The 284,365-nt window shown below is 34.6% G+C and overlaps 2 protein-coding genes, 3 long non-coding RNA genes and 152 other non-coding genes across 157 annotated transcripts; 76 read left to right on the top strand and 81 right to left on the bottom strand.

Annotated features, from left to right (window-relative positions):
* Positions 1–16,868: 16,868 nt before the first annotated feature.
* On the bottom strand, positions 16,869–21,181 carry LOC143052112 (uncharacterized). Its single transcript, XR_012970988.1, has 3 exons — positions 21,103–21,181; positions 18,106–18,162; positions 16,869–16,932 (listed from the first exon to the last, which is right to left on the bottom strand). It is a non-coding gene; the product is annotated as an uncharacterized LOC143052112 (long non-coding RNA).
* Positions 21,182–22,259: 1,078 nt separating this feature from the next.
* LOC143052111 (uncharacterized) lies at positions 22,260–25,915 on the bottom strand. Its single transcript, XR_012970987.1, has 4 exons — positions 25,850–25,915; positions 24,620–24,791; positions 23,581–23,886; positions 22,260–22,316 (listed from the first exon to the last, which is right to left on the bottom strand). It is a non-coding gene; the product is annotated as an uncharacterized LOC143052111 (long non-coding RNA).
* Positions 25,916–66,715: 40,800 nt separating this feature from the next.
* On the bottom strand, positions 66,716–70,921 carry LOC143051123 (uncharacterized). Its single transcript, XR_012970607.1, has 3 exons — positions 70,452–70,921; positions 68,082–68,222; positions 66,716–67,105 (listed from the first exon to the last, which is right to left on the bottom strand). It is a non-coding gene; the product is annotated as an uncharacterized LOC143051123 (long non-coding RNA).
* Positions 70,922–80,467: 9,546 nt separating this feature from the next.
* Positions 80,468–96,517, bottom strand: LOC143052110 (heat shock 70 kDa protein 12B-like). Its single transcript, XM_076225083.1, has 5 exons — positions 96,386–96,517; positions 90,420–90,754; positions 88,387–88,605; positions 86,354–86,492; positions 80,468–81,643 (listed from the first exon to the last, which is right to left on the bottom strand). The coding sequence occupies exons 2-5, from the start codon at positions 90,738–90,740 to the stop codon at positions 80,562–80,564; spliced, it is 1,761 nt and encodes a 586-aa protein (XP_076081198.1). The 5' UTR covers positions 90,741–90,754; positions 96,386–96,517; the 3' UTR covers positions 80,468–80,561.
* Positions 96,518–104,847: 8,330 nt separating this feature from the next.
* LOC143052109 (fasciclin-1-like) lies at positions 104,848–133,502 on the top strand. The gene is made up of 13 exons (XM_076225082.1): positions 104,848–105,021; positions 117,576–117,747; positions 118,219–118,316; positions 119,012–119,196; positions 120,205–120,385; positions 120,885–121,005; positions 123,021–123,159; positions 123,741–123,900; positions 124,204–124,345; positions 130,465–130,612; positions 131,503–131,815; positions 132,155–132,272; positions 133,166–133,502. Exons 1-13 carry the CDS (start codon positions 104,896–104,898, stop codon positions 133,372–133,374), a joined length of 2,112 nt encoding a protein of 703 aa, XP_076081197.1. The 5' UTR covers positions 104,848–104,895; the 3' UTR covers positions 133,375–133,502.
* An 8,966-nt stretch (positions 133,503–142,468) lies between these two features.
* On the top strand, positions 142,469–142,540 carry Trnae-uuc (transfer RNA glutamic acid (anticodon UUC)). Its single transcript has one exon. It is a non-coding gene; the product is annotated as a tRNA-Glu (tRNA).
* Positions 142,541–143,169: 629 nt separating this feature from the next.
* On the bottom strand, positions 143,170–143,240 carry Trnag-gcc (transfer RNA glycine (anticodon GCC)). The gene has a single exon. It is a non-coding gene; the product is annotated as a tRNA-Gly (tRNA).
* A 651-nt stretch (positions 143,241–143,891) lies between these two features.
* Trnae-uuc (transfer RNA glutamic acid (anticodon UUC)) lies at positions 143,892–143,963 on the top strand. The gene has a single exon. It is a non-coding gene; the product is annotated as a tRNA-Glu (tRNA).
* A 629-nt stretch (positions 143,964–144,592) lies between these two features.
* On the bottom strand, positions 144,593–144,663 carry Trnag-gcc (transfer RNA glycine (anticodon GCC)). The gene has a single exon. It is a non-coding gene; the product is annotated as a tRNA-Gly (tRNA).
* A 651-nt stretch (positions 144,664–145,314) lies between these two features.
* On the top strand, positions 145,315–145,386 carry Trnae-uuc (transfer RNA glutamic acid (anticodon UUC)). Its single transcript has one exon. It is a non-coding gene; the product is annotated as a tRNA-Glu (tRNA).
* Positions 145,387–146,015: 629 nt separating this feature from the next.
* Trnag-gcc (transfer RNA glycine (anticodon GCC)) lies at positions 146,016–146,086 on the bottom strand. Its single transcript has one exon. It is a non-coding gene; the product is annotated as a tRNA-Gly (tRNA).
* Positions 146,087–146,737: 651 nt separating this feature from the next.
* Positions 146,738–146,809, top strand: Trnae-uuc (transfer RNA glutamic acid (anticodon UUC)). Its single transcript has one exon. It is a non-coding gene; the product is annotated as a tRNA-Glu (tRNA).
* Positions 146,810–147,438: 629 nt separating this feature from the next.
* Trnag-gcc (transfer RNA glycine (anticodon GCC)) lies at positions 147,439–147,509 on the bottom strand. The gene has a single exon. It is a non-coding gene; the product is annotated as a tRNA-Gly (tRNA).
* Positions 147,510–148,160: 651 nt separating this feature from the next.
* Trnae-uuc (transfer RNA glutamic acid (anticodon UUC)) lies at positions 148,161–148,232 on the top strand. The gene has a single exon. It is a non-coding gene; the product is annotated as a tRNA-Glu (tRNA).
* A 629-nt stretch (positions 148,233–148,861) lies between these two features.
* On the bottom strand, positions 148,862–148,932 carry Trnag-gcc (transfer RNA glycine (anticodon GCC)). The gene has a single exon. It is a non-coding gene; the product is annotated as a tRNA-Gly (tRNA).
* A 651-nt stretch (positions 148,933–149,583) lies between these two features.
* On the top strand, positions 149,584–149,655 carry Trnae-uuc (transfer RNA glutamic acid (anticodon UUC)). The gene has a single exon. It is a non-coding gene; the product is annotated as a tRNA-Glu (tRNA).
* A 629-nt stretch (positions 149,656–150,284) lies between these two features.
* Positions 150,285–150,355, bottom strand: Trnag-gcc (transfer RNA glycine (anticodon GCC)). The gene has a single exon. It is a non-coding gene; the product is annotated as a tRNA-Gly (tRNA).
* A 651-nt stretch (positions 150,356–151,006) lies between these two features.
* On the top strand, positions 151,007–151,078 carry Trnae-uuc (transfer RNA glutamic acid (anticodon UUC)). Its single transcript has one exon. It is a non-coding gene; the product is annotated as a tRNA-Glu (tRNA).
* A 629-nt stretch (positions 151,079–151,707) lies between these two features.
* Positions 151,708–151,778, bottom strand: Trnag-gcc (transfer RNA glycine (anticodon GCC)). Its single transcript has one exon. It is a non-coding gene; the product is annotated as a tRNA-Gly (tRNA).
* A 651-nt stretch (positions 151,779–152,429) lies between these two features.
* Trnae-uuc (transfer RNA glutamic acid (anticodon UUC)) lies at positions 152,430–152,501 on the top strand. The gene has a single exon. It is a non-coding gene; the product is annotated as a tRNA-Glu (tRNA).
* Positions 152,502–153,130: 629 nt separating this feature from the next.
* Positions 153,131–153,201, bottom strand: Trnag-gcc (transfer RNA glycine (anticodon GCC)). Its single transcript has one exon. It is a non-coding gene; the product is annotated as a tRNA-Gly (tRNA).
* Positions 153,202–153,852: 651 nt separating this feature from the next.
* Positions 153,853–153,924, top strand: Trnae-uuc (transfer RNA glutamic acid (anticodon UUC)). Its single transcript has one exon. It is a non-coding gene; the product is annotated as a tRNA-Glu (tRNA).
* A 629-nt stretch (positions 153,925–154,553) lies between these two features.
* On the bottom strand, positions 154,554–154,624 carry Trnag-gcc (transfer RNA glycine (anticodon GCC)). The gene has a single exon. It is a non-coding gene; the product is annotated as a tRNA-Gly (tRNA).
* Positions 154,625–155,275: 651 nt separating this feature from the next.
* Positions 155,276–155,347, top strand: Trnae-uuc (transfer RNA glutamic acid (anticodon UUC)). The gene has a single exon. It is a non-coding gene; the product is annotated as a tRNA-Glu (tRNA).
* A 629-nt stretch (positions 155,348–155,976) lies between these two features.
* Trnag-gcc (transfer RNA glycine (anticodon GCC)) lies at positions 155,977–156,047 on the bottom strand. The gene has a single exon. It is a non-coding gene; the product is annotated as a tRNA-Gly (tRNA).
* Positions 156,048–156,698: 651 nt separating this feature from the next.
* Trnae-uuc (transfer RNA glutamic acid (anticodon UUC)) lies at positions 156,699–156,770 on the top strand. Its single transcript has one exon. It is a non-coding gene; the product is annotated as a tRNA-Glu (tRNA).
* Positions 156,771–157,399: 629 nt separating this feature from the next.
* On the bottom strand, positions 157,400–157,470 carry Trnag-gcc (transfer RNA glycine (anticodon GCC)). The gene has a single exon. It is a non-coding gene; the product is annotated as a tRNA-Gly (tRNA).
* Positions 157,471–158,121: 651 nt separating this feature from the next.
* On the top strand, positions 158,122–158,193 carry Trnae-uuc (transfer RNA glutamic acid (anticodon UUC)). Its single transcript has one exon. It is a non-coding gene; the product is annotated as a tRNA-Glu (tRNA).
* A 629-nt stretch (positions 158,194–158,822) lies between these two features.
* On the bottom strand, positions 158,823–158,893 carry Trnag-gcc (transfer RNA glycine (anticodon GCC)). The gene has a single exon. It is a non-coding gene; the product is annotated as a tRNA-Gly (tRNA).
* A 651-nt stretch (positions 158,894–159,544) lies between these two features.
* On the top strand, positions 159,545–159,616 carry Trnae-uuc (transfer RNA glutamic acid (anticodon UUC)). Its single transcript has one exon. It is a non-coding gene; the product is annotated as a tRNA-Glu (tRNA).
* A 629-nt stretch (positions 159,617–160,245) lies between these two features.
* Trnag-gcc (transfer RNA glycine (anticodon GCC)) lies at positions 160,246–160,316 on the bottom strand. Its single transcript has one exon. It is a non-coding gene; the product is annotated as a tRNA-Gly (tRNA).
* A 651-nt stretch (positions 160,317–160,967) lies between these two features.
* On the top strand, positions 160,968–161,039 carry Trnae-uuc (transfer RNA glutamic acid (anticodon UUC)). Its single transcript has one exon. It is a non-coding gene; the product is annotated as a tRNA-Glu (tRNA).
* A 629-nt stretch (positions 161,040–161,668) lies between these two features.
* Trnag-gcc (transfer RNA glycine (anticodon GCC)) lies at positions 161,669–161,739 on the bottom strand. The gene has a single exon. It is a non-coding gene; the product is annotated as a tRNA-Gly (tRNA).
* Positions 161,740–162,390: 651 nt separating this feature from the next.
* On the top strand, positions 162,391–162,462 carry Trnae-uuc (transfer RNA glutamic acid (anticodon UUC)). Its single transcript has one exon. It is a non-coding gene; the product is annotated as a tRNA-Glu (tRNA).
* A 629-nt stretch (positions 162,463–163,091) lies between these two features.
* On the bottom strand, positions 163,092–163,162 carry Trnag-gcc (transfer RNA glycine (anticodon GCC)). Its single transcript has one exon. It is a non-coding gene; the product is annotated as a tRNA-Gly (tRNA).
* A 651-nt stretch (positions 163,163–163,813) lies between these two features.
* On the top strand, positions 163,814–163,885 carry Trnae-uuc (transfer RNA glutamic acid (anticodon UUC)). Its single transcript has one exon. It is a non-coding gene; the product is annotated as a tRNA-Glu (tRNA).
* A 629-nt stretch (positions 163,886–164,514) lies between these two features.
* Trnag-gcc (transfer RNA glycine (anticodon GCC)) lies at positions 164,515–164,585 on the bottom strand. Its single transcript has one exon. It is a non-coding gene; the product is annotated as a tRNA-Gly (tRNA).
* A 651-nt stretch (positions 164,586–165,236) lies between these two features.
* Trnae-uuc (transfer RNA glutamic acid (anticodon UUC)) lies at positions 165,237–165,308 on the top strand. The gene has a single exon. It is a non-coding gene; the product is annotated as a tRNA-Glu (tRNA).
* Positions 165,309–165,937: 629 nt separating this feature from the next.
* Positions 165,938–166,008, bottom strand: Trnag-gcc (transfer RNA glycine (anticodon GCC)). The gene has a single exon. It is a non-coding gene; the product is annotated as a tRNA-Gly (tRNA).
* A 651-nt stretch (positions 166,009–166,659) lies between these two features.
* Positions 166,660–166,731, top strand: Trnae-uuc (transfer RNA glutamic acid (anticodon UUC)). Its single transcript has one exon. It is a non-coding gene; the product is annotated as a tRNA-Glu (tRNA).
* Positions 166,732–167,360: 629 nt separating this feature from the next.
* On the bottom strand, positions 167,361–167,431 carry Trnag-gcc (transfer RNA glycine (anticodon GCC)). Its single transcript has one exon. It is a non-coding gene; the product is annotated as a tRNA-Gly (tRNA).
* Positions 167,432–168,082: 651 nt separating this feature from the next.
* Positions 168,083–168,154, top strand: Trnae-uuc (transfer RNA glutamic acid (anticodon UUC)). The gene has a single exon. It is a non-coding gene; the product is annotated as a tRNA-Glu (tRNA).
* Positions 168,155–168,783: 629 nt separating this feature from the next.
* Trnag-gcc (transfer RNA glycine (anticodon GCC)) lies at positions 168,784–168,854 on the bottom strand. Its single transcript has one exon. It is a non-coding gene; the product is annotated as a tRNA-Gly (tRNA).
* A 651-nt stretch (positions 168,855–169,505) lies between these two features.
* Trnae-uuc (transfer RNA glutamic acid (anticodon UUC)) lies at positions 169,506–169,577 on the top strand. The gene has a single exon. It is a non-coding gene; the product is annotated as a tRNA-Glu (tRNA).
* Positions 169,578–170,206: 629 nt separating this feature from the next.
* Positions 170,207–170,277, bottom strand: Trnag-gcc (transfer RNA glycine (anticodon GCC)). The gene has a single exon. It is a non-coding gene; the product is annotated as a tRNA-Gly (tRNA).
* A 651-nt stretch (positions 170,278–170,928) lies between these two features.
* Trnae-uuc (transfer RNA glutamic acid (anticodon UUC)) lies at positions 170,929–171,000 on the top strand. Its single transcript has one exon. It is a non-coding gene; the product is annotated as a tRNA-Glu (tRNA).
* A 629-nt stretch (positions 171,001–171,629) lies between these two features.
* Positions 171,630–171,700, bottom strand: Trnag-gcc (transfer RNA glycine (anticodon GCC)). Its single transcript has one exon. It is a non-coding gene; the product is annotated as a tRNA-Gly (tRNA).
* Positions 171,701–172,351: 651 nt separating this feature from the next.
* On the top strand, positions 172,352–172,423 carry Trnae-uuc (transfer RNA glutamic acid (anticodon UUC)). Its single transcript has one exon. It is a non-coding gene; the product is annotated as a tRNA-Glu (tRNA).
* A 629-nt stretch (positions 172,424–173,052) lies between these two features.
* On the bottom strand, positions 173,053–173,123 carry Trnag-gcc (transfer RNA glycine (anticodon GCC)). Its single transcript has one exon. It is a non-coding gene; the product is annotated as a tRNA-Gly (tRNA).
* A 651-nt stretch (positions 173,124–173,774) lies between these two features.
* Trnae-uuc (transfer RNA glutamic acid (anticodon UUC)) lies at positions 173,775–173,846 on the top strand. Its single transcript has one exon. It is a non-coding gene; the product is annotated as a tRNA-Glu (tRNA).
* A 629-nt stretch (positions 173,847–174,475) lies between these two features.
* Trnag-gcc (transfer RNA glycine (anticodon GCC)) lies at positions 174,476–174,546 on the bottom strand. Its single transcript has one exon. It is a non-coding gene; the product is annotated as a tRNA-Gly (tRNA).
* A 651-nt stretch (positions 174,547–175,197) lies between these two features.
* Trnae-uuc (transfer RNA glutamic acid (anticodon UUC)) lies at positions 175,198–175,269 on the top strand. Its single transcript has one exon. It is a non-coding gene; the product is annotated as a tRNA-Glu (tRNA).
* A 629-nt stretch (positions 175,270–175,898) lies between these two features.
* Trnag-gcc (transfer RNA glycine (anticodon GCC)) lies at positions 175,899–175,969 on the bottom strand. Its single transcript has one exon. It is a non-coding gene; the product is annotated as a tRNA-Gly (tRNA).
* Positions 175,970–176,620: 651 nt separating this feature from the next.
* Trnae-uuc (transfer RNA glutamic acid (anticodon UUC)) lies at positions 176,621–176,692 on the top strand. Its single transcript has one exon. It is a non-coding gene; the product is annotated as a tRNA-Glu (tRNA).
* Positions 176,693–177,321: 629 nt separating this feature from the next.
* Trnag-gcc (transfer RNA glycine (anticodon GCC)) lies at positions 177,322–177,392 on the bottom strand. Its single transcript has one exon. It is a non-coding gene; the product is annotated as a tRNA-Gly (tRNA).
* A 651-nt stretch (positions 177,393–178,043) lies between these two features.
* Trnae-uuc (transfer RNA glutamic acid (anticodon UUC)) lies at positions 178,044–178,115 on the top strand. Its single transcript has one exon. It is a non-coding gene; the product is annotated as a tRNA-Glu (tRNA).
* Positions 178,116–178,744: 629 nt separating this feature from the next.
* Positions 178,745–178,815, bottom strand: Trnag-gcc (transfer RNA glycine (anticodon GCC)). Its single transcript has one exon. It is a non-coding gene; the product is annotated as a tRNA-Gly (tRNA).
* A 651-nt stretch (positions 178,816–179,466) lies between these two features.
* Positions 179,467–179,538, top strand: Trnae-uuc (transfer RNA glutamic acid (anticodon UUC)). The gene has a single exon. It is a non-coding gene; the product is annotated as a tRNA-Glu (tRNA).
* Positions 179,539–180,167: 629 nt separating this feature from the next.
* Trnag-gcc (transfer RNA glycine (anticodon GCC)) lies at positions 180,168–180,238 on the bottom strand. The gene has a single exon. It is a non-coding gene; the product is annotated as a tRNA-Gly (tRNA).
* A 651-nt stretch (positions 180,239–180,889) lies between these two features.
* Trnae-uuc (transfer RNA glutamic acid (anticodon UUC)) lies at positions 180,890–180,961 on the top strand. Its single transcript has one exon. It is a non-coding gene; the product is annotated as a tRNA-Glu (tRNA).
* Positions 180,962–181,590: 629 nt separating this feature from the next.
* Trnag-gcc (transfer RNA glycine (anticodon GCC)) lies at positions 181,591–181,661 on the bottom strand. Its single transcript has one exon. It is a non-coding gene; the product is annotated as a tRNA-Gly (tRNA).
* Positions 181,662–182,312: 651 nt separating this feature from the next.
* Positions 182,313–182,384, top strand: Trnae-uuc (transfer RNA glutamic acid (anticodon UUC)). The gene has a single exon. It is a non-coding gene; the product is annotated as a tRNA-Glu (tRNA).
* Positions 182,385–183,013: 629 nt separating this feature from the next.
* Positions 183,014–183,084, bottom strand: Trnag-gcc (transfer RNA glycine (anticodon GCC)). Its single transcript has one exon. It is a non-coding gene; the product is annotated as a tRNA-Gly (tRNA).
* Positions 183,085–183,732: 648 nt separating this feature from the next.
* Trnae-uuc (transfer RNA glutamic acid (anticodon UUC)) lies at positions 183,733–183,804 on the top strand. The gene has a single exon. It is a non-coding gene; the product is annotated as a tRNA-Glu (tRNA).
* A 629-nt stretch (positions 183,805–184,433) lies between these two features.
* Positions 184,434–184,504, bottom strand: Trnag-gcc (transfer RNA glycine (anticodon GCC)). The gene has a single exon. It is a non-coding gene; the product is annotated as a tRNA-Gly (tRNA).
* Positions 184,505–185,154: 650 nt separating this feature from the next.
* Trnae-uuc (transfer RNA glutamic acid (anticodon UUC)) lies at positions 185,155–185,226 on the top strand. The gene has a single exon. It is a non-coding gene; the product is annotated as a tRNA-Glu (tRNA).
* A 629-nt stretch (positions 185,227–185,855) lies between these two features.
* On the bottom strand, positions 185,856–185,926 carry Trnag-gcc (transfer RNA glycine (anticodon GCC)). The gene has a single exon. It is a non-coding gene; the product is annotated as a tRNA-Gly (tRNA).
* A 650-nt stretch (positions 185,927–186,576) lies between these two features.
* Positions 186,577–186,648, top strand: Trnae-uuc (transfer RNA glutamic acid (anticodon UUC)). The gene has a single exon. It is a non-coding gene; the product is annotated as a tRNA-Glu (tRNA).
* A 629-nt stretch (positions 186,649–187,277) lies between these two features.
* Positions 187,278–187,348, bottom strand: Trnag-gcc (transfer RNA glycine (anticodon GCC)). Its single transcript has one exon. It is a non-coding gene; the product is annotated as a tRNA-Gly (tRNA).
* A 982-nt stretch (positions 187,349–188,330) lies between these two features.
* Trnag-gcc (transfer RNA glycine (anticodon GCC)) lies at positions 188,331–188,401 on the bottom strand. The gene has a single exon. It is a non-coding gene; the product is annotated as a tRNA-Gly (tRNA).
* A 649-nt stretch (positions 188,402–189,050) lies between these two features.
* Trnae-uuc (transfer RNA glutamic acid (anticodon UUC)) lies at positions 189,051–189,122 on the top strand. Its single transcript has one exon. It is a non-coding gene; the product is annotated as a tRNA-Glu (tRNA).
* A 629-nt stretch (positions 189,123–189,751) lies between these two features.
* On the bottom strand, positions 189,752–189,822 carry Trnag-gcc (transfer RNA glycine (anticodon GCC)). The gene has a single exon. It is a non-coding gene; the product is annotated as a tRNA-Gly (tRNA).
* Positions 189,823–190,471: 649 nt separating this feature from the next.
* On the top strand, positions 190,472–190,543 carry Trnae-uuc (transfer RNA glutamic acid (anticodon UUC)). The gene has a single exon. It is a non-coding gene; the product is annotated as a tRNA-Glu (tRNA).
* A 629-nt stretch (positions 190,544–191,172) lies between these two features.
* Trnag-gcc (transfer RNA glycine (anticodon GCC)) lies at positions 191,173–191,243 on the bottom strand. Its single transcript has one exon. It is a non-coding gene; the product is annotated as a tRNA-Gly (tRNA).
* A 649-nt stretch (positions 191,244–191,892) lies between these two features.
* On the top strand, positions 191,893–191,964 carry Trnae-uuc (transfer RNA glutamic acid (anticodon UUC)). Its single transcript has one exon. It is a non-coding gene; the product is annotated as a tRNA-Glu (tRNA).
* Positions 191,965–192,593: 629 nt separating this feature from the next.
* Trnag-gcc (transfer RNA glycine (anticodon GCC)) lies at positions 192,594–192,664 on the bottom strand. Its single transcript has one exon. It is a non-coding gene; the product is annotated as a tRNA-Gly (tRNA).
* Positions 192,665–193,313: 649 nt separating this feature from the next.
* On the top strand, positions 193,314–193,385 carry Trnae-uuc (transfer RNA glutamic acid (anticodon UUC)). Its single transcript has one exon. It is a non-coding gene; the product is annotated as a tRNA-Glu (tRNA).
* Positions 193,386–194,014: 629 nt separating this feature from the next.
* Trnag-gcc (transfer RNA glycine (anticodon GCC)) lies at positions 194,015–194,085 on the bottom strand. The gene has a single exon. It is a non-coding gene; the product is annotated as a tRNA-Gly (tRNA).
* A 648-nt stretch (positions 194,086–194,733) lies between these two features.
* Positions 194,734–194,805, top strand: Trnae-uuc (transfer RNA glutamic acid (anticodon UUC)). Its single transcript has one exon. It is a non-coding gene; the product is annotated as a tRNA-Glu (tRNA).
* A 629-nt stretch (positions 194,806–195,434) lies between these two features.
* Trnag-gcc (transfer RNA glycine (anticodon GCC)) lies at positions 195,435–195,505 on the bottom strand. Its single transcript has one exon. It is a non-coding gene; the product is annotated as a tRNA-Gly (tRNA).
* A 942-nt stretch (positions 195,506–196,447) lies between these two features.
* Positions 196,448–196,518, bottom strand: Trnag-gcc (transfer RNA glycine (anticodon GCC)). The gene has a single exon. It is a non-coding gene; the product is annotated as a tRNA-Gly (tRNA).
* Positions 196,519–197,145: 627 nt separating this feature from the next.
* On the top strand, positions 197,146–197,217 carry Trnae-uuc (transfer RNA glutamic acid (anticodon UUC)). Its single transcript has one exon. It is a non-coding gene; the product is annotated as a tRNA-Glu (tRNA).
* A 330-nt stretch (positions 197,218–197,547) lies between these two features.
* Positions 197,548–197,618, bottom strand: Trnag-gcc (transfer RNA glycine (anticodon GCC)). Its single transcript has one exon. It is a non-coding gene; the product is annotated as a tRNA-Gly (tRNA).
* A 627-nt stretch (positions 197,619–198,245) lies between these two features.
* Positions 198,246–198,317, top strand: Trnae-uuc (transfer RNA glutamic acid (anticodon UUC)). Its single transcript has one exon. It is a non-coding gene; the product is annotated as a tRNA-Glu (tRNA).
* A 330-nt stretch (positions 198,318–198,647) lies between these two features.
* Positions 198,648–198,718, bottom strand: Trnag-gcc (transfer RNA glycine (anticodon GCC)). The gene has a single exon. It is a non-coding gene; the product is annotated as a tRNA-Gly (tRNA).
* A 626-nt stretch (positions 198,719–199,344) lies between these two features.
* On the top strand, positions 199,345–199,416 carry Trnae-uuc (transfer RNA glutamic acid (anticodon UUC)). The gene has a single exon. It is a non-coding gene; the product is annotated as a tRNA-Glu (tRNA).
* Positions 199,417–199,746: 330 nt separating this feature from the next.
* On the bottom strand, positions 199,747–199,817 carry Trnag-gcc (transfer RNA glycine (anticodon GCC)). Its single transcript has one exon. It is a non-coding gene; the product is annotated as a tRNA-Gly (tRNA).
* A 627-nt stretch (positions 199,818–200,444) lies between these two features.
* Trnae-uuc (transfer RNA glutamic acid (anticodon UUC)) lies at positions 200,445–200,516 on the top strand. Its single transcript has one exon. It is a non-coding gene; the product is annotated as a tRNA-Glu (tRNA).
* Positions 200,517–200,846: 330 nt separating this feature from the next.
* Trnag-gcc (transfer RNA glycine (anticodon GCC)) lies at positions 200,847–200,917 on the bottom strand. The gene has a single exon. It is a non-coding gene; the product is annotated as a tRNA-Gly (tRNA).
* A 627-nt stretch (positions 200,918–201,544) lies between these two features.
* Positions 201,545–201,616, top strand: Trnae-uuc (transfer RNA glutamic acid (anticodon UUC)). Its single transcript has one exon. It is a non-coding gene; the product is annotated as a tRNA-Glu (tRNA).
* Positions 201,617–201,946: 330 nt separating this feature from the next.
* Trnag-gcc (transfer RNA glycine (anticodon GCC)) lies at positions 201,947–202,017 on the bottom strand. The gene has a single exon. It is a non-coding gene; the product is annotated as a tRNA-Gly (tRNA).
* A 627-nt stretch (positions 202,018–202,644) lies between these two features.
* Trnae-uuc (transfer RNA glutamic acid (anticodon UUC)) lies at positions 202,645–202,716 on the top strand. Its single transcript has one exon. It is a non-coding gene; the product is annotated as a tRNA-Glu (tRNA).
* Positions 202,717–203,046: 330 nt separating this feature from the next.
* Positions 203,047–203,117, bottom strand: Trnag-gcc (transfer RNA glycine (anticodon GCC)). The gene has a single exon. It is a non-coding gene; the product is annotated as a tRNA-Gly (tRNA).
* Positions 203,118–203,744: 627 nt separating this feature from the next.
* On the top strand, positions 203,745–203,816 carry Trnae-uuc (transfer RNA glutamic acid (anticodon UUC)). Its single transcript has one exon. It is a non-coding gene; the product is annotated as a tRNA-Glu (tRNA).
* A 330-nt stretch (positions 203,817–204,146) lies between these two features.
* On the bottom strand, positions 204,147–204,217 carry Trnag-gcc (transfer RNA glycine (anticodon GCC)). Its single transcript has one exon. It is a non-coding gene; the product is annotated as a tRNA-Gly (tRNA).
* Positions 204,218–204,844: 627 nt separating this feature from the next.
* Trnae-uuc (transfer RNA glutamic acid (anticodon UUC)) lies at positions 204,845–204,916 on the top strand. Its single transcript has one exon. It is a non-coding gene; the product is annotated as a tRNA-Glu (tRNA).
* A 330-nt stretch (positions 204,917–205,246) lies between these two features.
* Trnag-gcc (transfer RNA glycine (anticodon GCC)) lies at positions 205,247–205,317 on the bottom strand. The gene has a single exon. It is a non-coding gene; the product is annotated as a tRNA-Gly (tRNA).
* A 627-nt stretch (positions 205,318–205,944) lies between these two features.
* On the top strand, positions 205,945–206,016 carry Trnae-uuc (transfer RNA glutamic acid (anticodon UUC)). The gene has a single exon. It is a non-coding gene; the product is annotated as a tRNA-Glu (tRNA).
* Positions 206,017–206,346: 330 nt separating this feature from the next.
* On the bottom strand, positions 206,347–206,417 carry Trnag-gcc (transfer RNA glycine (anticodon GCC)). The gene has a single exon. It is a non-coding gene; the product is annotated as a tRNA-Gly (tRNA).
* A 627-nt stretch (positions 206,418–207,044) lies between these two features.
* On the top strand, positions 207,045–207,116 carry Trnae-uuc (transfer RNA glutamic acid (anticodon UUC)). Its single transcript has one exon. It is a non-coding gene; the product is annotated as a tRNA-Glu (tRNA).
* Positions 207,117–207,446: 330 nt separating this feature from the next.
* On the bottom strand, positions 207,447–207,517 carry Trnag-gcc (transfer RNA glycine (anticodon GCC)). The gene has a single exon. It is a non-coding gene; the product is annotated as a tRNA-Gly (tRNA).
* Positions 207,518–208,144: 627 nt separating this feature from the next.
* On the top strand, positions 208,145–208,216 carry Trnae-uuc (transfer RNA glutamic acid (anticodon UUC)). Its single transcript has one exon. It is a non-coding gene; the product is annotated as a tRNA-Glu (tRNA).
* A 330-nt stretch (positions 208,217–208,546) lies between these two features.
* On the bottom strand, positions 208,547–208,617 carry Trnag-gcc (transfer RNA glycine (anticodon GCC)). Its single transcript has one exon. It is a non-coding gene; the product is annotated as a tRNA-Gly (tRNA).
* A 627-nt stretch (positions 208,618–209,244) lies between these two features.
* Trnae-uuc (transfer RNA glutamic acid (anticodon UUC)) lies at positions 209,245–209,316 on the top strand. The gene has a single exon. It is a non-coding gene; the product is annotated as a tRNA-Glu (tRNA).
* A 329-nt stretch (positions 209,317–209,645) lies between these two features.
* On the bottom strand, positions 209,646–209,716 carry Trnag-gcc (transfer RNA glycine (anticodon GCC)). Its single transcript has one exon. It is a non-coding gene; the product is annotated as a tRNA-Gly (tRNA).
* Positions 209,717–210,343: 627 nt separating this feature from the next.
* Trnae-uuc (transfer RNA glutamic acid (anticodon UUC)) lies at positions 210,344–210,415 on the top strand. The gene has a single exon. It is a non-coding gene; the product is annotated as a tRNA-Glu (tRNA).
* A 330-nt stretch (positions 210,416–210,745) lies between these two features.
* On the bottom strand, positions 210,746–210,816 carry Trnag-gcc (transfer RNA glycine (anticodon GCC)). The gene has a single exon. It is a non-coding gene; the product is annotated as a tRNA-Gly (tRNA).
* A 627-nt stretch (positions 210,817–211,443) lies between these two features.
* On the top strand, positions 211,444–211,515 carry Trnae-uuc (transfer RNA glutamic acid (anticodon UUC)). Its single transcript has one exon. It is a non-coding gene; the product is annotated as a tRNA-Glu (tRNA).
* Positions 211,516–211,845: 330 nt separating this feature from the next.
* Positions 211,846–211,916, bottom strand: Trnag-gcc (transfer RNA glycine (anticodon GCC)). The gene has a single exon. It is a non-coding gene; the product is annotated as a tRNA-Gly (tRNA).
* Positions 211,917–212,543: 627 nt separating this feature from the next.
* Positions 212,544–212,615, top strand: Trnae-uuc (transfer RNA glutamic acid (anticodon UUC)). The gene has a single exon. It is a non-coding gene; the product is annotated as a tRNA-Glu (tRNA).
* Positions 212,616–212,945: 330 nt separating this feature from the next.
* On the bottom strand, positions 212,946–213,016 carry Trnag-gcc (transfer RNA glycine (anticodon GCC)). Its single transcript has one exon. It is a non-coding gene; the product is annotated as a tRNA-Gly (tRNA).
* Positions 213,017–213,643: 627 nt separating this feature from the next.
* Trnae-uuc (transfer RNA glutamic acid (anticodon UUC)) lies at positions 213,644–213,715 on the top strand. The gene has a single exon. It is a non-coding gene; the product is annotated as a tRNA-Glu (tRNA).
* A 330-nt stretch (positions 213,716–214,045) lies between these two features.
* Trnag-gcc (transfer RNA glycine (anticodon GCC)) lies at positions 214,046–214,116 on the bottom strand. The gene has a single exon. It is a non-coding gene; the product is annotated as a tRNA-Gly (tRNA).
* A 627-nt stretch (positions 214,117–214,743) lies between these two features.
* Positions 214,744–214,815, top strand: Trnae-uuc (transfer RNA glutamic acid (anticodon UUC)). Its single transcript has one exon. It is a non-coding gene; the product is annotated as a tRNA-Glu (tRNA).
* Positions 214,816–215,145: 330 nt separating this feature from the next.
* On the bottom strand, positions 215,146–215,216 carry Trnag-gcc (transfer RNA glycine (anticodon GCC)). The gene has a single exon. It is a non-coding gene; the product is annotated as a tRNA-Gly (tRNA).
* Positions 215,217–215,843: 627 nt separating this feature from the next.
* Positions 215,844–215,915, top strand: Trnae-uuc (transfer RNA glutamic acid (anticodon UUC)). The gene has a single exon. It is a non-coding gene; the product is annotated as a tRNA-Glu (tRNA).
* A 330-nt stretch (positions 215,916–216,245) lies between these two features.
* Trnag-gcc (transfer RNA glycine (anticodon GCC)) lies at positions 216,246–216,316 on the bottom strand. Its single transcript has one exon. It is a non-coding gene; the product is annotated as a tRNA-Gly (tRNA).
* Positions 216,317–216,943: 627 nt separating this feature from the next.
* Positions 216,944–217,015, top strand: Trnae-uuc (transfer RNA glutamic acid (anticodon UUC)). Its single transcript has one exon. It is a non-coding gene; the product is annotated as a tRNA-Glu (tRNA).
* A 330-nt stretch (positions 217,016–217,345) lies between these two features.
* Positions 217,346–217,416, bottom strand: Trnag-gcc (transfer RNA glycine (anticodon GCC)). Its single transcript has one exon. It is a non-coding gene; the product is annotated as a tRNA-Gly (tRNA).
* A 627-nt stretch (positions 217,417–218,043) lies between these two features.
* Trnae-uuc (transfer RNA glutamic acid (anticodon UUC)) lies at positions 218,044–218,115 on the top strand. Its single transcript has one exon. It is a non-coding gene; the product is annotated as a tRNA-Glu (tRNA).
* Positions 218,116–218,445: 330 nt separating this feature from the next.
* Trnag-gcc (transfer RNA glycine (anticodon GCC)) lies at positions 218,446–218,516 on the bottom strand. The gene has a single exon. It is a non-coding gene; the product is annotated as a tRNA-Gly (tRNA).
* A 627-nt stretch (positions 218,517–219,143) lies between these two features.
* Positions 219,144–219,215, top strand: Trnae-uuc (transfer RNA glutamic acid (anticodon UUC)). The gene has a single exon. It is a non-coding gene; the product is annotated as a tRNA-Glu (tRNA).
* Positions 219,216–219,545: 330 nt separating this feature from the next.
* Trnag-gcc (transfer RNA glycine (anticodon GCC)) lies at positions 219,546–219,616 on the bottom strand. The gene has a single exon. It is a non-coding gene; the product is annotated as a tRNA-Gly (tRNA).
* A 626-nt stretch (positions 219,617–220,242) lies between these two features.
* Positions 220,243–220,314, top strand: Trnae-uuc (transfer RNA glutamic acid (anticodon UUC)). Its single transcript has one exon. It is a non-coding gene; the product is annotated as a tRNA-Glu (tRNA).
* Positions 220,315–220,644: 330 nt separating this feature from the next.
* On the bottom strand, positions 220,645–220,715 carry Trnag-gcc (transfer RNA glycine (anticodon GCC)). The gene has a single exon. It is a non-coding gene; the product is annotated as a tRNA-Gly (tRNA).
* A 2,049-nt stretch (positions 220,716–222,764) lies between these two features.
* Trnae-uuc (transfer RNA glutamic acid (anticodon UUC)) lies at positions 222,765–222,836 on the top strand. The gene has a single exon. It is a non-coding gene; the product is annotated as a tRNA-Glu (tRNA).
* A 330-nt stretch (positions 222,837–223,166) lies between these two features.
* Positions 223,167–223,237, bottom strand: Trnag-gcc (transfer RNA glycine (anticodon GCC)). The gene has a single exon. It is a non-coding gene; the product is annotated as a tRNA-Gly (tRNA).
* A 627-nt stretch (positions 223,238–223,864) lies between these two features.
* On the top strand, positions 223,865–223,936 carry Trnae-uuc (transfer RNA glutamic acid (anticodon UUC)). Its single transcript has one exon. It is a non-coding gene; the product is annotated as a tRNA-Glu (tRNA).
* A 330-nt stretch (positions 223,937–224,266) lies between these two features.
* Positions 224,267–224,337, bottom strand: Trnag-gcc (transfer RNA glycine (anticodon GCC)). Its single transcript has one exon. It is a non-coding gene; the product is annotated as a tRNA-Gly (tRNA).
* A 627-nt stretch (positions 224,338–224,964) lies between these two features.
* On the top strand, positions 224,965–225,036 carry Trnae-uuc (transfer RNA glutamic acid (anticodon UUC)). The gene has a single exon. It is a non-coding gene; the product is annotated as a tRNA-Glu (tRNA).
* Positions 225,037–225,366: 330 nt separating this feature from the next.
* Trnag-gcc (transfer RNA glycine (anticodon GCC)) lies at positions 225,367–225,437 on the bottom strand. Its single transcript has one exon. It is a non-coding gene; the product is annotated as a tRNA-Gly (tRNA).
* A 627-nt stretch (positions 225,438–226,064) lies between these two features.
* Trnae-uuc (transfer RNA glutamic acid (anticodon UUC)) lies at positions 226,065–226,136 on the top strand. Its single transcript has one exon. It is a non-coding gene; the product is annotated as a tRNA-Glu (tRNA).
* Positions 226,137–226,466: 330 nt separating this feature from the next.
* Positions 226,467–226,537, bottom strand: Trnag-gcc (transfer RNA glycine (anticodon GCC)). Its single transcript has one exon. It is a non-coding gene; the product is annotated as a tRNA-Gly (tRNA).
* Positions 226,538–227,164: 627 nt separating this feature from the next.
* Positions 227,165–227,236, top strand: Trnae-uuc (transfer RNA glutamic acid (anticodon UUC)). The gene has a single exon. It is a non-coding gene; the product is annotated as a tRNA-Glu (tRNA).
* Positions 227,237–227,566: 330 nt separating this feature from the next.
* On the bottom strand, positions 227,567–227,637 carry Trnag-gcc (transfer RNA glycine (anticodon GCC)). The gene has a single exon. It is a non-coding gene; the product is annotated as a tRNA-Gly (tRNA).
* Positions 227,638–228,264: 627 nt separating this feature from the next.
* Positions 228,265–228,336, top strand: Trnae-uuc (transfer RNA glutamic acid (anticodon UUC)). The gene has a single exon. It is a non-coding gene; the product is annotated as a tRNA-Glu (tRNA).
* Positions 228,337–228,666: 330 nt separating this feature from the next.
* Positions 228,667–228,737, bottom strand: Trnag-gcc (transfer RNA glycine (anticodon GCC)). The gene has a single exon. It is a non-coding gene; the product is annotated as a tRNA-Gly (tRNA).
* A 627-nt stretch (positions 228,738–229,364) lies between these two features.
* Positions 229,365–229,436, top strand: Trnae-uuc (transfer RNA glutamic acid (anticodon UUC)). The gene has a single exon. It is a non-coding gene; the product is annotated as a tRNA-Glu (tRNA).
* Positions 229,437–229,766: 330 nt separating this feature from the next.
* On the bottom strand, positions 229,767–229,837 carry Trnag-gcc (transfer RNA glycine (anticodon GCC)). Its single transcript has one exon. It is a non-coding gene; the product is annotated as a tRNA-Gly (tRNA).
* A 627-nt stretch (positions 229,838–230,464) lies between these two features.
* Trnae-uuc (transfer RNA glutamic acid (anticodon UUC)) lies at positions 230,465–230,536 on the top strand. The gene has a single exon. It is a non-coding gene; the product is annotated as a tRNA-Glu (tRNA).
* Positions 230,537–230,866: 330 nt separating this feature from the next.
* Trnag-gcc (transfer RNA glycine (anticodon GCC)) lies at positions 230,867–230,937 on the bottom strand. Its single transcript has one exon. It is a non-coding gene; the product is annotated as a tRNA-Gly (tRNA).
* A 627-nt stretch (positions 230,938–231,564) lies between these two features.
* Trnae-uuc (transfer RNA glutamic acid (anticodon UUC)) lies at positions 231,565–231,636 on the top strand. Its single transcript has one exon. It is a non-coding gene; the product is annotated as a tRNA-Glu (tRNA).
* A 330-nt stretch (positions 231,637–231,966) lies between these two features.
* Trnag-gcc (transfer RNA glycine (anticodon GCC)) lies at positions 231,967–232,037 on the bottom strand. Its single transcript has one exon. It is a non-coding gene; the product is annotated as a tRNA-Gly (tRNA).
* Positions 232,038–232,664: 627 nt separating this feature from the next.
* Trnae-uuc (transfer RNA glutamic acid (anticodon UUC)) lies at positions 232,665–232,736 on the top strand. The gene has a single exon. It is a non-coding gene; the product is annotated as a tRNA-Glu (tRNA).
* A 330-nt stretch (positions 232,737–233,066) lies between these two features.
* On the bottom strand, positions 233,067–233,137 carry Trnag-gcc (transfer RNA glycine (anticodon GCC)). Its single transcript has one exon. It is a non-coding gene; the product is annotated as a tRNA-Gly (tRNA).
* Positions 233,138–233,764: 627 nt separating this feature from the next.
* On the top strand, positions 233,765–233,836 carry Trnae-uuc (transfer RNA glutamic acid (anticodon UUC)). Its single transcript has one exon. It is a non-coding gene; the product is annotated as a tRNA-Glu (tRNA).
* Positions 233,837–234,166: 330 nt separating this feature from the next.
* Trnag-gcc (transfer RNA glycine (anticodon GCC)) lies at positions 234,167–234,237 on the bottom strand. The gene has a single exon. It is a non-coding gene; the product is annotated as a tRNA-Gly (tRNA).
* A 627-nt stretch (positions 234,238–234,864) lies between these two features.
* Trnae-uuc (transfer RNA glutamic acid (anticodon UUC)) lies at positions 234,865–234,936 on the top strand. The gene has a single exon. It is a non-coding gene; the product is annotated as a tRNA-Glu (tRNA).
* A 330-nt stretch (positions 234,937–235,266) lies between these two features.
* On the bottom strand, positions 235,267–235,337 carry Trnag-gcc (transfer RNA glycine (anticodon GCC)). Its single transcript has one exon. It is a non-coding gene; the product is annotated as a tRNA-Gly (tRNA).
* A 627-nt stretch (positions 235,338–235,964) lies between these two features.
* Trnae-uuc (transfer RNA glutamic acid (anticodon UUC)) lies at positions 235,965–236,036 on the top strand. The gene has a single exon. It is a non-coding gene; the product is annotated as a tRNA-Glu (tRNA).
* A 330-nt stretch (positions 236,037–236,366) lies between these two features.
* Positions 236,367–236,437, bottom strand: Trnag-gcc (transfer RNA glycine (anticodon GCC)). The gene has a single exon. It is a non-coding gene; the product is annotated as a tRNA-Gly (tRNA).
* A 627-nt stretch (positions 236,438–237,064) lies between these two features.
* Positions 237,065–237,136, top strand: Trnae-uuc (transfer RNA glutamic acid (anticodon UUC)). The gene has a single exon. It is a non-coding gene; the product is annotated as a tRNA-Glu (tRNA).
* Positions 237,137–237,466: 330 nt separating this feature from the next.
* On the bottom strand, positions 237,467–237,537 carry Trnag-gcc (transfer RNA glycine (anticodon GCC)). The gene has a single exon. It is a non-coding gene; the product is annotated as a tRNA-Gly (tRNA).
* A 627-nt stretch (positions 237,538–238,164) lies between these two features.
* Positions 238,165–238,236, top strand: Trnae-uuc (transfer RNA glutamic acid (anticodon UUC)). Its single transcript has one exon. It is a non-coding gene; the product is annotated as a tRNA-Glu (tRNA).
* Positions 238,237–238,566: 330 nt separating this feature from the next.
* Trnag-gcc (transfer RNA glycine (anticodon GCC)) lies at positions 238,567–238,637 on the bottom strand. The gene has a single exon. It is a non-coding gene; the product is annotated as a tRNA-Gly (tRNA).
* A 627-nt stretch (positions 238,638–239,264) lies between these two features.
* Trnae-uuc (transfer RNA glutamic acid (anticodon UUC)) lies at positions 239,265–239,336 on the top strand. The gene has a single exon. It is a non-coding gene; the product is annotated as a tRNA-Glu (tRNA).
* A 330-nt stretch (positions 239,337–239,666) lies between these two features.
* Trnag-gcc (transfer RNA glycine (anticodon GCC)) lies at positions 239,667–239,737 on the bottom strand. The gene has a single exon. It is a non-coding gene; the product is annotated as a tRNA-Gly (tRNA).
* Between the last annotated feature and the right edge of the window lie 44,628 nt (positions 239,738–284,365).

Genomic DNA, 284,365 nt, shown 5'->3' with positions numbered 1-284,365 from the left:
TTTTGGGGCCAAAAAGGGGTCTTACCGGACCTACTCCTTTCTGAAAAATGCATCAACGTGGCCGATTCAGGAAACAAGCGTTTTAGAATTAAAAAAAACGTGTGTGCTATTGCTTCTACAAGGCCCTGTGCAAACGATACTTTTTTTTCTAAAATGCAAGTATTGGACAATATATTGTAATGTATTTTATATTGATTTTGATCCATTTTTCTATTTGTATCACTACACGAAAAGGCAGATTTACAACAATTTGAGCAATCATGTAAATGTTTGACAAATGTAACTACTTTTCTGCCAGATATATTTGCGGACCTACTAATGTATATGTAAATGCATTATTCCTTTGGCATTATTTTGGACGTTCTCAAAGATATGCTAAGGATAATTATCTTATTTCCATATCTTTATTCATATTCTAAAGATATGTAAAGATAGGCGTTAGATTTGCATGCACTTTCCAGGATAGGAAATGTATGCAAAGTTTAAAATTTACATATTTGTTTTACAGAGGTGTGGGCAGTTTTGAGAGACCGCGGTTTATAAAACATTTACAACCTATGTAAATGCTGTCAACTGTTTGTGTTATATTTGAAAACGTTTGTCGATATCGTTTATGTATGTAAAGGAGTGCATTTTATTTACTTATACTTTCCATTATCATAAATATTTTGATAAATATCGATATTTGCAACATATCTTTACAGACGTATGCAAAGTTTTGAGAGACCGTGGTTTATAAAACCTTTACAACCAAAGTAAATTCTGTCAAATGTTTGTGTTATATTTGCAAACATTTGTCGATATAGTTTATGTATGTAAAGACATGTATTACATTTACTAATTCTTTCCACTATCATAGTTATTTTGATGAATATTAATATTTGCAACATATCTTTATAGACGTATGCAAAGTTTTGAGAGACCGCGGTTTATAAAGCATTTACAATCAAAGTAAATGCTGACAAATATTTGCTTATTTTTGCAAACATTTGTCGGATGTATTTATGTACGTAAAGAAATGCATTTTATTTACTTCATGTATATGAAACATTGATACTGTTAACTGTCTTCACACAGGTATAGCTTTGCGAGACTGCAGTTTATATCTCGCATGCACAACAAACGTAAATGAGGGTCGTGATTAGAGCTAAAAGAAGAAAAAAAGAAAATAATTTACTTCCAAAAACTTAGATAAAAAGGGTCTAATATATACAGAATAGAAAATAATCATGACAATGGGCATAAAATATAAAAGAAATAGAGAAATATGATCTAAATTATCATAGAATACAGATATGAAAGACCCCATCCAGACCCTAGTAAATGCTGTAAGATGTGTCGATTATTTCGCATTTACGGAAAAAAACCAAATCCATATATCGTATAGTACTTTTTGCAGCAAAGTTCACGTATTGATGGTTTCAGAGAGTCACACCGAGCGAATATTTGAATTGAAGTAGATATTGTTCTTCCCGATTCAAAACAGAACTGCTTGAAGATATAATTAATGATATTAAAAAATGGCAAGGTGCTTTTTATATGATTGTATGTTTTCTCAACCCAAGCTTAAGTCTACCAATCTTGATGTGGACTTGGAAAAAAGTTAGTTTAGCTTCTGCTTATTTGTGACCTTTTTTCATTTTAAACAGAATAATTATTGCAATATAACTTGAGCCAAGGCGTGTGTTTTGCATGATCCTATAATTTGAAAATACACGAGTATGCACATACATGTATTTTATCAGAATGTTGTCAAAATGTTTATGTTTACAATTGAAAATGTCTAATAATACAATGAAGAAAGAGATGATGATGATGGGAGTTTTTAACGACCTCGACTGACTATACTGCGAAGAAAGAGCATGAATTAACTATCCCTTAATAGGTGGTAAATGTGTCACTTGTATGTAAATGAAGGGATTTTCCTAACTGTGAAATGGTTCATCTTTTAACACTACAGGGTACATTAAAAGGAAAACCGTATGTGTTAATTACCAAAATTGATCAAATACAATGTAACGCTAATTGTGTATAATAAAATCCAGACGTTGTAAACAGATTATACCAATTACGCAAGCCATGAGTTGCCAGATAATAATTCTTTATTCCGTAAGCAAATATATAACCCGAATAATTCAGTCGTTATATTCCGCTGATCTACGAAGGCTACATTAACCTTCCTGCTCCTGTATCAGTTTTATTCTAAAGATATATATGGTAATATTCAATCAATTCAAAATTTTAATAAAATATCTTGGTGCCCTTTGGTTTCCCGATCTTGACTTTATCCTATTTAAAGGTATAATGATATAAAAAAAAAATCCCAGTACATGTATTTGTTCTAATCGAAGGCTCAAATTTTCAAACATTTCTTAGCAATAGCATTTCATTTCAAATCAAAATAATGTTGTTCGACAGTCCCGCACTTGTTATACTAGCTATATATATATAGTATAGGATTATACGGCTGATTTCGTAGGATTATGTACAGTTTGTAAGCTTAAACTTTTAAATGATGTACATGGTGTTAGTACATACACTAACGATTCGCATCTTGTCAATTTTTTTCTTTTTATATGACAGGTTGCTAAATTTGGCATTTTTAAATATATTGCGCCGATACATTTTTTTTTACCTATATTGAGGGTGCATATATATTCTCAGGATCATTTTTTCTTTAATAATTTTTCACGAACGACAGAATGTTGAACTTGGTGTATTTGAGTGAAATTTTGCATAAAATTTGCAAGGTTTGTCCGACCATGCATGGAAGTACAATACTTCCACTTCCATGGTCCGACTAACTACGCACACAACCCACACGTTTACATCATACAAAGTATGCTATATGAATATTGTGTATTGTATCAGGATGTTGATTTTCTTTTTAATTTTCACAAATAACAGAATGTTTAACCTTTCTTTCCAATTGCACTGTATCGTCCTGTAAATGCATGAAATATTTGCCACCGGACGTTTATTCTGTAATGTCACACATTTTCTGTCAAATGTCAAGCGTATCGGTCAATTTTGAAGCAATGTATATAAAACACAAGGATGATGACATATGCGTTTCTATATACATGTATATATAAAAATAGTAAGAGGATGTGGTATGATTGCCAATGATACAACTCTCCACAAGAGACCAAATGACACTGAAATTTACATCTATAGGTCACTGTACTGCCTTCAACAATGAGCAAAGCCATACCGCATAGTAAGCTATAAAAGGCCCCGAAATGACATATGTAAAACAATTCAAACGAGAAAACAAACGACCTAATTTATGTACAAAATAATGAACGAAAAACAAATATGTTACATAGCAACAAACTAAATTACAGACTACTTGACTCGGGACAGGAACATACAGAATGTGGTCAGGTTAAACTCGTTTAAAGGCGCCAACCCTCCCTCCCCTAACCTGGGACATAAACTGGATCCCTGTTGTGTTCCCTTATTGCTACACTAACGGCGCGAAGCTTAAGATGGAATGACGGACGAGTTTAACTTGAGACAGTGGTATAACAGTACAACATGAAAATAAACTGTAGAAATCAGTTAAAAAAGGCTTAACTCATCAGATGGATACAAATAGAATACATCTAACAAAAACAGAGTGGACGTGGAAGGGTACTTCTATATCCATACAACCAAAAGACTTTAAGTACAGAGTACTCGCAGTTACTGACAGCTAGTTGAAAGCTAATAACAACTAATACAAAAAGCATGCATCTTAGATGCATAATCCGGGATATTATGTTAGTTTTTAGTTTTCTCCGTATATAAGAACAAAGCCATCTATTGAAAAATCTTTAAAACAAAAAAAAAAACAGATGCTCCGCAGGGCGTAGCTTTATACGACCGCAGAGGTTGAACCCTGAACGGTTGGGGCAAGTATGGACACAACATTCAAGCTGGATTCAGCTCTAAATTTGGATTGTGATTAAATAGTTGACACAGCATATGTTTCTGACACAGAATGAATGTGTTCTAATGAACTTAAAATTTTTGTTTTCTCTTAGAGCAATTCACTATGCTGTTGAATATTAATCCTCTCAAAAAAATGTTTGAAGAAATTTTCTTTTTTATTTATGAAATTTCAAATGAGAAAAATTGAACCCAATTTTTTTAAACACATCCCCCTTTCCCTTATTCCAAAACTAATCTCAATTAAAATTTCTAATGGAGTTTGCAACAATAACTACTCATTTAAATACATCATAAAATATTAAGATGTAAAAAAACTGCTTGTTATCACTGAATGGTAAAGATTATTTTAATTTATCGGTTGGTAGTAAAAAGTGAATATACATTGTATATTGTATATAACAAAGATTTAAGTTGATTCTGGACAAAGAAAGATAACTCCAATTAAAAAAAAATCTTGCTATTGCACAATATTTTGCAATTAGATATTTCTTGCTTACTATTCTGGACAAAGAAAGATAACTCTAATTAAAAAAAATTTGCTATTTCACAATATTGTGCAATTAGATATTTCTTGCCATTGCGCAATACTGTGCAATTGAAAAGACTTGCTATTGCACAATACTTAATATAATAATTTTAGATCCTGATTTGGACCAACTTGAAAACTGGGCCCATAATAAAAAAATCTAAGTACATTTTTGGATTCAGCATATCAAAGAACCCCAAGATTTCAATTTTTGTTAAAATCAGACTAAGTTTAATTTTGGACCCTTTGGACTTTAATGTAGACCAATTTGAAAACAGGACCAAAAATGAAGAATCTACATACACAGTTAGATTTGGTATATCAAAGAACCCCATTTATTCAATTTTTGATGAAATCAAACAAAGTTTAATTTTGGACCCCGATTTGGACCAACTTGAAAACTGGGCCAATAATCAAGAATCTAAGTACATTTTTAGATTCAGCATATCAAAGAACCTAACTGATTCATTTTTTGTCAAAATCAAACTGAGTTTAATTTTGGACCCTTTGGACCTTCATGTAGACCAATTTAAAAACGGGACCAAAAGTTAAGAATCTACATACACAGTCATGACAGTTAGATTCGGCATATCAAAGAACCCCAATTATTCAATTTTGATGAAATCAAACAAAGTTTAATTTTGGACCCTTTGGGCCCCTTATTCTGTTGGGACCAAAACTCCCAAAATCAATACCAACCTTCCTTTTATGGTCATAAACCTTGTGTTTAAATTTCATAGATTTCTATTTACTTATACTAACGTTATGGTGCGAAAACCAAGAAAAATGCTTATTTGGGTCCCTTTTTGGCCCCTAATTCCTAAACTGTTGGGACCTAAACTCCCAAAATCAATACCAACCTTCCTTTTGTAGTCATTAACATTGTGTTTAAATTTCATTGATTTCTATTTACTTAAACTAAAGTTATTGTGCGAAAACCAAGAATAATGCTTATTTGGGCCCTTTTTTGGCCCCTAATTCCTAAACTGTTGAAATCAAAACTCCCAAAATCAATCCCAACCGTTCTTTTGTGGTCATAAACCTTGTGTCAAAATTTCATAGATTTTATTAACTTAAACTAAAGTTATAGTGCGAAAACCAAGAAAATGCTTATTTGGGCCCTTTTGGCCCCTAATTCCTAAAATGTTGGGACCAAAACTCCCAAAATCAATACCAACCTTCCTTTTGTGGTCATAAACCTTGTGTTAAAATTTCATAGATTTCCATTCACTTTTACTAAAGTTAGAGTGCGAAAACTAAAAGTATTCGGACGACGACGACGACGACGACGACGACGCAGACGACGACGCCAACGTGATAGCAATATACGACGAAAAATTTTTCAAATTTTGCGGTCGTATAAAAATTAAAACAAGGCATTTTTCCTGTGTAAATTTTTCGTCAAAATTGACGTTTTCTAATCAAATTTACGAAAAAATAAAAATGGTGACCGCCATTTATTTTATTACATATTCCGATGTAACTCGATTCAAAGTACATGTGGGCCAAAAATTTTAGAAATCGGGAGATATGCCATTCGGTATCGTGTTATCTTGAAATATAAGTACACAGTTTTGGATTATGAAGAAAAACTGACCACTTAGAGGGGAACACGAAACTGCATTGAAAATGAAAAAAAAATCTGGAGCAAAATTAAACATACAAATCTAGGTTAGAAAAAGACACTAATTTAAAAAAAGAAATAAAAAAAAATAACAATAAGAAGTACAATCATAATAATTTAGTGAAATAAAAAAAGACGTAGATAACTAGAATGGTATCTTCTATATATGAGGGTGTGGATGGAGTTTACAGAATAGAGAATAATGTGCTGAAAAAATAAAGAATAGAAAAGAAAAGGATAGGCCAAAAATTTAAAAAATAGAGAATAGTGGGCTTCTACAATATAAAAAATAGAGAATAATAGGCAAAATTTATATAGAATTGAGAAAAAATGGCGTAAATAATATTGAGAATTGAAGAACACCCACCTCCCTCCTTTTCCAGACCCTCTTTTATCCTATGACTGTTAAAAGAAAGAAGCGCCGTAATTCATAGGAACAAATAGATTTGAAAAATATTATTTTTTCTCATAAAGTCTTTTGTATAGTTGGAAACATTGTCAACTAGGTATACTTATTATTACAAATGAAATTGATATCTATTCGTTATTTTACGAATCACAGAGTTCAGTTTACTAGTGCATTTTACGAATAAGGGACAAAAATTAAAAGGACAGGAAATCACATGACAAAAAAGTCACGATTTACAAAAAAGTTACGTACGTATTAAGTTTGATTATTATTATTTACAATGAACAAGATTTATATTTAGGTAGTTCATTTTATGACTTTCATATAACATAGTTCTAGTCTTAGGTTATTTTGTACTTTTGTGGACCATTTCGTTCATTGTATTCATCCGCTGGCGTTGTTGCATGTGTCCTCTCTACTCTGACGTCCTGGGTAGCATTTTTCATTTCTGTACTTTTGTCTTTGTGTTGTAAACGTTCACACTTAATTTTTTGTGTAAATGCTTAATGAAACTTGGTCGAAGCACTCAGTCTGTCATAAATTAGTTTTGGCACAATCTTAGTGCTAAAGATTAATCTCATCTGCTAAGAGTGTATCTAGTAGCAATCTTAGAAGGATTGACAGCCTTTAAACTCATGTTGCGCTTGCAACCCTTAGAGTACTCTTTACCCTTCTCGGAACGATTGGTTAATTTTTATTTGCTCTACTTAAATCGTCTTTGAATTCTCATAGCATATGATATTTGTCAACATTCTTTTTTTACTGAAAACTTTACAGAATTGTAAGAGTGGTCAGGGGCACCCATATCTTTATCTTAGTTAATGAAAATAGCAACTGCATTTTTTTTCCAAGCGCATAACTGTTGTCCTAACAAACTAAGAACCTAAGTTTACGAGACATAACACAGGAAAGCAGTATTTCACATACCCCCACCCCCCCCAAAAAAAAAACAATAAAAAAAAATCACTGTTGCTAGTACCTGGACTATGACCTGCGACCCCCAATGCTAGTCTATACGGGTGCAGTACTAGTCCATAACTTATGTGCATTGATTAGTAGATACAATCATGAAATGAGTGTGCGTCTCTTGCCAAAAGCAATTCATTTTAACATTTCTTTTTACATTTGAGCCACCTGTGATTTTTTTTTAATTTTTGAAGCATTTTTTACAATGACTATTAATTTATAAACTAACCTCACATTTTGAATAGTAATTTGAATATATGGGCATTTGCATTGATAGATTCTGCCAGATTTGCACTTTGCATAATTAACTAATTACAAATTAATTTATTTAAAAAAGGTCACGTTTGGTACCCAAATAACTAAAACTTCAATAGATAAACATTTAAATTGAAGTTCAACCTGCATAGGTATTACAACATCGTGAACGGAGGAGTATGTAAAATAAAAGTTTTTGTTTTATTCTTTTATTGGAAAATATTTCAACTTATTTAGAGTTTTAAACACTTATCAATGCGATTTAACAATAATGGTAGTTTATTTTTGTTGCCCCTCTTTCCTTATTTTCCGCCTGTGTGGAAAGCAAGTACAATGATACATGTAGTTATTTTAAGACTTTGCGTAAATATGTATAAGAAAGAAGTGCAAGATATTCCATTATTCAAACACGAATCATATACATTTCCGCTAAAACTATAAGTCTAGACTTCGTCTTGTTGTACAGGGTACAATTGCCTTATTTTTTTAAAGATAGGTTTTCCATGATACGATCCTCTATCAACATTAGTGTAATATGTATTTGTCGTTTACAAATCTTCTTGAATTATGTTAAAACTTTTTGAGACTTATATAACCTTCAATCTTGTTTCAATGTTATTTCAATTGAAATGTGTGCAAAGACTATGTTAAATGCAATTATTGCAACAACAAAAAACACAAAAAAACCTTATTTGATCATGATAGAAAATATAAACAGCTGCGCCATGAGCGCATGATACGCCCGTCACTTTTTCAAAGAATAAAGTTTAATAACTTCTCAATGTCATATCAGAAAATCATGAAAAACTAAAGTGAGGTTATCTTAATAAATATAAACCAGTCACCAAAGATTTTTGATAACTGCTCAAAGCATTGTCCGAAAACTGGAAAGTCCTCCCTTTTTTATGAATAAAATGACGTAACTCTGAAACTTAACATCTAAAATTTATAAAATTAAAAAGGGAGCTTACGTCAATAGATATAAACAATTCACCAAAGTTTCATAAAAACTGCTGAAAGCATTTTTGAGTTATTGTCCGAAAACTGGAAAATCACCCCTTTTTACATAAATAAAACCCCATAACTCGGAAACTTAAAATCTAAAATTCATAAAAAACGAATGGGAGCTCACGTCAATAGATATTGACGATTCACCAAAGTTTCATGCGAATTGGAACATAAAATGTAAAATTTATAAAAATCGAAAGGGAGCTCATGTCAATAGAAAAAATATATTCACCAAAGTTTCGTGCAAATTGGTGAAAGTGTTCTTGAGTTATTGTCCGAACACTGAAAAATCCCCCCTTTTTTCATAAATAAAACCCCAAAATTCAGAAACTTAAAATCTAAAATTGATAAAAATCGAAAGGGAGCTCACGTCAATAGATATTAACAATTCACCAAAGTTTCGTGCGAATTGGGTCAAGCCTTTTTTAGTTATTGTCCGACATGTTGACGACGGACGGACGGACAGACGGACAACGGTATACCATAATACGTCCCACAAACGGGCGCATAAAAAAAAACGATTCCTGTCAAAGTACATATGAACGCTGTAAAATTTTAGGATAAAATAGGCGGTAAATGAGATTTCGAATGACTGATAGTTCGATAACTTGTTTTAAGTTTTGCGTATTTAAATAACACAATCAAATGACAACGGGAGCATTGTTTTAAGACAATTTATAAATCATAAAGAAATGATAATTATTTGTGCCTTATTATATTGATGGATATTGATACTAGCGGTTGTCTTCTATTGATCTTTTCGGACCAGATCTTTCTGTAAAAGGTGATAATTGTCACACTTAACTGCTGATAAACCCCGTTGATCGGAGGAAAGGCGACATCTCGTCCATGGAATGATATTATCTATCGATTTTGTTTGATTTCATTGGTAAATTGTGTGTCAATTATGACACGTGACTCACTGGTTCTTTGTTTGTAATTTTTAACTTTAACAAGAAAGTTTTTGCTGAGGACACTTCATGAAGCACACGGAGTTCAACATCTCGTGACAGGACTAACGGATAAGGAAAATATTCGTCAATAGATTAACGTTTATATAATCATGTGTGCAAACTAGCCGATTCATTTAAAAAAAACATTCTCTCAAGATGTGTTTTGTGTCAAATATTATGTGGCAACTTTACTACAGATGAAGGAATATTTCTACACTATTTCAGAAACTTGGACTTTTTATAAAAACTTGATAAATCGCTCAATAACCTTCCGAATGCTACCGATTTTAAATTTGTTACTATCTAGTATGTTTTGGCTTAATTTGTATATGTGTATTATTTCTACCAGTAACAAGACATATATATATATAGTATATATATGTCTCTGCAGTAACATATAATACATATTGTAGTATATGTCTCTTTTAAAAAAAGTAAATTCTATGTTTTATAAACAGAGTGAATTATGACTCGTGCAATTCCAGAAGTTTTAAAGAGATACTCAAAGGAAACGATCGTGTTATGCTACGCGAATGAACCATCATAGCGTCCCGAGAGTAGAAGATTTTGATGGATAAAGAAATTCACGCAGTACATCAAGAGATCAAGAACCGATTTTGTAGACCCGATTTTTTTTTTATTAAAACGAAATTATTAAAATACATGTATAATAAATGATATTACCAATATGCCAAACTAATCCCAAAGCAGCTATATTTGTCATATCATAGCTTTACCAGTAAAGCTATGGCAATATTTGTCCATATAATATGCACCTTTCAAATATATCAGCAAACTAAAAGCAAATATAACTATTTACCATACATTTCTAGCTGTCTTAAATATCTTTCTTTATAATATCTTTGCATACATATTCAAAGTTTCATATGCCCAATATATTTACACATACATTTCTAGCTGTCTGAAATATCTTTCTTTATCATTTCTTTGCATATGTATTCAAAGCTACATATGCCCAATATATTTACACATGTCATTGATATTATCATTTGGCCACATTTCTTAATTAAACAAATTGTCTGCAAATCTATGTATTTACCATACATTTAGGAATATGCTCAAAGGCTTTTGATATGTTCTGATTTGACATACATTTCAGCCGACTATAAAGACTAACAAAAATATTCCTTTACAATACATTTGACAAGTCTCTGCAGAATAAAGGAAATGATGCTTTACACCCCTCTATAAAGTTCTCGTTTTCAATTGGTTTACATACCAGGCAAATGTAGATGCACCTTACACTTTATAACCCCTATAAAATTATTTAAATGATGATGCTTTGCTACCTAGACAAAGAAACACATTTGCGGATGAATTTACATCATAGAAAAATACATGACAAAGATTTCAATTTGCAGAGGTATACAAATACATAAGTTTGCGAAAGTTTTGAGATGGTTATAAAGATATGCAAATTCTAAACTTTAAAATGGTTTGATTAGGTGTTAATATATTTTATAAACCGCGGTCTCTCATAACCGCCCATAGGAGGGTATAGCACAAGTAATGTCGATATTTACTACACGTAAAGACAAGATAAACTAAATGCAGCGGTTTATAAATATATGTAAATGTCGGTCTCTGAATACATTTACATAACATTTGCATACCTCTTCAAATCCGGGATTTCGTGTAGTGTATAATACCATGATGGTTTTATTCAAATAACAGTTTATGATTATGCAGTATGGGCTTTGCTCATTGTTGATGGCTGTACGCTGGCCTATAGTTGTTAATTTCTGTGTCATGTTGGTCTCTTGTGGATAGTTGTCTCATTGGCAATCATACCACATATCTGTTATTATAATTAATATTTAAGATCAATTATATATATATATCATGCTTGCACATATTGTCCTCAATATTTTGTATAAATCTATATATATATATAACGTTAACTTGCGCCGGGTAGTGTCAATATGCGCTGACGTGTAGTGACGAACTACCAAACCGAGTAATTGGTATATGTTGAAAAGTTGAGTAAAATCAGATTTCTTTATTTTTAAATTATGTGTTATTTTGTAAATATTGACCCAATATATATATACAACTCGTCTAAACATCAACCCAACAATGTTAGATCTGTAAATTTGCTTTCGCAAATTTTTGGTTCTTCCCTCGCCGGGATTCGAACCCATGCTACTGTGATATCGTGACACCAAATCGCCTGCACTGCAGCCGTCCAACTAGACCACACGACCACCTGGGCTCTTAAAAAATAGAGCTTTCGCTGGCCGTGTGTTACCTTTCCACGTCAGTTTTAATCTAGCGGCGTACTGCAGTACATGATATATAAGGCATGAAGATGTTATTGTTACAGATCAGCTAAATTATCTATAGTAAAGGATCCTACAAATTAATGTAAGATATATATCCGTTTGATCCCCTATTTTGTTACTCACCTTTGCCGGTTGTCCATTTACCATCTTCAATATTAATTTTGCATCGATTAACAACGATATCAACACCATCTGTACTTGATACACCGGCAGTACTATCCCTTAATAATCTCCTCAATAAGCTCGTCTTCCCAACGGATTCCTTCCCCACGATCATTATTCTCGCAAAATATCGCTGTGCAGTTGTTGAACTTTGCATCAGTTCGTTATATCTTATTCTGTCACTTTCTGGCAATCGGTTAATAACTTCTGGTAATGCTGCATTAGAAGTATTTCATAAAGTGATTGTCAAAAAAGAAAAAAAAATATAAGCAATTGATCAATCAACTTTTACTTCTTACAGCATAATATTCTAACAAAATATTTGTTTACCCCTGTTTGTGGTTCGTGTTGCTCAGTATGTCTTTAGTTTTCCATGTTATATTTTGTTTATTATGGGTTTTTTCTTTTGTATATAAATGACACCTAACATCAACGCATTCCAACATCTATACAGGATGTGTTAGAGTTAGCAAATAATTATCATCATTTCCTTATGTTCACACTAGAATTTTCATCTAAAGAAATGATATTTCGTGATGTTAATATTTTCAAAGGAACAAGATTTTCTAATGAAAATATTCTGAAAACACTCTTCAAACCGACAAGTGCCTTCCTTTATCTAGATCGTAAAAGCTGTCACAATCGACATGTGTTTGCTGGGTTTATCAAGGGCGAAGTAATCAGATACATTTGAACAACAAATATTGATGTTGATTTACAAAATATTTTATTACAGTTCAGATCGAATCTTAATAAAGAGAGGATACAAGGAGATTGAAATCGAAAAGTACATAAATGAGGAAGTGTCATGTGACAGATCGGATTTAATCAGATAAAGGCCAAAAAACACACAAGGGAAATTCCTTTAGTATTGGCAATGAAATTCAATCCATGCATTCATAAATTAAAACAATGCATTAGTAAACATTGAGATCTACTAAGACAGGATGCGGTTTGCAACGAAATATTTTCAAACAAACCAATAATAGCTTTTAAAAAGCATAAAAATATAGCAGATCTATTGACAACGACAAAATTAAAATAAATTGATAGGTTAATCCATGTTGATGGCGGGCCTACAATGCTTAAACCCATTCATAAATATTATGCATTTATCATTAGCATATAATACAAACACCGCCGAAACACTAAATTAGTGTCGGATTGTTGTAAGCAATTACAAGTCTAGTAATACTAGCATCCTCTTTACCATTATATTGTTAAATAATTACAATTGAATACTATGTATCTGGAGTCTTCCGAATAAGTTTGTATTTGCATTCGGGATTTGGATAGATGTTGGAATGCGTGGATGTTAGGTGTCATTTATATACAAAGTGGGGGTCTTTTCTCTTTTATGCCATTGAGTTTATTTTATTTCCACTCATCAATTTGAATGATCACATGGTACCTGTCAACTTTCGTTTACTCCTTTTCTTTTTGTTTATCTTGAAATTTAAACAAGATAAAAGAAATGTATATCTTTTCAGTGCATTGCTCAATGTTTGAAACCAAAGTTTTCCCTACTTTCAAACTAATTTGTAGTAAAACATTCTATCAATCGTTAAAGTTCAAAAACATCAAAACGAAACAGGCATAAAGTTATAGGTTTACGAATTGAACAAAACAAATATGATGTTGGCCCAACAACCGGTTCGACGAATTATGTGCCATCTCAATTGCCTGAAATGTGTCGCTTTAACTCAAGGTAGGCGTTTCTATCTTGAACTAGTAATACGATAAAAAATTAGATCAAATATATTCTAGGTTGAATACAATCAAGGTCCTTTTTTTTCTTTTTAAAGTTTGCTCATGTTTAACTATCGCTTGGCACGAATTTTCAAAACTAATGAATTAAATTATCCGATCTTTTCTTAATTCTGACCCCAAGAAATAAAAGTATATGAAAAATACTTAATATCATCAATTGATTAAAAAATTACAATTTTGGGGAATTCATTGATAAGATATTGATGTTAAATAGCTTTTTTTAACATTCGACTCTTATCGTTCGTGATGAAAGGTAAATCCAGTAGAGCAGATTGGACGTATAAATAATAACGTGTTTCTTCTTCATTTTAGTCTACATGTTGACAATAAATCCGTAGTGTTGAAAAAAACGTTGTTTATCATTATTTAACCGTTTCACGTTGTATGTAAAAAGGTCGTAAGACACAGATAAATATTTAGTTTATATAGCACTGAATTAAGAGACACGTTTCGTACACAAACTTTGGTCTTAACTACGCTGTTATTTTTTAGAAACTAATTACACTTAACGATCATCTAATAAATAGAGATTAATACATGACCTTTTCCATATCAGCCTGGGTATCATCCCGAGACCCCCATATCAGCCCGAGACGGAGTCGAGGTGCTGATATAGGTCGAGGGATGATACCCAGGCTGATATGGAAAAGGCCATGTATTAATCGCTTTATCATATACTTCCGACAATAGTTTTATGTAAATAAACTCATCATAGATACCAGGACTAAATAAGGCAAATAAACAAATGCAATAACTAAAACAGTCAAAAATTTTATAAAGAAGTAAAATTATGAATCAAATATACAATAATTGTCCAACAACAGCATCACTACCTCCATATATGTATGGTAACATTTCCTATGGAGGCATTTTGAAACATTGAAAATTTGGAAGAGTTTTATGATCATTATTACTCCATGTTTGTTGTACTATAAAATGATTCTTAATTGTCAATGGCATTTGTTAGCAAGTACTAAATTTGGGACAAAAGTTCCCATAAATTTTGACGTCGTCATAAAAAATATCTGACGTCACAATGGAAAAGTGTACAATCGATACCAGAAACACCGGAAGTAATTGCACGAAAAGCACTGTTACGGGTTTTTGCACGAGACGCCCCTGGTATGGGTTATCAGCCCGGGCTGATATGGGTTATCAGACCGGGTGGGAAATTATGGCTTGTGTACTTCCGCTCATTACACATATGCAAAAGCTACCATATCAATGCTAAGTATATGAAAAATATATATAACATTTTAAAACATGAATATCATAAACGCCAGTTTTAGTTTCAGGAGTTTCAAACACACACACAAACTATTCACGCTAAGTATATAAAGTCGTCTTTGCATATTTTCTGAACAGTAGAGTTTACATGTAAATATTTTACACACGGAAACTTTGTTTTGATGTATACTGTAAACATATTAAACAGGCTATCGACAGCTGGGATCGAGATATATACCCTAGGTGACGTCCAACAATCAAGAAATTATAATTCATTACAGAGAATTAAAATACTTCGGAATAAACAGTATCGTAAGTCAGCATTATCTATGAGATCGGTTTATATACATAATATACACGTATTTGGTCTATGAATATAATATTATGATTTCTTTTCAGTCACGAAAATGTGATGGCACTTTGCATATTCCCTTAAAAATTGAAAATGGCAATATTTATATTGAAATTTAAACCAAAATAAAGTATTCGAAAATAACAATTTATAAGTTTTTCTTTCAAAAACCACAAAAATACAAAAAAAACAGACGTAGATTTGTGAGTCATGCCAATCAGTTCACAACTTTTTGTTTGTTTCTATGTTTAGACAAATTGATTCAAAAAATGACAAAAACCATGTTAAGTCTAAGAAAAAACAACAATAAAAAAATGTGATTAAAATATGGATTACCTGTTTGTCCTATAACTTCATCTGATGGTTTCGTGTTTTTGTCATCTCCGTTTCTATCTATAACAATAATCAACACTAGATTTATTATTTAAATAAAATCCTCAATGTAAGATGCGTTCATTGAATAAAACGCATTTTAAACCTCACAACTTATCACAGGCTTTATATAAACATCATTTATTTTCTTGTTAGTATTAATGTTATATTGTTCCATTTGTGTTCAACACATTTTGGCGTTTTTTCCATCCATGTATTTTTTTTTTACACTTTGTGTAATCATTTTGTAAATTGTTTGATAAAAATATTGTAAAACGAAGGATAAAACGTTCTATAAAGATTGAATTGACCATAGCATTCATGGTAAATTGAAATATAGCAAAATTTTGTTTACAAATAGTTTACTTCCATTGTTGAATATATTGGTTATGTACTGTCATTGTTAGGAGCAATACCGAAACTTAAACGTCTGCGTCATATCTTGTTCTTTTCTTTGATATTGTCACAGTTGACGGACTTCTAATTAAAATCTTTGGCATACGTGATGCTTTTAACCTTCCAATTTTCACTTACTAATTTGCGGACCATTACTTCTGCTCCAGCATTTTAAAATCAATTAATACGTCAGACTGGTGTATGTTCTCACAATACGGACACCGTCTCGCTCCGTGTTGGATTCATACGATTCTCTTTGTTTATTTCTCAACCTCGATTTGTATTTTCCTAATATTACATTTAACATCGGTGAACTACTGTCTAAGAAACTTTCATGACCCAGTAGGATACAAGCATAAATACAGATATTTTCGTTTTAAATTGTTGTAGCAATGTTTGGCAGGTAGAAATTAAGATGCAGAAAAACTGTCGCTATTGAACAGAATTCACAAAGATGTGTATAGTATTTAACGTCATTTGTGTTGAATATAACAGTGGAAATCCTGTACCATATTAAAAAAAATCCATGCGTTCGAAACGCTTTTCTAGATTAACCTTCACCAAGAACGACCAAAGCCGGCAATTTTTTTATTATTTATTGTTTATCACTTACGGTTAACTCGAAACCGATGCAGTAGAAATCTTTGTAGAATATATAACCCTATAATTACAGCTGAAAAGAAAGATACATACTTTTATGTTAAAAATGCGTTATTTGTAATATTATATTGTTGCTTCGAAAGAAAAAAAAGGCAATTGCCAGGCTATATTTAATAAGGAAGTAACTCTGTAAATCTCCTCAGTAAAATTACAAAAGTGAGCACATAGCAGAAAATATTTACAATATAATTCAAAATACTTTAGTTTGCTATACAGCAAATGCAAAACGGTGTCAAGAATACAAAGATTGAATAATACCGTATAAATTAAGTCTAGCAACTTTTTACTAATTAGCACCCTGATATTGAAATTAGGACGATCTTTAAATATCGTAACTCAAACTTCGAAATGGATGTCATACACATTGCAAAACAAAACCTAAAACTGAATTTCTATGCACAAAGAGCGAAGTTGTTTGGTGTTTTGCCAGTCTCTTATTGATATTTCCGAACCTGTAGATGACATACCTTTTTTAATCTATGTTACTTGCTATCCTACTTGCACACAGTTTTCGTGATATATTTAATTGAATATTAAGAAACTGTTTATATTTACGTTCGGGTTTTGAATGTGTTTTTATGAATTAAAATGTAACATTACTGTAATGAATTAAAAGGTATACACTAAAGATACCTTGTTCTCTTTTAAAAGACATCCATATTTAGGTAAATGAAATTGTGATTGTCTGCATTTATCAGAATGTACGTCACTCGTCAAGTTAAAAAAAAATTAACATCGTTCATACAGATTATCAGTTTGACCCCGAAATAATTCATTATTACATCAAATGTAAAGTCATTGAAATACATTGTATTCATAAATCTTCTTCAATTTTTTTTTTCATCACTGACCCACGAATAAAAAAGGAATATGCACACACAAAAATGTAAAGTGCTACGTGTTTCTATAATCTTCTTTCAAAATGTGACTTAAACCGGTTACAAATTAAAGTACTTACTCATGGCCCAAATAAAAGTATATATTTATTTCGTCGCATTTTGCGATTTGATATTCTTATTAAGCTAGCTTAAGTGTCTATAGATATAAGTTCTATATAAATGTTATCTAATTTAACACAACTGATTGAATACGGTTGTGTTTGTACATTGATACATCTTGAGAAATTTCTATTGAAAATTGGAGAGGGACTTCACCTTAAATTTAAATATGTATAACGCTTACTTACGAGGATATGATAGTAATAATATCAAAACAAATACTGCTGCTTTGGTACGATATTCATCTGCAATTAAACATCACACATGCATATTTTTATCGTGAAAGGGATTGATGTCGACAGGATTTTTTCGCCATTGATGTCTTTTACATTTAATATTGAACATATTTAAAATGTTGATTTGCAATCGCTTCAGATACCTAACCAAAATATGTTTCTGAATATTGATAATTACAAAAATCTACCATCTTTGCCGCAAGTTTATTGTTTTATACTTGGTATGAAATTAATATAGAGACCCATTTTGTTACACCTCGTGATCAATTTATTTGGCCATCGTCAATGGCAGTCAGCAGGGTTTAAGAACATCAGTTGTTTGACCTGTTAGTCGAATGCGTTTTGTTAAAATATATTGTTTCACTCTGTTGGTATTTTGGAAAACGTTGTTTGTGCTGTAGATAGAAGCCTCTACAGCGAAATTTGTTACATGCACACGTATAACAATTGCGGTTATCATCCAACGCAATCATAGGGTTGAACGTTGTTTTCAATTTAGACTTGTTTATATTTAGTTCGTTTGGGCTTATATTTTCCCTCAGTTTTATATAATCCGCTCATCCTATTTAGACTCTTTAAAATTCAATAGTCTATCCTAAATTGAGGTAAATTAAATGGCCTTCCAAATACTTTTAGATCTCAAACATCACTTAAGAGAAACTAATTGTCGAAATCCGAATATGGTGTAAACAAAATTAGCACCTCATGTTGTGGTTGACCATCTTTGCCGCATGTTTATTGTTTTCTACTTGGTATGAAATAAATATAGAGATCCATTTTGTTACACCTTGTGATCAATTTATTTGGCCATCGTTAATGGCAGTCAGCAGGGTTTAAGAACATCAGTTGTTCGACCTATTAGTCAAATGCGTTTTGTCAAAATATATTGTTTCACTCATTTGGTCTTTTAGAAAATGCTATTCAATGTTTATACCCCCTCTACAACACGGTTTACTAACACCATCTTCATATAATACCAACTTATATTAGTACCGTTGTGCAAATTTCTAGACTTTATTTTTTTCCTTTTCTGCATATAATTGTCTATCCTAGACGATCCGGTCCATAGTAAATTTGCTGGTTGGTCCTTTTAAAGACTTCTATATATCAAGAGGTACCCTTTATCTGTCATTCGAAACGATTTACGTGATATAATCAAGATGTCATTGATATGAATGAATTTGTTAGTAACTAAACAACAATTGGTTGTTAACACAGTATATGTAGTCGAAACAGCGCGCAATCAAAAACACCGAGTACAACCTGCATTACAAACGTGAGCCGGCCCGGTAAGGTCCTGTTTTTGGTCCAGAAATATAACATTTTTACAAATTTGTAAAAAAAAACATAATCTTTAACCATTTGTAAATTAAATATGCCCATGCATCAGATAAATCATTAAATCATGCCAATTCACGGACATAAACTTGTGAATAAAAACAGGGAATGTGTCAAAGAGAAAACAATCCAACGAAAGAGCAGAAAACAGCCCAAGGGCACCATTTCTACAATACAGTGAGACAATTCTGCACCCAGAGGTTCACGATGACTAAATTTGTTTATATTGGTTTCAGTAGTTTCAGAGGAGAAGATTATTGTAAGATTACAAAAATTTACGAAAATTTGTTAAAATTTTTCCTTAAAGGGCAATAACTCCTTAAGGGGTCGATTGATCATTTTGGTCAGTTGATTTATTTGTAGATATTACTTTGCTCAACATTTTTGCTGTTTACAGTTTACCTCTATCTACAATAATTTTCAAGATAACAACCATATACTGAAAATTCCTTAAAATTACCAATTCAGGGGCAGCAACCTAACAAGGAGGTGTCTGATACATCTGAAAATATCAGGGATGATAGATCTTGATAAACAGTTTTACCCCGGTGAGATTTGCTCTGAATGCTTTGGTTTTTGAGATATAAGCCAAAATCTACATTTTACTCCTATGTTCTATTTTTTGCCACGGCGGCTATCTTGGTAGGCCGGCCGGGACATCGAACAAATTTCTACACTATATACCCTAATGCTGATTGTGGCCAAATATAGTTGAATTTAGGCCAGTAGTTTCAGAGGAGAAGATTTTTGTAAAGGTAACAGACGACGACGGACGACAGACGACGGACGCCAAGTGATAAGAAGAGCTCACTTGGCCATGTGGGCAAGATGAGCTAAAAAGGACAAAACATATAGCGGAAGGAGGGCAAGGAATGATGAGAGATATATAAAGGCAACAGTAGTATACCGCTGTTCAAACTCATAAATCCATGGACAAAAAACAAAATCGGGGTAACAAACTAAAACTGAGGGAAACGCATAAATATAAGAGGAGAACAACGACACAACACTACAATGTAACACACACAGAAACGGACCAAGCATCAGACAAAATCCCACGAGAATAACAAATATAACATCAAAACCAAATACAAGAATTTGGGATAGACAAGTACCGTGACACGTCTTATCGCAATGTCAATTTACACTCAAAAATAAGAGAAAACAAACGACGCAACGTTAAATTGTAACACACACAGAAACGAACTATAATATAACAATGGCCATATTCCTGACTTGGTACAGGACATTTTTAAAAAGAAAAAATGGTGGGTTGAGGTAATTTCAAAACTTTAGCAACAGCAAGTTTTAATAACACTATAATCGCATTTTTTCCTGGTAGTACCGAAGTACTAGCAACTTGACTGGTGATATCCTTGGAGACTTACGATACGTAATTATGGGATTATTGTCCATTTATAATTTCTTATGAGGTGGTTATTGGCTGCTATCTGAATACAAAAATGAAAGATGATATTAAGTACACAACAAAACTCAAATCTCCGTAGTGAAAAGATAAATTAAATCCTGGTATCTATGACGAGTTTATTTACATTATGTCCACAAAACTGTTTGAGTTATATAAATTCCACTTTTCTGGTTCAAACTTACTTGTTGGAAGATTTGCTAAGTTGTATTTATAGTTGTTGAAAGGAATGTTCTTTACTGCCTTTGATATATTAAACCTATTAAAACATATATAAATAAATAGTTTTGTATCATCCAGTAGAGATCAAATCATATAAATATATTTGTTGGTATGTACAGTGATCAATGGTTTTTAACTTTGTCATTGATGTGGTCATTCAACTTTTTCATTCGAGCAATACTGACTAATCTTATAAAGACGGAAATCGTCTGGTGTATTAATGTAAACTTTGTTATCTTTAATGAGTAATTAATTATGCAAACGTGCAAAGTGGTAGATCATATGTATTCAAAACGAGAAAACATTTGAAAAGTGTATGTCATAGCATCAAATAAAACGAGTAATTTATTTACTAATATAGGTTTGTTTCATCGTTGATGATTTTTTTACACACATTTTTCGTATAAGCTTAAATGTGTTTCGTATATTTTTAAGTAGTATTCTATCTTAACTGTTCTTTAAACCGTTCTAGTCCGTTTTAGTGATGGTGAACCAGAGTCATTTGCCTAAAATATCTTTTTAAGGTGTCGTAGCCACATTGTATTATATTTGAATGATTTTGACTAAGAACCTGCAAATAACTGCATTAAAATGTTATTTTTCATAAACTTACCTGTTACCCTTAACAAACCTCAACTCACCTTCCGATCTTTAAAATTAAATGAACAAAATCATAAAAATTTGTTTGACGGTTCAGAGATCATTTTTCACATAAACACGTGATAATAAGTTATCTAAATTTATTAATTATCAGATCAAATGGTCGGATTAGTCAGGATTATTTAGATATAACTAATACCATCGGGACTTTAAAACCGTGTTGGAATACGGAAGAGACAGGTTTCGGATTACACAAGTTTTTTAACAAAGATTGCTATAGAAATTTTTCGGGACCGGAATATTTTGTCGCATGTCACAAGTTGTCGGACTACTCAGGTGTCGGATTAAGCAAGAAGCACTGTATAAGTCTTTGAATTGGTACATACGTACAAGACGGCATTTAGATTATTTGCGTTACTCTAATATTTAAAAGTAAAATCTGCGAAAGAAAATGTATAATAGAAAAGACGTGATGAAATTAAGAGCAATATCAATTTTATACTTGAACAGAACATGACTTACTTATTTCCAATTAAACGTCTTTTTAACACGTTAATTTCATTTTGGCATTCCAAATCTGAAAAACATGTACAAAAATTTTCGGGAAATGTTTAAATTGAATTTGTTATTATAAAAAGAACATTTGAAGTTTAAATAGAAGATATTTTTAAACAATATAATCTATAAGCAATGTTATTCAAATAACACTTATTTGTATTGAACCAAAGACCCAGCGCGTATGATAAACGTTTTCTTAATGTCAGAAAAAAAACATTAGATGTAAAAAGTTAGATCACAAAAACACTGAAATCCGAGGAAAATTCAAAAAGGAAAGTCCCTACTCAAATGGCAAAATCAAAATCTTAAACACATCAAACAAATGGCTAACAACTGTTATAGTCCTGGCTTGTTACAGGCATTTTCGTGTGTAGAAAATGGTGGATTGAACTTGTAAACGAATTTGTTTGCACATTATTCATTGTTTACTTTAAAGTTATATTTTCAGCCGCTCAAAGTTTTGTTAAATGTTTTTTGTGAATGTGTTTGCGACAATACCAGAAGGTTAGGTTAATCAAATATTAAAAAAATAGAGTTTGAAATAAAACTTCCTAAACTGAATTTGCAACACAATATTAGTTTCACATTAAAAATTCGTCGACAAAATGAAATCTTTTATTGTTTTTAAGTCCACACTGTATAATCTAAAGAATTGTATAATGCTAGTAGCACATGTGAAATTTTTTATTCACATGTCTTTAAGTTTTTATCATTGTTAATTTCAATCATTTCAAATATAATATTGATCTTACCATTGTTTGTTTTTATAGAATAAAGTAAATCCAAAGAATTATTTGGCATTGTAACAACTGCATAATATAATGCGGGATCACGTACTGTCGTTTTTATTTCATAGCTGGTTAGTCTAGGTTAAACAGTTTTTAACATACCAAATTGATTTATATTTATTTCAATTTTATAGGTTTGAGGACATTTTATTTAAAACCAACATGACAGAATGTCAAAAATCTACTTCAAAATGATTTAAATATGAACGGATTCATTACCTTTTTTTTTGCACCTTAAAATGAAATATGTTCTACACTCACGATTATAATTCAGGTATTATGGCAAACTTTTTCATAAATTAAAGTAAACTCTACGGCTGTCACATGAATACCTCGATTTTAGTGGAAAAAGAAGTCAAGGCATTGAGAAAAAATCTCTTTAGCATTTCAATTATTAATATCTCATATCAAGGAAGCTTTTTCGTGATATAGAGCAGTACTTGTTTTCTTAGTGTTAACATTCTATTAATAAAGAAACAATACTTTTTTCCTCACCTTTCCTACCAATTGTGTTACTGTTTTGACCAATGCCTATATAGCAAGAACAGTCTGCACTCATTGGGCTGCAGAAACATCCTCTCTGTGGTTCATTTACAAATTTGTATCCTCTTTCTATTTGACAAGTACATATTCTGTCGGACCTTGTGGTGCCATCTGTATGCGTTAACTGACCTTCACTGCTACAAAGTGATTTTTGAAATGCGCAATCACTATAACCAGTTGTGTTGAAAATAAAAGGTTGATATCGTGAAAGATCGCAGCTATCTCTGTTTGGGTTAGGTTGAAACACGTATTTAAAACCTACAATTATAGATATGAATCAGACGCTGAAAAAGTGTGAACACATAATTTCACATGCACTTTGTAAGTAGACTTCATTATCACTGAACTAGTATATATTTGTTTAGGGGCCAGCTGAAGGACGCCTCCGGGTGCGGGAATTTCTCGCTACATGGAAGACCTGTTGGTGACCTTCTGCTGTTTTTCTATGGTCGGGTTGTTGTCTCTTTGACACATTCCCCATTTCCATTCTCAATTTTATTGAATAATGAGAGGTGTTCGAATAAAATTGTTACAATGAAAAATAAATTGGGAAAACATCGAAAACCAAAAATATTGAAAAAGTCTACTTAATTTTGTTAAGGCAAGTTTTGACTATATGTACACACAAAAAACACAAATCATGTTTGTGATTACATATTAAAAAAATACTTCATTAAGAAAGAAAACCTTGGATTGTTGAAAGGAATCATATAATGTGTGAGTGCTTATCAAAACTTTTATCAGTCCTATGTTCATTGGAACACACATCACACGTTCAGGTCAAAAGTTTAAGTTTCATGCAACCAAAGTAGCATTAATTTTAGTACGTAATATGACTGTATACTTTGATTTACATGGAAACGTTTTAAATAGCTTACTGCACGGAAACATATGATGTACGATTTATACTTGGATGTGTTGATAGATAAAAGGGAAGATACAAATGTATATTTTATTGTTTAAAGATCATATACATGGTTAAATTGTTTACCTGGTCCTACAATTCTTTGTCTGATACATTTGTCTCTGTATACATTTACTTGACGATTCACATCAAACAGACAAGAATAATTTCTTTGAGACACACACATAGATATGGCACGAAGCCGCCAGTGTGCCTGAGATGGGCAGGCGAATTCATAAGCTTCATTCAAAGATAAAACCTGAAATTTATGAACAGATATCAGATAATACGAATACTACGTGGGGCATATTGATTACAAAGCTCATATCTGCTCTTAGTTATCTGTTAAAAAAACCAAGTTATTAACACCCTGAGAGTGCGATACAGTTTTCGAATTTTACCACGTGTGAGTATTTAAACCGTTTGAAGAACGTCATATTAGAATATGTCACAGTTGCTAATTCCTATTGTTTTAGCGATTATTCAGTGGTAATGATGTAATCGGTCACTGATTTTCTTCTACCGTCTATCAGTCCAGTTCATGTTACTAGTCCGTCAAACGAATATTGAGAATAATTGATTGATCGATCGAATGGGACGAATTGTCCCCTCTTGAATTGTTAAACTTTATTACTTTTCAGTTTTCATTTTGATTATAACGGAAATTTAGTTGCATTCATTGCATTTCAGATGTCTCCTAGAAGTCGTTTGGTTTTACAGTTGGGGCAAAAATGGACACAATATTCGCGCTTATTACAGAACTGAATTTGGATTGTATTTAAATAATTGACACATTATAGGTTTCTGACACATTAGAACTTAGAATTGGTTATATGATTTGAATTTATATATTATTTTTTTTGCTTTCGTGCAATACAATATGCTGTTGCGAATTGACCCCGATCCCCAAATATTTTTTTTTTACTCTCCACTTTTTTCGCTTTTGTGCAATACACTGTTGCGTATTGAGCAATAATTTGAATAGGAAATCTTATTTTAATAATGCAACAATGCATTGAATTAGTGTACAAGTACATTCATGACAATAACATGATTGTACAGAATTGAATCCAGAATGTTTATAAAGCTACCAAAATAAAAGATGACTTTACGTGTTGTTAATCAAAATGCAAACAAAAGATTCGATGTCGTACTCTTTGTTTTCTCATATTTTCTGTTCCTAGTTCAAAAAATATTGTTCTCCAATTAGGAACATGTTAATCAACCGATGCAAATAACAGGGCTTAAATAGAACAAAGGGGACAGACAAGACAATTTCTTACATGAAAAAATGTTTAGGATTCGTATTGTACATACCTGAATAATTGAAATAAAGGCTAAACTATGTATCCTCATCATTTAGAATTTAGAAATGGTTCCCTCTGTAATTATAAATTTCATCTAAATATAATAAATGTTAACATATAGATTTGATTTTTCAGCAGCTAAAACAACTCCATATGACATCGAATAACTATGTATTTATGATAATTTGTTAAATTTAAAGGGTTATGCTTGACTTTAAATATGTTCTTTATAAAACAAAAAATATATACTACATTGAAACGTTGAAAGCATGTCAGTTTCACAAAATTTTCTTTTAAAGGTAATTCAAGATTTTTCACTTGAATTAATGATATTCTAGTAGATAGCGGTACTTAGACTCTCTTACATTTGAATAAACCATTGACACTATAGATGTATTTTCGTTAAGTGTTTGCCAGACAATAACTGGGGCAAAAATTACACATTCAGATTTAATATTTTCTGACGTCGCTAATGGAAGAAGCCTAAAACTTACAGAAAATACATTGACAACATAAATTCTGTTGCTTGAATTTGAAACTCCATTGCAGATTATCGGCTGTACATGACATTGGATGAACTTATCAATTATAAATGCCTGCATTAAAAAAAAAAATTCTACCGACGCTGAATACGATTCGTTTCGCAGGGTAAACAGAATACATGTGTATAGGACAACAGGTTTCCATGTTGATTTATACTTTTATTGACATTAATTTACCTAGTATGTGTTATTTTCCTTAAATGATTAAAGAAAAGATCATATCTTTTAGTCAATTTCTGGTTAATTTCGACATTTTTTAAATAAAAAGTTACTTTTTTTCTTTTATTAGCACATGTCAACAACCAATGAATTCCCCTATATTTTAAAATAAATTTAAAGTAAATGATACGTGCTATAACTTAATGGGATAAATATTCACAGAACGAATCCCTTGCACTACAAGCTGCTCAGAGTCTGAAAAGACCATATTTTGTGCTCGACCAGTAAGGTCGGGCACATATTTTACTTGACAAGACTCGACATAATCTCGACAGTACTTCGCTGCATTGAACACTGTACTGGACTTTGGTCTCCACTTTATTGAAAAATTCTGATTGAGAACTTGATAATCTTAATATAATCTGAATTTTGTTTTGACAAATGCTTAGTCAAAATTGTGACCTATCTTTTCAATTGATCTCCGAAACTTTTAAAGACAATTGGTGCAAAATGTATATGTTCCGGACCATATGAGTAGTTTGACCATACGCGTATGGCCTGGGAATTTAATACGAAGAACGTTGCCATAGTTAGTACATCTAAAGGTTTCATTAATTAATTTGATTGTGACTTGTTTAATCACATTGAAATCATTGATCCATGATTAATGAAATAAAGCAAATTTTACTCCCAAATTAGTTAGAATATTATATCTTACGAAATCTAGTCGTCTTCGACTTTAGAATATAGGTTCAAAAAATCATCTTGGTGCAAGGCATCCTATTTTTTTCGGAAACAAAAAAAAAGAATATTCCTCAAACGCTGGTAATTTCACCCACGTACGAAAAGGAAAAAATAGCACTTTAAATTGACTTTAGAGGAGGCAAGATAAAAGATATACAAATATTAAGACAGCTTGTCAAAAAAACTGAATTCAGTAGTAACTGATTTTGTTTCGGAGAATGAGATATGTGTTCCTGCGAAGAAAATTAGCATTTATTCGACAAAATACCCATATAGTATAAATATTCAATGAGTATGTACTCATATGGTCCGACCGTACACGTATGGTCTAAATACTCATATGATCTGGAACATATACGTTATTGAGTTTTACATATTAGAGCTTTCTCATATTTTGACGAAAGGTACGAACGTTCGTAAAGGGAACACGTTTTCCATTTCCACAATAACGATTAAGTGTCTTTGGGGTATCCGGTAAAACGGCATTTTCTTTTCTAAATCAAATGCATCAATCATAAATAAGCATATCACAAATAATACACGCTTATAATATCAGAAAATAAAGAAAAATAGTGTCAAATACGTCCGATACGTTACTTGTGTAAACCACAATAACACACATTTTCGCGAGATTTGTTTAAGCACGATTAATATCTTAATGGCATTATTCAAGTACGATACTCTTAAGTTTAGCGACAAGATTAACATTTATTTATATTTTTTATGAGTACATCAAATCATCAAATTGTCAACATAGATCATCGAGATTTGCAAGACAAAGATGCTACATGCTACAATGTTTTGAAAAAGTCATGTGAAATAAGTCTTTTTTAATTACTGTTAAATGTGAGAAAAAAATGTGACTTGTGATCACTTGGCAACAAATGTGAAACTATAACTATAATTGCAAATTAAGTTTAAAATGAACAATACAGTGTTCACGCTGTTAAACAAGCATTTAATGGTAAAAAAATCTGGATTCAGAAATTTTTGTTTGTTATCTACTGACCACAATATTTTTTGTTGTTGTCAAATTGGGAATCCAAATATTTTTTATGAAAAAATCAGACCCCTTAAAGTTAGATGCTCGTTTCCTTACACTCAAAGAAAACACAAAAAAACTTGGGTGTTTTTGAAAATTAAACCGAATGCAATTGTTTGGCTTTACAGTTGAAATATATTTATTAACTCATCGGTGACCTATATTTTTTATTATTTTTTTCGAATAAGCTGTACTTAAACTAAATGATTGTAAAGTGTAAGCGATGTCTGCAATTTATTTCTTTTTTTATTTCGATATTACCTCTATTTCTCTTATTAGTTCAACAGAAAAAACTACCTTTACCAAAATGTATGCTTCTTTTGAAGGCAGATTGTGAGCTTAAATGAACAGTGATCCCATTTTTTTATTACATTTTTCTATTGAGTATATGATAAAGTTCTTTGATAGAAAAATATAGCGAAATCCTATATTAAAACAGATTGATGTATACCCGCGAGCCCCCTTAAACAGTAAACATGCTTGGAAGATAGACGCATAATGATCACTCAACCTCCAGTGGCTAATATTTCATGAATGTCCAAGACCAAAATGCAATTATACGATAAAAGAACGGTTCCATAGGATAATGTGTCTGGACACATCACAAGGTGACAATGCATATCACACAGGGAGAGACGCAATTATTCACTAGATATTAAACGAGCATAAGGCATAGTATGAAGTTCATATTATTTTTGGCCTTGCAAATATTTGAATTAAGGAAGTACTTGTTTTAATTTTTTTCTTATTTCACCGTGGGGGAGAGAACAATATATTTGCTTTGGTATTTTCTGATGTTGAATAATACAACATTGTATTATTTTTTTGAAAAGTGTGTTTGGGGAGGGGCACATTTTGGGGGATTTTTTTCTGACAATCCTAGATTTATGATATTTTGTAGAGTATCTATTTCCACCTGGTGGTATTATATTTTTACCCATCGTACGTCCCAAAATCTATAGCTCACCAAAAAATTATAATTAAATAAGTGTCGTAGCATGCAAGGTAATGGTCCTTAATAGGCTTACATTAGGGTTAAACGTCTTCGAGGTTCCATGACGATTATTAAAAATGTCTAAATAAAGTTTTCCTAAACGAGTCTTACGTATGATTCGTCAAGTGTACGTACCTTTCGTCAAATTGTAAGAAAGCTCTATTAAACATTCGGCTCGAACCTATCTTGGTTTTCATGTGTGGGTTTGGGTGTTACTGGTAAACGTTAATCAAGAAATCCCTTCAAACGAACCAATTTAAAGCGTTATTTTCGTTATCTATTACATTACTATAATACGAGTTACTGTCATTGGTATATTTATATGTTTAATTCGTCGATTTCTTTTATTCAAACTTGATTTCGTGTAAGTTACAAACAATAGGTTATTGCATAATAATCAATGATGGATGGTATATTAACTTGCGAATGTGAACAAAAAGAATGTGTGTTTGGTCTTCTTTCCTTTTCATTTGTTTTGTGCCTAGCAATCATATATTATACAATAACATTAGGTAACTTTCGGTCAATAGGAAGTATCTGATTCATATAAACGAAACAGATTGTGTAAACATCATTAAAAGATACCGGGATTATAAAAGAATAGGATAAATGTCAAACAATTTATCTTTACTTAATTTGTTTTCATTTTGTACCTATAAATTTGCATTTTGTTACCGGAAAATAATGAGTAATAACAGACTCTTCGTCAAAAACAACACCACCGTCTGGTATCAGCTTTGTGTAACTTAATACAACTAAAGAAGTTAGGAACAAATATATTTTTCATATATTTCAATTATTTACTTTTGCATTACAATGTTTATATAGAAGTACTTGAATATAATGTTAAACCAGCCTTTGTTAAAATCAACAAAATAGTAGGTGTAATTTAATCATAAGCGAGGTACACCGGAGGGATTTTGGCTAGTCATAACATATTTTCCTTTATTGTTTTGTTTTGGCCGAGCATACAAACGCAACAAAATGTTCAAATTTCATAGAAACCTCTGTGTTATCAATACATGAATATTTATCTTAATCATCAAATGTATGTCCACAATGTTGACCCTCCTAGTCCATTATTATATCACCTGAGGTATTACTAACATTACCAGTAAAGGGAACTGATGAATGCATTTGTGTGACAAACTTAAATAACTTACAGGGAATATTGTGTCCAAAGTAAATTTTGTGTTAGTGCTTTGACAGAATTTGTGCATTTTTTACATTGATTTTTAAAAGAAAAAGTAAGAAAACTAAATTAAATGAAAATAAAATAAAATAGAAAAAGGAACAATGTACGTAAAAAATATATATCCATGTAAGGGGGTTGGCGCCAACAAACTAGTTTATTCCCGGCACATTATTCATGTGTCTGTCCAAAGTCAGGAGCCTGTTATTCAGTGAGGTCCTATAATGCTATATAATGTATTTGTTTTTCGGTTTTTGATTTGTATATAAATTAGGCTGCCAGTTTTCTCTTTTTTAAATTTTTTACATAAAATTGTGTCATTTCGGGGCATATTATAGCTGACTATGTGGTATGAAATTTGCTCATAGGTGAAGACCGTACGTAGATTATAGTTGTAAGCTTCTATGTTATGTAGTCTCTAATCTTCTTATTTTCACATTTAGTTGAACAAGTGTGAAATAACTGAATATGTCAAATAAAAAAATGTTTGTCTAGACTTGACTTTGAGATGCTGGGTTAACATATGATTGTAGGAAAACAACTTAAAGAAAATGCATGGGAACAGGAAATACAATTCACAATATAAATGAAAAATATAACATAAAAAAATCTTAAAAATGAATTTGGTGTTTTCATTCTTTTTAACAAGAATTTCTGTAGGAATTAAATGAAAAGTTAAATAGTTTTACATTTAGCATAGATTTATATAAAGTTAAGACAGACAGTGTACGAGAAATGATAACTCGAGACATCGCGTGTAGACGATTATTATCTCTTGGCTAAATTACAGTGAAGAAAAAAGAATATTTTGACATTCCAAAGTCACTCATGTATGATATTGCATTTATAACAATAAACGAAATATTAATGTTTTAACATAAATAACATTGATAAAACGTGAGTTCTGTGGAACAATTACCATATTACGTCAAAGAATCCAGACTTGATATTTTCCTGTAATTGAAACTTTTTTAACAATTGTCGGCTTCAGTTGTTGATTTTTTTGTTTATGTTTATATTCGATTAAAACTATTACAAATATAAAATTTTTCTTGTTTTGGAAAACGAAAATTAACACTGATTTTTTAATTATATTTAGCCAGCTTTTAATGGAATGATTATGATTTCTAAAATAAGTGTAAGCTGTATAAAATTAATTGTTTTACTGACATAATACATATCATTGCATTATAATTTTATTTAGAAAAATGCACTCTGTTCAATGTGACAAGTTTAAGGTAGGGGAACTTGGCTATTTACAAACAACACTTTATATTTAAATTTCAAACTTTTCACTGAATCAATTTCTATAGAAATCTTGTTAAAAAAGAAAGAAAACACACAATTCATTATTAAAGTTTATTTCAACAAAGGATTGCTTTTATAATTTTTCCCAAAGACGTTGCAACAGTACAAAGAATGCTTTTACTGGAATAAAATAGAAATAAAAAGGTATGTACGAGTGTACAAGCAGCAAACGTAGGAAAGTGAGAAAAAAACATACCAGTTTCCTACTTTGATTCTATTCTGCTATCAACGTTCATGGCTAATAATGCAAAAAGTGATTTAGCTGTAAGGTATGAATTTTTTATGATGCACCAGATGAAACACTTTTTGACAAATAAATGAACGAAGGTTATCTGTAATTAGGTTTGCAGTAACAAAACCTATTTATGATCTGCCATCAACACACAAATTTACAACAACAAATCACATTAAGATATGACAACCACAGATGTTGTTCCTGACAGAAAGTTTGTCAACATTAAAGATACCTCTTCTCTTTAAACATTAATTTGCCTATCCATTGCTCTTTTTTCCAAAAACTTCATCAAAAGACCTAAGTGTAATCAAATTGATTTGCTGTTGTTTCTCAGGTAATCCAGCCACTGAAATATCTTTTCATTCAAAACGATCATTACGTGGCTGTTCAAACAATATCTTTGTTGGTCAACTAAGCCCGATTTGCGAAAGTTTTGAGTGATTATTATCATACCAATTATAATTAAGGATAAAGGTATTTCATAATATAGAAAGAAGTTTGATTTTGCAAAGATGAAATGTTTCATGCTGCAAGTTTCATGAAACTGGGGATTTTTAATAATTGTAACCATAAAAAAGCATTTCATTTCATATCATTTTTGTTTGAAATATCCCATATACTTTTTAAATATTGCGGACAAAAATGTGCCTCTTAAAGTTTTATTCAACAATAATGAACTTAAAAGTATAAGCTTTACAGTACTGAATGACATAGATTCTTCTTGCTCAGAATTTATATCTGTTTTGATATGCAATGCAAATTTGAAGAATTATATCGGTAAAAAACCAATGAGAAGGTCCTCCATTCTTAAATTACTTTACGTGGTTATACAAGACACTACTATTGTAAAGAAAAAAGTTCTTGGTACCTTATTTTTCAAAGAAACGAGAAGGCAAATGCAATAACTTAAACACAATTTAAATATAGACTGTAAAATAACTTATCTTACCTCCTATACACTTCTTGGATATGATTGGTTAAAAGCGCCCGCGTTGAAACCGTGTATATTCCATATAAGATAGGAGAGAGGCGGGGCTTATTTCAATACACGGTTAGTAGTGTAGTTACGACTTTTGCACGATTTAATTTTTTAAATGCATTGAAATTTCTGTTAAATATTTTTATATCAAGGTTGCTGATATTAAATTGTAATTGTTGACATTAGTTTTTTTGTGCAGACTAATGGAAATAGATTCTTAAAATTGAACACTTGAACACTTTAATATAAAAATAAGAAGATGTGGTATGATTGCAAATGAGACAACTCTAGTATAAATTCAACGAATAACGATAGTCGGTAAGATAAATTCATTACATAGTGTGCTAGTTACCTAATACGATACATACGAGCTTCGCTCTCACCCATACGGAATTTACTGACCGTATATATCGCATTAGGTCACTAACACACTGTGTACCTATTGAGTCCTAATGATATTGGCTTTTCAAAAGGATGTGTGTTGTTTTTGTGTCTGAAAATTTAAAAGGTACATGTACAATAGCATAAAAACATACAAGACTAAAAAATATAAATTATTCAGTAAGTAATCATTTGAAATGCAACAAATTTATTATTGGTAATGCTGGTCAGATGGCTTATCTTGATATTTCGTGAATATTTGACTATGTCAGATTATATCTATCTACAATGACTTCAAGCTATTTAAAATGTCCTTCAATGTTACATTTATGAACTATGTTCACCATGTCGACCATGTTGGTTTGAAATCGTAACAAAAACATAAAAAAGTATCATACTAAATGCGCTTCGGATCATTCAGGTCACATTTTGTTAAAATTGGACGAAAGGTTTCAAAGATTTTACTTTAATTTAAGGTTCAACTAAAGAATCAAAATATATGGCCATGTTTACACCACAAAAACTTGAAAACTTACCTGGATTTTGATGTGCATGTCAAATGATATGAATAAATACAAAATATCCTCTTTTTTGTGTAAATAAAACAATTACATGTCTGAAGTTATCAATATGTCTAAAAAAAAATACATATTACTTACCAGTTAAATACAATCACATCCTCCATATAGTATATAATGAAACTTTTTTCTACGTTTTATAAAATGAAAAATATGCCTGAATAGAAGTCATTTAATTTGCTCCAGATACCCAGGTGAACCGACATTTAATCGATTTATGTATAAACAGGTAAATTTAAGCCGTGAAGTAACTGTTAAGGTGATATTTTGTTGATGCATGCTCTAATGGTTTCGTAGATATACCATACACTTGTAAACAGTACACTCATAATTTTCACCGATATCGACATTTGACACTAGTAATTGATTCAAAACGCCTTTTTAGATCACCCATATTTTTTAGTTTCATGTTACAGAACTTCTGTTTTAGAGATGCATCCTACTATCGCTTTTAAGGTTCATGTTGGTTGACCCTATGGCTATAATAGCTACATTTTCACCTCAAAATTTACTCTGAGTATAGAAGTGGGACATTTAAGGACGTATCGTATTCGTATCTGATACGTTGACGTGTATGAACGTATTTATGGGTTATTCCTTAAAATTGATTATTGATGTGTCAAGATAGTACATGTTTATATGATTGTTTGTTTTCTTATTTAAGATGCACACTCTTTTAATTACACGATAGTTTTCAATTAATTTATGTTATTTTCTCAATTCACTCTGTGCAACCGAAAACAAATTATTCATGTATACTATAGACTCCTTATTTTCTGACGACACCCTAATACTTAAGTGTTTGTGTGGGCTTGCTAATAACTTACCAACAATAACTGTCAGACTAGCGTATATGAGGAAAGGATAAATAAAGTCAAGTTGGTCCCGATGAAAAAATTATATAATGCATTTTATTTTAATTGAGATCGGGGTAAAATCATTATTGTAAACAAATCTGTTCGATACGTATACGTCTATCCGTGCACGTATCCTGATACGTGAATAATGCAAATGCTCTAATGTTAGCTTCTGTTTTCATAATTGTTTTACTACTGGACGTTAAGTAACTAACAATCAATCAATCATAATTGTGTTATAAGTAGTGTGAATATGTAGAAAAATATAACTTTTAGGGCAATAAATGTAATAATAGATATAAAAAAATCAGGATTTTGGTATACAAGATGCAATTATGTAAATCCATCTAATATATTTATTAAACAATTATTTAAAAACCAATTCAGTTATTAAAAATGAAAGAGACAACAAAATGTCATCGTCCTTTCACTATGTTTTCCAACTCTTTGACCTATTCTCTCGATTGCTATATGTATTTTAACAATAACCAATAGATACGTTCAGATACGTCAACGTATCAAATACAGATACGATACGTCTTTAAATGTGCCACTTCTAGTATAGACAAACCTGTGATTTTGAAGAAAAAAATAAGGCAAAGCATTTTCTAGATAAATAAATTTCAATTACGTTTAATGTTTTAGAAAAATAAAAACTTCACAGGATTTTGAAGTGAACTTTATTTCATTCCTTCAGAAGGTGTCAAAATAAACTGAGTTGGGGAAAAGATTTAAGAACTTCCCCATTAGTAATAATTGAAGTGGGCTGTTTTGATTGACATGGACAATAGAATAAGGTATACGAAATATTTTGGCGGTTATCATTTTGGCGGATTCGAAACTTTTATCAATACTTTTGCATGTATACTTTTGAATTGGCGGAATTCATTTTGGCAATTTTGTTCTATCCGCGAAAATAAGCGAAAATAACCCGCTATACGGTATGGGGTCAGTAAATTCCATATGGGGTGTAACGAATTTATCTTACCGACTATCTATTTAGTATTTAGACTAGCGGCCTATCAAATTGATTTAAAAAAAAACTTCAATTCTTAGTTTTAACATGTTTAAGAACCTACTTCCATTTGTTTATACAAAAAAACAAATGTTAACAAAAACAACGTGTTAGCTTTAAAGTTTTATGAATGCATTTCAATCGTTTATTATCAGTTTCATCGTCTGTTTAAACCTTTTAGATGTCATTTTCGTTTTAAAAGGGATGTAACTCCTTACTAACCCCATGTGGTTGCTAACCCTATATGGTAACATAACCATGTATTTTTTTAGGACACCCTATATGAAATATATATAGTCACCACGTGTAGTCGATTAACCAAGCATATCCCAATAAATTTATAGAAGGTAAGATAATAGCTGTAGCTTGAGTGGCGAGGGAAGAACAAAAAATTTGCAGATCTAACATTGTTGGGTTGATGTTAAGACGAGTTGTATATATATATATACAAGTCTAAATTGAAAACTACGTTCAACCTATGATTGCGTTTTATAAAAACCGCAATTTTTATACCGGTGCATGTAAAACAAAATTTGTTGTAGAAGGGTCTAAATACAGCCCAAACAACATTTTCCAAAAGACCAAAAAAGTGAAAAAGTATATTTTAACAAAACGCATTTGACTAACAGGTCGAACAACTGATGTTCTTAAACCCTGCTGACTGCCATTGACGATTACCAAATAAATTGATCACAAGATGTAACAAAATGAATCTTACTATTAATTTAATATTAAACAGAAAAAACTTGCGGCAAAGATGTTACACCACAAACATAAGGGGCAAAAATTTGTACACCAGATCCAGATTTCGACAATTCATGTCTCTTCAGTGATGTTAGGAATCGAAACGGGATTTGGAAGGTCATGTAATTTACCTCATTTTGGGATAGACTCTTGAATTTGAAAGAGTCAAAATTGGATTAACGGATCATATGAACCGGAGGGAAAATATGATACAAGCTATAAATATATATAATGCTTTAAACAAACATAAATGTCTAGTCAGTGCGTTTGGTTAAGGTTAATGTATGGAAACGCTTAAGCTTCGAACGCAAACAATTCAAAAGAAATGTTTTCAGTGACCTATATTATTCAGATGGCAGAAGAAACTGAAAAACAACCCAAGCTCTTAAAATCAATTTCATAATTTTCCACATGTGACAAAATGTTGATCTTTGTTCTTTGGGGAGAAATGTTGATAGCATTAGGTTTGTCCGACTAAATGAGACAACCATCCATCCAAATAACAATTTATGAAAGTAAACACTTAAAGGTCAATGTTTGGCCTTCAACACGGAGCCTTGGCTCATACCGAAAAACAAGCTATAAAAGGCCCCAAAATTACAACTGTAAAACCATTCAAACGGGAAAACCAACGGTCTAATCTATATAAAAAACAACAAGAAACGAGAAACATGTATAAATTACATAAACAAACGACAACTATTGTACATCAGATTCCTGACTTAGGACAGGTGCAAACATTTGCAGCAGGATTAAACGTTTGAATGGTACCAAACCTTCTCCCTTTAACTGAGACAATAGTATAACATCACAACATAGAAAAACACACGATAAAATATCAATTGGAAGGCTTAACTCAATCATAAAACGTACAGATACACAGTTAACAAAGTTATTAGGGACAAATATTGAAGGTCAAAAGTAAATAAACAAGTCTAAACAAAGCCATGGTAATATATCACTGTGAAACATTAAACAATGTATACAAAATCCTCACTATTGAAAAAAACGGTTTTCAAATTCTATATGCATATATTAACACATGGTATGGGTAAAATCTCTTTGTTCTTACTGTGCTATAATCTGGATAATGCACAGCAAAGGTGTGCATTAACTACCTCAGATATACTGCACAGTATTTTTACCTTTAGGGGTGGTTCCTAGATTTTAAAAGGGGCGTTATTCTATCAAATTAAAAAAATATATCACCGAGCGTAGCGAGACTAAACACAATATTGACGATTTTAAGATAAAACACGATAATTTGTCCAATCCTTGGGTGAACGACATGTTCGTCCCCACCCCCGAATCCACCATCTGCCTTGAAATTACGACAAAACTGAACTTTGTACAAACATCGTAGTTTCAGAATAGGAAAAAAGAAAGGTTTCTCATTCCTTTTTTTCATCTTAGCTTGAACATAAAATGTTTCAGTATTATATTTTGCGTACAACATAAAACTTAAATCAGTGTTTTAAAGTCAGAAAGAAAGTTAAAACAATTTTTGGTAACTTCCGCCAAAAAAGAAATTTATCTAAGAATATCCGAATAAAAGAAATCTGATTTGGACTAGTTTTAGATTCAATGGAATTTATAACGACTTCTTGAATATCTATTCCCCATATTTTTGGATCGAATTTGAAGGGGGTCATATTTAAGTTTGTTTTAAAACAGGGAGATTAGCTAGAGATCAATCAGACTTCATTTAGATGGACTTGTCAGTAGAAAAAGAATTTGGGGGAGGGGAGTAAAAGATTGGAAAGAGAAAAGTATTTTCTGTTTATTAAACATTTAAAATTTAAAATATAACATCTTATTCTTCCTCGGTTTATCTTTCTCTATTAAAAAAAATGGGAATAGATTTCATTGAAACATTAAAAAAAAATCTACCATTAAATTGCAATTTTACAATAAGTCTAAACCTAAATAAAAGTTATCAATTTAAAACTTACCAATGAAAGTTGTATTTTCCCCTTTCTTTACCCTACAATAAACTTTCCTAGGATCCGTGGAATGCGGAATATCGTCCACATATAAAACGTTCACGTAAATTAATGACGTCATGTGTTAAAACAGTTATTGGCCAATCAAATCGGTATATAGAATTTAATCTGCACGCGCTCAGGATGACCCTTTAACCCGAACTCCTACGTCGTTCGGGTTAATAAGGGTCACCTGAGCTGTGCAGATTAAATTCTATATACCGACTTGCTTGGTCAATAACTATAACTTAAAGGGGATAACGGCTAAATGTCAAGACAAACAAACAATACTTAACAAATGGCAAGAGTAAAATCTCTTTGTTCTTACTGTGCTATAATCTGGATAATACACAGCAAAGGTGTGCATTAACTACCTCAGATATACTGCACAGTTCAAATCTATTTTTACCTTAAGGGGCGGTTCCTGGATTTTGAAAGGAGCGTTATTCTATCAAATTAAAAAAAAATATCACCGAGTGTAGAGACTAAAGACAATATTGACGATTTTAAGCTAAAACACGATGATACTTTGTCTAATCCAAGGGTTAAAGACCTATTCGCCCCCATCCCCGAATCCGCCATCTGCCTTGAATTACGACATAGTTGAACTTCGTACAAACATCGTATTTTCAAAATAGGAAAAAGAAAGGTTTCTCATTCCTTTAATTTGTTTTATCTAAGCTGGGACATAATCTATTTTGTTATATTTTGTGTACAACATAAATCTAAATCAGTGTTTTAAAGTTAGAAAGATAGTTAAAAAAAAATTTGGTAATTTCTGCCAAAATAGAAATGTATCTAAGAATATCAAAATAAAAGAAATCTGATTTGGATTAGTTTCAGACTCAATGGAATTTATAACGACTTTTGGGATATCTATTCCTATAAAACGGGGATTAGCTGGTGATCAATCAGACTTCATTTAGATGGACGTGTCTTTTTTTCATACACCAATTTGAAGGTACACAATTTGTCAAAGTCTTAATCGTCACCAATTAAATAAAGATTGGGAATAAATTTAACAGAAACGTTAAAAATAAATATACCATTAAATTGCAATTTTAGAATGAGTCTAAATATCAAAGAAATATTAATTTAAAACTTACCAAAGTCGTATTTCCCCCTTTCTTTACCCTACAAGAAACTTTCCTAGGATCCGTTGATTGCGGAATAACGTCCACATTTCTAAAACGTTCACGTAAATTGGTTGCGTCATGTGTTAAAACAGTTATTGGCCAATCAAATCGGTATATGTCATTTAATCTGCACTGCACGAGATGACCCAATAACCCGAACTTCTACGTCGTTCGGGTTATTTGGTCATCTCGTGCTGTGCAGATTAAATGACATATACCGACTTGCTTGGTCAATAACTATAACAAAATAATACTAATCTAAGAAAGCTCAAAAAGCGTGTGAAAAAAAAGAGGCGAAAGATGCAAGAGGGACATTCATCTGATATATCGAAAATAAACAGACAACGCCATGCATGGCTAAAAAGAAGAAAAAAAACAATAGACAAATATTAGTACATAAAACACAACATAGAAAACTAAAGACTGAGCAACACGAACCCTACCAAAACGAGTGGAGGATCTCAGGAGTTCCGGACGGGTAAGCAGATCATTGTCCATATGGGGAACCCGTCGAGTTGCTCATGTTATTACAAACCCGGTAATAAGTCTAATTCGGTAAGTCACATTCGGGAAAAAATAAGGGATTTTAGTTACGAAATTAGGAACATATCCGTTATCTGTGAAACGGATATGCTATAACGGTAAACCAACTAGTGATGGCGTCCGTTGAACGTACGAAGGGATGAATTAAGCTTTACCACTTGGAACTCTTGGTTTAATAGCTTCCTTGTGAGCAGCAACCCTCTGTCAATGAAATCATGATAGAAAATACACGACCTAGAATATCTGGGAGAGATGACTGTATTCTCTATGCAGGCGCTGCTGGACTGTTGCTACATAGAAACGAAAAATTTACAGTTGGAAAGCTGAAATCATCAATTTTATATGTGACACTAGATGAAGAAATTGAAAAAGAGCGATAAGGCCACACCAATTTGATTCCTTGTTCGACGGACTCGCCCGCACCCATTTTTTTCAAAACAGAATTTTTTTATTTTTTTTTATATTCCCGCTTCCCGCATCCGGAAATGTAATCATGTCCATTTCCCGCACCGTTTTTTTTGTTGTAAATATTATAAAAAGATATCAACATTTGTTTTTAAAATCACAGTCTAACCTGTATATAACGATTTTAAACATAAAAGCACCCCACCACACTGTGTAAATATTTGTTAGAATATTTGTTTCAGCATGAAACCTATTTATCCAAATTTTGGAGTGCTCCAAAATAAATTTACAAGGATTTGTATAGTAAAGAACAAAAAATTGGTTTCTTTCCCCCTTACTTATATTCCCTATCAAGAAATGTTCGTTGTTAGAATAAAGTACAAAGAACTTCTGAAGGATTTGCCTCAACTGCAATTATATTGTATGCTGTCGAAAGAAAACTATCCATAGCCACTGCATGTTAATGCACCTGTCCTGATTGATTGAAAATATGAGCCCTCATGTCGTTCAGCAGTTATCGTTTGTTGATGTTGTTCTTTGGTATTTTCCCGTTTGGATATACATGATATAATAAATTAGATCGTTGGTTTTCCATTTCGAATTGTGTACGCTAATAATTTTGGGGTCCTTTATAGCTTGCTGTTTGGTCTGTATCAAAGCCCTGTGTAAAAGGTCGTACTTTGACCTGTGTTTGTTATTATCAGGTTGAGAAAAACCCTCCCTCAGACAAGGGGTCATTTTACTGATGTAGAAAAGAAAATAGAAATACCAAGGATTTGTATAGTTCTTCTATACAAAAACTTTGAAAACTTAGAATTTTGTACTCAAAAAGAGGAAAGTTACATCATATTTTAAACAACTTTTTCTAAAAGAGGGGTCCACTTACATGACTTATTTTGAATAATATTAAACTGTTAAAGTAAATGTGTTAATTCAACATGGTTAAAGTCCAGGAATATTACAAAACTCTTGGACATGTTTTGACCATTTAATACCAGACAGATATATAGTTCCTTGAGAAAATATGAGCCCTTTAGTACAAACAAATATATTATAACTTATATTGATCCCTCATAAAACATGTAAAACGGATATTTATATAATAACATTAAGGGGTTGCCCCCAAACTGATTATGACTTGGATAGAGAATTGTCTCATTGTCAGTCACACATACATAACCCAGATTTAGTTATTTCTTGGTGAACAGGGAAATAATACTTCAGAAATTAAAGAAATGTCAAAGTACAAGTGATAAATCAAGTTTTAATATTGTCAAAACCTTGTATTTTATGTTTACAAAAAAAAATTATAATCGCTCGCCTTTACTTTTCTAGCTTCGCCTCAAAAATTTGCAAATTAAATATTTTTTTATTAAAATTTTCAAATCGCTCGCTCGCCCCAAATTTTAGAGTCCAAAAATCCGCAGAACAAGAAATTAAATTGGTGTGGCCTAACATATAAATACAAAACAAAAACATATCAAAGGTAACAAGTTGTTAAGTTGTTATTGTTGGCATTTGTATTTGTATAGCAATTAAAGTAGATTCCATAATGGTACAGTTGTATTTAAGTTTGTTCTTAAATTATATGAATTGGATTATGAATAACAAAGCATATTCACTGCGCTAAATGTTGCGTGATTTAACATACATAACTATGGCAAAATGTGTGATGTGCCATGCTTTCGGTAAATAATGGTTATTTAATCATTTTTCTTTCGCAATATGGAATACAACCTTTTGGTGTTTGTAAATATTGAAAAACTGATGGCAGCCGCAGTGAATGTTAGCTTTGTAGAAGTCCATAAAACCACATATTTCAGGCATCAAAACTCGGTAGTTGTGTTTTATTGAATAGCACCACAATATTTCTCAAAGAACGTTACAAACAATCAGCGTGCAATGACGTTACGCGCGATGTTCGTACATGTAAGCGTAACACAACGTCGCGACGTTTTTATCTGCAAAACGTCGAAACTTAAATGTTTACGGTTACGATACAGGGATCATCGGGAAAACTTTCAACACCATCCAGCTTTAAAACAGAATGTCTATAAATGATCGAAACATGAATCGTAACTTCTGTTCTCCGAAAATATGTTGATTGCAACTCCTCCCTTTCCTTATATGCATAGTTTTCTGAATAGTCATGAATCACAATATAATTATACCGTAACTTTACCCACCTGGGTATTTGGGTCCAGGCAATCTTAGGCAAGTGCCTATCGAGTGTACCTAGTGTGGATAAAAGCTTTGCCGTAGGGACTTTGCTATGAATTGAATAAGGGGGATGGTAGGGTCACCCGACCCCAACTTTGGACCTCCAAAAAAAAAGTTCCGTAACTTTACCCACCTGGGTATTTGGGTCCAGGCAACCTTAGGCAAGTGCCTATCGAGTGTACCTAGTGTGGACAAAAGCTTTGCCGTAGCTATTTTTTTATGAATTAAAGAACGGGGATGGTAGGGTCACCCTACCCTATCCGGGTCTTTGCCGTAGGGAAATGTTTACGGATTAAAGTTATTTTACATAGGTTTGATTCTAAATAAATTGTTGTTTAGATTTACCAAAATATTTATGTCAAATCGTTTTCGTTCTATTTGACGTAATTCGTGTATTCGTGTGTAACTCTTACACTTATCGCTCTTCTTATCGAAATGTAATAAATAAATTACAAGAGTGACTATTTACTTTTGAATAATTACGTGAACTAGCTATTTCTTTGGCGAAAAGTGAATATAATGGTTATCAGTTTTTCTTTTTACTCGTATAATTATATAAGCTTGGAGATCTTATTGTGTCGCTACAGTAATATAGTGTAACCTGTTGTTATCAATTGTTATTATTATTATACAGACAATAACCAATCCCTTATCAAAGAGAAAGGAGAAAGTTTTTTTTTTAATTCCCGGCCTTAAAAAAAAGTTATTAAATACACAAATAAATTATTAAACTTTTCTGTGTTTAAATGGAATTGCATTTCATCTTCCTATTGGAAATTATTTGTCATCATTTTTATTTATTTGTCATCATATTTATAAGTACGTGTCGTGTTATTGCAAATCTTCGGTTTTTAGGCATGATCATGTGGGTGCGTTTTCTTATTGTTCGCTGGCTTATTGTTCGCTAGCTTGTTTCATCTTATTGTTCGCTGGCTTATTGTTCGCTAGCTTGAGTCTGGTTATAATTATTTTGGGGTAAATTTTCCTTTAGAGATTTGAGTTGAGCATTTTGCCAGTATGCTCGAAATTGATGACCTGCAAAATGATCTAGGACATGTTTAAAGTGTGCAAACATTTCAAACGGCTTTGAGCATTTTCGTACTAATATGAGTTTTCTTTTATTATGCACTGTTATATACTCATATTTTTCCCAATTTACAGTTGGAGCCTCTGGGTAGTCACTAAGTTCCTGATCGGAGAAATCAAGTCAGCGCATACCACATTCGGTGCCTTTTCTATCAAGACAGGCTTTATTGAAACAGTCATGTGTTGTGTCTTTGTCACACAAAGTAGCAACCGCTATGTCGGTAAGATGCTCATATACGGGGAACTTATTTTTTTCTTCTTCCGATAATTGCGGGTGGATATGTTTCTTTCTAAACTCCATACACTTCAGAAATAAGGACTTAGCCTCGACATGATAACGACAGCAACACGTGAGTCTGTTCTTTGGAGGAGCTGCTCTAACAAAAAATGGTTTCAAACGTTCAAAAGTTCTTTGGTTCATACTGATCTCAGGATATTTTATTTTGAATTCATGAAATATTTCTGTTTGGCTTTTATCCAAAATATGTATAGTATGTTTTGAAAATTGTTTTGGTGCGATTCGAACATGTTTAATATCTGTTTTATTCGGGGACGGCCGGGAATTGTCGGGGTGCAACCAAAAGTCATATGCATTTTTTTTTATTTCAGGGGAAATTGCGTCTTTTCTGGTTTTCCTTTGAATATATTTCCAACAGGACTCATCTGAACATAAAATTTTGGCTCTTACATTTTTTCCGCCGGAAATTCGTTTTACAGGAAGTCCTATTTTTTTTGCTAATAAAACTTTTTTCTTTTCATTTTGAACATTTGATCCGTTTGTAGACGCCGTTATGATGCTGATTGCAGTTCTTGCACCATCTGTTCTTAATAACTTGGTGTTGTCGACAATTTCACGTAAATCGTGGATAACCGCCTTTCCTAGGTGTATGTCGTTTTTATCTTCTGGCGTTACAACAACATTCATTTTTTTCCAAATTGGAAACTGTCGGTGATTTTTTACTGCTTAAGTAAGAAGCCATTACCGCAGTTCTTCGGTTCGGCGTTAACGGTAAAGATTGTTTTAATTTTTTTAAGGCGCGACTTTTTTCCGTTCTATTTGCGAAAGTTTTCCGATATAGGAATATTTGCTCAATAGCGGCAGTTTCCTTCGCAGATTTGCGATAGGATTGTTTTCTTTTTGTTTCCTTTTCTCTTTTCTCTTTTTTGCCTTTTCTGTCTTTTCCCTTTTTTACTGCAGAATTTGACATTGAAAGGGTTTCTTTTGGCTGTTTTGTTTCATTACTTAGTTTCTTTTTCAAATAATAGTTTTTGTTTTTCTTTGCTTTCCAGAGTTGCATTCTAGTATCTGCGGCAGATTTCTTTACTTCTGTAAATGAAAGTTTATAGGGTCTCGGTCAAAGTTACATATACTAATACAAATATCGACTGAAAGTATTTAAATATGACAAATATTCATATCTGAACCGTTTTCACAATTTCTGGAATTATCAAAAAAAAACAATTCGTAACGTTCAAACCAAAACTCCGACTATAACGTTGTTTTTATCAAGTGCGACATTCTTGTAAGACTCCGCAAAATCGACAGTGCTTTTAAACTACTTATTGAAAATTGAAATTTGGAAACTGTCGGTGATTTTTTACTGCTTAAGTAAGAAGCCATTACCGCAGTTCTTCGGTTCGGCGTTAACGGTAAAGATTGTTTTTTTTTTTTTAAGGCGCGACTTTTTTCCGTTCTATTTGCGAAAGTTTTCCGATATTATGACAGATAAGCAAACAAATGACGTAAATTTGACTTGAGTTCGTTTGGTACGTCAAAAAATGGCGGTGCGACAATCTTGTAAGCCTTTGAAAAATCGCTCATAAATTACCATACATCATTTTTCAGGAAAAAATTGTCTTTAAATTCATAGAATTAAGCAAATTAACATTGATGTAGTAAATACAAATACTAACCTTTTTCCATTTTAGTTAAATATTTTTTGATTCTAAAATCAGTAATCCCAATTTTTTTTCCGTGGGACAGATTTGCCGGTTAGCTCTACGTAGCACTAGCCTAGGGTAGTATGAATATTCATGAGTTTTATAAAGCAACGCGAGATACAAGATCACGTCATTGGCGCGATTATCCCACAGAACTTGCAGATAGCGGAAAACAAACGAATATCAGAAGTTCTTAAATAATACCTAAAAAATATAAGATGTAGGACATATATCACTGGAACAGAGACAATACAAAAATTAGAAATTCAGTACTTTGAATACTGAATTAGCCTGTACAGAGACGGCATATAGGCACTCAAATGGCGATTATAAAAAAAAAGGGGGGGTGTACTTGCATTTGAGCCAAATTGAGGGCTATTGAGCCTATTCATTTTGTTACACATGAAAACATACAGAAGAGCTATATTAAATGAGCGACAGTAACATGCAGAAATTTTCATAATGGGCGGTTGGGGGGGGGAGTAGCTCCAGTCCATGTCAATCGTCTACATCCATTTAAAAATACGTTTGCCTCTGGCACTAGTGCATACGATTTATTGGCTATTTGTCTGATCTGTAGTGCAGTCCATATGCTCCAGTCATGTTTGGTTGATTCTCATTATAGACCACCAAATTTTCCCCACTAGAGCAGTAGAGGGGTGACCAATGCACCCTGCTCGCCCCCTAAATCAGTGTTGGAGACACATAATTTATACACTTGTATCTTTATCTCAGAATAAAGTAATTTAGAACTAAACCTTAGCCTAACTCAGTAACTAATTAGACCAATAATTATGATGTCTAGAAAGGCTACTGCTACTAATGATCCAATCATAAACCTATAATAAAGGGGATGGGGGCTACAGTGTTTGTTTCATCTTGTGCACAGTTAAATGTTTTGGTACAGACATCTGGCTGTTGTAAACAAGACATAAAATATACATCTATTTTAGGCCACACCAATTTAATTTCTTGTTCTGCGGATTTTTGGACTCTAAAATTTGGGGCGAGCGAGCGATTTGAAAATTTTAATAAAAAAATATTTAATTTGCAAATTTTTGAGGCGAAGCTAGAAAAGTAAAGGCGAGCGATTATAATTTTTTTTTGTAAACATAAAATACTAGGTTTTGACAATATTAAAACTTGATTTATCACTTGTACTTTGACATTTCTTTAATTTCTGAAGTATTATTTCCCTGTTCACCAAGAAATAACTAAATCTGGGTTATGTATGTGTGACTGACAATGAGACAATTCTCTATCCAAGTCATAATCAGTTTGGGGGCAACCCCTTAATGTTATTATATAAATATCCGTTTTACATGTTTTATGAGGGATCAATATAAGTTATAATATATTTGTTTGTACTAAAGGGCTCATATTTTCTCAAGGAACTATATATCTGTCTGGTATTAAATGGTCAAAACATGTCCAAGAGTTTTGTAATATTCCTGGACTTTAACCATGTTGAATTAACACATTTATTTTACTTTAACAGTTTAATATTATTCAAAATAAGTCATGTAAGTGGACCCCTCTTTTAGAAAAAGTTGTTTAAAATATGATGCAACTTTCCTCTTTTTGAGTACAAAATTCTAAGTTTTCAAAGTTTTTGTATAGAAGAACTATACAAATCCTTGGTATTTCTATTTTCTTTTCTACATCAGTAAAATGACCCCTTGTCTGAGGGCAGTGTCTGAGGGAGGGTTTTTCTCAACCTGATAATAACAAACACAGGTCAAAGTACGACCTTTTACACAGGGCTTTGATACAGACCAAACAGCAAGCTATAAAGGACCCCAAAATTATTAGCGTACACAATTCGAAATGGAAAACCAACGATCTAATTTATTATATCATGTATATCCAAACGGGAAAATACCAAAGAACAACATCAACAAACGATAACTGCTGAACGACAGGCCCCTCAATCAATCAGGACAGGTGCATTAACATGCAGTGGCTATGGATAGTTTTCTTTCGACAGCATACAATATAATTGCAGTTGAGGCAAATCCTTCAGAAGTTCTTTGTACTTTATTCTAACAACGAACATTTCTTGATAGGGAATATAAGTAAGGGGGAAAGAAACCAATTTTTTGTTCTTTACTATACAAATCCTTGTAAATTTATTTTGGAGCACTCCAAAATTTGGATAAATAGGTTTCATGCTGAAACAAATATTCTAACAAATATTTACACAGTGTGGTGGGGTGCTTTTATGTTTAAAATCGTTATATACAGGTTAGACTGTGATTTTAAAAACAAATGTTGATATCTTTTTATAATATTTACAAAAAAAAAACGGTGCGGGAAATGGACATGATTACATTTCCGGATGCGGGAAGCGGGAATATAAAAAAAAATAAAAAAATTCTGTTTTGAAAAAAATGGGTGCGGGCGAGTCCGTCGAACAAGGAATCAAATTGGTGTGGCCTTACATTTATTTTTGGTATGTAAGAATCCATATTTATATATACATGTATAGCTGCCTACTCAAATACTTTTATTGTTCTGATGTGATTTTCTTTGCTTTTAATCTGATAGACATGAAGACTGAAAATACATCTGACACTCCAATTTCCCTTTGCTTTGAGAAAAAAGAAAATACATTTGTACCTACCAACCTACCCACTGACTCTACCTTAAATATCTTTTAAGTGTGGCCTTACAAATGTGACTGCAAAACTTATCAGTATTAAAAAATATTTAAGGTTTAAACAGTCTACTTGAAAACTAAGACATAATGCAGTAGAAATCTGCTAAGAGGTGTGCAAACTAAACAGGGAATGCACCACAAGCCTGTTAGTTAAAATTTACCTGGTCCCATATATACCCTTTATGGCTTTAAGTTTATTCTGTCCTTCTAAATTTGTGAATGAAGGAAGTATCTTTATTAATAGTTTAAATATATGTATATATGCTCTTAAAATGTAAATTTACCAAATGATATATTGTATTCAAAGAAGGCTGATCACTTTTTGTTTAGTTCTAAGAAAAACTAGGAGTAAGGGAATTCAGACAATTTCAAAATAAAAAATCAACCTTATGTCAAATATATCAATTACGCTAGTCCACTTAATCATGTTAATACAAAAAACTAAGATGAAGGAGTACATGTATTTATTTTTCTATATTTCTTGTTTCAGCAATTGCTGTACCTTTCCAGTTACTTATTATGTGTTGTGTATTTATTTGCAATTGACTATAACACTTTTGAGTAACTGGATAGGTTGATAATATTCATCTATAGAAAAAGAAACTGGAGACATCCGTAATGGTTTTAGACAGCTGCAGTTGAAGGTACACAGATTCAGGTTGTCATATAAGCTTTCAAAGTCATATCAATAGCATGGGCTAATGGTCAATAAGGATGAGTCATCAGACATCAGTCATATCAATAGCCTAGGGTAGTGGTCAATAACTGAATAAGCATGAGTTACAAGTCATACCACTAGCCGAGGGTAGGGTCAAATTATCATGAATCACCAGTTAACAAAGTCATATCACTAGCCTAGGGTAGTGCCCAATTATCAGGGATCACCAGTTAACAAAGTCATATCACTGGCCTAGGGTAGTGGTCAATTATCTGGAATGATTACTCAACAAAGTCATATCACTAGCCTAGGGTAGTGGTCAATTTTCTGAAATGATTGATTACAAAACCATATCACTAGCAAAGGGTAGTGCCCAATTATAAGGAATCACCAGTCAACATAGTCATATCACTAGCCTAGGGTAGTGGTCAATTATAAAGAATCACCAGTTAACAAAGCCATGTCACTAGCCTAGAGTAGTTATCAATTATCAGGAATCACAAGTTAACAAAGCTATGTCACTAGCCTAGGGTAGTGGTAAATTATCAGGAATCACCAGTTAACAGGGGGGTCTCATTTGGGGGTTCCGATCCCGGATCCCGCTTACTGTTTTGTCAGATTCCCGTATCCCGCTTACACTATATACGTAAGCAATTCTCATTTTTTTGTCATTTCCCGGGTCCCGCAAGACCTCATTTCCCGTTTTCACGACATAATAATTTGACTTTCACGTGTCACGCTTACAACAAATCGGCAATCCCACGTCACGCTTAGAACCCAATGAGACCCACTTAACAAAGCCATGTCACTAGCCTAGGATAGTGGTCAATTATCAGGAATCACAGGTTAACAAATTCATGTCACTAGCCTAGAGTAGTGGTCATATATCAGGAATCACCAGTTAACAAAACCATGTCACTAGCCTAGGGTAGTGGTCAATTATCAGGATTCACCAATTAACAAAGTCATGTCACTAGCCTAGGGTAGTACCAAATTATCTGGAATGACCAATTAACAAAACCATGTCAATAGCCTAGAGTAGTGCCCAATTATCAGGAATCACCAGTTAACAAAACCATGTCACAAGCCTAGGGTAGTGCCCAATACCAGGGAACACCAGTTAACAAAGTCATATCACTAGCCTAGGGTAGTGGTCAATTATCTGAAGTCACCAATTAACAAAGTCAGGTCACTAGCCTAGGGAAGTGGTCAATTATCATGAATGACCAGTTAACAAAGCCATGTCACTAGCCTAGGGTAGTGCCCAACTATCAGGAATCACCAATTAACAAAGTCATATCAATAGCATAGGGTAGTGGTCAATTATCAGGGATCACCAATTATCAAAGTCATGTCACTAGCCTAGGGAAGGGGTCAATTATCTGGAATGACCAGTTAACAAAGCCATGTCACTAGCCTAGGGTAGTGGTCAATTATCAGGAATCACCAATTAACAAAGTCATGTCACTAGCCTAGGGTAGTACCCAATTATCTGGAATGAACAGTTAACAAAACCATGTCACTAGCCTAGGGTTGTGCCCAATTATCAGGAATCACCAGTTAACAAAACCATGTCACTAGCCTAGGGTAGTGCCCAATTATCTTGAATCACCAATAAACAAAGCCATGTCACAAGCCTAGGGTAGCGGTCAATTATTAGGAATCACCAATTATCAAAGTCATGTCACTAGCCTATGGTAGTGGTCAATTATTTGGAATGAGCAGTTAACAAAGCTATGTCACTAGCCTAAGGTAGTGGTCAATTATTAAGAGTCACCAATTAACAGTCATGTGACAAGCCTAGGGCAGTGCCCAATTATCAGGAATTACTAGTTAACAAAACCATGTCACTAGCTTAGGGTAGTGCCCAATTATGAGAGATCACCAGTTACAAAGCCATGTCACTAGTCTAGGGTAGTGGTCAATTATCTGGAATGAGCAGTTAACAAAGCTATGTCACTTAGCCTAGGGTAGTGGTCAATTATCAGGAATCACCAATTTATTGCAATTGACAAAGCCATGTCACTAGCCTAGGGTAGTGCCCAATTATCAGGAATCACCAGTTAACAAAGTCGTATCACTAGCTTAGGGTAGTGGTCAATTATCACGAATCACCAGTTAACGAAGCCATGTCACTAGCCTAGGATAGTGGTCAATTATCAGGAATCACCAGTTAACAAAGTCATATCACTAGCCTAGGGTAGTGCCCAATTATCAGGAATCACCAGTTAACAAAACCATGTCACTAGCCTAGGGTAGTGCCCAATACCAGGGAACACCAGTTAACAAAGTCATATCAATAGCCTAGGGTAGTGGTCAATTATCTTGAATCACCAATAAACAAAGCCATGTCACGAGCCTAGGGTAGCGGTCAATTATTAGGAATCACCAATTATCAAAGTCATGTCACTAGCCTATGGTAGTGGTCAATTATTTGGAATGAGCAGTTAACAAAGCTATGTCACTAGCCTAAGGTAGTGGTCAATTATCAAGAGTCACCAATTAACAGTCATGTGACAAGCCTAGGGCAGTGCCCAATTATCAGGAATTACTAGTTAACAAAACCATGTCACTAGCTTAGGGTAGTGCCCAATTATGAGAGATCACCAGTTACAAAGCCATGTCACTAGTCTAGGGTAGTGGTCAATTATCTGGAATGAGCAGTTAACAAAGCTATGTCACTAGCCTAGGGTAGTGGTCAATTATCAGGAATCACCAATTTATTGCAATTGACAAAGCCATGTTACTAGCCTAGGGTAGTGCCCAATTATCAGGAATCACCAGTTAACAAAGTCGTATCACTAGCTTAGGGTAGTGGTCAATTATCACGAATCACCAGTTAACGAAGCCATGTCACTAGCCTAGAATAGTGGTCAATTATCAGGAATCACCAGTTAACAAAGTCATATCAATAGCATAGGGTAGTGGTCAATTATCAGGGATCACCAATTATCAAAGTCATGTCACTAGCCTAGGGAAGGGGTCAATTATCTGGAATGACCAGTTAACAAAGCCATGTCACTAGCCTAGGGTAGTGGTCAATTATCAGGAATCACCAATTAACAAAGTCATGTCACTAGCCTAGGGTAGTGCCCAATTATCTGGAATGAACAGTTAACAAAACCATGTCACTAGCCTAGGGTAGTGCCCAATTATCAGGAATCACCAGTTAACAAAACCATGTCACTAGCCTAGGGTAGTGCCCAATTATCTTGAATCACCAATAAACAAAGCCATGTCACAAGCCTAGGGTAGCGGTCAATTATTAGGAATCACCAATTATCAAAGTCATGTCACTAGCCTATGGTAGTGGTCAATTATTTGGAATGAGCAGTTAACAAAGCTATGTCACTAGCCTAAGGTAGTGGTCAATTATTAAGAGTCACCAATTAACAGTCATGTGACAAGCCTAGGGCAGTGCCCAATTATCAGGAATTACTAGTTAACAAAACCATGTCACTAGCTTAGGGTAGTGCCCAATTATGAGAGATCACCAGTTACAAAGCCATGTCACTAGTCTAGGGTAGTGGTCAATTATCTGGAATGAGCAGTTAACAAAGCTATGTCACTTAGCCTAGGGTAGTGGTCAATTATCAGGAATCACCAATTTATTGCAATTGACAAAGCCATGTCACTAGCCTAGGGTAGTGCCCAATTATCAGGAATCACCAGTTAACAAAGTCGTATCACTAGCTTAGGGTAGTGGTCAATTATCACGAATCACCAGTTAACGAAGCCATGTCACTAGCCTAGGATAGTGGTCAATTATCAGGAATCACCAGTTAACAAAGTCATATCACTAGCCTAGGGTAGTGCCCAATTATCAGGAATCACCAGTTAACAAAACCATGTCACTAGCCTAGGGTAGTGCCCAATACCAGGGAACACCAGTTAACAAAGTCATATCAATAGCCTAGGGTAGTGGTCAATTATCTTGAATCACCAATAAACAAAGCCATGTCACGAGCCTAGGGTAGCGGTCAATTATTAGGAATCACCAATTATCAAAGTCATGTCACTAGCCTATGGTAGTGGTCAATTATTTGGAATGAGCAGTTAACAAAGCTATGTCACTAGCCTAAGGTAGTGGTCAATTATCAAGAGTCACCAATTAACAGTCATGTGACAAGTCTAGGGCAGTGCCCAATTATCAGGAATTACTAGTTAACAAAACCATGTCACTAGCTTAGGGTAGTGCCCAATTATGAGAGATCACCAGTTACAAAGCCATGTCACTAGTCTAGGGTAGTGGTCAATTATCTGGAATGAGCAGTTAACAAAGCTATGTCACTAGCCTAGGGTAGTGGTCAATTATCAGGAATCACCAATTTATTGCAATTGACAAAGCCATGTTACTAGCCTAGGGTAGTGCCCAATTATCAGGAATCACCAGTTAACAAAGTCGTATCACTAGCTTAGGGTAGTGGTCAATTATCACGAATCACCAGTTAACGAAGCCATGTCACTAGCCTAGGATAGTGGTCAATTATCAGGAATCACCAGTTAACAAAGTCATATCACTAGCCTAGGGTAGTGCCCAATTATCAGGAATCACCAGTTAACGAAGCCATGTCACTGGCCTAGGGTAATGGACAATTATCAGCAATGGATCAGTTATCAAAGCCATATCACCATCCTAGGGTGTTGTATTCATCTGCTTAAATGTTTGGAAAACATATTTCCATACTACCTGTCTAAAACTGAGAAAAAATTAATCTTTTTTAATTATTTACAACATTTTTTCAATGATTAGGGTAATGATATATTACTGACGACATCCCTAGGCTGGTGACACATTACTGACAACACCCGCAGGCTGGTGCATGAGTGAAAACATTCATAGGCTAGTAACATATAACTGACAACACCCCTAGGCTGGTGACACATTAATGACAACATCGCTAGGCTGGTAACACATCACTGACAACATTACTAGGCTATTGACACATTAATGACAACATCTCTAGGCTAGTGACACTTTAGTAAAAACACCACTAGGCTAGTGACACATTACTGACAACACCCAATGGCTGGTGACACATTAATGACAACATATCTAGGCTGGTGACACATAAGCGACAACACCACTAGTCTAGTGACACATAACTTACAACACCCCCTTAGCTGATGACACATTATTGACAACATCCCTAGGCTAGTGACACATTACTGACAACACCCCTAGGCTGGTGACACATTACTGACAACACCCCTAGGCTGGTGACACATTAATGACAACATATCTAGGCTGGTGACACATAAGCGACAACACCACTAGTCTAGTGACACATAACTTACAACACCCCCTTAGCTGATGACACATTATTGACAACATCCCTAGGCTAGTGACACATTACTGACAACACCCCTAGGCTGGTGACACATTACTGACAACACCCCTAGGCTAGTGACACATTAATTACAACATACCTAGGCTGGTGACACATAAGCAACAACACCACTAGTCTAGTGACACATAACTCACAACAACCCCTAAGCTGATGACACATTATTGACAACATCCCTAGGCTAGTGATACATTACTGACAACACCCCTAGGCTGGTGACACATTAATGACAACATATCTAGGCTGGTAACACATTACTGACAACACCCCTAGGCTGCTAACACATTATTGACAACATCTCTAGGCTTGTGACAACACCACTAGGCTAGTGACACATTTCTGACAACATCCCTAGGCTGGTGCATGAGTGAAAACATCCTTAGGCTAGTGACACATTGATGACAACATCTCAATGCTGGTGACACATAAGGGAAAACACCACTAGGCTAGTGACACATTACTGACAACACCCTTAGGCTGGTGACACATTAATGACAACATATCAAGGCTGGTAACACATAAGCTACAACACCACTAGTCTAGTGACACATAACTTACAACACCCCCTAAGCTGATGACACATTAATGACAACATTCCTAGGCTAGTGACACAATACTGAAAACACACTAGGCTAGTGACACATCACTGACAACACCTCTAGGCTGGTGACACATTAATGACAACATTGTGTTAACATGTGATTTCTGATAATTGACCACTACCTTTGGGTAGTGACATGACTTTGTTCACTGGTAATTCCAGATAATTGACCACTACCCTAGACTAGTGACATGACTTTGTTAAGTGGTGATTCCTGATAATTGACCGCTACCCTAGGCTAGTGATATGACTTTGTTAATTGGTGATTCCTGATATTTAACAACTACCCTAGGCTAGTGATATGGCTTTGTTAACTGGTCATTCCAGATAATTGACCACTACCCTAGGCTAGTGACATGGCTTTGTTAACTGGTGATCCCTGATAATTGGTCACTACCCTAGGCTAGTGACATGGTTTTGTTAACTGGTGATTGGTGATTCCTGATAATTGACCACTACCCTAGGCTAGTGATATGACTTTGTCAATTGCAATAAATTGGTGATTCCTTATAATTGACCACTACCCTAGGCTAGTGACATAGCTTTGTTAACTGCTCATTCCAGATAATTGACCACTACCCTAGACTAGTGACATGGTTTTGTAACTGGTGATCTCTCATAATTGGGCACTACCCTAGGCTAGTGACATGGTTTTGTTAACTGGTAATTCCTGATAATTGGGCACTGCCCTAGGCTTGTCACATGACTGTTAATTGGTGACTCTTGATAATTGACCACTACCTTAGGCTAGTGACATGGCTTTGTTAACTGGTCATTCCAAATAATTGACCACTACCCTAGGCTAGTGACATGACTTTGATAATTGGTGATTCCTAATAATTGACCGCTACCCTAGGCTTGTGACATGGCTTGGTTTATTGGTGATTCAAGATAATTAACCACTACCATAGGCTAGTGACATGGCTTTGTTAACTGGTCATTCCAGATAATTGACCACTACCCTAGGCTAGTGACATGGCTTTGTTAAGTGGTGATTCCTGATAATTGACCGCTACCCTAGGCTAGTGATATAACTTTGTTAATTGGTGATTCCTGATAATTAACAACTACCCTAGGCTAGTGACATGGCTTTGTTAACTGGTGATTCCAGATAATTGACCATTATCCTAGGCTAGTGACATGGTTTTGTTAACTGGTAATTCCTGATAATTGGGCACTGCCCTAGGCTTGTCACATGACTGTTAATTGGTGACTCTTGATAATTGACCACTACCTTAGGCTAGTGACATGGCTTTGTTAACTGGTCATTCCAAATAATTGACCACTACCCTAGGCTAGTGACATGACTTTGATAATTGTTGATTCCAAATAATTGACCGCTACCCTAGGCTAGTGACATGGCTTTGTTAACTGGTCATTCCAGATAATTGACCACTACCCTAGGCTAGTTACATGGCTTTGTTAAGTGGTGATTCCTGATAATTGACTACTACCCTAGGCTAGTGATATGACTTTGTTCACTGGTGATTCCTGATAATTGGGCACTACCCTAGGCTAGTGACATGATTTTGTTCACATGTGATTTCTGATAATTGACCACTACCTTTGGGTAGTGACATGACTTTGTTAACTGGTCATTCCAAATAATTGACCACTACCCTAGGCTAGTGACATGACTTTGATAATTGGTGATTCCTAATAATTGACCGCTACCCTAGGCTCGTGACATGGCTTGGTTTATTGGTGATTCAAGATAATTAACCACTACCCTAGGCTAGTGACATGGCTTTGTTAACTGGTCATTCCAGATAATTGACCACTACCCTAGGCTAGTGACATGGCTTTGTTAAGTGGTGATTCCTGATAATTGACCGCTACCCTAGGCTAGTGATATGACTTTGTTAATTGGTGATTCCTGATAATTAACAACTACCCTAGGCTAGTGACATGGATTTGTTAACTGGTGATTCCAGATAATTGACCACTATCCTAGTCTAGTGACATGGCTTTGTTAAGTGGTGATTCCTGATAATTGACCGCTACCCTAGGCTAGTGATATGACTTTGTTAATTGGTGATTCCTGATAATTGGGCACTACCCTAGGCTAGTGATATGACTTTGTCAATTGCAATAAATTGGTGATTCCTTATAATTGACCACTACCCTAGGCTAGTGACATAGCTTTGTTAACTGCTCATTCCAGATAATTGACCACTACCCTAGACTAGTGACATGGCTTTGTAACTGGTGATCCCTGATAATCGGGCACTACCCTAGGCTGGTGACATGGTTTTGTTAACTGGTGATTCTTGATAATTGACCACTACCCTAAGCTAGTGATATGTCTTTGTTAACTGGCGATTCCTGATAATTGGGCACTACCCTAGGCTAGTGACATGGCTTTGCTAACTTATCATTTCAGATAATTGACCACTACCCTAGGCTAGTGACATGGCTTTGTTAACTGGTGATCCCTTATAATTGGGCACTACCCTAGGCTAGTGATATGACTTTGTCAATTGCAATAAATTGGTGATTCCTTATAATTGACCACTACCCTAGGCTAGTGACATAGCTTTGTTAACTGCTCATTCCAGATAATTGACCACTACCCTAGACTAGTGACATGGCTTTGTAACTGGTGATCTCTCATAATTGGGCACTACCCTAGGCTAGTGACATGGTTTTGTTAACTGGTGATTCTTGATAATTGACCACTACCCTAAGCTAGTGATATGACTTTGTTAACTGGTGATTCCTGATAATTGGGCACTACCCTAGGCTAGTGACATGGCTTTGCTAACTTATCATTTCAGATAATTGACCACTACCCTAGGCTAGTGACATGGCTTTGTTAACTGGTGATCCCTTATAATTGGGCACTACCCTAGGCTAGTGATATGACTTTGTCAATTGCAATAAATTGGTGATTCCTTATAATTGACCACTACCCTAGGCTAGTGACATAGCTTTGTTAACTGCTCATTCCAGATAATTGACCACTACCCTAGACTAGTGACATGGCTTTGTAACTGGTGATCTCTCATAATTGGGCACTACCCTAGGCTAGTGACATGGTTTTGTTAACTGGTAATTCCTGATAATTGGGCACTGCCCTAGGCTTGTCACATGACTGTTAATTGGTGACTCTTGATAATTGACCACTACCTTAGGCTAGTGACATGGCTTTGTTAACTGGTCATTCCAAATAATTGACCACTACCCTAGGCTAGTGACATGGCTTTGTTAACTGGTGATTCCTGATAATTGGGCACTACCCTAGGCTAGTGACATGGTTTTGTTAACTAGTGATTCCTGATGATTGGGCACTACTCTAGGCTATTGACATGGTTTTGTTAATTGGTCATTCCAGATAATTGGGCACTATCCTAGGCTAGTGACATGACTTTGTTAATTGGTGAATCCTGATAATTGACCACTACCCTAGGCTAGTGACATGGCTTTGTTAACTGGTGATTCCTGATATATGTCCACTACTCTAGGCTAGTGACATGAATTTGTTAACCTGTGATTTCTGATAATTGACCACTATCCTAGGCTAGTGACATGGCCTTGTTAACTAATCATTTCAGAAAATTGACTACCGTAGACCATTATTTATTTTGATAACTGGTTATTCCTTATAATTGACCACTACCCTAGGCTTTTGATATAACTGATGTCTGATGACCCCTAGACTGGGCTACTAATATGACTTTTAAGGCTTATATGACCACCTGAATTTGTGTACCTTCAATTGCAGCTGTCTTAAACTATTACCAATCTCTCCAGTTTCTTTTTCTATAGATGAATATAATCAACCTGTCCAGTCACTCAAAAGTGTTATAGTCCATTGTAAATAAATACACAACACATAATAAGTAACTGGAAAGGTACAGCGGTTGCTGAAAAAAGAAATGCAGAAAAATAAATACATGTACTCCTTGCACTTTACCTTTTTGTATTAAAAACATGGTTAAGTGGACTACATGTAGCGACATTAATATATTTGACATTACATTGATTTTTTTTTAAATTGTCATGATCAGAATTCCCTTACTCCTAGTTTTTACATAAAACTAAACAAAAAGTGATCAGCTTACTTTGAACAAAATATATCATTTGTAAATTTTCCTTTTAATAGCATGTATATAAGTATATTTAAATTATTAATAGAGATACTTCCTGTCTTCACAAGTGTCAGAGGTTTTTCACTCTTTGTGTTTATCAGATTAAAAGAAAAAAAAAACACATCAGAACAATAAAAGAATTTAAGTAGGCAGCTAAATATACATATAGATTCTTACATACAAAAATAACTGTACAATAAATGTATATGAATGGGGTGTCAGACTGTCTGGTTTACACCAGCCAGGTGTCTGTATACTATTTTATTTTTTAGCATGTAACTGTGCACAAGATGAAACAAGCACCCTAGCCCCCATCCCCTTTGCCAAATTGGCCATATGTTTATGGTGGGATCATAAGTAGTAGTAGTCTCGACAAAAAAGCCTTTCTAGACATCATATTTATTGAACTAATCAGTTACTGAGTTAGGCTAAAGTTTAGTTTTTTCAAATGGATGTGGACGATTGACCAGGACTGGAGCAGCACCCCCAACCCCCGCCCATTGGCGGATCCAGGGGGGGCCCCAGGCCCCCCTTTCGTGGGAAAAATTTGGTTGATTATATAGGGAATCATTGAAGCATGACTGGAGCGGGCCCCCCCCCCCCCCCTTAGGAAACGTTCTGGATCCGCCACTGCCGCCATTTTCCGCATAGTTACTGTCGCTGGTTTAATAAAGCTCTTCTGTATATTTTCATATAGACAAAAAGAGTAGCCCTCGAATGCATAGCCATATTTCGTTGTGTGAAACTCCCCCCTTTTTTAAATCGACTTTTGAATGCCTATAATGAATGCCGTCTCTGTACAATATCTAAAGCTAATTCAGTATTCAAAGCACTTATTATCTAATTTTCATATCGTCTCTGTTCCAGTGATATCAACCCGTCATCTCGGGAGCTTTTGAACATTTTTTTGTTTTGTTTACCGCTGATAGTTCTCTCAGATAATATTTTCGCGCCAATGACGTGATCTCGTATCTCGCGTTGCTTTATAAAACTCATGAATATTCATACTACCCTAGGCTAGTGCTACGTAGAGCTAACCAGATTTGCCGTTCTAGTATGGAACGCTTTTGTGTTCTATGACGTCATCATAACGTCATAAAAAAAGCATGACAGACTGACGGAACCTTTCTGTTAAATAATGGGAAAAAAACATTTTTTTAAATATTATATAGTTTAGACGAAAATCATAGTTTAGTGGTTACAATAAATGAAATATGTTACGCGGGACAGTCTAAAAATAGCCGGGTTTTTTAAATGAAGCTTGTCGCATGCAGTATAAAACATAGTTTTAACAACTATTTTTTTCATTTTTATTTTAAAAAACATTATTTTTTAAAATACGTACAATAGCAATAAATGTGATATCATAAAATTATATATTTTGGACTTGCATCTTGCCAACTACACCAATTTTCCAATGAGGTACGAACATCGCGCGTAACGTCAATATTCTATGATATCTTGCAATATTGCAAATATAGCTAAAAGTTATCGACCGCATCAGCAACAAAAATCTGTCCTATAAAAAGAAATAAAGAGATGTGATATGATTGCCAATGAGACATCTATCAACCACGGTTCAAATGAGGCGGATGTAAGCAGTTATTTATCGGATATGTTTCTTACGTCGTAGCTACAATCCCCTTCCCTTTTCATGAATGTGACCTACCGAATTAGACTATTTACCGGGTTTTCAATAACATGAGCAGCAGCAACACGACGGGTACCACATGTGGAGCAGGACCTGAATACCCTTCCGAATCACCTGAGATCACCCCCAGTTTTGGGTGGGGTTCGTGTTGCTTAGTCGTTCGTTTTCTATGTTGTTTCTTGTGTACTATTATTTGTCTGTGTGTCTTTTTTCATTTTTAGCCAAGGCGTTTTCATTTTTTTTTTATTTATGAGTTTGACTGTTCCTCTTGTATTATCGCCCCTCTTTAATAGCCAAAAGATTGCCTTTAACAAACAAAGCCACACTGAATAGTCGGATATAAAAGGACCTTCAAGTACAAGGACCATAACTCAGCACAAAATCAACAGACCCGAACAAAATTCGAACTTGATCCGTAACTTGTCATGATAAAACTATATACCAAATAACAAATCAATATATTACAGCACAAAGATTAAGGTGTGGAAAACTGATTTGCTGGACAGACAGACAGACAGACAGACAGACAGACTAAAAAGGATACATCTACAAAATAGACACAGTATGAAAACTTTCGTCTGGATCATAAATAAATATAGGCGCAAAAACTCTCAAAATATGTGGAATATGGTACACTCGGGTTGACCAGATTTGCTATACAACATGTACAATAAAAGGGTTATTGCAACACATACACTGCACACGCAACCTCGTACAAATTAACTCCGGACATTTTCCCCTCACAATAGTCATGCAATAGCCCTATATCGATTATTCATGGTGGTGAAAATGTTGGTTAATACCCACAGTGTCTGAGGACATTGTATAAAAAACTAAGAGTTTAATCTATATCAATTGATAAAATTGATCTAGAATAAGATACACAGTGATGAAAACTCAGATATAATATAGCACCAAACATTTAGTCAATGTATGATTATTTTGATTTCTGAAGAACAAAAGAACAAGTTTCTGGTGTGAGGAAAAAAAATGTTAAACCGTTATCTTTCTCCAATTATATAATATAATGGAATAAGGAACTTCCATGTTTTCGTTTTTGATGCCACAACAATTACTCAACTAAGCCACCGCCAAACTGCCACCCCGGTTCCTCCTCCTAAGAATAATGAATTCCCTGACTTTATAAAGAATAAAGAAAATCAAATGGCTAAAACAAATTTAAAAAATACAGAATTGAGGGACCCCTCATCCAGACCTCTATTCATCAGTATGTTGTCGTAAATTTTGAGTCTTGCAACAACGTTATAAATGTCGGATATAATTTGCGTGTTTTGATCTTAATTTATCGACAAATTTTGTAATCTCCTGAATGATACATGTAGATTATGAATAACATATTGGATAAGCACATACATACACATAGCTAATACATTTTCAGAATTGTTTTACGAGTTTGTTGGTAGAAAATAGACAAAATGTAAAAAAAAAAAAAGAGAAAAAATAGGCCACAAAAAAATAGAATAGAGCATAGCGGGTAAAAAGAAAAAAAGAAAAATGGATTAAAACTTTAAAACATAAAGAAATGATTAAATACGAAATAAAATAAGTATCTTTATACCTTAGGCTTAGATTTTTTTTAAATTAGGTCCAATTTTTAACTGTTGACTATTAAAATTAAAAGCGGGGAGCACGCTGTTTGGTATATTGACATTGATTACTATTGTCTCAAGTTAATGAACAGGGCTAGATATTTTTTAAATCATCGAATAGTTCTCCGACTGATTTATTACATATTAAACACTGATCATATATTGGTTATATATTGATAAAAAAATATTGAGTACGTTTGAATCTTATGCAATTTTTGTGTTCATAGACATATCCGAAAACTGGCTGCTAGCGTATTGGCTGCTAGCGTATTGGCTGCTAGCGAGTGGCTGTTAGCTTAAGCCTGGTACCTGGGACAGTGGTATAACAGTACAACATAAGAACGAACTATAAAAAGGTCATTAGAAAGGTTGATAATTCTTTAAAAAAAAGAAAGGTTAAGAAACCATGGTTCAATAGAGAAGGTGCTGAAAAACGCAAATTGTATCATAGAGCAAAAAATTATAACTGGAGAGTTAAAACTGCTGAAAGCAAGACAAATTTAACAGTGTGTAGTAAAGAGTACAAAAAGGTTTTATGTAATCAATATAGATTGTATAATAAGAATTTCATTAAGAAGTTAAAAAATCTTAGACAAAATGATTGTAAATCATACTGGAACTTACTGAACAGAGCATGTAGCTCTCAGACTAAACAGAATATTGTCAATAAAGTGTCTCTTGATTGTTTTTATAAACATTTTAAGAAATTGAACTCTGCTCAAGATGAAAATGATGATACATTTGAAAATATTGATGTTGATAATATTACTAGTTTAAATACTGAAGTGAATAGAGCTATTTCAGAAAATGAGGTGAGACAGGCTATTAAAGGGTTGAAAAATAATAAAGCCTGTGGAAATGATTTGATTATTAATGAATTTTTGAAGCATTCTGCTGATAAAATGTTACCAGTTTTTATTGCTTTGTTTAATATTGTTTTTGAATCTGGTTGTATACCAGACTCATGGTCTGAAGGTATTATTGTACCAATATATAAATGTAAAGGAGACCCTACAAATCCTGATAACTACAGGGGCATTACGGTTCTTAGCTGTTTTGGTAAATTATTCACATGTGTGCTGAATAATAGGCTTAATTGTTATTTAGATAATTTTAATGTTCTCTGCGAAGAGCAAGCAGGCTTTAGAAAGCATTATGGTACTACTGATCACATTTTTAATATGAACTGTCTGATTGATCTTTACTTGCGATGTAACAAACCTTTATTTTGTGCTTTTGTTGACTACCGGAAAGCCTTTGACTCGGTGGATAGATGTGCATTATGGCACAAGTTACTACAACAATGTATTGATGGTAAAATGTTTAAAGTTATTCACAGTATGTATAAAAATGCCAAATCTTGTGTACGATTAGGTTGTAACACCTCAAGTTTCTTTTTTAGCAATGTTGGCGTACGCCAAGGAGAAAATTTGTCTCCTGTACTATTTTCATTGTTTTTAAATGATCTAGTTGAATTTTTGTCACATTCTTATGAAGGTTTGTCAAATGTTTACAATGCTGCTCATATTTTTCTTGATAATGATGAAATTGCTGTATACTTTAGATTGTATCTATTACTTTATGCTGATGACACTGTAATTCTAGCAGAGTCTGAATCTGAATTGCAAGCTGCCTTGAATGCCATGTATTTGTATTGCAAATGTTGGAAATTAGAAGTAAATGTTGCTAAGACTAAGATAGTAATTTTTAGAAAACGTACTTTTGAACTGAATAATAACCTTGCTTTCACTTATGATGGTCAAAATATAGATATTGTTGATGATTTTACATATCTTGGAATAATTTTTGCTTCAAATGGTTCATTTTGTAAAAATAAAGAAAGATTAGTTTGTCAAGCTAGAAAGGCTATGTTTAGTATAATGAAAAAAAGTAGAAAACTAAATTTACCTATTGATATACAGCTTGAGATGTTTGATGTAATGGTTTTACCTATATTAATGTATGGTTGTGAGATTTGGGGTTCTACTAATAACAGTATACTAGAATCATTTTGTCTGCAATTTTATAAATATATACTAAGTCTGAAGAAATGTACACCAAATTGTATCATGTATGGTGAACTAGGAAGATTTCCTATTGATATTTTTATCAAAAGTAGAATGGTTGCATTCTGGAAAAGAATTATTTGTAATAAGCAAGATAAAATTGCTGCTACTTTGTACAAGTTATTATATAACATGCATATCAAGAATTTTTTCCATTCTAAATGGATTGTTTGTATTGAAAAAACCCTTAATAATTGTGGTCTCTCAGAGTACTGGCTGTCACAGAGTGTACCAAAAAATGTAGTCATATCAAATCTAGTCAAACAATGTCTCTGTGATCAGTTCAAACAAACATGGGTTACTACTGTTTATGATTCAGCTAAATGTTTAAATTATAGAATTTTCAAAACCATTCATAATTTTGAAAGATATATTGTTGATCTATCATATGATCTTCGAAAGGCATATTGTAATTTTAGATGTATGAACCATAAATTGCCAATAGAACAAGGTCGTTTTTGGGGTGTTGAACGTGATGATCGCATTTGTGATTTATGCAATTTATGTGAAATTGGTGATGAATTTCATTATCTATTTAAATGTACTTTTTTTTCAAATGAAAGAAAAAGGCTTTTGCCCTGTAATGTGTATAAAAAGCCAAATGCTATAAAATATTGTGAACTTTTTTGTTCTGATGACTACAATTTAATTGTCAAACTTGCCAAATTTTGTAAAATTGTTCTGTCTGTTATAAATTAGATTTGCCTTCCACTGCAAATTCCTTAAATCATGTACTTTATGTATACCATTGAATATGTAACCATGTCATTCTATGATCTCATTATTTTGTATATATGTTATTGTTTGTTATTATTGTTTATATTCACATACCCCTGATGGGGTCTTGAGAAATAAAAAGTTTCAAGTTTTCAAAGTTTCAAAGTTATAAAAATCAGTTGAAAAAGGCTTAACTCATCAGATGGACAACAAATACAAGTGGACGCAGCCGAGTACTTTTTAAGTGTAGTTCTTGAGTAAAATGTGACGAATATTTGTCAAGTTATAGCTATCATGATACAAGTATTCTGTAAACAGGAGGTTGTTGAGTTATGAATCTGAAAACGGTATATAGCTGACTTATATAAACCTTAAAACCATGCAAATCTTATGATGCAGTCCCTGAAAAGATGCGACAAAAATTTTGATGCGACGGACAGACGAACAGACGGACTGACGGACAGACAGAGTTATGAGTTTACACCCACTTTTTCAGAGCGGGGGTATACATATCTATTCGGGGCAATTTTTAATAAATTGATTACTCTATTCATGCTAGTGGAAATGGTAGTTAATACAGACATTGTCTAATCAACATGACATCTGTCTTAAGATCTACAACTTTAATTCATGTCAAATGATGAAAAAAAGTAATAGAAAAATGATACATAGTAATAAAACATTTACAAAAATTAAGTTCTTTTAATAGATAATTACTGTAGAGCACTATACATTTACACTAAACATGGTGTTTAGCTCCTTCACACTATTATATACACATCTGTTGAGCAATTTTAAACACGTTTTGATCTAAACATGTATCAGTTCTAAACATGTTAAGTTTGAAATGTGTTTAATATCGTGTTTAGCTCAATTTTCATAAATGTTGAATTCTTATTCAAGCTCTAAAAATAACATTTGTTGAAATTGAAGACATGTTTATATTTGATGTGATTACTGAAACATGTGTTAAGATATTAAACAAAATCCTAAACATATACAGAACTAAACATGAAATACATGACAGTGTATATTTTCTAAACACGATTTTTTAGTATAATTAATGTATCATCCCTGAACTTGTTTGTCATATTGGAGTCTTCATTAAGCAGTCTTTAGAACTGAGGGGGTCAGACCCACGTCAGACAAGCTCATGATTGTGTTTTATACATCAATTTATAATTTGAACTCTTAAAATATGTTCTATTATATTGTATTGTATTTCATTGTATTGCATTGTATTTTAAATGTATAATTGTTTGTTTGTATTGCTTGACCCTTATAGGTGTAATTTTGCAATAAAGATATTTTTTTTTTCTAACTGACGATTTACGACGTTTTGGTGTTTAATTTTGAAAACATTACCCAGAATCTATTTGATTTTCAAACGGTGCATTAGTACGCCAACACAACGAAAGATGATTTGGTACAGCTTGCATGAGAAAATAACATATCAAAAGTTTATGCTTTAGATGACCTTCATTAAAAACCAATATTCGTCTGTTGCTGTGTTAATTGCTGTGAATTCAATTGTTCTGGCAGATGTGCTGCCATTGCGACATCAGAAAAAAGTCCCTTTCTTAAGTCATTGGTTCCTGTTCTGACGTTATCGAGTGTGCTGCCTGTACATGACGATTAATAAAATCATTAAAATGAAACAAAATATTCCACCGAGTCCACTTAATATAATGGAATAAGGAACTTCCATGTTTATGTTCGTCTTTGTTGCCACAACAATTACTCCAGTAAGCCACCGCCAAACTGCCACCCCGGTTGCTCCTCCTAAAACAAAGATATTCTGACAAATTTACAAGAATAGAGAAAAATGGCTAAAGCAGTAAAGAATACAGAAATGAAAGACCCCATATCCAGACCTTTTTCATCAAAGGGGGGGGGGGGGGGGGGGGGTCGAGCAATGTGTCATAAAGTTTCAGTCTTGTTTACGATATATGATGTTTTGAATAAAATTACACAGACGTATATTAATACGCACGATACGATTGGTGCTATTCAGCATTACACGTTCCCAATAAAACGACGATTTATATATATAATATATATGATGCCTATGTCAACTTTCAATATTTCAAAGTTGGTAAGGGTCCTTTATATTTTTGTTTGAAATATTTTGTTCATTGATTACAATTAATTTATAAACCAGTATCATTTTGTCATGCAAAATGATTACGAAAATTCATTTTATAACGGAATTAATACATTTTGTACATTAATCAGGCTGTTAGTTTTCTCGTTTGAATTGTTACACATAATAAGTTATATGGTTTAATTGCAACTGACCCCCTACGGATCCATAGAGGTTTAGTAAAATCCATAGGGGTTGAACTCGAGGTACGATCATTGTCATTTTGGAGTCTTTATATATAGCAGACTATGAGGTATGGGCTTTGCTCATTGTTTAAGCCATTATGGCATACGCTGTCCTAAATTAAATGTTAACTTCCATGCTACGAAAATAACAGGTAAAAAAAGAGAATAATGGATTAAAAAATTTAAAACATAAAAAAAAAATTAAGCACGAAAAAATATATAATCTTTATACCTATATGTTTGTTATCTAAAATAAAATAACTAATTCCGACACATTTAAAACAACTTTTTGCAAATAAAAGTGCATTGATGTAAGTAAAAAGAATGTTTATTCTATATATGGTCGGGTTGTTGTCTCTTTGACACATTCCGGCCGCATTTCCATTCTCAATTTTATATTAAACAATGAAAACACCAAAAAAGATCATACCTGCAATCGCGCTTGTAATAATTGGCACCAGTAACATAGATGGCGCTCTGTCTCTGTTGTAGACTAACGTAAATATCAGCGATAGTATACATAGCACAACTCCAATGATGATCTCGATCTGATATTCTAATAAATTCCAGCCTGAAAGAGGGAAAAAAACATTATATTCCTATACTTCCGCTTTCGATTGTGATTATTCTAATAAATCTCAATCTGAAAAAAGAAAAGAATGTGTACATAGCCGTAGGACACCAGTGGCGGATCCAGCAATTTTTATAAGTGGGGGCCCACTGCCTGCCTAAGGGAGGAACCGCTCCAATCATGCTCCATTGATTCCCTATATAATCAACCAATTTTTTTCCCAGAAAAAAGGGGGGCGGGACCCATGTCCCCCTAAATCCGCCCACGGACACAAATTATACATCGCTTGCATATAACGCTATAAAGGGACATCACTCAAGAACGGTGAAAAGTTAAGCTTACCAAATTCCTACTTGTTCTAAGTATTGTCATGATTGTTGTTATAAGCATTGTGTATTAGTTTCATAACATTCAATTACAGCCAGGATTCTACTTAGTCAAAATTATCTCCCCATTACGCCAGTCAATTTTTACAATCGTGAAAATGGAAGCCATTGTTGGGATGACGTGCTGCCAATTAAGCTCTTGATAACCGATAAATTTATCCAAATAGCACCATTTAGGTCCTATTAGCCAGTTGTATTTGAAAAGAAAATGTAACTACAAGCTATTAAGCACCATTTGATGTACTTTTCTACATCGGTTGCCAGATGGAATTTTCGAAAGTTTAAAAACATTAAAAAAAAAAAAAAAAATATTTCGTGGAAGGGCAGTCTTAAATTTTCAGAGGATGACGACTAGAAACCATAGATGATAACATACAAAAAAGATTTTTTTTGAAGAAGTAAAATACTTGCCACTGGTAGATTATATATGCTGTCCGTATATACTTATTTTAGGGAAAATAAATAAAGAGACATAATCTGTATTATTTTAGTTTGTAATTGAATTAGAAAAATACGCTATACTTAATAATGAAAACAGAGCAAAACTACATGTATATCAGATATCTAGTGAATTTAAAACAACAAAAACTGGGTTTATTTTTGGAAAAGAGAGATGTGTTTTGATAAAAAAAAATAATCGTAAAATGCGTGCAATACTTGACACTGGACTGACAGGAAACAACAATTAGTTTTTCTCTAGTGACAACTGTATTTATTATAAATATACAACTCAATCCTTCTCCTCCGATCAACGAGTGTATGAATGGAGTTTCTAGAATATATTATACATGGGAAATAATTAGGGAAAAGATAAACAAAAAGCTGAAATATTAAGAGATTAGAAAAGAAAATATGTACAAACTGAGAGTAAAAGGGAATAACATTGGAAAATAAGATGTTCGCTTGCCACGTTTTGAATTTTTTTGTCAGATTTTCGGAATCCTCTGGTTTTATCCATTTGAATGCCTAAGATTTTGCCCATTGACCCTCATGTTTCTTTTAACAAATCTTTTACATGTGTAATTCTAAGTCATTTGTAAAAGTCTTATAAAATCTTATTTATTTTAAATAGTTTTTGAGAACTTTAACTTGTCAATGATAAAGCAATGAAAAATGAAAAGAAAACATTTTCCCGCCAAAATTGCAATGGCTTATTTTGGTTTGTCATATGTATAATGTCTCGAAAACAAGCACATTGACCTCTATATATTTTTTTGATTTTTTTTATTCCTTAATTAATCCCCTATCAATATATACTAGTTTTATGAAAAGCAATTTATTGAAACTGAGTAGCGAACTTCCTTAAATAGCCCTTGAGATCTTTTCGTCTCTTCAAAACTTAATTTTTTTGCAAGCGTTTTCAGTGCGAGTAAACTTAATAAAGCAACCATTGAATGCTTTATATGTTTTGAAAAGAATGCTAAGAGTTCAAATACGTTTGAATAACCACAATATAGAAGGGACGACATCAAAAGATCAACATGATCAATGTAGGATAAAAAAAATATATAATTCACATAGTTTTTTCACTGACCCCATCACCCCCTCCTAACTTAATTTTGTGAAAATTTATTGACCAATAGGGATACATGTAAAATCGATTTGGGATAAACAAAAAATGCAGCAATTTTAAGGTAGCAGAAAATTGTAGCAGGTGTAGAGTAACCATGTCATGTAAAACTTACTCAGGAAAGATATCCCTACTACAGATCAGATAACTTACCAAGGAAATATGCCTCACCGACAGATAAGTACCTTAATATAACTAACTTACCAAGGAAAGTATCTTAACTACATAACAAATCCATGAAAAATACTTCCCTGACAAAGTACCCCAACATACCTAGCCTATCCATATAAGATATCCCGCCGTCATCAGAGATAGAGCCGTATCCCAAAGACATTGAGAAATCCTTTCCAATGATAAGAAGGTAAAAAAATCCCATATGTAAAGTGACTGCATCTGAAGTGTCGTGATCACTCATGTCGGTGAAACTCGATGAATCCATCACCATCCATCCCGGTGAAAATGCTCCAGCTACTACAAACAACAGAGCAATTACTCCGAACGCAACCGGGCAAAGTTTCTCCATTGTCTGTGAGTATATAATCCGAGAATAACAAATGATGTATACTGATTAAAATTTATAACACAGCACTTGTAAACTTATTTTGATTCAACTTTTGATTACATTTTCTTTCAATCTATTAATTGTGTGTACTGCATAGTAAATGCATATCTTAGTATTTGACAATCCGTTCCTAAGAAGTGCTTAATTGAATCAGATAATATGTTAATGGTGCGCTACAACGTACAGTGCTTATCATTTTTACTAATCATGTGTATATCTATGGCAATAACATACACATGCTAAAAATAGTAATTACACGTTACAAAATGTACAACAGTTCAAGGTTTAGAAGCTACCATTTGCTTCTTAGGGGTGTGTAGAAACTTTGGTTTATTCAGAATACTAATTGTTTTAGATTATATAATGTATGCCAGGCAGACGAAATGTTTGCCTTCAATTTGTTGCTAATTTTATAGTGCGTTTACATAAAAATTAGTTTCGCCCTTATTGGTTCCAGATTTATTTATTTCGAATAACTGACAAATCCCGACACTATTATAATCAAATGCCCCCCCCCCTTTTTTTTCTTGTAAAATAAACAATATTCATATGTACTTTACATTTAATCCATATGGGATCAATAATTGGGGATTTCTTACCATGACTTGGTACAGGTAAAACTTTCAAATGAAAAAAGTGAATAGAAGCCTTGCTAATTTCCCCCCGTTTAGTACGAGTTATGGATATACAATATACATGTAGTGGTTATTCTTAAAAAATACCTTATAGGGAAAAAAATGCAATTTTCTGTAACAAGATTAATTCTTTTATCTGTACATCTTTCATTTTTGTTGTGCATATTGCATTATCTTATTCTTTAATGTATTCTAATAAGTTATATTCTGTATACATATTTCCAATTTTTCCCTATACTTTATTAGTTTTCTCGTTTAAATTGTTTTACATTGTCGTTTCGGGGCCTTTTATAGCTGACTATACGGTATGAGCTTTGTTCATTGTTGAGGGCCGTACGATGACCTATAGTTGTTAATTTCTGTGTCATTTCGGTCTATGGTAGAGAGTTGTTTCATCGGCAATCATACCATATCTTCTTTTTTATATTTATATTTAAAGTGCTCATTTTTTTGTATACATTATTTTGATTTTTACTTTGTTCTCCTTTCTATTAACTCCAGTCAGTCCTTCTCATACTAGGTAAAACTGTTAAGCAAAATTTGGCTTCGTATTTATTATGCATACCTCACAACCATACATTGATAGAATGCGACAGGGGGGGGGGGGGTATTACAATAATAAATCTAGGGAGCAAAACGATTTCCAATTGATTTGATGTTCCTTCCGATTTTCGTTTTATTTCCATTAAATGTATTGAAAATAATACACGGTTGAGTCAAGACTAGATAACATTTGCCCAAAAATTGAAATTAAACCCCGTGCCTGTAGTGTACGTCCTTATATTTTTACAGATAGTTTTTTTTTTTGCTTGTGAGAGAGCTGTCTACTTATTCTATTATCTTGATTAATGATCTATTTCTTATACTGTATTTCTGTGTCATGTTGGTCTCTTGTGGACAGTTGTCTCATTGGCAATCATACCACATCTTTTTTTTTATAAAGTAACTAACGGGCAAACAAAGTAAGAAAATAAAAAAAAATAAAGAATATATAGAAAATGATGGAGTGCTATAATATAAAGAATACAGAACAGTGGTGGATCCAGAACTTTTCTTAAGGGGGTCCGCGAACAGATCCCAACCCCACCCCCACCCCCTCCCTGGATCCGCCTATGCAGAATAATTGCTAAAATAAACGAGGAATAGAGAAATTGAAAGAATGTTTTCAAGACGGTGTGCTATGGTTAGTAAAACACAACCTTTTCATGACGAATTACTTCTTCTGATTGTAATGAACTGTTTCACCACGGTATCTTCGCGACTCGAGACTTTTTGAGTTATCTCGCTTTTATCAAGCAATTTATGTCAAATATAATTGTATTAATTGCATTTTATATTCAGCGTGTATGAGACTTATATATAAATTAACTGTATTCTTCATGCTTTGCCAAAAGGTGTAATATCATGGTAATTCAAAAAATATAGTAATTAAAAAAATATTACAAAAGATATTTTAAGAGGCAATTGTTTTCGAACAGTTTGTTATTCAAATTTCTTTTGTAAAAATTAAAAAAAGTATATTTGGGTTTGGTAAGAAAGTAAAAAAGGCGATAGAAGTCAAATATTCATATATTTTAAGCAAACAGTTTCGACTTTTCGCATGCAATGTGTGATTGATTGATTATTGCTTGTTGAACGTCCAGTGGAAAATACTTCATGTACATTTAGGAAGATAATAAATTAACAATTCATACGATTGAAGTTTGTTACGGGGTAGGTCGACGGGAATTACGGACGAGGCATTTATAATTCCTCAGAAAAATGGGGAATGGTTAGATAGGAGCAACACTTTTTAGTTTGCAACCGGCTACTTACATACCCTTCAAGGAATTGTTGAAATGGTTCTTTAAAATACAGGAATCGCAATATTCAAGCGCCCTCAACGACGCATGTATTTTCTGTCCCGATTCCACCTCGATGTTGCACACCCTCACAGACAAACAGATGCCCAAGTTTTGAGTTGTATTGTCAGAACAGGTATGCTCATTTTATTTGTATACCCAAGTCAAAATTCGGGATTACCAATCTATATAAGTCTAGTACATGGAAATAATGAATATTGTTATTTTTAATACACACTTCATCCGGACAACAAACACATTTTTTTTTATATAAATAAGGCCGTTAGTTTTCTCGTTTGAATTGTTTTACATTGTCATATCGGGGCCTTTAATAGCTGACTATGCGGTATGGGCTTTGCTCATTGTTGAAGGCCGTACGGTGACCTATAGTTGTTCATGTCTATGTCATTTTGGTCTCTTATGGACAGTTGTCTAATTGGCAATCATACCACATCTTCTTTTTTTTATAAATATAGTAAAGGCGACAGTCTTAGAGAGCAAACTGGATACATCGATAGTTAAGCAGATCACAAAACTTCAATGGTATATTTAAACGCAGAATAAATTTTTAAACACCCTGAGTTAATCGTTGAACTATTTTAAATAATTTTTTTATTAACATGTTTTGTTTACGTTTCATTGTTTAATTTAGATCTTAAATATCATGGGTCATATGTAGAATCATTATCACATCGTGGTATTGTTTTACTGATTGTATCACAGCTGTATGGCATTGTTCGACTGATTGTAAATACCTATTTTTGGTATTGTTTAACTAACATCTGATTTGTGTGAACATTTTTATTTAGGTATACAAATACGTTGTTCTCTTATATAGGTTGCTAAGGTTGCCATTCAGTATTATACACATCTGGATATTGTACGAAGCTATATGTGAATTATAATAAATACTTGGTTTAATTACGTCAAAAGGTAAAATTAATAATTTTAATCTTTTACAAATAATTAAATATGCATTTTAAGATTGAGTACAACTGTAGGTTATCATGGTCATTTTCTAAAGGCACATTAAAATAAGAAGACATTGTATGCCTGCAAATGATAAGACTAGCCACAAGAAGACCTAAGGACAGTGATTTATGCAACTCCGTTTAAAGATCTTTGAAGAGTCTGTTTATTTACATGTTAAGAATGTCAATTATATGTTTTCCTGCTATAAAAAGTCTTCAAAGATACCAGTTTAAAAAAATTGTACATCAGTCATACATGCGTCTTCAGTAGACTCATCAGTGGCGCTCGAATCTAAACAGTTTGAGGCCAAATCAAGTTCTAAATCGACGAACATTGTAACCCAAAAATGTACATCAGTAGGTTTTGACATTCGCTTGCAGTCTGAAAACAATTATTAAGTTTCATCTCGCGTATATCAGTTTTAATTCATATCGATAATTAATTAATTAATTTTGATTGATTGATTGATTGGCTTTTTAATTGATTGATCGGTATCAGTTGTTGTGTTTACGTCAATCAACGCGCATTGTCGTAATGTTATTATGGAAAGAAGATGTAGTTGTGGATGTTGCGTTTTCATTGAATAGAAAAAAAAACACGGCTTTAATAGACCGTGTGATTGGTGTTTATCAATTATTATTAAAAAAAATGAAATCTTATAATCTTTTATACAAATAAGTTTATAGTTTAAACGATAATGGTATTTGAATGTATATTTCAGATTAAAATGACACAGTCTGAAAAGTTCTGCAAGCCATGTTCAAGAAGTGGTAGCTCATCCGTTGCTGTAAAACACTGCCATGACTGTGAAGAAACGTTGTGTTCCGATTGCTTCCAGGTCCATGATACGTTTAAACCTCTTCTCACTCACCGCATCACTGATCTTGGTGGAACTGGCGCACATGCGTTTTTGAGGAGTAAATTCTGCATAGAACATCCGGGTTCTAAAATGGAATATTACTGTACCGCACATACTTGTCTTTGCTGCAAGTCATGTATAGAAGACGGACATAGAAGTTGTGTTAAAGTAAACCCGATCGATGTGGCTTCAAAAGGCGTGAAAAAATCCGCAGAGTTTAATGATTTTGTAAAGACAATTGCCATCATGAAGAAAACGGTATTCCAACTAACAGAGAAAATCCACCAAAACAAAGAAGATCTCAATGACAACAAGGCTAAAATAAAGAAACGAATTCGAAAATTCAAATCAAACGTTCTCAAACGCATTGATAGTATTGAAATAGAATTGATGGCGGAAGTTGACTCGGTGTTTTCAAAGATAATATCGGAAGCTGAGAATGAGGTTAATATAATTGACCAACAAGCAGAGCATATTAACGAAATGTGCAATCAGTACGAATATCTTGAAAAGAATGGAACAGATAGCGATTTATTCGTTGTTCTAAAATCTAACTCGAAAAATATAGCGCAAAATCTAGAGGATCTCAAAGTAGCTTTGAAATCACGTGCGCAAACGGAAGTCTCTTTTCAAAAATCAAATTTGATATCTGAAATTAACTCACTTGGAACAATAACTGTTGATTCTATAAATGAGGAAGGTTTTTATATAAACGAAACCGGTTTTACAGCCGACACTGTTAGCAAGCGCCGTCAAAATTACGTGCCTACGAGATTTAAGTTAGATAAAACATTTATGGTGAGTGAAAACAATGCTGAGATTGAGATTACCGGGATTGGAGTTACACGAAATGACCGTTTAATTCTCTGTAATAAGCTTAGTGCCAAGTTGATGATTTATTCTAGTAAAATACAGTATCTCTCCGAACTAGCACTAGCAGGTAAACCATGGGATATAACCGTCCTACCGGATTCGGACGAAGCATGGGTTTCTATCCCGGAAAGAAGTTGTATTCAGCATGTAGATGCGGACTCCATGAATGTCGACCCACCAATAAAAGTTCCTAAGTGTTATGGAATAACTTTGGTAGAAGATAATATTGCATTGGGTCGATGGGGCGAGGTTGTAATTATCAATAAAGAAGGGGGTCGTATCAAACAATTGGAATTCGGAAAGGGAATAGTACACAGCCTCTCTTCTGGTATAAACGGGACAATATACTGCTGTGAGGGTGAAGACGGGATGTTCCGATGTGTCAGACTCCTAGATGGAAAAGTCTTGTTTACGTATAATTCCGAGGATTTCCGATGGCCAGTTAACATGACGACTGACGTGCAGGATAATATATATCTGCTCGGAATGAAGTCGCATAACCTTCATCGCCTGCTACCGAAAGGGAAGTTTCATAAAGAAATGTTGACAGAGAGCGACGAACTAAACTTCCCACGATGCATTGCGTTCAACAAAAACTATTCGAAATTATACATATCAAATGATCTGGGGAAATCTATTACTGTTTTCTCTTGTAAATATATTTGATTTTCTTTGCCAGCAAGATTTTAAAATAAATTTTGTGAAATAATCAGACATTTCTCCTTATCTTTAATATTTCTGTAACATAGCTAAAAATGTTGACCATGCAGTCTTTCTGTATTCTAGTGCTAGCTTTTGCAATTAATTCTCATACAACAAGAATGTGTCCTCAGTACACGAATGCCCCACTCGCACTATCATTTTCCATGTTCAGTGGACCGTGAAATTGGGGTAAAAACTCTAATTTGGCATTAAAATTAGAAAGATCTTATCATAGGGGACATGTGTACTAAGTTTGAAGTCGATTGGACTTAAACTTCATCAAAAACTACCTTGACCAAAAACTTTAACCTGAAGCGGGACAGACGGACGGACAAACGAACGGACAGACGGACGGACGAACGGACGGACGGACGAACGAACGGACGGACGGACGCACAGACCAGAAAACATAATGCCCCTAGGTGGGGCATAAAAATAAGGAGATGTGGTATGATTACCAATGAGACAATTATCCACCACAGTTCAAATGAAGTGGATTTAAGCAATGAAAGACAACCGTACGGCTTTCTTCAATGAAACAGACCCATACGGTCGGCTATAAAAGGTCCCGTCATGAAAATATGAAACAATTCAATAAAGAAAAGCAAGGGCCTTATATATAACAAGACTTTTAACAAAACCAAATACGACCCAACAACAATCACTGAACTACAGTGTTCTGACTTCAATTCGTTTTGCTATTGGTTCAAATTGTAAAAGGGCTCAATTTAAGAGCTATTACATAATTAATTTTGTTGTAGAGTTAACGTTGCATGGTGGAGAATTTGCAAGTTATATCCAAACGATCCAAGTTTTAATTTGTATAGCATTAGGCATATTATAACCATATATTGCGCCATTTTTAACATATTTTATTGTTTGGCTCTAACCATTGTCTTCTGCCAGCGACGTTCATGTAAGAAATCGAACTTTGACTTTGAATAATGTGAAAACCACGCAAACGTTCTTTTTCTTTATGTTTGCCGTGCAGCAATCACCTTTACTGTTTATTAATATCAAGTGTCCACTATAAGATAACGACAGCTGTATATAGCCTTGACATTCATCGTTTTCCCACAATTTTGTGAGATAAACACCTGAATATTCCGTAATATTAAATGTAGTTAAATCCGGTTGCGATTCTAATAATAATATTTTTAAGTAAAATAATTTGGGTTTTCTACGCCCTCTTGCAATAGGCTGGCAATTGAATGTTATAATTTCTCCTCGATGAATTGGTCTGTTCATAGAACATGATGTCCATGGGTTTGGATGGACCAAGCTTATTTTTGTAGGAGAGAAAAACAGCATTTTAACCAATTCACTAGTAATGGCGTCACTTCCGTTTGTTGAGATGACGTTAACATCCATGTTTTCATGAATCTTATAATCTTTCAAACCACCAATTTTTACTGGAAAAAAATATAGATTGCAATAAACTGTTGATTTATATTCAAAAGTTTTATTGTTACAACAAATGTACATAGTATTTCAGACTCTTTCTAAACTATACATTCCATGAAAAATGTGCCGGAAATGTTAAGCAAACGGCAATAAATTTTTCCCTAAGATATAATCTTTTTTTGGAAATGCGATCTTCGACAATAATGCAGTGCAACATTCAGCTGAACGGTTTCAAAACATACCTGCTAAATCATTGCAAATGCATAAGGGAAAGACAATTTAACTTCAACATGTGCATTGGGGGAAGGGGTGATTAAAAAAAGATTTATATATTGCTTCGAAAAACTAAAATAAAAGTTGACTCGGACACAAACCCCCCCCCCCCCCCCCCCCAACAACCCCCCGTTTTTTAAGTTAAATGTTTGCTTCTTATGGCTAAATATTGACTAATAGTGCTCATTTATTCTCGAAGGCCGTATCCGTACTTGATGGCATCATTTACGTTTGGTCTCTGGCGATAGTTTGTCTCTTTGGAAATCATTCCAGTTCTTCTTCACTGAGGTGTCAACAAATATTATCAATTAAAATATTTCTCACCTATTTCTACAGACACTGTGCCATAAATTATTTCAAAGACAATCCAAGCTCCTCTATTTCTTTTCACGTTTGCAATGCGCTTGCCTGTAGTAACTGAGCGTAAAGTCAGTGTATCGCCATCTTGTCTTTTACCACGCATGATCGTTACAAGTATCGGTGAAACGTTTGAGAGTGTTATGCTACTTATTTGTGAAATTAAATCAGCTCCATACACATGTTTTCTGAGGTTACCAAAGAAAATCGGATCGATCTGGATTACACCAAATCGTATCTCACCACTTCCAGATAATTGGACAGTGATCTTATCGCCCTGGTTGACAGGCAAGTTTGTAAACGCCAAACCACCAGAATAAATTGGCGCCCACGTCACTGCTAAGCCATTGCCAACGACTGTCAAATTCTCACCATGTTCTTCAAACTTAATTTCTAAAATTATACATGAATACGAAAAAAGAAGAAAAGTCATGAATGTCAATAAGAAGCAAATCCTAAACACCAAAAGATCAAATTAAGAATGGTTTCATAAGCCTCAGCTACTGTGTTACTACTTTAAGAACGATTACACATTGTCTTTTAGAACATAGCTTCCTATCTTATCTCAATTTTACTAGTACTTTTCTTAAAAAAAATATGTTAATAATTTTTAAAAATGGCGGATTACGAAACGGACTTTTTTTTATTTAAATTTATTGTTAATGCCCAACTTTCATATTTGTTTGTAAGTAAACAGAAAATCAAACAGAGTAAACGATTCATAGTCCATTTACACAACTGTAGCTTCGAGTGACGGCTCGGTGACGAGTTACGAAGTAAGAACCACAGTGAGGTATACCAAAATCTAACAATATGCAGTTTCACTCCATAAAATCAGTTCAAAGTATTTCAAACATTAGGCATATATTACCGTTGAATGTTTTGATTATAAGAATTACTATTCATCTTTATATTTTTGTCGGATGAGTGCATTTACATTTCATTAAAATGATAACATCGAAATATTTTATATGAATTTCAAATTTACCTTCTGTTAAAACCATTTTAAAATTCAACCTTCCATTTAAAGTTTCGTGTCGACAACCGAGTCATTAATTTACAGTAACGTGTTAAGTGATCCTATCATAGAAAACAATAGAGTCACTCGTTTATAAAGATTATTATTGTAACAGTTACCATGTATTAAGTTTTCTATGCGGTAATGTGAAATTTCACCATGTTCTTCAGTTCAAATATTTTTTTCATACAAAGTGTACTTCGGTCAACGCTTTTACACCCCAACAAATTTACAAAAAGAAGCAATTAATTCTTAAATGAATATGTGTCTTAAATTTCAAGTTCATGTGACCACAATGCAACTTCACGGTTAACCGCCACGAACCAAAACTTTTATCAGCGAAACGAGACGTGCACACACAGGAAACAAAATGTCCGCTTCCCACCATCATTAGCGTGGCATATAAACATTCTAATAACCTTTATACTAGTAATCAATTATAAGTTCATGAACGATGAGTGTTGTAAAATTTCAAAACAGGAAAATAATTATGATTTTTTTACAGAGTATATGTAGTTTTAACAGTCTTCATTTGCAGCTGGTTTTGTGGAAAATATCAACCAGACAGCAGAGGAACAAAGAAATGACGAGAGCAATTTCCAAGCAAGAACCGGAGCTCATAAACGTCCATTGGAATACTTCATATATCCAAAATGTACAGAAAAATTAGCTGTCAAACAGCATTTTAATTGTTGATTTACATTTATTTGCCGATTTGTGATTCAAATACATTGTAACTGAAAACGAGTTGTAACGATACATAGTGACACATACAAGATATAGACACTTCATCAAAATTATTTCAAATTTTATTTTCACTTTCATTAATTTGATTTTTTTTTATATAATAATATTTGAAGAGCAAACTATATTCAGCCATATACAAATCACATGAAATCTATTTTTTCTTCGGTAACTTGACCAGAATGTTTGTCTCTGTAACGTACGGTTATTTCAGTTCCTCCATTTTCCATATCAATAAAACCTTCAGCATTTTCCGGCCATTGGCCGTTCGGCGGATTAACAGTGATTTTTCCTCTTAGTGAACATCCGGAATCTGTTATATATTTCGGGTCTTCATCTTCTGAAGCGTAAACTTCGATAATCTTCGGTTGTTTTCGTAACTCTTTGTTTTGATGGATATCTTGTATGTCAACAGTTCGTATTTGCCCTAGTTTAATGATTTCATTTATTGAAAACATTTTTTGAAAACTTTTGTCTGCTCGCAGTTCTCCGTCAATTTTAAACGTTTTCTTTTCTGTTTTACCTTCTGGGATGTATGGCCGACGCAGCGTGAGTCCTAGCGTTTCGCGACAAACTCTACCAGTAACAATGGCTGGTTCATGACCAAATATAACTGATCCTTTCAAAACGGCCAATGAAGTCGCTACAGGCGACACAACATTTTTGATAACGGGAAAAGCATCGACAATTGCCTCTCGGATAACCGGAGAATCGGAAAATCCACCAACTAATATCATCGCAGATGGCCATGCGCATCCTCTTTTCAAAAAAGTCTCATTAATGTGATTGACAATTTTTGTTACACAGTCCTGGAAAAATCTCTTGAAGATTGCAACGTCAAATCGCAATTTATCTCCTACATGTTTTACCGTACCTTTCAGTTTGCCTTTGAGTTCTTCACTAATATCTTTTCCTCGCTTATCCTTAAACATCTGAAAAAGTTCGCCTCCAATTTTTACTACAACACCAGTTTTAGCACCGGAAGTTGAGAGTGTTTTCTTTTTCAGTTCAAAATCGCTCATCATCTCCATGTATACAGGAAGATATTCTCTTTTAAACTCGTCGATGACGTCATTTCCGAAAACCGTTTCTAGGAAGTTTTCGAAATTCTTATTGACCTGGTTACCGCCCCATGCCCCTCCTGTAACTCTGTACACGTGCTCTATATAGGTCAGTTTCTCCACACGTTGTATTACCTTGACAACCGTGATATCCGCCGTACCACCTGAAACGATAACAGCATACTTTATTTAAGGAGATAATTTATTTTTTGATTGGCCAGGATTCAGGATTGTAAGACCCGAATTTGTTATATGACATATAAGGGAGGTCGCCGGCTTATTTGTTAAAGCCATATCTTACAGCACGCCTAAAGAGTCGAAAACGTTGTCGTAATTGTTGCACATAGCTTGGTATAAACCAGATGCTCCGCAGGGCGCAGCTTTATACGACCGCAGAGGTTGAACCCTGAACGGTTGGGGCAAGTATGGACACAACATTCAAGCTGGATTCAGCTCTAAATTTGGATTGTGATTAAATAGTTGACACAGCATAGGTTTCTGACACAGAATGAATGTGTTCTAATGAACTTAAAATTTTTGTTTTCTCTTAGAGCAATTCACTATGCTGTTGAATATTAATCCTCTCAAAAAAATGTTTGAAGAAATTTTCTTTTTTATTTATGAAATTTCAAATGAGAAAAATTTTTTTAATCACATCCCCCTTTCCCTTATTCCAAAACTAATCTCAATTAAAATTTCTAATGGAGTTTGCAACAATAACTACTCATTTAAATACATCATAAAATATTAAGATGTAAAAAAAACTGCTTGTTATCACTGAATGGTAAAGATTATTTTAATTTATCAGTTGGTAGTAAAAAGTGAATATACATTGTATATTGTATATAACAAAGATTTAAGTTGATTCTGGACAAAGAAAGATAACTCCAATTAAAAAAAAATCTTGCTATTGCACAATATTTTGCAATTAGATATTTCTTGCTTACTATTCTGGACAAAGAAAGATAACTCTAATTAAAAAAAAATTTGCTATTTCACAATATTGTGCAATTAGATATTTCTTGCCATTGAGCAATACTGTGCAATTGAAAAGACTTGCTATTGCACAATACTTAATATAATAATTTTAGATCCTGATTTGGACCAACTTGAAAACTGGGCCCATAATAAAAAATCTAAGTACATTTTTGGATTCAGCATATCAAAGAACCTCAAGATTTCATTTTTTGTTAAAATCAGACTAAGTTTAATTTTGGACCCTTTGGACTTTAGTGTAGACCAATTTGAAAACAGGACCAAAAATGAAGAATCTACATACACAGTTAGATTTGGTATATCAAAGAACCCCATTTATTCAATTTTTGATGAAATCAAACAAAGTTTAATTTTGGACCCCGATTTGGACCAACTTGAAAACTGGGCCAATAATCAAGAATCTAAGTACATTTTTAGATTCAGCATATCAAAGAACCTAACTGATTCATTTTTTGTCAAAATCAAACTAAGTTTAATTTTGGACCCTTTGGACCTTAATGTAGACCAATTTGAAAACGGGACCAAAAGTTAAGAATCTACATACACAGTCATGACAGTTAGATTCGGCATATCAAAGAACCCCAATTATTCAATTTTGATGAAATCAAACAAAGTTTAATTTTGGACCCTTTGGGCCCCTTATTCTGTTGGGACCAAAACTCCCAAAATCAATACCAACCTTCCTTTTATGGTCATAAACCTTGTGTTTAAATTTCATAGATTTCTATTTACTTATACTAACGTTATGGTGCGAAAACCAAGAAAAATGCTTATTTGGGTCCCTTTTTGGCCCCTAATTCCTAAACTGTTGGGACCTAAACTCCCAAAATCAATACCAACCTTCCTTTTGTAATCATTAACATTGTGTTTAAATTTCATTGATTTCTATTTACTTAAACTAAAGTTATTGTGCGAAAACCAAGATTAATGCTTATTTGGGCCCTTTTTTGGCCCCTAATTCCTAAACTGTTGAAACCAAAACTCCCAAAATCAATCCCAACCGTTCTTTTGTGGTCATTAACATTGTGTTTAAATTTCATTGATTTCTATTTACTTAAACTAAAGTTATTGTGCGAAAACCAAGAATAATGCTTATTTGGGCCCTTTTTTGGCCCCTAATTCCTAAACTGTTGAAACCAAAACTCCCAAAATCAATCCCAACCGTTCTTTTGTGGTCATAAACATTGTGTTTAAATTTCATAGATTTCTATTTACTTATACTAACGCTATGGTGCGAAAACCAAGAAAAATGCTTATTTGGGTCCCTTTTTGGCCCCTAATTCCTAAACTGTTGGGACCTAAACTCCCAAAATCAATACCAACCTTCCTTTTGTAGTCATTAACATTGTGTTTAAATTTCATTGATTTCTATTTACTTAAACTAAAGTTATTGTGCGAAAACCAAGAATAATGCTTATTTGGGCCCTTTTTTGGCCCCTAATTCCTAAACTGTTGAAACCAAAACTCCCAAAATCAATCCCAACCGTTCTTTTGTGGTCATTAACATTGTGTTTAAATTTCATTGATTTCTATTTACTTAAACTAAAGTTATTGTGCGAAAACCAAGAATAATGCTTATTTGGGCCCTTTTTTGGCCCCTAATTCCTAAACTGTTGAAACCAAAACTCCCAAAATCAATCCCAACCGTTCTTTTGTGGTCATAAACCTTGTGTTTAAATTTCATAGATTTCTATTTACTTATACTAACGTTATGGTGCGAAAACCAAGAAAAATGCTTATTTGGGTCCCTTTTTGGCCCCTAATTCCTAAACTGTTGGGACCTAAACTCCCAAAATCAATACCAACCTTCCTTTTGTAGTCATTAACATTGTGTTTAAATTTCATTGATTTCTATTTACTTAAACTAAAGTTATTGTGCGAAAACCAAGAATAATGCTTATTTGGGCCCTTTTTTGGCCCCTAATTCCTAAACTGTTGAAACCAAAACTCCCAAAATCAATCCCAACCGTTCTTTTGTGGTCATAAACCTTGTGTCAAAATTTCATAGATTTCTATTAACTTAAAACTAAAGTTATAGTGCGAAAACCAAGAAAATGCTTATTTGGGCCCTTTTTGGCCCCTAATTCCTAAAATGTTGGGACCAAAACTCCCAAAATCAATACCAACCTTCCTTTTGTGGTCATAAACCTTGTGTTAAAATTTCATAGATTTCCATTCACTTTTACTAAAGTTAGAGTGCGAAAACTAAAAGTATTCGGACGACGACGACGACGACGACGACGACGACGACGACGCAGACGACGACGCCAACGTGATAGCAATATACGACGAAATTTTTTTCAAATTTTGCGGTCGTATAAAAAGATATGGACAAGCTTGCTATGCGGTATGTGTTTTGCTGATTGATGATTGCTGAAGGCCGAACGATTACCAATATAATAGTTGCTAACTTCGACGTCTTTGGTGGGAAATTGTCTTATTGGCAATAATATCAAATCTTATTTTCATATGATAAGCAATTACTCCAGTATTTTGATTGGTTGATTTCCGACTCTGTGTATCATACTAATAGATGCACTTCATCGTTATAATGACTGTCAAACGTGTTGTTGTTTATCTATCACTCGTCTTGCACGTTTTAATTCCCCTTTGGCATCTTTATACTTTTTTCATCAATATAAAAGAAAAGATATGGTATGATTACAAATGAAACAACTCTCCACAATAGACTAAATGACACAGAAAAAAAAACTAAATGTCACCAGACGGCCTTCATCAATGACAATGAGCAAAGCCCATATCGTATAGTCAGCTATTAAATGCCCGTTATGACAAAACATTTAAATTATGAAAAGCAATGAAAAAACAAACAATAGAAATAGGAAAAAGAAGATGTAACATGAGTGCCAATGAGACGCCTTTCCTTCCAAGTCACAATGTGTAAAACGTATACAATTATAGGTCGGGCCTTCAACACTGAGCCTTGGCTCATACCGAAGAGCAAACTATAAACTTATTTCGTCAAATGATACGCATACGTTCATATGTATGAACTTTCCAACACAAGTGAACATACAATGAAACTAGTTTAGACAAAGTTAGATATATCAAGTAACTTCGCACTAAATTCTCTACTTGTATGATTTTGTTTTCATATTTGTTAATTAATCATGTATCAGCATATTTGTTCTCATGTTTGCCCAATGAATAACTTAAAAAGGATCAAAGGTTGAATCCCGAATAAAAGTTAGAATGAAGAAAGAAATGAGGAATGACCCAATTCGAAAGTTTCAGAACGGTTTGGTTGACCCTTATTATATCTTTGTCACAATTGACAGCGAAAACGTTCCACTAGAAACCGTATCTTGACCTCCTTACTCAATTATGACAAACCAAATGTGACTCATCAACGAAAATTACTTTCAACGAAGCGGTGCCACTATAATTCACCATTGTTTTTGTACTTCTGTAGTGTCAATTTCAATACCGTGGCTTTTTTGTAGAAGAGAAACAGAAAATACCAAAATGATATCAGTTGAAATCAAACTATTTGTTTCTTAAATCAGGCCGTTAGTTTTTTCGTTTGAATTGTTTTACAATGTCACTTTTGGGCCTTTTTAGCTTATAATGAGGAATGGGCTTTGCTCATTTTTGAAGGCCGTACGGTGAAATATAGTTTTTAATGTATGTGTCATTTGGTCTCATGTGGTCTTGTGAAGCGTTGTCTCATGGACAATCATACCACTTCTTCTTTTATATTGAAAAAATAAATGCCATGGCAAAAAAAGGAAACGGTCAATTGAAAAAAAAATCAGTGTAAACAAAGGTTATGGTTCGTGTTTTTGAATCTAAAATGTCATGTGTTGTGTAATTTTTATGCAATGGTATTGCCTGGCTTGTGAGGTTTGGTTACATACCACCGAGGTCTACAATCATAAGTCTTCGTCCTTCTTGGAAATATTTAGCAATTCCTTGGTCCTCGGGTAACAGACTACAAAACAAGGCTGCAGCTTCTGGCTCATATGCCAGCATCATCTGGGAACTATCTATACCTGCCTGAATTAGATTAAAATATCTAGTCATTTATTCTCTACAGCTCATCAAGGAGTCTTATAGGAGTATACATCCATGAATTTCAGTGACATCATATTGGAAGAATTAAACCTTGATAACTTTCGAAATTTCAATTTCTACCAAAACAATATGCAAATAAAAAAAAATCAAGGAAAATGACTTCGTAGGGGGACAACATGTCAGCAACACACCCGTAGTCAGGGGTTCCATGGGATCGTACCACACCCCCTCCCCTCGAATGAAAACAATTAAACACTGTTTAAAGGTCAACTTTCTCTTTGAATTGTAACTGTTAAAGTTGTGATCACCGTGTATCATCGTACAACGGATATAGGTACTAACCAAGCGGGCGTGAGCGATTTTGATCTTACATGGTAACGAAAATCTTTGTTTTGTTTACATAATATCAATGTGCACTTCAATCTAAACATAATTGCTGTTTTAAGAAATGATTTGGTCGTAGGTTGATGATTACAGATGTCTCATTATTTTCCCAAAACAAGAGGGATTACTAAAACATTGCAAAAGCATGTGCAAATACTTGTCAAAGAAGTTGGCCCTCGTCTCATCTGATATAATTCTATATTCATTGCAACTCTTTTTCTGATAGAAGGTCAATGTGTGTGTTAAATAAGTATAGCTGTTTCAATAATTGGCATTGAAATCTTTCATACATATGTTATTTTTCGATATTTTATCTCTAAAGAAGCGTTGTGTGCGGTGTTTAGCTGACCAGATAAATCCTTATGTACGGTGCATAGTTAAGTTGTTGTACACCGTACACAAAAACTTTATTTTCAAACTCGTTTATTACCCAAAAAGTTTCAAGGAATGAGTAATCACAGGTAGGTTTATGATTGGTAACTATTACTTTTGCCCTGTATTAGGTTTCTTTCAGATAAAACATGTAAATTTCTCAAGAACTGTATCGAAATTGAAAGTTGGTGTTGACATTCACAACTATTTGCGCATGTACAAGTTAATTTTTCTTATTAGATTATCAAAGTTGTTTTATGAATAGGAAAAAATCGATGCGAAAATTATTTGGGAGCAGGAATTTCAAATGTTGAGAAATATACATTGAATATTGATAAAGCAAAACAAAGATTTTCGTTACCGTGGAAGGTCAAAATCGATCATGCCCGCTTGGTTAATACCTATATCCGGTTTACTGATGATACACGGTGTATAATATATATACTAGTAGGAAGATGTGGTGTGAGTGCCAATGAGACAACTCTCCATCCAAATAACAATTTAAAAAAGTAAACCATTATAGGTCAATGTACGGCCTTCAACAAGGAGCCTTGGCTCACACCGAACAACAAGCTATAAAGGGCCCCAAAATTACTAGTGTAAAACAATTCAAACGGGAAAACCAACGGTCTAATATAAAACCCTTTCCAAATCGCATATTTATCAATTATTTGGTTCTGCAATTTAAAACCTCGCCATTCTGGAACTACATTTTTAATCAAAATTATACATTTATAGTTGAGCCTGTCGAAATGGTGCAAAACCTAAATAATCAATCATCAACTTCACTTTCATGTTATAACACACCTTGACATTACTTCAAATATATGTGTAAGTTAATTGTAATATTATAATGTTATTTCCTTGAAAATAGGAAACGACTAAATTTTACAAAATTTTCCTTGTAATAAAAAATGGTACGGAAATGACTCATGGAGAATTTAACATGCTTATTCAGGTTGGCGGATAATCTTAGCATGATTGATGAAAATTCATTAATTGTAATCCTTGTTTTTTGTTTAATCTTCTGAATGAATTTGAAAAGAAATTACAATGAGAAAGAATAAAAGAACACCGAAATGTCTACTGCCCCAACAGGATACACATGTTATAAACTTACTTTCTCAGAGGCTACCCTCATGAACTGCTTTGCGGCGTCACTCCAAATAGCAGGAACGGTAATCACAAAAAAGACGTCTTTAACAGTAAAGCCTAATTTTTTACTGGTAAACATTTGAAGAAAATGTTCTTTAAGATATCTTATTGATTCCGAAAAAACTTTTATTGCCGGCATATCTTTTCCTGTTATATCTTGGATAGTCATCTCCAAGGATATTTCCTGAAAAAAATATGTCATACTTAATATTTTATATATTTTAAGGATAAATTGTATAAATGACAAAATGAATTGTTATTTGAATTGAAATGATTCAAAACAATATCCTTAACAACACAACCAGTTACAAACTACAGATAATTTTAACACATACTGGGAGGGTATGGAACTTTCAGATCCACAAAATAACTAACTCTAATATAAAATTATACCAGTTACGACGCTGGTTATTTAGAAAACTGGGTTGGAATTCAACTTCAAAACAGAAAATTGGAGGCCCTAGAAAACTGGGTTGGATTAATTCTACTTCAAAACAGGAAATTGGAGACTCTAAAAACCTATGTCACCTGACTATAGGTCTATGTGCATATTCCACGAACGAAACTCTCCAATATATTGTTAACAAGGATAAAATTTACGACAAAACAATATATCTCTGTTTTGTTAATTTTTTGCTGCATGATCAATTAGTTTGATTTCTCTCCAGTTTAAACATATTTATTTATAGTGGATTGGGAAACAAGTAATTGTAACCTATATTAAATTTTTCCCTGTAATTTTCTCCCCGGAACAGTGATCGAAGCAGGAACCTTTGTGTCAGTAGTCCGATGCGGTAACCACTACACCACGGCTCTCCATTTATCTTTTTTAGTTTTACATCACCACACAAAATTCTCATTAAGATCAATAAGTCCTTATAAGCGTGACAGTCTACTTTCTATATGGGCCAAATTTGACTATTTGTAGATCTTGCTCGCTGAATAAATTTGTGATTTAAAAATGTCTTTTTATGATATTAGAATCTGTACCATATAAGGCAAAACGCATGGAAGAGAGGGTTATCGGACAAATAAGTTACCAAACGATGATTGCGGCGAAGTTTGGTTCAATTCAGAGGAAGACTTTTTGTAAAAGTTAACGGGCGAAAGACGCCAAGTAACATACGCCTATAAAAAATGGCACGTAATTTGGAAAGCATATTTATCTGAACTGAATGTGCTTGCTTCTACGGCAAATTAGCTTGGGAAGCTATAGTTAAAGTTAATGATTGCAAAACAAATCAGAATCAACATTCTGAACGTGTCTTGTGAAGTCTCAATATAATTGAAAGCGGTAGTATCATCTATTTGTGAGAGCTTATTAGTGTATTTAAATTGTCTTTTACCATTTTTACTGAATAAGTTAGTCTATCTAAACTGTATCCCTGGTCATGTTGTTATATTCTGGTCATATCATTATTTTCTGATAAGGGTGTGATTGATTTTGGCCTCATGCACTTGGGCTAAAAGTGAAATTTAACGACCTCATTTCGTCTGCAGCAATTGAATTCAATTTCAGCCTCAAATACTTATGTTAATCAGTAGTGGATCCTTATCTTGAGAACGGGACGCTGATTCCGACGATCAGACAGACAGATAAACTAATTGAATATATCAGGTGATTGGAAAGTTGAACATGTTAAATATTTGAAGATTGATTGACTGATTGATTGATTGACTGACTGACTGATTATAACTCTTTAACGCCACTTTTCGCACCCTTTTCGTAATCGTGGAGGTCTGTTATTGGTAAAGAGAAATCGGAGAGAAACATCGAGCTGCAACGTACGGTATCTGAACTAAAACATTAGGGTTGACAAGCTAGTGATACTAGACCCCCTTCAAAAAACAGGAAGTGTTAATCGCAAAACACAAGAAACAGCTAGCATGTCGCATTGATATTGAATTCAGGACTGTTATGTTCAAGCTTGGGCAACCTTGTGCATAAAAATACTGTGGACAAAGCTTTTTGAGTTCTAGAAGTGTCTGACTACATACCCTATTGTGTAGTTGCATTTTGAAATTCTTGACGTAAAAATGTTTTGCAGCATTATCGGAGTCATCTTCCAATAAGTCTGAGTAAGTATATTGTGCTCTGTATCCAAAGGAGTTAAATGATAGGTCGGGATTTAGCAGCAACACTGATGGTGCTTTCATCTCTGAACTGTGAACTCCCTCTGCTGACCAATCATTAGTCCTAATTTGAAGAGGGTTTGACTCAAAGTCAGACCGCATGGAAAAGGCATACCCGGAAAATGTTGTTCCAACGTCGATTGCAGCAACAACTAATCTATCTCCTCTTCTGTCTGAGCTGGCCATTTTTATAAAAAGGTCTACAAAAATAAATAACTCATACGTTTGTATTAGGTTTGTACATAATATGAATAAATTGAAATTTGTGACTAGTTCAATGAGACATCATCCTAACAAAACAGAAAAACAAACAGCCTCTGGCCTTTGTTAGTCTTGTATGATTTTTAATTTTAGTTTCTTGTGTATAATTCGGAGTTTAGTATGATGTCCATTATCACTGTACTAGTATACATATTTTTAGGGGCCAGCTGAAGGACACCTACGGGTGCGGGAATTCTCGCTACATTGAAGACCCATTGGTGGCCTTCGGCTGTTGTCTGCTCTATGGTCGGGTTGTTGTCGCTTAAACACATTCCCCATTTCCTTTCTCAATTTTATTACAGAGTTCTGTCTTCAACAATAGTGAAGTGTTTGTGCATTACGTCGAGATCTGGATTACCCCATGTCTAAATATTTGTAATATAGAATAGAGAGTATTTAAGGTCTACCGTCAAATTATACGTAATATTAAGTTATAACAAAAGACGAGGTTTTTGTTATTATTTTGACATCTTAGTACTTTTAAATATACCTTTAGAAGTATGTAAAGAGAGAATATGAAAAAAAAAAATGGACAATGCAAGCTCCCATTGAACGCCGCTAAAGCAATGTGCATTGCAAGCTCGAGTTATGCTTCTGTGATTTCCTATTTAATCAACAAAAGGGGCGGGCACCCTGCCCCACCCCCTCCCCCCACACACCTGAATTCGTCTCTGTTCTTAAATGGTTGTTATACTGTTTCTCTAAGACGATCACACAATTTTTAAGTATTTTAAAAACACCAACTTGATGAAAAAGCAGATCATTATATATTTGATAATATAATGCCTTACTAAAGTTAAACATGTGATGGAGAGTTTTCGCTTTGGTACTCATATCACATTATCTTATTTTTGCATGAACCCCCTGAGGGGTTCATGCTTATATATTGGCGAGTTTTGGATGTGTCTATGGGCCACTCGATATCTCTCGGCCGGAAGTCAGAATAAAATTCTCGGAACGTCTCTAAAGTTTTCGGTCATTTATACAGGTCTTAACAGGTCGTTATCTACGTCTTTGATATGGTCCCTTGATGGCCCTTGACGACGCAATCTATACTATTAAACGAGAAGACCTCATTTTGGGTGTCGCTTCTCTTCTTTCCACAATAAATTAACCAACACGCCCCTGTGTCCTATAGGTACAGTGCATAGTCGCATTTGTCATCCATTCATATGATTATTCAGATTGAGTTATTTTGGGAGAAAAAACGAGAAAAAAGGCATCCGGATATTGTCCCGTCATTGGATGAAATTTTAAGTCAGATTAGACTTCCGGTTTGCGTTTTTCTGTATACTTTGAACATACATATACAAAGAATAAAGTGTATTTTCAGAATTCTATCTGCTATCATTTTCAAGTTTACTATCCACGGCGGTCACAGAGTTTATTAAATAGAGAGAGTCTGTATACTATATCAATGACCACCATGGATCTTAGAATTGAACTTAGAATTGAAAGTAAAAACACTATATTTATATAGTAATGAATGTTCATAATATACAGAAAAGCGCTAAAAATATTCATGTGAACTTTTGATACCTTTTCTGAAATTCTCCAGTCATTAAATCTTATACAAAATTCATTGATTACAAAAAAAGAGAAGATGTGGTATGATTGACATGTTGAGACAACTCTCCACAAGAGACCAATATGACACAGAAATTAACAACTATAGGTCACCGTACGACCTTCAACAACGAGCAAAGCCCATACGGCATACTCAGCTTTAAAAGGCCCCGAATTGACAATGTAAAACAATTCAAACCAGAAAACTAGCGGCCTTATTTATGTACAATCAATCACAGAAAGGATTTTCGAGCATGCGTATTCTGTTGCCATAGTCAAGCGTGCTTAAGTTCAAAGGGCACAAACCGAAACTATACCGACTACGTCGGGAAAATGAACGAAAAACAAATATGTAACACAAAAACAAACGACAACCACTGAATTACAGGCTCCTTACTTAAATGTTCATAACATACTAAATGTATGTTCATATTGAAATTGATAGAAAACCACAAATTTGGAATTTTGAAAATAAAGGAGGAGGGATAAAAAAAAAACATTTTCCTGTCCCCAATAACCTATGAATTATGATACTTTTGCTGAAATTCTCCAGTTATTCAATATGTTACAAACTTCTTCCAACAACACTTTACATACTTTTAACTACGCTCTGAATGACCGCGATTTCGCGGGTGTGTTCTAGTTATATTTATTTTAAAACAACCACTGTGCACTGTGTGTATCTGGGTCAATTATAACGTGGTATTGTCTGTTGTCTCAATAACATGTAAACTAATTATGTTTGAAGATTTAACCACGGGATACTGTGTATTTCATCATACTAGACTTACGGGAGATAACATTCTGGTTAAAATATTAATATTAGATCGGAAAACAGAAAGATAATATTCTTATCAAAAGTATTAAATTCAATCGGAATCAAACAAATATATACAGAATAAATACTGTATTTATGTTTCTTTATGTTTCTGGAGAAACTAACAATGATTGAAATCAGAATATTTTCAGAGTTGCAATTAAAGTATTTTTTTATGACAAGATACTCTGCTTTGGTATTTTTAAATATTCATTTGTAAAGGAAACAAATTAAATCTAAATAAATTCTTGCATCCTACAAAAAAAATTGTGTATAAACAATAATCATTATATTTCTACATTAATTATTTCATACTATTTTAGTTTTTATGTTTTATGAGTAATTATTATTTATTTTTTTGTATTGTAATATATCCATAAAACGGAAAGTAAGATCAATTTATTAAATATTTAAATTTTAAACGGTCGTGAATAAAAATACTTATGTGTTTTCAATTCATAAAGCATGATTTTAAATCCTTCCTCCTCACAACAACCATACAAATAATTTACAATAATTACAACAAAATTTAATTACAACTATCGGTTTGCGTTCTCAAAAATTCCGGATAAAATGTCAATGAATCCGGATTCAAAACATTTAATGTAGGCCGTTTGACATTCGGTTTCAACTATTAGATTAAGATACGTGATGACGCAAATGCGTCTTCTTTTCCTGAGTATCAGTGAGATGCTTTCTATTTACTATTTCGTGCGCTAAAATACTACTTGCATGCAATAATATTAAATTCACTCGTGGAAGCTTATTTTCGTTTTTGTTATCTAAATTCAGGACACGGCAGAAAGAGCTTTACATGTGACTTTCAAGCACGGTCATCATTACTAACGGTATTCTGACCACAAGTTGTTTCTCTTTTGTTTCTTTTTTGAGTCACTGTCCTATTATAAATTTTGACCTTTTCAAAAAGCTGAGAATTGTCTACCAAAGGAATAGATTCCTTAACTTTGTAATGTTTTTAAAAATAATCGAGCTTCAAAATAACTATTCAAATAGAAGCTGTAAATATATACGTTCAACTGGTTTCTTCTTTTCACAGTCAATTATTTCAATTCAAAAGCAAACACAAATTCAGCAACAATCTTTTGGTGACCCGGCAGTCAGCGGTCTTAGGTTCATGTATTGCTTTTCTTTTTTAAAGAAAGCAACTTGTTATGTACTGCTTTCAAATTATTGCTTTTTTTTATACTTAGTACCAATAGGATGAGTTGTGTTGTAACATAACTTACTGTTCCGTGTTATGTGGTATCAAGTCACATTAGCTGGAAAATCGGTGATTAATGATATAATACATGTAATAGGAAGGGGCTATATACATATGGGGATCTATACACAGCGTCCTTTCTTTACGAACATGAAACAAACCACATCTGTGTCATGATCTTTTCGTTGATTTGCTGTTTAGCTAATAAGTGTAGAATAGCAATGATGAACTAGAATTGCCATTGCAAACAATAGCGGATGTCACCCTGGTTCCCCAATTGCCACTAAACGGCAGCCATTTCGAAATGTTCCATCAGTAAATGCAGATATAGCCATACACAAACGATCTTTCTGTGAGTTTTCATAGCTTTATTTACGTTTTTCTGTTTTCAACAATTGTGCCGTTTCCATGGCAACGGCGGTCATTTTGGAAATTCCAAACTCAAACGTCAAGTCTACATTAGCTAGGCAGCATTTGTTTTAAGTTTCATTAAATTTGAAGCATGTTGGAGTTTTTCATATTTTTGCTGTTTCCATGGTTACGGCGGCCATTTTGAAAATTCCAAAGTTTGAAAATTCCAAAGTCTAACTTCTGCTGCAAATTGTTCTCTCCATAATTATATACCATCATGTACCATTTAATGTCTCAAGAATAAATTTAACACTTATGTTCTGGAATGTTCCATGAAAAATTCACCCCCCTCAAATTATGTCTAGAGACCCCCCGGTTGAAAAAAAAAATGTACCATGTTGAAGTGTGCATGAGTCTCTTAATATCATAGAAGTTTCATATAAATTGGAACACATTTCTATTTTTCACATTTTTGCTGTTTCCATGGCAATGGCAGCCATTTTTTAAATTCCAAAGTCAGATGCAAAACTACACATTGTGATTAACATTATGTTATAGTTCCATCAACATTGGTCCATTCAGTTCCAAGAACTAAGCTGGACAAAAAGTGCGGAATAAGAATAATAAGAAAAAAAGAATCGTACAATAACAATATGTCACCCGACCTCCGTCAGGGTGACATAATAAGAGATAACTATTTTTAGTTTTAAAAGTTGTAAGTATCAAAGACATGTATAACTGCAAACTTTCACTAAACGAGGTGAAAGTGACAATAAATATTTCGTCGGTGATGCTCGAGGCCAAACTATTTGAAAACCCCAAACTTATACAACCGTTTAAGAGCTGATAATCAAGGTAACCTTCCGGACTCAAATTGGAATGGTCCAATGTTTGTTCAATTAAACTGTAAAACATTGATCATCCCTTAAACATTGTTTCTTTAACGAATAATATATTAGTATTCTTTCTAAGTTTAATAGATCTAAATTGAAAACGTTTTATCAGCTATATATATAGTAATCGATGAAATAAGCGACAAGAGAAATCGTTTTGACAGTCTCCTGTCTATGTAAACGCTTATCTATTTAAGAAAGAAGGTTATATCAGTGACACATAAAACTGTATCATATTTCTCTCTATAAATATATATCAAAATTCAACAATAATTTCCTGCTACATGTATTTGTATATTTTTATCACACAAAGTACACTACTTTCAATATTAGGTCACACAAGTTTCCCGAATGTAAAGTAGTCATTTCGAAAACTCTTATTTCCATGGTGATTCTTTAATATTTTCTCGTTAAAATACGAAAAAACAAAACGGTCATAAGCCAGTGAGAAACTGCGAGGTCAGGCGTAAAATATTTATACAAACATGACAAGTCACAATCTGGGACATCTTTTAACAATAGGTCTTTTTTTTAACAAATCGGTTTAAGTTTTGTTTTATTCGACATAAAATGCAAATGTACTTCACATTCTTCTGTGCTAATACCGTGCACAAACACTCCCTTAAATGGCTTTTCTATTTCCATCACTCAACTGACCAATTAAATAATTGATAGCAAATAAACAGTTGAATTACCTTTTTTAAAAACGTAAATCTCTTACCTCAGACCGTGGTCACGTATGTGTCATTGGATTTGTGCTGTTCAGCGACATAAGTTGAAGGAAAAAAACAAATGTTTCTGAGCCTCAAATTTCATTCATTATAATTTACTTCCTCAATAATATAATGTTACACTTCATATTTCAAAGGGAGATAATAGATTTTAAATCAAAATTAATTTTCTTGTTGCTAGCAACGGTGCATGCAATTATATTTTAATTTCTCATACTCTGCTTGTTCGTAGGATTTTCTTTTTAAAATTTATTTGTAAGTTGAGAAACTTAGTAAACAAGTAGTACCTTTTTTTAAAAACAAAAATCTAAATATATATCATTTAACATAATAACATTGTTCACCGATTTTCCGATTTCACCTAGATAGATGCACACGCACGATGAAGCTAATTTGTTTAGCGAAATATTGCGTGAATAATATATAAAATATAACAAACTAATTTTATAACACTCATTAGTGTGTTAAAGTTACATTCTTAAACACTTATATAATTTAATTTAGTAACTGCATCAGTTTATTTACAAACTGATCCACACCTAGATCTCACCTAGATAGATTGAATGTTGATTGTTGCTATTTTTAGACACTATATATATATATATATATATCTGAGTCAGTGACAACTCTACAACAGATGTATTCATCGGATCGCCATCAATGATGGTCAATGATGGTGATACATGGCTGTGTACATAATGTATATACAACTCGTCTAAACATCAACCCAACAATGTTAGATCTGTAAATTTGCTTTCGCAAATTTTTGCTTCTTCCCTCGCCGGGATTCGAACCCATGCTATTGTGATATCGTGACACCAAATCGCCTGCACTGCAGCCGTCCCGCTAGACCACACGACCACCTGGGCTCTCTAAAAAAGAGCTTTCGCTGGCCGTGTGTTACCTTTCCTCGTCAGTTTTAATCTAGCGGCGTACTACAGTACATGATATATAAGGCATGAAGATGTTATTGTTACAGATCAGCTAAATTATCTATAGTAAAGGATCCTACAAATTAATGTAATATACCGTCACAGAAAATAATTATATTTATAAGTACGTCTGAGTAAGTGACAACTCTACAACAGATGTATCCATCGGATCGCCATCAATGATGGTGATACATGGCTGTGTACATAATGTATATACAACTCGTCTAAACATCAACCCAACAATGTTAGATCTGTAAATTTGCTTTCGCAAATTTTTGGTTCTTCCCTCGCCGGGATTCGAACCCATGCTATTAATTGTGATATCCTTTACTATAGATAATTTAGCTGATCTGTAACAATAACATCTTTATGCCTTATATATCATGTACTGTAGTACGCCGTTAGATTAAAACTGACGAGGAAAGGTAACACACGGCCAGCGAAAGCTCTTTTTTAGAGAGCCCAGATGGTCGTGTGGTCTAGCGGGACGGCTGCAGTGCAGGCGATTTGGTGTCACGATATCACAATAGCATGGGTTCGAATCCCGGCGAGGGAAGAAGCAAAAATTTGCGAAAGCAAATTTACAGATCTAACATTGTTGAGTTGATGTTTAGACGAGTTGTATATACATTATGTACACAGCCATGTATCACCATCATTGATGGCGATCCGATGGATACATCTGTTGTAGAGTTGTCACTGAATCAGACGTACTTATAAATATAATTATTTTCTGTGACTGTATATTACATTAATTTGTAGGATCCTTTACTATAGATAATTTAGCTGATCTGTAACAATAACATCTTCATGCCTTATATATCATGTACTGTAGTACGCCGCTAGATTAAAACTGACGAGGAAAGGTAACACACGGCCAGCGAAAGCTCTTTTTTAGAGAGCCCAGGTGGTCGTGTGGTCTAGCGGGACGGCTGCAGTGCAGGCGATTTGGTGTCACGATATCACAATAGCATGAGTTCGAATCCCGGCGAGGGAAGAAGCAAAAATTTGCGAAAGCAAATTTACAGATCTAACATTGTTGGGTTGATGTTTAGACGAGTTGTACGTGATATATGAATAAAACTGAGGATGTCATGACTCGATTAATAATACCGCTTCAGAACTAGTCTTGACTACCCACCATAACTACAAAAATAAACAAAAAACATATATAGGGCATGCAAACGTTAGCAGTGTCTGCAACAAATGACAGGTTTCTATTTGATAGTATCATGAGTATGGTACAATGTAATAGATTGTTCATTCCGTAGCTATAGGAACCTCAGTTGGAATAATTTGTGATCATTTAAAAATTTTAAAAAAATAAAGACTTCACTACACACAAATGTATTTACAGCAAATATTCACGCTGTCTACCAAAGATGAACATAGGATTTCAAGTTATATAAGTTTGTTGTAGCTTTAAACATATTAAAACTAATTTTCTTAATATTTTAGACTCGTACTTGTATTTCAATTTGAAGAAACTAAAGTGCATTTTGTATTATCTTCTGAATACAGTATATGAACAGCTTGACTTACACCACTTGGTAGTTGTTAGTGGTTTTGAACTAGCTGTCCGTAACTGCGAATACACTCAGATCAGTACTTAGTGTCTTTTTGTTGTTGGGGAAAAAAAGTAAAAACACAAAAATACTGAACTCCGAGGAAAATTCAAAAAGGAAAATCAAAAATCAAAAGGCAAAATCAAAAGTCCAAACACATCAAACGAATGGATAACAACTGTCATATTCCTGACTTGGTACAGGCATTTTCTAATGTAGAAAATGGTGAATTGAACCTGGTTTTAAAGCTAGCTAAACCTCTCACTTGTATGACAGTCGCATCAAATTCCATTATATTGACAACGATGTGCGAACAAATCAAACAAAAAATATAGGTAAAAATGTCACAGATAGGGGTAAATAGTCTAATTCGGTTGGTCACATTCGTGAAAAGGGAACGGGATTGTAGTTACGACATATGGAACATATCCGATATCATCTGTGAAACGGATATTCCATAACGGTCAGCCAACTCGTGATGTTGTCCGTAAAATTACAAAGTGATGATTTCAACTTCACCATTTGGAACTCTTGGTTTAAAAATGAAAATTCACAATTGGGAAGCTGAAATCATCACTTTTGTCGTAAAGTTTTGTTTTCAACCGACCCTCATAGTCAATTTCTATATATAAGTCACAAAAAAATGGCAGAATCAAAAGCTCAAACACATCAAACGAATGGATAACAACTGTCATATTCCTGACTTGGTACAGGCATTTTCTTATGTAGGAAATGGTGGATTGAACCTGGTTTTATAGCTAGCTAAACCTCTCACTTGTATGACAGTCGCATCAAATTCCATTACATTGTCAACGATGCATGAACAAAACAAACATACTCAAAGAGTAAAAATGTCAAAAATAGGGGTACAGCAGTCAATATTGTGTTATGATCTTAATATCACTATAAAAACAACAAATGTAACGAAGAATATATACAAGTACCCGCCCACGTCCACTCTATTTTTTTGTTAGATGTATTTATATTTGTATCCATCTGATGAGTTAAGCCTTTTACAACTGATTTTCATAGTTCGTTCTTACGTTACATACTGTTACGCCACTGTCCCAGGTTAGAGGGAGGGTTGGTATCCCGCTAACATGTTAAAACCCGCCACATTCTGTATATATGCGTCTGTCTCAGGTCAGGAGGAGCCTTTATTTCAGTGGTTGTCGTTTGTTAATGTGGTATATAAATGTTCGTTTTTCGTTCGTTTGTTTTCACATCAGGCTCGTTTCGAATGTTTTGCGTTTATCATTTCGGGGCCTTCTATAACTGACTATGCGGTATGGGCTTTGCTCATTGTTGAAGGCCGTACTGTGGCCTATAGTTGTTAATTTCTGTGTCATTTTGTCTCTTGTGGAAAGTTGTTTCATTGGAAAGCATACCACTTTTTTTCATATATTAACCACGCAGACTGACGAACAAACGTAGTAAACGTTTTATCCACTCCCACAAACTCAGTTTTCGTAAGAGATGATAAACTTATTCATGTAAAAATGCCAAATTCTGAAAATCGATGCCAAAGATGACTCTATCATGACATATATAAGCTAGCGTAATAAGTCACTAAGGTGTTATAGAAAGCTGACTATTTTATTTAAAAGGTAATTAAGCTTTTTAAAACTGAGTACTGACTATAAAGTGGCACCTGGCTAAAGTTCTTCAGTAGGAAATGAACTCGAGGAATATATCATACAAATTTTCCTTCGATATTTCATTAACTAAAATTTTCTTTATTTAACTTACATTATGCCATGCGTATTTCTTACGACGAACAGAACTAGTTCATTCATTCACCTCTTAGTTTCACCTTTTCCTTACTTATTTCAATAAGTTTTAAATATTGTATATACTGCCTTAATGATAACATGACTTTATTAACTGTTAAGGATTCGGAAATTTCCGTTTAAAAAAACCCGAAGTTTACCGAATCATCTCATCAATACATCAATCTCATCATACATCAAACATCATCATCACCATCACCGATCATCACCTTCATCAACAAAAAACGTATAATGTTGTGACTACTTCATATAATGTTGTAAGCACTTCATATAATGTTGTGACCACTTCATATAATGCTTTGACCACTTCATATAATATTGTGACCACTGCATATAATGTTTGGACCACTGCGTATAATGTTGTGAGCACTTCATATTATGTTGTGAGCACTGCATATAATGGTGTGAGCACTGCATATAATGTTGCGAGCACTGCATATAATGCTGGTCATTAACATAAGGTAGTCATGGCGTTCCATAACATAATACTACTACAGACAAAGATCTGACTTTGGACAAGCATTTGAATATAACTGAGAATCTCAGTGTCTCTTTATCTAGTTCTGTTGTTGGAGCCCGAAACGCTACACCTTTCAGTCTCGATTAGCTATACCGGTAGAAACCAAACGTTCAATAAAAGTCAGTACATAACGAATACGTATATCTCTAAGCATAATTTTCAATAATGAAAAAAGAAAAATGTCTTCAATTATTAAAATCTAAAATTTTAAAAAGTCAAATAATTAGAGTTATCTCCCCTTGACTATGAAATGCATCTACACTTTTCGGAGCAGATGCCACCATAATGTATGATGCTCTTTTGGAGCTGAAAACACTGCTCTCAAAGGTAACCTTTATAAACCATCATTTAACAAAAAAAAATAAAAAAATCAAGGAGCATATTATGTAAACAAGATCCCAAATATTTAAGTAAATGTATTCAAGTGATACCATGAAATTGTATGACGAAATATATAATTTACAGACTTGTGTTTCACTTGATACCTGAAACCATAAAAATCTTTATACAAACAACATAATTATCATAAAGATACAATATTCAGACATTGTGTCCCACATGTACAGATGTACCGAAATGATGCTAACCGACTTATATATATATAGGAAGCCTAATAACATGATTACTGATATAATATCGCTTTTTTAATGTTGGAACCCGAAGTTTTTTTCCTTATACATTGTTATCGGCATATGGCTTAATGTAATTATATGACAATTGTGTGTTTTAAAAGTCGTGTGACTTTGTATTTTGCGTAAGAATCTGATTCTTTCATTTTTTCATAGTCGGCGACTGATACGTCGGTTCAGTACCACAGGTTTCATGATCCAGGTTGTCCTTACATCAGCGTGGTCAATTGTTATGATTCACAATTTCCCATGCATTTGTCAACTGTTTTCGACATGCTGTTATTCCGTCATATGTTTCCATCAGTAACAAGCTGTGACCCACACACCATGTACAAAATAGCAATTATAAACGGCAGTAATTTATTAACACAAAAATATAGTACCAAATTTATGATTGCTCAACTACGAATAGCGGACGGTTCGCCTCCTGTGTCAGTTTTTCTCATGCTAATGTTACTTGTTAGCTCCACTGATTGCTGCACAGATGCATGTATAAGGTTCTCAGATGACTACTACGTACACTTTGTTTGAGGGGTCGCTCTAGTCAAGCTTCAATGATTCCCTATATAATCAACCAGATTTCTAAAAAAAAAAAAAAGGCGGGCAGTTTAGCACATCGACATTCACCGTCTATTCTCATTTTTGGCTATTTCTAAACAATCGAAATTGTTTTCCCTTAGAATACTTAGAATTCATAAAGTGTATGATAACTTTTCTGTTTAAAAATTATTTTTACAGTTTGACTTTTATATTATATATAGGAAAAAGAAAAAGAGAGTTCTTTCTATATCAGTAATATATCAAGAAATGCCGCTTGAAGTGGATAGAAAACTTGGAATTGATACTAGTATTAAATAGCAAACTAGAACAAGAATAGCTCTCTATATAATATATATCAGTGACTGCAGAAAAACGAGAAAATATTAAAATCAATAGAAAACATAAAATAATGGACTTCAATTAAAAAAAAGGGGAGAGGGCTAGACTTTGAAATAAAGATTTTCCCGTCGACCCCAAATAAAAACAAGATAAGTTTATATAAATACTGTATAGATAAAGTTATTATAAAACAAAACAAATATTTAACGAAGAAAAAAGAGAGGAAAAAAGACCATTTGAAATAAAGCCCATATATATATATATATATATATATATACATGATATATATGACCACGATGTTTAATTTAAATCGCATAAACCAAAGTCCATGCATGCAAAAACATATATAATTGTATTGTTATGTGTAAGAATAAGAATAAGAATAAGAATAAGAATAAGAATAAGAATAAGAATATTTTATTTATATATATGAGACAATATCTGAAAAAGTCTAATTTCCATGTCCCGCACTTCACCAGCAATTATTTTTTTATTCAACCATCTTTTTTGAAAATTTTAAGTTTGAGTATAAACTAAATTATATAATGCACCATGGCCTGCCAATTAAACACTCATTCTTATATTTCTTCCAATAAAATATTGTAATTTAAATGTTCAACCCCCCCCCCCCTAAAATCATGTTGTCCCCTGTGTTTTTTTGAAAACTAAATCATTCAAATAATATCCAAATTAATTAAACAGGCGTCCGATTCTCACATATATGATATATTATATAATAAACTTGCCCCTAATTTGTCTTTTTATATTATAATTATAGCATGTAATAAAATTTTGCAAATTTTAAGAGAGAAAAAATTTGTCCCCAGGGGTGATTTCCCTCCTGTTACCACTGGTTTTTTTTTTACCTGTGGAAACGTTTACAAGACCAAGAGTTATTTTCCCATTATGTATTGTGAAGAGCATCATTTCCTGAATGCATTAGTACAAAGAAATAATTGGAAAGGCGGCCAGGTTTGAAAATTCAAGCCCATCCAAGGTAAGAATTTATAGAAAAATACTTATTGGTGTTCTATCCTGTTACAGCCTTTTCTTACACTTTCTGAGAATATTTTTAAGTGTGCATCACAGCATTAAGTGTGTTTTTATATCATCTTTTTAAAAGTTATATGTCACAGGAAATACACTTACATTTAATGTGATAAAAAGGACAAAAACTATCGCGTAATTCCTTTCTGTTACGTTCTGTCATGTTACCTGATAAAAAGTAACAGCATAACCATAATCAGTAACAGGACAATTTCACTGAAGAATCGAAAAGTTAATCTACTATATGCCAACCATTTTATTTAATATAAGTTATCACCACCATATTAAATAAATTTCTAAATAATATACAGTATATTTAATAAAAAAATTAGGTTTTTTGCTTTTGATAACAGCAGAGAACATTGTGCAATTCTAGTTTAGTAGATAGTAATAGAAAGGAATTTATTTTAGAATTTTTCCTTACCTAGGCAGATTTTTCATCTTGCAAATACAGTTTCAAAGGATAAATGACATTGTTTGCTGTTATCTTCCAATTGTGACCAATTTAAAATGATGTATTTTTCTTAAACTTTAAAATAAAGCAGAAAAATCCTTTCTGTTACCAACTCTGTCCTGTTACCGTTGTGCTGTTACTCAAGATTCTTTCATGTTACCAACATATCTGACTATATTTAAGTATATTTCTAAACCTTTTGTATTGCAAATGCTAAAATCAATAATTGGCATTTGATAAACTATTGCAGGATATACTAGTAAACCACAAATATTGTCTTAAACTTATTCCTTATTCCCATTAGAAACTTTTTAAAATTGATTCACTTTGGTAACAGGAAAGAACTGGATTTGTTTTGTACCATTTTTAAAATAGCCATTGAATTGTTTGAATTACAGACAACGGTTCCTAGATCCCCAATGTGTGTTCTTCGATTTGTGCTATTAAAATACTGGGTCTAAAAAAAAAATTTTGTTTTTTCTTATTTCCAAAAATTAGACTTTTTCAGATATTGTCTCATATGTCTTTGCATTAACTTATGATCTATATAAAAAAAGGGCACACATGATTAGCTGATATTTTTAGACATGTGACACGGTTTCCCATAACTTGTTTTGGGTTCTACTGTATTTACAGAGTTGTCTCCCATGTATATGACAGGTGGGATTATTCAAAAGTCCAACAATGGACTGGAAAGTGAACTTGTTTGTTTGTTTGTGTGTTAGTTTATTTAATTGTTATATTTGTGATGACCCCACTGCTACAGATACCGTTTATGAAGTCTTACAAAGGACGCAAGGATTATCAAAGGTAAAAAATAGTCGTTACCTGTTCAGGTAGATTAAAAAAAGATGGCGACGTAAACAATGAATCACTTACATTGTACCCTTTATATTTTATGTCACGATTTTATTTTAGCTACATGTAACAATGAGAAGAATAATGTGTCTGATAAATACGAATGCGAATCGTTCTCTACGATGACCGGGGTTTATTTTCTAATGAAATAAAAAGGGGGAGGGTGCTCATAAATCTACAACGTATGGGTCATAATACTGATATTTGAACGGGTGAATATAAAGTGCGAAACGAAATAGAAACGAAAAAAAAAACGGTACGAAAAGAAACAAAACAAAAAGAAACGAAAAGAAACGAAATCAACATAAAATGGAACGGAAAGAAATAGGAACCAACGAAAAGAAACGAAACGAACTGAGGAATAAAATTTAAATCAAATTGTATTTATAAATATTATTTATTGTCTAGCATGTCTAGTTTGATACAGTTTTTTGTTAAATTGAGAAAAAAAAACTGTGAAACTCAGCGTAATCGTTAACCAGCTGTGGTTTAGGAACGACTTAAACACAATATATAATATTTGATAATGAACTCTATAAATTATACTAGACAGACACGGTTAGGCACGGACCATTTGACTTAATTGCGGGAGGGAGAGGAGGGGTTATAAAAAATATCCTGGCCCTGATAATGCTGATTTAGGTAAAAAAAAAATCTGTCCAGCACTTGAATTGAAAAAAAAAATCTTGCCCACATTTTTCCAATAAAAAAAATTAATTCCCAAATAAATTTTCTACATGGAACAATGAAAACAATAATCTGTCCCGCATAGCGTTCGAAAAAAAATCCCAGTCCACATGAAAAGACCAGAATTCCCCCCCCCCCCTCGAAAAAAAGTAAGTCAAATAGTCTGTGCCTTAGTCGGTTTTAAACTTGTATGCTCCAGTGTACCATGTGTAACAGCCAGGATGACAACTGTAAGGACGTTAATTCCGATAGGCCAGTCAGTGTGCCTCACCCTCACGAAAAACAACAAAATAGCGGAGAAGCAACAGATAACTATTTTCCAAACAACAAATTCCTACAAGCACCCTGACTGAGACCACTCTTGAAAGCAGATATCATCTGTTTGATGACAAATTATTGTCTTCTTGAGAGAGGTTGGTAGGCGATATTAAAAGAACGTTGGAACTTATAAATCACGAAAGAAACTTATCGCCATGGAAATACAAAACTTTAGACTGAAGACAACAGACACAGGGGTAATATATACGATACTCCGAAAGGGCGAGTAGACCTTGCTTCACAAGCTACATCCTTCGTTTTGCTCATGCAACTACACAATAGATGCTAAGTCTCATTCAGTACATTGACGTCACATTCAATTAAGAGAAAGACAATTGGAAGATATATCCTTCGTCATCTGTATAACAGGCATTTCAAAACATTCAAATTTAAATGAACTTTATAATCCTTTTTGTTATCTTATCAAGATATAAAAGATTGCAGTATAATTAAAGTCCTCAAGATAAATTTGAGATTCGATGACATCCTTATCCTAAGAACTATGCCGCTTTAAAATAATAAATGATAATGTTAATCAGAAATCTCTAAATCTTGTTGATACTAATACTTTTTTTGCAATAAAATCATGCTTTCTATGTTTGTCTGACTGTAGAATTATCTGTTGGACGTGTATAAATCTGAAAACTGTATTTTGTAATTGTAATTCTCTTTGAACTAGCTTTCAGTAATTTACATAAGTTTTGATCGATACCTTATGAAATTTATTTCTTGGCTGTTTTGTTTTATCGTGGCGAATTCGAACTGATTTTTACATTGTTATGTTGTTTTATATGTGTCTCCTATATACTAATAATAGCTACACATAGTGCACGTTTTTCTCATTGTTGAAGACCATTGTTGAAGACCGTACGGTGACATGGCTGCTCACATCTACGTCGTTTTTTTTAAGTTTTGTTTTTAGAAAGATAAAAAAAGAATCAAGTGATCCGTAATTTGATTTCGTTTCTTTTCTTTTCGTTGGTTCCTGTTTCGTTTCGTTTTATGTTAATTTCGTTTCTTTTTGTTTCATTTCTTTTCGTTTCATTTTGTTTCTTTTCGTTTCATTTCTATTTCGTTTCGCACTTTATAGGCACCCATATTTGAACAGTCTAATCTCTTAATTTGACACAAATTTCCAGTGGCTTTTAAAAATGTCAAGGGAAAAATCACAGAAAGAATTATCTCAACTGTGGGATAATAAGCTCATGGATATAAAATATTATTCCCCAATATTGTGTTTTTTGTGTGATGATGTATTGTATAGAGTGGGGGGGAGCACATATTGGCCAGGGACACAATTTCGCCGTTTTTTATGATTTTGAGGTGTAAAAACATCATAGGATGGCCGAAATGGAAGAAATATGAAGATAAATTAAATTTTATAACAAATATGATTATTTTTTTATTAATTAAACTTAAACAAAATTGTGACACTTACTGCAAAGGACCGAAAAACGGACAACGATTTTCAAAGAAGTTTTTCTTAGTTATTTTTTGTCTGATTGGCCTAAATTTCTGTTTTTTATACCTTTGAAATGTCTGCTGTTCATCTATAATGAAATTTATTTGATAAATATTATATAAAGCTCCAGTTATTTGGTTTTAAATAGATGTGTAAAAAAGGCGAATATGTGTTCCCCATTGACACAACAGCAGGAAATTTCAAACACCCTTTAATCTAACTTTACAGATGATTTTTATCAAACAAACATGTTTTCAAGCTTAGGAATGTTTTGCAGTTGAAGTTTATCTTCATATAGAAATATCAGTATACTTCAAGAACATATATACATCATTTGTACATGTAGAGACAGTAGAGCTGAACAAAAACTGTAGAAAACAGAAAGATATGGCGAAAATGAGCACCCCACTCTAGTAATCTATTAAATGACCTGAGCAAATTGGTCTAAAATTGATAAATCAGCATGTGCAATACTGATAATGTTGTGCCCCATTCATATATTGAATCAAGAGTTCTAACGAAAATTGCTTTTCAGACAGGTCCAATATATATGGAAAAAGATGTATTGGCCCATGGAGTTACAGCTAAATTTGGACCTTCAATATATTGATTCAGATACAGAATACTGGATGTTAACTTCCTATTTCAATTGAAGCTTAGGCTAACTTAACTTTAAAATTGTTATGCAAAAAATAAATTTGTGTCATATTTTCAACTAACAATGACTAATATAAAAAAGAAGATGTGGTATGATTGCCAATGAGACAACTATCCACAAAAGACCAAAATGACACAGACATTAACAACTATAGGTCACCATACGGCCTTCAACAATGAGCAAAGCCCATACCGCATAGTCAGCTATAATCATGATAATAGGCCCCGATAAGACAATGTAAAACAATTCAAATGAGAAAACTAACAGCCTTATTTATGTAAAAGAATGAACAAAAAACAAATATGTAACACATAAACAGTTAATAATCATAAATACTTAAGAGTAAGCCTTTCAATTAATATCACTGTTCAGGCCCGTAGCCAGGAATTTCTAAGGGGGGGTTCGTTGGACTCACAAACTCGACTTTAACAGTCACAATTCGAACAGAACATTGACTTTAACAGTGCTTATTTGTTTTCAAGGGGGGGTTCGTCCGAACCCCCCTGGCTACGGGTATGCTGTTTCATTTCTGTTGATCAATTATCAGAACCCAGACTACTCAAGAGTAAGAATTAATGGTTAATCTGTCTGATTTGACTCTAAATGGGCAATGAGTGTAAGTTTCATAGTTAATATTCAAGTGTCAGATCCAATACAGCTAACATTGAATCTATAACAGGGCCAATACAGAAACAGACAGTTAATAACACTATAGTATAAAATGGGGAAAAGACTTTAAATTTTTATTGTCCTGTCATGTTTAAATACATGTACAATGTACAATGTACATTTGTAACATTGTACTGAAAATTCTCATTTAAGTTAGCAAGAGACATATTCTGTTATAATTACCACTTACAACATGTACAACTTTATTTAATTCTCAAGTACCTGGTTATGAAATTTTAAAAAGATTTTTGATCTCGAATACTCAACAATTATCAAGTCTGTTTTACTTTACCTAAGTCACTTCTCTAAAAAACACTTGCTGAGACACAGTTATCATGCTTAACTACATGTAACATCTTAAATAATTTTATTAGATTATTTCTACTAACAATACTGTTAAATACATGTACATGCATGTGCATGCATATAATCTTCAATCTACATGTAGTGCTGTATTTAGTATCCCATACCAGTAGTCATCCCCATATTTGTCACCAATTTAACAAAAATCGATAACCAGGTTACCATTGAATCAATTCAGAAATTACCATGGAATTGCAATTAGTCACCAATTAAAAAGATAACTTTGCTCTTCAGGAGCCCTTTAATGGATTTAATTATGCTATAATAACATGAATAAGGTTAATCTTAAGATTTCGGCAAAAATGATAACTATGAAATATTTGCCACTGTTCAGCCACTAGTTGTAAGCAATTCCAAAATATTAAAAAAAAATGAATATATGTATTACTGTACATACATAAATAAAATGTAGGTTAAAAGGAGTAAGATTGCACATAATGATTTAAGATTTTAATAAAACAAGTCATAGGTTTACAGCCTTCATATACAATGTATTGGATTTTCTCATGGGAATATAACTGTTAAAATCTGTAAAAGTTCCTTTTTATGACTGTTTCAGTTTTACAATAACTAATCATAACATTTATTATGTTGTAAATTTTACAGTGTTTTACAATGTATCATGTGTTTGTTTATAGCCTCACGGAACTTACACATGTAACTTTACCACACAGTAATTGTCCAAAAATGATTGCTTTTACCATTTTTGTCGAGCCAGTGAGTTCGACTTTAGTCGAAAAAGCGAGACTAAGTGATCCTACATTCCGTCGTCGTCGGCGGCGTCCACAAATATTCACTCTGTGGTTAAAGTTTTTGAAATTTTAATAACTTTCTTAAACTATACTGAATTTCTACCAAACTTGGACAGAAGCTTGTTTATGATCATAAGAAAGTATCCAGAAGTAAATTTTGTAAAAATAAAATTCCAATTTTTCCGTATTTTACTTATAAATGGACTTAGTTTTTCTGCGAGGAAACATTACATTCACTCTGTGGTTAAAGTTTTTAAAATTTCAATAACTTTCATAAGCTGTCCTTGATTTGTACCAAACTTGGACAGAAGCTTGTTTATGATCATAAGATAGTATCAAGAAGAAAATTTTGTAAAAAAAAATTTCCACTTTTCCGTATTTTACTTATAAATGGACTTAGTTTTTTTGCCAGAAACAAAACATTCACTCTGTGGTTTTTAAAATTTTTATAATGTTCTTAAACTATCCTGGATTTCTACCAAACTTAGACAAAAGCTTGTTTCTGATCATAAGATATTATTCAGAAGTAAATTTTGTAAAAGAAAATTCACTTTTTCTGTATTTTACTTATAAATGGACTTAGTTTTTCTTCCAGTTAACATTACATACAGTCTGCAGTTAAAGTTTATAAAACATTTATTAGATTCATAAACTATCCTGGATTTTTTACCAAACTTGGAAGCTTCTTTCAATCAAAAGACAGCATCAAAAGGAAAATTTTTATTGATGTTTTTCCTCATTTTTGTTGAGTCTGCGATTAACAGCAAAAGTAGGCAAGACACTGGGTTCCGTGGAACCCTTACGAATTTTTAAAATATGATATTTTATCGAAGATCATTATAATTAGTTGGACTCACATTGAGACCTAAAATCAAATCTGCAAAAAGGATCAGGAAGACAAAATCCCCTTATAAAACTGTAAAACAACATGGCCACAATCAACTCCTGTTAGCATGTTTATAATTACATGTAGGAGTTATTGCTGATGATTTTTGTTGAGTCTGTGACTACTGTTGCAGAAAGCTTGGCATAGGGAAAGTGATCCGGCGGTGCCACAGTGTTAGCTTACTTCTTAAAAGCTTTATATTTCTTAAGGTGGAAGACCTAGATGTTACATACTTTAGGCCAGGTTTTTTAATTTGTTGGTTTAAAGATTTTCCCCATGGAAAAGTTGGGTTGGTCAGTCAGAAAAAAAATAAAAAAAAATATTTAAAGGCAGAAAAATATGCCAAAAAATATATACATGTATTTCACCTTTCTAACAATATGTTTGGTATTCGTTAAATTATTCCAGATTCAAACAGTTCCTTGTTAAAACAATGTATCAGAAAAAAATTAGCTCAGGTTCACAGCTCCAACAATTCTTATACGTCCGTCAAAAGTTTAACGGGATGGAATACATGTACATTTGTATTATGATCATGATGATACTGTAAACCAACTTATTTTCGAGAGCAATTTATTTTCGCAACTTTCGCGAGTAGAAAAATAACGCGAATATAAATTGTCGCGAAAAGGTAAAACTTGGATCTTTCGTCTTAAACTACATCATATACATTCGAAAATCGTGAATCTAAATAGCCGCGAAGTGGACTAGGAAGGATAAAACGTGAAATAAAGTATCCACGAAAATAAGTTGGTTTACAGTATACGAATGTAGTCTGTCTGTTCGGCATTCCATGTCGCACCATAACTTGAGAACGACTTATCCAAATTTCATGAAACTTCACATAGTTGTTTCTGATGATGGTTGAAGGATCTGTATACTTTTTGGTGAAAATAAGATTAAAACTTTTTAAGTTACAGGACTTTTAACTAAAACTGGGGTGGTGTTTTTTTTCACAAGACAAAAATGATTTTTGATTATTGCTTAAAACTTTACACACTTCTTATTTATATTAATTAAAAGATCTGTATACTTTTTGATGATGATTCTTTATTTTATTTTAGAGTTATTAAGTTTTTTGTAAAAAAAAGGGGGGTAGTCATGTTGTGCCGTATCTTAGAAACTATTCATAATTATTGTATAAAACTTCACTCACTTGTTTGTAATATTAATCTGAAGATCTGTATACTTTTTATATGACCGCAAAAATTTTTGCCGTAGTATATTGGTATCACGTAGTTGTCAGCGTCGTCTGAAGACAGATTGTTTCCGGATAATTTAGTATAAGTAAAAAGAAATCAATAAAATTTCAACACAATGTTTATAACCACAAAAGGAAACTTGGGATTGATTTTTGGGGGTTATGGTCCCTAAGGTTTAGAAATTAGGGCCCAAAGGGGCCCAAAACAAGCATTTATCTAGTGTCAGGACAATAAGTTGTGTATAAGTATTTCAATTGTTCTGAGATTGTACCACAATGTTTAATACCATAAGTAGAAGGTTGGGATATATTTTAAGGGTTATGGGACAAACAGTCTAGGAACGCCCTTCCCTAGATTTTCCATCAAACATGATGGAATTTTGTGATGGAACAAATGCCATCATCTTGATGGAGTATTGGAACAGCTTTCCATCAACTTTCCATCAATGATGGAAAATGGTTGATGGACATTTTTTGATGGAATTTGTGTTCATGATGGTGGAAAACTGATGGCATAATTTCCATCTGATGGATAATTGATGGTATTTTTGCCATCTGATGGATAATTGATGGAACAATTTAACTGATGGAATATTTTCCATTACATGAAATATGCATGGAAACTTGATGGAGAATTGACCATCAGATGGAATTTGAAAATCTTTCTATATATGGCATTTTCTGTGATGTCATAAAACAATATTTGTTCTCTGTCGTCTATAGGTAGTCCAGTTACATGTGTGTATCTTTTAGTTCAGTGTCCCATTGGAATCTCTGTCCTTAAAGTTGAATTAGTTGATGGCAAATTCTGCAAAATAAAAATAAAAGAATCTAGCATATTATAAACATGATAAATTAGAATAAGTTAACATTGTAAAGACATAAAGTAAGGTTATTAGTTACTTGTCATTTGTGGATATATAAATGTATAAAATTTGTCAGTCATACCACAGATCTCTAATTTTATAGCAAAATTATTTTATTGGAATTAAGTACAAAATAATTTTATAAAACAAATACTAGTAATGTTTTAAAATGATACAAAATAAGATTCCTGTCGTACACAATTGTATGATTTGTATATTCACATTTTTTGTGTCATTTGGTCTTTTGTTGATAGTTGTCTCACTGGCAATTATACCATGTATACCACATCTTCTTGATTGATAATTTCTATAAATCTATGGTCTAGTTTTTGGGATACGATTGCTTTCAAGCAATCTGTAGACTTATACCGGTGGCTCAGAGCATTGCCCGCACGTCAATCGTTTTATTCTAAACATGAAGGAACATCTCAGATTCTTATGATTGTCTTGCTTTAAAAGGTAAAAACAAACAAAGGGATTAAACTTAATCAACTTTCCTATAATGTTCTTTTCATAATCTTCATGTTTGATAATTCCCTTGACTTATATGCGTGTTTTTAACAACACAGAAAATCAGAATTAAGCAGTATTTATATTTAGTGTTTTTATAAATTTAGAAACACGTCAGAGGGAATTCCCAGTTTTGATAAAATGCGAGAGTTCTCTGAATACCGATAAATCTATTTCTGTCATATAAGAACTGAAGTGGAGTTTTTCTTATATGTTACCGTTTTGAAACTGATTTTTGAGATTGTACTTCCATAAAGAAATAGAGAACCATCTAGGTCGTTTAATAAACATTTAATATGTCTTGCCCCAGGGTTTGTTTTGGAAATTATGCGCATGCGTATAGTTTTCTTGACTTCAAGGGGTTTTAGATTGAATGGTTGCTCTGGATTCCCCACTCAATTAATTAATTTATAACTCATGGGATCTTTTCTATGAATGTCTGCTATTGAGGGTTATTGTTGTTGCATAATTTTAAATCATATGCATCATTTAAATTAAAATAAATGTATTCCATATCGTAGAACACCCCTTCAGGGGAAATGGAGTCTTCCATATTATCGTTTCGAGTTGTCTCCCTTCCGGAAGTATCTTCCGTGAATTCTGAACCTAAACAAGACGTCGAGTATTAGCTCGTTCTGTCAATAAACGTCGTATTATATTAGAAAACGAATGCAATTTAAACCGATAAATGTGTACGGAAAGGAGTCATGATCACTGACCCAAAGGAAATTAAATATTTAAAGAGTTAGGAATGGGGTTCCTCCTAGAATTTACGTAGGAAAATAGGTGATAAGATACGAAGTGAAATACCTTCTCTCACTCTCACTCTTGCGTCTCGGTGACTGCTGTGGAAAGTAAACTTGGAATTGATAGTACAAAAATAAAACAGAATAGGCCTAATTACATTGTTCATACACTTTTATCCGGGTTTGGCTATTTTGTAACTATTTACATGTGCAGTTGAATTAGTTTTGAAAATAATTTATCCAGCTACATGTACATGTATACATGTGTCAATGAAACAACGGCAATCGTATCCCTCAGAGCAATCTGCTCTTTGATTTTTTCTTGACTCTGAAAAGCTAATAAAACATTTTAAATTGTCACTCAACTTTGAACTAAAAGAGCATGCACATATATTCAAAATGGTGGAAATTCTAATACATTGTACTTACCAAAAGATTGAATCCAGAACATGTGTACACACTATCTTCCTAAATCCAAGAGACAATTATGTCATCAGAAGAATACATCTGCACTATTCAATCCCAGTCAATAGAATTAATAACAACCTTTTGGTCTAAATCCATTGTAAACTTCATAATTTGTTAATGACAGAAGACATCTTTGCTTCTTGTCTGCATGTTCATGAATGTTCAAATTTGAATTTGTTGATTTGTTGAGGTTGTGTAGGGTCTTGTGACAATTTGATTTCTTTGAAATGTGCCCCTAATAAATACTGTTAATTATCTAAATCTTGAAAAATTGCTATAAATTATATAAAAAATATGTATTTATAGTTTGTAGTTTATCTTTATGTTATAAGTTAGAGATATTGCAGAAGAATGCATAAAAACATGTGCTCTCCTCATTGGGCCTCAGAATCTGTGTTCATTTATGATGTCACATCCTGTACACAAAGGTTAACGGAAAACAGATTGGCACCTGACACCTGTGATGGAAAAAATTTCTAAGTTTTTTTCCATCAAGTCCAAATACCATCCCTCTTTCCATCAAAGAAAATGTTTAAGTCCAATTTCCATCAAAATTCTTTCATTTCCATCCTATTTACCATCAGATGGAATAAGTGCCATCATATTTTCCATCAGGTGTAAAAATTCCATCCAATTTTCCATCAAAGGGTAAAAATGCCATCCAATTTTCCATCAGGGGTTAAAGATTCCATCAAATTTTCCATCAAAAGAATGATGATGGAAAAAATATTTCTAATTTCCATCATCCTTTGATGGATATTTTTGGTTTGGGATGGAATTCCATCAAGTACCATCAAATTTCCATCAATTGTCCATCAAGTGTTGATGGAAAATGAAGAAATTGATGGAAGATCTAGGGAAGGGCAAAAAAGGGGCCAAAAACAAGCATTTTTGTAGTTTCAAGGCAATAAATTGGAGTTGTCTTTCTTTGTCCAGAATTGTTGTTGTATCACCTAAAACCTATACTTAATGAAATCTTCTTTGAAAATTGGATTTAATTTTCTTTGTCCAGAATAGTAGTTGAATCAACTTAAGTCAATGCTATATACAATATACAATGCAATATTCACTTTACTACCAACTGATAAATTAAAGCAATCTTTACCATTCAGTGATTACAAGCACTTTGATTACCATTCTAGGGTTATGCCCCTTTACAAGTGGAAAAATTGAAGATTTTTTTAGTTTGTGTTCTTTGAACTTAAACAGTGTTAAAGTCATATGAAACCTCAAAAAAAAAATATGCATATGTTTTTTAAAACTAAATGGATAGTTTTCATTATCATGATTATACAACTTATGTACATACACTTTTTTTCTGAGGAAAATTCTTTAATTTGTCCACATTTAGAAGAAGTTTACTTATTTTTAATTGCTTGCTGCCAGGAAACAATTCGCCAACATATTTTCCATATGCATAACGACCTAAGTGTGACCCTCCTCGTAAAAATCCGGTGATAGCAATACGCATGAATCTGTCATTAAAATAAACAATTACCTGATTGTATATGTTAAACACGTGCTAAATACCCATGCTTTTTGTTGATTATTTACTATAACATGTATAAGGTGACAATTTGGTAAACTTGACTTCGGCTTCAAAACACGGCATTTAATGAGTAGCCATATTTGTTAAATCATAACAGACAGATAGAAAAAAAATTGATGATTATACAATATATTTGCGTAAAAATGATAAAATCGTGCACAGAGGACTAATTTATGATATATACATGCATTGGTTCAAGAATTGGATGAACATTATTTTTCACCAGGCGCTCGTTTCTTATGACTTTAAGTTTGTCTTAACTAAAATTTTATGAAATGTATAATATACAATGATATATATATATATATATAATGCTTATAACCTCTAAACTCAGTTTAAGTTCAATTTTTGGCAGCTTCACTTTTACAGTTCTAAAGTTATGTCCCTTTATAACGTTATATGCTAGAGGGGGCATCGTCTGTGTCCCTTTGGACACATTTCCCATTTATTTTTTAGAAGTTACTATTAATTAATACTAATTTTAACCATGACTGTATGACTTTTTATATTTTAATATTTTATGATGTATCTAAATGCGTAGTTATTGTTGCAAACTCCATTAGTATTTGAATTGAGGTCATTTTTGGAATAGAGGAAAGGGGAGGTGAAAAAAAATTGGAGGGGGGGGGGATTAGATTTTTCTCATTTCCGATTTTAGAATTTAAAAAGAATTTTTCTTCAAATATTTGTTTGAGGGGATTAATATTCAACAGCATAGTGTATTGCAAAAAAGCAAAACAAATTAAGTTCATTAGACCACATTCATTCTGTGACAGAAACCTATGCTGTGTCAACTATTTAATCACAATCCAAATTCAGAGCTGTATCCAGCTTGAATGTTGTGTCCATAACTGCCCCAACCGTTCAGGGTTCGACCTCTGCGGTCGCATCTGGTTAGTGATGTAGTGATGATTCTTTTTTTTTATTTTAGAGTAATCATGGTTATTGAATTTTTTGTATAAAAATATTGGGGGGAGGGGGTCACATGTTGCACCTTATCTCAGAAACATTGTATGGTTATTGCATAAAACTAATCACACACTTGTTACTTATATTAAATAAAGATCTGTATACTTTTTCTGGATGATTCTTTATTTTATTTTTGAGTTATTGAATTTTTATTGAGCTTTTTAGTAAAAACACATTAAACATGTTGTGATCAATTTTTTTTCTGTCTCTTATATAAACTTCCTATTGAGCAGGAATATGGAATGAGTCAGGATATACTTAGCATGACTTCTTGTACAACCCAAGTGTTATTCCAAAAACATTTATTATGTTTTTTTCACAAGACAACGGACATATCATGTGCCTGTGGCGCAGCTGTTTATTTGATTTATTTTTCTTCATATTTTTTATTGTCCATTTTAGTTTGAGTCTCTTGTAAGGAAGGCCCAGCTGGTGGAATTCTTTCAGTATCCAAGAACATACACAATATTTGCTCCCAATGATACAGCCTACGAGAACCTCACACCAGATAGGAAGCTCATTGTGGATAATATGGCAGGCATTAACCTTCAAAACTTTGTCAAGTTTCATGTCAGTAAGTATATAACATGTTTACCTATAGCAAAATGTATAGAGAAAGATGAAGAAGATGTTTTATTTAATATAAATGGGCTCACAAGGAGCATAGTACAATATAAGACATTAATAAAACAATAACAAAAAGAAACAAAAATAGTCTAGTTACTCTAGTACATGTATACATGCAAGGAAAAGAACCAGCATTTTGAACATAATGAACAACACATATATTATATATAAATATATTAAAAATTAAATGTACATGTATGTTGACTTTATGTGTGTTGTTGGGTGGTGTCTCATTGATGTAGCCCAACATCTATAAAAAAAAAAAAGAAGATGTGGTATGATTGCCAATGAGACAACTCTCCACAAGAGACCAAATGATACAGAAATAAACCACTACAGGTCACCGTATGGCCTTCAACAATGAGCAAAGCCATGTTTATAATGTAAATCACTAACCCATTATTTTTGTCTTTTTCAGTTGAAGGACAAAGGTTAATGACAGGAGATTTCCAAGACAATTCTGTAAGAAGAAGTATGTCTTCAAGTAAACTGTATATAAATAGACGAGAAGGCAGTGTAAGTAGTAATGTTGTTTCATAGCTGACAATTTTCAAGTAGGGCATGTTAGACTCATTAGTATTAGAACTTGAAATAGGTCTTTTTAGCCTATGATTGATTGCCAATGAGACGAAAGGACTAAATACTGTGGATTCATTATAATTCATTGGATACCAATTTTTGTGGGTTTCGTGGAAACTGGTGAACCACGAATTCAAATCTTCAAGCAATTACATAATTACAATAGGCTTTGTATACAGAGATTGGCAAAACCACAAAATCAAATATCCACGAATATGCAAATTTTCAGCAATACACGAAAATTGATACCTAAAAAAAAAAAAAAAGTAGAAGGTAACAATTTTTAGGCCCAAAAAGACAAATGTAAAACAATTCAATTTCTATTTTCTAAACATCGCAATACTAAGAACTCGCATTCTGATATCTATATATTGTTTAGTCTTCAAAAATTGCAATAATAAATGCCTACAATAATTTCTTAATATACAGTATAGGAACATGATGAAGATAAGATTAATTATCATAACCAATATTTTGTTCAATTGCTATATATGATATTATGGATAAGTAATAAGGCTCAGCAATAACTATTTTAACATTTATATCCTTATATTTGTTTTGCAGTGTTTTGTTTGCTATGAATCCTATCATTCCTATGACATTAAAATTTTGGATGAAATTTCTGTTTTCAGGCAATATCTGGTTGGTTTGGACCAACAACGTTCTTTGTGAATGGTGCCATTGTATCACCAGAACAAAAGGATTTGGTCGGTGTAAATGGTGTGGTCCATGGACTTATGATATGGATTGATAAGACTAGTCTAAAGACATCTTATGAATATACACAGACTCCAGACAACCCAAAAGTCAATTCTACGTAAGTCACAAAATTCTTACTAGATAACCTTTCTAAGAGTATCTTTCAAAAACTTATGAATATACACTCACACCTGACTATAGGAAAGTCAACTTTGCCTCTGCCGATCATTTTTTTGGGGGGCTAAATATTTTCTTGGTTTAAGGAAAACTTGCATCTTTGCAGATATTTGATTCATGGTTTTCCTATATCTGCAATACAAACTAGTAGCCATAGACAATTTGTAGTTCGTTGATCATTTGAATTCGTGGTTCACCTGAAACCCACGAAAATTTGTATCCAACAAATAATAATGAATCCACAGTAAGTCAGTGATTACACTGCAAAATGTAATCGATTACAGCTGATTACGATTACTGATTACGATTACCCCATGCCTGTAAGTCACTGAAGTGAAAGTTTGATTTTGTTCTTAAAATATGAATAAAAGGAGATGTGGTGTGTACATCAATGGAATGGCAACTTGATGACACAGAGGTCAACACAGCATCTTCAACAATAGACGTTGATAGAGAAGATGCATAAAGCATACAAATATACAATTTACATGTCTAACTTAAAATTGCTGTTATGGTCTCAATGGCTGAGTGGTTGAAGTAATTCAATCACTGTATCTCTAGCCAAAATTAAGGTTTTGAATTCCTACCCAAATATGGCAGGTGCAATCTTATTGGCTGTTTCAGAATCATGGGTAATTCCATTGTTCGTACCCCAAAATGAAAATAACGTCACGTCATTGGTTAAATTTCCATTGTTTATGACATTTTTAACCAATCAGGTCGTTTTGGTAAATCAGGTGAAAATCATTAAATTTTCTGTTCCTAAATGATAAAGGGGAGATAATCAAATTTACTAACTTTTGTTTTGCAATACGTAATAAAAGTCTCTAAAAAGCACAACAATTCTAGTTTTGTATATACAAAAGAGCATTCAATATAATACTCTAATTTTGTGTAACTGCTTTCTTTTACATGTTTAATTAACTTTAATATTTTCTCTTATTTGTAGGAAGTTTTATGCTGAGATCTTGAATAAGTTATCAATTTCTGGACAGTTTTACGATCCAATCAAAGATCTCCAGAATTACGACGGACGATTTACGCTCTTTGTACCTAATGATGCTGCTATAGATAGAATAGATTCATCTAAACTTAGAGACCTTCAACAAGATGTACAGAAATTACATGAGGTATAAAGGGAACCACAAATTGAATTTTTCAAACTTCTGATGATTTGTATGTAAAACAATTGTGATAACAAATGAAAACAATTCATGATTGTCTTTTCATCAAATCCTTGATAGTTTAAATTTTGTGATGACAACTTTTGCTTGGCAGATATATTTATCAGACTATTGGCAATAATTTTCTGATCAGACCAAAATTAACCTGACGTGTTATGAGTTCAAGCATGCTACATGACCTCTGTGTAGTTTTCTTGACTTTGAACAGTCACTTTTGCAAATGAATTCCTGAGGATTCCAAAATGGTCTCCAGAAAAGAAAGTAAAACAAAGCTTTTTCAGATCTTTAATAGTCTGAATATTTAAAAAGGGATGCAATAAATTATTAGAATTTTTCACTGTCTATGTGTAATTCATGTAGATCAATCTGTATTTCAGTCAGATTCAAAATCCATGCATACTATTTTATATTCTATCATGTGTTAAAATTTCTATTATATTTACAGGTTGTCAGGGCGCATTACATAAAGAATGCTGCGCTTTTTACAACTTATGTGAATCACAATCAGGGATTTCTTAATGCCAATCAGAGAGCTCTGTCAATACGTAAACCATATCCATATAATGGTAAGAAACAGTTTAAACTTGATAAAAGATATGAAAACACTGTAAGAGTTGTTTTGTATACTCAAAAGACGGGTTAAATATCTAGAATTTGAACATGTCGTCCTTCAAACGCTTTGAGTACATGACCGTGGTAAAATATGAATATATTGCTTGAGCTGTTCCGATCGTACTCCCATGTCATATGTTTTTTATGAATGAGGTAATCGACGTCATAGAACTATGACGTTAGAATAGAAGCATTTACGGGAAAAATCACGCTTGTGAAACCGAAAATCATCACAACAAGGAAACGTAAACAAACAATGTACCAAATGTGGTATAAGCAAAGTTTTTTTTATACATAAGACATATAAGTAAATCGTCATTTAAACTCATCCAAAACTATCTTAATATGTTATTGTAAACAGTTTGAATCATGTCACTTATTCAGTTTGCTCCGTTCTTTTACGCCAATTTAATAGTGCGTTTATTTATGGGAACGGCAAATATTTGCGCTTCTATCCAAAAGAATTGTCATTTTTGTCCTATTAGAATCAGGGTAAAATATTTGTCATAAAGGGCCAACCCGTTGTAAAATTACAATATATTCCAGCTCCCATGAATTATTTCTTAATCAATACATTATGTTGAATGGAAGCGGTAAAGTTATAATTTTTGTATCAATTTTTATTGATATTTTTGTCTTTTTTGCAGAGTTATCTCCCATATCAATGCAAATCTCCATGGGAATTTTAAAATCTCAAGTTAGATTTTATAGGATTTTTATGCCCCACCTACGATAGTAGAGGGGCATTTTGTTTTCTGGTCTGTGCGTCCGTTCGTCTGTCCGTCCGTCCGTCCGTCTGTCCCGCTTCAGGTTTAAGTTTTTGGTCAAGGTAGTTTTTGATGAAGTTGAAGTCCAATCGACTTCAAACTTGGTACACATGTTCCCTATGATATGATCTTTCTAATTTTAATGCCAAATTAGATATATTACTCCAATTTCACGGTCCAATGAACATAGAAAATGATAGTGCAAGTGGGGCATTCGTGTACTGAGGACACATTCTTGTTTTCTGTGTATATTTGGGGTATAATGCTAAAGATTAAAACTTAGAAAATCTTCTGTTGCAATTACTTCAAGGTTAGGGTCAAATTAATACTAGATTGACTGGACTAATTGTGATGGAAAGTTCCATAAATAGATAAACATATCTGTATCAGCACCAATATAGCAAAAAGTAACATAAAAAATATACTGAGGAAAATCAAAACAGAAAATCCCTTATCAAATGGCAAAATCAAAACAGAAAATCCCTTATCAAATGGCAAAATCAAAACAGAAAATCCCTTATCAAATGGCAAAATCAAAACAGAAAATCCCTTATCAAATGGCAAAATCAAAACAGAAAATCCCTTATCAAATGGCAAAATCAAAACAGAAAATCCCTTATCAAAAGGCAAAATCAAAACAGAAAATCCCTTATCAAATGGCAAAATCAAAACAGAAAATCCCTTATCAAATGGCAAAATCAAACGTTCAAGCACATCTAACCAATGGATAACACCTGTCATGTTCCTGACTAAATACTTGCATTTTCCTAATGAAAAAATGGTGCATTAACATGGTTTCATAGCTTTGACAATACTATGTGAACAAATCAAACCGATATAATAAGCACACAATAAAATGTCATTATTATTTATATAGTTACTTCATAATAAGGAATGCAGGTTCACTCGACTCCAATCTTAATTGACTAGGATTGTCAGTTTTCCTATCGAAGGTTGGTGGTTTTCTTGGGGCACTCCGACTTCCTCCACTAACAAAACCGACCACCAAGAAACAGCCTAAATGCAGTGCTTAAAAGTGGGGTTAAAACACCAAATCAAATCATAATAAGGATTTTAATTTATAATTTGTTTGTTTTTTCTGTTCTAACATACATGTTGTCAGTCTCAGAGGCATTTTCTTTATTCACAATGGCTGTCTGTCATATATAAATTCTATTTAAATTTTACTTCATCTGTTTCAGTATATGTCAATAGTGGTGGAGTCACGTCAGCGATAACATTGGGAAATATAACAGTCAACAATGGAGTGATTCATGTTTGTGATCGCTTGCTTGGTTTCATCTATAACACAGTACGACAGCAGATATCAGAAGACTCACCGTAGGTTTTAAATATTTTTTACTGTGCATTCTGCCTTGTTTGTGTGTAGTTCTTTTTCGAGGATATCATGAGTGTGTAAGTTAAATCATGAGATTAAATGTTTAACACATTTATATTGGCTTTTACGCAGAATTTATAAAAACTTTAAAGAGACTATCTTCAACCACTCCACAAATAAGTGTACCTACCAAATTAAAAGAAGCCACAGTATATTAGTACATATTTTTAAAATGTATTTGTTTTGAGTATAAACATTTTGTACTACAAACACATGGCAGAAAAGAAAAAAACAAAAAAAAGCTAAAAACAACAACAAACACTTAATTTTGATGACTATGAACCCAAACTAAATGAGGTCAACTGGTGTTTCCCGAAGGGTTAGTAGTGGAACATTATGTTATCAGAATTGTCTCCCCTTGTATAACTCCAAGTTTTCTAAATTTTTGTGAACTAGGAGTTATAACTCTTGAAAATAATACAAAATTTCTATATACTTGTATTCAAAATTTGTCAAAACCACAAAAACACAAATTTCCTCAATTAATGAATATTCCTTAGTATGTAATATTTTCTATATTCAGATTATTTGACCAGTTAATTAACAGAGCCTCAGAGGAGATAAGGAATACCCTTACTACACAGACAGGGGTCAATGTATTTGCTCCTACAGCAGAGGCCTTCGAAAAAATAAAGAGAGTTCCCTGGGTGTCACTTAATTTTGATTCTAAGCTGATTGACAAGGTAGGTTAGGTAAAATCCAATTTAAAAAGATGAAACAATTCAAACTAAAGATTAGACCAACAAGAAACATCTATGAACCACACCAACAAACAACTATGACTGTACAACAGACTCCTGACTTTATATAGGTGCATAAAAATGTGGTAGGCTTTAAGATTCTCCCTAATCTGAAACAGTAGTGTAACATTACAACACAAAAAGAAACACTATAAAATATAAGATCAGATTTCTCTGCTCTGACGATGTTGAAGAGCTAATGTTTTTAGAAAAGGTTAATTTGTATTTTTATCAATTCTGTTTTAGGTATTGAAACTTCACATTTTACAGCCGGGTCAACAGGTACAGGTGTCTAACATGGTAGGAGAATATGAGAGTAGACAGTTCAGAACTAGTCTATATTTAGAAGGGACAAATCCTAAGATAACTATTTATAGACAGAGAAATGGTAAGTTTAACAGAAATTTAACATATTTCAACTTTTCATACTAATTTAGGGAAATAAAATTGAGAATGGAAATGGGGAATGTGTCAAAGAGACAACAACCCAACCATAGAGCAGACAACAGCAGAAGGTCACCAACAGGTCTTCAATGCAGCGAGAAATTCCTGCACCCGGAGGCGTCCTTCAGCTGGCCCCATAACAAATATATACTTGTTCAGTGATAATGAACGCCATACTAAACTCCAAATTGTACACAAGAAACTAAAATTAGAAATAATACAAGACTAACAAAGGCCAGAGGCTCCTGAATTGGGACAGGCGCAAAAATGCAGCATCTGGGCCTAGAATAAAAAAAATGGTTGGTTACAGGTTACCTGACCCTACCCACACACAAAAAACCCATAATTTCTTCTTTAACATTGAAAACAAAACAGTACTTGCGTACTTTGATTTGTAAAAGGAAAAGTACCATTTTCTAATAAAAATATAGAATTGAATCACTATATATATATTACTTCATTGTATGACTGAAATTGGAAACAAAATAATTACAAAATATAAATATATATATTATAAGTTATATGGTTCGCTTCTGACCCTCCTACAGATCCATAGGGGATGAATCCAGAGGCCGAATCCCCTATCGATTTTATTCACCCTCTATGGATCCGTAGGGGGTCAGTAGTTAACCATATAACTAATTTATCGTACGCTGAACCATTTTCGCTGCGTTTTGTTGAAATATAAACAATGAAACACAACAACATTAATAGATGACGTCCCCATAAACGCATCATGAACCCCCTATGAAATTTACTAAACCCCTACGGTCTCATAGGGGGTCAGCACGTGACAGCGTTAAACCAATCACAATGTGATAATTTACCCGCTGTACGATAAATATATGTGCACATCCTGTAATTAATACTATGAAGCCAACTTCCGTATTACTATCAATGTTGAAATAAATGATAAAAAAAATTCTTACCTTCTCCACCTTAATTTTTATATGACAGCAAAAAATTAAAAAAATTTGGTACAATATTGGTATAACGTTGGTGTCGTCGTCGTCGTCCGAAGACAATTGGTTTTTCGCACTATAACTTTAGTATAAGTAAATAGAAATCTATGAAATTTAAACAAGGTTTATTACTACAAAAGGAAGGTTGTGATTGATTTTGGGAGTTTTGGTCCCAACAGTTTAGGAATTAGGGGCCAAAAAGGGCCCAAATAAGCATTTTCTTGATTTTTCGCACAATAAGTGAATAACTTTAATATAAGTAAATAGAAATCTATGAAAATTTAACACAAGGTTTATGACAACAAAAGGAAGGTTGGGATTGATTTTGGGAGTTTTGGTCCCAACAGTGTAGGAATTAGGGGCCAAAAAGGGCCCAAATAAGCATTCTTCTTGGTTTTTGCACTATAACTTTAGTGTAAGTAAATAGAAATGTATGAAATTTAAACACAAGGTTTATGACCACAAAAGGACGGTTGGGGTTGATTTGGGGAGTTTTGGTCCCAACAGTTTAGGAATTAGGGGCCAAAATAGTCCAAAATTAAACTTTGTTTGATTTCATCAAAAATTGAATTAATGGGGGTCTGTGATATGCCAAATCTAACCTATATTTAGATTCTTATTTTTGGTCCTGTTTTCAAATTGGTCTACATTAAAGGGGCACTAGCTGTCAAATTCATGATCACCAATTTGACTCAAATTCTCATATTTTATTTATAGCAATGTAAAACATTTATCCAAGCTATCAAAAGTGTGAAATAAACAGTTTACAGAGCATAGGGTCAATAATATGTAGTTTACTCCATCTAATTAAATATCGAGTTGACTTCCGATGACCATATAAGCGATGTAAACATAAATATACTAATAATTAGATATAAATAGATTAAGCCAACACATGCAGTTGGATTTTTATAGGTCTGTTTAATTTTATTTGTATAGATTAAAAATATATGTTTCTCATCGTTTTTTTACATGTAGAAGAAAGATTTTTAGTGGATCGAATCAGTCATCAATTGATTTACCGTAGTTTCACTTTCAATGTTGACATTCCTTTCCTTTAATTAAACAGTACATGTACAAAGCATGCGTTGTCCATCTCTAGTTAAGGGGTTAAATTGAAGTTCACATGAATACGGATATAATGAGGTCGACTTATTCACTTGCAAGTGAACAATTCATTATCAATATTATTTAGCTTAATTTGACAAAATTGAACTATTTTGGCTGCTACAAGCCAATTATTATTTCACTATTTCACTGCTACTATTGATTGAACAAAAACGAATCACACTTTAGATTTTTATACATCTCCTTGCTAGTGCCCCTATAAGGTCCAAAGGGTCCAAAATTAAACTTAGTTTGATTTTAACAAAAATTGAATTCTTGGGGTTATTTGATATGCTGAATCTAAACATGAACTTATATTTTTGGTGGAAGAAGACGTCAAGTCTTCTGAAGACCTATGGGACCGACTTTAAACTCATTGAGCCTCCGTATACCGCATTCGTTTCTGTGTATTACAATTTCATAACAACTTAAGATTCCTGACACCGATTTTTACACATTTAATTTGTAAATTAGGATTGAAAAACAATCACTATCGTAAATATGACCTTTTTATTTATGTAAATTAATAGATTTCATCTCATCCACATAAAATCCATGAATGTTATTTGTTTACTTGTAACCGGATGTTTTTACTGTAGATATTTGTAGTACGCATGCGTGAATTTGGTATCGGGATAACTCGCCCTGTTTACAAGTTCCGCCTTGAAGTTACGAATTTGCAATCTTGCAGACAAGAAGATTTTTTTTTAATAAATAAAAAGGATCTATTTCTTATTAAATTGGTGTCTTTATTCATTGTTTTCCTTGTCACGTGAATTAGATGCCTTTCTACTTCAAATGGTTTGAATCTATTTATAAAATTATTCAAAAGTAAAAACACAGAAATACTGAAATCTGAGGAAAATTCAAAAAGGAAAATCAAAAATCAAAAGGCAAAATCAAAAGTCCAAGCACATCAAACGAATGGATAGCAACTGTCATATTCCTGACTTGGTACAGGCATTTTCTAATGTAGAAAATGGTGGATTGAACCTGGTTTTATAGCTAGCTAAACCTCTCACTTGTATGACAGTCGCATCAAATTCCATTACATTGTCAACGATGCATGAACAAAACAAACATACTCAAAGAGTAAAAATGTCAAAAATAGGGGTACAACAGTCAATATTGTGTTATCATCTTAATATCACTACATAAACAACAAATGTAACAAAGTAGCACAAAAAGGCATACATCAAATTCAACATTCTCATTTTGCCTTTCCTATACGGCTGAATTTATCTATGTAAAGTCTACCCATAAATGAAAGACTCAGTTGACAAGAGCAGTACGTTACTGTTGGGAGAATTTGATTAAACTCTAAATGCTCTAAATAATTTATTGCAATATTAATATAAATCCCTTTTGACAAGAGAAATCTGACTTTTGTCAGAAATATTTTTAAAGGTAATCACGTGTGGCGGCCATATTGGTTTGTTTACAAATATGTGAAGAAGCCTGTAGAACCATGACCTAAACATAAATAGTCTCTGAAAGCGTAAACTTTATGCAATACTATTTTATCAATCATGATTATTTTCATAAATTTAAATTTGATTATTTAAAGAAATAAAATTATAACAATTACGATTTTAGATAAGAGATTCTACTCAGACATGCTGTGATCTATTTATAGCCAAATTAGTTTACCTGTGTGGAATTGTAAATAATTTGTTTACTAAACAAGTAAAGACAAACTATGGATGGAAGATAATAATTTACATAAATATTTCAGGACATTTGATTGATTTTAATAAATATAGGATTTAAAAACTGCAAGTGGAAACAAATTTAATCATTAGCTACATAATCAGCTGATAATTTTTCTTGCAAACATCGTGGTGATGTAACTGATAAAAATCACTCCATCAATCCTCCAGCCCTTTCACATATTAAGCAATAGATCTACTTATTGTTGTAGAATATTCATTGAATATACATTCATCGTCTAATTGAATATATCGGGTAATCAGATATTTTTAGCTGAAATTTTGGGTATCCGATTGTCCGGAGTCTACTGTACTACCATAAACATGATAAAGATAGTACATAGTATTTTTTTTCACTTATTTATTGACATAATACTGGTTGTAACATATTTTATTTTTGTTTTCAGGTTGGGACCCCCCCCCCCCCCCCCCCAATTATGAGTGGTGTCCCTTAAATGAGGGACTGTTCCTAAAACAAGGGGTCATTTTACTGTTGAAAAAAAAGAAAGAACATTTTTAAGATTTTTATTAAACTCAAAAGTGGGAAAATTCTTATATTCGGAACAACTTTTCTAAATGAGGGGTCAAGTTAATAAAGAAGATATAAGTTTAGAAACAACAGAAAATTCTTTTGACATATTTTGACCATTTAGTACTTAATAGATGCATAGTTCTTGGGGGAAAGTTTCATCAAATAATATGAATAAAAATGTGCTCATTTTTTACAGTGGGTTGTAATGTTCTTCCAATAAGGTTACCCCTCATTTGGAGTGTTGTTCCCAACCTGTTAAAGGTCCATCTTTGTGTGCATAATTCAAAATTGGAAATTTCAACAAGCATCTAATATTCTTACGCAAGAAAATAAACACTGATCTGCTAGCTTCATCTCTTCTACCGATTTAATAACTAGAATCATGCAAACAGACTTAAGAAAAAGGCATGTAAGTTCATCATACAAAATGGAAATATGACACTTTTTCTAGACAATCCAGATCGTGCAAAATACTTCGCTTAAAATTGTAACCTTCAAATTGTTGTTGTGCACTAAAAACCCCTATGGGAACTTTCAAAAGATGGCGGGTATGTAACAAGCCTTACTATTTTTATGCTCCAATTTATGGGCATTATGTTTTCTGGTCTGTCCGTTCGTCCTGCTTCTGGTTATAAAGTTTATGGTCGAGGTAGTTTTTGATGAAGTTGAAATCCAATCAACTTGAAACTTAGTGCACCACATGTGTTCCTTATGATATGATCTTCTTAATTTTACTGCCAATTTAAAGATTTTACCTAATTTTCACAGTCCACTGAACATAGAAAATGATTGTACGGATGGGAAATCCATGTACTTATGACCTTTTCTTGTTTGAAGAAAAAAAAATACATCATAACGATAATGGATCAAAGCAGCCTTCGTAAGTGGGGCTGCTTTTCTGGTAATTTAGATTACCTTTTATTCACCTTCTTCCACCTCAGAGCTATCAGCTCTTTGATTTATTATGGGCCCAGTTTTCAAGTTGGTCCAAATCGGGGTCCAAAATTAAAGTTTGTTTGATTTCAACAAAATTGAATATATGGGGTTTTTCAATGTGCTGAGTCTTACCATGTAGAATATAAAAAAAAATAATATTTGGGCCTGGTTATCAAATTGGTCCACATTGAGGTCTAAAGGGTCCAAAATTGAACATTATTTGATTTCATCAAAAATTGAATTCTTTGGGTTCTTTGATATGCTGAATCTAACCATGTATTTAGATTTTGGATATGACCATAATAGGTAAATTTTAATTTAAATTTTTAAGTTTTTAAGTTTAAGTTCTTTGACCACATTTATTCTGTGTCAGAAACCTATGTTGTGTCAACTATTTACCGTAATCACAATCCAAGTTCAGAGCTGTATTAAGCTGGAATGTTGTGTCCATACTTGCCCCAACTGTTCAGGGTTGGTCCTCTGCGGTCGTATAAAGCTGCGCCTTGCAGAGTATCTGGTTGGAGGACATATTACCAAAATCAAATAAAATTTTGGTTTTGGCCCTAAAATTGTAAGGTAATTCTTAAGCTCTTCTCGTGCAATTTTAAATATCATTTATTTTTGAAGATCCAACAGTATGGTTTAATATTCACTGGCTCTTTCATCAAGAGTCAATGTTATTTTTTAAATATTCCTCAAAAAGAATATTTGAAAAGTTTGTCATGAATATCAGTGAAAAATTATAGAAATTTTAAACTACAAAATATTCATCTTCAACACATATACAATTTTCACCTTTTGACCTTGTCTTTTTCAGAAACCTGGGTTCAAGGTGACACAGTTATAGCCAAGGTTACACAGGCTGATATAGAGTGTACCAATGGCAGAATACAGTTCATAGATACAATAATGGGTGTACCTTACCTAGATCTGGCCAACCTTATCTGTAGTGATCTCTGGTTGCTGTAAGTATAGGATTTTGAATAGATCTTTTAATTAAGATTTAACAGATTTTGAATTTTAAGGATGATTATAGCACCAACAATAAAATTATAATGAAAACAGATGATACAAATTTAGTCTGCACATTACATGTTTACTGAATATAAAAATAAGGAGATGAGGTATGATTGCCAATGAGATTACTACCAAAGTTCAAATAAAGTGGATGGATGTGAGCAATTATAGGTAACCATACAAAGACTTATACATAACATGATACATATAGATATACAAGTCTTCAATAAATTATAAAATATTGGAATTATAATACAACTTGTGTTATTATACCTTAAATTATATAGCAATCAGTGGCGGATCCAGAACTTTTCCTAAGGGGGGGGGGGGGGGGGGGGGGGGGCGCTGACTGACCTAAGGGGGGCCCGCTCCAGTCATGCTTCAATGATTCCCTATATAATCAACCAAATTTTTCCCACGATAGGGGGGGCCCGGGACCCCCAGGGCCTCCCCTGGATCCGCCTATGGCAATTGTTTGATTGGCTAATAGGAAATCTTGTTTCATAGTTTTATTTTGATGTTTTTGGGGATAGTAATTTTTGTGGATTCAATAGGAAAGGTAAACCATGATTTTAAATGTTTAATAAGGTACATATTTTCTTTAGGCTTCTATTCAAAATTTTGACAAAAACCACAAAATCACAGATTTATGAAAATACAATTTTTCCTCAATCAACAGAAATTGGTATCCATGAAAATAAATGAATCGGAAGTCTTTTTTGCTTAACAGAATCGAACCAAAAACAGTTCTCTTTACCACGTTTTCTTTATAGCACTCACTGAAGTTTGTTGTCAGCTTGTAGAATCATACGCTGTATCTATTTGTCTACTTTTTTAGGAGGACATATGATTACATGAGAGCACTTGGTATGAAAAACTACTTGAGCGATCGAAGGTTCTATAGCCAGCAGTGTACATTTGAGTCGCAAGGATATCCACCAAATTATGGAATCAACAATTACTTCAACAAAGTTGGACTGGCTACCATTCCACCGTGGACACAGGATCCACCGTGGGACATGGGTTACTGTGGAACAGCATCGTCGCCATGTCAACTGACATTCTTTGCTCCAAACTCCACAGCCATAGATTATTTCTCAAATACAAACTATGGTGAAAAGATCATGAAAAATGCTTATGCTTTTCAAAGGGTAAGATTGAAATTTATGTACAATAAAAAAGCAAAATAACAAAAACAAAACTAAAAGGATAATTCAAATCGTAAAGTTATCAAAATGGCCAAATCAAAAGCTCAATCACATCTAACAAATGGAAAACAACTGTCATATTCCGAAATTGGTACTGGCATTTCCTTATTGACTAAGATTGTCAATTTTCCTAAAGAAAGTTAAGCACTCTGCTTCTTCCACCAATATAAGTGCTGAAGTGGAGTTAAACACCAACTAATCAATCCATCCAGTTTATTCATACTATTTTAGTGGACTATCTTCATTGATCTTGTTTACTTAAATGCATTTGTTTATTTATAGATTTTAACGAGACTGATGTTTCGTGAGAAGATAGAGTTAGAGACGCTAGCTAATACCAACTACAATTACAGATCTATACATGGTGATTCAATACGAATCTCCAAATCAAATGATAGATGTAAGTAAATACCAACTACAATTACAGATCTATACATGGTGATTCATTACGAATCTCTAAATCTAATGATAGATGTAAGTAAATACCAACTACAATTACAGATCTATACATGGTGATTCATTACGAATCTCCAAATCTAATGATAGATGTAAGTACAATTACAGATCTATACATGGTGATTCAATACGAATCTCTAAATCTAATGATAGATGTAAGTAAATACCAACTACAATTACAGATCTATACATGGTGATTCATTACGAATCTCCAAATCTAATGATAGATGTAAGTACAATTACAGATCTATACATGGTGATTCAATACGAATCTCTAAATCTAATGATAGATGTAAGTACAATTACAGATCTATACATGGTGATTCAATACGAATCTCTAAATCTAATGATAGATGTAAGTAAATACCAACTACAATTACAGAGCTATACATGGTGATTCAATACGAATCTCCAAATCAAATGATAGATGTAAGTATAAAAGAAAAAGGTCTGGGTGAGGGTCCCTCAATTTTGTATTCTATAACTTTGTCATATAATTTTTGTCCATATTTACTACTTATTCTGTTTCTTTTTAGTTACTAAGCACCCCATTTTTCGCTTTTCTTTATTTTGTTGCCTATTTTTTTTTCTATCTTATTTTTTTTGGTAATTTCTGTAGGGATGTGTGGATGATTCTACATTTTATGAAAGTTTAGCTTGAAATACAATAAAGTTTTTTTCCAAGTCTATACCATGGCTGTGCATATTATTACCATAAAAAAAAATCCTACCACAAAAGTCCATCCCAGAAGTACTATTAACTGTGATATAGGATTCTGAATTAAGAAATTATGAAAAACTTTATGCATTATTGTTTTTTTTTTTTGTATTTTCCAGTTGTAACCTTGTATTACCAGGCAGCAGCAGCTAGAGTGATCCACATGGACAACGGTGCTACCAATGGCATCGTCCATATTATAGACACTATACTGTATGTACCAGACGATCTCAGTCTATTGACCTCTGGGTCTAGCCATGTTCACTACAGTCCAATTATGTTACTTGTTCTACTGTTTTTATGGACTACATTCCGCTCATGTAGATAGATGTATTTAATACTGGGACAATAGTCTAATACTGTCTTTAGTTATACTGTTTATGGACTGCATTCCACTCCTGTAGATAGATGTACGTTTTGTGTGGACTATAAGCCATTCCAGTTGCTAGTTTAAATTTTTGTCCAATTTATTGATAAATGTATTTTGTGTATGGATATTCATTTTGTTAGGCTTACAGGTAACTCATCATATTAGTTGATCTACTTTTGTGAACAAGTCTGTTTTTTGTGGTTTTTTATTGACTTCAAACCATTCCGTTAAAACTTTACTGTTTAATTAAGATTTTTTAGCAATTTCTTTATTGTGAAAAATTGTGATATAATAGGTGTGTGGAAAATAGAAACTTACATTTTATACCGCATTTCTTAAATTTGCATTAAGTAATTCTGCACTTCTAATTGCTTGCAAATATTTCTGAATTTACACACCAAGTTAATATTTACATACAGTTGTTATTAGATAAAAGCTGTGTTGAATGCAAGCATTTTTTTTTGTTTAACATGCATATGCACTGTTAAAAACCAAGGAGTTAATTAAATGTGCAATACATCACTTATGTATGTGGTCTTCCTACAGATTAAGAGGTGTATTGTATCAAACTCACTTTTTAGCTCAGGTTCTGAAATTATCATGACAAGTAAATAGTACAGCATTGTTTCTAGAGCTTTGTATATTAAATTGTTACACAAATATATGATACCAAAATGTACATATTGAAGTTGAGCCATATTGAATACTACAATATCTATGTATAAATACTTTAATATCTATATTTCATGTAAATATATAGGATCAAGCAGCATTTGTCTATAAAATTTACTTGTTGTAAAGGGTTTTGAAGGGAAAAAAATTGGTGTGGTAGTACATGTAGTAAAGGATTTAAAAAAAAAATTGGTGGGTACCTGTTGGTAATAAAATTGAGGGGAAAATGGATTCTTATAATTGTTTTGGTTTTTTAACTGGATGTGAGAATTATTCATAAAATAATTTTTGATAATAATTATATATTCTAGAGAGTGATTTGTTTAGGTCTGATATACTATAGTACAATAATTGAACACAAGTCTTTTACCCAAATGACTCATGTAAAATTTGAAGTTTGTGACTATCCACATGCAGTGTGCCATATCAAAACTGTGATTGTTAATGTTTATATGAGGATTTTCATGTTGGCTTAGTTATTAATGTATCTTGTTTTACTGTTAAGGTGGTACCCAACACCTTCTCTAAATTTAATTTGGCTCGTTTATTTTTCATAAAATTTTGACAAAGTATTTACTTTGAGCCTTTGACAAAAATATAAAAAAATTCAAAAAATTTTAACCAACCATTTTATCAGAAAAATTACACTGGTTATATAGCAGTTTGACAAACACTAATTTTGATCATTGAGAAGCTTAATATTCCCTTAACAACACAACGTAATTAAAACGTTTAGCTGATTTTACAGAGTTATCTCCCGGTAGTGTTAGGTACCACCTAAGGATAGTTTTGTTGATGGTTAATTTTTTATTTTTGAATTTTAAAAGTAATCAAATTAAGTTGCAGCTCCATTTGATATTATTTTTTTTTTTTTTTTTTTAAATTAATTGGTTCAAAGTAGAAAAAAACATATATACCATTTTTAAATATTTGCAAGAAATGAATTATAAAGGCAAATTAAAATTAAGTCTCTGGAACTAAAGCCATCAAAGAAATCATTATTTATGTATAAAAAAACACAACATACATTGATACATGTTTGTAAATATAAATGTAAATATTGTGTACATAGGATTACTGAAATATATACATATAATTTTGTTTATTGATTGAGAAGATTTTTAAAACACACTCTCTGTTAATTTTTTAAGTGATTAAATACTTCTTTTGTATGTAAATCCCCTTTCTGATCAGATTTTATCTTAGAACCAAATGAAGATTCAGGGTGAGCACATTTATTGCACAGCTCCCTTAAAAAACACTGTACTTTAATTCTAAGGAAAATTACAACCAATTTTGTTATGTCACAATATGGTCTTCTTAATCCTGATTCCCAAGAGCCAATTCAATTCACATCAAAGCTAAGGTCTATGTTTGTAAAATAAAATGTTTTAAATACAAATCAGCATTTTTCATTATGGCATTATCTTTACTTTCTACTCATGTCTGTTATATTTGCACCTGAAGCTAAGCATGTAATCAGTAATATTGTACAATTTATCGCCACAATACTTTTTTAGTGTTAGTTACATACATTTTAGAGATAAGTCCATAATGTATAGATTTTCGGTCTTTATTTTCTGACATGGTTTAAGTTTTTGGTTGAGGTAGTTTTTGATGAAGTTAAAGTCTAATCAACTTGAAAATAATCACACACATTCCTTATGATTAGAATCTAATTTTAATGCCAAATTAGAGATTTTCCCCCAATTTCACAATCCGCTAAACATGGAAAATGATAGTATGGATGGGGCATCATTGTACTATGGACACATTCTTGTTTTTAACTTATTTTCCATGCATTCCTTGCTATTCGCTCAATATGTATGCCAGCTGATACTTTTTAATCATTCCTAAAATGAATTTATTCTATTTTATACTTGTAAATATTAAAATTGTATATACATTTTATATAGAATAGTCAATGGTGTTTTTAATTATTCTATTTATAATTTATGTTTTAATGAAATGTGATATTTAATATCACGAACTATTTGTACTAACTATATATATGTTTTCATTTCTGTAGTCATGGATACACACAAATAACTTTTAATTAATTTCATTGTATTAAAAGGCTTTGATTATGTATACTATAATTAGAAGTATTCATTTAAAAAAGGAACGAGGGTCTGGATAGGGGTCCGTTATTCTGTAAACATTTAATTTTCATCCCTTTTTTCTCTAATCTTCAAAAAATTAGACCACACATTTCTCTAATCTTCATTTTATTTGCCTGTTATTCTCTTATCTTCATTTTTTAAGGGCATTATTCTTTAATCATTTAACCCCATCCAAACCCTCAGTTATAAGGATGCATTAATCCATTTATCAATTATTAATTAATTTTCTAGGTCTGAGGAAATGTTATATTTTTGTGAATACTAATAATGTCATAGTTATAACAAATTGTGCAAATAATTTTAAAGCAATATTTTTATTCTAAGCAAACACTTTGAAAAATATACTATAACCAAGGCAATAAAATGAATATTCATTAACTTTTATTTAAGGTTTCCTTGATTGACATGAGAAAAGACAAAATACCCATAATAGTGAAATGAAATATATGTCATTTTTTATGTTTAATTCTATGCTATATATATATATATAAGATGTTGTCATATTTTTTTATACACTTAATTTTTGACTCTTTAATTTAACTTTTTAAGATGTCTTTATATTATCAAGAGGAAATAAATGAATAAATATCAAATTCTGTCTTTAATTTCTATTGACATAAGATGATCTGGAGTTATTTCCCTTTGATTGCACATACCAAAATTTTATGACAGAATATCTCTACAAATACAAACTAGAACACATTCCATTAGTTACATAGTGTGCTAGTGACCTAATACGGTATATATGGAATTTACTGACCCCATATATATATATATACTGTATTACGTCACTAGCACACTATGTAACGAATTTATCTTACCGACTATCTTAACATGTAAAATTTAGACTAGTGACCTATCAAAATGAGAAAGTCTTCAATACAGTTAGCATTAACATGATTTAGAAACTACTTCCTTTGATCCTACAAAAACAGATGCCAACTTATTAGATTTAAATGTGTTATATGAATTTATTTCACTTTATCATCACTTTCTTCGTCTGTCGAAACCTTTAAGATTTTTTCTCAGTACTGCTTTGTTTTTCTAAAGGGACGTAACTCCACTACTAACTGTGTATGAAATAAGCCCCGCCTGCTTATTACCTTATATGGAATATAAAGGGATGTAACTCCACTACTAACCGTGTATAAAATAAGCCCAGCCTCCCAACTAACCTAATATTAAATATACACGGTTTCCACGAGGACGCTTTTAACCAATCATATTCCTAGAAATGTATAGGAGGTAAGATAAATATATATTGGAAACAGAGCATATTGTTATGGCCGTTTTAAGTTTTATTCATCATTCAATTGAATTACTCCCTGATACTGCACACCAAATAATTTTCATGAGCAATTTATTTTTTTCGTGTTTTTCGAGGGTAGAAAAAAACTGTATATATAAATCGTTGCGAATAAGTTAAACTTGGATTTTTCCTTTAATACTTAACTAAATCAAGTAAATTTGAGAATTGGGAAATTAAGTCGCTGCGAAATGGGTAAGAAAGGGCTAAACGCAAAATAAAGTATCTGTGAAAATAAGTTGGTTTACAGTAGGTTAATTATAAGACACAATTAGTGAATTTGCTTTCCATATACTATTGACTCTCGTTATCTCAAAGTCAGCCGGACCAGAGAAATATTTCGAAATACACGTAGTTTGACTCAAAAGAGAACTGGAATTTGGCCTATATCTGTATCAAAGCTAAAATAAATCAGGACGAATATGGGAAGCAGATAGATATATTGGTCTTACTAGATGGATGTACAATGTTTACTGTAAATTTAGATATTATTGCATGCAAATTTTGCAGAATGAAACAGATCAGTCTATAAGATATTAGAATGTGAAGTATTGTTAAGATACTCACCCAGTCGCATTATTTGCATTAAAAAGGACTTTTTTCTGAATTTCAGTACTACAGTTTCAGTATATATATATGTAAATTTCATTCACATCAATTTCACATGAATTTAAATTCACATGAATCTCACGTGAAATTTACATGAATTTCACCCCAAAGAAGCTTATACATGAAACTTGTGTGGAATCAGTTTATGTGAGTTTCACATGAATCTCATGTGAAATTCACAAGAAATTCACATGAAAATCACATGAATTCTGTTCATGTGAAATTCACATGAAATTTTAAAACAAAGTAATCCAAACAACATCTAAATTTTCAAATTTAATTAAAATCAAGAAAAATACCATTTTTTTTTTTAAAAAGTTCACGTGAAATTAATGTGAAATTTTTCACGTGAATATCATGTGAATCTTAATTCACGTGAAATTTACATGAAAATTTTCAGGTAAGTTTCATTTATAAGCTCGTTTGAGGTGAATCTCACGTGAATTTCATGTGAAATTCACATGAGCAAATTTTGCTTGTATACAGGACAATTTTGTTCAATAAATAGCATTTGACAAAGTGAGAAGCTTGAATTTTCTCTATTTTCTACTTATAGTATGTGATTAAAACAGCTGGTGCACATGTAGGTGTTATGTACCCTTAAATATTATATTTCAGTTAAACAAATTTCTGATGAAGAAAAGATTCACAATTTCCTACATTAAACAAGAATGAAATTGGGGTCAAATCTCTTATTTGGCATTAAAATAAGAAAGATCATATCATAAGGAACATGTGGACTAAGTTTCAAGTTGATTGGACTTCAACTTCATCAAAAATAACATTGACAAAAAACTTAAACCGGAAGTGGGACGAACAGACGTACAGACAAACAGACGGACGGATGGACGGACGTACGTACGTACAGAACAGAAAACATAACGCCCCTCTACTATCGTAGGTGGGGCATAAAAATTACATTACTGATATACGAAATGAGATATGTCAGTGTAACACTTTAGATCACTTCAAAGGTTTCAAATTTTGTAATTTTTCAAATATCTGTTCAAAGTTTTAAAATATAAAAATTCGAAATTTGTTAATTATATTTTAAATTATGAAAATTCCTTCAATATTTATGATTTTTGAATTAATTTAGATTTAAATTATTATTTTTTTTTAATTTTGAATTGTTAAGTTTTTACACAAACAGGACAGTGAGTGTATACTATTACAGCTTAATTAAACAATTGTGAATAGACATTTGTCAATGCAAAATACAAATTTAGGCAGAATATCAATCAATCTAACATATGTTGTTAATATAAGCAATATTTACTGATGTATAAATTGGTAAGAAAATAAGAGGATCTCATACAACATGTATATGAGGATCTGGAGGGGATTTTACAGAATAATAAGTGAAATGATAAAGAAAAGAGAAAATTGACTACAAAGGATAAAGAATAGAGAAAAATAGACCACAAAAATCAAGAAATGAGAAAAATGGACCTCATAGAATAAAGATTAGAGTAAAATTGATCACGATTAAAAGATTAAAAAGAGACAAATGGACAACAAAAAAATAAGAATAGAGAAAGTGGGATGATAAAAAATCGAAAATAGAGAAAATGGACAACAAAAAATAATGAATAGAAAAAAGGGACAAAAAAAATAAAAAAATGAGAAAAATGGACCACAAAAACATACAGTAGTGAAGAACCCTTATCCAGACACTGATTTCTATGAAGAACAAACTGTATAACAATGTAAGATGTTGAACGGTTAATTGAAGGAAGGGCATATCGGTCTAAATGATTCCGGTTGTCATATCTCATTCCACCTTTTCAAGATCAATATAATCGTCTAAATGTTAAAACAAACATAATCTTTTGACAAAATTTATAGAATTACCAAGTCTGTCACGTTTGGATAATTAGAGGTCAAAGTATCATTTTCTTCAAAGACAAAATACATTTAATACATCATAGTAACTTACAACCTGGATTGTATGTCACAACTTAAACGATATTGTAAACCCATTAAAGAATCATAAACCTGTTACATATTTTATATTTCATTACGTTCTATGTACATATATTTTCTATGCCTGAGGACGTACATGTAAATATATCATTGACAAGAAATTTCTCTTAAATTTGTTATTCTTCTAAAAGCAGATTATTTCTGATATAATAGTTTAGACTTTTGGTAATCAAATACAAATTGGAATGCTTAAACAAATCAGTGGCGGATCTAGAAAATTCAAATATTCATAAGTGAGGGCCCGCTTTGGTCATGCTTCAGTGATTCTCTACATAATCAACTAAAATTTTCCCATAAAAGGGGGATCCGCCTATGGTCCTCATTCTATCAAAGTAAAGATACTTGAATTCAGACTATAAAGAGTAAAATAGATAATCGCTGGAAGATACCAGTTAAGTAATTTTGTGATAACTTTGGGGTTGTTTTTAACTATACTGAACTAGTATTGGATTTGAACTATGATAATGTGACAGCAACTTAGATCGAGTCCAGGCCCGTAGCCATGAATTCGGACTCATGAAAAAAAAGGAAAATCACAAAAATACTGAACTCCAAGGAAAATTCAAAACGGAAAGTCCCCAATAAAATGGCAAAATCGAAAGTTCAAACATATCAAACGCATGGATAACAACTGTCATATTCCAGACTTGGTACAGGCATTTTCTTATGTAGAAAATGGTGGATTGAACCTGGTTTTATAGCTAGCTAAAACCTCTCAGTTGTACGACAATCGCATCAAATTCCCTTATATTGTCACCGATGCGTGAACAAAACAAACATACATCCGACTTTAACAGTCACAATTTGAACAGAACGTTGACCTTAACAGTGCTTATTTGGTTTCAAGGGGGGTTCGTCCGAACCCCACGCCCCCCCCCTCTTTTTGGCTACGGGTGTGGAGTCCGTACTTCTCTATAGAAAGAGGTAATCGGATTAAACTGAGGTTTGCTGATTGGAAAGAGGACACCTGATTCCCCCACTGTTTGTGGCTTGGAAAAGGGGCACCAGATTCACCCGCGGTTTGCCTAGTTGAAATAAGGGCACAAGATTCACCTACTGTTTGTTGATTGGACAAAGGGCGTCAGATTATTCACCCGCGATTTGCCTAGTTGAAATAAGGGCATCAGATCCACCCACTGGTTGTTGATTGGACAAAGAGCATCAGATTCACCCGCGGTTTGCCTACTTGAAATAAGGGCATCAGATTCACCCGCGAAAATATTGGCATCAGATTCACTCACTGTTTGTTGATTCAACAAAGGGCATCAGATTCACCCGCGGTTTGCCTAGTTGAAAAAAATGGCACCAGATATGGAATGAATGCACGGATCGTTCACATGAGGCTTGTCGATTGGAAGGAGGGCACATAGTTAACGTTAACCCGAAGATTGCCAATTGCAAAAAGGACACCGGATTCACCCGCTGTTTTCCGAGTTGGAAAGAGGGAAACGGATTAATCCGAGGATTGTCAATTGGTGTGGCAATTGATGAATACATTGCAGACAATTTCTAATCTGTCGTTGCTTAGTACGGTCTTACTAATTAAGGAGCCAATGATTACTATACAAATCCTTGATGGAGCTAATTTAACTTGGACTGTTCCACTCCTTAATCCTATAACATTCATTATTAATCAAGATTAGAGTTGAACGCACCTAGCTGTTACCAGTGTTGAAATGCTTTCGACTGATAGTACAGTATAGGATAACCAGAGGCAGATATAATAATAAAAAAAGGACCAGGCCCATGTTACAAGCGCCTGTGTTTTCATGCTCTTAAACGTTATATGATTTGGACATTTTAAACTGTTGACGGAAAAATATGAAAATTTCTATCCCCCTCCCGCATTTTCACTTACAAACTTTTAAAAAACGTGCTGTGTATACTTGAATTAAAAATCAAACTGGAAGGACGAGAGCAGGGTAAGAATTCATAGAACAGACAATGTGCAGTGATAAATATTTCATGTATATTTTGAACACAGAGAGGATAACCCCGGCTACTACCAAATAAAAACTTCTTTTTCTCCTATGTGCTTTCCGGGACTTTATGTTTTGAATTGTTGTTTCACTTTCCATATTCGGAATGTATTCTAATTTAAGCTCCACGTGGTCAAAATCACGTGATGCAGGAATATAGTATCTTGGAGTTAGAATACTTAAGTCTTTTCGGGCGGGGACTCATAGCAGACAACATGCATGTGTATAACGGCGCTGGGGATTTTCTTATTAATCTTAAACGAAGGTAGTTGCCGGTCCGGTACACGAATAGTTCGGTTAGAAAGCAAGGTTTCAATTCTAAAGAGATTGGTAAGCTTAATTAGAGAAGGGGCTTAATTTTAACTAGTTATACTAAGTCCGATGTGGTCTAGTGGTTAGGATTTCTGGTTTTCACCCAGACGGCCCGGGTTCGATTCCCGGCATCGGAGCTTAAATTTTTTGTGCTTGGAGGAAACGATGTTAAAAGTCACGAAAAAGATATGCAGGATTCACATACTCATCAGAGCGAATAAATTGCAATTAATTCTTGCAACGTATGTAAGCTTGTAGTTTGCATCTGCCGCTGTTTTGTGCCTTAATTAATATTATGTCTTGAAATGACACCGACTGAAATGAGATGGGTGACCATCACACCTGCAGAAGAATGTACACTAGCAAGTAATGACTTTCTGTTTTAAAGTCATGTTGATGTTTTATGTATTTCTTGTCATTTAGTCAGTTGTTATGACATTATCCCCTCGGGGTATAAGTTAGATACGATAACGTAATTCCCTGCGTTTGCCACTCTCTCTATATAATTCCACTCTATTACTAAAAAAATGGCAGCGCAGGAGCCATTCACTCCTGGCACACTTATAAAGCGCGTTCTGACCGATATTTATTTGTATCTTTTTCAAGATTGACCTCTAAAGCGAGGAGACGCACGCGTTGTATTTGAAAGGATGGCATCAAATGAATAATTAACAGTAATGCCCACTATATATTTGTGGATGATACGATTATGTGCCAATATGTCCTCTAATCAATTGAAAACATTTGAAAGAGACGAAAAAAGAAATGCATCGGCCGGGAATCGAACCCGGGCCGCCCGCGTGGCAGGCGAGCATTCTACCACTGAACCACCGATGCTTATGACTACCTCTTGTTTAACTTGATCATATAAGGACACGTGTTACCTGATATGTATGGTATATATGCATGTTAATATTATACTGAAATTGTCGGTAAATATATTTGATAGAGGAAATCGGCGATAGTTTAAATTACAGCTGCAGCATAATCTCAATTCGAGGTTGAAATATAATGACCAGAAATATCCCCGCTACTGTCGGCTTCGTGTATAATTTGAAACTTAAGCCGGCTTACCCGCGTAGTTAAAAAAAAATCGTGATCTAAAAGGGGGAGGGATGATTATAAATCCAAGTCTTTCAAAGAAGACCTAATCGCAAAAACGAAAAGTTCTGTAATTTGACACGATTTCTGTTGTGGTTTGCATGACAGACAACTTGAACTCGTAAAGTCGACATATGGTACATGTTAATTTCAATGCATACACTCCACGTAATTATAAGCTAAATACATAACTTTGCCCTTGATCAGTTGTAGATATACGTTTCTGCATCCTATAATTACCGACTGGTATATTTTTGTGCGCTTTGAATACTCTCCTGTCATGCTGTCAGCTGAATCATAGTTATCATATGTTGACACAATCATAAATGTATTAGGCTCGGTAAGGACGCTTTTATATATAGCTTAATTTTAACTTGTTATACTAAGTCCGATGTGGTCTAGTGGTTAGGATTTCTGGTTTTCACCCAGACGGCCCGGGTTCGATTCCCGGCATCGGAGCTTAAATTTTTTGTGCTTGGAGGAAACGATGTTAAAAGTCACGAAAAAGATATGCAGGATTCACATACTCATCAGAGCGAATAAATTGCAATTAATTCTTGCAACGTATGTAAGCTTGTAGTTTGCATCTGCCGCTGTTTTGTGCCTTAATTAATATTATGTCTTGAAATGACACCGACTGAAATGAGATGGGTGACCATCACACCTGCAGAAGAATGTACACTAGCAAGTAATGACTTTCTGTTTTAAAGTCATGTTGATGTTTTATGTATTTCTTGTCATTTAGTCAGTTGTTATGACATTATCCCCTCGGGGTATAAGTTAGATACGATAACGTAATTCCCTGCGTTTGCCACTCTCTCTATATAATTCCACTCTATTACTAAAAAAATGGCAGCGCAGGAGCCATTCACTCCTGGCACACTTATAAAGCGCGTTCTGACCGATATTTATTTGTATCTTTTTCAAGATTGACCTCTAAAGCGAGGAGACGCACGCGTTGTATTTGAAAGGATGGCATCAAATGAATAATTAACAGTAATGCCCACTATATATTTGTGGATGATACGATTATGTGCCAATATGTCCTCTAATCAATTGAAAACATTTGAAAGAGACGAAAAAAGAAATGCATCGGCCGGGAATCGAACCCGGGCCGCCCGCGTGGCAGGCGAGCATTCTACCACTGAACCACCGATGCTTATGACTACCTCTTGTTTAACTTGATCATATAAGGACACGTGTTACCTGATATGTATGGTATATATGCATGTTAATATTATACTGAAATTGTCGGTAAATATATTTGATAGAGGAAATCGGCGATAGTTTAAATTACAGCTGCAGCATAATCTCAATTCGAGGTTGAAATATAATGACCAGAAATATCCCCGCTACTGTCGGCTTCGTGTATAATTTGAAACTTAAGCCGGCTTACCCGCGTAGTTAAAAAAAAATCGTGATCTAAAAGGGGGAGGGATGATTATAAATCCAAGTCTTTCAAAGAAGACCTAATCGCAAAAACGAAAAGTTCTGTAATTTGACACGATTTCTGTTGTGGTTTGCATGACAGACAACTTGAACTCGTAAAGTCGACATATGGTACATGTTAATTTCAATGCATACACTCCACGTAATTATAAGCTAAATACATAACTTTGCCCTTGATCAGTTGTAGATATACGTTTCTGCATCCTATAATTACCGACTGGTATATTTTTGTGCGCTTTGAATACTCTCCTGTCATGCTGTCAGCTGAATCATAGTTATCATATGTTGACACAATCATAAATGTATTAGGCTCGGTAAGGACGCTTTTATATATAGCTTAATTTTAACTTGTTATACTAAGTCCGATGTGGTCTAGTGGTTAGGATTTCTGGTTTTCACCCAGACGGCCCGGGTTCGATTCCCGGCATCGGAGCTTAAATTTTTTGTGCTTGGAGGAAACGATGTTAAAAGTCACGAAAAAGATATGCAGGATTCACATACTCATCAGAGCGAATAAATTGCAATTAATTCTTGCAACGTATGTAAGCTTGTAGTTTGCATCTGCCGCTGTTTTGTGCCTTAATTAATATTATGTCTTGAAATGACACCGACTGAAATGAGATGGGTGACCATCACACCTGCAGAAGAATGTACACTAGCAAGTAATGACTTTCTGTTTTAAAGTCATGTTGATGTTTTATGTATTTCTTGTCATTTAGTCAGTTGTTATGACATTATCCCCTCGGGGTATAAGTTAGATACGATAACGTAATTCCCTGCGTTTGCCACTCTCTCTATATAATTCCACTCTATTACTAAAAAAATGGCAGCGCAGGAGCCATTCACTCCTGGCACACTTATAAAGCGCGTTCTGACCGATATTTATTTGTATCTTTTTCAAGATTGACCTCTAAAGCGAGGAGACGCACGCGTTGTATTTGAAAGGATGGCATCAAATGAATAATTAACAGTAATGCCCACTATATATTTGTGGATGATACGATTATGTGCCAATATGTCCTCTAATCAATTGAAAACATTTGAAAGAGACGAAAAAAGAAATGCATCGGCCGGGAATCGAACCCGGGCCGCCCGCGTGGCAGGCGAGCATTCTACCACTGAACCACCGATGCTTATGACTACCTCTTGTTTAACTTGATCATATAAGGACACGTGTTACCTGATATGTATGGTATATATGCATGTTAATATTATACTGAAATTGTCGGTAAATATATTTGATAGAGGAAATCGGCGATAGTTTAAATTACAGCTGCAGCATAATCTCAATTCGAGGTTGAAATATAATGACCAGAAATATCCCCGCTACTGTCGGCTTCGTGTATAATTTGAAACTTAAGCCGGCTTACCCGCGTAGTTAAAAAAAAATCGTGATCTAAAAGGGGGAGGGATGATTATAAATCCAAGTCTTTCAAAGAAGACCTAATCGCAAAAACGAAAAGTTCTGTAATTTGACACGATTTCTGTTGTGGTTTGCATGACAGACAACTTGAACTCGTAAAGTCGACATATGGTACATGTTAATTTCAATGCATACACTCCACGTAATTATAAGCTAAATACATAACTTTGCCCTTGATCAGTTGTAGATATACGTTTCTGCATCCTATAATTACCGACTGGTATATTTTTGTGCGCTTTGAATACTCTCCTGTCATGCTGTCAGCTGAATCATAGTTATCATATGTTGACACAATCATAAATGTATTAGGCTCGGTAAGGACGCTTTTATATATAGCTTAATTTTAACTTGTTATACTAAGTCCGATGTGGTCTAGTGGTTAGGATTTCTGGTTTTCACCCAGACGGCCCGGGTTCGATTCCCGGCATCGGAGCTTAAATTTTTTGTGCTTGGAGGAAACGATGTTAAAAGTCACGAAAAAGATATGCAGGATTCACATACTCATCAGAGCGAATAAATTGCAATTAATTCTTGCAACGTATGTAAGCTTGTAGTTTGCATCTGCCGCTGTTTTGTGCCTTAATTAATATTATGTCTTGAAATGACACCGACTGAAATGAGATGGGTGACCATCACACCTGCAGAAGAATGTACACTAGCAAGTAATGACTTTCTGTTTTAAAGTCATGTTGATGTTTTATGTATTTCTTGTCATTTAGTCAGTTGTTATGACATTATCCCCTCGGGGTATAAGTTAGATACGATAACGTAATTCCCTGCGTTTGCCACTCTCTCTATATAATTCCACTCTATTACTAAAAAAATGGCAGCGCAGGAGCCATTCACTCCTGGCACACTTATAAAGCGCGTTCTGACCGATATTTATTTGTATCTTTTTCAAGATTGACCTCTAAAGCGAGGAGACGCACGCGTTGTATTTGAAAGGATGGCATCAAATGAATAATTAACAGTAATGCCCACTATATATTTGTGGATGATACGATTATGTGCCAATATGTCCTCTAATCAATTGAAAACATTTGAAAGAGACGAAAAAAGAAATGCATCGGCCGGGAATCGAACCCGGGCCGCCCGCGTGGCAGGCGAGCATTCTACCACTGAACCACCGATGCTTATGACTACCTCTTGTTTAACTTGATCATATAAGGACACGTGTTACCTGATATGTATGGTATATATGCATGTTAATATTATACTGAAATTGTCGGTAAATATATTTGATAGAGGAAATCGGCGATAGTTTAAATTACAGCTGCAGCATAATCTCAATTCGAGGTTGAAATATAATGACCAGAAATATCCCCGCTACTGTCGGCTTCGTGTATAATTTGAAACTTAAGCCGGCTTACCCGCGTAGTTAAAAAAAAATCGTGATCTAAAAGGGGGAGGGATGATTATAAATCCAAGTCTTTCAAAGAAGACCTAATCGCAAAAACGAAAAGTTCTGTAATTTGACACGATTTCTGTTGTGGTTTGCATGACAGACAACTTGAACTCGTAAAGTCGACATATGGTACATGTTAATTTCAATGCATACACTCCACGTAATTATAAGCTAAATACATAACTTTGCCCTTGATCAGTTGTAGATATACGTTTCTGCATCCTATAATTACCGACTGGTATATTTTTGTGCGCTTTGAATACTCTCCTGTCATGCTGTCAGCTGAATCATAGTTATCATATGTTGACACAATCATAAATGTATTAGGCTCGGTAAGGACGCTTTTATATATAGCTTAATTTTAACTTGTTATACTAAGTCCGATGTGGTCTAGTGGTTAGGATTTCTGGTTTTCACCCAGACGGCCCGGGTTCGATTCCCGGCATCGGAGCTTAAATTTTTTGTGCTTGGAGGAAACGATGTTAAAAGTCACGAAAAAGATATGCAGGATTCACATACTCATCAGAGCGAATAAATTGCAATTAATTCTTGCAACGTATGTAAGCTTGTAGTTTGCATCTGCCGCTGTTTTGTGCCTTAATTAATATTATGTCTTGAAATGACACCGACTGAAATGAGATGGGTGACCATCACACCTGCAGAAGAATGTACACTAGCAAGTAATGACTTTCTGTTTTAAAGTCATGTTGATGTTTTATGTATTTCTTGTCATTTAGTCAGTTGTTATGACATTATCCCCTCGGGGTATAAGTTAGATACGATAACGTAATTCCCTGCGTTTGCCACTCTCTCTATATAATTCCACTCTATTACTAAAAAAATGGCAGCGCAGGAGCCATTCACTCCTGGCACACTTATAAAGCGCGTTCTGACCGATATTTATTTGTATCTTTTTCAAGATTGACCTCTAAAGCGAGGAGACGCACGCGTTGTATTTGAAAGGATGGCATCAAATGAATAATTAACAGTAATGCCCACTATATATTTGTGGATGATACGATTATGTGCCAATATGTCCTCTAATCAATTGAAAACATTTGAAAGAGACGAAAAAAGAAATGCATCGGCCGGGAATCGAACCCGGGCCGCCCGCGTGGCAGGCGAGCATTCTACCACTGAACCACCGATGCTTATGACTACCTCTTGTTTAACTTGATCATATAAGGACACGTGTTACCTGATATGTATGGTATATATGCATGTTAATATTATACTGAAATTGTCGGTAAATATATTTGATAGAGGAAATCGGCGATAGTTTAAATTACAGCTGCAGCATAATCTCAATTCGAGGTTGAAATATAATGACCAGAAATATCCCCGCTACTGTCGGCTTCGTGTATAATTTGAAACTTAAGCCGGCTTACCCGCGTAGTTAAAAAAAAATCGTGATCTAAAAGGGGGAGGGATGATTATAAATCCAAGTCTTTCAAAGAAGACCTAATCGCAAAAACGAAAAGTTCTGTAATTTGACACGATTTCTGTTGTGGTTTGCATGACAGACAACTTGAACTCGTAAAGTCGACATATGGTACATGTTAATTTCAATGCATACACTCCACGTAATTATAAGCTAAATACATAACTTTGCCCTTGATCAGTTGTAGATATACGTTTCTGCATCCTATAATTACCGACTGGTATATTTTTGTGCGCTTTGAATACTCTCCTGTCATGCTGTCAGCTGAATCATAGTTATCATATGTTGACACAATCATAAATGTATTAGGCTCGGTAAGGACGCTTTTATATATAGCTTAATTTTAACTTGTTATACTAAGTCCGATGTGGTCTAGTGGTTAGGATTTCTGGTTTTCACCCAGACGGCCCGGGTTCGATTCCCGGCATCGGAGCTTAAATTTTTTGTGCTTGGAGGAAACGATGTTAAAAGTCACGAAAAAGATATGCAGGATTCACATACTCATCAGAGCGAATAAATTGCAATTAATTCTTGCAACGTATGTAAGCTTGTAGTTTGCATCTGCCGCTGTTTTGTGCCTTAATTAATATTATGTCTTGAAATGACACCGACTGAAATGAGATGGGTGACCATCACACCTGCAGAAGAATGTACACTAGCAAGTAATGACTTTCTGTTTTAAAGTCATGTTGATGTTTTATGTATTTCTTGTCATTTAGTCAGTTGTTATGACATTATCCCCTCGGGGTATAAGTTAGATACGATAACGTAATTCCCTGCGTTTGCCACTCTCTCTATATAATTCCACTCTATTACTAAAAAAATGGCAGCGCAGGAGCCATTCACTCCTGGCACACTTATAAAGCGCGTTCTGACCGATATTTATTTGTATCTTTTTCAAGATTGACCTCTAAAGCGAGGAGACGCACGCGTTGTATTTGAAAGGATGGCATCAAATGAATAATTAACAGTAATGCCCACTATATATTTGTGGATGATACGATTATGTGCCAATATGTCCTCTAATCAATTGAAAACATTTGAAAGAGACGAAAAAAGAAATGCATCGGCCGGGAATCGAACCCGGGCCGCCCGCGTGGCAGGCGAGCATTCTACCACTGAACCACCGATGCTTATGACTACCTCTTGTTTAACTTGATCATATAAGGACACGTGTTACCTGATATGTATGGTATATATGCATGTTAATATTATACTGAAATTGTCGGTAAATATATTTGATAGAGGAAATCGGCGATAGTTTAAATTACAGCTGCAGCATAATCTCAATTCGAGGTTGAAATATAATGACCAGAAATATCCCCGCTACTGTCGGCTTCGTGTATAATTTGAAACTTAAGCCGGCTTACCCGCGTAGTTAAAAAAAAATCGTGATCTAAAAGGGGGAGGGATGATTATAAATCCAAGTCTTTCAAAGAAGACCTAATCGCAAAAACGAAAAGTTCTGTAATTTGACACGATTTCTGTTGTGGTTTGCATGACAGACAACTTGAACTCGTAAAGTCGACATATGGTACATGTTAATTTCAATGCATACACTCCACGTAATTATAAGCTAAATACATAACTTTGCCCTTGATCAGTTGTAGATATACGTTTCTGCATCCTATAATTACCGACTGGTATATTTTTGTGCGCTTTGAATACTCTCCTGTCATGCTGTCAGCTGAATCATAGTTATCATATGTTGACACAATCATAAATGTATTAGGCTCGGTAAGGACGCTTTTATATATAGCTTAATTTTAACTTGTTATACTAAGTCCGATGTGGTCTAGTGGTTAGGATTTCTGGTTTTCACCCAGACGGCCCGGGTTCGATTCCCGGCATCGGAGCTTAAATTTTTTGTGCTTGGAGGAAACGATGTTAAAAGTCACGAAAAAGATATGCAGGATTCACATACTCATCAGAGCGAATAAATTGCAATTAATTCTTGCAACGTATGTAAGCTTGTAGTTTGCATCTGCCGCTGTTTTGTGCCTTAATTAATATTATGTCTTGAAATGACACCGACTGAAATGAGATGGGTGACCATCACACCTGCAGAAGAATGTACACTAGCAAGTAATGACTTTCTGTTTTAAAGTCATGTTGATGTTTTATGTATTTCTTGTCATTTAGTCAGTTGTTATGACATTATCCCCTCGGGGTATAAGTTAGATACGATAACGTAATTCCCTGCGTTTGCCACTCTCTCTATATAATTCCACTCTATTACTAAAAAAATGGCAGCGCAGGAGCCATTCACTCCTGGCACACTTATAAAGCGCGTTCTGACCGATATTTATTTGTATCTTTTTCAAGATTGACCTCTAAAGCGAGGAGACGCACGCGTTGTATTTGAAAGGATGGCATCAAATGAATAATTAACAGTAATGCCCACTATATATTTGTGGATGATACGATTATGTGCCAATATGTCCTCTAATCAATTGAAAACATTTGAAAGAGACGAAAAAAGAAATGCATCGGCCGGGAATCGAACCCGGGCCGCCCGCGTGGCAGGCGAGCATTCTACCACTGAACCACCGATGCTTATGACTACCTCTTGTTTAACTTGATCATATAAGGACACGTGTTACCTGATATGTATGGTATATATGCATGTTAATATTATACTGAAATTGTCGGTAAATATATTTGATAGAGGAAATCGGCGATAGTTTAAATTACAGCTGCAGCATAATCTCAATTCGAGGTTGAAATATAATGACCAGAAATATCCCCGCTACTGTCGGCTTCGTGTATAATTTGAAACTTAAGCCGGCTTACCCGCGTAGTTAAAAAAAAATCGTGATCTAAAAGGGGGAGGGATGATTATAAATCCAAGTCTTTCAAAGAAGACCTAATCGCAAAAACGAAAAGTTCTGTAATTTGACACGATTTCTGTTGTGGTTTGCATGACAGACAACTTGAACTCGTAAAGTCGACATATGGTACATGTTAATTTCAATGCATACACTCCACGTAATTATAAGCTAAATACATAACTTTGCCCTTGATCAGTTGTAGATATACGTTTCTGCATCCTATAATTACCGACTGGTATATTTTTGTGCGCTTTGAATACTCTCCTGTCATGCTGTCAGCTGAATCATAGTTATCATATGTTGACACAATCATAAATGTATTAGGCTCGGTAAGGACGCTTTTATATATAGCTTAATTTTAACTTGTTATACTAAGTCCGATGTGGTCTAGTGGTTAGGATTTCTGGTTTTCACCCAGACGGCCCGGGTTCGATTCCCGGCATCGGAGCTTAAATTTTTTGTGCTTGGAGGAAACGATGTTAAAAGTCACGAAAAAGATATGCAGGATTCACATACTCATCAGAGCGAATAAATTGCAATTAATTCTTGCAACGTATGTAAGCTTGTAGTTTGCATCTGCCGCTGTTTTGTGCCTTAATTAATATTATGTCTTGAAATGACACCGACTGAAATGAGATGGGTGACCATCACACCTGCAGAAGAATGTACACTAGCAAGTAATGACTTTCTGTTTTAAAGTCATGTTGATGTTTTATGTATTTCTTGTCATTTAGTCAGTTGTTATGACATTATCCCCTCGGGGTATAAGTTAGATACGATAACGTAATTCCCTGCGTTTGCCACTCTCTCTATATAATTCCACTCTATTACTAAAAAAATGGCAGCGCAGGAGCCATTCACTCCTGGCACACTTATAAAGCGCGTTCTGACCGATATTTATTTGTATCTTTTTCAAGATTGACCTCTAAAGCGAGGAGACGCACGCGTTGTATTTGAAAGGATGGCATCAAATGAATAATTAACAGTAATGCCCACTATATATTTGTGGATGATACGATTATGTGCCAATATGTCCTCTAATCAATTGAAAACATTTGAAAGAGACGAAAAAAGAAATGCATCGGCCGGGAATCGAACCCGGGCCGCCCGCGTGGCAGGCGAGCATTCTACCACTGAACCACCGATGCTTATGACTACCTCTTGTTTAACTTGATCATATAAGGACACGTGTTACCTGATATGTATGGTATATATGCATGTTAATATTATACTGAAATTGTCGGTAAATATATTTGATAGAGGAAATCGGCGATAGTTTAAATTACAGCTGCAGCATAATCTCAATTCGAGGTTGAAATATAATGACCAGAAATATCCCCGCTACTGTCGGCTTCGTGTATAATTTGAAACTTAAGCCGGCTTACCCGCGTAGTTAAAAAAAAATCGTGATCTAAAAGGGGGAGGGATGATTATAAATCCAAGTCTTTCAAAGAAGACCTAATCGCAAAAACGAAAAGTTCTGTAATTTGACACGATTTCTGTTGTGGTTTGCATGACAGACAACTTGAACTCGTAAAGTCGACATATGGTACATGTTAATTTCAATGCATACACTCCACGTAATTATAAGCTAAATACATAACTTTGCCCTTGATCAGTTGTAGATATACGTTTCTGCATCCTATAATTACCGACTGGTATATTTTTGTGCGCTTTGAATACTCTCCTGTCATGCTGTCAGCTGAATCATAGTTATCATATGTTGACACAATCATAAATGTATTAGGCTCGGTAAGGACGCTTTTATATATAGCTTAATTTTAACTTGTTATACTAAGTCCGATGTGGTCTAGTGGTTAGGATTTCTGGTTTTCACCCAGACGGCCCGGGTTCGATTCCCGGCATCGGAGCTTAAATTTTTTGTGCTTGGAGGAAACGATGTTAAAAGTCACGAAAAAGATATGCAGGATTCACATACTCATCAGAGCGAATAAATTGCAATTAATTCTTGCAACGTATGTAAGCTTGTAGTTTGCATCTGCCGCTGTTTTGTGCCTTAATTAATATTATGTCTTGAAATGACACCGACTGAAATGAGATGGGTGACCATCACACCTGCAGAAGAATGTACACTAGCAAGTAATGACTTTCTGTTTTAAAGTCATGTTGATGTTTTATGTATTTCTTGTCATTTAGTCAGTTGTTATGACATTATCCCCTCGGGGTATAAGTTAGATACGATAACGTAATTCCCTGCGTTTGCCACTCTCTCTATATAATTCCACTCTATTACTAAAAAAATGGCAGCGCAGGAGCCATTCACTCCTGGCACACTTATAAAGCGCGTTCTGACCGATATTTATTTGTATCTTTTTCAAGATTGACCTCTAAAGCGAGGAGACGCACGCGTTGTATTTGAAAGGATGGCATCAAATGAATAATTAACAGTAATGCCCACTATATATTTGTGGATGATACGATTATGTGCCAATATGTCCTCTAATCAATTGAAAACATTTGAAAGAGACGAAAAAAGAAATGCATCGGCCGGGAATCGAACCCGGGCCGCCCGCGTGGCAGGCGAGCATTCTACCACTGAACCACCGATGCTTATGACTACCTCTTGTTTAACTTGATCATATAAGGACACGTGTTACCTGATATGTATGGTATATATGCATGTTAATATTATACTGAAATTGTCGGTAAATATATTTGATAGAGGAAATCGGCGATAGTTTAAATTACAGCTGCAGCATAATCTCAATTCGAGGTTGAAATATAATGACCAGAAATATCCCCGCTACTGTCGGCTTCGTGTATAATTTGAAACTTAAGCCGGCTTACCCGCGTAGTTAAAAAAAAATCGTGATCTAAAAGGGGGAGGGATGATTATAAATCCAAGTCTTTCAAAGAAGACCTAATCGCAAAAACGAAAAGTTCTGTAATTTGACACGATTTCTGTTGTGGTTTGCATGACAGACAACTTGAACTCGTAAAGTCGACATATGGTACATGTTAATTTCAATGCATACACTCCACGTAATTATAAGCTAAATACATAACTTTGCCCTTGATCAGTTGTAGATATACGTTTCTGCATCCTATAATTACCGACTGGTATATTTTTGTGCGCTTTGAATACTCTCCTGTCATGCTGTCAGCTGAATCATAGTTATCATATGTTGACACAATCATAAATGTATTAGGCTCGGTAAGGACGCTTTTATATATAGCTAAATTTTAACTTGTTATACTAAGTCCGATGTGGTCTAGTGGTTAGGATTTCTGGTTTTCACCCAGACGGCCCGGGTTCGATTCCCGGCATCGGAGCTTAAATTTTTTGTGCTTGGAGGAAACGATGTTAAAAGTCACGAAAAAGATATGCAGGATTCACATACTCATCAGAGCGAATAAATTGCAATTAATTCTTGCAACGTATGTAAGCTTGTAGTTTGCATCTGCCGCTGTTTTGTGCCTTAATTAATATTATGTCTTGAAATGACACCGACTGAAATGAGATGGGTGACCATCACACCTGCAGAAGAATGTACACTAGCAAGTAATGACTTTCTGTTTTAAAGTCATGTTGATGTTTTATGTATTTCTTGTCATTTAGTCAGTTGTTATGACATTATCCCCTCGGGGTATAAGTTAGATACGATAACGTAATTCCCTGCGTTTGCCACTCTCTCTATATAATTCCACTCTATTACTAAAAAAATGGCAGCGCAGGAGCCATTCACTCCTGGCACACTTATAAAGCGCGTTCTGACCGATATTTATTTGTATCTTTTTCAAGATTGACCTCTAAAGCGAGGAGACGCACGCGTTGTATTTGAAAGGATGGCATCAAATGAATAATTAACAGTAATGCCCACTATATATTTGTGGATGATACGATTATGTGCCAATATGTCCTCTAATCAATTGAAAACATTTGAAAGAGACGAAAAAAGAAATGCATCGGCCGGGAATCGAACCCGGGCCGCCCGCGTGGCAGGCGAGCATTCTACCACTGAACCACCGATGCTTATGACTACCTCTTGTTTAACTTGATCATATAAGGACACGTGTTACCTGATATGTATGGTATATATGCATGTTAATATTATACTGAAATTGTCGGTAAATATATTTGATAGAGGAAATCGGCGATAGTTTAAATTACAGCTGCAGCATAATCTCAATTCGAGGTTGAAATATAATGACCAGAAATATCCCCGCTACTGTCGGCTTCGTGTATAATTTGAAACTTAAGCCGGCTTACCCGCGTAGTTAAAAAAAAATCGTGATCTAAAAGGGGGAGGGATGATTATAAATCCAAGTCTTTCAAAGAAGACCTAATCGCAAAAACGAAAAGTTCTGTAATTTGACACGATTTCTGTTGTGGTTTGCATGACAGACAACTTGAACTCGTAAAGTCGACATATGGTACATGTTAATTTCAATGCATACACTCCACGTAATTATAAGCTAAATACATAACTTTGCCCTTGATCAGTTGTAGATATACGTTTCTGCATCCTATAATTACCGACTGGTATATTTTTGTGCGCTTTGAATACTCTCCTGTCATGCTGTCAGCTGAATCATAGTTATCATATGTTGACACAATCATAAATGTATTAGGCTCGGTAAGGACGCTTTTATATATAGCTTAATTTTAACTTGTTATACTAAGTCCGATGTGGTCTAGTGGTTAGGATTTCTGGTTTTCACCCAGACGGCCCGGGTTCGATTCCCGGCATCGGAGCTTAAATTTTTTGTGCTTGGAGGAAACGATGTTAAAAGTCACGAAAAAGATATGCAGGATTCACATACTCATCAGAGCGAATAAATTGCAATTAATTCTTGCAACGTATGTAAGCTTGTAGTTTGCATCTGCCGCTGTTTTGTGCCTTAATTAATATTATGTCTTGAAATGACACCGACTGAAATGAGATGGGTGACCATCACACCTGCAGAAGAATGTACACTAGCAAGTAATGACTTTCTGTTTTAAAGTCATGTTGATGTTTTATGTATTTCTTGTCATTTAGTCAGTTGTTATGACATTATCCCCTCGGGGTATAAGTTAGATACGATAACGTAATTCCCTGCGTTTGCCACTCTCTCTATATAATTCCACTCTATTACTAAAAAAATGGCAGCGCAGGAGCCATTCACTCCTGGCACACTTATAAAGCGCGTTCTGACCGATATTTATTTGTATCTTTTTCAAGATTGACCTCTAAAGCGAGGAGACGCACGCGTTGTATTTGAAAGGATGGCATCAAATGAATAATTAACAGTAATGCCCACTATATATTTGTGGATGATACGATTATGTGCCAATATGTCCTCTAATCAATTGAAAACATTTGAAAGAGACGAAAAAAGAAATGCATCGGCCGGGAATCGAACCCGGGCCGCCCGCGTGGCAGGCGAGCATTCTACCACTGAACCACCGATGCTTATGACTACCTCTTGTTTAACTTGATCATATAAGGACACGTGTTACCTGATATGTATGGTATATATGCATGTTAATATTATACTGAAATTGTCGGTAAATATATTTGATAGAGGAAATCGGCGATAGTTTAAATTACAGCTGCAGCATAATCTCAATTCGAGGTTGAAATATAATGACCAGAAATATCCCCGCTACTGTCGGCTTCGTGTATAATTTGAAACTTAAGCCGGCTTACCCGCGTAGTTAAAAAAAAATCGTGATCTAAAAGGGGGAGGGATGATTATAAATCCAAGTCTTTCAAAGAAGACCTAATCGCAAAAACGAAAAGTTCTGTAATTTGACACGATTTCTGTTGTGGTTTGCATGACAGACAACTTGAACTCGTAAAGTCGACATATGGTACATGTTAATTTCAATGCATACACTCCACGTAATTATAAGCTAAATACATAACTTTGCCCTTGATCAGTTGTAGATATACGTTTCTGCATCCTATAATTACCGACTGGTATATTTTTGTGCGCTTTGAATACTCTCCTGTCATGCTGTCAGCTGAATCATAGTTATCATATGTTGACACAATCATAAATGTATTAGGCTCGGTAAGGACGCTTTTATATATAGCTTAATTTTAACTTGTTATACTAAGTCCGATGTGGTCTAGTGGTTAGGATTTCTGGTTTTCACCCAGACGGCCCGGGTTCGATTCCCGGCATCGGAGCTTAAATTTTTTGTGCTTGGAGGAAACGATGTTAAAAGTCACGAAAAAGATATGCAGGATTCACATACTCATCAGAGCGAATAAATTGCAATTAATTCTTGCAACGTATGTAAGCTTGTAGTTTGCATCTGCCGCTGTTTTGTGCCTTAATTAATATTATGTCTTGAAATGACACCGACTGAAATGAGATGGGTGACCATCACACCTGCAGAAGAATGTACACTAGCAAGTAATGACTTTCTGTTTTAAAGTCATGTTGATGTTTTATGTATTTCTTGTCATTTAGTCAGTTGTTATGACATTATCCCCTCGGGGTATAAGTTAGATACGATAACGTAATTCCCTGCGTTTGCCACTCTCTCTATATAATTCCACTCTATTACTAAAAAAATGGCAGCGCAGGAGCCATTCACTCCTGGCACACTTATAAAGCGCGTTCTGACCGATATTTATTTGTATCTTTTTCAAGATTGACCTCTAAAGCGAGGAGACGCACGCGTTGTATTTGAAAGGATGGCATCAAATGAATAATTAACAGTAATGCCCACTATATATTTGTGGATGATACGATTATGTGCCAATATGTCCTCTAATCAATTGAAAACATTTGAAAGAGACGAAAAAAGAAATGCATCGGCCGGGAATCGAACCCGGGCCGCCCGCGTGGCAGGCGAGCATTCTACCACTGAACCACCGATGCTTATGACTACCTCTTGTTTAACTTGATCATATAAGGACACGTGTTACCTGATATGTATGGTATATATGCATGTTAATATTATACTGAAATTGTCGGTAAATATATTTGATAGAGGAAATCGGCGATAGTTTAAATTACAGCTGCAGCATAATCTCAATTCGAGGTTGAAATATAATGACCAGAAATATCCCCGCTACTGTCGGCTTCGTGTATAATTTGAAACTTAAGCCGGCTTACCCGCGTAGTTAAAAAAAAATCGTGATCTAAAAGGGGGAGGGATGATTATAAATCCAAGTCTTTCAAAGAAGACCTAATCGCAAAAACGAAAAGTTCTGTAATTTGACACGATTTCTGTTGTGGTTTGCATGACAGACAACTTGAACTCGTAAAGTCGACATATGGTACATGTTAATTTCAATGCATACACTCCACGTAATTATAAGCTAAATACATAACTTTGCCCTTGATCAGTTGTAGATATACGTTTCTGCATCCTATAATTACCGACTGGTATATTTTTGTGCGCTTTGAATACTCTCCTGTCATGCTGTCAGCTGAATCATAGTTATCATATGTTGACACAATCATAAATGTATTAGGCTCGGTAAGGACGCTTTTATATATAGCTTAATTTTAACTTGTTATACTAAGTCCGATGTGGTCTAGTGGTTAGGATTTCTGGTTTTCACCCAGACGGCCCGGGTTCGATTCCCGGCATCGGAGCTTAAATTTTTTGTGCTTGGAGGAAACGATGTTAAAAGTCACGAAAAAGATATGCAGGATTCACATACTCATCAGAGCGAATAAATTGCAATTAATTCTTGCAACGTATGTAAGCTTGTAGTTTGCATCTGCCGCTGTTTTGTGCCTTAATTAATATTATGTCTTGAAATGACACCGACTGAAATGAGATGGGTGACCATCACACCTGCAGAAGAATGTACACTAGCAAGTAATGACTTTCTGTTTTAAAGTCATGTTGATGTTTTATGTATTTCTTGTCATTTAGTCAGTTGTTATGACATTATCCCCTCGGGGTATAAGTTAGATACGATAACGTAATTCCCTGCGTTTGCCACTCTCTCTATATAATTCCACTCTATTACTAAAAAAATGGCAGCGCAGGAGCCATTCACTCCTGGCACACTTATAAAGCGCGTTCTGACCGATATTTATTTGTATCTTTTTCAAGATTGACCTCTAAAGCGAGGAGACGCACGCGTTGTATTTGAAAGGATGGCATCAAATGAATAATTAACAGTAATGCCCACTATATATTTGTGGATGATACGATTATGTGCCAATATGTCCTCTAATCAATTGAAAACATTTGAAAGAGACGAAAAAAGAAATGCATCGGCCGGGAATCGAACCCGGGCCGCCCGCGTGGCAGGCGAGCATTCTACCACTGAACCACCGATGCTTATGACTACCTCTTGTTTAACTTGATCATATAAGGACACGTGTTACCTGATATGTATGGTATATATGCATGTTAATATTATACTGAAATTGTCGGTAAATATATTTGATAGAGGAAATCGGCGATAGTTTAAATTACAGCTGCAGCATAATCTCAATTCGAGGTTGAAATATAATGACCAGAAATATCCCCGCTACTGTCGGCTTCGTGTATAATTTGAAACTTAAGCCGGCTTACCCGCGTAGTTAAAAAAAAATCGTGATCTAAAAGGGGGAGGGATGATTATAAATCCAAGTCTTTCAAAGAAGACCTAATCGCAAAAACGAAAAGTTCTGTAATTTGACACGATTTCTGTTGTGGTTTGCATGACAGACAACTTGAACTCGTAAAGTCGACATATGGTACATGTTAATTTCAATGCATACACTCCACGTAATTATAAGCTAAATACATAACTTTGCCCTTGATCAGTTGTAGATATACGTTTCTGCATCCTATAATTACCGACTGGTATATTTTTGTGCGCTTTGAATACTCTCCTGTCATGCTGTCAGCTGAATCATAGTTATCATATGTTGACACAATCATAAATGTATTAGGCTCGGTAAGGACGCTTTTATATATAGCTTAATTTTAACTTGTTATACTAAGTCCGATGTGGTCTAGTGGTTAGGATTTCTGGTTTTCACCCAGACGGCCCGGGTTCGATTCCCGGCATCGGAGCTTAAATTTTTTGTGCTTGGAGGAAACGATGTTAAAAGTCACGAAAAAGATATGCAGGATTCACATACTCATCAGAGCGAATAAATTGCAATTAATTCTTGCAACGTATGTAAGCTTGTAGTTTGCATCTGCCGCTGTTTTGTGCCTTAATTAATATTATGTCTTGAAATGACACCGACTGAAATGAGATGGGTGACCATCACACCTGCAGAAGAATGTACACTAGCAAGTAATGACTTTCTGTTTTAAAGTCATGTTGATGTTTTATGTATTTCTTGTCATTTAGTCAGTTGTTATGACATTATCCCCTCGGGGTATAAGTTAGATACGATAACGTAATTCCCTGCGTTTGCCACTCTCTCTATATAATTCCACTCTATTACTAAAAAAATGGCAGCGCAGGAGCCATTCACTCCTGGCACACTTATAAAGCGCGTTCTGACCGATATTTATTTGTATCTTTTTCAAGATTGACCTCTAAAGCGAGGAGACGCACGCGTTGTATTTGAAAGGATGGCATCAAATGAATAATTAACAGTAATGCCCACTATATATTTGTGGATGATACGATTATGTGCCAATATGTCCTCTAATCAATTGAAAACATTTGAAAGAGACGAAAAAAGAAATGCATCGGCCGGGAATCGAACCCGGGCCGCCCGCGTGGCAGGCGAGCATTCTACCACTGAACCACCGATGCTTATGACTACCTCTTGTTTAACTTGATCATATAAGGACACGTGTTACCTGATATGTATGGTATATATGCATGTTAATATTATACTGAAATTGTCGGTAAATATATTTGATAGAGGAAATCGGCGATAGTTTAAATTACAGCTGCAGCATAATCTCAATTCGAGGTTGAAATATAATGACCAGAAATATCCCCGCTACTGTCGGCTTCGTGTATAATTTGAAACTTAAGCCGGCTTACCCGCGTAGTTAAAAAAAAATCGTGATCTAAAAGGGGGAGGGATGATTATAAATCCAAGTCTTTCAAAGAAGACCTAATCGCAAAAACGAAAAGTTCTGTAATTTGACACGATTTCTGTTGTGGTTTGCATGACAGACAACTTGAACTCGTAAAGTCGACATATGGTACATGTTAATTTCAATGCATACACTCCACGTAATTATAAGCTAAATACATAACTTTGCCCTTGATCAGTTGTAGATATACGTTTCTGCATCCTATAATTACCGACTGGTATATTTTTGTGCGCTTTGAATACTCTCCTGTCATGCTGTCAGCTGAATCATAGTTATCATATGTTGACACAATCATAAATGTATTAGGCTCGGTAAGGACGCTTTTATATATAGCTTAATTTTAACTTGTTATACTAAGTCCGATGTGGTCTAGTGGTTAGGATTTCTGGTTTTCACCCAGACGGCCCGGGTTCGATTCCCGGCATCGGAGCTTAAATTTTTTGTGCTTGGAGGAAACGATGTTAAAAGTCACGAAAAAGATATGCAGGATTCACATACTCATCAGAGCGAATAAATTGCAATTAATTCTTGCAACGTATGTAAGCTTGTAGTTTGCATCTGCCGCTGTTTTGTGCCTTAATTAATATTATGTCTTGAAATGACACCGACTGAAATGAGATGGGTGACCATCACACCTGCAGAAGAATGTACACTAGCAAGTAATGACTTTCTGTTTTAAAGTCATGTTGATGTTTTATGTATTTCTTGTCATTTAGTCAGTTGTTATGACATTATCCCCTCGGGGTATAAGTTAGATACGATAACGTAATTCCCTGCGTTTGCCACTCTCTCTATATAATTCCACTCTATTACTAAAAAAATGGCAGCGCAGGAGCCATTCACTCCTGGCACACTTATAAAGCGCGTTCTGACCGATATTTATTTGTATCTTTTTCAAGATTGACCTCTAAAGCGAGGAGACGCACGCGTTGTATTTGAAAGGATGGCATCAAATGAATAATTAACAGTAATGCCCACTATATATTTGTGGATGATACGATTATGTGCCAATATGTCCTCTAATCAATTGAAAACATTTGAAAGAGACGAAAAAAGAAATGCATCGGCCGGGAATCGAACCCGGGCCGCCCGCGTGGCAGGCGAGCATTCTACCACTGAACCACCGATGCTTATGACTACCTCTTGTTTAACTTGATCATATAAGGACACGTGTTACCTGATATGTATGGTATATATGCATGTTAATATTATACTGAAATTGTCGGTAAATATATTTGATAGAGGAAATCGGCGATAGTTTAAATTACAGCTGCAGCATAATCTCAATTCGAGGTTGAAATATAATGACCAGAAATATCCCCGCTACTGTCGGCTTCGTGTATAATTTGAAACTTAAGCCGGCTTACCCGCGTAGTTAAAAAAAAATCGTGATCTAAAAGGGGGAGGGATGATTATAAATCCAAGTCTTTCAAAGAAGACCTAATCGCAAAAACGAAAAGTTCTGTAATTTGACACGATTTCTGTTGTGGTTTGCATGACAGACAACTTGAACTCGTAAACTCGACATATGGTACATGTTAATTTCAATGCATACACTCCACGTAATTATAAGCTAAATACATAACTTTGCCCTTGATCAGTTGTAGATATACGTTTCTGCATCCTATAATTACCGACTGGTATATTTTTGTGCGCTTTGAATACTCTCCTGTCATGCTGTCAGCTGAATCATAGTTATCATATGTTGACACAATCATAAATGTATTAGGCTCGGTAAGGACGCTTTTATATATAGCTTAATTTTAACTTGTTATACTAAGTCCGATGTGGTCTAGTGGTTAGGATTTCTGGTTTTCACCCAGACGGCCCGGGTTCGATTCCCGGCATCGGAGCTTAAATTTTTTGTGCTTGGAGGAAACGATGTTAAAAGTCACGAAAAAGATATGCAGGATTCACATACTCATCAGAGCGAATAAATTGCAATTAATTCTTGCAACGTATGTAAGCTTGTAGTTTGCATCTGCCGCTGTTTTGTGCCTTAATTAATATTATGTCTTGAAATGACACCGACTGAAATGAGATGGGTGACCATCACACCTGCAGAAGAATGTACACTAGCAAGTAATGACTTTCTGTTTTAAAGTCATGTTGATGTTTTATGTATTTCTTGTCATTTAGTCAGTTGTTATGACATTATCCCCTCGGGGTATAAGTTAGATACGATAACGTAATTCCCTGCGTTTGCCACTCTCTCTATATAATTCCACTCTATTACTAAAAAAATGGCAGCGCAGGAGCCATTCACTCCTGGCACACTTATAAAGCGCGTTCTGACCGATATTTATTTGTATCTTTTTCAAGATTGACCTCTAAAGCGAGGAGACGCACGCGTTGTATTTGAAAGGATGGCATCAAATGAATAATTAACAGTAATGCCCACTATATATTTGTGGATGATACGATTATGTGCCAATATGTCCTCTAATCAATTGAAAACATTTGAAAGAGACGAAAAAAGAAATGCATCGGCCGGGAATCGAACCCGGGCCGCCCGCGTGGCAGGCGAGCATTCTACCACTGAACCACCGATGCTTATGACTACCTCTTGTTTAACTTGATCATATAAGGACACGTGTTACCTGATATGTATGGTATATATGCATGTTAATATTATACTGAAATTGTCGGTAAATATATTTGATAGAGGAAATCGGCGATAGTTTAAATTACAGCTGCAGCATAATCTCAATTCGAGGTTGAAATATAATGACCAGAAATATCCCCGCTACTGTCGGCTTCGTGTATAATTTGAAACTTAAGCCGGCTTACCCGCGTAGTTAAAAAAAAATCGTGATCTAAAAGGGGGAGGGATGATTATAAATCCAAGTCTTTCAAAGAAGACCTAATCGCAAAAACGAAAAGTTCTGTAATTTGACACGATTTCTGTTGTGGTTTGCATGACAGACAACTTGAACTCGTAAAGTCGACATATGGTACATGTTAATTTCAATGCATACACTCCACGTAATTATAAGCTAAATACATAACTTTGCCCTTGATCAGTTGTAGATATACGTTTCTGCATCCTATAATTACCGACTGGTATATTTTTGTGCGCTTTGAATACTCTCCTGTCATGCTGTCAGCTGAATCATAGTTATCATATGTTGACACAATCATAAATGTATTAGGCTCGGTAAGGACGCTTTTATATATAGCTTAATTTTAACTTGTTATACTAAGTCCGATGTGGTCTAGTGGTTAGGATTTCTGGTTTTCACCCAGACGGCCCGGGTTCGATTCCCGGCATCGGAGCTTAAATTTTTTGTGCTTGGAGGAAACGATGTTAAAAGTCACGAAAAAGATATGCAGGATTCACATACTCATCAGAGCGAATAAATTGCAATTAATTCTTGCAACGTATGTAAGCTTGTAGTTTGCATCTGCCGCTGTTTTGTGCCTTAATTAATATTATGTCTTGAAATGACACCGACTGAAATGAGATGGGTGACCATCACACCTGCAGAAGAATGTACACTAGCAAGTAATGACTTTCTGTTTTAAAGTCATGTTGATGTTTTATGTATTTCTTGTCATTTAGTCAGTTGTTATGACATTATCCCCTCGGGGTATAAGTTAGATACGATAACGTAATTCCCTGCGTTTGCCACTCTCTCTATATAATTCCACTCTATTACTAAAAAAATGGCAGCGCAGGAGCCATTCACTCCTGGCACACTTATAAAGCGCGTTCTGACCGATATTTATTTGTATCTTTTTCAAGATTGACCTCTAAAGCGAGGAGACGCACGCGTTGTATTTGAAAGGATGGCATCAAATGAATAATTAACAGTAATGCCCACTATATATTTGTGGATGATACGATTATGTGCCAATATGTCCTCTAATCAATTGAAAACATTTGAAAGAGACGAAAAAAGAAATGCATCGGCCGGGAATCGAACCCGGGCCGCCCGCGTGGCAGGCGAGCATTCTACCACTGAACCACCGATGCTTATGACTACCTCTTGTTTAACTTGATCATATAAGGACACGTGTTACCTGATATGTATGGTATATATGCATGTTAATATTATACTGAAATTGTCGGTAAATATATTTGATAGAGGAAATCGGCGATAGTTTAAATTACAGCTGCAGCATAATCTCAATTCGAGGTTGAAATATAATGACCAGAAATATCCCCGCTACTGTCGGCTTCGTGTATAATTTGAAACTTAAGCCGGCTTACCCGCGTAGTTAAAAAAAAATCGTGATCTAAAAGGGGGAGGGATGATTATAAATCCAAGTCTTTCAAAGAAGACCTAATCGCAAAAACGAAAAGTTCTGTAATTTGACACGATTTCTGTTGTGGTTTGCATGACAGACAACTTGAACTCGTAAAGTCGACATATGGTACATGTTAATTTCAATGCATACACTCCACGTAATTATAAGCTAAATACATAACTTTGCCCTTGATCAGTTGTAGATATACGTTTCTGCATCCTATAATTACCGACTGGTATATTTTTGTGCGCTTTGAATACTCTCCTGTCATGCTGTCAGCTGAATCATAGTTATCATATGTTGACACAATCATAAATGTATTAGGCTCGGTAAGGACGCTTTTATATATAGCTTAATTTTAACTTGTTATACTAAGTCCGATGTGGTCTAGTGGTTAGGATTTCTGGTTTTCACCCAGACGGCCCGGGTTCGATTCCCGGCATCGGAGCTTAAATTTTTTGTGCTTGGAGGAAACGATGTTAAAAGTCACGAAAAAGATATGCAGGATTCACATACTCATCAGAGCGAATAAATTGCAATTAATTCTTGCAACGTATGTAAGCTTGTAGTTTGCATCTGCCGCTGTTTTGTGCCTTAATTAATATTATGTCTTGAAATGACACCGACTGAAATGAGATGGGTGACCATCACACCTGCAGAAGAATGTACACTAGCAAGTAATGACTTTCTGTTTTAAAGTCATGTTGATGTTTTATGTATTTCTTGTCATTTAGTCAGTTGTTATGACATTATCCCCTCGGGGTATAAGTTAGATACGATAACGTAATTCCCTGCGTTTGCCACTCTCTCTATATAATTCCACTCTATTACTAAAAAAATGGCAGCGCAGGAGCCATTCACTCCTGGCACACTTATAAAGCGCGTTCTGACCGATATTTATTTGTATCTTTTTCAAGATTGACCTCTAAAGCGAGGAGACGCACGCGTTGTATTTGAAAGGATGGCATCAAATGAATAATTAACAGTAATGCCCACTATATATTTGTGGATGATACGATTATGTGCCAATATGTCCTCTAATCAATTGAAAACATTTGAAAGAGACGAAAAAAGAAATGCATCGGCCGGGAATCGAACCCGGGCCGCCCGCGTGGCAGGCGAGCATTCTACCACTGAACCACCGATGCTTATGACTACCTCTTGTTTAACTTGATCATATAAGGACACGTGTTACCTGATATGTATGGTATATATGCATGTTAATATTATACTGAAATTGTCGGTAAATATATTTGATAGAGGAAATCGGCGATAGTTTAAATTACAGCTGCAGCATAATCTCAATTCGAGGTTGAAATATAATGACCAGAAATATCCCCGCTACTGTCGGCTTCGTGTATAATTTGAAACTTAAGCCGGCTTACCCGCGTAGTTAAAAAAAAATCGTGATCTAAAAGGGGGAGGGATGATTATAAATCCAAGTCTTTCAAAGAAGACCTAATCGCAAAAACGAAAAGTTCTGTAATTTGACACGATTTCTGTTGTGGTTTGCATGACAGACAACTTGAACTCGTAAAGTCGACATATGGTACATGTTAATTTCAATGCATACACTCCACGTAATTATAAGCTAAATACATAACTTTGCCCTTGATCAGTTGTAGATATACGTTTCTGCATCCTATAATTACCGACTGGTATATTTTTGTGCGCTTTGAATACTCTCCTGTCATGCTGTCAGCTGAATCATAGTTATCATATGTTGACACAATCATAAATGTATTAGGCTCGGTAAGGACGCTTTTATATATAGCTTAATTTTAACTTGTTATACTAAGTCCGATGTGGTCTAGTGGTTAGGATTTCTGGTTTTCACCCAGACGGCCCGGGTTCGATTCCCGGCATCGGAGCTTAAATTTTTTGTGCTTGGAGGAAACGATGTTAAAAGTCACGAAAAAGATATGCAGGATTCACATACTCATCAGAGCGAATAAATTGCAATTAATTCTTGCAACGTATGTAAGCTTGTAGTTTGCATCTGCCGCTGTTTTGTGCCTTAATTAATATTATGTCTTGAAATGACACCGACTGAAATGAGATGGGTGACCATCACACCTGCAGAAGAATGTACACTAGCAAGTAATGACTTTCTGTTTTAAAGTCATGTTGATGTTTTATGTATTTCTTGTCATTTAGTCAGTTGTTATGACATTATCCCCTCGGGGTATAAGTTAGATACGATAACGTAATTCCCTGCGTTTGCCACTCTCTCTATATAATTCCACTCTATTACTAAAAAAATGGCAGCGCAGGAGCCATTCACTCCTGGCACACTTATAAAGCGCGTTCTGACCGATATTTATTTGTATCTTTTTCAAGATTGACCTCTAAAGCGAGGAGACGCACGCGTTGTATTTGAAAGGATGGCATCAAATGAATAATTAACAGTAATGCCCACTATATATTTGTGGATGATACGATTATGTGCCAATATGTCCTCTAATCAATTGAAAACATTTGAAAGAGACGAAAAAAGAAATGCATCGGCCGGGAATCGAACCCGGGCCGCCCGCGTGGCAGGCGAGCATTCTACCACTGAACCACCGATGCTTATGACTACCTCTTGTTTAACTTGATCATATAAGGACACGTGTTACCTGATATGTATGGTATATATGCATGTTAATATTATACTGAAATTGTCGGTAAATATATTTGATAGAGGAAATCGGCGATAGTTTAAATTACAGCTGCAGCATAATCTCAATTCGAGGTTGAAATATAATGACCAGAAATATCCCCGCTACTGTCGGCTTCGTGTATAATTTGAAACTTAAGCCGGCTTACCCGCGTAGTTAAAAAAAAATCGTGATCTAAAAGGGGGAGGGATGATTATAAATCCAAGTCTTTCAAAGAAGACCTAATCGCAAAAACGAAAAGTTCTGTAATTTGACACGATTTCTGTTGTGGTTTGCATGACAGACAACTTGAACTCGTAAAGTCGACATATGGTACATGTTAATTTCAATGCATACACTCCACGTAATTATAAGCTAAATACATAACTTTGCCCTTGATCAGTTGTAGATATACGTTTCTGCATCCTATAATTACCGACTGGTATATTTTTGTGCGCTTTGAATACTCTCCTGTCATGCTGTCAGCTGAATCATAGTTATCATATGTTGACACAATCATAAATGTATTAGGCTCGGTAAGGACGCTTTTATATATAGCTTAATTTTAACTTGTTATACTAAGTCCGATGTGGTCTAGTGGTTAGGATTTCTGGTTTTCACCCAGACGGCCCGGGTTCGATTCCCGGCATCGGAGCTTAAATTTTTTGTGCTTGGAGGAAACGATGTTAAAAGTCACGAAAAAGATATGCAGGATTCACATACTCATCAGAGCGAATAAATTGCAATTAATTCTTGCAACGTATGTAAGCTTGTAGTTTGCATCTGCCGCTGTTTTGTGCCTTAATTAATATTATGTCTTGAAATGACACCGACTGAAATGAGATGGGTGACCATCACACCTGCAGAAGAATGTACACTAGCAAGTAATGACTTTCTGTTTTAAAGTCATGTTGATGTTTTATGTATTTCTTGTCATTTAGTCAGTTGTTATGACATTATCCCCTCGGGGTATAAGTTAGATACGATAACGTAATTCCCTGCGTTTGCCACTCTCTCTATATAATTCCACTCTATTACTAAAAAAATGGCAGCGCAGGAGCCATTCACTCCTGGCACACTTATAAAGCGCGTTCTGACCGATATTTATTTGTATCTTTTTCAAGATTGACCTCTAAAGCGAGGAGACGCACGCGTTGTATTTGAAAGGATGGCATCAAATGAATAATTAACAGTAATGCCCACTATATATTTGTGGATGATACGATTATGTGCCAATATGTCCTCTAATCAATTGAAAACATTTGAAAGAGACGAAAAAAGAAATGCATCGGCCGGGAATCGAACCCGGGCCGCCCGCGTGGCAGGCGAGCATTCTACCACTGAACCACCGATGCTTATGACTACCTCTTGTTTAACTTGATCATATAAGGACACGTGTTACCTGATATGTATGGTATATATGCATGTTAATATTATACTGAAATTGTCGGTAAATATATTTGATAGAGGAAATCGGCGATAGTTTAAATTACAGCTGCAGCATAATCTCAATTCGAGGTTGAAATATAATGACCAGAAATATCCCCGCTACTGTCGGCTTCGTGTATAATTTGAAACTTAAGCCGGCTTACCCGCGTAGTTAAAAAAAAATCGTGATCTAAAAGGGGGAGGGATGATTATAAATCCAAGTCTTTCAAAGAAGACCTAATCGCAAAAACGAAAAGTTCTGTAATTTGACACGATTTCTGTTGTGGTTTGCATGACAGACAACTTGAACTCGTAAAGTCGACATATGGTACATGTTAATTTCAATGCATACACTCCACGTAATTATAAGCTAAATACATAACTTTGCCCTTGATCAGTTGTAGATATACGTTTCTGCATCCTATAATTACCGACTGGTATATTTTTGTGCGCTTTGAATACTCTCCTGTCATGCTGTCAGCTGAATCATAGTTATCATATGTTGACACAATCATAAATGTATTAGGCTCGGTAAGGACGCTTTTATATATAGCTTAATTTTAACTTGTTATACTAAGTCCGATGTGGTCTAGTGGTTAGGATTTCTGGTTTTCACCCAGACGGCCCGGGTTCGATTCCCGGCATCGGAGCTTAAATTTTTTGTGCTTGGAGGAAACGATGTTAAAAGTCACGAAAAAGATATGCAGGATTCACATACTCATCAGAGCGAATAAATTGCAATTAATTCTTGCAACGTATGTAAGCTTGTAGTTTGCATCTGCCGCTGTTTTGTGCCTTAATTAATATTATGTCTTGAAATGACACCGACTGAAATGAGATGGGTGACCATCACACCTGCAGAAGAATGTACACTAGCAAGTAATGACTTTCTGTTTTAAAGTCATGTTGATGTTTTATGTATTTCTTGTCATTTAGTCAGTTGTTATGACATTATCCCCTCGGGGTATAAGTTAGATACGATAACGTAATTCCCTGCGTTTGCCACTCTCTCTATATAATTCCACTCTATTACTAAAAAAATGGCAGCGCAGGAGCCATTCACTCCTGGCACACTTATAAAGCGCGTTCTGACCGATATTTATTTGTATCTTTTTCAAGATTGACCTCTAAAGCGAGGAGACGCACGCGTTGTATTTGAAAGGATGGCATCAAATGAATAATTAACAGTAATGCCCACTATATATTTGTGGATGATACGATTATGTGCCAATATGTCCTCTAATCAATTGAAAACATTTGAAAGAGACGAAAAAAGAAATGCATCGGCCGGGAATCGAACCCGGGCCGCCCGCGTGGCAGGCGAGCATTCTACCACTGAACCACCGATGCTTATGACTACCTCTTGTTTAACTTGATCATATAAGGACACGTGTTACCTGATATGTATGGTATATATGCATGTTAATATTATACTGAAATTGTCGGTAAATATATTTGATAGAGGAAATCGGCGATAGTTTAAATTACAGCTGCAGCATAATCTCAATTCGAGGTTGAAATATAATGACCAGAAATATCCCCGCTACTGTCGGCTTCGTGTATAATTTGAAACTTAAGCCGGCTTACCCGCGTAGTTAAAAAAAAATCGTGATCTAAAAGGGGGAGGGATGATTATAAATCCAAGTCTTTCAAAGAAGACCTAATCGCAAAAACGAAAAGTTCTGTAATTTGACACGATTTCTGTTGTGGTTTGCATGACAGACAACTTGAACTCGTAAAGTCGACATATGGTACATGTTAATTTCAATGCATACACTCCACGTAATTATAAGCTAAATACATAACTTTGCCCTTGATCAGTTGTAGATATACGTTTCTGCATCCTATAATTACCGACTGGTATATTTTTGTGCGCTTTGAATACTCTCCTGTCATGCTGTCAGCTGAATCATAGTTATCATATGTTGACACAATCATAAATGTATTAGGCTCGGTAAGGACGCTTTTATATATAGCTTAATTTTAACTTGTTATACTAAGTCCGATGTGGTCTAGTGGTTAGGATTTCTGGTTTTCACCCAGACGGCCCGGGTTCGATTCCCGGCATCGGAGCTTAAATTTTTTGTGCTTGGAGGAAACGATGTTAAAAGTCACGAAAAAGATATGCAGGATTCACATACTCATCAGAGCGAATAAATTGCAATTAATTCTTGCAACGTATGTAAGCTTGTAGTTTGCATCTGCCGCTGTTTTGTGCCTTAATTAATATTATGTCTTGAAATGACACCGACTGAAATGAGATGGGTGACCATCACACCTGCAGAAGAATGTACACTAGCAAGTAATGACTTTCTGTTTTAAAGTCATGTTGATGTTTTATGTATTTCTTGTCATTTAGTCAGTTGTTATGACATTATCCCCTCGGGGTATAAGTTAGATACGATAACGTAATTCCCTGCGTTTGCCACTCTCTCTATATAATTCCACTCTATTACTAAAAAAATGGCAGCGCAGGAGCCATTCACTCCTGGCACACTTATAAAGCGCGTTCTGACCGATATTTATTTGTATCTTTTTCAAGATTGACCTCTAAAGCGAGGAGACGCACGCGTTGTATTTGAAAGGATGGCATCAAATGAATAATTAACAGTAATGCCCACTATATATTTGTGGATGATACGATTATGTGCCAATATGTCCTCTAATCAATTGAAAACATTTGAAAGAGACGAAAAAAGAAATGCATCGGCCGGGAATCGAACCCGGGCCGCCCGCGTGGCAGGCGAGCATTCTACCACTGAACCACCGATGCTTATGACTACCTCTTGTTTAACTTGATCATATAAGGACACGTGTTACCTGATATGTATGGTATATATGCATGTTAATATTATACTGAAATTGTCGGTAAATATATTTGATAGAGGAAATCGGCGATAGTTTAAATTACAGCTGCAGCATAATCTCAATTCGAGGTTGAAATATAATGACCAGAAATATCCCCGCTACTGTCGGCTTCGTGTATAATTTGAAACTTAAGCCGGCTTACCCGCGTAGTTAAAAAAAAATCGTGATCTAAAAGGGGGAGGGATGATTATAAATCCAAGTCTTTCAAAGAAGACCTAATCGCAAAAACGAAAAGTTCTGTAATTTGACACGATTTCTGTTGTGGTTTGCATGACAGACAACTTGAACTCGTAAAGTCGACATATGGTACATGTTAATTTCAATGCATACACTCCACGTAATTATAAGCTAAATACATAACTTTGCCCTTGATCAGTTGTAGATATACGTTTCTGCATCCTATAATTACCGACTGGTATATTTTTGTGCGCTTTGAATACTCTCCTGTCATGCTGTCAGCTGAATCATAGTTATCATATGTTGACACAATCATAAATGTATTAGGCTCGGTAAGGACGCTTTTATATATAGCTTAATTTTAACTTGTTATACTAAGTCCGATGTGGTCTAGTGGTTAGGATTTCTGGTTTTCACCCAGACGGCCCGGGTTCGATTCCCGGCATCGGAGCTTAAATTTTTTGTGCTTGGAGGAAACGATGTTAAAAGTCACGAAAAAGATATGCAGGATTCACATACTCATCAGAGCGAATAAATTGCAATTAATTCTTGCAACGTATGTAAGCTTGTAGTTTGCATCTGCCGCTGTTTTGTGCCTTAATTAATATTATGTCTTGAAATGACACCGACTGAAATGAGATGGGTGACCATCACACCTGCAGAAGAATGTACACTAGCAAGTAATGACTTTCTGTTTTAAAGTCATGTTGATGTTTTATGTATTTCTTGTCATTTAGTCAGTTGTTATGACATTATCCCCTCGGGGTATAAGTTAGATACGATAACGTAATTCCCTGCGTTTGCCACTCTCTCTATATAATTCCACTCTATTACTAAAAAAATGGCAGCGCAGGAGCCATTCACTCCTGGCACACTTATAAAGCGCGTTCTGACCGATATTTATTTGTATCTTTTTCAAGATTGACCTCTAAAGCGAGGAGACGCACGCGTTGTATTTGAAAGGATGGCATCAAATGAATAATTAACAGTAATGCCCACTATATATTTGTGGATGATACGATTATGTGCCAATATGTCCTCTAATCAATTGAAAACATTTGAAAGAGACGAAAAAAGAAATGCATCGGCCGGGAATCGAACCCGGGCCGCCCGCGTGGCAGGCGAGCATTCTACCACTGAACCACCGATGCTTATGACTACCTCTTGTTTAACTTGATCATATAAGGACACGTGTTACCTGATATGTATGGTATATATGCATGTTAATATTATACTGAAATTGTCGGTAAATATATTTGATAGAGGAAATCGGCGATAGTTTAAATTACAGCTGCAGCATAATCTCAATTCGAGGTTGAAATATAATGACCAGAAATATCCCCGCTACTGTCGGCTTCGTGTATAATTTGAAACTTAAGCCGGCTTACCCGCGTAGTTAAAAAAAAATCGTGATCTAAAAGGGGGAGGGATGATTATAAATCCAAGTCTTTCAAAGAAGACCTAATCGCAAAAACGAAAAGTTCTGTAATTTGACACGATTTCTGTTGTGGTTTGCATGACAGACAACTTGAACTCGTAAAGTCGACATATGGTACATGTTAATTTCAATGCATACACTCCACGTAATTATAAGCTAAATACATAACTTTGCCCTTGATCAGTTGTAGATATACGTTTCTGCATCCTATAATTACCGACTGGTATATTTTTGTGCGCTTTGAATACTCTCCTGTCATGCTGTCAGCTGAATCATAGTTATCATATGTTGACACAATCATAAATGTATTAGGCTCGGTAAGGACGCTTTTATATATAGCTTAATTTTAACTTGTTATACTAAGTCCGATGTGGTCTAGTGGTTAGGATTTCTGGTTTTCACCCAGACGGCCCGGGTTCGATTCCCGGCATCGGAGCTTAAATTTTTTGTGCTTGGAGGAAACGATGTTAAAAGTCACGAAAAAGATATGCAGGATTCACATACTCATCAGAGCGAATAAATTGCAATTAATTCTTGCAACGTATGTAAGCTTGTAGTTTGCATCTGCCGCTGTTTTGTGCCTTAATTAATATTATGTCTTGAAATGACACCGACTGAAATGAGATGGGTGACCATCACACCTGCAGAAGAATGTACACTAGCAAGTAATGACTTTCTGTTTTAAAGTCATGTTGATGTTTTATGTATTTCTTGTCATTTAGTCAGTTGTTATGACATTATCCCCTCGGGGTATAAGTTAGATACGATAACGTAATTCCCTGCGTTTGCCACTCTCTCTATATAATTCCACTCTATTACTAAAAAAATGGCAGCGCAGGAGCCATTCACTCCTGGCACACTTATAAAGCGCGTTCTGACCGATATTTATTTGTATCTTTTTCAAGATTGACCTCTAAAGCGAGGAGACGCACGCGTTGTATTTGAAAGGATGGCATCAAATGAATAATTAACAGTAATGCCCACTATATATTTGTGGATGATACGATTATGTGCCAATATGTCCTCTAATCAATTGAAAACATTTGAAAGAGACGAAAAAAGAAATGCATCGGCCGGGAATCGAACCCGGGCCGCCCGCGTGGCAGGCGAGCATTCTACCACTGAACCACCGATGCTTATGACTACCTCTTGTTTAACTTGATCATATAAGGACACGTGTTACCTGATATGTATGGTATATATGCATGTTAATATTATACTGAAATTGTCGGTAAATATATTTGATAGAGGAAATCGGCGATAGTTTAAATTACAGCTGCAGCATAATCTCAATTCGAGGTTGAAATATAATGACCAGAAATATCCCCGCTACTGTCGGCTTCGTGTATAATTTGAAACTTAAGCCGGCTTACCCGCGTAGTTAAAAAAAAATCGTGATCTAAAAGGGGGAGGGATGATTATAAATCCAAGTCTTTCAAAGAAGACCTAATCGCAAAAACGAAAAGTTCTGTAATTTGACACGATTTCTGTTGTGGTTTGCATGACAGACAACTTGAACTCGTAAAGTCGACATATGGTACATGTTAATTTCAATGCATACACTCCACGTAATTATAAGCTAAATACATAACTTTGCCCTTGATCAGTTGTAGATATACGTTTCTGCATCCTATAATTACCGACTGGTATATTTTTGTGCGCTTTGAATACTCTCCTGTCATGCTGTCAGCTGAATCATAGTTATCATATGTTGACACAATCATAAATGTATTAGGCTCGGTAAGGACGCTTTTATATATAGCTTAATTTTAACTTGTTATACTAAGTCCGATGTGGTCTAGTGGTTAGGATTTCTGGTTTTCACCCAGACGGCCCGGGTTCGATTCCCGGCATCGGAGCTTAAATTTTTTGTGCTTGGAGGAAACGATGTTAAAAGTCACGAAAAAGATATGCAGGATTCACATACTCATCAGAGCGAATAAATTGCAATTAATTCTTGCAACGTATGTAAGCTTGTAGTTTGCATCTGCCGCTGTTTTGTGCCTTAATTAATATTATGTCTTGAAATGACACCGACTGAAATGAGATGGGTGACCATCACACCTGCAGAAGAATGTACACTAGCAAGTAATGACTTTCTGTTTTAAAGTCATGTTGATGTTTTATGTATTTCTTGTCATTTAGTCAGTTGTTATGACATTATCCCCTCGGGGTATAAGTTAGATACGATAACGTAATTCCCTGCGTTTGCCACTCTCTCTATATAATTCCACTCTATTACTAAAAAAATGGCAGCGCAGGAGCCATTCACTCCTGGCACACTTATAAAGCGCGTTCTGACCGATATTTATTTGTATCTTTTTCAAGATTGACCTCTAAAGCGAGGAGACGCACGCGTTGTATTTGAAAGGATGGCATCAAATGAATAATTAACAGTAATGCCCACTATATATTTGTGGATGATACGATTATGTGCCAATATGTCCTCTAATCAATTGAAAACATTTGAAAGAGACGAAAAAAGAAATGCATCGGCCGGGAATCGAACCCGGGCCGCCCGCGTGGCAGGCGAGCATTCTACCACTGAACCACCGATGCTTATGACTACCTCTTGTTTAACTTGATCATATAAGGACACGTGTTACCTGATATGTATGGTATATATGCATGTTAATATTATACTGAAATTGTCGGTAAATATATTTGATAGAGGAAATCGGCGATAGTTTAAATTACAGCTGCAGCATAATCTCAATTCGAGGTTGAAATATAATGACCAGAAATATCCCCGCTACTGTCGGCTTCGTGTATAATTTGAAACTTAAGCCGGCTTACCCGCGTAGTTAAAAAAAAATCGTGATCTAAAAGGGGGAGGGATGATTATAAATCCAAGTCTTTCAAAGAAGACCTAATCGCAAAAACGAAAAGTTCTGTAATTTGACACGATTTCTGTTGTGGTTTGCATGACAGACAACTTGAACTCGTAAAGTCGACATATGGTACATGTTAATTTCAATGCATACACTCCACGTAATTATAAGCTAAATACATAACTTTGCCCTTGATCAGTTGTAGATATACGTTTCTGCATCCTATAATTACCGACTGGTATATTTTTGTGCGCTTTGAATACTCTCCTGTCATGCTGTCAGCTGAATCATAGTTATCATATGTTGACACAATCATAAATGTATTAGGCTCGGTAAGGACGCTTTTATATATAGCTTAATTTTAACTTGTTATACTAAGTCCGATGTGGTCTAGTGGTTAGGATTTCTGGTTTTCACCCAGACGGCCCGGGTTCGATTCCCGGCATCGGAGCTTAAATTTTTTGTGCTTGGAGGAAACGATGTTAAAAGTCACGAAAAAGATATGCAGGATTCACATACTCATCAGAGCGAATAAATTGCAATTAATTCTTGCAACGTATGTAAGCTTGTAGTTTGCATCTGCCGCTGTTTTGTGCCTTAATTAATATTATGTCTTGAAATGACACCGACTGAAATGAGATGGGTGACCATCACACCTGCAGAAGAATGTACACTAGCAAGTAATGACTTTCTGTTTTAAAGTCATGTTGATGTTTTATGTATTTCTTGTCATTTAGTCAGTTGTTATGACATTATCCCCTCGGGGTATAAGTTAGATACGATAACGTAATTCCCTGCGTTTGCCACTCTCTCTATATAATTCCACTCTATTACTAAAAAAATGGCAGCGCAGGAGCCATTCACTCCTGGCACACTTATAAAGCGCGTTCTGACCGATATTTATTTGTATCTTTTTCAAGATTGACCTCTAAAGCGAGGAGACGCACGCGTTGTATTTGAAAGGATGGCATCAAATGAATAATTAACAGTAATGCCCACTATATATTTGTGGATGATACGATTATGTGCCAATATGTCCTCTAATCAATTGAAAACATTTGAAAGAGACGAAAAAAGAAATGCATCGGCCGGGAATCGAACCCGGGCCGCCCGCGTGGCAGGCGAGCATTCTACCACTGAACCACCGATGCTTATGACTACCTCTTGTTTAACTTGATCATATAAGGACACGTGTTACCTGATATGTATGGTATATATGCATGTTAATATTATACTGAAATTGTCGGTAAATATATTTGATAGAGGAAATCGGCGATAGTTTAAATTACAGCTGCAGCATAATCTCAATTCGAGGTTGAAATATAATGACCAGAAATATCCCCGCTACTGTCGGCTTCGTGTATAATTTGAAACTTAAGCCGGCTTACCCGCGTAGTTAAAAAAAAATCGTGATCTAAAAGGGGGAGGGATGATTATAAATCCAAGTCTTTCAAAGAAGACCTAATCGCAAAAACGAAAAGTTCTGTAATTTGACACGATTTCTGTTGTGGTTTGCATGACAGACAACTTGAACTCGTAAAGTCGACATATGGTACATGTTAATTTCAATGCATACACTCCACGTAATTATAAGCTAAATACATAACTTTGCCCTTGATCAGTTGTAGATATACGTTTCTGCATCCTATAATTACCGACTGGTATATTTTTGTGCGCTTTGAATACTCTCCTGTCATGCTGTCAGCTGAATCATAGTTATCATATGTTGACACAATCATAAATGTATTAGGCTCGGTAAGGACGCTTTTATATATAGCTTAATTTTAACTTGTTATACTAAGTCCGATGTGGTCTAGTGGTTAGGATTTCTGGTTTTCACCCAGACGGCCCGGGTTCGATTCCCGGCATCGGAGCTTAAATTTTTTGTGCTTGGAGGAAACGATGTTAAAAGTCACGAAAAAGATATGCAGGATTCACATACTCATCAGAGCGAATAAATTGCAATTAATTCTTGCAACGTATGTAAGCTTGTAGTTTGCATCTGCCGCTGTTTTGTGCCTTAATTAATATTATGTCTTGAAATGACACCGACTGAAATGAGATGGGTGACCATCACACCTGCAGAAGAATGTACACTAGCAAGTAATGACTTTCTGTTTTAAAGTCATGTTGATGTTTTATGTATTTCTTGTCATTTAGTCAGTTGTTATGACATTATCCCCTCGGGGTATAAGTTAGATACGATAACGTAATTCCCTGCGTTTGCCACTCTCTCTATATAATTCCACTCTATTACTAAAAAAATGGCAGCGCAGGAGCCATTCACTCCTGGCACACTTATAAAGCGCGTTCTGACCGATATTTATTTGTATCTTTTTCAAGATTGACCTCTAAAGCGAGGAGACGCACGCGTTGTATTTGAAAGGATGGCATCAAATGAATAATTAACAGTAATGCCCACTATATATTTGTGGATGATACGATTATGTGCCAATATGTCCTCTAATCAATTGAAAACATTTGAAAGAGACGAAAAAAGAAATGCATCGGCCGGGAATCGAACCCGGGCCGCCCGCGTGGCAGGCGAGCATTCTACCACTGAACCACCGATGCTTATGACTACCTCTTGTTTAACTTGATCATATAAGGACACGTGTTACCTGATATGTATGGTATATATGCATGTTAATATTATACTGAAATTGTCGGTAAATATATTTGATAGAGGAAATCGGCGATAGTTTAAATTACAGCTGCAGCATAATCTCAATTCGAGGTTGAAATATAATGACCAGAAATATCCCCGCTACTGTCGGCTTCGTGTATAATTTGAAACTTAAGCCGGCTTACCCGCGTAGTTAAAAAAAAATCGTGATCTAAAAGGGGGAGGGATGATTATAAATCCAAGTCTTTCAAAGAAGACCTAATCGCAAAAACGAAAAGTTCTGTAATTTGACACGATTTCTGTTGTGGTTTGCATGACAGACAACTTGAACTCGTAAAGTCGACATATGGTACATGTTAATTTCAATGCATACACTCCACGTAATTATAAGCTAAATACATAACTTTGCCCTTGATCAGTTGTAGATATACGTTTCTGCATCCTATAATTACCGACTGGTATATTTTTGTGCGCTTTGAATACTCTCCTGTCATGCTGTCAGCTGAATCATAGTTATCATATGTTGACACAATCATAAATGTATTAGGCTCGGTAAGGACGCTTTTATATATAGCTTAATTTTAACTTGTTATACTAAGTCCGATGTGGTCTAGTGGTTAGGATTTCTGGTTTTCACCCAGACGGCCCGGGTTCGATTCCCGGCATCGGAGCTTAAATTTTTTGTGCTTGGAGGAAACGATGTTAAAAGTCACGAAAAAGATATGCAGGATTCACATACTCATCAGAGCGAATAAATTGCAATTAATTCTTGCAACGTATGTAAGCTTGTAGTTTGCATCTGCCGCTGTTTTGTGCCTTAATTAATATTATGTCTTGAAATGACACCGACTGAAATGAGATGGGTGACCATCACACCTGCAGAAGAATGTACACTAGCAAGTAATGACTTTCTGTTTTAAAGTCATGTTGATGTTTTATGTATTTCTTGTCATTTAGTCAGTTGTTATGACATTATCCCCTCGGGGTATAAGTTAGATACGATAACGTAATTCCCTGCGTTTGCCACTCTCTCTATATAATTCCACTCTATTACTAAAAAAATGGCAGCGCAGGAGCCATTCACTCCTGGCACACTTATAAAGCGCGTTCTGACCGATATTTATTTGTATCTTTTTCAAGATTGACCTCTAAAGCGAGGAGACGCACGCGTTGTATTTGAAAGGATGGCATCAAATGAATAATTAACAGTAATGCCCACTATATATTTGTGGATGATACGATTATGTGCCAATATGTCCTCTAATCAATTGAAAACATTTGAAAGAGACGAAAAAAGAAATGCATCGGCCGGGAATCGAACCCGGGCCGCCCGCGTGGCAGGCGAGCATTCTACCACTGAACCACCGATGCTTATGACTACCTCTTGTTTAACTTGATCATATAAGGACACGTGTTACCTGATATGTATGGTATATATGCATGTTAATATTATACTGAAATTGTCGGTAAATATATTTGATAGAGGAAATCGGCGATAGTTTAAATTACAGCTGCAGCATAATCTCAATTCGAGGTTGAAATATAATGACCAGAAATATCCCCGCTACTGTCGGCTTCGTGTATAATTTGAAACTTAAGCCGGCTTACCCGCGTAGTTAAAAAAAAATCGTGATCTAAAAGGGGGAGGGATGATTATAAATCCAAGTCTTTCAAAGAAGACCTAATCGCAAAAACGAAAAGTTCTGTAATTTGACACGATTTCTGTTGTGGTTTGCATGACAGACAACTTGAACTCGTAAAGTCGACATATGGTACATGTTAATTTCAATGCATACACTCCACGTAATTATAAGCTAAATACATAACTTTGCCCTTGATCAGTTGTAGATATACGTTTCTGCATCCTATAATTACCGACTGGTATATTTTTGTGCGCTTTGAATACTCTCCTGTCATGCTGTCAGCTGAATCATAGTTATCATATGTTGACACAATCATAAATGTATTAGGCTCGGTAAGGACGCTTTTATATATAGCTTAATTTTAACTTGTTATACTAAGTCCGATGTGGTCTAGTGGTTAGGATTTCTGGTTTTCACCCAGACGGCCCGGGTTCGATTCCCGGCATCGGAGCTTAAATTTTTTGTGCTTGGAGGAAACGATGTTAAAAGTCACGAAAAAGATATGCAGGATTCACATACTCATCAGAGCGAATAAATTGCAATTAATTCTTGCAACGTATGTAAGCTTGTAGTTTGCATCTGCCGCTGTTTTGTGCCTTAATTAATATTATGTCTTGAAATGACACCGACTGAAATGAGATGGGTGACCATCACACCTGCAGAAGAATGTACACTAGCAAGTAATGACTTTCTGTTTTAAAGTCATGTTGATGTTTTATGTATTTCTTGTCATTTAGTCAGTTGTTATGACATTATCCCCTCGGGGTATAAGTTAGATACGATAACGTAATTCCCTGCGTTTGCCACTCTCTCTATATAATTCCACTCTATTACTAAAAAAATGGCAGCGCAGGAGCCATTCACTCCTGGCACACTTATAAAGCGCGTTCTGACCGATATTTATTTGTATCTTTTTCAAGATTGACCTCTAAAGCGAGGAGACGCACGCGTTGTATTTGAAAGGATGGCATCAAATGAATAATTAACAGTAATGCCCACTATATATTTGTGGATGATACGATTATGTGCCAATATGTCCTCTAATCAATTGAAAACATTTGAAAGAGACGAAAAAAGAAATGCATCGGCCGGGAATCGAACCCGGGCCGCCCGCGTGGCAGGCGAGCATTCTACCACTGAACCACCGATGCTTATGACTACCTCTTGTTTAACTTGATCATATAAGGACACGTGTTACCTGATATGTATGGTATATATGCATGTTAATATTATACTGAAATTGTCGGTAAATATATTTGATAGAGGAAATCGGCGATAGTTTAAATTACAGCTGCAGCATAATCTCAATTCGAGGTTGAAATATAATGACCAGAAATATCCCCGCTACTGTCGGCTTCGTGTATAATTTGAAACTTAAGCCGGCTTACCCGCGTAGTTAAAAAAAATCGTGATCTAAAAGGGGGAGGGATGATTAAATCCAAGTCTTTCAAAGAAGACCTAATCGCAAAAACGAAAAGTTCTGTAATTTGACACGATTTCTGTTGTGGTTTGCATGACAGACAACTTGAACTCGTAAAGTCGACATATGGTACATGTTAATTTCAATGCATACACTCCACGTAATTATAAGCTAAATACATAACTTTGCCCTTGATCAGTTGTAGATATACGTTTCTGCATCCTATAATTACCGACTGGTATATTTTTGTGCGCTTTGAATACTCTCCTGTCATGCTGTCAGCTGAATCATAGTTATCATATGTTGACACAATCATAAATGTATTAGGCTCGGTAAGGACGCTTTTATATATAGCTTAATTTTAACTTGTTATACTAAGTCCGATGTGGTCTAGTGGTTAGGATTTCTGGTTTTCACCCAGACGGCCCGGGTTCGATTCCCGGCATCGGAGCTTTAATTTTTTGTGCTTGGAGGAAACGATGTTAAAAGTCACGAAAAAGATATGCAGGATTCACATACTCATCAGAGCGAATAAATTGCAATTAATTCTTGCAACGTATGTAAGCTTGTAGTTTGCATCTGCCGCTGTTTTGTGCCTTAATTAATATTATGTCTTGAAATGACACCGACTGAAATGAGATGGGTGACCATCACACCTGCAGAAGAATGTACACTAGCAAGTAATGACTTTCTGTTTTAAAGTCATGTTGATGTTTTATGTATTTCTTGTCATTTAGTCAGTTGTTATGACATTATCCCCTCGGGGTATAAGTTAGATACGATAACGTAATTCCCTGCGTTTGCCACTCTCTCTATATAATTCCACTCTATTACTAAAAAAATGGCAGCGCAGGAGCCATTCACTCCTGGCACACTTATAAAGCGCGTTCTGACCGATATTTATTTGTATCTTTTTCAAGATTGACCTCTAAAGCGAGGAGACGCACGCGTTGTATTTGAAAGGATGGCATCAAATGAATAATTAACAGTAATGCCCACTATATATTTGTGGATGATACGATTATGTGCCAATATGTCCTCTAATCAATTGAAAACATTTGAAAGAGACGAAAAAAGAAATGCATCGGCCGGGAATCGAACCCGGGCCGCCCGCGTGGCAGGCGAGCATTCTACCACTGAACCACCGATGCTTATGACTACCTCTTGTTTAACTTGATCATATAAGGACACGTGTTACCTGATATGTATGGTATATATGCATGTTAATATTATACTGAAATTGTCGGTAAATATATTTGATAGAGGAAATCGGCGATAGTTTAAATTACAGCTGCAGCATAATCTCAATTCGAGGTTGAAATATAATGACCAGAAATATCCCCGCTACTGTCGGCTTCGTGTATAATTTGAAACTTAAGCCGGCTTACCCGCGTAGTTAAAAAAAATCGTGATCTAAAAGGGGGAGGGATGATTATAAATCCAAGTCTTTCAAAGAAGACCTAATCGCAAAAACGAAAAGTTCTGTAATTTGACACGATTTCTGTTGTGGTTTGCATGACAGACAACTTGAACTCGTAAAGTCGACATATGGTACATGTTAATTTCAATGCATACACTCCACGTAATTATAAGCTAAATACATAACTTTGCCCTTGATCAGTTGTAGATATACGTTTCTGCATCCTATAATTACCGACTGGTATATTTTTGTGCGCTTTGAATACTCTCCTGTCATGCTGTCAGCTGAATCATAGTTATCATATGTTGACACAATCATAAATGTATTAGGCTCGGTAAGGACGCTTTTATATATAGCTTAATTTTAACTTGTTATACTAAGTCCGATGTGGTCTAGTGGTTAGGATTTCTGGTTTTCACCCAGACGGCCCGGGTTCGATTCCCGGCATCGGAGCTTTAATTTTTTGTGCTTGGAGGAAACGATGTTAAAAGTCACGAAAAAGATATGCAGGATTCACATACTCATCAGAGCGAATAAATTGCAATTAATTCTTGCAACGTATGTAAGCTTGTAGTTTGCATCTGCCGCTGTTTTGTGCCTTAATTAATATTATGTCTTGAAATGACACCGACTGAAATGAGATGGGTGACCATCACACCTGCAGAAGAATGTACACTAGCAAGTAATGACTTTCTGTTTTAAAGTCATGTTGATGTTTTATGTATTTCTTGTCATTTAGTCAGTTGTTATGACATTATCCCCTCGGGGTATAAGTTAGATACGATAACGTAATTCCCTGCGTTTGCCACTCTCTCTATATAATTCCACTCTATTACTAAAAAAATGGCAGCGCAGGAGCCATTCACTCCTGGCACACTTATAAAGCGCGTTCTGACCGATATTTATTTGTATCTTTTTCAAGATTGACCTCTAAAGCGAGGAGACGCACGCGTTGTATTTGAAAGGATGGCATCAAATGAATAATTAACAGTAATGCCCACTATATATTTGTGGATGATACGATTATGTGCCAATATGTCCTCTAATCAATTGAAAACATTTGAAAGAGACGAAAAAAGAAATGCATCGGCCGGGAATCGAACCCGGGCCGCCCGCGTGGCAGGCGAGCATTCTACCACTGAACCACCGATGCTTATGACTACCTCTTGTTTAACTTGATCATATAAGGACACGTGTTACCTGATATGTATGGTATATATGCATGTTAATATTATACTGAAATTGTCGGTAAATATATTTGATAGAGGAAATCGGCGATAGTTTAAATTACAGCTGCAGCATAATCTCAATTCGAGGTTGAAATATAATGACCAGAAATATCCCCGCTACTGTCGGCTTCGTGTATAATTTGAAACTTAAGCCGGCTTACCCGCGTAGTTAAAAAAAATCGTGATCTAAAAGGGGGAGGGATGATTATAAATCCAAGTCTTTCAAAGAAGACCTAATCGCAAAAACGAAAAGTTCTGTAATTTGACACGATTTCTGTTGTGGTTTGCATGACAGACAACTTGAACTCGTAAAGTCGACATATGGTACATGTTAATTTCAATGCATACACTCCACGTAATTATAAGCTAAATACATAACTTTGCCCTTGATCAGTTGTAGATATACGTTTCTGCATCCTATAATTACCGACTGGTATATTTTTGTGCGCTTTGAATACTCTCCTGTCATGCTGTCAGCTGAATCATAGTTATCATATGTTGACACAATCATAAATGTATTAGGCCCGGTAAGGACGCTTTTATATATAGCTTAATTTTAACTTGTTATACTAAGTCCGATGTGGTCTAGTGGTTAGGATTTCTGGTTTTCACCCAGACGGCCCGGGTTCGATTCCCGGCATCGGAGCTTTAATTTTTTGTGCTTGGAGGAAACGATGTTAAAAGTCACGAAAAAGATATGCAGGATTCACATACTCATCAGAGCGAATAAATTGCAATTAATTCTTGCAACGTATGTAAGCTTGTAGTTTGCATCTGCCGCTGTTTTGTGCCTTAATTAATATTATGTCTTGAAATGACACCGACTGAAATGAGATGGGTGACCATCACACCTGCAGAAGAATGTACACTAGCAAGTAATGACTTTCTGTTTTAAAGTCATGTTGATGTTTTATGTATTTCTTGTCATTTAGTCAGTTGTTATGACATTATCCCCTCGGGGTATAAGTTAGATACGATAACGTAATTCCCTGCGTTTGCCACTCTCTCTATATAATTCCACTCTATTACTAAAAAAATGGCAGCGCAGGAGCCATTCACTCCTGGCACACTTATAAAGCGCGTTCTGACCGATATTTATTTGTATCTTTTTCAAGATTGACCTCTAAAGCGAGGAGACGCACGCGTTGTATTTGAAAGGATGGCATCAAATGAATAATTAACAGTAATGCCCACTATATATTTGTGGATGATACGATTATGTGCCAATATGTCCTCTAATCAATTGAAAACATTTGAAAGAGACGAAAAAAGAAATGCATCGGCCGGGAATCGAACCCGGGCCGCCCGCGTGGCAGGCGAGCATTCTACCACTGAACCACCGATGCTTATACTTATATACTTGTTTTGTAGACTTTCGCAAAGCATTCGACAGTGTAATTCATATAGGTCTTAAACTGAAGCTTATTAATATGAAAGTTGGTACTTTATTTTATAATATTATATCAGATATGTATAACAATAGTCAAGCATGTGTAAGAGTTGGAGCTTCTCTCACTGACCCTTTTAGCATTAAATTAGGTGTAAGACAAGGAGACAACTTGAGTCCTTCATTATTTAAAATTTTTATAAATGACTTCCCATCTTATCTTGACTCCTGCCTGGATGCAGTTTCCCTGCACTCCGAGAAATTAAATTGTTTGATGTATGCAGATGATATTGTGATTATGTCAACATCAGCCACAGGGCTTCAAAGTAGACTTGATCAGCTAGAAAAATATTGTGCTGACTGGTGCCTTAAAGTTAATATTAAAAAGACTAAAGTCATAATTTTTAATAAGGCTGGAAGGAAAATTCAAGCGAATTTTCGACTGCAGAATAACTTGATTGACTGTGTCGCTCATTACAAATATTTGGGTGTTCACTTTACTGCATCTGGAAGTTTTCATCTAGCTAAAACTGAACTTTATAATAAGGCTCTTAAGGCCTACTATAAACTTAGAAAGGATTTTATCAATTTGTCTCCTGGAATAAAATCTTGTGTTCATATTTTTGATCATACCCTTAAACCCATTCTGTTATATAATTCAGAGGTATGGGGAGGTTATAATGTTTCTTGTAATAAATTACAGTCTTCCTTATTTAATCTTGAAAATATTTTTAAAAATCTTAAGTGTGAGAATCTCCATTTCAAGAATCTCTTTTTCAAGATTGACCTCTAAAGCGAGGAGACGCACGCGTTGTATTTGAAAGGATGGCATCAAATGAATAATTAACAGTAATGCCCACTATATATTTGTGGATGATACGATTATGTGCCAATATGTCCTCTAATCAATTGAAAACATTTGAAAGAGACGAAAAAAGAAATGCATCGGCCGGGAATCGAACCCGGGCCGCCCGCGTGGCAGGCGAGCATTCTACCACTGAACCACCGATGCTTATGACTACCTCTTGTTTAACTTGATCATATAAGGACACGTGTTACCTGATATGTATGGTATATATGCATGTTAATATTATACTGAAATTGTCGGTAAATATATTTGATAGAGGAAATCGGCGATAGTTTAAATTACAGCTGCAGCATAATCTCAATTCGAGGTTGAAATATAATGACCAGAAATATCCCCGCTACTGTCGGCTTCGTGTATAATTTGAAACTTAAGCCGGCTTACCCGCGTAGTTAAAAAAAAATCGTGATCTAAAAGGGGGAGGGATGATTAAATCCAAGTCTTTCAAAGAAGACCTAATCGCAAAAACGAAAAGTTCTGTAATTTGACACGATTTCTGTTGTGGTTTGCATGACAGACAACTTGAACTCGTAAAGTCGACATATGGTACATGTTAATTTCAATGCATACACTCCACGTAATTATAAGCTAAATACATAACTTTGCCCTTGATCAGTTGTAGATATACGTTTCTGCATCCTATAATTACCGACTGGTATATTTTTGTGCGCTTTGAATACTCTCCTGTCATGCTGTCAGCTGAATCATAGTTATCATATGTTGACACAATCATAAATGTATTAGGCTCGGTAAGGACGCTTTTATATATAGCTTAATTTTAACTTGTTATACTAAGTCCGATGTGGTCTAGTGGTTAGGATTTCTGGTTTTCACCCAGACGGCCCGGGTTCGATTCCCGGCATCGGAGCTTTAATTTTTTGTGCTTGGAGGAAACGATGTTAAAAGTCACGAAAAAGATATGCAGTATTCACATACTCATCAGAGCGAATAAATTGCAATTAATTCTTGCAACGTATGTAAGCTTGTAGTTTGCATCTGCCGCTGTTTTGTGCCTTAATTAATATTATGTCTTGAAATGACACCGACTGAAATGAGATGGGTGACCATCACACCTGCAGAAGAATGTACACTAGCAAGTAATGACTTTCTGTTTTAAAGTCATGTTGATGTTTTATGTATTTCTTGTCATTTAGTCAGTTGTTATGACATTATCCCCTCGGGGTATAAGTTAGATACGATAACGTAATTCCCTGCGTTTGCCACTCTCTCTATATAATTCCACTCTATTACTAAAAAAATGGCAGCGCAGGAGCCATTCACTCCTGGCACACTTATAAAGCGCGTTCTGACCGATATTTATTTGTATCTTTTTCAAGATTGACCTCTAAAGCGAGGAGACGCACGCGTTGTATTTGAAAGGATGGCATCAAATGAATAATTAACAGTAATGCCCACTATATATTTGTGGATGATACGATTATGTGCCAATATGTCCTCTAATCAATTGAAAACATTTGAAAGAGACGAAAAAAGAAATGCATCGGCCGGGAATCGAACCCGGGCCGCCCGCGTGGCAGGCGAGCATTCTACCACTGAACCACCGATGCTTATGACTACCTCTTGTTTAACTTGATCATATAAGGACACGTGTTACCTGATATGTATGGTATATATGCATGTTAATATTATACTGAAATTGTCGGTAAATATATTTGATAGAGGAAATCGGCGATAGTTTAAATTACAGCTGCAGCATAATCTCAATTCGAGGTTGAAATATAATGACCAGAAATATCCCCGCTACTGTCGGCTTCGTGTATAATTTGAAACTTAAGCCGGCTTACCCGCGTAGTTAAAAAAAAATCGTGATCTAAAAGGGGGAGGGATGATTAAATCCAAGTCTTTCAAAGAAGACCTAATCGCAAAAACGAAAAGTTCTGTAATTTGACACGATTTCTGTTGTGGTTTGCATGACAGACAACTTGAACTCGTAAAGTCGACATATGGTACATGTTAATTTCAATGCATACACTCCACGTAATTATAAGCTAAATACATAACTTTGCCCTTGATCAGTTGTAGATATACGTTTCTGCATCCTATAATTACCGACTGGTATATTTTTGTGCGCTTTGAATACTCTCCTGTCATGCTGTCAGCTGAATCATAGTTATCATATGTTGACACAATCATAAATGTATTAGGCTCGGTAAGGACGCTTTTATATATAGCTTAATTTTAACTTGTTATACTAAGTCCGATGTGGTCTAGTGGTTAGGATTTCTGGTTTTCACCCAGACGGCCCGGGTTCGATTCCCGTCATCGGAGCTTTAATTTTTTGTGCTTGGAGGAAACGATGTTAAAAGTCACGAAAAAGATATGCAGGATTCACATACTCATCAGAGCGAATAAATTGCAATTAATTCTTGCAACGTATGTAAGCTTGTAGTTTGCATCTGCCGCTGTTTTGTGCCTTAATTAATATTATGTCTTGAAATGACACCGACTGAAATGAGATGGGTGACCATCACACCTGCAGAAGAATGTACACTAGCAAGTAATGACTTTCTGTTTTAAAGTCATGTTGATGTTTTATGTATTTCTTGTCATTTAGTCAGTTGTTATGACATTATCCCCTCGGGGTATAAGTTAGATACGATAACGTAATTCCCTGCGTTTGCCACTCTCTCTATATAATTCCACTCTATTACTAAAAAAATGGCAGCGCAGGAGCCATTCACTCCTGGCACACTTATAAAGCGCGTTCTGACCGATATTTATTTGTATCTTTTTCAAGATTGACCTCTAAAGCGAGGAGACGCACGCGTTGTATTTGAAAGGATGGCATCAAATGAATAATTAACAGTAATGCCCACTATATATTTGTGGATGATACGATTATGTGCCAATATGTCCTCTAATCAATTGAAAACATTTGAAAGAGACGAAAAAAGAAATGCATCGGCCGGGAATCGAACCCGGGCCGCCCGCGTGGCAGGCGAGCATTCTACCACTGAACCACCGATGCTTATGACTACCTCTTGTTTAACTTGATCATATAAGGACACGTGTTACCTGATATGTATGGTATATATGCATGTTAATATTATACTGAAATTGTCGGTAAATATATTTGATAGAGGAAATCGGCGATAGTTTAAATTACAGCTGCAGCATAATCTCAATTCGAGGTTGAAATATAATGACCAGAAATATCCCCGCTACTGTCGGCTTCGTGTATAATTTGAAACTTAAGCCGGCTTACCCGCGTAGTTAAAAAAAAATCGTGATCTAAAAGGGGGAGGGATGATTAAATCCAAGTCTTTCAAAGAAGACCTAATCGCAAAAACGAAAAGTTCTGTAATTTGACACGATTTCTGTTGTGGTTTGCATGACAGACAACTTGAACTCGTAAAGTCGACATATGGTACATGTTAATTTCAATGCATACACTCCACGTAATTATAAGCTAAATACATAACTTTGCCCTTGATCAGTTGTAGATATACGTTTCTGCATCCTATAATTACCGACTGGTATATTTTTGTGCGCTTTGAATACTCTCCTGTCATGCTGTCAGCTGAATCATAGTTATCATATGTTGACACAATCATAAATGTATTAGGCTCGGTAAGGACGCTTTTATATATAGCTTAATTTTAACTTGTTATACTAAGTCCGATGTGGTCTAGTGGTTAGGATTTCTGGTTTTCACCCAGACGGCCCGGGTTCGATTCCCGGCATCGGAGCTTTAATTTTTTGTGCTTGGAGGAAACGATGTTAAAAGTCACGAAAAAGATATGCAGTATTCACATACTCATCAGAGCGAATAAATTGCAATTAATTCTTGCAACGTATGTAAGCTTGTAGTTTGCATCTGCCGCTGTTTTGTGCCTTAATTAATATTATGTCTTGAAATGACACCGACTGAAATGAGATGGGTGACCATCACACCTGCAGAAGAATGTACACTAGCAAGTAATGACTTTCTGTTTTAAAGTCATGTTGATGTTTTATGTATTTCTTGTCATTTAGTCAGTTGTTATGACATTATCCCCTCGGGGTATAAGTTAGATACGATAACGTAATTCCCTGCGTTTGCCACTCTCTCTATATAATTCCACTCTATTACTAAAAAAATGGCAGCGCAGGAGCCATTCACTCCTGGCACACTTATAAAGCGCGTTCTGACCGATATTTATTTGTATCTTTTTCAAGATTGACCTCTAAAGCGAGGAGACGCACGCGTTGTATTTGAAAGGATGGCATCAAATGAATAATTAACAGTAATGCCCACTATATATTTGTGGATGATACGATTATGTGCCAATATGTCCTCTAATCAATTGAAAACATTTGAAAGAGACGAAAAAAGAAATGCATCGGCCGGGAATCGAACCCGGGCCGCCCGCGTGGCAGGCGAGCATTCTACCACTGAACCACCGATGCTTATGACTACCTCTTGTTTAACTTGATCATATAAGGACACGTGTTACCTGATATGTATGGTATATATGCATGTTAATATTATACTGAAATTGTCGGTAAATATATTTGATAGAGGAAATCGGCGATAGTTTAAATTACAGCTGCAGCATAATCTCAATTCGAGGTTGAAATATAATGACCAGAAATATCCCCGCTACTGTCGGCTTCGTGTATAATTTGAAACTTAAGCCGGCTTACCCGCGTAGTTAAAAAAAAATCGTGATCTAAAAGGGGGAGGGATGATTAAATCCAAGTCTTTCAAAGAAGACCTAATCGCAAAAACGAAAAGTTCTGTAATTTGACACGATTTCTGTTGTGGTTTGCATGACAGACAACTTGAACTCGTAAAGTCGACATATGGTACATGTTAATTTCAATGCATACACTCCACGTAATTATAAGCTAAATACATAACTTTGCCCTTGATCAGTTGTAGATATACGTTTCTGCATCCTATAATTACCGACTGGTATATTTTTGTGCGCTTTGAATACTCTCCTGTCATGCTGTCAGCTGAATCATAGTTATCATATGTTGACACAATCATAAATGTATTAGGCTCGGTAAGGACGCTTTTATATATAGCTTAATTTTAACTTGTTATACTAAGTCCGATGTGGTCTAGTGGTTAGGATTTCTGGTTTTCACCCAGACGGCCCGGGTTCGATTCCCGTCATCGGAGCTTTAATTTTTTGTGCTTGGAGGAAACGATGTTAAAAGTCACGAAAAAGATATGCAGGATTCACATACTCATCAGAGCGAATAAATTGCAATTAATTCTTGCAACGTATGTAAGCTTGTAGTTTGCATCTGCCGCTGTTTTGTGCCTTAATTAATATTATGTCTTGAAATGACACCGACTGAAATGAGATGGGTGACCATCACACCTGCAGAAGAATGTACACTAGCAAGTAATGACTTTCTGTTTTAAAGTCATGTTGATGTTTTATGTATTTCTTGTCATTTAGTCAGTTGTTATGACATTATCCCCTCGGGGTATAAGTTAGATACGATAACGTAATTCCCTGCGTTTGCCACTCTCTCTATATAATTCCACTCTATTACTAAAAAAATGGCAGCGCAGGAGCCATTCACTCCTGGCACACTTATAAAGCGCGTTCTGACCGATATTTATTTGTATCTTTTTCAAGATTGACCTCTAAAGCGAGGAGACGCACGCGTTGTATTTGAAAGGATGGCATCAAATGAATAATTAACAGTAATGCCCACTATATATTTGTGGATGATACGATTATGTGCCAATATGTCCTCTAATCAATTGAAAACATTTGAAAGAGACGAAAAAAGAAATGCATCGGCCGGGAATCGAACCCGGGCCGCCCGCGTGGCAGGCGAGCATTCTACCACTGAACCACCGATGCTTATGACTACCTCTTGTTTAACTTGATCATATAAGGACACGTGTTACCTGATATGTATGGTATATATGCATGTTAATATTATACTGAAATTGTCGGTAAATATATTTGATAGAGGAAATCGGCGATAGTTTAAATTACAGCTGCAGCATAATCTCAATTCGAGGTTGAAATATAATGACCAGAAATATCCCCGCTACTGTCGGCTTCGTGTATAATTTGAAACTTAAGCCGGCTTACCCGCGTAGTTAAAAAAAATCGTGATCTAAAAGGGGGAGGGATGATTAAATCCAAGTCTTTCAAAGAAGACCTAATCGCAAAAACGAAAAGTTCTGTAATTTGACACGATTTCTGTTGTGGTTTGCATGACAGACAACTTGAACTCGTAAAGTCGACATATGGTACATGTTAATTTCAATGCATACACTCCACGTAATTATAAGCTAAATACATAACTTTGCCCTTGATCAGTTGTAGATATACGTTTCTGCATCCTATAATTACCGACTGGTATATTTTTGTGCGCTTTGAATACTCTCCTGTCATGCTGTCAGCTGAATCATAGTTATCATATGTTGACACAATCATAAATGTATTAGGCTCGGTAAGGACGCTTTTATATATAGCTTAATTTTAACTTGTTATATTAAGTCCGATGTGGTCTAGTGGTTAGGATTTCTGGTTTTCACCCAGACGGCCCGGGTTCGATTCCCGGCATCGGAGCTTTAATTTTTTGTGCTTGGAGGAAACGATGTTAAAAGTCACGAAAAAGATATGCAGGATTCACATACTCATCAGAGCGAATAAATTGCAATTAATTCTTGCAACGTATGTAAGCTTGTAGTTTGCATCTGCCGCTGTTTTGTGCCTTAATTAATATTATGTCTTGAAATGACACCGACTGAAATGAGATGGGTGACCATCACACCTGCAGAAGAATGTACACTAGCAAGTAATGACTTTCTGTTTTAAAGTCATGTTGATGTTTTATGTATTTCTTGTCATTTAGTCAGTTGTTATGACATTATCCCCTCGGGGTATAAGTTAGATACGATAACGTAATTCCCTGCGTTTGCCACTCTCTCTATATAATTCCACTCTATTACTAAAAAAATGGCAGCGCAGGAGCCATTCACTCCTGGCACACTTATAAAGCGCGTTCTGACCGATATTTATTTGTATCTTTTTCAAGATTGACCTCTAAAGCGAGGAGACGCACGCGTTGTATTTGAAAGGATGGCATCAAATGAATAATTAACAGTAATGCCCACTATATATTTGTGGATGATACGATTATGTGCCAATATGTCCTCTAATCAATTGAAAACATTTGAAAGAGACGAAAAAAGAAATGCATCGGCCGGGAATCGAACCCGGGCCGCCCGCGTGGCAGGCGAGCATTCTACCACTGAACCACCGATGCTTATGACTACCTCTTGTTTAACTTGATCATATAAGGACACGTGTTACCTGATATGTATGGTATATATGCATGTTAATATTATACTGAAATTGTCGGTAAATATATTTGATAGAGGAAATCGGCGATAGTTTAAATTACAGCTGCAGCATAATCTCAATTCGAGGTTGAAATATAATGACCAGAAATATCCCCGCTACTGTCGGCTTCGTGTATAATTTGAAACTTAAGCCGGCTTACCCGCGTAGTTAAAAAAAATCGTGATCTAAAAGGGGGAGGGATGATTAAATCCAAGTCTTTCAAAGAAGACCTAATCGCAAAAACGAAAAGTTCTGTAATTTGACACGATTTCTGTTGTGGTTTGCATGACAGACAACTTGAACTCGTAAAGTCGACATATGGTACATGTTAATTTCAATGCATACACTCCACGTAATTATAAGCTAAATACATAACTTTGCCCTTGATCAGTTGTAGATATACGTTTCTGCATCCTATAATTACCGACTGGTATATTTTTGTGCGCTTTGAATACTCTCCTGTCATGCTGTCAGCTGAATCATAGTTATCATATGTTGACACAATCATAAATGTATTAGGCTCGGTAAGGACGCTTTTATATATAGCTTTTATCACATTACTGTTGTTGTAATTAATACATGCCATTAAGGGGAAAAAAAGTTGAGTTTCAGATGAGGAGATTATTTAGTTAAGACCTTTCTGACTTTCATCTGACAAAGAAAATAATTCATCCTTTGATTGACATAGATTTGTAAACGAACACTTTCAAAAAAGACCGTAGTAGTTCTTTAAATGTTGTAACACCGTCGCACATTTCAAACAAACGTCCATTATTGTTAAGTATTGAAACTGTAATGCTTTGCATTCCTCATTCTTCATTGCCAGTTGGTACATTAGAAAGTGGCAAAGATAAGAAAAAAGAAATGCATCGGCCGGGAATCGAACCCGGGCCGCCCGCGTGGCAGGCGAGCATTCTACCACTGAACCACCGATGCTTATAACCCAAGATGTCTAACTCGATCATATAAGGACAGTTCATGATTACCACGTGTTACATGGTATGTATGATAGATGGCATGTTTATTATACATTATTGTCGGTACAACATGTAGAAACACGAAAAACATGTTTGACAAGAGAAAATCGACGGGCATTTAGTACTTATTCAATTGGTAATCTGCGACCTAATCTCGCGACTCAAATGCTATGCTTAGTATGCCGGCGGTTTCGCGTCTTATTTAAATGAAACCGCTTCACAATGAAAATTAAGATGTAAAAAGGGGGAGTGGTTAATTAATCCAATTCTGTGAATGAACATTAATTACGCGTCCACTGTACATAAATTTCAGGTTGGAAGGTTTTGCCGACAAACTACCTGTACATTACCAATGCCGTGAGATTTTTTTTTTTTTTAGATCGAACAAAAAACACTTTCAAAGCATTACTGCTTTAAGTGTGGATAAGAAAGGTAGAAAGGATTAACTTTGAAATAACATACTTTCACGCAGACTCTCACCTCACAGTTATCAAATCATATGTTGACACAAACATGGTTTAAGCAAAGTAATCAACTATTCTTGACCTTGCTTATATGTAGCTTAAATTAAGGTAGTTATACTAAGTCCGATGTGGTCTAGTGGTTAGGATTTCTGGTTTTCACCCAGACGGCCCGGGTTCGATTCCCGGCATCGGAGCTTTAGTTTTTGGTCATCTTTATCACATTACTGTTGTTGTAATACATGCCATTAAGGGAAAAAAAGTTGAGTTTCAGATGAGGAGATTATTTAGTTAAGACCTTTCTGACTTTCATCTGACAAAGAAAATAATTCATCCTTTGAATGACATAGATTTGTAAACGAACACTTTCAAAAAAGACCGTAGTAGTTCTTTATATGTTGTAACACCGTCGCACATTTCAAACAAACGTCCATTATTGTTAAGTATTGAAACTGTAATGCTTTGCATTCCTCATTCTTCATTGCCAGTTGGTACATTAGAAAGTGGCAAAGATAAGAAAAAAGAAATGCATCGGCCGGGAATCGAACCCGGGCCGCCCGCGTGGCAGGCGAGCATTCTACCACTGAACCACCGATGCTTATAACCCAAGATGTCTAACTCGATCATATAAGGACAGTACATGATTACCACGTGTTACATGGTATGTATGATAGATGGCATGTTTATTATACATTATTGTCGGTACAACATGTAGAAACACGAAAAACATGTTTGACAAGAGAAAATCGACGGGCATTTAGTACTTATTCAATTGGTAATCTGCGACATAATCTCGCGACTCAAATGCTATGCTTAGTATGCCGGCGGTTTCGCGTCTTATTTAAATGAAACCGCTTCACAATGAAAATTAAGATGTAAAAAGGGGGAGTGGTTAATTAATCCAATTCTGTGAATGAACATTAATTACGCGTCCACTGTACATAAATTTCAGGTTGGAAGGTTTTGCCGACAAACTACCTGTACATTACCAATGCCGTGAGATTTTTTTTTTTTTTAGATCGAACAAAAAACACTTTCAAAGCATTACTGCTTTAAGTGTGGATAAGAAAGGTAGAAAGGATTAACTTTGAAATAACATACTTTCACGCAGACTCTCACCTCACAGTTATCAAATCATATGTTGACACAAACATGGTTTAAGCAAAGTAATCAACTATTCTTGACCTTGCTTATATGTAGCTTAAATTAAGGTAGTTATACTAAGTCCGATGTGGTCTAGTGGTTAGGATTTCTGGTTTTCACCCAGACGGCCCGGGTTCGATTCCCGGCATCGGAGCTTTAGTTTTTGGTCATCTTTATCACATTACTGTTGTTGTAATACATGCCATTAAGGGAAAAAAAGTTGAGTTTCAGATGAGGAGATTATTTAGTTAAGACCTTTCTGACTTTCATCTGACAAAGAAAATAATTCATCCTTTGAATGACATAGATTTGTAAACGAACACTTTCAAAAAAGACCGTAGTAGTTCTTTATATGTTGTAACACCGTCGCACATTTCAAACAAACGTCCATTATTGTTAAGTATTGAAACTGTAATGCTTTGCATTCCTCATTCTTCATTGCCAGTTGGTACATTAGAAAGTGGCAAAGATAAGAAAAAAGAAATGCATCGGCCGGGAATCGAACCCGGGCCGCCCGCGTGGCAGGCGAGCATTCTACCACTGAACCACCGATGCTTATAACCCAAGATGTCTAACTCGATCATATAAGGACAGTACATGATTACCACGTGTTACATGGTATGTATGATAGATGGCATGTTTATTATACATTATTGTCGGTACAACATGTAGAAACACGAAAAACATGTTTGACAAGAGAAAATCGACGGGCATTTAGTACTTATTCAATTGGTAATCTGCGACATAATCTCGCGACTCAAATGCTATGCTTAGTATGCCGGCGGTTTCGCGTCTTATTTAAATGAAACCGCTTCACAATGAAAATTAAGATGTAAAAAGGGGGAGTGGTTAATTAATCCAATTCTGTGAATGAACATTAATTACGCGTCCACTGTACATAAATTTCAGGTTGGAAGGTTTTGCCGACAAACTACCTGTACATTACCAATGCCGTGAGATTTTTTTTTTTTTAGATCGAACAAAAAACACTTTCAAAGCATTACTGCTTTAAGTGTGGATAAGAAAGGTAGAAAGGATTAACTTTGAAATAACATACTTTCACGCAGACTCTCACCTCACAGTTATCAAATCATATGTTGACACAAACATGGTTTAAGCAAAGTAATCAACTATTCTTGACCTTGCTTATATGTAGCTTAAATTAAGGTAGTTATACTAAGTCCGATGTGGTCTAGTGGTTAGGATTTCTGGTTTTCACCCAGACGGCCCGGGTTCGATTCCCGGCATCGGAGCTTTAGTTTTTGGTCATCTTTATCACATTACTGTTGTTGTAATACATGCCATTAAGGGAAAAAAAGTTGAGTTTCAGATGAGGAGATTATTTAGTTAAGACCTTTCTGACTTTCATCTGACAAAGAAAATAATTCATCCTTTGAATGACATAGATTTGTAAACGAACACTTTCAAAAAAGACCGTAGTAGTTCTTTATATGTTGTAACACCGTCGCACATTTCAAACAAACGTCCATTATTGTTAAGTATTGAAACTGTAATGCTTTGCATTCCTCATTCTTCATTGCCAGTTGGTACATTAGAAAGTGGCAAAGATAAGAAAAAAGAAATGCATCGGCCGGGAATCGAACCCGGGCCGCCCGCGTGGCAGGCGAGCATTCTACCACTGAACCACCGATGCTTATAACCCAAGATGTCTAACTCGATCATATAAGGACAGTACATGATTACCACGTGTTACATGGTATGTATGATAGATGGCATGTTTATTATACATTATTGTCGGTACAACATGTAGAAACACGAAAAACATGTTTGACAAGAGAAAATCGACGGGCATTTAGTACTTATTCAATTGGTAATCTGCGACATAATCTCGCGACTCAAATGCTATGCTTAGTATGCCGGCGGTTTCGCGTCTTATTCAAATGAAACCGCTTCACAATGAAAATTAAGATGTAAAAAGGGGGAGTGGTTAATTAATCCAATTCTGTGAATGAACATTAATTACGCGTCCACTGTACATAAATTTCAGGTTGGAAGGTTTTGCCGACAAACTACCTGTACATTACCAATGCCGTGAGATTTTTTTTTTTTTTAGATCGAACAAAAAACACTTTCAAAGCATTACTGCTTTAAGTGTGGATAAGAAAGGTAGAAAGGATTAACTTTGAAATAACATACTTTCACGCAGACTCTCACCTCACAGTTATCAAATCATATGTTGACACAAACATGGTTTAAGCAAAGTAATCAACTATTCTTGACCTTGCTTATATGTAGCTTAAATTAAGGTAGTTATACTAAGTCCGATGTGGTCTAGTGGTTAGGATTTCTGGTTTTCACCCAGACGGCCCGGGTTCGATTCCCGGCATCGGAGCTTTAGTTTTTGGTCATCTTTATCACATTACTGTTGTTGTAATACATGCCATTAAGGGAAAAAAAGTTGAGTTTCAGATGAGGAGATTATTTAGTTAAGACCTTTCTGACTTTCATCTGACAAAGAAAATAATTCATCCTTTGAATGACATAGATTTGTAAACGAACACTTTCAAAAAAGACCGTAGTAGTTCTTTATATGTTGTAACACCGTCGCACATTTCAAACAAACGTCCATTATTGTTAAGTATTGAAACTGTAATGCTTTGCATTCCTCATTCTTCATTGCCAGTTGGTACATTAGAAAGTGGCAAAGATAAGAAAAAAGAAATGCATCGGCCGGGAATCGAACCCGGGCCGCCCGCGTGGCAGGCGAGCATTCTACCACTGAACCACCGATGCTTATAACCCAAGATGTCTAACTCGATCATATAAGGACAGTACATGATTACCACGTGTTACATGGTATGTATGATAGATGGCATGTTTATTATACATTATTGTCGGTACAACATGTAGAAACACGAAAAACATGTTTGACAAGAGAAAATCGACGGGCATTTAGTACTTATTCAATTGGTAATCTGCGACATAATCTCGCGACTCAAATGCTATGCTTAGTATGCCGGCGGTTTCGCGTCTTATTCAAATGAAACCGCTTCACAATGAAAATTAAGATGTAAAAAGGGGGAGTGGTTAATTAATCCAATTCTGTGAATGAACATTAATTACGCGTCCACTGTACATAAATTTCAGGTTGGAAGGTTTTGCCGACAAACTACCTGTACATTACCAATGCCGTGAGATTTTTTTTTTTTTTAGATCGAACAAAAAACACTTTCAAAGCATTACTGCTTTAAGTGTGGATAAGAAAGGTAGAAAGGATTAACTTTGAAATAACATACTTTCACGCAGACTCTCACCTCACAGTTATCAAATCATATGTTGACACAAACATGGTTTAAGCAAAGTAATCAACTATTCTTGACCTTGCTTATATGTAGCTTAAATTAAGGTAGTTATACTAAGTCCGATGTGGTCTAGTGGTTAGGATTTCTGGTTTTCACCCAGACGGCCCGGGTTCGATTCCCGGCATCGGAGCTTTAGTTTTTGGTGATCTTTATCACATTACTGTTGTTGTAATACATGCCATTAAGGGAAAAAAAGTTGAGTTTCAGATGAGGAGATTATTTAGTTAAGACCTTTCTGACTTTCATCTGACAAAGAAAATAATTCATCCTTTGAATGACATAGATTTGTAAACGAACACTTTCAAAAAAGACCGTAGTAGTTCTTTATATGTTGTAACACCGTCGCACATTTCAAACAAACGTCCATTATTGTTAAGTATTGAAACTGTAATGCTTTGCATTCCTCATTCTTCATTGCCAGTTGGTACATTAGAAAGTGGCAAAGATAAGAAAAAAGAAATGCATCGGCCGGGAATCGAACCCGGGCCGCCCGCGTGGCAGGCGAGCATTCTACCACTGAACCACCGATGCTTATAACCCAAGATGTCTAACTCGATCATATAAGGACAGTACATGATTACCACGTGTTACATGGTATGTATGATAGATGGCATGTTTATTATACATTATTGTCGGTACAACATGTAGAAACACGAAAAACATGTTTGACAAGAGAAAATCGACGGGCATTTAGTACTTATTCAATTGGTAATCTGCGACATAATCTCGCGACTCAAATGCTATGCTTAGTATGCCGGCGGTTTCGCGTCTTATTCAAATGAAACCGCTTCACAATGAAAATTAAGATGTAAAAAGGGGGAGTGGTTAATTAATCCAATTCTGTGAATGAACATTAATTACGCGTCCACTGTACATAAATTTCAGGTTGGAAGGTTTTGCCGACAAACTACCTGTACATTACCAATGCCGTGAGATTTTTTTTTTTTTTAGATCGAACAAAAAACACTTTCAAAGCATTACTGCTTTAAGTGTGGATAAGAAAGGTAGAAAGGATTAACTTTGAAATAACATACTTTCACGCAGACTCTCACCTCACAGTTATCAAATCATATGTTGACACAAACATGGTTTAAGCAAAGTAATCAACTATTCTTGACCTTGCTTATATGTAGCTTAAATTAAGGTAGTTATACTAAGTCCGATGTGGTCTAGTGGTTAGGATTTCTGGTTTTCACCCAGACGGCCCGGGTTCGATTCCCGGCATCGGAGCTTTAGTTTTTGGTCATCTTTATCACATTACTGTTGTTGTAATACATGCCATTAAGGGAAAAAAAGTTGAGTTTCAGATGAGGAGATTATTTAGTTAAGACCTTTCTGACTTTCATCTGACAAAGAAAATAATTCATCCTTTGAATGACATAGATTTGTAAACGAACACTTTCAAAAAAGACCGTAGTAGTTCTTTATATGTTGTAACACCGTCGCACATTTCAAACAAACGTCCATTATTGTTAAGTATTGAAACTGTAATGCTTTGCATTCCTCATTCTTCATTGCCAGTTGGTACATTAGAAAGTGGCAAAGATAAGAAAAAAGAAATGCATCGGCCGGGAATCGAACCCGGGCCGCCCGCGTGGCAGGCGAGCATTCTACCACTGAACCACCGATGCTTATAACCCAAGATGTCTAACTCGATCATATAAGGACAGTACATGATTACCACGTGTTACATGGTATGTATGATAGATGGCATGTTTATTATACATTATTGTCGGTACAACATGTAGAAACACGAAAAACATGTTTGACAAGAGAAAATCGACGGGCATTTAGTACTTATTCAATTGGTAATCTGCGACATAATCTCGCGACTCAAATGCTATGCTTAGTATGCCGGCGGTTTCGCGTCTTATTCAAATGAAACCGCTTCACAATGAAAATTAAGATGTAAAAAGGGGGAGTGGTTAATTAATCCAATTCTGTGAATGAACATTAATTACGCGTCCACTGTACATAAATTTCAGGTTGGAAGGTTTTGCCGACAAACTACCTGTACATTACCAATGCCGTGAGATTTTTTTTTTTTTTAGATCGAACAAAAAACACTTTCAAAGCATTACTGCTTTAAGTGTGGATAAGAAAGGTAGAAAGGATTAACTTTGAAATAACATACTTTCACGCAGACTCTCACCTCACAGTTATCAAATCATATGTTGACACAAACATGGTTTAAGCAAAGTAATCAACTATTCTTGACCTTGCTTATATGTAGCTTAAATTAAGGTAGTTATACTAAGTCCGATGTGGTCTAGTGGTTAGGATTTCTGGTTTTCACCCAGACGGCCCGGGTTCGATTCCCGGCATCGGAGCTTTAGTTTTTGGTGATCTTTATCACATTACTGTTGTTGTAATACATGCCATTAAGGGAAAAAAAGTTGAGTTTCAGATGAGGAGATTATTTAGTTAAGACCTTTCTGACTTTCATCTGACAAAGAAAATAATTCATCCTTTGAATGACATAGATTTGTAAACGAACACTTTCAAAAAAGACCGTAGTAGTTCTTTATATGTTGTAACACCGTCGCACATTTCAAACAAACGTCCATTATTGTTAAGTATTGAAACTGTAATGCTTTGCATTCCTCATTCTTCATTGCCAGTTGGTACATTAGAAAGTGGCAAAGATAAGAAAAAAGAAATGCATCGGCCGGGAATCGAACCCGGGCCGCCCGCGTGGCAGGCGAGCATTCTACCACTGAACCACCGATGCTTATAACCCAAGATGTCTAACTCGATCATATAAGGACAGTACATGATTACCACGTGTTACATGGTATGTATGATAGATGGCATGTTTATTATACATTATTGTCGGTACAACATGTAGAAACACGAAAAACATGTTTGACAAGAGAAAATCGACGGGCATTTAGTACTTATTCAATTGGTAATCTGCGACATAATCTCGCGACTCAAATGCTATGCTTAGTATGCCGGCGGTTTCGCGTCTTATTCAAATGAAACCGCTTCACAATGAAAATTAAGATGTAAAAAGGGGGAGTGGTTAATTAATCCAATTCTGTGAATGAACATTAATTACGCGTCCACTGTACATAAATTTCAGGTTGGAAGGTTTTGCCGACAAACTACCTGTACATTACCAATGCCGTGAGATTTTTTTTTTTTTTAGATCGAACAAAAAACACTTTCAAAGCATTACTGCTTTAAGTGTGGATAAGAAAGGTAGAAAGGATTAACTTTGAAATAACATACTTTCACGCAGACTCTCACCTCACAGTTATCAAATCATATGTTGACACAAACATGGTTTAAGCAAAGTAATCAACTATTCTTGACCTTGCTTATATGTAGCTTAAATTAAGGTAGTTATACTAAGTCCGATGTGGTCTAGTGGTTAGGATTTCTGGTTTTCACCCAGACGGCCCGGGTTCGATTCCCGGCATCGGAGCTTTAGTTTTTGGTCATCTTTATCACATTACTGTTGTTGTAATACATGCCATTAAGGGAAAAAAAGTTGAGTTTCAGATGAGGAGATTATTTAGTTAAGACCTTTCTGACTTTCATCTGACAAAGAAAATAATTCATCCTTTGAATGACATAGATTTGTAAACGAACACTTTCAAAAAAGACCGTAGTAGTTCTTTATATGTTGTAACACCGTCGCACATTTCAAACAAACGTCCATTATTGTTAAGTATTGAAACTGTAATGCTTTGCATTCCTCATTCTTCATTGCCAGTTGGTACATTAGAAAGTGGCAAAGATAAGAAAAAAGAAATGCATCGGCCGGGAATCGAACCCGGGCCGCCCGCGTGGCAGGCGAGCATTCTACCACTGAACCACCGATGCTTATAACCCAAGATGTCTAACTCGATCATATAAGGACAGTACATGATTACCACGTGTTACATGGTATGTATGATAGATGGCATGTTTATTATACATTATTGTCGGTACAACATGTAGAAACACGAAAAACATGTTTGACAAGAGAAAATCGACGGGCATTTAGTACTTATTCAATTGGTAATCTGCGACATAATCTCGCGACTCAAATGCTATGCTTAGTATGCCGGCGGTTTCGCGTCTTATTCAAATGAAACCGCTTCACAATGAAAATTAAGATGTAAAAAGGGGGAGTGGTTAATTAATCCAATTCTGTGAATGAACATTAATTACGCGTCCACTGTACATAAATTTCAGGTTGGAAGGTTTTGCCGACAAACTACCTGTACATTACCAATGCCGTGAGATTTTTTTTTTTTTTAGATCGAACAAAAAACACTTTCAAAGCATTACTGCTTTAAGTGTGGATAAGAAAGGTAGAAAGGATTAACTTTGAAATAACATACTTTCACGCAGACTCTCACCTCACAGTTATCAAATCATATGTTGACACAAACATGGTTTAAGCAAAGTAATCAACTATTCTTGACCTTGCTTATATGTAGCTTAAATTAAGGTAGTTATACTAAGTCCGATGTGGTCTAGTGGTTAGGATTTCTGGTTTTCACCCAGACGGCCCGGGTTCGATTCCCGGCATCGGAGCTTTAGTTTTTGGTCATCTTTATCACATTACTGTTGTTGTAATACATGCCATTAAGGGAAAAAAAGTTGAGTTTCAGATGAGGAGATTATTTAGTTAAGACCTTTCTGACTTTCATCTGACAAAGAAAATAATTCATCCTTTGAATGACATAGATTTGTAAACGAACACTTTCAAAAAAGACCGTAGTAGTTCTTTATATGTTGTAACACCGTCGCACATTTCAAACAAACGTCCATTATTGTTAAGTATTGAAACTGTAATGCTTTGCATTCCTCATTCTTCATTGCCAGTTGGTACATTAGAAAGTGGCAAAGATAAGAAAAAAGAAATGCATCGGCCGGGAATCGAACCCGGGCCGCCCGCGTGGCAGGCGAGCATTCTACCACTGAACCACCGATGCTTATAACCCAAGATGTCTAACTCGATCATATAAGGACAGTACATGATTACCACGTGTTACATGGTATGTATGATAGATGGCATGTTTATTATACATTATTGTCGGTACAACATGTAGAAACACGAAAAACATGTTTGACAAGAGAAAATCGACGGGCATTTAGTACTTATTCAATTGGTAATCTGCGACATAATCTCGCGACTCAAATGCTATGCTTAGTATGCCGGCGGTTTCGCGTCTTATTCAAATGAAACCGCTTCACAATGAAAATTAAGATGTAAAAAGGGGGAGTGGTTAATTAATCCAATTCTGTGAATGAACATTAATTACGCGTCCACTGTACATAAATTTCAGGTTGGAAGGTTTTGCCGACAAACTACCTGTACATTACCAATGCCGTGAGATTTTTTTTTTTTTTAGATCGAACAAAAAACACTTTCAAAGCATTACTGCTTTAAGTGTGGATAAGAAAGGTAGAAAGGATTAACTTTGAAATAACATACTTTCACGCAGACTCTCACCTCACAGTTATCAAATCATATGTTGACACAAACATGGTTTAAGCAAAGTAATCAACTATTCTTGACCTTGCTTATATGTAGCTTAAATTAAGGTAGTTATACTAAGTCCGATGTGGTCTAGTGGTTAGGATTTCTGGTTTTCACCCAGACGGCCCGGGTTCGATTCCCGGCATCGGAGCTTTAGTTTTTGGTCATCTTTATCACATTACTGTTGTTGTAATACATGCCATTAAGGGAAAAAAAGTTGAGTTTCAGATGAGGAGATTATTTAGTTAAGATCTTTCTGACTTTCATCTGACAAAGAAAATAATTCATCCTTTGAATGACATAGATTTGTAAACGAACACTTTCAAAAAAGACCGTAGTAGTTCTTTATATGTTGTAACACCGTCGCACATTTCAAACAAACGTCCATTATTGTTAAGTATTGAAACTGTAATGCTTTGCATTCCTCATTCTTCATTGCCAGTTGGTACATTAGAAAGTGGCAAAGATAAGAAAAAAGAAATGCATCGGCCGGGAATCGAACCCGGGCCGCCCGCGTGGCAGGCGAGCATTCTACCACTGAACCACCGATGCTTATAACCCAAGATGTCTAACTCGATCATATAAGGACAGTACATGATTACCACGTGTTACATGGTATGTATGATAGATGGCATGTTTATTATACATTATTGTCGGTACAACATGTAGAAACACGAAAAACATGTTTGACAAGAGAAAATCGACGGGCATTTAGTACTTATTCAATTGGTAATCTGCGACATAATCTCGCGACTCAAATGCTATGCTTAGTATGCCGGCGGTTTCGCGTCTTATTCAAATGAAACCGCTTCACAATGAAAATTAAGATGTAAAAAGGGGGAGTGGTTAATTAATCCAATTCTGTGAATGAACATTAATTACGCGTCCACTGTACATAAATTTCAGGTTGGAAGGTTTTGCCGACAAACTACCTGTACATTACCAATGCCGTGAGATTTTTTTTTTTTTTAGATCGAACAAAAAACACTTTCAAAGCATTACTGCTTTAAGTGTGGATAAGAAAGGTAGAAAGGATTAACTTTGAAATAACATACTTTCACGCAGACTCTCACCTCACAGTTATCAAATCATATGTTGACACAAACATGGTTTAAGCAAAGTAATCAACTATTCTTGACCTTGCTTATATGTAGCTTAAATTAAGGTAGTTATACTAAGTCCGATGTGGTCTAGTGGTTAGGATTTCTGGTTTTCACCCAGACGGCCCGGGTTCGATTCCCGGCATCGGAGCTTTAGTTTTTGGTCATCTTTATCACATTACTGTTGTTGTAATACATGCCATTAAGGGAAAAAAAGTTGAGTTTCAGATGAGGAGATTATTTAGTTAAGATCTTTCTGACTTTCATCTGACAAAGAAAATAATTCATCCTTTGAATGACATAGATTTGTAAACGAACACTTTCAAAAAAGACCGTAGTAGTTCTTTATATGTTGTAACACCGTCGCACATTTCAAACAAACGTCCATTATTGTTAAGTATTGAAACTGTAATGCTTTGCATTCCTCATTCTTCATTGCCAGTTGGTACATTAGAAAGTGGCAAAGATAAGAAAAAAGAAATGCATCGGCCGGGAATCGAACCCGGGCCGCCCGCGTGGCAGGCGAGCATTCTACCACTGAACCACCGATGCTTATAACCCAAGATGTCTAACTCGATCATATAAGGACAGTACATGATTACCACGTGTTACATGGTATGTATGATAGATGGCATGTTTATTATACATTATTGTCGGTACAACATGTAGAAACACGAAAAACATGTTTGACAAGAGAAAATCGACGGGCATTTAGTACTTATTCAATTGGTAATCTGCGACATAATCTCGCGACTCAAATGCTATGCTTAGTATGCCGGCGGTTTCGCGTCTTATTCAAATGAAACCGCTTCACAATGAAAATTAAGATGTAAAAAGGGGGAGTGGTTAATTAATCCAATTCTGTGAATGAACATTAATTACGCGTCCACTGTACATAAATTTCAGGTTGGAAGGTTTTGCCGACAAACTACCTGTACATTACCAATGCCGTGAGATTTTTTTTTTTTTTAGATCGAACAAAAAACACTTTCAAAGCATTACTGCTTTAAGTGTGGATAAGAAAGGTAGAAAGGATTAACTTTGAAATAACATACTTTCACGCAGACTCTCACCTCACAGTTATCAAATCATATGTTGACACAAACATGGTTTAAGCAAAGTAATCAACTATTCTTGACCTTGCTTATATGTAGCTTAAATTAAGGTAGTTATACTAAGTCCGATGTGGTCTAGTGGTTAGGATTTCTGGTTTTCACCCAGACGGCCCGGGTTCGATTCCCGGCATCGGAGCTTTAGTTTTTGGTCATCTTTATCACATTACTGTTGTTGTAATACATGCCATTAAGGGAAAAAAGTTGAGTTTCAGATGAGGAGATTATTTAGTTAAGACCTTTCTGACTTTCATCTGACAAAGAAAATAATTCATCCTTTGAATGACATAGATTTGTAAACGAACACTTTCAAAAAAGACCGTAGTAGTTCTTTATATGTTGTAACACCGTCGCACATTTCAAACAAACGTCCATTATTGTTAAGTATTGAAACTGTAATGCTTTGCATTCCTCATTCTTCATTGCCAGTTGGTACATTAGAAAGTGGCAAAGATAAGAAAAAAGAAATGCATCGGCCGGGAATCGAACCCGGGCCGCCCGCGTGGCAGGCGAGCATTCTACCACTGAACCACCGATGCTTATAACCCAAGATGTCTAACTCGATCATATAAGGACAGTACATGATTACCACGTGTTACATGGTATGTATGATAGATGGCATGTTTATTATACATTATTGTCGGTACAACATGTAGAAACACGAAAAACATGTTTGACAAGAGAAAATCGACGGGCATTTAGTACTTATTCAATTGGTAATCTGCGACATAATCTCGCGACTCAAATGCTATGCTTAGTATGCCGGCGGTTTCGCGTCTTATTCAAATGAAACCGCTTCACAATGAAAATTAAGATGTAAAAAGGGGGAGTGGTTAATTAATCCAATTCTGTGAATGAACATTAATTACGCGTCCACTGTACATAAATTTCAGGTTGGAAGGTTTTGCCGACAAACTACCTGTACATTACCAATGCCGTGAGATTTTTTTTTTTTTTAGATCGAACAAAAAACACTTTCAAAGCATTACTGCTTTAAGTGTGGATAAGAAAGGTAGAAAGGATTAACTTTGAAATAACATACTTTCACGCAGACTCTCACCTCACAGTTATCAAATCATATGTTGACACAAACATGGTTTAAGCAAAGTAATCAACTATTCTTGACCTTGCTTATATGTAGCTTAAATTAAGGTAGTTATACTAAGTCCGATGTGGTCTAGTGGTTAGGATTTCTGGTTTTCACCCAGACGGCCCGGGTTCGATTCCCGGCATCGGAGCTTTAGTTTTTGGTCATCTTTATCACATTACTGTTGTTGTAATACATGCCATTAAGGGAAAAAAAGTTGAGTTTCAGATGAGGAGATTATTTAGTTAAGACCTTTCTGACTTTCATCTGACAAAGAAAATAATTCATCCTTTGAATGACATAGATTTGTAAACGAACACTTTCAAAAAAGACCGTAGTAGTTCTTTATATGTTGTAACACCGTCGCACATTTCAAACAAACGTCCATTATTGTTAAGTATTGAAACTGTAATGCTTTGCATTCCTCATTCTTCATTGCCAGTTGGTACATTAGAAAGTGGCAAAGATAAGAAAAAAGAAATGCATCGGCCGGGAATCGAACCCGGGCCGCCCGCGTGGCAGGCGAGCATTCTACCACTGAACCACCGATGCTTATAACCCAAGATGTCTAACTCGATCATATAAGGACAGTACATGATTACCACGTGTTACATGGTATGTATGATAGATGGCATGTTTATTATACATTATTGTCGGTACAACATGTAGAAACACGAAAAACATGTTTGACAAGAGAAAATCGACGGGCATTTAGTACTTATTCAATTGGTAATCTGCGACATAATCTCGCGACTCAAATGCTATGCTTAGTATGCCGGCGGTTTCGCGTCTTATTCAAATGAAACCGCTTCACAATGAAAATTAAGATGTAAAAAGGGGGAGTGGTTAATTAATCCAATTCTGTGAATGAACATTAATTACGCGTCCACTGTACATAAATTTCAGGTTGGAAGGTTTTGCCGACAAACTACCTGTACATTACCAATGCCGTGAGATTTTTTTTTTTTTTAGATCGAACAAAAAACACTTTCAAAGCATTACTGCTTTAAGTGTGGATAAGAAAGGTAGAAAGGATTAACTTTGAAATAACATACTTTCACGCAGACTCTCACCTCACAGTTATCAAATCATATGTTGACACAAACATGGTTTAAGCAAAGTAATCAACTATTCTTGACCTTGCTTATATGTAGCTTAAATTAAGGTAGTTATACTAAGTCCGATGTGGTCTAGTGGTTAGGATTTCTGGTTTTCACCCAGACGGCCCGGGTTCGATTCCCGGCATCGGAGCTTTAGTTTTTGGTCATCTTTATCACATTACTGTTGTTGTAATACATGCCATTAAGGGAAAAAAAGTTGAGTTTCAGATGAGGAGATTATTTAGTTAAGACCTTTCTGACTTTCATCTGACAAAGAAAATAATTCATCCTTTGAATGACATAGATTTGTAAACGAACACTTTCAAAAAAGACCGTAGTAGTTCTTTATATGTTGTAACACCGTCGCACATTTCAAACAAACGTCCATTATTGTTAAGTATTGAAACTGTAATGCTTTGCATTCCTCATTCTTCATTGCCAGTTGGTACATTAGAAAGTGGCAAAGATAAGAAAAAAGAAATGCATCGGCCGGGAATCGAACCCGGGCCGCCCGCGTGGCAGGCGAGCATTCTACCACTGAACCACCGATGCTTATAACCCAAGATGTCTAACTCGATCATATAAGGACAGTACATGATTACCACGTGTTACATGGTATGTATGATAGATGGCATGTTTATTATACATTATTGTCGGTACAACATGTAGAAACACGAAAAACATGTTTGACAAGAGAAAATCGACGGGCATTTAGTACTTATTCAATTGGTAATCTGCGACATAATCTCGCGACTCAAATGCTATGCTTAGTATGCCGGCGGTTTCGCGTCTTATTCAAATGAAACCGCTTCACAATGAAAATTAAGATGTAAAAAGGGGGAGTGGTTAATTAATCCAATTCTGTGAATGAACATTAATTACGCGTCCACTGTACATAAATTTCAGGTTGGAAGGTTTTGCCGACAAACTACCTGTACATTACCAATGCCGTGAGATTTTTTTTTTTTTTAGATCGAACAAAAAACACTTTCAAAGCATTACTGCTTTAAGTGTGGATAAGAAAGGTAGAAAGGATTAACTTTGAAATAACATACTTTCACGCAGACTCTCACCTCACAGTTATCAAATCATATGTTGACACAAACATGGTTTAAGCAAAGTAATCAACTATTCTTGACCTTGCTTATATGTAGCTTAAATTAAGGTAGTTATACTAAGTCCGATGTGGTCTAGTGGTTAGGATTTCTGGTTTTCACCCAGACGGCCCGGGTTCGATTCCCGGCATCGGAGCTTTAGTTTTTGGTCATCTTTATCACATTACTGTTGTTGTAATACATGCCATTAAGGGAAAAAAAGTTGAGTTTCAGATGAGGAGATTATTTAGTTAAGACCTTTCTGACTTTCATCTGACAAAGAAAATAATTCATCCTTTGAATGACATAGATTTGTAAACGAACACTTTCAAAAAAGACCGTAGTAGTTCTTTATATGTTGTAACACCGTCGCACATTTCAAACAAACGTCCATTATTGTTAAGTATTGAAACTGTAATGCTTTGCATTCCTCATTCTTCATTGCCAGTTGGTACATTAGAAAGTGGCAAAGATAAGAAAAAAGAAATGCATCGGCCGGGAATCGAACCCGGGCCGCCCGCGTGGCAGGCGAGCATTCTACCACTGAACCACCGATGCTTATAACCCAAGATGTCTAACTCGATCATATAAGGACAGTACATGATTACCACGTGTTACATGGTATGTATGATAGATGGCATGTTTATTATACATTATTGTCGGTACAACATGTAGAAACACGAAAAACATGTTTGACAAGAGAAAATCGACGGGCATTTAGTACTTATTCAATTGGTAATCTGCGACATAATCTCGCGACTCAAATGCTATGCTTAGTATGCCGGCGGTTTCGCGTCTTATTCAAATGAAACCGCTTCACAATGAAAATTAAGATGTAAAAAGGGGGAGTGGTTAATTAATCCAATTCTGTGAATGAACATTAATTACGCGTCCACTGTACATAAATTTCAGGTTGGAAGGTTTTGCCGACAAACTACCTGTACATTACCAATGCCGTGAGATTTTTTTTTTTTTTAGATCGAACAAAAAACACTTTCAAAGCATTACTGCTTTAAGTGTGGATAAGAAAGGTAGAAAGGATTAACTTTGAAATAACATACTTTCACGCAGACTCTCACCTCACAGTTATCAAATCATATGTTGACACAAACATGGTTTAAGCAAAGTAATCAACTATTCTTGACCTTGCTTATATGTAGCTTAAATTAAGGTAGTTATACTAAGTCCGATGTGGTCTAGTGGTTAGGATTTCTGGTTTTCACCCAGACGGCCCGGGTTCGATTCCCGGCATCGGAGCTTTAGTTTTTGGTCATCTTTATCACATTACTGTTGTTGTAATACATGCCATTAAGGGAAAAAAAGTTGAGTTTCAGATGAGGAGATTATTTAGTTAAGACCTTTCTGACTTTCATCTGACAAAGAAAATAATTCATCCTTTGAATGACATAGATTTGTAAACGAACACTTTCAAAAAAGACCGTAGTAGTTCTTTATATGTTGTAACACCGTCGCACATTTCAAACAAACGTCCATTATTGTTAAGTATTGAAACTGTAATGCTTTGCATTCCTCATTCTTCATTGCCAGTTGGTACATTAGAAAGTGGCAAAGATAAGAAAAAAGAAATGCATCGGCCGGGAATCGAACCCGGGCCGCCCGCGTGGCAGGCGAGCATTCTACCACTGAACCACCGATGCTTATAACCCAAGATGTCTAACTCGATCATATAAGGACAGTACATGATTACCACGTGTTACATGGTATGTATGATAGATGGCATGTTTATTATACATTATTGTCGGTACAACATGTAGAAACACGAAAAACATGTTTGACAAGAGAAAATCGACGGGCATTTAGTACTTATTCAATTGGTAATCTGCGACATAATCTCGCGACTCAAATGCTATGCTTAGTATGCCGGCGGTTTCGCGTCTTATTCAAATGAAACCGCTTCACAATGAAAATTAAGATGTAAAAAGGGGGAGTGGTTAATTAATCCAATTCTGTGAATGAACATTAATTACGCGTCCACTGTACATAAATTTCAGGTTGGAAGGTTTTGCCGACAAACTACCTGTACATTACCAATGCCGTGAGATTTTTTTTTTTTTTAGATCGAACAAAAAACACTTTCAAAGCATTACTGCTTTAAGTGTGGATAAGAAAGGTAGAAAGGATTAACTTTGAAATAACATACTTTCACGCAGACTCTCACCTCACAGTTATCAAATCATATGTTGACACAAACATGGTTTAAGCAAAGTAATCAACTATTCTTGACCTTGCTTATATGTAGCTTAAATTAAGGTAGTTATACTAAGTCCGATGTGGTCTAGTGGTTAGGATTTCTGGTTTTCACCCAGACGGCCCGGGTTCGATTCCCGGCATCGGAGCTTTAGTTTTTGGTCATCTTTATCACATTACTGTTGTTGTAATACATGCCATTAAGGGAAAAAAAGTTGAGTTTCAGATGAGGAGATTATTTAGTTAAGACCTTTCTGACTTTCATCTGACAAAGAAAATAATTCATCCTTTGAATGACATAGATTTGTAAACGAACACTTTCAAAAAAGACCGTAGTAGTTCTTTATATGTTGTAACACCGTCGCACATTTCAAACAAACGTCCATTATTGTTAAGTATTGAAACTGTAATGCTTTGCATTCCTCATTCTTCATTGCCAGTTGGTACATTAGAAAGTGGCAAAGATAAGAAAAAAGAAATGCATCGGCCGGGAATCGAACCCGGGCCGCCCGCGTGGCAGGCGAGCATTCTACCACTGAACCACCGATGCTTATAACCCAAGATGTCTAACTCGATCATATAAGGACAGTACATGATTACCACGTGTTACATGGTATGTATGATAGATGGCATGTTTATTATACATTATTGTCGGTACAACATGTAGAAACACGAAAAACATGTTTGACAAGAGAAAATCGACGGGCATTTAGTACTTATTCAATTGGTAATCTGCGACATAATCTCGCGACTCAAATGCTATGCTTAGTATGCCGGCGGTTTCGCGTCTTATTCAAATGAAACCGCTTCACAATGAAAATTAAGATGTAAAAAGGGGGAGTGGTTAATTAATCCAATTCTGTGAATGAACATTAATTACGCGTCCACTGTACATAAATTTCAGGTTGGAAGGTTTTGCCGACAAACTACCTGTACATTACCAATGCCGTGAGATTTTTTTTTTTTTTAGATCGAACAAAAAACACTTTCAAAGCATTACTGCTTTAAGTGTGGATAAGAAAGGTAGAAAGGATTAACTTTGAAATAACATACTTTCACGCAGACTCTCACCTCACAGTTATCAAATCATATGTTGACACAAACATGGTTTAAGCAAAGTAATCAACTATTCTTGACCTTGCTTATATGTAGCTTAAATTAAGGTAGTTATACTAAGTCCGATGTGGTCTAGTGGTTAGGATTTCTGGTTTTCACCCAGACGGCCCGGGTTCGATTCCCGGCATCGGAGCTTTAGTTTTTGGTCATCTTTATCACATTACTGTTGTTGTAATACATGCCATTAAGGGAAAAAAAGTTGAGTTTCAGATGAGGAGATTATTTAGTTAAGACCTTTCTGACTTTCATCTGACAAAGAAAATAATTCATCCTTTGAATGACATAGATTTGTAAACGAACACTTTCAAAAAAGACCGTAGTAGTTCTTTATATGTTGTAACACCGTCGCACATTTCAAACAAACGTCCATTATTGTTAAGTATTGAAACTGTAATGCTTTGCATTCCTCATTCTTCATTGCCAGTTGGTACATTAGAAAGTGGCAAAGATAAGAAAAAAGAAATGCATCGGCCGGGAATCGAACCCGGGCCGCCCGCGTGGCAGGCGAGCATTCTACCACTGAACCACCGATGCTTATAACCCAAGATGTCTAACTCGATCATATAAGGACAGTACATGATTACCACGTGTTACATGGTATGTATGATAGATGGCATGTTTATTATACATTATTGTCGGTACAACATGTAGAAACACGAAAAACATGTTTGACAAGAGAAAATCGACGGGCATTTAGTACTTATTCAATTGGTAATCTGCGACATAATCTCGCGACTCAAATGCTATGCTTAGTATGCCGGCGGTTTCGCGTCTTATTCAAATGAAACCGCTTCACAATGAAAATTAAGATGTAAAAAGGGGGAGTGGTTAATTAATCCAATTCTGTGAATGAACATTAATTACGCGTCCACTGTACATAAATTTCAGGTTGGAAGGTTTTGCCGACAAACTACCTGTACATTACCAATGCCGTGAGATTTTTTTTTTTTTTAGATCGAACAAAAAACACTTTCAAAGCATTACTGCTTTAAGTGTGGATAAGAAAGGTAGAAAGGATTAACTTTGAAATAACATACTTTCACGCAGACTCTCACCTCACAGTTATCAAATCATATGTTGACACAAACATGGTTTAAGCAAAGTAATCAACTATTCTTGACCTTGCTTATATGTAGCTTAAATTAAGGTAGTTATACTAAGTCCGATGTGGTCTAGTGGTTAGGATTTCTGGTTTTCACCCAGACGGCCCGGGTTCGATTCCCGGCATCGGAGCTTTAGTTTTTGGTCATCTTTATCACATTACTGTTGTTGTAATACATGCCATTAAGGGAAAAAAAGTTGAGTTTCAGATGAGGAGATTATTTAGTTAAGACCTTTCTGACTTTCATCTGACAAAGAAAATAATTCATCCTTTGAATGACATAGATTTGTAAACGAACACTTTCAAAAAAGACCGTAGTAGTTCTTTATATGTTGTAACACCGTCGCACATTTCAAACAAACGTCCATTATTGTTAAGTATTGAAACTGTAATGCTTTGCATTCCTCATTCTTCATTGCCAGTTGGTACATTAGAAAGTGGCAAAGATAAGAAAAAAGAAATGCATCGGCCGGGAATCGAACCCGGGCCGCCCGCGTGGCAGGCGAGCATTCTACCACTGAACCACCGATGCTTATAACCCAAGATGTCTAACTCGATCATATAAGGACAGTACATGATTACCACGTGTTACATGGTATGTATGATAGATGGCATGTTTATTATACATTATTGTCGGTACAACATGTAGAAACACGAAAAACATGTTTGACAAGAGAAAATCGACGGGCATTTAGTACTTATTCAATTGGTAATCTGCGACATAATCTCGCGACTCAAATGCTATGCTTAGTATGCCGGCGGTTTCGCGTCTTATTCAAATGAAACCGCTTCACAATGAAAATTAAGATGTAAAAAGGGGGAGTGGTTAATTAATCCAATTCTGTGAATGAACATTAATTACGCGTCCACTGTACATAAATTTCAGGTTGGAAGGTTTTGCCGACAAACTACCTGTACATTACCAATGCCGTGAGATTTTTTTTTTTTTTAGATCGAACAAAAAACACTTTCAAAGCATTACTGCTTTAAGTGTGGATAAGAAAGGTAGAAAGGATTAACTTTGAAATAACATACTTTCACGCAGACTCTCACCTCACAGTTATCAAATCATATGTTGACACAAACATGGTTTAAGCAAAGTAATCAACTATTCTTGACCTTGCTTATATGTAGCTTAAATTAAGGTAGTTATACTAAGTCCGATGTGGTCTAGTGGTTAGGATTTCTGGTTTTCACCCAGACGGCCCGGGTTCGATTCCCGGCATCGGAGCTTTAGTTTTTGGTCATCTTTATCACATTACTGTTGTTGTAATACATACCATTAAGGGAAAAAAAGTTGAGTTTCAGATGAGGAGATTATTTAGTTAAGACCTTTCTGACTTTCATCTGACAAAGAAAATAATTCATCCTTTGAATGACATAGATTTGTAAACGAACACTTTCAAAAAAGACCGTAGTAGTTCTTTATATGTTGTAACACCGTCGCACATTTCAAACAAACGTCCATTATTGTTAAGTATTGAAACTGTAATGCTTTGCATTCCTCATTCTTCATTGCCAGTTGGTACATTAGAAAGTGGCAAAGATAAGAAAAAAGAAATGCATCGGCCGGGAATCGAACCCGGGCCGCCCGCGTGGCAGGCGAGCATTCTACCACTGAACCACCGATGCTTATAACCCAAGATGTCTAACTCGATCATATAAGGACAGTACATGATTACCACGTGTTACATGGTATGTATGATAGATGGCATGTTTATTATACATTATTGTCGGTACAACATGTAGAAACACGAAAAACATGTTTGACAAGAGAAAATCGACGGGCATTTAGTACTTATTCAATTGGTAATCTGCGACATAATCTCGCGACTCAAATGCTATGCTTAGTATGCCGGCGGTTTCGCGTCTTATTCAAATGAAACCGCTTCACAATGAAAATTAAGATGTAAAAAGGGGGAGTGGTTAATTAATCCAATTCTGTGAATGAACATTAATTACGCGTCCACTGTACATAAATTTCAGGTTGGAAGGTTTTGCCGACAAACTACCTGTACATTACCAATGCCGTGAGATTTTTTTTTTTTTTAGATCGAACAAAAAACACTTTCAAAGCATTACTGCTTTAAGTGTGGATAAGAAAGGTAGAAAGGATTAACTTTGAAATAACATACTTTCACGCAGACTCTCACCTCACAGTTATCAAATCATATGTTGACACAAACATGGTTTAAGCAAAGTAATCAACTATTCTTGACCTTGCTTATATGTAGCTTAAATTAAGGTAGTTATACTAAGTCCGATGTGGTCTAGTGGTTAGGATTTCTGGTTTTCACCCAGACGGCCCGGGTTCGATTCCCGGCATCGGAGCTTTAGTTTTTGGTCATCTTTATCACATTACTGTTGTTGTAATACATGCCATTAAGGGAAAAAAAGTTGAGTTTCAGATGAGGAGATTATTTAGTTAAGACCTTTCTGACTTTCATCTGACAAAGAAAATAATTCATCCTTTGAATGACATAGATTTGTAAACGAACACTTTCAAAAAAGACCGTAGTAGTTCTTTATATGTTGTAACACCGTCGCACATTTCAAACAAACGTCCATTATTGTTAAGTATTGAAACTGTAATGCTTTGCATTCCTCATTCTTCATTGCCAGTTGGTACATTAGAAAGTGGCAAAGATAAGAAAAAAGAAATGCATCGGCCGGGAATCGAACCCGGGCCGCCCGCGTGGCAGGCGAGCATTCTACCACTGAACCACCGATGCTTATAACCCAAGATGTCTAACTCGATCATATAAGGACAGTACATGATTACCACGTGTTACATGGTATGTATGATAGATGGCATGTTTATTATACATTATTGTCGGTACAACATGTAGAAACACGAAAAACATGTTTGACAAGAGAAAATCGACGGGCATTTAGTACTTATTCAATTGGTAATCTGCGACATAATCTCGCGACTCAAATGCTATGCTTAGTATGCCGGCGGTTTCGCGTCTTATTCAAATGAAACCGCTTCACAATGAAAATTAAGATGTAAAAAGGGGGAGTGGTTAATTAATCCAATTCTGTGAATGAACATTAATTACGCGTCCACTGTACATAAATTTCAGGTTGGAAGGTTTTGCCGACAAACTACCTGTACATTACCAATGCCGTGAGATTTTTTTTTTTTTAGATCGAACAAAAAACACTTTCAAAGCATTACTGCTTTAAGTGTGGATAAGAAAGGTAGAAAGGATTAACTTTGAAATAACATACTTTCACGCAGACTCTCACCTCACAGTTATCAAATCATATGTTGACACAAACATGGTTTAAGCAAAGTAATCAACTATTCTTGACCTTGCTTATATGTAGCTTAAATTAAGGTAGTTATACTAAGTCCGATGTGGTCTAGTGGTTAGGATTTCTGGTTTTCACCCAGACGGCCCGGGTTCGATTCCCGGCATCGGAGCTTTAGTTTTTGGTCATCTTTATCACATTACTGTTGTTGTAATACATGCCATTAAGGGAAAAAAAGTTGAGTTTCAGATGAGGAGATTATTTAGTTAAGACCTTTCTGACTTTCATCTGACAAAGAAAATAATTCATCCTTTGAATGACATAGATTTGTAAACGAACACTTTCAAAAAAGACCGTAGTAGTTCTTTATATGTTGTAACACCGTCGCACATTTCAAACAAACGTCCATTATTGTTAAGTATTGAAACTGTAATGCTTTGCATTCCTCATTCTTCATTGCCAGTTGGTACATTAGAAAGTGGCAAAGATAAGAAAAAAGAAATGCATCGGCCGGGAATCGAACCCGGGCCGCCCGCGTGGCAGGCGAGCATTCTACCACTGAACCACCGATGCTTATAACCCAAGATGTCTAACTCGATCATATAAGGACAGTACATGATTACCACGTGTTACATGGTATGTATGATAGATGGCATGTTTATTATACATTATTGTCGGTACAACATGTAGAAACACGAAAAACATGTTTGACAAGAGAAAATCGACGGGCATTTAGTACTTATTCAATTGGTAATCTGCGACATAATCTCGCCAGGGGCGTAGCTAGGCAATTTTGATGTGTACGCAATGCCGGAGAAGGTAGTCATACGGCCGGGGTATGGGGGCCGCTGAAGGCCCCCAGATGCTCTGGGATAAATGGTGCAAAATCCTGCATTCTCGCAATTTCCGAGGACTTAAAATGTCCTCACAGAAATCTTACTTTCAGGAGAAACAAGTCAACTTTGGAAATAAATAATCAGAGAAAAACAAAGAAACCCGTACTGTTGGGCTTAACAATTTGTTTTTTCTTTTCTTATGTATAGTGGGTTAAAATGGCTTGATTAGGTATATTTTATTTGTTACCTAATCATGCTGAACCCACTTTATATTAGAAAACAAACTAATTTCTAAGCCAACACTGTGCAACTTAAATGGTATTTTTCTTATTGAGATAATACATAAATAAAAATTCGAATTAGACACATATCTTTATGTTTTATTTTATGAGTAAACAAGCAGTGTGGCACGTGTTTTTCAGCTTTTTTCTCTCTCAAAGTTAATTATGAAAAATCAATGCCCGTTTCCTTTCTTTTTTCTACTAAAGATGTCCAAAACCGTGTCTGTTTTAATTTTGTTTTCTTAGTATATGTTCAAAAGACCAAGTCCAGATAAACGATTCGTTTTCATTGTTTTTCTCAACTAGGTCTTCACTCTTCTCATGGTACTAAAGAACCGTTCTGCCCACGTTGGCGTCGAGACCGGCATACATGCAAATACATTAAGTATCTGAAAGATTCCCGGGTATCCTTGGTTTATAACATTTAACGTTTCCTGCAGCTTGTTAGGAATGTTATCAAAATATCCAGTCCATTTTGTTAACCATCTCCGAATTTCGATCTTGAAATTCGTCTTTTGTAACATGGGCATCATCTGCATTTCATTAAAGATTATGTCCCCAACAGCTAAAGTAAGTTGGTCAATGTTTTTTTGGGATTAACTTTTGTGCGACATAACGTGGCTCTGCTGTCAGAAGTCTTGTATTCAACTCTGCTATCAAATGATCGACGAAAGGCAGATACATGTTCAGTTTCATTAGAATGAATTGGTGTTCATGGTCTCTAAAGAATGTCATATTTTATTCCATCAGTTATTTTGGAATCTTCAGAAAAGATGTCAGGGTAAGGAGGCATAGAAGACGTGACAATTGTATTTTGACACCCGGATGACTAAGCCATTTTAAATTGTTTGTATCAGCAACAGAATCACGATGCTGATTTCGTAAATGAAAAGGGAAGACTAGTTTTCGGAACGGAATATAGCTACAAAGTGATCATTAACATATTTTTTTTTTTTATTATTAACTTCATTACTTTAGTTAAATTCTTACTAGATTTACCATATTTTTATTTTTGTGAGATTTTCGATGTGTACGCAACTGCGTTTTTGCGTACGGGTTGCTACGCGCCTGCTCGCGACTCAAATGCTATGCTTAGTATGCCGGCGGTTTCGCGTCTTATTCAAATGAAACCGCTTCACAATGAAAATTAAGATGTAAAAAGGGGGAGTGGTTAATTAATCCAATTCTGTGAATGAACATTAATTACGCGTCCACTGTACATAAATTTCAGGTTGGAAGGTTTTGCCGACAAACTACCTGTACATTACCAATGCCGTGAGATTTTTTTTTTTTTTTAGATCGAACAAAAAACACTTTCAAAGCATTACTGCTTTAAGTGTGGATAAGAAAGGTAGAAAGGATTAACTTTGAAATAACATACTTTCACGCAGACTCTCACCTCACAGTTATCAAATCATATGTTGACACAAACATGGTTTAAGCAAAGTAATCAACTATTCTTGACCTTGCTTATATGTAGCTTAAATTAAGGTAGTTATACTAAGTCCGATGTGGTCTAGTGGTTAGGATTTCTGGTTTTCACCCAGACGGCCCGGGTTCGATTCCCGGCATCGGAGCTTTAGTTTTTGGTCATCTTTATCACATTACTGTTGTTGTAATACATGCCATTAAGGGAAAAAAAGTTGAGTTTCAGATGAGGAGATTATTTAGTTAAGACCTTTCTGACTTTCATCTGACAAAGAAAATAATTCATCCTTTGAATGACATAGATTTGTAAACGAACACTTTCAAAAAAGACCGTAGTAGTTCTTTATATGTTGTAACACCGTCGCACATTTCAAACAAACGTCCATTATTGTTAAGTATTGAAACTGTAATGCTTTGCATTCCTCATTCTTCATTGCCAGTTGGTACATTAGAAAGTGGCAAAGATAAGAAAAAAGAAATGCATCGGCCGGGAATCGAACCCGGGCCGCCCGCGTGGCAGGCGAGCATTCTACCACTGAACCACCGATGCTTATAACCCAAGATGTCTAACTCGATCATATAAGGACAGTACATGATTACCACGTGTTACATGGTATGTATGATAGATGGCATGTTTATTATACATTATTGTCGGTACAACATGTAGAAACACGAAAAACATGTTTGACAAGAGAAAATCGACGGGCATTTAGTACTTATTCAATTGGTAATCTGCGACATAATCTCGCGACTCAAATGCTATGCTTAGTATGCCGGCGGTTTCGCGTCTTATTCAAATGAAACCGCTTCACAATGAAAATTAAGATGTAAAAAGGGGGAGTGGTTAATTAATCCAATTCTGTGAATGAACATTAATTACGCGTCCACTGTACATAAATTTCAGGTTGGAAGGTTTTGCCGACAAACTACCTGTACATTACCAATGCCGTGAGATTTTTTTTTTTTTTAGATCGAACAAAAAACACTTTCAAAGCATTACTGCTTTAAGTGTGGATAAGAAAGGTAGAAAGGATTAACTTTGAAATAACATACTTTCACGCAGACTCTCACCTCACAGTTATCAAATCATATGTTGACACAAACATGGTTTAAGCAAAGTAATCAACTATTCTTGACCTTGCTTATATGTAGCTTAAATTAAGGTAGTTATACTAAGTCCGATGTGGTCTAGTGGTTAGGATTTCTGGTTTTCACCCAGACGGCCCGGGTTCGATTCCCGGCATCGGAGCTTTAGTTTTTGGTCATCTTTATCACATTACTGTTGTTGTAATACATGCCATTAAGGGAAAAAAAGTTGAGTTTCAGATGAGGAGATTATTTAGTTAAGACCTTTCTGACTTTCATCTGACAAAGAAAATAATTCATCCTTTGAATGACATAGATTTGTAAACGAACACTTTCAAAAAAGACCGTAGTAGTTCTTTATATGTTGTAACACCGTCGCACATTTCAAACAAACGTCCATTATTGTTAAGTATTGAAACTGTAATGCTTTGCATTCCTCATTCTTCATTGCCAGTTGGTACATTAGAAAGTGGCAAAGATAAGAAAAAAGAAATGCATCGGCCGGGAATCGAACCCGGGCCGCCCGCGTGGCAGGCGAGCATTCTACCACTGAACCACCGATGCTTATAACCCAAGATGTCTAACTCGATCATATAAGGACAGTACATGATTACCACGTGTTACATGGTATGTATGATAGATGGCATGTTTATTATACATTATTGTCGGTACAACATGTAGAAACACGAAAAACATGTTTGACAAGAGAAAATCGACGGGCATTTAGTACTTATTCAATTGGTAATCTGCGACATAATCTCGCGACTCAAATGCTATGCTTAGTATGCCGGCGGTTTCGCGTCTTATTCAAATGAAACCGCTTCACAATGAAAATTAAGATGTAAAAAGGGGGAGTGGTTAATTAATCCAATTCTGTGAATGAACATTAATTACGCGTCCACTGTACATAAATTTCAGGTTGGAAGGTTTTGCCGACAAACTACCTGTACATTACCAATGCCGTGAGATTTTTTTTTTTTTTAGATCGAACAAAAAACACTTTCAAAGCATTACTGCTTTAAGTGTGGATAAGAAAGGTAGAAAGGATTAACTTTGAAATAACATACTTTCACGCAGACTCTCACCTCACAGTTATCAAATCATATGTTGACACAAACATGGTTTAAGCAAAGTAATCAACTATTCTTGACCTTGCTTATATGTAGCTTAAATTAAGGTAGTTATACTAAGTCCGATGTGGTCTAGTGGTTAGGATTTCTGGTTTTCACCCAGACGGCCCGGGTTCGATTCCCGGCATCGGAGCTTTAGTTTTTGGTCATCTTTATCACATTACTGTTGTTGTAATACATGCCATTAAGGGAAAAAAAGTTGAGTTTCAGATGAGGAGATTATTTAGTTAAGACCTTTCTGACTTTCATCTGACAAAGAAAATAATTCATCCTTTGAATGACATAGATTTGTAAACGAACACTTTCAAAAAAGACCGTAGTAGTTCTTTATATGTTGTAACACCGTCGCACATTTCAAACAAACGTCCATTATTGTTAAGTATTGAAACTGTAATGCTTTGCATTCCTCATTCTTCATTGCCAGTTGGTACATTAGAAAGTGGCAAAGATAAGAAAAAAGAAATGCATCGGCCGGGAATCGAACCCGGGCCGCCCGCGTGGCAGGCGAGCATTCTACCACTGAACCACCGATGCTTATAACCCAAGATGTCTAACTCGATCATATAAGGACAGTACATGATTACCACGTGTTACATGGTATGTATGATAGATGGCATGTTTATTATACATTATTGTCGGTACAACATGTAGAAACACGAAAAACATGTTTGACAAGAGAAAATCGACGGGCATTTAGTACTTATTCAATTGGTAATCTGCGACATAATCTCGCGACTCAAATGCTATGCTTAGTATGCCGGCGGTTTCGCGTCTTATTCAAATGAAACCGCTTCACAATGAAAATTAAGATGTAAAAAGGGGGAGTGGTTAATTAATCCAATTCTGTGAATGAACATTAATTACGCGTCCACTGTACATAAATTTCAGGTTGGAAGGTTTTGCCGACAAACTACCTGTACATTACCAATGCCGTGAGATTTTTTTTTTTTTTAGATCGAACAAAAAACACTTTCAAAGCATTACTGCTTTAAGTGTGGATAAGAAAGGTAGAAAGGATTAACTTTGAAATAACATACTTTCACGCAGACTCTCACCTCACAGTTATCAAATCATATGTTGACACAAACATGGTTTAAGCAAAGTAATCAACTATTCTTGACCTTGCTTATATGTAGCTTAAATTAAGGTAGTTATACTAAGTCCGATGTGGTCTAGTGGTTAGGATTTCTGGTTTTCACCCAGACGGCCCGGGTTCGATTCCCGGCATCGGAGCTTTAGTTTTTGGTCATCTTTATCACATTACTGTTGTTGTAATACATGCCATTAAGGGAAAAAAAGTTGAGTTTCAGATGAGGAGATTATTTAGTTAAGACCTTTCTGACTTTCATCTGACAAAGAAAATAATTCATCCTTTGAATGACATAGATTTGTAAACGAACACTTTCAAAAAAGACCGTAGTAGTTCTTTATATGTTGTAACACCGTCGCACATTTCAAACAAACGTCCATTATTGTTAAGTATTGAAACTGTAATGCTTTGCATTCCTCATTCTTCATTGCCAGTTGGTACATTAGAAAGTGGCAAAGATAAGAAAAAAGAAATGCATCGGCCGGGAATCGAACCCGGGCCGCCCGCGTGGCAGGCGAGCATTCTACCACTGAACCACCGATGCTTATAACCCAAGATGTCTAACTCGATCATATAAGGACAGTACATGATTACCACGTGTTACATGGTATGTATGATAGATGGCATGTTTATTATACATTATTGTCGGTACAACATGTAGAAACACGAAAAACATGTTTGACAAGAGAAAATCGACGGGCATTTAGTACTTATTCAATTGGTAATCTGCGACATAATCTCGCGACTCAAATGCTATGCTTAGTATGCCGGCGGTTTCGCGTCTTATTCAAATGAAACCGCTTCACAATGAAAATTAAGATGTAAAAAGGGGGAGTGGTTAATTAATCCAATTCTGTGAATGAACATTAATTACGCGTCCACTGTACATAAATTTCAGGTTGGAAGGTTTTGCCGACAAACTACCTGTACATTACCAATGCCGTGAGATTTTTTTTTTTTTTAGATCGAACAAAAAACACTTTCAAAGCATTACTGCTTTAAGTGTGGATAAGAAAGGTAGAAAGGATTAACTTTGAAATAACATACTTTCACGCAGACTCTCACCTCACAGTTATCAAATCATATGTTGACACAAACATGGTTTAAGCAAAGTAATCAACTATTCTTGACCTTGCTTATATGTAGCTTAAATTAAGGTAGTTATACTAAGTCCGATGTGGTCTAGTGGTTAGGATTTCTGGTTTTCACCCAGACGGCCCGGGTTCGATTCCCGGCATCGGAGCTTTAGTTTTTGGTCATCTTTATCACATTACTGTTGTTGTAATACATGCCATTAAGGGAAAAAAAGTTGAGTTTCAGATGAGGAGATTATTTAGTTAAGACCTTTCTGACTTTCATCTGACAAAGAAAATAATTCATCCTTTGAATGACATAGATTTGTAAACGAACACTTTCAAAAAAGACCGTAGTAGTTCTTTATATGTTGTAACACCGTCGCACATTTCAAACAAACGTCCATTATTGTTAAGTATTGAAACTGTAATGCTTTGCATTCCTCATTCTTCATTGCCAGTTGGTACATTAGAAAGTGGCAAAGATAAGAAAAAAGAAATGCATCGGCCGGGAATCGAACCCGGGCCGCCCGCGTGGCAGGCGAGCATTCTACCACTGAACCACCGATGCTTATAACCCAAGATGTCTAACTCGATCATATAAGGACAGTACATGATTACCACGTGTTACATGGTATGTATGATAGATGGCATGTTTATTATACATTATTGTCGGTACAACATGTAGAAACACGAAAAACATGTTTGACAAGAGAAAATCGACGGGCATTTAGTACTTATTCAATTGGTAATCTGCGACATAATCTCGCGACTCAAATGCTATGCTTAGTATGCCGGCGGTTTCGCGTCTTATTCAAATGAAACCGCTTCACAATGAAAATTAAGATGTAAAAAGGGGGAGTGGTTAATTAATCCAATTCTGTGAATGAACATTAATTACGCGTCCACTGTACATAAATTTCAGGTTGGAAGGTTTTGCCGACAAACTACCTGTACATTACCAATGCCGTGAGATTTTTTTTTTTTTTAGATCGAACAAAAAACACTTTCAAAGCATTACTGCTTTAAGTGTGGATAAGAAAGGTAGAAAGGATTAACTTTGAAATAACATACTTTCACGCAGACTCTCACCTCACAGTTATCAAATCATATGTTGACACAAACATGGTTTAAGCAAAGTAATCAACTATTCTTGACCTTGCTTATATGTAGCTTAAATTAAGGTAGTTATACTAAGTCCGATGTGGTCTAGTGGTTAGGATTTCTGGTTTTCACCCAGACGGCCCGGGTTCGATTCCCGGCATCGGAGCTTTAGTTTTTGGTGATCTTTATCACATTACTGTTGTTGTAATACATGCCATTAAGGGAAAAAAAGTTGAGTTTCAGATGAGGAGATTATTTAGTTAAGACCTTTCTGACTTTCATCTGACAAAGAAAATAATTCATCCTTTGAATGACATAGATTTGTAAACGAACACTTTCAAAAAAGACCGTAGTAGTTCTTTATATGTTGTAACACCGTCGCACATTTCAAACAAACGTCCATTATTGTTAAGTATTGAAACTGTAATGCTTTGCATTCCTCATTCTTCATTGCCAGTTGGTACATTAGAAAGTGGCAAAGATAAGAAAAAAGAAATGCATCGGCCGGGAATCGAACCCGGGCCGCCCGCGTGGCAGGCGAGCATTCTACCACTGAACCACCGATGCTTATAACCCAAGATGTCTAACTCGATCATATAAGGACAGTACATGATTACCACGTGTTACATGGTATGTATGATAGATGGCATGTTTATTATACATTATTGTCGGTACAACATGTAGAAACACGAAAAACATGTTTGACAAGAGAAAATCGACGGGCATTTAGTACTTATTCAATTGGTAATCTGCGACATAATCTCGCGACTCAAATGCTATGCTTAGTATGCCGGCGGTTTCGCGTCTTATTCAAATGAAACCGCTTCACAATGAAAATTAAGATGTAAAAAGGGGGAGTGGTTAATTAATCCAATTCTGTGAATGAACATTAATTACGCGTCCACTGTACATAAATTTCAGGTTGGAAGGTTTTGCCGACAAACTACCTGTACATTACCAATGCCGTGAGATTTTTTTTTTTTTTAGATCGAACAAAAAACACTTTCAAAGCATTACTGCTTTAAGTGTGGATAAGAAAGGTAGAAAGGATTAACTTTGAAATAACATACTTTCACGCAGACTCTCACCTCACAGTTATCAAATCATATGTTGACACAAACATGGTTTAAGCAAAGTAATCAACTATTCTTGACCTTGCTTATATGTAGCTTAAATTAAGGTAGTTATACTAAGTCCGATGTGGTCTAGTGGTTAGGATTTCTGGTTTTCACCCAGACGGCCCGGGTTCGATTCCCGGCATCGGAGCTTTAGTTTTTGGTCATCTTTATCACATTACTGTTGTTGTAATACATGCCATTAAGGGAAAAAAAGTTGAGTTTCAGATGAGGAGATTATTTAGTTAAGACCTTTCTGACTTTCATCTGACAAAGAAAATAATTCATCCTTTGAATGACATAGATTTGTAAACGAACACTTTCAAAAAAGACCGTAGTAGTTCTTTATATGTTGTAACACCGTCGCACATTTCAAACAAACGTCCATTATTGTTAAGTATTGAAACTGTAATGCTTTGCATTCCTCATTCTTCATTGCCAGTTGGTACATTAGAAAGTGGCAAAGATAAGAAAAAAGAAATGCATCGGCCGGGAATCGAACCCGGGCCGCCCGCGTGGCAGGCGAGCATTCTACCACTGAACCACCGATGCTTATAACCCAAGATGTCTAACTCGATCATATAAGGACAGTACATGATTACCACGTGTTACATGGTATGTATGATAGATGGCATGTTTATTATACATTATTGTCGGTACAACATGTAGAAACACGAAAAACATGTTTGACAAGAGAAAATCGACGGGCATTTAGTACTTATTCAATTGGTAATCTGCGACATAATCTCGCGACTCAAATGCTATGCTTAGTATGCCGGCGGTTTCGCGTCTTATTCAAATGAAACCGCTTCACAATGAAAATTAAGATGTAAAAAGGGGGAGTGGTTAATTAATCCAATTCTGTGAATGAACATTAATTACGCGTCCACTGTACATAAATTTCAGGTTGGAAGGTTTTGCCGACAAACTACCTGTACATTACCAATGCCGTGAGATTTTTTTTTTTTTTAGATCGAACAAAAAACACTTTCAAAGCATTACTGCTTTAAGTGTGGATAAGAAAGGTAGAAAGGATTAACTTTGAAATAACATACTTTCACGCAGACTCTCACCTCACAGTTATCAAATCATATGTTGACACAAACATGGTTTAAGCAAAGTAATCAACTATTCTTGACCTTGCTTATATGTAGCTTAAATTAAGGTAGTTATACTAAGTCCGATGTGGTCTAGTGGTTAGGATTTCTGGTTTTCACCCAGACGGCCCGGGTTCGATTCCCGGCATCGGAGCTTTAGTTTTTGGTCATCTTTATCACATTACTGTTGTTGTAATACATGCCATTAAGGGAAAAAAAGTTGAGTTTCAGATGAGGAGATTATTTAGTTAAGACCTTTCTGACTTTCATCTGACAAAGAAAATAATTCATCCTTTGAATGACATAGATTTGTAAACGAACACTTTCAAAAAAGACCGTAGTAGTTCTTTATATGTTGTAACACCGTCGCACATTTCAAACAAACGTCCATTATTGTTAAGTATTGAAACTGTAATGCTTTGCATTCCTCATTCTTCATTGCCAGTTGGTACATTAGAAAGTGGCAAAGATAAGAAAAAAGAAATGCATCGGCCGGGAATCGAACCCGGGCCGCCCGCGTGGCAGGCGAGCATTCTACCACTGAACCACCGATGCTTATAACCCAAGATGTCTAACTCGATCATATAAGGACAGTACATGATTACCACGTGTTACATGGTATGTATGATAGATGGCATGTTTATTATACATTATTGTCGGTACAACATGTAGAAACACGAAAAACATGTTTGACAAGAGAAAATCGACGGGCATTTAGTACTTATTCAATTGGTAATCTGCGACATAATCTCGCGACTCAAATGCTATGCTTAGTATGCCGGCGGTTTCGCGTCTTATTCAAATGAAACCGCTTCACAATGAAAATTAAGATGTAAAAAGGGGGAGTGGTTAATTAATCCAATTCTGTGAATGAACATTAATTACGCGTCCACTGTACATAAATTTCAGGTTGGAAGGTTTTGCCGACAAACTACCTGTACATTACCAATGCCGTGAGATTTTTTTTTTTTTTAGATCGAACAAAAAACACTTTCAAAGCATTACTGCTTTAAGTGTGGATAAGAAAGGTAGAAAGGATTAACTTTGAAATAACATACTTTCACGCAGACTCTCACCTCACAGTTATCAAATCATATGTTGACACAAACATGGTTTAAGCAAAGTAATCAACTATTCTTGACCTTGCTTATATGTAGCTTAAATTAAGGTAGTTATACTAAGTCCGATGTGGTCTAGTGGTTAGGATTTCTGGTTTTCACCCAGACGGCCCGGGTTCGATTCCCGGCATCGGAGCTTTAGTTTTTGGTCATCTTTATCACATTACTGTTGTTGTAATACATGCCATTAAGGGAAAAAAAGTTGAGTTTCAGATGAGGAGATTATTTAGTTAAGACCTTTCTGACTTTCATCTGACAAAGAAAATAATTCATCCTTTGAATGACATAGATTTGTAAACGAACACTTTCAAAAAAGACCGTAGTAGTTCTTTATATGTTGTAACACCGTCGCACATTTCAAACAAACGTCCATTATTGTTAAGTATTGAAACTGTAATGCTTTGCATTCCTCATTCTTCATTGCCAGTTGGTACATTAGAAAGTGGCAAAGATAAGAAAAAAGAAATGCATCGGCCGGGAATCGAACCCGGGCCGCCCGCGTGGCAGGCGAGCATTCTACCACTGAACCACCGATGCTTATAACCCAAGATGTCTAACTCGATCATATAAGGACAGTACATGATTACCACGTGTTACATGGTATGTATGATAGATGGCATGTTTATTATACATTATTGTCGGTACAACATGTAGAAACACGAAAAACATGTTTGACAAGAGAAAATCGACGGGCATTTAGTACTTATTCAATTGGTAATCTGCGACATAATCTCGCGACTCAAATGCTATGCTTAGTATGCCGGCGGTTTCGCGTCTTATTCAAATGAAACCGCTTCACAATGAAAATTAAGATGTAAAAAGGGGGAGTGGTTAATTAATCCAATTCTGTGAATGAACATTAATTACGCGTCCACTGTACATAAATTTCAGGTTGGAAGGTTTTGCCGACAAACTACCTGTACATTACCAATGCCGTGAGATTTTTTTTTTTTTTAGATCGAACAAAAAACACTTTCAAAGCATTACTGCTTTAAGTGTGGATAAGAAAGGTAGAAAGGATTAACTTTGAAATAACATACTTTCACGCAGACTCTCACCTCACAGTTATCAAATCATATGTTGACACAAACATGGTTTAAGCAAAGTAATCAACTATTCTTGACCTTGCTTATATGTAGCTTAAATTAAGGTAGTTATACTAAGTCCGATGTGGTCTAGTGGTTAGGATTTCTGGTTTTCACCCAGACGGCCCGGGTTCGATTCCCGGCATCGGAGCTTTAGTTTTTGGTCATCTTTATCACATTACTGTTGTTGTAATACATGCCATTAAGGGAAAAAAAGTTGAGTTTCAGATGAGGAGATTATTTAGTTAAGACCTTTCTGACTTTCATCTGACAAAGAAAATAATTCATCCTTTGAATGACATAGATTTGTAAACGAACACTTTCAAAAAAGACCGTAGTAGTTCTTTATATGTTGTAACACCGTCGCACATTTCAAACAAACGTCCATTATTGTTAAGTATTGAAACTGTAATGCTTTGCATTCCTCATTCTTCATTGCCAGTTGGTACATTAGAAAGTGGCAAAGATAAGAAAAAAGAAATGCATCGGCCGGGAATCGAACCCGGGCCGCCCGCGTGGCAGGCGAGCATTCTACCACTGAACCACCGATGCTTATAACCCAAGATGTCTAACTCGATCATATAAGGACAGTACATGATTACCACGTGTTACATGGTATGTATGATAGATGGCATGTTTATTATACATTATTGTCGGTACAACATGTAGAAACACGAAAAACATGTTTGACAAGAGAAAATCGACGGGCATTTAGTACTTATTCAATTGGTAATCTGCGACATAATCTCGCGACTCAAATGCTATGCTTAGTATGCCGGCGGTTTCGCGTCTTATTCAAATGAAACCGCTTCACAATGAAAATTAAGATGTAAAAAGGGGGAGTGGTTAATTAATCCAATTCTGTGAATGAACATTAATTACGCGTCCACTGTACATAAATTTCAGGTTGGAAGGTTTTGCCGACAAACTACCTGTACATTACCAATGCCGTGAGATTTTTTTTTTTTTTAGATCGAACAAAAAACACTTTCAAAGCATTACTGCTTTAAGTGTGGATAAGAAAGGTAGAAAGGATTAACTTTGAAATAACATACTTTCACGCAGACTCTCACCTCACAGTTATCAAATCATATGTTGACACAAACATGGTTTAAGCAAAGTAATCAACTATTCTTGACCTTGCTTATATGTAGCTTAAATTAAGGTAGTTATACTAAGTCCGATGTGGTCTAGTGGTTAGGATTTCTGGTTTTCACCCAGACGGCCCGGGTTCGATTCCCGGCATCGGAGCTTTAGTTTTTGGTCATCTTTATCACATTACTGTTGTTGTAATACATGCCATTAAGGGAAAAAAAGTTGAGTTTCAGATGAGGAGATTATTTAGTTAAGACCTTTCTGACTTTCATCTGACAAAGAAAATAATTCATCCTTTGAATGACATAGATTTGTAAACGAACACTTTCAAAAAAGACCGTAGTAGTTCTTTATATGTTGTAACACCGTCGCACATTTCAAACAAACGTCCATTATTGTTAAGTATTGAAACTGTAATGCTTTGCATTCCTCATTCTTCATTGCCAGTTGGTACATTAGAAAGTGGCAAAGATAAGAAAAAAGAAATGCATCGGCCGGGAATCGAACCCGGGCCGCCCGCGTGGCAGGCGAGCATTCTACCACTGAACCACCGATGCTTATAACCCAAGATGTCTAACTCGATCATATAAGGACAGTACATGATTACCACGTGTTACATGGTATGTATGATAGATGGCATGTTTATTATACATTATTGTCGGTACAACATGTAGAAACACGAAAAACATGTTTGACAAGAGAAAATCGACGGGCATTTAGTACTTATTCAATTGGTAATCTGCGACATAATCTCGCGACTCAAATGCTATGCTTAGTATGCCGGCGGTTTCGCGTCTTATTCAAATGAAACCGCTTCACAATGAAAATTAAGATGTAAAAAGGGGGAGTGGTTAATTAATCCAATTCTGTGAATGAACATTAATTACGCGTCCACTGTACATAAATTTCAGGTTGGAAGGTTTTGCCGACAAACTACCTGTACATTACCAATGCCGTGAGATTTTTTTTTTTTTTAGATCGAACAAAAAACACTTTCAAAGCATTACTGCTTTAAGTGTGGATAAGAAAGGTAGAAAGGATTAACTTTGAAATAACATACTTTCACGCAGACTCTCACCTCACAGTTATCAAATCATATGTTGACACAAACATGGTTTAAGCAAAGTAATCAACTATTCTTGACCTTGCTTATATGTAGCTTAAATTAAGGTAGTTATACTAAGTCCGATGTGGTCTAGTGGTTAGGATTTCTGGTTTTCACCCAGACGGCCCGGGTTCGATTCCCGGCATCGGAGCTTTAGTTTTTGGTCATCTTTATCACATTACTGTTGTTGTAATACATGCCATTAAGGGAAAAAAAGTTGAGTTTCAGATGAGGAGATTATTTAGTTAAGACCTTTCTGACTTTCATCTGACAAAGAAAATAATTCATCCTTTGAATGACATAGATTTGTAAACGAACACTTTCAAAAAAGACCGTAGTAGTTCTTTATATGTTGTAACACCGTCGCACATTTCAAACAAACGTCCATTATTGTTAAGTATTGAAACTGTAATGCTTTGCATTCCTCATTCTTCATTGCCAGTTGGTACATTAGAAAGTGGCAAAGATAAGAAAAAAGAAATGCATCGGCCGGGAATCGAACCCGGGCCGCCCGCGTGGCAGGCGAGCATTCTACCACTGAACCACCGATGCTTATAACCCAAGATGTCTAACTCGATCATATAAGGACAGTACATGATTACCACGTGTTACATGGTATGTATGATAGATGGCATGTTTATTATACATTATTGTCGGTACAACATGTAGAAACACGAAAAACATGTTTGACAAGAGAAAATCGACGGGCATTTAGTACTTATTCAATTGGTAATCTGCGACATAATCTCGCGACTCAAATGCTATGCTTAGTATGCCGGCGGTTTCGCGTCTTATTCAAATGAAACCGCTTCACAATGAAAATTAAGATGTAAAAAGGGGGAGTGGTTAATTAATCCAATTCTGTGAATGAACATTAATTACGCGTCCACTGTACATAAATTTCAGGTTGGAAGGTTTTGCCGACAAACTACCTGTACATTACCAATGCCGTGAGATTTTTTTTTTTTTTAGATCGAACAAAAAACACTTTCAAAGCATTACTGCTTTAAGTGTGGATAAGAAAGGTAGAAAGGATTAACTTTGAAATAACATACTTTCACGCAGACTCTCACCTCACAGTTATCAAATCATATGTTGACACAAACATGGTTTAAGCAAAGTAATCAACTATTCTTGACCTTGCTTATATGTAGCTTAAATTAAGGTAGTTATACTAAGTCCGATGTGGTCTAGTGGTTAGGATTTCTGGTTTTCACCCAGACGGCCCGGGTTCGATTCCCGGCATCGGAGCTTTAGTTTTTGGTCATCTTTATCACATTACTGTTGTTGTAATACATGCCATTAAGGGAAAAAAAGTTGAGTTTCAGATGAGGAGATTATTTAGTTAAGACCTTTCTGACTTTCATCTGACAAAGAAAATAATTCATCCTTTGAATGACATAGATTTGTAAACGAACACTTTCAAAAAAGACCGTAGTAGTTCTTTATATGTTGTAACACCGTCGCACATTTCAAACAAACGTCCATTATTGTTAAGTATTGAAACTGTAATGCTTTGCATTCCTCATTCTTCATTGCCAGTTGGTACATTAGAAAGTGGCAAAGATAAGAAAAAAGAAATGCATCGGCCGGGAATCGAACCCGGGCCGCCCGCGTGGCAGGCGAGCATTCTACCACTGAACCACCGATGCTTATAACCCAAGATGTCTAACTCGATCATATAAGGACAGTACATGATTACCACGTGTTACATGGTATGTATGATAGATGGCATGTTTATTATACATTATTGTCGGTACAACATGTAGAAACACGAAAAACATGTTTGACAAGAGAAAATCGACGGGCATTTAGTACTTATTCAATTGGTAATCTGCGACATAATCTCGCGACTCAAATGCTATGCTTAGTATGCCGGCGGTTTCGCGTCTTATTCAAATGAAACCGCTTCACAATGAAAATTAAGATGTAAAAAGGGGGAGTGGTTAATTAATCCAATTCTGTGAATGAACATTAATTACGCGTCCACTGTACATAAATTTCAGGTTGGAAGGTTTTGCCGACAAACTACCTGTACATTACCAATGCCGTGAGATTTTTTTTTTTTTTAGATCGAACAAAAAACACTTTCAAAGCATTACTGCTTTAAGTGTGGATAAGAAAGGTAGAAAGGATTAACTTTGAAATAACATACTTTCACGCAGACTCTCACCTCACAGTTATCAAATCATATGTTGACACAAACATGGTTTAAGCAAAGTAATCAACTATTCTTGACCTTGCTTATATGTAGCTTAAATTAAGGTAGTTATACTAAGTCCGATGTGGTCTAGTGGTTAGGATTTCTGGTTTTCACCCAGACGGCCCGGGTTCGATTCCCGGCATCGGAGCTTTAGTTTTTGGTCATCTTTATCACATTACTGTTGTTGTAATACATGCCATTAAGGGAAAAAAAGTTGAGTTTCAGATGAGGAGATTATTTAGTTAAGACCTTTCTGACTTTCATCTGACAAAGAAAATAATTCATCCTTTGAATGACATAGATTTGTAAACGAACACTTTCAAAAAAGACCGTAGTAGTTCTTTATATGTTGTAACACCGTCGCACATTTCAAACAAACGTCCATTATTGTTAAGTATTGAAACTGTAATGCTTTGCATTCCTCATTCTTCATTGCCAGTTGGTACATTAGAAAGTGGCAAAGATAAGAAAAAAGAAATGCATCGGCCGGGAATCGAACCCGGGCCGCCCGCGTGGCAGGCGAGCATTCTACCACTGAACCACCGATGCTTATAACCCAAGATGTCTAACTCGATCATATAAGGACAGTACATGATTACCACGTGTTACATGGTATGTATGATAGATGGCATGTTTATTATACATTATTGTCGGTACAACATGTAGAAACACGAAAAACATGTTTGACAAGAGAAAATCGACGGGCATTTAGTACTTATTCAATTGGTAATCTGCGACATAATCTCGCGACTCAAATGCTATGCTTAGTATGCCGGCGGTTTCGCGTCTTATTCAAATGAAACCGCTTCACAATGAAAATTAAGATGTAAAAAGGGGGAGTGGTTAATTAATCCAATTCTGTGAATGAACATTAATTACGCGTCCACTGTACATAAATTTCAGGTTGGAAGGTTTTGCCGACAAACTACCTGTACATTACCAATGCCGTGAGATTTTTTTTTTTTTTAGATCGAACAAAAAACACTTTCAAAGCATTACTGCTTTAAGTGTGGATAAGAAAGGTAGAAAGGATTAACTTTGAAATAACATACTTTCACGCAGACTCTCACCTCACAGTTATCAAATCATATGTTGACACAAACATGGTTTAAGCAAAGTAATCAACTATTCTTGACCTTGCTTATATGTAGCTTAAATTAAGGTAGTTATACTAAGTCCGATGTGGTCTAGTGGTTAGGATTTCTGGTTTTCACCCAGACGGCCCGGGTTCGATTCCCGGCATCGGAGCTTTAGTTTTTGGTCATCTTTATCACATTACTGTTGTTGTAATACATGCCATTAAGGGAAAAAAAGTTGAGTTTCAGATGAGGAGATTATTTAGTTAAGACCTTTCTGACTTTCATCTGACAAAGAAAATAATTCATCCTTTGAATGACATAGATTTGTAAACGAACACTTTCAAAAAAGACCGTAGTAGTTCTTTATATGTTGTAACACCGTCGCACATTTCAAACAAACGTCCATTATTGTTAAGTATTGAAACTGTAATGCTTTGCATTCCTCATTCTTCATTGCCAGTTGGTACATTAGAAAGTGGCAAAGATAAGAAAAAAGAAATGCATCGGCCGGGAATCGAACCCGGGCCGCCCGCGTGGCAGGCGAGCATTCTACCACTGAACCACCGATGCTTATAACCCAAGATGTCTAACTCGATCATATAAGGACAGTACATGATTACCACGTGTTACATGGTATGTATGATAGATGGCATGTTTATTATACATTATTGTCGGTACAACATGTAGAAACACGAAAAACATGTTTGACAAGAGAAAATCGACGGGCATTTAGTACTTATTCAATTGGTAATCTGCGACATAATCTCGCGACTCAAATGCTATGCTTAGTATGCCGGCGGTTTCGCGTCTTATTCAAATGAAACCGCTTCACAATGAAAATTAAGATGTAAAAAGGGGGAGTGGTTAATTAATCCAATTCTGTGAATGAACATTAATTACGCGTCCACTGTACATAAATTTCAGGTTGGAAGGTTTTGCCGACAAACTACCTGTACATTACCAATGCCGTGAGATTTTTTTTTTTTTTAGATCGAACAAAAAACACTTTCAAAGCATTACTGCTTTAAGTGTGGATAAGAAAGGTAGAAAGGATTAACTTTGAAATAACATACTTTCACGCAGACTCTCACCTCACAGTTATCAAATCATATGTTGACACAAACATGGTTTAAGCAAAGTAATCAACTATTCTTGACCTTGCTTATATGTAGCTTAAATTAAGGTAGTTATACTAAGTCCGATGTGGTCTAGTGGTTAGGATTTCTGGTTTTCACCCAGACGGCCCGGGTTCGATTCCCGGCATCGGAGCTTTAGTTTTTGGTCATCTTTATCACATTACTGTTGTTGTAATACATGCCATTAAGGGAAAAAAAGTTGAGTTTCAGATGAGGAGATTATTTAGTTAAGACCTTTCTGACTTTCATCTGACAAAGAAAATAATTCATCCTTTGAATGACATAGATTTGTAAACGAACACTTTCAAAAAAGACCGTAGTAGTTCTTTATATGTTGTAACACCGTCGCACATTTCAAACAAACGTCCATTATTGTTAAGTATTGAAACTGTAATGCTTTGCATTCCTCATTCTTCATTGCCAGTTGGTACATTAGAAAGTGGCAAAGATAAGAAAAAAGAAATGCATCGGCCGGGAATCGAACCCGGGCCGCCCGCGTGGCAGGCGAGCATTCTACCACTGAACCACCGATGCTTATAACCCAAGATGTCTAACTCGATCATATAAGGACAGTACATGATTACCACGTGTTACATGGTATGTATGATAGATGGCATGTTTATTATACATTATTGTCGGTACAACATGTAGAAACACGAAAAACATGTTATAGTTTCATCTGTGTTGTGATTGAATGTTTACGGATGGAACTATATTATCATACATGTATGAATATGGAACTCTTTTACAGGATGCCGACCTTAAATTGACCCCGCTATAGGAATTGAAATACATTTCTTTCCCTTTCCTTAATGGGACCTTTTAATTTACTGACTTAAACCTTAATGAGGGACCGTTTACAATTTACATATATTTAACATTTAATGCTAATCTGTAATTAAATTTGAATCTTCCTTGTGTTTTTCTTTTTTAAATGACCCTTTACTTCCACTTTAACTGACATTATAAGTAGTGGAAGATTGAAAAAATATATATTTTAATTATATTATAGCAGGTACATGTTTACAATCAGGATGTTTTACTTTTAAAATAACAAGCATTTTATAAAAAAATATCTATTGTTGACTTCTGTCACATTTATTTTTCTAAAGTTAAGATATGACACTTTAATTACAATAATTATTGTTGTATTGTGTTGATACTCCTTTATCAGATTTTATTCATTTCAACATGTTCAAGTTAAAAATCATTTCCAAAATGTAGATTTTTTGGCGGCGTTTTTGTTTAATCATCTCTTAACAGTTATGAAAGTAGTCAGTTAATATCAATTGATAATTGGCCAATTTTATAAATATTTAAATTTTAAACAAACTTAAAAAATCATATTTGTATTTTAAGATTGTGAGACTTCAAAATATAAAATTTTTCTTCAGAGCCTTGATATTAAAAAAAAATTAACACAAAGATCGTCCTGTAATTGGAAATAGTGTTTGGGGGGAGCGGCTTTTGCCCGTTCGGATGTTCAAATTTTTATCTTGCTCTTAAATTTGTATTTGGCATCGACTTTAACTTTTTTCGCATTCCATTTATGACCTAAAAGCTGCAATAAACTGCTATCTATACGACTCATTTCCTGAATTTCATATCAGTAAACTATACATAAAATAACGATAATTGTTGAATTCATCTGGTCAAGGTGTAGTTCATCCAATATTCATATAACGTGTTGTTGGTAGTCTTAGGATTTAGACATATTAGAGTCGTCGGGATAATGATAACCTGATTATCGAAACAATCATTGTTTTTATGTTCTTGGTTTTTTTATATGAATTTTGTTGGTAAATTGATCTGTTTTTTTAGTAGATTTTGTTACTAAATAATCAGGTTCTCGGGTTTTTATGTTGATAATGTAGTCAACTGATCTGAAAATCATAGTTTTGATAATCAGAGATAAAATAATTCCAAAGATTTTAACTATATTTCGTTCGCGATGACTATATCGGGACGTTATATGAGTTGTTTTGGACTGCATCTTGTCAACATGGTACGGACCAGATGGTTACAACTATTTTCATTAAACCCTTTATTCTATACGTATATTAATTTGAAGAAATAAGCGTGTTACATTGTAGATTATTGGTGCTTGAAGATAACATATTGAAAGAGAAAACAATGATCTAAATTGAAATAGTGTGGATTAATTTCTTAAAAGAAATAATTAACCTCGATGCATTTTCCAAGTCAAGAATCTCTTCTGTGGTTGTCTTTTGTCATGCGTTAATAGTTGTTGTTATTTTGATTTATAAATAATAAATCTTTTAGATACCAGATCTTGTAGCTATCGGAAGAAGAACTTGTAGATAGTACATCTTGTAGATAATATTTTGTAGATATTAGAAATTGTAGAAAGTATATCTTGTAGAAAGCAGAATTTGGATCCTCCATGCTCTTCAACTTTGTACTTGTTTGGCTTTATAAATATTTTGATATGAGAGTCACTGATGAGTCTTGTGTAGACGAAACGCGCGTCTGGCGTACTAAATTATAATCCTGGTCCCTTTGATAACTACTTGTAGCTAGTATATCTTGTAGATAGTATTTTGTAGATAGTATACCGGAATCTTGTAGATAGTATACCGGTATCTTGTAGATAGTATACCGGTATCTTGTAGATAGTATACCGGTATCTTGTAGATAGTATACCGGTATCTTGTAGATAATATACCGGTATCTTGTAGATAGTATACCGGTATCTTGTAGATAGTATACCGGTATCTTGTAGATAATAAACCAGTATCTTGTTGATAGTATATTGTAGATAGTATATCTTGTAGATAGTATCTTGTAGATAGTATCTTGTAGTATAGCTTGTAAATAGTATTTGCAGATATCATATTGTATATAGTATCTTGTAGATACAATCTTGTAGCTAGTATTTTGTAGATAGTATATTGTAGAAAGAATCCTTTAGATAGTATTTTGTAGATAGTATATCTTGGAGATAGTATACTGTAGATAGTAAATTGTAGATAGCATATCATATAGATAGTATACTGTAGATAGTAAATTGTAGATAGCATATCATATAGATAGTATATTGTAGATAGTAGATCTTGTAGATCAAAGTTCTTTGATTGTTTCTTTCAAGTACATTTACAATTATCTTACCTCCTATACATTTCTAGGAATGTGATTGGTTAAAAGCGTCCGCGTGAAGACCGTGTATATTTGATATTAGGTTAGTATGAAGGCGGGGCTTATTTCGTACACGGTTAGTAGTGGAGTTACGTCCCTTTATATTCCATATTAGGTAGAAGGGAGGCGGGGCTCATTTCATACACGGTTAGTAGTGATGTTAAGTCCCTTTATAAAAACAAAACGGAACTGAGAAAATCTTAAAAGTTTCAACAGACGAAGAAATTGACAATTAAGATTGAAATAAATTCATTAAACACATTTAAACCTAACAAGTAGTTATCGTTAGCGATTCTTGTAGGATCAATGGAAGTAGTTTCTTAATGAAGGCTGGATTGCTCATTTTGATAGGTCACTAGTCTAAATTTTACACGTTAAGATAGTCGGTCAGATAAATTAGTTACATAGTGTGCTAGTGACGTAATACGGTATATATATGGGGTCAATACATTCCATATGGGGATTCGAGCTTCGTTCTCACCCCATATGGAATTTACTGACCCCATATATACCGTATTAGGTCACTAGCACACTATGTAACTAATAATCTTGCGTACTGGAAAGATTTATTGATTGAAATATTGTATAGACACCTGCCTATTGGTAAAGGCTGTATGGGAGGGGCGAAATATACCAAAGGGACAGTCAAACTCATAGATCGAAAATAATCTGACAACGCCATGGCTAAAAAAAGAAAAAGACAAACAGACAAATAATAGAACACAAGACACAACATAGAAAACTAAAGACTAAGCAACACGAACCCCATCAAAAACTGGGGATGATCTCATGTGCTCCGGAAGGGTAAGCAGATTCTGCTCCACATGTGGCACCCGTCGTGTTGCTTATGTTATTACAAATCCGGTAAATAGTCTGATTCGGTATGTCACATTCGTGAAAAGGGAAGGGGATTGTAGTAACGACATAAGGAACCTAACCGATATCATCTGTGAAACGATTATTCCATAACAGTCAACCAACTCGTGATGGCGTCCGTAAAAGGGATGATTTGAACTTCACCATATGGAACTCTTGGTTTAATAGCTTCCTTGTGAGCAGCAACTCTCTATCAAGGAAATCATGATAGGAAACACAAGTACGGGAATATCGTATCAATTGGGTGATATGTATTTCGTATGCAGGCGCTGATGGAATGTTGCTACATAGAAATGGAAAGTTCACAATTGGGAAACTGAAATCATCTCTTTTGTGTGTATGTTGCCCTTTTGATGTCGTTCTGGTTAAGTTTGTATTCTGTCTCATGTTTATCCTGCGTATCTATTTATTCACAGTAAAATTACAGTTCACATGCACTACAAAGAAAATCAAAGGCTTACCAACCCGAAACTCGCCAACAAAGAGTAATCCGGCATGCTCCAGTGGTGGCAAATTCATACGAGAAAACCAAAGGAATAATATATATACAAAACAATATATTAAATCAGATATGACAGACAGCAACTAATGACAACCACAGAATTACAGGTTCCTCACTTGGGACCAGCACACTAATGTGGTTGGGTTGGGGTTAAACATTTTTACGAGCGCTAAACTCTCTATCCTAACCTAGAACACTGGAGTAACAGCACACACACCGTAATAATAAAACTTTAAAACGCAATTGAAAAGAAAAAAAGGGTGGAACATCAGTTCGACACAAAGTACAGCAATAAAAAAGAAAACAAAGACTAAAAGTTCTGCTATAAGGTTACTAGCAGTCACTAAAAGCTAGTTAAAAGTAATATATATATAAATAAATCATATAAGTATGTTAAACAAATGCTTTATATATTTTTTTACCAGTTTATTGACATAGTTATATATTACAACACATACTGCATTTGAACACCACTCTTTCAAACTGTTTTGAGCAATAAAACTGACAGCTAATACTTTTTTATGCCCCATTTATGGGCATTAAGTTTTCTGGTTTGTGCGTCCGTTCGTCCGTGCGTCCGTGCGTCCGTCCGTCCGTCCGTCCGTCCGTCCGTTCGTTCGTTCGTTCGTTCGATCGTTCGTTCGTCGCTTCAGGTTACAGTTTCTGATCAAGGTAATTATTGATGAACTTGAAACTTAGAACACATATTTCCTATGATATGATCTTTCTTTTGTTTATGCCAAATAAGAGGTTATATCCCATTTTCACGGTTCACTGAACATAGAAAATGATAGTGCGGATTGGGCATCTGTGTACTATGGACACATTTTTGTTTTTCCTGGGTTTGATAGACTTGAACATATCATGAGTACAATACATATATGATTTAAACACTTATACACATATTTGAAGACAAGCTACATCTAAATTTCATTTCCATGTTTATTTGACATTAATACATTATAGAACAATCCATATTTTAACACTGTTTGTAACTTTTGATGAATGAATCTTACATAACATGTTTTTCTAATTTGATAGACACTATTATATTGTACAAAACATATACCGTTTAAAGTAGTACCAAACACTTTCACTTAAACTAATTTGGCTCGTTTAATTTCATAAATTAACAAAAATATAAAAAAAATCAAAAATTTGGAATCAACCGTTTAGTTAGAAAAATTATACTGATTATATAGCAGTTTGACAAACACAATTTTTTTTTTATTGAGAAGCTTAATATTCCTTTTACAACAAAACGTAATTAAAACGTTTACCTGACTTTACAGAGTTATCTCCCTGTAGTGTTAGGTACCACCTTAAACAAATCCGACATTTACTTTTCGAATTTTAATTAATATAACTATATTCTACAACATGTAAACTATTTTTAATAACAATGATTCAAACTATTTTTAATAACACTTACTCAAACTATTTTTGATAACACTTATTCAAACTATTTTTAATAACACTGATTCAAACTATTTTTAATAACACTGATTCAAACTATTTTAATAACACTGATTCAAACTGTTTTTAACAAATTCTACATATATTCTTCCCAGTTTAAAAAAACAAGCATAACTGTATTGTAAAACCCATTCACTGAATAACACTGGTTCAACCTGTTTTAAATTACATTTGCAATCCTTTCCGTTAAAAAAAAATTGTATAATATAAACACCATTTGTTTAATTTTTCAAATTATATTGAACAACTTCACACTTTTTCTCCAATTTGATAGATATAACTATATATTGTACAATATTCAGACCAGACTATTAAACAACAATTCAAAATGTTATAGTTTGCCGTTGAATAGAAAAGAATATATTGCATTGCACATTTATCATGTAAACGTTGTTTCAAAATGTTTTGAACACATTCTACATTTTTTATTCAGATGAATAGTAAATAACTATATTTTATTGTACAACCCATTTTACATACATACATACATACATACATACATACATACATACATACATACATACATACATACATACATACATACATACATACATACATACATACATACATACATAAACAAGTGGACTTAATTTGATAAAAGCTGTACAATAAGTGGATCAAACATATGCAACCATGGTTATTTGACTTATTATTAATTGCCCTTCCGTGGCACGTGATATCACCTCTACTTTTTGTCAGCTTATTTTAAACTTATGAGTTTAAATTTCCCTTTGGTATCCTTTGAAACTAAGGCTTTTTAACCTCATGAATAGATTACCTTACCTGTATTTGGCAAAACTTTTAGGAATTTTGGTCCTCAATGCTCTTCAACTTCGTTCTTTATTTGGCCTTTTATAACATTTTTGATTGGAGCGTCACTGATGAGTGTTTTGTAAATTTATTCCTGGTATCTATAATGAAGTTTTTTGCCTTCTTCTTATAAAAACCAATACTACTAAGCAGAACGTTTCACTATGGTATTTTGATAAACAATGAGTATTTGTCGGAATCATGTCGATACTTGTTTTTTTTTCAAAGAGATTTTCCATATGTATGGCGAATAGAAAAACTAAGAAAATTCTGATGATGTTATACACTTACGATTAGAATATAGACACAACAAAACGATAGGCATTAGATAGATCTTGGTTTAGTCTGAAATTGTCTCGACCAAGGCTAGACCAGTGTCGACCAGTCTCGACCTATCTCGACTAGTCTTGACCTTAAATTTTTTTAGTCTTGACTGGTCTGAAGCAGCCCATCTAATTAAATTAGATATAGATCTTACAAAATTCCAGGTTATTTGGTTGTTTAATTCATTGCTGTTATATAAAAGAATTAAATCAATAGATAAATAAATGATTAAATTTAGAGAGTCATCTTTGATTATTTCTATAACTTTTCAAGTCAACTTGGATTTTGATGAAACTCTACAGCTAACCTAATTATACTTTGATCTTACAAAATACGAGGTTGTTTGGTAGTTTGATAAATTGCTTTCAAATTTGAGAATTCAATTAATAGGTAAAACAAAAGCTAGAACTTTCAGTCGGACTGAATTCAGATAGTTAACTTTAAATTTGTTTATTACTTTTTCAAATTATTTTCGATTTTCATAAAACTGTACAGCTAACTCACCTGTATATATTTATATTGATTTTACTGAATCCCAGGTTCTTATGTTGTTAGGCATATTTCTGACAAATTTAACAATTTTTTTAATCAAGGTAAACAAAGCTAGAATAATTATTTCGGACTAAATTCAGATAGTCATCTTGAGATTTGTTTATAACTGTTTCAAAGCAACCTGGATTTTCATTTTTGGCCTCACCCCTATGGATTTTACTAACCATCTATGGAATCGTAGGGGGTCAATAGCAAACCATATAATGTAGGTATATTGTTTTATCTAAAGACAAAAATGAAAGAATGAAACACATTTGTAAAAGTATGTGACACTAGTATCCCGTACCGGAAAAAACTGTCATGATACTATCCATAAATACTTGTTTTATAGGAAAGGGCAAACAAGCTATTATTCTTGCCTTTAAAAAGGAGGGACGAAAGATACCAAAGGAAATATTCAACTCATACACTCTTTAAGCATTTCTGATCTTTATGAGAATGTGTTATGTCACTTGCTTTATTATAACAGGGTTGTCAAGGGCGAACTCATGTATAGTCGTATGCTCATTTGATTTTTTTGTCTATCAGTTCTTCCTTGCAGTGGGGGATGTCCATCTAACTCTGAAAGCTGTTTCTATAAACAGCCATGTCTGATCGCAATAAAGACGTTAAATTGTCTGCCCGACATTGACATTTACTAAACATTTCCTTTTAGTCAATTATAAATTATCAGATAGACATGCGCAGTAAAGCAAAGAATTATTTAAAACATTCAAGTATAAACATAGACCGGGCACCTGCAGAAATTTTTTGTCGAAACTGCTGACCCATCACTAGATATACTATAAAGTTCATTGCAAAGCCTATCGATAGACTAAGATGTCTGTATGGTATCAGCTTTCCGCGTAATGTCTCGTTTGAAGAAAGGAAATACAATATACAAACTGCACTGTTTAGTATTTCCGACAAAATGAAAACAATGCATATGAAAGCAATAGTCAATGCAGATATTCGATTTCTACGTGTAACAGTTGGATGATCTTTCCAAGGTAAGTTTTTTCTTATGATGGTTAATTTACATATGATGTACATTGTACAGATCAAAACTAAGAACACACATAAAAGTATCAAGTTGTTAACCACTAGAACTGAATATCTGTATGTGCTTTTTGAGTTGTTTTTTAATTCTAAATCTAGACAACAATGACCGTCAATCTCTCTCATCCAGTGAAGCGGCAACATAATTAAAAGTATGGTCAAGGCTGTAGCTAGCATGACTGACAAAATTATGCATATTAGGATGACCCTATTGGTTAGGTATTCCCTGCTCCATAATGGAAACATCAGAACTGCTGTTTTCTGTAGACAAGAGATTATTGTGATTAAAATGGACAATAAATGAAAACCATCAGAAATAATATTGACAATGCTATACCAAACACAGAACGGATAATCCAATAAAAGACGTATTAGTTTGCCATTTGTAAAACCCATTTGATGATAGTAAAATGAATAAGATATAAATTCTGGACCACACCAAATTAATGCTGATAAAGTATCTGATATTGCCAAAGCAGAAAGGAGAATGACCACTGGTGATCTATTTTCCTTTCGTAGAAATATCGATAGTACAAAAATATTAAAAATAGTTACAACTACGACTAATACCATTTCTGCATAGGACATTGGGGATTCTAGGATCGATAGACTTATAATTTCATATGAGTCCCCTATACATTGGTAATAAATTTTAAGACAGTCGAATTCTGATTTAAATTCCATGATATTGCCTATACTTAGGAGATATTCTGTTTCATTTTTCTGGTAACCTTGTAATTGAACATACTGATAAAATGGTTTTATACACGAATCGTCTGCTAACAGAATTAGCTGATGCCGATGGTAACCTTGACTCATTCCCGATAACATTCTTCCTTCAAATAAAACAGGGTTGTCAATGTGATTATCATGTAGAGATATGATAAATACTTGTTGATTTGTAAAAGACAAATGCTCCCAGCAAGATGTCATGTTCAGAAGGAAAAATATCATATTATCTTGATTTAGACGATATTTTTTCAGGCATAAAAAATTTTGGAACTTCATCGTACACTGCTCAATTTCATCTGTAAAAAAAATATCCAAACCTTTGAAATATGGAACTTCAAAATCGTCTGTATAAGTGATATTGTATGTTACTAACGAGTCACAAAACAGTTTCCGGAAAGTCACGTCTGTACAGTATTCGAGTTCCTCTTTTAACTGTGAGGCCTGAAAGTAGACATCCCCAACAATCTTTTTCAGATCTGTTGTATAGGAACAATTATAGCCTAGTTCTACAACTAAAAGCGTTGAATCTTGAAATCTAGCCAGTAATGACTGACCTTTATCCAAAGATACCATCTTTCCCAAAACATGAGGGCATACAAGTTGGTATAAGTCGGTAGACTCACACATTGTCCTACTTTTAGGATCTGAAATTGAAAAAAAGTCTTATTCATATTAATACCGAAAAACCTCTTTACGATTATGTTCAATTTTATATAAAATAAACACAAGCCATATTTATCATATGTATCGTTCTTTTAGATTGTTTCCATTTTGAAACCAATCTGTCTTTTTTTCTAAATACTAGTATGCTTTTTGGCTGGTATTTTGAAATCAGAACTTCGATTCTAAAAATGTAATCATAGATGCGACTGGTAGCCAAGATTCAAAAGATACATTATGTTTGAAAGTTCCCTTAACAACTTAAACTTGTGATATTATTTCATATTTTATTTAAAATTTCGTTATATTCCAAATGCATATGCCTTTCGTTTCTAATGATCTTATGTCCATATTAAATGATCTGATATTCGAACGCTACTATTCGGACACTCGCGTTTGGCGTTCTCAAATTACAACCCTGGTATGTGAGACGATAATATAGTACTACATGCTGTATAAATCTAATAGATCAATATCACCCAGAGGGTCAAATAAAATTGAGAATGGAAATGGGGAATGTGTCAAAGAGACAACAACCCGACCAAAATAAAAAAAAACACAACAGCAGAAGGTCACCAACAGGTCTTCAATGTAGCGAGAAATTCCCGCACCCGGAGGCGTCCTTCAGCTGGCCCCTAAACAAATATATACTAGTTCAGTGATAATGAACGCCATACTAATTTCCAAATTGTACACAAGAAACTAATATTTAAATAATACAAGACTAACAAAGGCCAGAGGCTCCTGACTTGGGACAGGCGCAAAAATGCGGCGGGGTTAAACATGTTTGTGAGATCTCAACCCTCCCCCTATACCTCTAACCAGTGTAGAAAAGTAAAAGCATAACAATACGCACATTAAAATTCAGTTCAAGAGAAGTCCGAGTCTGATGTCAGAAGATGTAACCAAAGAAAATAAACAAAATGACAATAATACATAAATAACAACAGACTACTAGCAGTTAACTGACATGCCAGCTCCAGACTTCAATTAAACTGACTGAAAGATTATGATTTCATCATATGAACATCAGGCACAATCCTTCCCGTAAGGGGTTTAGTATCATACCATCATAACATATATGAGAAGAACATAACCCGTGTCATGCCAACAACTGTTTTTAGAATAAATGTGTTTAGTTCCGACGCAAAGACCTTATCAGTGACTCAATATTAACGCCAAAATATGCAATCTTTAATGACTTGACAACAGTATCGTAATTATATCCCTTCTTAATAAGTCTATTCAAAGGTTTTGTAAGTTTATGAGGTGAATACTGACACCTTTGTGCTTTATAAAGAATATTTCCATAAAAAATTGGATGTGAAATACCTGAACGTATAAAAAGTCTGCATGTTGAGCTATATTTACGAATGATGTCTTTATACCGATGATAAAGTTTAGAAGAGCTGATATCGAATGCGCGTTGGTACAGAACTCGGTATGTGGATATTTGATAGGACTTATTTGTAGTATGTATATCAGATGTTTAAAGGATTTTAAAGAATTGAATATACGATAAAGCTAGTATCCCTGTAATATGCACATATTTATAGTACTTCACTTGTCAAACATCGATCTAAAATAATTATCACTGGAACTTTTATATTTTATTGTGCCGAAGAAGAAAAACATATATGCGATTCTTAATACACACATTTTCATTGTCCACTGTTTCCGTCAACAATACATTATTAGTTTCAATGTGGCATTAACATATTTGTATTCGTAAAACTAAACTATCATTACATTATAGCACCACTAACATCACAAGCATGGCTTTAGTGAGATATTTTTCAAATGTGAAGGAACTATGTGACAGAATTATGTTGAGCGTGTACTTGGTTATTCATATGACACCATGTTTTGTCACTGCTTTTATTGCGATAACAAATTCACATGGTCTTATTTTAATTTTAAATTTTTAATTTTTATTTCTTACTTTTCTTTTTTAATGAATTGGGAGCTTGATGAACTAGAAATAATGTTTGTCACGTAGGCACTTTATTCCAATTCCCTAATGACAGCAGTGCAGATTATCAATTATAAGAATTTAATTTGCCAAAACAAATCATGCAATTCAGCATGATATTTTTTTCAACCAACCGCTCCATACGAAAAGGAAGTGACGATGCCCCTAAACACACGAATGGTGTTCACTAAAACAAAATTGTTGACCGAAATGCAACGAACTCGAAAGTTATCTATGATGTCAAATTTTGCGGATTAGAAAGCTTTTTTGGGTATAATTATATAGAAACTGCCCCTCATCATTATTCTTGGGTTTCGTATTACTGAAAAATTTAAGTTTTTATACCCCACCTAGAAGCATGATGTTCGTCCCGCTGTCCAGCCTCAGATAAACGTTTTTGGTCAAGAAAGTTTTTGATGAAGGTGAAGTCAAAACAACTTTAAACTTAGTTCACATGTTCCCCATGATATGATCTGTCTAATTTTAATGCCAAATTAAAGTTTTGACCCAAATTTCACGGTCCACTGAACATCGAAAATAATTGTGCAAGTGAGGCATACGTGTACTATGGACACATTCTTGTTTATGATTTGCTTACTGTTGTTTTTCTTTTCATCAAATTTTTATTTGTCATGGTGTTGTCTGCCTTTCATCGTCTTTTTTTACGAAGTCCATGTAAATGTTTGTTTTATTGTATGCCCTTTTTTCAGATTTACTTGTTTGCATTGTTTCCTTTCACTTGCAAACTTTTATTTTGGAACGCCATTGTAGTATATGATATCTGTTGTAATTACATATCTAAATATTATCGTATGTTGAGGTAGCCGCAATTTCCGTTCTTAACGAAAAAAATCAGAAAAAAATATATTTTTTGTTGTGAAAGAAAAAAGTACTTACAACACAGTGACTCATCTAAGCCATCAGGACAATCACATACACAATCACAGACCATGCTTTGGTCAATACAATAATCACCACATTGAAATTGTCCTTGGCATGCTGAAAAAATTAATAGCATTTCATTTGATTAGGGCTTATCTTTAACAAGATCTATTTATTGCATGCACAATATTTACAGCAAATGATCAGTCTTTAAACATTTTATATTTAAACTGTGTTTGTCACTTGAATGCAATTCTTTTTTAATTGATGGTAATTATTTTCGCGATCAATTTAATTCGCGAATCCAAAAAATCACCCGAATACTTACAAATGAGGTAAAGATACCAGAGAGAAAATCGAAACTCTTAAGTCAGAGAAAGGCCGACAGATCCATGTCAAAGAACGAAAGGAAAACAACACAAATCCACATAATCTACATATAAAAAATAAAGACTGGGCTATACTTACTCCACAAGAAAGAGACCGACAAGATAATGATAACAAGGCATCCACCAAATAAATCTTCAAAGTTAGTTTAAATCTCCTATGAACACTTTCCCTAAAATTAATTTGGCTCGTTTAATGTTCATAACATTTTGACAAAGTATTTACTTTGACCCTTTTACAAAAATATGAAAAAATCAAAACATTTGAACCCAGCGTTTTATCAGAAAAATTAAACTGGTTATATAGCAGTTTGACAAACACTAATTTTGATCATTGAGAAGCATTTACATTGCTTTTACAATGCAACGTAGTTAAAACGTTTAGCTGATATTACAGAGTTATCTCCCTGTAGTGTTAGGTACCACCTAAATGAAATGTCAGACACATAGTTATTTTACCATATCAGAATAACGTATCTGTATGGTTTGCTTTTATCATTACTCGATATCTCATTGTTCCATTGTTTATATTTTAAATTTTGTGGGTTTGTTCAAACGTCACTTATCGGCAATTTATGAATTTTTTAATTAACATGCAGATAAAACTAGTCACTCGATATCATAACAATTTTCTAGTTGGTATACTATACAATATAGCGAAAATTCAAATGAAATATGCGTCGTCTATTGATTTTATCATAGAGTGATGCAGTTTGTAATTAAAAGTCCTGAAATTTTAATCACGCACTTAACAAAACAGTTTTAAATATCTACAAATTTAAATAAACTTCTCATTTTGTTCCTCTTGCAATGAAATGATTCTTCAGATAGAAAACTGTGTTTACACACCTTGGGAATTTGTCGTCATATTTGAAAAATTTAATTCAAAAGATTGGTATTACTTATTTACTATTCTTGTCGATTTTTATAAAATCATTAATTTGATAAATAAATGTGTTTTAAAATTTCTAACTTTTGCTTTTATTTCTATATGGACATTCAAATACTTTTCATATTGTAGAAGACGCCGTAGTCATACTTAGTTCCAAGTCAGGAGCCTGTAATTCAGTGGTTGTGGTTTGTTGCTGTGTTAAATATTTGTTTTTTTCGTTCATCATGTTGTGCATGAATTAGGCCGTTAGTTTTTTCGTTTGAATTTTTTTACATTTGTCATTTCGGGGCCTCTTATAGCTGACTATGCAATATAAGCTTAGCTCAGTTTTGAAGGTCGTACGGTAACCTATAGTTGTTAATTTCTGTGTCATTTGGTGTCTAGTTGGGTTGTCTCATTGACAATTACCCACTGTTTCTTTTTTATATTTACATAGGAATATAAGAAACCTATTGAAATTGTGGCGATTTCAAATTTTCGCTTATTTGTTTCTGAGGCTTCATTTATTATAAATGTATATTTTTATTATAAGATTTAGTGTTTTGCGTAGGGAACTTTATTTCGCGATTTTGTGTTACATGTTAATAGAGTAAAATGAATACATGCAAAATGACGAGTTTTGCAAAGTTATCTTCTTACACCAAAAGATCATTCATTTACATTGGCATACACGCTTGACATGTTTCTACAGCCATTTAATTTGTAGATAATCCCGATACTTGGTCGTCATCATCCAGCTCATATTAACCAGAATTTTACACTCCACATACAGCAAGCGGTAGAAAGAAAAAAACTTGTTTAGTCAATGTCGATCGGTCCTAATAAATAAACTCATCATAGATACCAGGACTAAATTTAGTATATACGCCAGACGCGTTTCGTCTACAAAAGACTCATCAGTGACGCTCGAATCCAAAAAAGTTAAAAAGGCCAAATTGATCAGACTTTTAAACAAGTGAGACAAAACGACCACCAGTCTCTGCTCTTAAAAACGACAAAATTATTTTTATATCTACCTGTGCGAATTTCAAACGCGCAATTTTACACCAGCAATGAAAACCTCCTATCCTTTACGGGTAGACTTTATATAGATAAATTAAGTGGTATAAGAAAAGCAAAATGAGTATATTAAATTTGATGTATGCCTTTTTGTGCTTCTTCGTTACATTTGTTGTTTTAATAGTGATGCAAGTATGTTTGTTTTGTTCATACTTTTAACTACAAAATTATTTTTATGTCTACCTGTACGAATTTCAAACGCGCATTTTTACACCAGCAATGAAAACCTTCTTTCCTTTACGGGTAGACTTTATATTCATAAATTAAGTGGTACATGAAAAGCAAAATGAGTATGTTAAATTTGATGTATGCCTTTTTGTGATTCTTCGTTACATTTGTTGTTTTATAGTGATATTAAGATGATAACACAATATTGACTGCTGTACCCCTATTTTTGACATTTTTACACTTTGAGTATGTTTGTTTTGTTCATACATCGTTGACAATGTAATGGAATTCGATGCGACTGTCATACAAGTGAGAGGTTTAGCTAGCTATAAAACCAGGTTCAATCCACCATTTTCTACATTAGAAAATGCCTGTACCAAGTCAGGAATATGACAGTTGTTATCCATTCGTTTGATGTGTTTGGACTTTTGATTTTGCCTTTTGATTTTTGATTTTCCTTTTTGATTTTTCCTCGGAGTTCGTTTTTTTGTGTTTTTTCTTTTCTCTTACACATTACTGACGCTGGCCTAGCGGAGAAGCTGCAGATATCAATCTATATTTTTTTATTTGATCCGATGAGGTTTGAACCCACGACCTCTCACACTGGAGGCAAGGAAGATTACTACGAGACCACTGAAATAACACATTGGCATATATGATGATCTGTTAAAAGGGAAACCCAAACAATTGGATCCAAAAATTCGAAAGAAGCACAATGGCATTAACGCTCAATTCTGTCAGTACAACGGAATTATAAACAATTATCATACAAGTGTGAGGTTTAGCTAGCTATAAAACCAGGTTTAACCCACAATTTTCTAAGGAAAATACCTGTACAATATGGCAATTGTTTTTCACTTGTTCTGTTGAATAATAGTGTTTGATTTTGGTAGCTTTTATGGAGTTCCCTTTTTTTAACTTGTCTTGGTGTTTGGTGTTTTTGTTATACTCTTTTATTGTACGATGGAGATTCTGAGAAATTTCAAGCAATTCTAATTGGGAGTATATGAGGAGAACTATATAGATATGTGGTCGGTTATATGCGGAAATGACAAAGTCTGTTTCGTTCCAAAGTAAAACCCCATAAATAATTCAAATGGAGACACGATTGAGAGGAGCAAGAGTTTAACAAATTCAGTTAAGCGGTAATGAGTAGTAGCGGATACAACATTTTGTCAGGATGACAAACGGACAAATGCAAGAGAGAACAAACGGACGGATACACCATTTATATATGCCACACGACGGAATGGATATTAATAGACAAAAAGGGTATCAGGATTTCGACGTTATTTATTAAGATAAGTTGTTCAACAATGGGACAGTCTTTGCTCTGAATCGACTCGAATATAAAAAAAATACTCTTAACAAGAAATTACAAATTGGTGAAAATAAAATTCTTTTAAGTAAAAAAAACAAAATATTAAAGAATTTAAAGGAAGAGATACTCCTTAAGTTTTTATTTTTAGGAAATTAGAATATCAACGCTAAGTAAAACGCAGCAGTTCGAAATCGCAATACACTTTTCGACTTTTGAAATATCAAGAGACTATCATCGAACGACCACATTATCCGTTGTTACTCAAACAAATAAAAGAATAGAAACAGCTATAACTAGTTTCAACCCTTCACGACGTAACTAACTTGGCACATGTACACGGAAACGTTGCGGTTTTATTTCTGTTTATTTATTCTAAGATAGAAGTATATGAACAGCTATAACTATAGTTTACTTTGATTTGATAATTGACTTGGCACAATGTGCACGAAAACTTTGCAGAATTTAGATTTAAGCATCTTCACTCGATTTTTAATTTTAAATGTCCCTCTGGTATCTTTCAGCTCTATAAATTAACTTCTGTTTTCAAATATATTAAAAGCAATGTACACATACATGCTATGATAAATAAACAAATTACAAATATGACAACACTTACCATCTACGTACCAGAAATGCTGCATCAGAACAAAAGTTACAAAAGACCTTAGCATACTGAACATTTTGGAATCAAAATTAAAACTAAACTGATTAAAAGAGCAGCGCTGTAACAGATATGTAACGTAAATATCTATGTTAATTTTTAATGAACTGCCATTAGTCTGCTGTTTCAAATATAATGGCATTTAAAACATATATAAGGTTGAATAACATATCATTATTCCACTGCATGTAAATATTGATAGCTTATGCAACATTTGATAGGTTGAACATTGTTCACCTGACGTTGAACAAAACTTCATATTTCCCCCCCAGTTTCATATGAATTTGATTGATTATCATGTTTACGTTTTGTTTTGTAATAAAACAAGCTGATTAAAAAAAAAATATGTTTGTAGTACATTTGTCTTTCGTCAATATATTTATGAATGGTAATAATAAAAAAAAACTGCATCCAACCAAAAATCTAAACTTTTCAACAGACGTTTAAGATTCATCCGAGTACTCGCGAGTACTCGAGTAGTGTGACCAAGTATCCGAGTATTAAAATACCAGATCCTTTGACATCCCTTTTTTAATATACCAAAGATCGACAAGAGTCTAAACAATCTGTAGATAACTGCAGTTAAACAGTTTAGGGTGTAACATAGTGTCGAAGACATATACTGAGTATTTAGTAGGTGCAAAATGGATTACCTCCCCTTGTACGTTAACTCTGGTGTAACTAAATGACCACATTTATAAAATAAATTGATATGTGACATTATTGCCAATGAGACAACTATTCGCCAATGCTTGTAGAAAGTGGTTGTAAGCTTTTATAACAACTACACGGCCTTCAACAATGAGAAAACCACATACCGTATTGAAAAATTTCAAAAAGATTAATTGACAAAACTACCGGTCTAATTTATAACAACACAATTTACTAAAGTAAAACCACAAATACGACAGACATACACCAACGACAAACATTTAACTGTAGGCTCCTGACTTGGAACAGGCAATTAAAGAATGTTTGATCACAATCACTTCCTAACCAGTTGTCTATAATAGTCCTTAAATCTTTACGTTTATTTAACTGTTAAACTGAGTGGAAACTGACAATACTGAAAACAAAACTGATACTTAAGTACAATATATTTATTTAGATAATAGAAAAAGAATGAACAAAAATATAATGTTTTTCAAATTGAGTATATTATTAGTATAATTAAAGTATAATAAATGGTAAAAATAAAACTCAATGTCATATTTTTTAAAACAGATTTTGAATTGACTTAATGTTCAATTGGTAAACATGTATATATAATACAATATATATTGATGTCTTTTAAACTGTTTGATAATATCAGAATTGTTTAAAATAGTTTTATTTTATTTTAGAATGGTGTACGTGATGTACATTTAATTCATTTATACTAAACTGCAAAAAGAATATCAGTTTTAAGAATTATTCAAAATAGTCTAAATAAATGTTCGCATGGTGCTTATGTTTATTAAGGGCATACGATACAGTTACATTGGAGGTAATGACGTTGCTAACGTAAAATGTTATTTTCGCGACGTCAAACTGTGACATATCGGGACAAGATGCATTTATCGACTGATTTATATCATTCAAACTGATTTAATTTGAAAACGAGTTCATGGACCTCTTTTTTTTCAAAACAGCAATATGTGTCAATTTGCAGGTAGATTGTGTGACACAAATTTTATAAAACTGTAAATAGAGATTTTTTTTAATTTTGATAAAACATGCAGCATAAAATGACGTATTTTCCTCAATTCATAAATATTTGATAAATATGAGCTATTTCTGAATAAAAAATGATACTTATAAAATACAGAACTTGCAGATTATTTAAAAAAAGACAATTTGTGTTTATCTTTTATAACAAAAAAGTTATGTCTTTCTTTCGAAAAAGAAATAACGGCCACAAATCTGAATTTTGAGCACATTTACAAAATTTCGACTTCATTTTACTCAAAAAGTAGCACATGAAGGTATATTTTTTTATTACATATTTGATTTAATCAGGTAAAAAATAGCCTTTATGCAAATTTTCACGAACTTGTAAATACAGGATCAAACTGTATCGTATGCCCTTTATGTAATCATTTATACTAGACTGGAAACTGGAAACTTAAATGTTTTATTCGATAATGTTCAACGTTTTAAATTTGACCAACACATACATGTATTTGAATATTTCTTTTATATCACTAAATACACATTTTGTTATACCGCCAACAGGGTCATGTATACATTTGTTTCTTTTCCGGAGCTGTTGTCTTAAACAAATACATTAATTGTCGATATCTAATGCAGTAATATTTGTATCGAAACGTTATCTAATAATTTTGTGAAGAATTAATGAGCTATTATATTATTTAAACTGCTATTAGTAGTGTATTTCAATTCCAAAACAAATAGGTTGTATTTTTACAATTATGTATTAGATGCAATGTAATACAGCACCAAAAAATCGATTTATATGAAGTTTCACATACTTCAGTATTAAATAGATGTACTTGTCTGTAGATTTTCCAAAATAATTGACAAGTTGTATATCAAAATGGGGGTTAATATATTAAAATCAAATTAAAATCTGGAATGATTCTTTCCACCATTTTCGACAGTTGCAAAATAGATTAAACATAATTCTTCAAGAAAATATCTAACAAAGACGGTCTGTTAGAAACAATTAATAAAACAAGAAAAATGTATCAGAAAAAAAAATAGTTACATTATTGTTGTAGGTATACTAGCTTGATTTATATACATTGCGGAAATACACATCTAAGAAGTTCGCAATTCCAACTTTCGTATAAACCATTCTGAAAACATAGAATATGTTTTGGCCTTGACATTTTCTTGGTAATCGCCTTAGGTGTAGAATATGAAGGCTGCAACACGAGTGAATGCTAAACTCCATGAAGTGTGTTATGTCAGTTAATGGTTTGGAGTGGTAATCTTCTAGACATGAAATACGTCGATCATCCAAATAATCCAAAAACATTAACAAAATATGTATACTGTTATAAAGTGTGTCCGACAAGACAATGTTTTAATTTTTCTCATTAATCTTTATCAGCAAAACAGGCAACGTTTTTGCCTATGTATTTTATGTCCTTTGAATCACTACCATTAACGGTAAAGATTGTATGAATGTTCTTCTTTTCACCGAAAGGTTTTGGTGCAGGTTTAGTCTTCTTAACTGTCTTGCGGTTCCTTGAGGTACTTGATTCATTTGAACATGAAGTAGAATCAAGATCACTTCCGAAAGGCAAATATTTTTCAAAAAGATAAGATTTAACTTTATCAGGATCGCTCCAAAATTTCCTCACATTCTCATGGTTGACTTCGTTGGTGCTTGAAGGCTTTGACCTTCCGGGTTTAGACGTTTTGAATTGATTTAAACTTTGTTCTACTAAACCTGCCATATACATGTTGTAAGAAGCAGAATCTTCTTTATCAAATGGTAAAGTATCTTTAGTGAACTCAGTATTTATCCCGGTTTCGACATTTTGAACAAAATCGTTACTATTTACTCCACAATACAGACTATCAACTCCAATACTATTTCTTTCTCCGTTTCTGTCTTCTTCGATATCAACATCACTATTTGGACATGTGAAACGCGCGTTCTGATCGGTACAGTTTCTTCTTAAAACATTGCCAATATCAGCATTATTCATTTCGATACCAGTTCTGAAACCACGGTCACCATAGCTGCAAACACTTATGCCACCCTCATCAATTCCACCACATGAACTACTACCGAAGCTATCAGAGACTAAATTCCCAACATTTGAATCACCATTACTATTCAAGAAATCAAAACTGCCAGACTGAAGGCTACCATTGATAGTATCATTGTCATCTCTATATCTACTGCTGTCACTAACATTAATTCTACCAGTAACATCGTAACTATTACGATAATCATCATCAATATCATAAGATAACCTACCCCTTTGACAACCAAAACTTAAATTGCTATAATCACCATCTCCATTACTATCACACTGATCATAACTGCCCCAAACAGCTTTACCACCGTCTTCAGTACATCTACTTTCATCAGTTTCAAAACCATCAACATCAATGTAGCCGCCTACCAACCCACTTTGACCATTTACAAAACCATCTATACCTTCATCCCAATTATCACCATCACCACCCATATGACACCTACCAATTTCATTAGAGTCATTAAAATAATCATCGCCACTTTCCCCCAAATAATCACGATCTCTGACAACCGTTCCAAAATGTCTGTTGCTGCCATCAACATATTGACCACTACCACTGCCATCACCTCTGTTACCATCATAGTTGTCATAACTACCCAATTCAGCACCGCCCGCGACCTCAATATCCCCACTTTCTTCAGTTTCACAACCATCAACACCAATATTACCATCTTCACCATCAACTAAACCTTCCCAACCTTCAGCACAATATTCACCACCACCTGTATAACGTCCAACATATGTACTGCCACTACCAATATAGCTACCATCACCTTCACCCGCACCACCATCATTACCATCACAACCTTCCAAACAATTATCACTAACAACACTAATATAACTTCCGCCATCTTTACCACCACTATCAACATAAACACTTCCACTACAAACACCATCGCCACCACTGTCACCGCCACCATTATCACCCCTAACAGCTTCATCACCATCATAACCAACCCCACCACCACCACCACCTTCACAATCTCCATTCCCTTCAAAACCGTCACAGTTTCCATCTGTCATACCAACGACTTTACCACCACCACCACCACCACCACCATTACCACCACCACCACGTCTACCGCCACCATCAATACCACTACCATCAACACCACAACCGCCACCATCTCCACCTTTACCGACATCATCACCCCTACCATCACCGGCACTTCCATAATCATCTCCTTTCCCTCCACAACTGTCACCATCCTTCACAACACCACCTCTAGCGCCATCTCTACTACCACCACCACCACCACCACCACCACCACCACCACTACCACATCCATCACCATCTTTATGACCATCACAACCGTTACCGTCACCATCCTTCCCATCACCACCTCTACCGCCTCCTCCACCCCCAACCCCACCGCTCATAAAAGGAATACCAAAATTAAAAGCACCGATGCCAGAATTCAATGAAAAATTTGGACACCCTAGAGATAAATTAGCATTGAAAAAGCTAACACCATCTGAAGAAAGTGTTGAACCTGTTTGACGATTAATTCCTGCTTTTAAATTAAACATGTTAACACTTGGACCAGAATCTACATTACAGTGTATTCCCTCCGGACCAAGACCTTTTACATCTGCATTCAAAATATTTGCACGTGCACCGGTTTTGAAGGTTGAACTGACGCCTTTTGACGATTTTCTTTCATCTATACCAGTTGTTGAAACATTTCCAAGTTGAAGCTCAGCTGCTGTACTGTCTTTCGTAAATGTTGACAGTTACCAGTCCTCTTACCAACAACATCAGCATTTATTGCATTCACGCTTGCGAGTCCCGTCTTATTAGAAAAGTCAGCAGCATCTGTGTCTTCAGCGTTTTGAACATTTAATCGACAACCTTGTGCAGATAATGCAGTCTTTTTTGATTCCCCTGATATTTCAGCTACTCTTTTTCCATTTACATCAAAATGTGCTTTTCCCTTTGCATGATGATTTCCAGCTGAAAACGTGAGGCCACTAATACTTAGCCCACCATTCTATTTTTTTATTTTAAAATCTGCTTTGCCTTTAAGAACGGAGCAGTCAACTTTTCCCTCTGCTTTTCCCTGTAATGTCTTACTCTTGCCGTTTATATTTACAGAACCTTCAATGTTGGCTTCACCAGATGCTTTTAGCTGAATAGGTTTAAACTTCCCTTTGAAACTATTTGGTGTCTTTTCATAATTTGCTTTACCGACGCAGAACTGAACTTTGCCTTTTGTTTTACCTTCAATTTCTGCCACCATGTTGAACACACGTTTGCCAGAGTTTGCTGCAAGATTGCACTTTGCTTTTCCTTCTGCCTTACATTCAGCTGTAAATTCATGATATGTATGTTTAGCAACTTTTGTATTTTCAACAGACAATTCCTGGTGCATGTTATTATACTTAACGGTTCCTTGTACCATACCATGAGCACTAACTTCTGCTTTTCCTTAAAATTCATGGTCAAGCATTTTTACTTGTCCTTGGACATGTGCTCCTGTATTTCCTTCTGCTTTTGCATGATACTTTGTCAGATTCGTCTGACATGTATTTCCATTCAAATCATCTACTTTTTTTGATTCTCTATGATGATTGCTGCGTACATTTTCATTGGCACTAGCATGACATTTTGCATTGGCTTCTGCTCCTATATTTTTACCACATATGTTAGCATTGGGTCCTGCTTTTCCTGAAGCATCAAATTGTATTTTGGCCTTGTGCTGATTTCTTTCTTCATGAACCAAATTGCCATTATCATCGTCCTTACTTATAGTTTCCCGACCGCTGGAATATGATAAGATACGATAAGATAAGATAAGATTTATTTTATTAAAGTGTCACCATCCCTTACAATATCAATATATATATGTACACATAAAGTCATAAGAACCCAACATTTATGTAAAAGGATGCCAGCCGAAAACGACTTATGAGAACAAACATCTAATACATACATAAAAGGACAGCTTTGATACATTTAAAATGTATTTCGTAAATTAAAAAAAAAATAACAAAATAACAAAACATATATAATTTCTAGATGACACGTTTTCGTCGATAAAACATATGATAAAGGGAACTAGTTAAAAGAGGAACCATATTCTCATTACACATAAGATAACGAAGTTTTTCAACGTCACATAAATTATCAAAATCAACATTTAAAAGACAGGCTTTGGCATATAATTCATGTCTGATATCAGAGTAAAAACAACAATTAAAAAGAAAGTGTTTTTCATCGTCAATTTGGCTACTATCACAAAAAATACATAAACGGTCTTGTAGAGGTTCTGGTGGTCTAGCATATCGACCTGTTTCAACTTTAAGTTGTAACGAACCAGCTCTGAATAGTGACAAAATACGTCGGTGGCATCTATTATTAACTATCTTTACATAAGGCTCCGTACCAATACAAGTTTTAAACAATCTATAAAATCTTAATTTATTACCATTGTCATTATTTTTATCATTCCATACTTCATGGTGCCAATATTCTTTTTCAAAAGTTTGTATAGAGTCCCATACATTACTCATATTAATTTCATCTTCTACATTTATAATCAAACTATATTTACGAGCTAACTGTAAAACTCTATAATCCCATGACGATTTTCTTCTAATCGCCCAGGTATGAACCTTTTTACATATATTACTAGTATTGTCACATTTTAGACGATTCCAAAGTTTAAAAACTTCATCTTTTAGTAGTGCATCGCCTGATGAAATATGTTAGTTCTCCTTTTGCATTACCCTGTATTGTAGGTTCTACATCTGCATTTAATTTGTAACCCAAAACATTTACGTCAACATCAGCTTTTCCTCGAACATGCCCTTGTGATTTGAATTTATATTGTGTTCGGTCTTTATAAGAACAGCTGCCATTTCCATCATCTTGTTTTCTTTTTTTCCTTACGTAAGGATTTTGAAAACTCTCCCTTGACTTCCCCGTGAAGACTGCTCTTTGCTTCAACTTCTAATTTATGACCAAATACATTTGCTGTTATTCCAGTATCTCCTTCAACATAGCCTTTAATCCCAGCTGCGTACTTTGATTTTTCATTATGGAACGTATTGCCATTATCACTAATGTTATCTTTCGTTTCTTAAATGTAAAAATTTGTATATTCCATTTTAGCGTCACCTTGTAACCTTGTTTCTGCCTCTGCTTCTATTTTGTAACCAAGAACATTTGCCTTTATTTCAGCCTTTCCTACAGCATGACCATGTGCTCTGGATGTGTTCTTAACTTGATCTTTATTAAGAGTATTGCCTTTATTGTCAGTCTTCGAAGTTGATTTATTGATGTAAGTATGGGTAACGTCCATTTTAGCGTCACCATGTAATCTTGTTTCGGCTTCCGCTTCTATTTTGTAACGAAGAACATTTGCCTTAATTTCAGCCTTTCCTTCAGCATGACAATGTGCTCTGGATGTGTTCTTAACTTGATCTTTATTACAAGTATTGCCTTTATTGTCGTTTTTCGAAGTTGATTTATGGATGTAAGTATGGGTTACGTTCATTTTAGCGTCACCATATAATCTTGTTTCTGCTTCTGCTTCTCTTTTGTAACCAAGAACATTTGCTTTAATTTCAGACTTTCCTACAGCATGACCATGTGCTCTGGATGTGTTCTTAACTTGATCTTTGTTCAAAGAATTGCCTTTATTGTCGGTCTTCGAAGTTGATTTATTGATTTAAGTATGGGTAACGTCCATTTGAGCGTCACCATGTAATCTTGTTTCGGCTTCCGCTTCTATTTTGTAACCAAGAACATATGCCTTAATTTCAGCCTTTCCTTCAGCATGACCATGTGCTCTGGATGTGTTCTTAACTTGATCTTTGTTCAAAGAATTGCCTTTATTGTCGGCCTTCGAAGTTGATTTATTGATGTAAGTATGGGTAACGTCCATTTGAGCGTCACCATGTAATCTTGTTTCGGCTTCCGCTTCTATTTTGTAACCAAGAACATATGCCTTAATTTCAGCCTTTCCTTCAGCATGACCATGTGCTCTGGATGTGTTCTTAACTTGATCTTTGTTCAAAGAATTGCCTTTATTGTCGGCCTTCGAAGTTGATTTATTGATGTAAGTATGGGTAACGTCCATTTGAGCGTCACCATGTAATCTTGTTTCGGCTTCCGCTTCTATTTTGTAACCAAGAACATATGCCTTAATTTCAGCCTTTCCTTCAGCATGACCATGTGCTCTGGATGTGTTCTTAACTTGATCTTTATTCAAAGAATTGCATTAATTGTCGGTCTTCGATGTTGATCTATTGGTGTAAGTATGGGTAACGTCCATTTTAGCGTCACCATGTAATCTTGTTTCAGCTTCCGCCTCTATTTTGTAACCAAGAACATTTGCCTTAATTTCAGCCTTTCCTACAGCATGACCATGTGCTCTGGATGTGTTCTTAACTTGATCTTTATTCAAAGAATTGCCTTTATTGTCGGTCTTCGAAGTTGATTTATTGATGTAAGTATGGGTAATGTCCATTTTAGCGTCACCATGTAATCTTGTTTCGGCTTCCGCTTCTATTTTGTAACGAAGAACATTTGCCTTAATTTCATCCTTTCCTTTAGCATGGCCAAGTGCTCTGGATGTGTTCTTAACTTGATCTTTATTCAAAGAATTGCCTTCATTGTCGGTCTTCGAAGTTGATCTTTTGATGTAAGTATGGGTTACGTCCATTTTAGCGTCACCATGTAATCTTGTTTCGGCTTCAGCTTCTATTTTGTAACCAAGAACATTTGCCTTAATTTCAGCCTTTCCTACAGCATGACCATGTGCTCTGGATGTGTTCTTAACTTGATCTTTATTCAAAGAATTGCCTTTATTGTCGGTCTTCGAAGTTGATTTATTGATGTAAGTATGGGTTACGTCCATTGTAGCGTCACCATGTAATCTTGTTTCGGCTTCCGCTTCTATTTTGTAACCAAGAACATATGCCTTAATTTCAGCCTTTCCTTCAGCATGACCATGTGCTCTGGATGTGTTCTTAACTTGATCTTTATTCAAAGAATTGCCTTAATTGTCAGTCTTCGATGTTGATCTATTGGTGTAAGTATGGGTAACGTCCATTTTAGCGTCACCATGTAATCTTGTTTCAGCTTCCGCCTCTATTTTGTAACCAAGAACATTTGCCTTAATTTCAGCCTTTCCTACAGCCTGACCATGTGCTCTGGATGTGTTCTTAACTTGATCTTTATTCAAAGAATTGCCTTTATTGTCGGTCTTCGAAGTTGATTTATTGATGTAAGTATGGGTAATGTCCATTTTAGCGTCACCATGTAATCTTGTTTCGGCTTCCGCTTCTATTTTGTAACCAAGAACATTTGCCTTAATTTCAGCTTTTCCTTCAGCATGGCCAAGTGCTCTGGATGTGTTCTTAACTTGATCTTTATTCAAAGAATTGCCTTTATTGTCGGTCTTCGAAGTTGATCTATTGATGTAAGTATGGGTTACGTCCATTTTAGCGTCACCATGAATTCTTGTTTCGGCTTCAGCTTCTATTTTGTAACGAAGAACATTTGCCTTAATTTCAGCCTTTCCTACAGCATGACCATGTGCTCTGGATGTGTTCTTAACTTGATCTTTATTCAAAGAATTGCCTTTATTGTCGGTCTTCGAAGTTGATTTATTGATGTAAGTATGGGTTACGTCCATTGTAGCGTCACCATGTAATCTTGTTTCGGATTCCGCTTCTATTTTGTTACCAAGAACATGTGCCTTAATTTCAGCCTATCCTACAGCATAACCATGTGTTCTGGATGTGTTCTTTTCTCGATCTTTATCAAATGTATTGCCTTTATTGTCGGTCTTCGAAGTTGATGTATTGGTAGATGAATGTGCTATTATCATTTTAGCATCACCATATAATCTTGTTTCTGCCTCTGGTTCTATTTTACAACCAAAAACATTAGTTTTTATTCCAGCTATTCCCACAATATGACCTCGTGCTCCTGCCATTTTATGTGATTGATTTTTGTGTGATGCATTGCCTTTCTTGTCTGTTATCGCTGTTGAATCGTTGATGTAAGAGTTTGTTAATTCCATTGAAGCATCACCATGTAATCTAGTTTCTGCTTCTTTTTGCAATGTGATGTCTGTAATGGCCTGAGTGTTGCATCCAAAAAGATCCACTGCACTTTTGTCTCAACAAAATGTTCGTTTCCTATAACTAGAAATAGGACCTACTTCAAAATGTTTATGAATCTTTTCGTTTATCTCATCGGTTGAACTATCGTCAATATCTTCTGCGTTTGTTTCATTTTTCTTGCTTATATCTTTGCGTGAAGTTTTGTTTTTTACCTCATCAATTATTTTACTTGCTGCCGATTTCACCTTTTCTATTCGTGCAATATGGTATCTCAATATAGTCCCATCTTGACTTATATATGTGAAACTCTATATAAAAGACAGAAAAAATGTAAAAGACAAGTGATGAAATAGATAAGATATTGTATAGATTCTAACGAATGAATTTTACTGAAACAACCACTCACCTACAGGATCGGGTCAGTGGTTGTTGTTGGTTTATTTCTGTCATATTCTATTTCTGAAAATTTTTGGATGTTAGTAAGGCCGTTATTTTTTTCATCTGAATAAATTCCATATCTTTAATTTTATAGCCAACTATATGATATGTTTTTTTTTTATCACAATGTTGAAGACCTAGCATATGTTTAAAACTGTTTACATCTTAAGCAAATTATTGAAACTGCGGTGAATAGATGTCTTTTTGTTTTTTTTTGTTTTTATAAAAGAATATCTTTATTGCACTTTTCTTTGCTGTTGTTACAAATTACTCGACCTACAGCAGTTGGCCGAGTATCCCTGTGAATTAGTCACTGGATAACCAGGGAAATTATTCAGTGAATTCATATTTATAGATAGTTTGTTAGTTTTACAGTTCATGGTTATTACATACATTTTCCAAACTATATTGTTTCATGATTACGGAAAGTGTACAGTTTTGTCCGGTTTGTTTCTAAAGATTAAAACTGTATGATCATTGACCTTTAACCTTATTGATGAAAACCGTTGGAGCTGGTTGATCGATTGTCCGGATTAATTGATACGTTTTATTGATACTCACGAACAACTTAAACTTAAGTTAAAAATTATATGTGGTAAGTTTCGTCATTGTAAATGGAAATTCATTTGATTAAGTGATAAAGTGTGTATAAATGTGTTTTGAGACAAAATTCTGTACATTTTCACGAAGCATGCTGTTTCGGTTTATTACCACGTGTTCAGATATATTGTCAACTTTTGCTACACAAATTCTATACATGAAAATATATTATATCTAGCTATTCATGATCATATGTATCTCTTTACATCATTTGAAAAATTGCTGTTTTTAGCATTAATATATTTGTTAATTTCGTATGTGTTTAAAAATTCATTTCTGAAAACTGCATAAGCGTCTATACCTTTTTGTTTATAATTTGATATATGAGTACTTTTATGAATTGAATATATTAAAACAGTTAGGAAGAGATTTATATCATTATACATAGGATCATGTATTTTATAGCCCAGTACTAAAGTTTTAAACTTAAAAATATGTGACCCAATTTTGATTTTGCTTGCAAGTACATATATTTTCTTCCAAAATTCATGAAAGAATTGACATTTGAGAAAAAAGTGTTCGTAGTCTTCAGTCAAGTTACACAAGTCACACATACTTGTTTCTTGTATGTGCCATTGTAGTAATAATTGTTTACATGGGAGGATGTAATGGAGTAATTTCCATCTTAACATTTTATATTTGTTATTTATTAAATAGTTAAAAGTAAATTGAAGCACATTATTTATTGGAGTAACTGATTCTAGATTGAAGATCATTTTCCATTTGGAAAATCCTAGTGGTCTCTCATCATTTTTGTTATTTAAATGGTTATATATATCTTTGGATGACATATTTTCAATTAATTCTGATTTTTTGTTAACAGTCAAGACCAATTTTAATTTTGTTTTTTTAGAAGTTTTCAAAGATTTGTAAGATTTTAATGTACAAACCCATTCTTTTGGAATACAATTTTTCAATTTTAAAACTTCGGAGATCCCATTAGTTTTTGAGGTTAGTTTCTCCAATATAACTTTTTGTGATATGTGACCTTTTTGATCAATTATATCATTAATGAAAATAATACCATCTTTTATCCAATTTAGGTAAACTAAACATTTTCCTTTAAATTTTATGCTTTTATTACCCCACAACATTTGCTGCCTAATATTTCTAAAATTTATGATAGGTGTATTACTTGTTGGTGTTTTATTTGCTTCGTACCCGCTCTTTAACATGTTCAAGTAAAATGAGGGTAGTTCATTACTTAAATTAGGTAAATGTTGTGAGGCATCATATGAAATATAAGGTTGTTTTTATCAAATTTATTGAAATAATATGTTGGAATGACTTTCCAATTAGCAAATTCTTTTGTGGTTAATCGTTTGACCCATGAAATTTGTAATGTTTTCAAGAAGTAATCAATGTCTGTCATTTTAAGCCCTCCATTTGTGTAATCTTTGGTAAGTGTTGAACGTTTTACCTTTCCTTGTTTATTATTCCATATAAAATTGTATATGAGTTTTTTAAAATCTTTTATGTACATTTCGGGTATTGAAACAACCGAAGCTAAAAAAGTAAGATTAGGTAAAATAAGCGACTTAACAACTGTTATTCGACCTATCATTGTTAAAATTCTTTTTTCCCAATCAAGTATTATTTTTTTTGACTGTTTCATTGTTTTTTTTTCAATATTTAATTTGTCACATTCACTTTTATTTAATCCAAAGTAAACACCTAGACTTTTAATTGGTTCCTTGCTCCAGTGTATATTTTCAATTTTTTCTTTACAATGTTTAAGTCTACCCAGTCATATACCTTCTGTTTTAGATTTATTCAGTTTTAAACCAGAAAGCGTTCCAAATATTTCTATTAGGTTCAATGCTTGGTGAATTTCATTTTTAGAATTGAGAAAGAGGGTTGTATTATCAGCCAATTGGGAAATTTTTAGACTATGTGTTTTTTCATCAAGTTTAATTTGAAATCCTTTAATGTTAGAATCTTGTCTTACTCTACAGGCCAAGATTTCAACTGCTATTACAAAAATAAGAGAACTTAACGATCATCCTTGTTTTATACCACGATGAAGTCTATAGGTTTCTGAGATCCAGCCGTTATTAGATAGGCATCCTTTAGTATCATTATAGAAAGTTTTTACCCATTTTAAGAAGGAATGTGGTACTCCAAATTTTAACAGGGATTCATACATGAAAGGCCATTCTAATGAATCAAAGGCTTTGGAAAAGTCTATGAACAATAAGATTCCTTCTATATTAAATTTTTCTGAGTAGTCTATTATATCTTGAATCTGGCGAATATTAAAACCTATGTACCGATTTTGAATGTATCCATTCTGATCACTATGAATAATTTTGGACAACACTAGCTTTAATCTCTGCGCTAAGGCATAGGCCATAAGCTTAGTATCTACATTTAATAAAGTGATGGGTCGATAATTGTCTAATGATAATGGATAATTTTTTTCATATAATAAGGAAATAACACCTATTTTTTGGAGTGTTTTCATTTCTTCTTTTTCATAACATGTATTTAATACTTTTACTGCGGATTCTTTAATGTATGACCAAAAGGTACGATAAAATTCTACACTTAAACCATCTAGATAGGGGATTTATTTAGTTTCATATTAAATATAGCATTTGTACATTCTTCTACTGTTAGGTTGCCCCCCAATAGTTCACTCTCAGTATTGGATAGTGAGTGATCTATCTTTGTTTCACTTATGTAATTTTTTATTTCGGAAGGATCTTGTTCAGTACTTTTATATAAATTTTGGTAATAGTTTTTCCCAAGAATAAGAATATCGGATGCATCTGTAACTATGTTACCTTGATCATTTTTGAGGGCAGATATAGTTTTCTTAGTTTGCCTAGATTTTTCAAGACCCAAAAAATATTTTGTGTTTTTTTCCCCTTCTTCTGCCCATCTAACTCTGGATCTGATTTGTGCACCTCTAGTTTCTTTTATATATAAATTTTGTAAATTGTTTTCTATATTATTTATTTCTATTTTAGAATGTTCAGAATTACTTGATTTTTCGTATAAGATTTTTAACTTATTTTCTAAATGTTTAATTTCATTTTTACTTTCAGCAGCCTTTTGTTTGCAGTATGTAATGATTGCCTCCTTACTTCAGTTTTAAGAATGTCCCAACTAATTCGAGGATCGTTATTTTTGGTGAGTATTATTTCTTTATGGGTACCAATTAATTTAATTATTATTTCTTTGTATTTTGTATCATTCAGTATACTGTTATTTATCTTAAAGAATCCTTTGCCTTTATTTTGAGCTTTAAGTCTTATTTGTAAAGAGATTGCTTGATGATCTGTATGAGATATAAGTGCAGGTCTTATGTCTGCAGATATTATGTGAGGTCTTATATCTGGGCTTATGAGAAAAAATTCAATTCTGCTTGCAACACTTTTATTGTTTTTTTCTTCTCCATGTAAACTGGCTGGTGTTTTGAATTAATTCTCTCCAAATATCAATGAGCTTATATTTTTTTATTAGTTGCTTTAAACTGTTGACAGGTTTATTTTGGTTATTAGAGCTAATACTTTTTCTATCATATGAAGTTAAACTTTCATTCATGTCACCGCCCATTATTAATATTCCTAAGCGGTTATTATTAATGATATTGTTTACTTTTTTGAAAAATTAGTTTCTAATTCGACGAATGTTAGGAGCATACACATTTAGTAGTGTAAAAATATTACCATCAAGTTCTATATTAATGAGTATTATTCTTCCATCATTATCTCTGATTTCATTAATAGTTTTATGTTTTATGTTCTCTTTAATAAGAATTGATACACTTCTCGATTGTGAATTTCCGAAACTATGGTACAGTTTGCCTTTTATCCCATTGTTTATATCATTTTCGTTTTTTTTAATAAAATGTGATTCTTGTATGAATAAAATATTACACTTTTGATTTTTGCACCATAGGTTTAATCTTTCTCTTTTTTCTTTTTGTCCTAAGCCTTGACAGTTTAGGGAACATATATTTAGTTTTTCACTCATAATAGACATAATTCATTTCTATATTACACATGTCTTCAGAATTATACAATAGAGACAATAGGTTGAGCTTAAATAATAGATAAGTTGATGTCATATTGTTAATACACAAACTTATAATTTTACATACACATATAAATTATACACATATAAATTATACAAATTGGGGTATATTTTTAAATAACATAGTATGATGCGTTTGAATCCAACATTAATAACAATCAATAGTATTTTGTATGAGATAGTCATACATGTATACTTTATATTCCAATAATGAAGAAAATTCAATCTTATTATTGTTGCATTTATTTTTATTTTCAGGTTGAGTCTATTGCATAGAAAAGATTTTTGCAACAATTGTAGTTTGTTTTTTGATATCTTGTGAAAAACAAGGAAGAAAAGCTTAAGAAGCTGAAATGATTGTGCAATGCATATGTGTGACATACATTTGTTGGAATTTGACAGACATAATAGTCTTGGATTTTTGATAGTGTTTGGATTATGTCTGTGTGAAAAAGTGATTTTAGAATTTTCCTGATCTAATCTGAATGTCTTTGCATAAAGAACTGCTGATGTGTCATAACATTTTTTTGACATAAGAAAATTGTTACAGATTTCACTAACAGAACATTTGATAGCTGTGATCCAGTTTTTGATATGACATATAATTGGTGGATGATGTATGGAACTTTGTTTGTCATAAAGTGAATCGTGGATTTTTAAAAAGATATTGCTACTCAGTGACAAAAATAAATTACATCTATATCTATAAATTTGTATTACTCTTTCATGGGAATATGTATAATTTACTATTATACCATATCCGTTTTTTTGTTTATTTTTTATAATATAGATAAAAACAACAAAAAAGACAAAAATGACTTATTACCAATTAAATCACATTTCCCTTTTTTCTATGGAAAATTCTGAAAAAATATGGAAAATATTAAAACCGCAGGAGAACTTATAATATTCCATAAAGACATGGGCTAATTGTGTTTTTCATGCATATATCCTTATCAAAACTTTGTGGAGATAAACGGCAACCGACAAGGGAAATCAAATATGAGAATTGTACATAAAAAAATGCTTTTTAATTATTTCTTCTTACTGCGTTATACCTATTTGAAGAAATAAAGGTATAACGCAGAAATGAAGGTATAACGCAGAAATAACGCTGAAAATAGAGGCTCTAAAGAGCCTGTGTCGCTCACCTTTGTATATGTCAATTAAACAAAGGAAGCAGACAGTTCACGCTACATTGAAGACCTGTTGGTGACCTTCTGCTGTTGGGTTTTTTTATTTGGTCGGGTTGTTGTCTCTTTGACACATTCCCCATTTCCATTCTCAATTTTAGTTCATGACAAAATTGTGTTTAGGTGATTGTGATGTGTTTGTACATGTTACTTTACTGAACATTCTTGCTGCTTACAATTATCTCTATCTATAATGAACTTGTCCGTGTAGTTTCAGTGGAAAATGTTAGTAAAAATTTACAAATTTTATGAAAATTGTTAAAAATTTATTATAAAGGACAACAACTTCTTAGGGGGTCATTTGACTATTTTGGTCATTTTGACTTATTTTTGAGTCTTAAATTGCTGTTCATTATTGCTGTTTACAGTTTATCTCTATCTATAATAATATTCAAGATATTAACCCAAAACAGCAAAATATCCTTAAAATTACCAATTTAGGGGCAGCAACCTAACAACGAGTTGTCCGATTCATCTAAAAATTTCAGGGCAGAAAGATCTTGACCAGATAAACAATTTTACTCCCTTGTCAGATTTGCTCTAAATGCTTTGGTTTTTGAGTTATAAGCCAAAAACTGCATTTTACCCCTATGTTCTATTTTTATCCGTAGCAGCCATTTTGGTTGGTTTGCCCGGTCACAAAACACATTTTTTAAACTAGATAGCCTAATAATGATCCTGGCTATGTTTGGTAAAATTTGGCCCAGTAGTTTCAGAGGAGAAGATTTTTGTAAAAGTTAACTAAGACTTACGAAAAATGGTTAAAAATTGACTATAAAGCGCAATAACTCCTAAAGAGGTCAACTGACCATTTTGGTCCTGTTAACTTAGTTGTAAATCTTACTTGTTGAACATTTTTGCTGTTTACAGTTTATCTCTATCCATAATAATATTCAAGATAATATCCAAAAACAGCAAAATTTCCTTAAAATTACCAATTCAGGGGTAGCAACCCAATAACGGGTTGGCCCATTCATCTTAAAATTTCAGGGCAGATAGATCTTGACCTGATTAACAATTTTACTTAGTCAGATTTGCTGTAAGTGCTTTGGTTTTTGAGTTATAAGCCAAAAACTGCATGTTACCCCTATGTTCTATTTTTAGCCATGGCGGCATCTTGGTTGGTTGGCCAGGTAAAAAAACACAAATTTTAAACTAAATATATCAATGATGATTGTGGCCAAGTTTGGTTAATTTGGTCCAGTAGTTTCAGAGAAGAAGATTTTTGTAAAAGATCATGGAGATTGACGAAAAATGGTTAAAAATTTACTATAAAGGGCAATAACTCCTAAAGGGGTCAACTGACCATTTTGGTCATTTGACTTATTTGTAAATCTTACTTTGCTGAACATTATTGCTGTTAACAGTTTATCTCCATCTATATTAATATTCAAGATAATAACCAAAAACAGTAAAATTTCCTCAAAATTACCAATTCTGGGGCAGCAACCCGACAATGGGTTGTCTGATTCATCTGAAAATTTCAGGGCAGATAGATCTTGACCTGATAAACAATTTTACCCATGTCAGATTTGCTCTAAACGCTTTGAGTTATAAGCCAAAAACTGCATGTTACCCCTATGTTCTATTTTTAGCCACGGCGGCCATCTTGGTTGTTTGGCCAGGTCAACACAAATTTCAAACTAGATACATCAATGATGATTGTGGCCAAGTTTGGCCCAGTAGTTTCAGAGGAGAAGATTTTTGTAAAAGTAAACGACGACGGACGACGCACGACGACAGACGACGGACGACGACAGACGACGGACGACGACAGACGACGGACGACGACAGACGACGGACGACGAACGACGGACGCCAAGTGATGAGAAAAGCTCACTTGGACTTTTAGGCCAGGTGAGCTAAAAAGGGGAAACGTAGAAATGAAGGTATAGCGCAGTAATGAAGGTATATCGCAGAAATGAAGGTATAACGCAGAAATGAAGGTATAACGCAGAAATGAAGGTATAACGCAGAAATGAAGGTATAACGCAAAAATGAAGGTATAACGCAGAAATGAAGGTATAACGCAGAAATGAAGGTATAACGCAGAAATGGAGGTATAACGCAGAAATTAAGATATAACGCAGAAATGAAGGTATAACGCAGAAATGAAGGTATAACGCAGAAATGAAGGTATAACGCAGAAATGAAGGTATAACGCAGAAATGAAGGTATAACGCAGATATGAATGTATAACGCAGAAATAAAGGTATATTTTGTTTCAAATGTTTAATTCGAAACCAACTAAAATGGAAAATAGAATGAAGTCAGTAGGTACTTTATTCATCAATGTTTGAGTCCGTTTAAAGAGTTGTGCGTATTATATTGTAATGTCAGGCTTCTTAAAGTGAAGAGAAGCATCCAATTTAACATCCACATTCAGACCGGACGCGGTTTTGGATTTATACATCTGACACAGAAAAACAGGTGTAGCAAAAGGGAGCATATATCTATTCACAAGTTACCATTAGTGACTTAAACAAACAGGAATAAAAACTCATGTATTTCCTTTGTATAATATAATGCTGTCAAGTCTGTTAATTTTTTTTAAACATTCACACCAATATTATTAGTTACATAGTAGGCTAGGGACCTGACACGACATAAATAGGGTCAGTTATTCCGTACTGGGTTAGAGCGAAGCTCCAATCCCTATATGGAATTTACTGAACCCATATATATCGTATAAGGTCACTATCACACTATTTAACGAATTGATCTTACCGGCTATCTTAACATGTGATATTTAGACTAGTGTCCTATAATAGTAATCCAAGGTACTAGGATTATAATTTAACACACCTAACGAGTGTTTCGTCTACTCAAGACTCATCAGTGAAGCTGATCAAAATAGTTGTAAAGCCTAACAAGAACAAAGTTGAAAAGAAAATAAGTGATCAAGTTCTCAATATTGTTAGTATTATGAACCAACTTCCATAGATCTATCTAAAACAAAAAATGCCAACAAAAACAACTTGTTAGCTTTAAATGTGTTGTATGGAATTAATTTCAATCGTTCTTTATCCGCCTAATCGTCTGTTGAAACCTTTAAATAAATCCACATCGCCGTGTTTAAAGAGACACAATTTCATTACTAACCTAATATTGAACTTTACTAACCTTAGCTAATAAAGAATGTAAACGGTCTCAACGCGGTTGCTCTTAATCAATCATGTTCTTAGAAATGTATAGGAGGTAAGATAATAACAACTATGAAACGAATAATCCAAAATTATGATTAAAAGATCAAATATCAAAATGACAATAATACATAAATAACAACAGACTGCTAGCAGTTAACTGACATGCCAGCTCCAGACTTCAGTTAAACTGATTGAAAGATTATGATTTCATCATATAAATATCAGGCACAATCCTTCCCGTTAGGGGTTTAGTATCATACCATTATAACATATATTAGAAGTACATAACCTGTGTCATGCCAACAACTGTTTTTTTGAATAAATGTGTTTAATTCCGATGCAAAGACCGTATAAGTGAATCAATATTAACGCCGAAATAAGCAATCTTTAATGACCTGACAACAGTATCGTAATTATATCCCTTCTTGATAAGTCTATTTAAAGGTTTTGTTAGTTTCTGAGGTGAATACTGATATTTTTGTTCTTTATAAGGAATATTTCCATAAAAACGGATGTGAAATACCTGAACGTATAAGAAGTCTGCATGTTGATCTATACTTACGAATGATGTCCTTATACCGATGATACAATTTAGTAAATGTTTTGACTAGTTTGGGATATCGAAAACCCTGGTGTAATATTTTTTCAGTAATACATAAATTTCTCTTTAAAAGCTACAAAATTGTTGCATACACGAGCGAATCGTTCAAGTTGAGATATATAAATACCGTAAGATTGTGACAAGGGAACGTCACCATCTGAAAATGGATAATTAATAATAGGAAATAAAAATCATCTCTTTTAGCATAAATTTTAGTATTAAGCTTTTACATAGGTTGACGGGTGGACAAGTGTAAAGGTTAACTCTCGTGTATTGTTGAATTATGTGTTGAACTTGCGAAGAGAAGGGCTGAATTTATAAATGATATTAATGAAGAACAAGATATTCCTTTGGTTGCAGAATAAGTCCATGCAAGATTTGTTTTTATTTCGTTCTTACAAGATAAAATTGTCAATATTTTAAAACCTTTTTAGACAATTTTTCAAATTACAGTCCTTGAGATAAATTAAGAAAGGACAATTCCTTTTCATTTTTTCAAACTAACTCGTCAGTGGTGAGAGGTGAGTGAGTTTAAACAGACTAAACTTATATACATTACAGCACGGACGTTTGTCTCGTGATTATATGATTATCTGGAACGCTCTTTTTGAAATTTCTGGATCCACCCCAGTTACTTATCTACCACTTTAGAACCCCGATTTTACTATACATCCAAGTTTGTTGTAGTCTGAATTATCTACAATACCCTTCCCTTTTCACGAATGTGACCTACCGAATTAGACTTTTTACCGGTTTTGTAATAACATAAGAAACTCGACGGGTGCCACATGTGGGGCAGGATCTGCGTGCCCTTCTGGAGCACATGATATCACCCCCATTTTGATTGGGTCCGTGTTGCGTAATCTGTAGTTTTCTATGTTGTGTTTTCTGTACTATTATTTGTCTTTTTGTTTAAGACCATAGATTCGTCAGTTTATTTTCAATCTATAATGTTGACAGTCTCTCTAGTATCTTTCGTCCATATTTTATTAAAAACTTTAAACGAATCAAATATGCTGCTTCATTCAGCTTTGATTGTCGCTCATGCCTCTAATTTGGCTCAAATATTTAAGGCAATGCAACAGGGAAAAATATTCAGATTACTATTTCCGAAAACCCTACTCGGCATGGTTCACCTGTTATGGTAATATATTGTTTTGATTGACAGCTAAGCCAACACCAAATTGCCTGTGACAGTCAATTTTTTAAGTTTATACGCTGATTGTCGTCAAAGGGTCCAATAATCTTAGCATCAAGTCACGCTTGGTTGAGATATTATAAGACCGTATCTCGCCTTGGATAACATACATGTCGCTTAGTATTTTTTATGTCGAAACGCCGACCTTTTCTTTTCCCGCGACAGCTTTCTTTTTTCAGAGTAATTACCTTTTATCAGGAATGCCCCGAATGTTCATAGTAACACAGTGCTACCGTCAATTGCGCTGTCGGTCCGTCCGTTTGTAACACCCCTGTTGACACTCATGAATCTGCATCCTTCAAGGGATTCTAAACATGGCAAATTTATCACACTGCGATATGCTTTTTTTTAACTTGCCTTAATGAATTTTCCAGGTAAAAGTTTTTTTGATAGATTGTGGCACACACAACACAGATCATTCATTGAAAAGTGAATAAAAGCTGAGTTATCAATAAGACAAAACAAATATGTTTGGTATTCTTACAAATATTAACAAAAACCCTTACTCATGTTAATGGCAATCAAATAAAAAAGTAAAATCACAAAAATACTGAACTCAGAGGAAAATCAATTTGGAAAGTCCATAATCACTTATAGTCCATAAATGAATACCACCCAAAACGATCAAATAATCTAGGTATTTTAATATGCCTTAATATCATAAAGACACTACAACCTACATGTATATTTACCTAAATTACTAAACTTGTACAAGGTCCTTAATCTTTGTTCATTTTTATCCTTTTAAGAATAAATATGTTCAAAAACTCATTTTCCCGTATACTCTCTGGCACGCCATATTCACAAATCCGTTGAACAGAAAATCTTATTTTTTTACGAAAATAGGATTCATTGTTACACATGTAACTGTATATCATTCAAAATATACATGTGTCCCCTTCGAGCAAAGTTTGTTTTTTCGTTACGTATGTTCAGATATAAGACAAGTGTAAACTCTCGCTCGTGGAATACGCTATTTGAAATAGATTTGAAATTAATGGAAAAAGGGAGACAAACACAATTTTACAACGACCAAGTTAAGGTGTATTACGTACGTCAAAATATATTATTTTTGTTTAATTTACAAGTTAAATGGTCAACGGGAGATAACAATGAATTTTTTTTGAAATGATAAGGTATGTTCCGTATTATGTTCCATGACAAAAAAACACACATGTCTTATTTCATGATGCACTTCACATGCTAAATGCAGAAAACTTAGGTCAGAGACAGAAACACAAGACATATAACTTAACTCAACGGAACGATACTTGTATTACAGGTCACTACAATTGTCTTCCATATAGAACATAAACTCTCGCAACAATGCAAAGTTAAAACCGTCTTTCACAAAAGTTTGAGCAGGATTCTTTGCAACGATTATCTTACCACTGTTAATTGAGAATCGAGTCGTGCAGTTGTGTCAATAGATTAAAACAGTAAGATTAGACATTAAAACACTAAAACCATTACCTTTAATTTCTAACCTTACCATGTGATAGTACTATGGTAAACAGTTGGAGACACACGATACAGTCATGAAATTGAATATTTGCAAAAGTACGACCAGAATACAAGTCAGAGTTGTAAACAAATGAAAGTAATGAGCCATACGAATTTTTAAACACAAGGCACAAATAAGGAACCGTAACTTTTATTCAATATATTTATCTAAAATGTACGCTTGTAAATAAGTAAATAAATAAGGAAATTTTACATTATTTAGATAAAAAAAAATATGAAAAATTAGAATTGATAGCTTTATACCTTTGTTTTATACTGACCTGATTTTTCTTTTCCATTTCGAAGAACTATATCTACAATTTCCGAAAATGATATTAACAATGTTATTTAAATAGAAAAAGACAAATCAATAAAGCGCTTCTTATATATCACATAATTTTATAATCACTTTAACAGTATGTAATCTGTAATTTAAAATAATCACCATATTTTCTGCACCCCATTGTATATTTTATTACCCTACATGATAATAAATATCGTATTGACATGAACCTTACTTTCAACAATACATCGTAAATATCGTTTCGTTTATTGCATAGTCAACCTTCGTTATACCAGTTTTGGCTTTACAATATAACTCATATATCGCAGACTTATAAGTACGGTTTTGATTTGTGCTCCACTGATGAGTCTTATTGAAACAACACGCTCGTAAGACCTACAACATCAGACGTCTGATTATTTTATGATATTTGTTCATGTTATCTAACTGATCTATGTCCATTTTTTTTTACGTTAGATACATAATTTTAGAATGAATATTTTCAAATAAAAAGCTTTGTGAATTTGATGTAAATAAGTTCTAATGAAAATGAAACAACCTCAATGAAACATAATCAATATGACTTTTTATTAGTCATTTTTCACTTTTATGGAGTGTATAATTTTAAGATAAATCCACTGTGCTGTAAGGTATGTGTACACATCAATTGTTCCAAAAATATGTAATCAACATAATGATAAGGTAAATACAGTGTGCAATAATGCCGACTTGAACAGATAGTAATAATACAACTTGAGAAATGCATTAAAAAAATCGAGACAAAATTTACCATCATGTTTCTATATCTCTCTCTATAAGCCTCTATATCTATCTCTATAGGCCTTTATATCTTTTAAATGATGAAACTTAATAACTTAATAATATTTTACACTCACTTTAAAACATTAGCAATGTCAGTGAAACATAATTATCACATTTTACAAAACTGAAATAATATTTGTTTTTGCAATGTTTTACTTATTGATAAAATACAAAGTTCTTTTGGTACATATGATATTATTATTCTATAATTATAGCATGACTCTACCGTGGTCATTGTTTAAGTTTAAATCCCATGTTATTGCGTTCTTTGGTTACAAAATCATAAATTAAAGATTTCAGATAGTTCCCCTATTGACGCAGCTTTCATACATTTGACTTGAGTGGGCGTTGTATCAATGAAGCAAAACAATGTATGCGAATAATAAGTGTTCAGTAATAATTTGCTGCTAGAATCTTTGTGGGGATACAAATTAGATGTCTGTATGGAAATTTATTTCAAGCATGACCTTACATTGTAAACAATTATACATATTAATTCGTTTACTCAAAACAGACTCTCAATTTTGAAAATCACAAAAATTCAAATCTTAAACGTCATACAAATTAATTTAAACAATCTCAACAATGCAAAATATATACATTTCTAGTCCACTGTTTATTAAGCTTACATTTAGTACATTTTGTGTTAATTTTTGTTTAATTTTTCAGAAGCGAGTTGTGGCGCTTATTATGGTTTTTGTTAAAAGCAGGTAAAACCACCATTTTATCTTAAAATGTGCTCTACCTAGTCAGGCATATGGCAGTTGTTATGAATCGTCCATTTATATGTATGGTTGTGTTTGTAGCAATTCAATACTTATTTTCTTCTTACAGTTGTTGAAATTAGCAACCCAATTTCTTGGTTCCATTCTAGATCATTCTTATGTTCCCATTAAACTTAAAGAAGATAACAGCAAGTATCCGAATATAAAGATAAAGTAAGTCAAAAACGCTAAAATTGTTTTATAACATTAAACAATTCAGCATCGATTGTAAAGGAAGCTGTAAAGTATTAATCTTCTCGTTGTAATTATTTTGATTAGGAAACTAGATAAAATAAAGCATCTTAGAGATTTAAAAAATATAAAACTAAAATATACAGTTCATCGAACATCCTCTTATTCAATTCAGTCGTTCTGTTTTCATTTATTTTCCTGTACTCTTAATTTTTTTCGTTAATATTTCTAGAAGTTTTAAAACAACCTATTATAGAACATGTTATTCAATTGACCAACGATATGTGCATTTAACCATTTGACCAGTTGACGACTTGCATATATATTTGGTTACACTTTCATTTCCAAATTCAACTGAATTCTTTTTAATTGGCTTTGTAATAATGTCAGATTTGATAGAAATACATGCGAAGTATCATGTAAAAAATGATTTTGTTCAAAACAGAATGTTAAAAGACATGTAATAAGAAAGTGATGATCAATTCAAGTTTGTAAGCTTTGACAAATAAGCGGTTTTAAAATATTACAATCACGTATACGTACAATAGATTTGTCAAATTTGATACTCCTTGTAAAGAACATGCCATTGTCCTAGGTGAGGGGAAGGTTGGGATTCCGCTAACATGTTTAACCCCACCACATTATTTATGTATGTATCTGTCCTTAGTCAGGAGCCTGTATATTCGATGGTTGTCGTTTGTTTATGCATGTGTTACATATTTGATTTTTGCTCAATTTTTACATAAATAAGGCTTTGAGTTTTCTTGTTTGAATTGTTTTTCATTGTCTTGTCGGGGTTTTTTTTATAGGTGACTATGCGGTATAGGCTTTGCTCATTGTTGAAGGCCGTACGGTGACCAATAGTTGTTAATGCCTGTGTCATTTTGGTCTTTTGTTGATAGTTGTCTCATTGGCAATCATACCACATCTTCTTTTTTATATATGCATATAACATTCTGCAAAAAATAACGAATTGAAAATTAAGATTGAATATTTGTATAAAAAAGTGTGTGTGTGTGTGTGTGTGTGTGTTAATGACAGTGTTGGTTGTATGAGTATCACCTGCTTAATAGCTAGAACTTATGTTATGACGCCGTAGCTACAGGGGGATAAAGTGTAACCCTTGTCCGTCCGACCCGAACGTCCCAAAAAATCGGTTCCGTTCTCTTAACTGTGTGTATATAGATATAGGAAGATGTGGTGTGAGTGCCAATGAGACAACTCTCTGTATATACACAACATAATATGTAGCATGAGTGCCAATGAGAACTCTCCACAAGACACCAAATGACATAGAAATTAACAACTATAGCTCACCATACGGCCTTCAACAATGAGCAAAGTCCATACTGCATAGTCAGTTATAAAATGCACCGAGTTGACAAATAAAACAATTCGAACGAGAAAACAATGGGCCTAATTTATGTACAAAAAATGAACCAAAAACAAATATGTAACACATAAACAAACGACAATCACTGAAGTACATGCTCCTGACTTTGGACAGGCACATATACATCTCGTCAATGTGATTGTATTGGCTTTCATTTTTTTGTGATTTGTTTCGTATATGTGACTCTTTGGATTTCTTTTGTTCTTATAACGTGATTCTGTACTTTAAAAGATCCCGTCAGTATGATATTGGTCTATAATATGTCATTATGATATATTTCTATTATGCATTACTATATACGTTGAACCACAAACGTCAAAATCATTCAATGGCGTAGTGGAATTAACAATTTTTGGATTCTCATAAATTCTATTAGTCCGGCGGCTTTGTGAAAAATTGTGCACATCCTGTTACAAGCATGAAATTTGGCATAGACCTTCCTCAACTATTACTCTTTTATTTCAGATAGGGAGGCATCTGAAAAAAATGTCTCACTTCCGGTAAAATCCAAAATGGTGGACGTCATACTTAAATCAGCCGAATATCGAAGGCTAGCGTGTAAAAATGTGTTATTATCATGCTACTATCATCATTTTTGGCACAGACCTTTGTTTTTACTACTTTTGACTAAATCAAATAGATAAGATGTCTTCAGAACCCCCACTTCCGGCAAAAATCCAACATGGCAGACATTGTACTTAAATAAGCTTATTTTTTAGGGAGGGTAA

Source organism: Mytilus galloprovincialis, chromosome 11 (assembly GCF_965363235.1).
Source record: "Mytilus galloprovincialis chromosome 11, xbMytGall1.hap1.1, whole genome shotgun sequence".
Lineage (NCBI taxonomy): Eukaryota > Metazoa > Mollusca > Bivalvia > Mytilida > Mytilidae > Mytilus > Mytilus galloprovincialis.
Note: the sequence above shows the minus strand (reverse complement) of the source record. Positions and strands in the feature narration are given on the sequence as shown.

What these genes read in the sequence shown, in the direction of transcription:
- LOC143052109 (XM_076225082.1), top strand. Translation starts at nt 104,896, where the DNA reads ATGGACTGGAAAGTGAACTTGTTTGTTTGTTTGTGTGTTAGTTTATTT. An exon ending in GGACGCAAGGATTATCAAAG is followed by an intron (nt 105,022 to 117,575) that starts GTAAAAAATAGT and finishes TGTCCATTTTAG; the next exon opens with TTTGAGTCTCTTGTAAGGAA. An exon ending in ATGTACAGAAATTACATGAG is followed by an intron (nt 120,386 to 120,884) that starts GTATAAAGGGAA and finishes TTATATTTACAG; the next exon opens with GTTGTCAGGGCGCATTACAT.
- LOC143052110 (XM_076225083.1), bottom strand. Translation starts at nt 90,740, where the DNA reads ATGGCCAGCTCAGACAGAAGAGGAGATAGATTAGTTGTTGCTGCAATC. An exon ending in AAATGCAACTACACAATAGG is followed by an intron (nt 88,606 to 90,419) that starts GTATGTAGTCAG and finishes TATTTTTTTCAG; the next exon opens with GAAATATCCTTGGAGATGAC. An exon ending in TATGATTGTAGACCTCGGTG is followed by an intron (nt 81,644 to 86,353) that starts GTATGTAACCAA and finishes TTATCGTTTCAG; the next exon opens with GTGGTACGGCGGATATCACG.